Source organism: Narcine bancroftii, chromosome 10 (assembly GCF_036971445.1).
Source record: "Narcine bancroftii isolate sNarBan1 chromosome 10, sNarBan1.hap1, whole genome shotgun sequence".
Taxonomy (NCBI): Eukaryota; Metazoa; Chordata; class Chondrichthyes; order Torpediniformes; family Narcinidae; genus Narcine; species Narcine bancroftii.
The window spans coordinates 88378200-88666557 of record NC_091478.1 but is presented as its reverse complement, the minus strand read 5'-3'; the positions used below and the strand labels follow the sequence as shown (position 1 = coordinate 88666557).

The 288358-nt window shown below is 40.6% G+C and overlaps 7 protein-coding genes and 2 long non-coding RNA genes across 22 annotated transcripts; 3 read left to right on the top strand and 6 right to left on the bottom strand.

The window, feature by feature from the left end:
- Positions 1–1719: 1719 nt before the first annotated feature.
- Positions 1720–16366, bottom strand: LOC138744900 (tumor protein p53-inducible nuclear protein 2). Its single transcript, XM_069901714.1, has 4 exons — positions 16096–16366; positions 6534–6731; positions 4851–4995; positions 1720–3174 (listed from the first exon to the last, which is right to left on the bottom strand). The coding sequence occupies exons 2-4, from the start codon at positions 6658–6660 to the stop codon at positions 2931–2933; spliced, it is 516 nt and encodes a 171-aa protein (XP_069757815.1). The 5' UTR covers positions 6661–6731; positions 16096–16366; the 3' UTR covers positions 1720–2930.
- Positions 16367–28617: 12251 nt separating this feature from the next.
- Positions 28618–43233, top strand: LOC138744899 (protein C19orf12 homolog). 3 transcript variants are annotated; one of them, XM_069901711.1, is made up of 4 exons: positions 28734–28823; positions 30888–31010; positions 34766–34934; positions 41742–43233. In XM_069901711.1, the coding sequence occupies exons 3-4, from the start codon at positions 34775–34777 to the stop codon at positions 42005–42007; spliced, it is 426 nt and encodes a 141-aa protein (XP_069757812.1). In that variant the 5' UTR covers positions 28734–28823; positions 30888–31010; positions 34766–34774; the 3' UTR covers positions 42008–43233. The 3 variants fall into 3 exon arrangements, with proteins under 3 accessions (XP_069757813.1, XP_069757812.1, XP_069757811.1); XM_069901710.1 differs by lacking the exon at positions 30888–31010 and adding an exon at positions 33845–33936 and having other exon boundaries at positions 28739–28823; XM_069901712.1 differs by lacking the exon at positions 30888–31010 and having other exon boundaries at positions 28618–28823.
- On the bottom strand, positions 32061–80054 carry plekhf1 (pleckstrin homology domain containing, family F (with FYVE domain) member 1). Of its 8 annotated transcripts, XR_011345852.1 has the most exons (8): positions 79920–80054; positions 79417–79516; positions 68099–68198; positions 62399–62618; positions 54281–54379; positions 48776–48974; positions 47304–47434; positions 32061–33907 (listed from the first exon to the last, which is right to left on the bottom strand). XR_011345852.1 is itself a non-coding variant. In XM_069901709.1 (5 exons), exon 5 carries the CDS (start codon positions 57064–57066, stop codon positions 56248–56250), a length of 819 nt encoding a protein of 272 aa, XP_069757810.1. In that variant the 5' UTR covers positions 57067–57098; positions 62399–62618; positions 68099–68198; positions 79417–79516; positions 79920–80054; the 3' UTR covers positions 54562–56247. The 8 variants fall into 8 exon arrangements, 4 of the variants coding, with proteins under 4 accessions (XP_069757810.1, XP_069757807.1, XP_069757809.1 ...); XR_011345855.1 differs by lacking the exon at positions 47304–47434; XR_011345853.1 differs by lacking the exon at positions 62399–62618.
- A 13948-nt stretch (positions 80055–94002) lies between these two features.
- On the bottom strand, positions 94003–142413 carry LOC138744891 (NLR family CARD domain-containing protein 3-like). Of its 4 annotated transcripts, XM_069901697.1 has the most exons (14): positions 142326–142413; positions 136441–136567; positions 128890–129231; positions 122627–122956; positions 120659–120766; positions 119531–119959; positions 117368–117802; positions 110973–112698; positions 108443–108529; positions 104576–104659; positions 103483–103566; positions 100719–100802; positions 98287–98370; positions 94003–97222 (listed from the first exon to the last, which is right to left on the bottom strand). In XM_069901697.1, exons 2-14 carry the CDS (start codon positions 136502–136504, stop codon positions 97138–97140), a joined length of 3942 nt encoding a protein of 1313 aa, XP_069757798.1. In that variant the 5' UTR covers positions 136505–136567; positions 142326–142413; the 3' UTR covers positions 94003–97137. The 4 variants fall into 4 exon arrangements, with proteins under 4 accessions (XP_069757798.1, XP_069757800.1, XP_069757801.1 ...); XM_069901699.1 differs by lacking the exon at positions 100719–100802; XM_069901700.1 differs by lacking the exon at positions 117368–117802.
- Positions 142414–142516: 103 nt separating this feature from the next.
- pop4 (POP4 homolog, ribonuclease P/MRP subunit) lies at positions 142517–151511 on the bottom strand. Of its 2 annotated transcripts, none has more exons than XM_069901701.1 (7): positions 151200–151511; positions 149346–149398; positions 147798–148012; positions 146947–147024; positions 145563–145624; positions 144584–144685; positions 142517–142653 (listed from the first exon to the last, which is right to left on the bottom strand). In XM_069901701.1, the coding sequence occupies exons 1-7, from the start codon at positions 151264–151266 to the stop codon at positions 142517–142519; spliced, it is 714 nt and encodes a 237-aa protein (XP_069757802.1). In that variant the 5' UTR covers positions 151267–151511. The 2 variants fall into 2 exon arrangements, with proteins under 2 accessions (XP_069757802.1, XP_069757803.1); XM_069901702.1 differs by having other exon boundaries at positions 151242–151501.
- Positions 151367–235756, top strand: LOC138744897 (uncharacterized). The gene is made up of 4 exons (XR_011345851.1): positions 151367–151794; positions 170325–170404; positions 193884–194039; positions 235266–235756. It is a non-coding gene; the product is annotated as an uncharacterized lncRNA (long non-coding RNA).
- Positions 189193–212665, bottom strand: vstm2b (V-set and transmembrane domain containing 2B). Its single transcript, XM_069901703.1, has 5 exons — positions 212525–212665; positions 210784–210816; positions 209797–210163; positions 205425–205454; positions 189193–189747 (listed from the first exon to the last, which is right to left on the bottom strand). The coding sequence occupies exons 1-5, from the start codon at positions 212648–212650 to the stop codon at positions 189668–189670; spliced, it is 636 nt and encodes a 211-aa protein (XP_069757804.1). The 5' UTR covers positions 212651–212665; the 3' UTR covers positions 189193–189667.
- On the bottom strand, positions 215842–235305 carry LOC138744896 (ninjurin-1-like). The gene is made up of 4 exons (XM_069901704.1): positions 235127–235305; positions 222757–222909; positions 221996–222096; positions 215842–216219 (listed from the first exon to the last, which is right to left on the bottom strand). Exons 1-4 carry the CDS (start codon positions 235250–235252, stop codon positions 216072–216074), a joined length of 528 nt encoding a protein of 175 aa, XP_069757805.1. The 5' UTR covers positions 235253–235305; the 3' UTR covers positions 215842–216071.
- A 28412-nt stretch (positions 235757–264168) lies between the features above and the next one.
- LOC138744000 (uncharacterized) lies at positions 264169–268896 on the top strand. Its single transcript, XR_011345180.1, has 2 exons — positions 264169–264654; positions 266896–268896. It is a non-coding gene; the product is annotated as an uncharacterized lncRNA (long non-coding RNA).
- The last annotated feature ends 19462 nt before the right edge of the window (positions 268897–288358 follow it).

Below are 288358 nucleotides of genomic sequence, written 5' to 3'. Positions count from 1 at the left end.
TTCCCAACAGCTTTGAATTTTCTGATGTTTCCAAAAAAAAAATGTATTTGCTTCCTCTTCAAATATCCCCAATTATCCAGCTTCCACAAGTCTCCAGGGTAGAGAGTTCCAGAGGCTCTCCGGGAACAGCAATGTGTCCTTGGCCTTCAAGCAAGAAATGAAAGTTGCACTACACCAACCACCTAAAGCTCATTTCAAAGCTTTGCACAAGTTTACACGTTCATCACAAGTTTAAATCCAAATCAAAACATCAAAGGACAGAGTATTAGGGTTTGATATTGTCAAGTAACCAGGAGACCTGGACTACTAATGCAAATTTAGGGTAGCTAGATATTTTAAGTTTGGAATTATAGTGAGCAACAGTAAATGTGGTCATGAAACTGCTGGATTGTTTTAAAAATCCAATCAATTTTCTTGAGTGGTGCTCAGACCTATAGGCTGACTACAAATGGACCACTGAAATATTCTAGAACTCAAGGACAGATGCCTACATCCCATGAATGGAGCGAATAAACAGATGCACATCGATCAGTTCTTGTTTTTGCCTTAAATTTACTTCATGGTTTGATTCTGGATCTTGCACTCACAGGACAATTGCAGCATGGTTGGTGTAGCAGTTAGCCCAACACCTTTACAGCGCCAGCGAATGGAACCGGACCAGGGTTCGATCCCCCACCATCTGTAGGGAGTTTGTATGTTCTCCCCATGTCTGCATGAATTTTCTCTGGAGGCTCCGGTGTCCTCCCACTGTTCAAAAATGTAACAGGGGTGTTGGTTAAAGAGGTGTAAATTGGGCAGCACGGACTCGTGGTGTGAAATGGCCTCCATGTCCAAATTTTTTTTTAATTAAAATGCTTTTGATTGCTTGATTCCCACTAAAAGGAAAAATGGGAAGCATGATCATAAATTACCTTCATTATAAATATTGTAGAATGGTTACAGTAGCTTTTGGTCCAAAGAGGGTGAACTTAGATCGAAGCCAGCATCAAAGTATGAGAATATGTTGGCTGTTGCGGAAATGGACAAGTGTGGCAACTGGCAAAGCATCATGCGGGCTGAAATGCCCGTTTCCATAGGCCACCGGCAGAGCGGTGAAACTGGCCAATCACCACCGGTGGATCAAAGGGGGCCGGGCATCTGAGGTAACCAATCGGCAGCTGGCCCACTCTCGCTACACCCCAGTGGTAAAGCAGCCAAGCTGACTTTCAAAAGCAGAGGTGCCACTGAATAAACTCAGTGTCGAATGTACTCTACTGGTGTTTACATCTTTCTTCTCCTACAGATTCGAGCTACAGCCTTAGGGCTATAACCGAAAGCTATAACTGTAGTGACCTCACTACATGGCAACATATTTTAATTACCAAAGGAAAATATTCAATCAGGATTAATTTGTGAACATCAGTCGTACAAAGTCTGGGAACATTTAATGGGAACGGGACAAGATCTTTCACACTGGTCAAAGACAAGAGGATGACAGCTCAATCCCAGTTTTAAAAAAAATGAGGCCTACACCAAGACAGTCTTGTACTTCTGAAAATGTCATTGTTTAGGCGAGAACATAAACAGGTCTAGCTCCCCTCCAATAACATCCTGTGATATTATTTGAACAAAAACAAGTTCCTCGTGGTATCTTTAACATTTATTCATCACTGTGGGACTTGAATGTTTAAAAAGTTTCTTCCAACTTTTTTATATATATAAAGACACTGCAAGAGTATGCATAATTATACAGTCTTGGTAGATTTATTATATTTTTAGTTAACAAAACAATTTCCATTTTTAACAATTTCCTTGATCAAATTAAAAAGGTCAGAGAGAAAATTTCATTGCAGGTAAACTATTAAAACTTTATCTTTCTACACTTTGACAGGTTTTCATGAAAACCTGCTTCATTTTAAGAATCGAGTTTCTGCTGGCAATGGCTACTCAGCAACTATTTTGCTAGCTTTGTGACAACCCATAGTGTGAGGAAAGCACTGGAAGCCGTGACTGCTCTCAGGAGCCAGAGGCCACAAACAGGTTTGGAGCAAAGCAAACCTAGCAGGAATCCTAGCAGTAATTCTTCAGTTTGTCCCCAACAACTTGGTTACTGAACATCACTATCCACAATGGAAAAGAGAATATTGAAAGCCCCTTACTATATATACTCATGTAAAAGTCCACCCCTATTTTTGGCTTAAAAAAATCTCAAATTTTCTTCACTATAATTACTATATCCTTGAATGGGAATTAATACCGTAACTACCCTAAAATTACGAAAGCCAGAACAGTTTGTATGCTTGCTGTTTTCAAATGCAAAGCTAGGCTGAAATTCATTCATATTATTCTGTAATACCCCATTATGGAGTCAGTACCAGGTATATCACACCACCATTCCTTGTGTATGGTAAACTAGGCCAATATGAATTTACAGTACTTTACTGCAAGTACAGTAACCTTAAATGGGTACTTAAAATAACTACATTAACATGGTGCTATGGCTCCAATAGCTCAGTGGTTAGAGCACTGGCCCTGTAAACATGGTGCTTGGTTTGCCTACCTTTCACGGATGTAAAGGCACCCATGGATAGCAGCTGGGATGATTTGGCCAAAATGCATTAGTGAATTTCAGCCCCTCAGAACTAGTATCCATGCAATAGTCGATCCCATAAATTTAACATTTTTTAAAAATGTCTGGAAATTTTGACTTTTACATGAGTATATACAGCCCTTGAATAGCCCAAATCCAGGTCTTGTGGAAAACTCCAGGGTCCCCATTTCATGAGATTTTTGTTTTGAGCTGAGAACTCCCAAGAAAGGTGTAAGATTTGGACGTGCAAGAATTAAACAATTTGAATTAAATATCTGTAGAGATTCTCCAGAGTTAGTGATAAATCCCCACAAAAATTACAACTTGTGAAATTTACCAAACAACTATGCAGAGAGTTTTCTTAATTCTTAGGATATCTTGAAATGTGTGGAAGTGGTTGTTTAAAGCGTCGGGAGGTTTTCTCTTTACCAGAATGCCATTTCCATGCTCGACTTTGCCTCAGAAGATAATTGCGATTCAGTTTCTTGTGCTCTCCATGTAACCTGGCACGTTGCATGAAGTGAACATGATTTCTACAAATCACATCACTCTTTTCAATCAAAGATGACATGTTTTTGGGGGCATGATAGACAACTGGAACAGCTCTAAAATTGAAAAAAAAGGAACCAAATTTAATAGGTTGCATTCCTATTCAATGGAATATTTGCAGAAACACTATTAACTCCTCTTTAAAAGGGATATGTTGCAACATATACCCACTTTTCTATAAAGCTATTTTAATTGTAGCAAACAAAGAAAAAACAACAATAATGGAGGGGAATAACAATGTGATAGAAAATGCATAATTTCCTTCAATCAATACTGTAATTCACTATTATATTACCGAACAGACACTCAACATATCAGGAAGAGCTGTATTCAATCATTTTCTTAGGGAACGCTCCCCATCTAATCAGACATAATTAGTGTAACGTGTACATGCTCAATGGATTCTTAATTTCTATCAAAGTCCACTACAGAGCATATACATTGATTAACAAGACACAGAAATCTCAAAGTGTTATTATTTATTCATGAGCTATTTCCTCTGGAACAATCTCCAATTCTGTGCTGTAGTCTGGAGAACAGTGACCATTCTCAAAGTGAAATGGGTATTGATTGGCCAATTCTGATAATTAATTTAAATCTTTAACTTTTTAAACATTTATTTACAACACGTTAGAAGCAGATTCTGGCCATTGAAACCCATGCCGGCCAATTACACCCAATTAACCGACAACACTTCAAGTTTTGGTGGGTGGGAGTAAACTAGAGCATCCGGGGAAAACCCACGCAGGTCACGGGAGAATATACAGACTCCTTATAGGCAGTGCAAGATTAAATCCTGGGTCACTAACACTGTAATAGCGTTGCTCTAACCGCATTACCCCAAGCTGGCCTTAAATGTTGCAAAGTGGATGAAATGTCAGTGAGCGAATACTTTGGAAAAAGTGATCACAACTCAGTAAATTTCAAAAGACTTTCCAGAAATGATAAAGGACAGGCCAAAAATTGTGTCTTCAAGGGGAGGAGAGTCTCATCAGCAAGAACAAGGAATCACCTTGCAGAAAGGAATAGGGGCAGCTCATAAAATAGTGCGAGAGCAAGAACCAGAATTTCATTGTGGACAAACCAAAGGGATTATTGTGGACTTCAGGAGATCAACTACTCTCCATCCATCATGATGGACAGCACAAAGTTCACGTAAAGGATGACCCATCCTAGGCCCACACCACCACCTCATGAGTCAGGAAGGCTCAGCAGTGCCAAAGGAGGTTGAGGAGGGCCCCATTTTGACATTTTACAGAAATACAATCGAGAGTGCCCTGTCTGGCTGAATCAATGAGTGATACACTAGCCGTAATAGTCATCTCCCCCCCCACCCCACCCCCCTACCACATATTTTGTTTTTGACCAGAAAACCACACGTTTTCCGAATTACCCATTTAAAAGTTGACTCGCTATTTTTGGCCCCGACCACCTGTCCATCCAAGCTCCTGACAACACGACCACAGATCCTCACAATGACCACTCACACATCTGAGGTCCCGACGGCCCGACCACGGATCCTCGCCTCAGACGCCCATCCACCCAAGCTCACAATTACTTGAACACAGACTACATGAGTATATACAGTAAACAATTTTTCACTTCAATAAATAGATGACTTAGTTTACAAAATAGCAATCAAACTATATCTTCAGAAGGATATTTTTAGCAGTCCATTGGCTTTTGGAACAGGATCTTTAAATCTAATCCTTTCCAGGTTCGTATTACAAACCTGAGACCCTGCAGATTCTCGTCCACTTCAGCTTCTTCATTGCAGTCTCTGTCCTTGTTCTTCAGAGTGTACGCAGACATGCTTGGGTGCTCAATCAGTAGATTTTCTAGTGGATCAATTTCCTGGTCCACCACTGGATGTTGAGCTGCGATGAGGAGGTACCAAAATTCACAATTCAGCAATCTTATCCTTTCATTATTGTTTTTTTTAAATATTTCCTCAATTTTATCTAAAACCTTGGAACACATTAGCACTAAAACACTTCCCCTACTAAATAATAAATATGCGATGTTCCATATTCATAGATGGCCAAGTAAATATCTCGTGAATCGGACCTGTGGAAAAAAAAACTTGGATCATGCTCTGCAAAATGCTCAACTTTAATGATTCTCTTTGTTAAATTAATGAAGAATCGAACAGGATCCAGAGTGGTTCCCAATGTTGGGAGGAGATCAGCCAAGGGTCAGCTGGAATGCAGCAATACTTAAATTTCTAATGCACTTGAGTGAAGATACAAATCTCAAGCATATTTATTAATGAACAATAAACAAAATGTTCTTGGAGGGATACCATGTGAAACAAATCAGAATCTTATGACTTAAACTCCTTTTCAAGACATCCTCAATGCTGAGGTACTCGGAATATACATTTGATTGCTATTGTGTGTGTAACCACGTCCGATCTGCTATAAATTACCAAAAAAAAACCACAATTTAAAGGCTGGCAAACCTCCTGTCCTGGTAAAGCCTCAAACTCACTGATGAAAAGTTATTGAGCCAATTGCACTTAGTATTCGTGGAAATTAATTGGGGTGGATATCATGAATTTTACTGATTTGACTAAATTCTGGTGAGTTGACCCTTGGTTATGTGGATTCATCAACAAAGCAGCTATTTTATTCCACTCAATTAAAAAAAAAACGAATCCACAAAGTTATAACATTTTTTCAGCCATTCTGATTATATGTCATCACTGAATTTAATAGCAGATTGAATAGAACAGCTGTGTGCACGTTCACATCCCTGTCTGCTTCAAGCAACAGTTTGGCTGTGGCTTTGAAGATGACTTTGGTTGTGTCATTATATTTTGTGGATTTGTTTTGTAGCAATGAAACTGATAAAACATCACTTTTGTTTCCTTTCGTAATGACAAAAACAGACATTTAGGAACTCACAATTCTTTATTTGCTATTTATTAATTTATTTGTTGCCTTCAGTTGCTAAGTATTATAACCATTTCAATGATTAAATATCTTCTAATTTTTCCTTTAGTTCTTGCAAATGACCCACAAAATCATTGAGGATCCCTTCCACCCTGCACACAGCATTATTCAGCTGATCGCATCAGGAAAGAGGTACAGGAGTATCGCAGCCAGCTCCGTCAGACTGAGGAACAGCTTCTTCCCACGGGCAGTGAGAAGGCTGAACAACCCAAGAAACTGCTCACACTCACATCTGAGACAGAACTAATATATATGAACACTTGTCCTGCACACGTATTGTTTGTATCGGTGTTGGGACTCGCCATGTGTTTTGCACTGAGGACCAGAGTACGCTGTTTCGTCGGGTTGTACTCGTGCAATCAATCGAGAATAAATTAGACTTGACAAACTATGCCCAAGACCTTACAAATCTTTCTCATCAGTTTGGAGGTTCTGAATAGACCAAAAGATCATTGTCCTACCTTGGATATCTACAATAATCCAGTTATTTTCCACATTTTCATATAGAATGTTATTCATGTCACCCTCTTCTTTGCAGTCATCTCCATCTTTCTCCCCCAATAAATAGTAAACAAGCTTTCCAAGCATGCTGGATTGATCTATGAAAATATTGGTCAAAGTCGATACTTGCAACAAGTCTTAAATGTCTGTTGTTCTTCCTAATGGAGAAAAAAATTGTTAGCAAAATATAACACTGTATAATTCTTAATTACAGCTAAACTTTGAAAAATGCAGATAATTCACAAAGATGACATATAACACAATCATAAAGTAGATTTCATCCAAGGCAACATGGTTAGGATAGTGGTTCATGCAATGCTGTTACAGTGCCTGCGATCAGGGTTCGAATCCAGCACTGTCTCCAAAGAATTTGAACACTCCCCCCGTTTGTGTGAGTTTTCCTTGGGCGCTCATTCTTTAAAACATCTGTCAACATCTACCATGAGAAGAGATTCTAATTCAGGTATTCAATCTGTTTTTAACAGTTTATAATATCCATCTTGTATTAGATCCCGATATATTTTTATTAGGGAACATGCAATCATTAATCGATTTAGGTTTAGAGGATTATCAGATTTCATTTATTTACTTAGCTTTAGTTGTGGCTAAGAAATGTATAGCACTTACTTGGAAAGATAGAAATATACCAACTTTAGATAAGTGGTATTTGGAAATGAAATTTTGTTTGACTATGGAAAGGAGATCTTTTTCAATTCAGGATAAGATGTCTTTTTATAAGTTAAAGTGGACTCCGTTTGCTAATTATATGCATTTAAGTTTGATTTAAATATATGTTTAAGTGTGATATTTTAGTATTGACAATTTTTTTGTTGTTAGAATTTTTTTTAGATTAAGTTTTATCTCTTTTTTTTTTGTAAGTGGGTATTTTTTTTCCATATATAATATTGTCAATTTTATTAACTCTTCACTCTTTATTTTGGGGGGGGGGAGGATTGGACTAATTTGAAGTTAGACTATTAATATTGTGTTACAATTAACGGGGGGGGATTATTTTGTGTAGTTTTCTGATGTAATATTGTAATCATACCTATTTTAATTTTTTTTTCTATTTTTCTTTAAATGTAATTCTTTATTGTATTTATGTTATAAAATTTTAAATAAAGTCTTCAAAAAAAAAAGAGATTCTAATTCAATCTTGAGTCTATCTGAATTTGCACCAACTTGCATTTATAATCGTAACTTTAACCTTGCACAACTTCCCAGGTGCTTCCAAGGAGAATGAGCAGCACGCAACACCAACCCACATGCAGATAGATAATAGGGCAGATGAATAAAAGGCTGAAACAGGTTTTTGAAAAGTATGAATATTTGCAAAGTATAAAAAGGTAAAATTTATGGGACAAAGGATTGTACAGAAGGTACAGTTGCAAAATGTGGAGATATAAACAAAAGGGGGTTACTCAGGCATCAGAATGAAAGATGCACTGGGTTGCATACTCCATCTTATTTGACCTCACGAGGAAACCAGGTGTCCCATTCGTGCCCATGAGTTTCATGTATCCAGTATCCGTGGGAAAGAAGCACAGTAATCTGTAGGAAACAGGCAGATTTCCAGCAGTTACATCTGGTTTATTCAGAGTTCTTCACACACATGATCAAATACATCATGAGTGATATCCTAACAGTTTACATTGCCCACAGGACTGATTCAAACAGGCAAACCCTGTTAAAAAGAATGGCATAACGCTATGGCCTTTCCAGGTCTGTCCACGCAAGTATAAATCAATGGTTTTATTCATTTCCCACAGCTAGTGCACAATAATATTAAAAGTTAGATTTTTTTTTTAAAATTAGCCAGCACTGGATGCCATTCCAAAATGGGGTCAAGGATTTAAACAATAAACACAACTGCTCTGCATTCCACTATAGCTCCACTGACCAGTCACCTTTGAAGGACACAATTTTCTATTTTCCACTCACATATTCAGGTCACTCAAAGGAAGGAAAATGATGGCCTGGGTTTTGTGATCAGCGATGAAGGAATACTCATGATTGACGGCAGATGCCCAAGCAGCAAGGTATTGATCAAGGAGCTATTTTAAGCGTGGTGAATGGAAGAATCCTCAATGAGCCACGTGGTGTAAAATTTAAATTCAAAATTTCAAAGAAGAAGGAAAAAGAAAGAAATGTCCAAGTAATTAATTCTGAAAGAATGAGATGCTGCACATTTCAATCTGTGCTTGTTAGGCAGTAATTGATATTTGAAACACCATTTAAAGAGGTTTTTGAATCTGGATTCTTACAGTTGCGCAATTCTACTGTTGTGTTTGGTGGGAACACCACAATCTTCAGCAGAATGAACATCAGGACACTAAGCCGTGGCAGAACAAAGTGGAATTCACCTTTTGGCCTTGTGAAGGACCACCAGAGTTGGTTGGCTAGTCGACAGTGTGTCATTTGCCAAGTCCGTGTGATAAATGGTGAGAAATGGCCACCCCACATTAAAGAAATAACACATTGGCAACTTCCACTCCACAATCTAAAGTTCAGGACCCTTAAGAAGAGGTCTAGTAATGATCAGCTTGAACACTGTTCTGCTATAATCACCCAGGAACTCACTTTACATTAGCATCACTGCCCTGAGTTGGAAGGACAAGCAAGTAACCATATAACCATATAACCGTTTACAGCATGGAAACAGGCCATGTTGGCCCTTCAAGTCCGTACGGGTTCACTAAAACAACTCCATTAGTAGATACAACTTTGTCTAGAAGGACAATTTGGAAAAGAGTTATCTTCACAAAATGTCTCCATCTCAGGAGGCAAACTCTCTGTTGACATCTTCAACAAACCCACCAACTCCCACAGCTAATAAAACATGGAAGTGGTTGAAATAAAAATAATGTTAGACACACTCAGCTAGACAGTGTACTTTATGTAGCAAAGGTAGATACATAGTCAACATTTCAGGCTTGAGCCCTTCATCAAAGTATGCAAAACAAAATCAGCGTGGAGCTCCAGCTCACCGAGAGCCGAGAATTAGGGTCAAAGAGACAAGTCAATGCTTGGTGCAAGGAGCACTTTGAAGATCTCCTCAATTGGTGCCTCTATCCTCAACTCGATTCTTTTCATTTTTTTCCTTGCTACCATTCACAAGTCACTATGCCATACGAGGCCCTAGAAATGGACAGTATCCATATCCCTACTGAACATGGCAGGGAAGAGCTTTGGTCACAAATCTGAAAAGAGGAGCATATACCGGGGACCTCCGACTCGCCAGTGGTTCTACTTTGTGAGGAGCTTGAGGTGATTTGGTAGGCCACAGAAGACTCTGAGATTTCTACAGGTGTATCATGGAAAGCCATTTGGCTGGTTGCATCATTGTCTGGTATAGAGGTGCCAAAGCTCAGGACAATAAAAAAACTCCACAGGGTTGTTAACTCAGCCTGCGACATCACAGGCACCAGTTTTCACCCCATCAAGGACATCTACAAGTGGCGTGTCTTAAGAATGTGGTCTCTATCCTCAAGGACCCCCACCACCCAGGCCATGCTCTCTTGTCCCTGCTACCATCAGGAAAAAGGTACAGGTGCCTGAAGTCAAGCACTCAGCGGCACAAGGACAGCTTCTTCCACTCTGCCATCAGATTCCTGAATGAACGATGAACCAAATACACTGCCTTACTTTATCTTTTTCTTGCACTATTTTTAATTCTGTAATGTGGTTTATATAAATGTTGGCACTATAACGCTGCTGTAAAGTAATCAATTTTGTGACACGTTCATGACAATAAATTCTGATTATAGTTGTTACCACCTTCAGAATAGGAGCCAACTCCAACTATGGTAACTCTGTTGTCCAACACAACCTGGCCTGGCACAAACTCATGGTCAACCAGGTAGTATATCCTGCCTTTCACATACTTCTAGGACTGGACTACCTACAGCCACCATTTTAAAGTACTGAAAACCAATACTAATGCTAAAGCCAATTTCGATTCCACATTCAATAGGAGGTGTATGAACCAGCATCAGTGTCCTCTCCCAATATGGAGGTTCTACCCAAACTATGTTGGTAGAGCTGCCCACAATTGAATTCATTAGGAAGGCCAGATTGTTAGCAAGCCCAACATCAGACTCCTTTAAAAAAAAAAATCACCATTTGGGTACATAGGAACATTCTTAAAGAAGTTCTTCTGGGCCATCATTGGTCCATTAGAAATAGCATTGAGCTTTGTACATGCATCACAAGGACACTGAAGCGCTATGAAAATGGAGAAAGGAACTTCCCAGCCATCTGCACGATTGTGGAAGGAAGGATCTGCCATGTGTAGACAGATATAGATTGAACAATTTTAATTAATGTCCACCTTGTGAAACCTTGTGAAAGAATGCAGAGAATCACAAATACTTTAAGAGAAGTGAAAGGCCCCATGATGTATGTTGCTGGGAAAATCCTAGCCTGCTAGTAAATTTCCATTAACTTGGAGTTTAATGATGTGACTCTCAAGAACAAATCCGAGAAGATAAATGTTTAGAGTGAAACATGAAAGTCTACAGACGCTGTGATTGTAGTAAAAATGCACAGAAATACTGGAGGAACAGCGGGCTTTGCAACATCCATACGAGGTAAAGATTTTGGGCCTGAGTCAATCCTCAAGGAATAAGCAGAGAACAGGAGGTGTCTCTTTGACATAAAAGCAGGATGATGGAAAAGTGTAAACTATGTCTCATGTACCAGATTACAAATGTTAGTTGCTCATCTTATGTTAGAGTCACAGGAATCGTGAAATCTCTTGGGGGACGAATGAAAGTCTTGTTAAAAATGTGTGATCACAGCTAATGGTTTCAGAATGTGGGTGTCAGAGTCAGAAAAAGGAGACAAGAACAGGAACCAGCTTGACCACTGGCTGAGACCAAGGACAGAGAAGTCTCAAAGAACCATATATAAGCAGAGGAGTCTGGCCAGTTGGCCAACTCACTGAAAGACCAGCTGTTCAATTACAGCACACCTTGAGTTAACGGAGTTCAAGTTTTGCAAAACTATTAAAGTGGTGCTCTTAACAATGATGTGGTCTTGAAGTTTGTTCTAAGGTTTGAAAGGCATGAAACTTTAACACTATCGGGCATCTTCTACCCCACAAGTGCAAGCAAGTCATTCTCAATCCTGAGGGACTGCCAAAGAGTACGCCAATTTGAATCAATTCTGGCTTTTGCTTTAGTTTGGTGAGCCTACCCATAACCACAGCTCACTCCATCTCCATTACTAAACCCTCCCTGCCACATAAATAGTGATCACCACAGTGCTAAGGAATTGGGCAAGAAGTGCTTCTCCTCTAGTATTCAAAGCATCCTTCCAACATCTAAAAGACACAAGCCAAGATGATAGCTTGATGTTCTCTACTTGCCCTATCAGATCCAGCTGTTGAACTTTCTACTCATTGACACTCTCCAGCATCAGTACATTGTAGCAACTGTATCAACTAGGTCAATGTCATCATCAGTTACCATCAATGACAATCCTCATTGATTCTTTGTCAGAAACACAACCCACATTCATCTGGCCAGCAACTACAGCAAGCACTGCTGTTATGGTTTGGAATTTAAGTTACTGGCTTGATCTTTTTATAGTAGGTCTTTCTGCTCATTTAAAATTGATTTGAGCATAGATTCCAGGTTCAATACATTATGTGCAAACCTAAAACATCAGCAAATGAGTTTAAATCTAATAAAACAGCAATTTATTTTTAAAAAAACGCTCCTTAAATAAAGAGCAGATTGAGAAGTATTTAGCTTCCAAAAGAAACAACAAGTATACACAAGTGCCAGTTAGATACAAAGTGTTCTGGTCTTAAAACTATTTTTAACAGGCACTTTGAAAGCATGTATGCAAGAGGGTATGATTGTACGATGTATGTCACTCTCCCCTGTGATTGGCTGACTATTCCCCTTACTAGAATTCAAAGACTAAATTAGTCACAAGAGATTCAGCCAGAAAGTTGTTTGCAATTATACGCAAATAATCCCACTTTCCATGAGTCAAGGCACATATTTACACATTATCAATTAATTACAGTCAAGCCGACTATTTCTGTGCGTGCGGAGCTCATTTTCCAAGCCTAATTTAGAATTCCAGTCTTGGCATTGCGACAGACAGGAACATGGTTTCTCATTGTGCAGAGACTTTTTTTTAGAAATTACTTTCCTTTATCAGCTTCAATTTACTATTTAGAGCAGGGCAGTAGAATATAAAAAGCCATTTCACATGGAAACATGATTTTCCATGAAACCAGACGCTTCAGCCACCAGTTTGAGATATAGTGTCTTCATAACTACCAAGTACAAAATACATCACAAAAATACATTGAAATTCCAATGATCCAGCCACCTCTGGATCTTAGCTGTGTTGGACAAGCAGCTTTTCCTGACTATTTGATGCTAATTCTATTAATAACCCAACATTTGGAATTCTAATGAAAATGCAGCAAATGTTGGAAACACTCAACTGTCAGGCAGTATCTGTGGAGTGAGAATGAGTTAATAATGTTGGTCAATAATCTTTCATGATGTTTTAAAGTGCAGAGGGGAAGAGACAAAGAACAAAAGGAAAAGGCTGGTGAAGTCCAAGAGCAACAGAATGACATTATAAAGATGATACTGATGATGGAGGATGGTGAAGACTTGTTAGTGACAGCAGATCTGCCTGGATGCATTGTAGTTAGAAGGAACTGAAGAGGAAGGGGAAAACGCTAGAACTGAGAGAAGATTCTGGATACTAGAAAGGAAAATTGATTTTTTTTTTAAATTTAGATTTCTCTTTGGCTTGGCTTCGCGGATGAAGATTTATGGAGGGGGTAAATGTCCACGTCAGCTGCAGGCTCGTTTCTGGCTGACAAGTCTGAAGCGGGACAGGCAGACACGGTTGCAGCAGTTGCAGGGGAAAATTGGTGGGTTGGGGTTGGGTGTTGGGTTTTTCCTCCTTTGCCTTTTGTCAGTGAGGTGGGCTCTGCGGTCCTCTTCAAAGGAGGTTGCTGCCCGCCAAACTGTGAGGCGCCAAGATGCACGGTTTGAGGTGATATCAGCCCACTGGCGGTGGTCAATGTGGCAGGCACCAAGAGATTTCTTTAGGCAGTCCTTGTACCTACAGCACAGTAAACAGGCCATTTCCACCTACGAGTCTGTACTGCCCAATTTACACCCAATTAACCAACACCCCTGGTATGTTTCGAATGGTGGGAGGAAACCAGAGTCCCTAGGGAAAACCCCCACAGACAAGGGGAGAATGTACAAACTCCTTACAGATGGTGTGAGATTCAGACCCCGGTCCAGATCGCTAGTGTTGAAAGGGTATTGTGCTAACTGCTGTGTCAACCATAACCCATGCTGAAAATAACCAGTACCTGTGGAGTGGGAAAACTGTATTGCTATTTGAAATTGATGACTCTTTCTCCCAATCTTTTTTTTTTTATTGGTTTTTATAATAAATACAGTAGAATGAAGGGTACAAAACTGAAAATACAATATTACATATCCAGCTCATCAAGATAAACGTTCAAACAATACAATGAGATTTTATTCAAACTGACCAGTTCTGACTCGTACAGCAGTCTGGTTATCTGAAATTCCATTCATAGCATGAAGGATAAATGCAACACCTTAGATTACAAGTAAATTGCAGCTTCACCTAAAAGAATATTGGCTCCCTGTAGGAGGGGGAAGGCACTGCACCTCCTGTAGTTGCAAGAGGTTAGTGAATATTGGTGGGGATGGAAGAGTTAATCAAGGAGATAAAGAGAGAAGGATTCCTTCAGAATGCTGAAAGGGAAGAAGTGGGGAAGGCACGTCTTTTTTTTATTCTTTTAAGATTGTAAAAGGCCCTTCTGGCCCATAAGCCCTCCACCCAAAAACACCAATTAACCTACAAACCCTGTATGTTTTTGAATGGTGGGTGGAAACCAGACGAAACAAACGCAGACACGAGGAGAACGTACAAACTCTTTACAGACAATGCTGGATTCGAACCCACATCACTTGCACTGTAATAGCATTGAGCCAATTGCTACACAAACTGTGTCGCCCATCTGCTGGCAGAAAATATTAAGGACATTGAATGCAGAGGTTATGGGGAGAAGTCCAGGGAGTAGGGTGGAGTCGGAGAATAGATCAACTCGTGATGAATGGTGTGGCAGGCTCGATGGGCTGAATGGCCTATTTCTGCTCCAATGTCCTCTCTCTCTCCCTCTCTCCCGATTTCAAATCAATTAAGTGCATCTAAGGGAGTCCCTGGAAAATAGCCAAGACTCTTAAATTGTTAAAAAAAATACACAGAAACGCTAGAGAGATTCAGCAGGTCACAAAGTTTCCAAAGGAGGGAAAGCATTCTCCCCGTGTCTGGAAACATAAGAGTATCTCGTCACCCCGTCCGGAGGCTCTCGTTTTACTAACTCAACTTTAACATTGGCTGTTTTGATAAGGCTACTATTGAAATAAATTTAGATAATTGAAGAATCCTGCCAGTGGACAATATTTAAGCGTTATGAAACACAAAAAGTCTGCCGACCCTGTGATTGTCGTGAAAACACTAGAAAAACTCAGCAGGTCTTGCAGCCTCCGGACGGGGTGACGAGATACTCTTATGTTTCCAGACACGGGGAGAATGTGCAACCTCTTTACAGTCAATGCTTTCCCTCCTTTGGATTCTGTGTGACCTGCTGAATCTCTCTAGCGTTTCTGTGGGTTTTTTAAACTATTTAAGAGTCTTTGCCTATTTTCCAGGGACTCTCTTCGATGCACTTAATTGATTTGAAATCGGGGTGGTGGGGGATGCAGCTGGAAGAGATCTGAGATAACCAAAGGAAATGCTGAAGAACTCTGCAGATCAGGCAGGAACTGGAGAGAGAGAGAGACAATGTTTCAGACCAGTGACCTTGCATTGATACTGGGGAAAGTCACCAGTGGGACACTTTTCAAGTTGCAGTCTTCGAAGGGGTGGAGAGGATGGCTTTTTGGACACCAGGAGAAGCAGAAAGGTGGTGGTGGTGTTGAGAAAGCAAAATGTTCACTAAGGCGCAAGATCAAAAGACAATGCAGCAGAAACAGGCCATTCAGCCCATCGAGCTTGCCGCACCATTCAATCATGAGTTGATCTTTACTCCCACTCGGCTGCAAGCAGGGAGACGAGTTCGTGGACGGGCCGTCACCAGATGTCCAGACACTTCAGCGAGTTTGAGCGGAGTTAAAACTTTGGTATCTTGCAGATGCCCAGCCCGGAAAGCGGCTGAACCGCAGTCGGACTGTGAGACGTGTTTAAACTTGTTCCACTTCGAAACAATGAGCAATCTTTCCCAAAAAGAAGCGAGACTCTTCCCCCCCCCCCCCCCCCCCAACTTGTCACGAAATAAAAATGTCAGGGGCAAAATCTCTTTAAAGTTAACTACTTCGGGAGTTGCATGGAAAGTGATGGTGAGGTTGGAACCCAAACCCGACTGGAACTGAAACAGAACTTTGCCAAAGAAATAAAACAAGCTGCAAACAGTTTTCAAACCCCCAAAAAATAGGATACCTTGCAATTCAGCTTCGGTCGACGAGCGCAGAGATACGCGGCTGAAGGTGACACCAATCCAAGGCTTGTTAATGAAGTCTCCAGTTTATTTCCATCAGCTGTGTGTGTGTCTGTCTGTGGAGCGGGCTCCACCGCAGCTTGGGCTCCGGCCCCAAACTGCTCGAACCAATGAAAGGCCATCAGCTTCTCTCATTGCCTTAAGGCAGGGGGGCGGGTAACCTTTCTTTAAAACTCACATTCCTCTTTAAGCAATTTCTATGCCCTGTGATCAGTCAGGGATTGCTTAAGGTGTATGTGGTGGGGGGGAAGGCTGAGAATCACTGCTCTAGACCCCAATTGTTACTGAACTATTTTGCTTGAGAAAGATTGTCATTGGCCCGTTTCCTTTGGAGTTATGAAGCGAGTCAGTTGGGTATGATTAAAACTTTTGCTGCTCCACATGCTACGAGCTTGGCATGTTTGGTAGTTTGAAGTAAAAACGCATTGCTGGAGAAACTCAGCAGATCAAACTGTGTACTTTTGGCAAAGATAAAGATACACAACTAACATTTTGGGCTTGAGCCCTTCACCAAGGTATATATCTCTTCTTCTTTCTCTTTGGCTTGGCTTCGCGGACAAAGATTTATGGAGGGGTAATGTCCACGTCAGCTGCAGGCTCGTTTGTGGCTGACAAGTCCGATGCGGGACAGGCAGACACGGGTGCAGCGGTTGCAAGGGAAAATTGGTTGGTTGGGGTTGGGTGTTGGGTTTTTCCTCCTTTGTCTTTTGTCAGTGAGATGGGCTCTGCGGTCTTCTTCAAATGAGGTTGCTGCCCACCGAACTGTGAGGCGCCAAGATGCACGGTTTGAGGCGAGATCAGCCCACTGGCGGTGGTCAATGTGGCAGGCACCAAGAGATTTCTTTAGGCAGTCCTTGTACCTCTTCTTTGGTGCACCTCTGTCTCGGTGGCCAGTGGAGAGCTTGCCACATAACACGATCTTGGGAAGGCGATGGTCCTCCATTCTGGAGACGTGACCTACCCAGCACAGTTGGATCTTCAGCAGCTTGGATTCGATGCTATCGGCCTCTGGCATCTCGAGTACTTCGATGTTGATATAACCTACAGTTAATTAAGTGAAGCCAATTGTTTATGAACATCATATATTGAAAAATGCCATCTACTTCCTACTGTGGGTTGGCAATATACTGCCTTGTCATTGCATTTAAGTCCTGGTGGCTCTCACCAGTAGTGGACATGTCTGTCCATGCCCTCATGTACTGTCCCACCAAGACCACCCATAAATTGGAGGAGCAACACGATTTTCTGTCTGGGCCCCCTCCAGATGGATGGCATTATCCTCAACTTCTCTGATTTCTGCTACCCTACTCGCCGTTCTCCCTCTCTTCCCCATTCCTCTGTCATCCAGTTCTCCACCCCCTTCCTTCTCCATTCACAGAACCATTCCCCCTCTCCTTGTTTGCTGTTATGCTCGCTCCCCCATTCACCCATCACCTGTTGAACTGTACACCCCACCCCCCCCCCCCCCACCACTATCTTATTTAGGCACCTGCTTACATTTTGTCATACCTTGAGGAAGGGCCGAAGCCTGAAATGTTGGTTATGTTTCTGTATCTTTGCTACATAAAGTGCACTGTTTGACCTGCTGAGTTTATCCAGCATTGTTTTTTTAAAAACTTGTGGATATTTGGAGGTGCCAGACTGTGAGATGCTTGACAACACACCTCCGTCGTTAAGGAACTGTGAGCCCTAGGTCTATGAACAAAAGAACTGCCCATTCAATAGATTTCTCCTGCCTGCCCTTTAAGAATTTTTAGTGGATGCTCTGCTCTCCGAGGTTCAGTTCATCCTCTGCCTAGATCACAATGACTGCGGACTTTCTCCTGGCCTGGAAACCATGCCAGCACAGGCGGAGCTTCAACGAGCAGCTGGAGCAACCACCAATAAAGGTCCAAACCCAAAATGTTGATGAGGAGTTCAGGCCTGAAATGCTGGTTTTATATTTTTGCCTCCTATGGGTCCTGCTGAGTTTCTCCAGCTCTTTTGCACATTTAATTTTTCTTGTTTCACTCCATTCGGCTGCTCCTCTGTGAAATCTCTTCAAGGGATAAGAGAAGTTCATACATTAATAAAGGGCTCAGATCTGAAACGTTTATATTTATCTTTGCCTCCTATGGATGCTGAGGTAGCTGCAATTCTGTGTATTTACCAGAATGCTGACTGGCAATTTCTATCCATTGGACCCTTCTTTTCTTTAATGATCTTAAAATGTCCTGTAGATGGACATGGCCAACTTTTTAATCATCTCTTTTTATTCTCTCACATTTCTCAGCCTGATCTTCCTTTAGTGTGATATTAGCACCATTCTTTTCCTCACTGTTAAACCAAGACCACCCATAAATTGGAGGAGTACACCTAATATTTAAAACCCCATTTGTGGTCTCCAACCGATCATAGTTTTTCATCTGGAATTTTCTTCCTCAATCTTCCTCACTTTCTCTCCCTCTTTAAGGAACTTTAAGATTAGCTTCTTGAACCAAAGTTGTGGCAACTCATGGCATCTGACCACTGACATCTTGATGTGAATCAATGAAAATTGTATATTTTATGTTACTTTTTCAACAAGACATTTGACCAAAGTTGATATTGAAACACACCATGTTGCTTTTGGTAGTGGTTCCTCCAGTTGGCTAATTTCAAACTATGTTGTTTTAAATGTATTTATTGTTGCTACTTGCTTTTATTAGCTAACATTCCTTTGCTTCACAGAATGCCCAGTCAGCAAATTCCCATCCTCCCTGTGTTGAGCAGATAACACAATTTAATTGACGCATGAGGGAGGACGGAGAGAAGATTCTCGTGGATGTTACTAAGGCTGGGAATCTTGGTGATGAGGAGAGAATTGGCTAAGAAGGGATTGTTTTATTTAGAATGAAGATGGGTGAGGGGAGATGTGGTGAGGGTTAAATAGGAGGTACAGGAAAGATCCAAGGTCAGCAAGGCATCAAAATAATGATTAAGGATGAGTTATAACTAAATATTTTCACCTAAATTTTATTCAATTCACTGCCTGAAAAGTAAGTGGAAACAAAAACTCCATAAGATGAAACAAGTACACCGATGAGCACATATTATGCAGTAACCTACACAAACCAACATTTCAGTTTAGAAACTAGGATAACCTGATTAGAGACCGCAGAGTTTGAAATCATTTATTTTTTTGTCTGTCATTATTGGCAGAAAGGGCTCCTTTTATGCAATATTCAGTGGTTCTCAACCTTTTTCTTTCCACTCACATACCACTTTAAGTAATCCCTGTGCCATCGGTGCTCTGTGATTGGTAAGGGATCGCTTAAGGTGGTATGTGAGTAGGAAGGGAAGGTTGAGAATCATTGCCCTAGACCCAATTGTTACTGAACTATTTTGCTTGAGAAAAATTGTCGTTGACCTATTTCCTTTGGAGTCAGAATGGAATGAGCTTCCGAATGAGATAGTTGCGGCAGGGTCCCTTCTGTCATTTAAGAAAAGGTTGGATGTGTACATGGAGGTGAGGGGGTTGGAGGGTTATTGGCAGAGAGCGGGAGGTTTGAGCTAGTGGAGTTGTTCTAGTGAACCGGTGCGGACTCGAAAGGTCAACATGGCCTGTTTCCGCTCCGTAAATGGTTATATGGTTATGAAACCGTACACATAACCAGTCAATTAGGTATGATTAAAACTGTGGTTTTCAAATATTTTCTTTCCACCCACAACCCACTTTAAGTATTCCCTGTGCCATTGGTGCTCTGTGATTAGTAAGAGATTGCTTGATCTTCCTTTAGTGTGACAGCACCATTCTCTTCTTTACTGTCATAAGGGAGGGAGAGCACAGTAGCAAACAGGGGGAGGGGGGATAGCTCTGTGAATAGAGAGGGAAGGGGGGTGGAGAGCTCAAGGAAAAAAGACAGAGAGGTGGGGAAGAGAGGGAGAATGGGAAGTAGGCTGGCAGAATCTAGAGAAGTCAATGGTAACGTCATCCGATTGGAGAGTGTCCAGACGGAATATTAGGTGTTACTCCTCCAATTTACGGGTGGTCTTGGTTTGACGGTAAAGAAGAGAATGGTGCTAATATCACACTAAAGGAAGATCAAGCAATCCCTTACTAATCACAGAGCATCGATGGCACAGGGAATACTTATGTGAGTGGAAAAAGGTTGAGAACCACTGTGCTATAAATTTCCCAGATTCATCACTCTGTGTTGTAGTTGTAATGGGAACATTCTTAACTATTACATACTAAGAAATGTGAAAATACAATGGAGTAATACTTCATTTCTTTTCAATAATAACCTCTCATCCTGAATCAGCAATATGTTCTTGTATCAATGCCCAGCGGATTGACGTTCTCTCACGCCACCTACTGGACATGCATGTATATTTTCCTCCTACACCAGCAGTATGAATTATAGAAGACAGTGTATGCTATTACTGGGATCATATTCCAATTGCATCATCACATTTTGAAATGAGATCTACAGCAGCGGCTCTGTTGAACTGTATTGCATAACTGTTGGATACATCATCAAATATGAATTCAAAGTTCAGTTGAAGTACAATTCTGAGAAGAAATGTAACATCTACAATTGAAATATGTAACTATTTTAATTGATGGATTTTTAGATTTTACACATTGTATATAACCTGGAAGCATATATAATTGTTAAAGTATAAACATTTATTCATTTCTTTCCTCTCAACCTTTGTAGATATTTGCAAGAAATCTAGCTCGGTTAGCACCAGATTGTCTTCCAAGGAAGGATGTTTAACTTTGTCAAAGTATAATTGCAATATGACAGGAACATTTTGAACCCAAAAGACCTGGCTCATGAATTATTTTTCCACAAGGGCTTGGCCAAATTTTATTGAATGTTTATATCAATGGGAGCAATTGCCTTAACATGAAATGAAAATCTTAATAATTAGTTATTGGTATTTTAAGAATAAAGAAGAATATACTGTATGGTTTGGAGAACTGAAAAGAAAACATATAAATAAGGTGATAATTGACACCTTGGAACGAACAAGAATGATGGGAGATTTGATAGAGGTTTACAAATTTATGAGGGGTTTAGAAAGGGTTAGAGTTAAGGTTAGGGTTAGGCTCTTTCCACTGAGATTAGGAGAGATAAATATGATACGACATGGATTTAGGGTGAAAGGGGAAAGGTTTAGGGGGAACATTAGGGGGAACTTCTTCACTCAGAGAATGGTGGAAGTGTGGAATGAGCTGCCATTTGATGTGGTGGGTGAAAACCTGATCTTGATTTTTAAGAATAAATTGGATGGGAGAGGTCTGGAGGGTTATAGAATAGGAGCAGATTATTGGAACTAGATGAACAATGGTCAGCCCAAACTAGAAGGGCTGAATGGCCTGTTTTATGTGCTGTAGCTTTCTATGGTTCTATAATTCTAAGAATGAGATTTATAAGCTCAGGTGTCATTAAGAAAACTGAGCTGAAAACTTGGCAATAAAACAAAGAAGCTTTATTGTGTAGACCAATGCCCAGGAAGAAATAGTAATTGAAACCAACCTGAACATTTTTTATTATAACAGTCAACAATGCAATTGAAGTAAGCTTCTGAAAGAGATGGTTGGATGGGACCTAATTTGCTGTAGTCAGCGTTGAAGAGAAAAACATATTTTTATACTATAGTTGATCACTAGAGGATATGAACACCATTCTGCCATTGGTTTCCATCTTTGACTATAACACTAAAATCAACATTTAGTGACATCTAGCCTTATTTATTAGAGGCAGATTGACGCTCGAGCAATCAGCGTCAATTAAACACGAGTAAACTTTAGTGGTAGGCATTCTTTGGGGCATAGGCCAGAATAGTGGACCTCTCTTCACATCACACCAGTTTAGAGCTGCCAAATTTTGGAGAGAAAATAATGTGGTTGCTATTGACAATCTACCTTTACATAAAACATAGAACAGTACTGTACAGAAACATGACCTTCGGCCTGTGATGTCCTCAAGACTGGCTGAAAGGGTACCAAGTAGCAGAACCAGAGGGTGCCACGTGTCTGGAGGTGAATCCATGGACATTAGTGACCCCGGGGGACTCTCCTCTTTTCTCTTTCCCTGAATGTAAGAGGTGCTGGGAAATTTCTGCTGACAGTGAATCTCTTTGCTTTTATGGCAGATTAAAGCAAATTTTGTGTCATTTTACACCTGTTTTATTACATGACAATAAAGGAATCTTGAATGTCTCCATCCACCAGTATCCTGGGCAGCCTAATTCAGACACCTACCAATCTTTGTGTAAAAAAAACTTGCCCCACACATCTCCTTTAAACTTACCCTTCCAACAGCTTTTGACAGCTTTACCCTGGGGAAAAAAATATTCTGACTGTCATTTTATTAAATCAAAAGTTTTGTTAAGTTTCTGATCCTGAATTCACAAATGAGCATGTGACTGTTGCTCAAACCTAGCCAATTTGGGTCCAATTCTGAAGCCAGATTTTCCTCCAATTAATGATTCTTTCCATGTCTTATATTATTTAAAATAATTTATATTAGCATGTTATGCCTCATACTGATCTGGTAATGTAGTGACATGATTCCATTAAGTCCAACTGCTTTTTTTTGCAATTACAGCAAACCCATCCAAAAGATACTCTGAATATCCATGAAATTTACTAGCAGTACATTCAGAGTTTACTACAGATTTTGTTCACATCAAAATTATTTCTAATGATAAGTCCCAGTCACATCTTCCCCAGAAACTCTGCAGATAATATTCCGATAGTTAAAGCATATCCTATATTAAAATTACGGGATATTAAAATTATGGGATAAGTTCGATGCAGGTTTTCCTGGGATTTAAGGATGATAAAATGGCAAACATGTGTATCAAGAAAAATAATAAAGGTAATCTGACAATACATTCAACCTGTCTTGCAGTCCAATGGACTTCTGGTGACATTTAATCAATGGACAGGCAAAACATAATTTTAATTCACCAACCAAAACAGCAAGATGGTCTTATCAATCCTGATTGATTGGGGTCTGGAGGTCAGGATAACACAGTGGGGTGTTAAGGCCCAGGTCTTGGTCTTTGCTGATTAGCTTTGAGGGGTTTATGGTGTTGAATGCCAAACTAGTATCAATAAATAGCACCCTGATGTATGGATCCTTGCTGTCAAGGTCCTCCAGGGTGTAGTATAGATAAAAGCTCACACTCGACTGGAGGGAGAACAAATGCTTTTATTAGGTTACAACACAGGTAGGGTTCGTGAACAGACTTCAGAGGGGTTCTGGGTTTAGGCGGGAAACCAGGATTATATACAGGCCCCAGGAGGAGGATCCGGGAGGTGGGACCAGTCGTCAATACAGCAGAATTCTAATGAATCCGAGTTCACTGGACGGGGTTTGGTGTAGACCCCATGAGACGGTATCCGTCTTAGGCTCATTGCTGTGGTAGGCAAATTGGAACGGATCTCTGTCGCCGCTCAGACAGGAGCTGATATGCTTCTACAGCAGCCTCTCAAAACACACGAGTGCCACTGGTCAATAGTCATTTAGGCATGTTGCCACACTTTTCTTGGGCACCAGTACGATTGAAGACTGAAATAGGTGGGTTTTTGTGCACTGTTGAATAAAATAGTCAGTTGGTCAGCACAGGTTTTTCAGTACTTGACCAGGTACTTGGTCTAGACCAAATGCTTTCCTTGGAGGCACTCCTGAAAGTAATCCACATGTCATATTTGGATACTGACAGTAGGGGGTCATCAGGGGATGTGGGGGGTGTGTAGTGGTGGTCCTTCCTTGAGCAGGGGTCAAAGCGTAGAAGGCATCGAGTTCATCTAGAAGTGAAGCTTTGCTGCCTCCTACTGCACTGGATTTGGTTTCATAGCAGCTTATGCCATGTAGGCCCTGGCACAGCTGTCGGGCATCCTTTGTTGTTTCATATCATATCATATTTAATAATTCTTGTGTGAAATTCAAATGGACAGAAAATGCTGGAAGCACTCACAAGATCAAAAAGGGTCTTTATTAATTTCATTTCCACAGGTGGTATCTGAACTGCTGAATGTTTCCAGTACATTTTGTTTATCATTTGCTGCAAAAAGCTGAAGATGGTTTGATGAACCACGTTTGAGGCGCTTTTCGAGATCATTGTGTTGAGGAACCAATTGGAGAAACAGTGACTTTGGAACTTTTTTTATACAACCAGAAAGGAGTTATTAATAATCTACAGAAAGGAAACGAGCAGAGAACCCCTGATAAGAATACATTGACCGGGACATTGGGGTAAAGGCTAAGGCGAGCAGAAAGGAAATAATGTGTAGAAAAATATCTTTTTTAAACACATGGCTGATCAGAGAAAGTAAAGACAGAGTTAAACTGTAGAAAATGATTGATAAAATTGCTGTACATTGCAGAAAGCAGGAGGATTGGACATTTTGGAGCTCAGCTGATGCAGGGACTTGACCTGAAACACCAACAATTCCTTCCTTCTGGAGATACCGTGAAACTTACTGAGTTCCTTCAGTTTATTGCTGATTATATTATCCCCAAAATATTACTTTCTTTCTCCCAATTGTCCGAACACCAAGCAAAAATAAATATGTAGTGGGTCAAGTTTTCTTTTTTTCTCTGTCAGAGAGGCAAATGGGATTCTGTGCAGGGATATCATACACAATCGCCTGGACAGCTGCCGCCTGCAGGAATACCGGGAACCTCCTGCCACCTTTTCTAATCCTCCTCCTGGGTCTCTGTGCACTTGGCCTCTTGTCCAACCCTGGGTTTAGTCACCCCACTTCCACCTGCAGCCCTGCCTTCAGCTCAGTGTCGTGGAGGCCAGATCATTGAAAGTGTTTAAAGGGGAGATGGATCCATTGAAAAATTGGGGAATTACAGGCCATGGGGAATGGACCCTCCTCAAAATTCTCAATGGCTGATGTCTTTCTTGGATCAGGCTTCACTCCTTGTTCAGATGTGACATCTCCTATGAAGGTCAGTGTCTTTATGCCAAACTCACATTTCTCTATTTAATTTCAAATTGACATTCCGTGTCATGTCAAGCACTCGCCTTAGTCGTGTATCATGTTAATCCTCATGGTCCATCATGGTCTTAACTCCAGGTATACTTTAAAGATCATGTGGATGGTTTTATAGTAGACTCCTGGTGCAGACAAGACCCCAGAAGTCAGTAGCCAAAAGAAGCAGTATCTTCCTTGTGGAGTATTGAAAGTGAAGAGTCTCGAACTTGCTTCATCTGCCAAAACCCCGATGACTCGTCGAGCTTGCTAAACCACTTGGCACCTGCAAACTGGGACATGATTTCCTCCCATGTCGGCAATTTAAAATCCTCTCTCTTGATGGCTTTATTGAGATCTCTTGGTTCCAGACACATACGCTGAAGAGATTTCCCCTTCCCTTCCACAGATGCTGCCTGACTCATTGTGTCCTTTCTGCAGTTTTTTTTAAAGGTTTTCATAAAGCCTCTGATCAATAGTCTTGCTTTAGAACCACAAAACATGACAGCATGGAAAGAAGGACCTTTTCCTCTTCCAATCTGTGCTGAATTATGATTCTGCCTCATGCTACTGAAAGGATGAGGACTTCCATGTTAGATAATCAGTTATGTCCTCCTTCTTCAAATAATGTGGCTTTCCCTCTACTACCATTAACTCAGCGCTCACTCGCATATTCTCCATTGCCCAGATCTGCCTTGGGCCCCTCTGCCTCCACACACAAGGACAGGATTTCCCTTGACTTCACCTGCCACCCCATCAGCCTCCGCATCCAACACAACCTCCTCTGCCATTTCCACCACCTACTACGTGATCCAATCACTGGACACATATTCCCCACTCCTCCCCTGGCTGCCTTCTGCAGGGACTGCTCCCTCCGTGACTCCCTTGTCCACTCCTCCCTCCCCACCAATCACCCCCTTGGGACCCATCCCTGTGACTGCAGAAGATGCTCCACTTGCACCCACACTTCCTCCCTCAGCCCACTTCAGGCCCCCAAACAGTCCTTCCAAGAGAATGCAGCATTTCACTTGTGAATCTGCAGGGGACATCTACTGCATCCAGTGCTTCTCTGCATCAGAGAGACTGGGCACAGACTGGAAGATGCTTTGTTGAGCATCTTGGCTCTGTCTGTTGCAATAGCATGGATCTCCAGGTGGCCACCCATTCTAATTCCCTGCCCAATTCCTTTGCTGACATGGTCTCATGCACTGCCAGACTGAAATCTCATCTTCCATCTGGGCACACTCCAAAAGATGGCATTAACATCAACTTCTCCTAAAACCCACCCCCCATCTCCCTTCTTCTCCCTGTGGTCTCTCCTCCAGCTATCTCTCTTTCCTTTTCCATCTGTCTCTTGTCACAGAGCCAAAATCAATTCTCACTTCTCCTCTTATCCTATCCATTAACACCTTTTGTTTGACCTGGATTCCTGCTCCAGCCAGTCTTATCTTTATTTTGACACCTTCCTGTTCTTTGTGTATTCCTTGATGAAGGCCTCAAGCCCGAAATATATCTTTATCTCTGCTATATAAAGCGACAAGATCTCCATCCTCAACCGATGGTCAGAACACTTCCAATCTCTTTTCAGTGCCAACCGCTCAGTCCAAGATTCCGCCCTGCTCCAGCTCCCTCAACAGCCCTTAAGGTTAGAGCTGGATGAGGTCCTCACCCGGGAAGAGACATATAAGGCAATTGAACAACTGAAAAGTGGCAAAGCAGCAGGTATGGATGGAATCCCCCCCAGAGGTCTGGAAGGCTGGCGGCAAAACTCTGCATGCCAAACTGCATGAGTTTTTCAAGCTTTGCTGGGACCAAGGAAAACTGCCTCAGGACCTTCGTGATGCCATCATCATCACCCTGTACAAAAACAAAGGCGAGAAATCAGACTGCTCAAACTCATCACGCTGTTCTCCATTGCAGGCAAAATCTTCGCTAGGATTCTCCTAAATAGAATAATACCTAGTGTCGCCGAGAATGTTCTCCCAGAATCACAGTGCGGCTTTCGCGCAAACAGAGGAACTACTGACATGGTCTTTGCCCTCAGACAGCTCCAAGAAAAGTGCAGAGAACAAAACAAAGGACTCTACGTCACCTTTGTTGACCTCACCAAAGCCTTCGACACCGTGAGCAGGAAAGGGCTTTGGCAAATACTAGAGCGCCTCGGATGCCCCCCAAAGTTCCTCAACATGGTTATCCAACTGCACAAAAACCAACAAGGTCAGGTCAGATACAGCAATGAGCTCTCTGAACCCTTCTCCATTAACAATGGCGTGAAGCAAGGCTGCGTTCTCGCACCCTCTTTTCAATCTTCTTCAGCATGATGCTGAACCAAGCCATGAAAGACCTCAACAATGAAGACGCTGTTTACATCCGGTACCACACGGATGGCAGTCTCTTCAATCTGAGGCGCCTGCAAGCTCACACCAAGACACAAGAGCAACTTGTCCGTGAACTACTCTTTGCAGACAATGCCGCTTTAGTTGCCCATTCAGAGCCAGCTCTTCAGCGCTTGACGTCCTGCTTTGCGGAAACTGCCAAAATGTTTGGCCTGGAAGTCAGCCTGAAGAAAACTGAGGTCCTCCATCAGCCAGCTCCCCACCATGACTACCAGCCCCCCCACATCTCCATCGGGCACACAAATCTCAAAACGGTCAACCAGTTTACTTATCTCGGCTGCACCATTTCATCGGATGCAAGGATCGACAACGAGATAGACAACAGACTCGCCAAGGCAAATAGCGCCTTTGGAAGACTACACAAAAGAGTCTGGAAAAACAACCAGCTGAAAAACTTCACAAAGATTAGCATATACAGAGCCGTTGTCATACCCACACTCCTGTTCGGCTCCGAATCATGGGTCCTCTACCGGCATCACCTACGGCTCCTAGGTGTTCTTTGCTTATTCCTTGAAGAATGACTTAGAGGCCTGCAATGTCAGTAATATATCGTTACCTCCTACGGACGCTGCCAGACAGGCGGAGTTCCTCCAGCATTTCTGTGTGTTTACTATTGCAGAGGACAAATGCCAGCAGTCATACCTCCACCATTAACATTAACATCAGGCCGCAGCGCCCAGACCATCAGCCATCTCACTTCACACCCCGTCCCACCTTGGTAGCACCCTGATCCTCCTCCCACCTCTTCTATCTCTGGAGACCTGGTGTCTGCCTCCACCTGCTCCAGCCCTATCTAGAGAATGATGAAAGGTCCGAGATTGAACCATTTTCTCTTTCCTCAGGAACCTTCTTGCAGCCTTTCTGCCTTTGTTTGACACACCAGTAACTGGAGGGCTGTGTTTTCTAGCGCTCTCTTTTAAGATGCTCCCTTGGCTCAAGTGCTCAGTGTGGGTTCACCAAGGGGTACCCCCAGCACAGGGACCCGTCTCCTCTCTGGGATACATGATTCACATGATCTTTGCCACTCCCTTAGCGTCTGGGACAAGAAAGGCTCGGCAGAAACCACGCGATACCACCCCCCCCCCCCCCCCTCCCCCTTCTCTCCTCCCTCCCTCCCTCCCGATCGCAACGCTGGAAGGCGAAGGACTTGGTTCCCGTTGTACTGGGAGCAGCGCTGCGGCTGGTCGCCGTCCTCCGGGATTCAGATTGCGTCCGCAGCGGGACCGTTCCGGGAATCGCGGGGCTCTACTCCCAGATAGCGTTTGGATTGGGCCGTGGACACGTCCAATACAGAGCCTCCAGCATTCGGGTATGTTCGCAGCCCTGCTATTTCCAGCCCCAACGACCCAGGGCGCTTGTTGTGGAGGGTAACGATCAGATCCCCCCGTGAAACCCCCCTGGCCGCTCCTCGGTCAACGTGCATTCTTTGCTTGAAAGTAGAACTGATGGGGGCTGAAGATTTTAAAATTCCCAAGGGATAGGGGGGGGGGGGGGGGGATATGACAAGGAGCCAGACTTTCAAGTGGTCTCACATGGGCGCCGGGGGCTTCATCCCATCCCATCCCAGCCATGACATGTTGGAGGAGATGATTTGTGGGGTGGGAGGAGGGCACAAAGGAATCCTGGAGGGTGCGGTCTCTACGGAAGGCAGAGAGAAGAGGAGAGGGGAAGATGTGTTTGGAAGCCCCAAAAATCTGGAGCAAGGCTGCACAGAGATTCAGCAAGGATGCAGTCCAGTTGAAATATGGGCTGATGGCAGATGGAGTTTCATCTCTATGTGTTAGGAGTTCCTGCATGTGGCAGGACCCTTAACAACACTGAACTGATGGATTTTTGGGTGCAAGTCCATAGCACCCTGAAATTGGCAGCACAAGTGGATAGGTCATTTATTGATCAGGGTTTTGAGTATAAAGGTTGGGAAGTTATTTTGTAGCTGTATAAAAGTTTGGTTGGGTTCCATTTGGAGCATTATGTGCCAGTCTGGCACCGCATTATGGGTGTTAGAGAGGCTGCCGAAGAGATTCATCAGATTGTTGCCTGCATTAAGAGACAGTAAGATATCAATAAATTGGAGAGAGTGCAGAGAAGATTCATTAACATGTTGGTGGGGTTACAGGGTCTAAGTTATTGTGAAAGATGAAATAAGTTAGGTCTTTATTCTTTGGAGCGTAGAAGATTGAGATGGGGATTTTATTGAGGTATTTAAAATTATTAGGGGTATAGATAGATTTGACATGGAGAGGCTTTTTCCTTTAAGAAAGAGGGGGGATACAAACAAGAGGACGAGTTGAGAGTAAGGGGAAAAGTTTAGAGGAACATGACGTGGACTTCTTTACTCAGAGAGTTGTAGGTGTGTGGAACGAGCTTTCAGACAAAGTGGTAGAGGCAGGCTCGATATTAGCATTTAAGGAGGTTTGATATATATATGGACAGGAAAGGAATGGCGGGTTACAAGTTGAGTGAGTGTAGGTCAGTGGGGTTAGGTGGGAGAAAGTGTTCAGCATAGACTAGAAGGGCCAAGTTGGCATGTTTCTATTCTGTGATTGTTATATGGTTATATAAGTCTAATTCATGGGACCAGGGACAACTGTTAACCCACTCACAAACATGAAATCCGCGTTGAATCCATTTTTGGTGTGAACACTGTTAAATCTGCCGATTACCAGTGTAGAGAACTACAGAATTAAAGAGACGCTGGTCCAGTTGCAATCAGCTATTGTTAACTCGTAGGGTTTGGTGAGGGTTGCCCATCTTTCAGTCGATCCCCTGGAGATGTAATTGGAGCCAAAGGTTTGGTCAAATGTTCATTCCGGCTTGGGACTGCAAATGGATCTGATTGGTTTGCCCTTTGTGTTTCCCTGAGGCATGTGCAAGAGCCCTGGACTATCAGTCCTCTTTTGGAAGGACTGCTGAAACAGGTTCATATTTGGCATCCAGTGTGTGTGCTAGCTCTCCTCAGTGATGGGGGATGGGAGGCAGGAGGACTATATGCTTCACATTGCACCTTTCTCCAATCCTGGAGCTGACAGGCTGCAAGGGCCTACGTGGTGTTCCCTTCCAATAGGGTTGGCTCATTCAAGGATGTTAGTATCACACAGCCTTCTTGCTGGAGTCTCTGTCACCATCGAGGAAGGCCTTCCTGCCACTTGTCTGATGTTCCTGGTCCATAGTTGTGGATTGTGCACCACTGGCAGGCAGTCAATAACCTCCCACTGATGCACTGACTTTCATTATACTCACTTTATTTTGGAAGATTTATGGATGCTCCTTGCCTGTAGGTTACATTCGAGGAATAATGCTCCATATGAGAGAATAAGAGTGCATTTTCAGACTGAAAATTAACCAAACCTTGATTAAATTGCCCGGCTTTTAGTTCATGTTGGCGATGTTACAAAGCAAGCATATTTTCCTGGCGAAAAGGCGTAAAGAACAAAGAAGATGTCAATACTAGGGTGAAGAAAACCAGATACTGGATTACATCTGGTATTGGCATCAGGTGAGAGAAGATAATGATTGGAACTAAACTGTTTGAAGGAGGTGGAAAGAGATGGATGAGAATAGAGAGAAATAAAACACAAGTGGCAAGGAGAGATATGGAACATAAGAGTTGCTGAAAGTCTGAACTAATGCTGTGATGTTACCTGTCAGTATCCTATCCACAGTACACCTTGAGAAGATTTATAGAGTATTCGATGACATGTCATATCTCCTCTTGTCTTCTTAGAAAGTGGTATTGGTTTGCCTCAATGTGCAGGCTTTAGGAGAGGTCCTCCAATATGTAGACTCTCAGGAACTTGAAGGTACTTGCCCTCTCCACCAATGTTCTGTCCATGGAGACAGGCACGGGATCTCTCAGCCTCCCTTACCTAAAGTCTACAAAACAAGCTCCTTGGTCTTGTTGACCATGAGAACCAGCTGTGACAAAACAAAGCTGGATTCTTGATCTGACTTCTCATTTCCCATGACTGATGAGTAATTAATATTGTAGTTTAAAAAAATGTCGTCAATGAATTTATGGATTGCACTGAAGCCCAATGTGTCCAAACCATCGTGAATGCAGAGGGAGTGGAGCAGAGAACTCAGCACGTGGAAAAGGCAGAGTGAATGGCTCACACTAACCATCTGAGACTCTCATTTGTACAAAGCAATATTTATTTATTTGTATAGATAAAATTCTTGTCCTGCATATGTATTGTTTGTCTGTATGTGTGTTATGTCTGATTGTGTGTCTGTGTATTTTGCATCGAGGACTGGAGAATGCTGTTTTGTTGGGTTGTACTTGTACAATCAGATGCCAATAGACTTGAATTGAACCAGGACATCTTAGAGTGGCACTCAAAAGGTGAAAGGAGGGAGGATGGTGGTGGCAGGGTTTACAAGAACAGAAACAGGAGGACAATACCCCTCTGCTCAATATAATCATGACTGCTCTGTGCTGGCCTCAATTCCTCTTCTCTACTGGTTCCCCATGGACTCCTTGATCATTTAAATATTTATCTGCAGCTGAAAATACACCTTGTACTTTATTGATTTTTTTTAATGCTCTCTGATCAGTTTGATTACGTTCGTTATCTGTTCACAGTTCTTTATTTGTTTCAGTGGCGTCACTAGAGATAACCCATGGTGCTTCCCCCCCTTCCCCTTTGCATGGACCTCCTCCCGTACCAGGCCATACAGAATCCTTAGTAATGTTTTTGTCCTAATGTTACTCGTAAAGCGTAATTCCCGTAGATCACTGAATGTGACGGCCATAGTAATGAGATAAAGAACTAGTAAAATTAAAACGACACCTTTAAATTACAATATCATCTATGCACATTGAATTACAACATCATTAGTAACTGAGTGGAAGTCCTTTTTTGTTTTTTCTCCTTCTTTTCCTTTAATTACTACTTGATTCTCAAAAAGGTTATCGATATAGGTTCACATATACTCATTACCGCAATATTGTAGCTAAGACACTAGAAAATTGGACAAAAGCAGCGATTAAAAAAACACCAGCAGCAACAAAAACAACAGCGTGTGCTTGTAGCGCGAGCAGACGAAACCATGTGATTTGAAGCATCATTGTCATTGGGTAATACTGACCAGCGCACATTAGAAGGTTCAAAAAGTAAGTTAGCATAGAGTTTTAGCCTTGTAGGTATATTGATACATCTAAGTGGGGCTTACAAAAATAATGTTTTTGTTGTTATAACGAACCACGGGGATATTTTTATAAAAAAGAATAAATTTCTGCTGAAACACTGCACAAACTTTTTATAGACAGTCAATCTGGTATCACTCCCCTCTGATGGTGTCAGTCAGCCAGTACAGTCTGCACCCCCCGCACCCGCTAGTGACGCCAGTGATTTGTTTACATGTGTACGCTGTGTGCAGTTATTTTTTGCACGACAAATGTGGTAATTCTGCCTCCCTCCCAGATAAAAGAATCTCAGGATTGTATTTGATGGAATGAATAAACTGACCCTTGATCTGAAATCTGAAGCTGAAATATATCTAATATTCTGACCCTCAGTGGCAGAGAATTCCAGAGATTCACTGCATTCTAAGAGAAGAAATTCCAATACAGTCAAGTTTTAAGTGACTTGTCCTTCTTTGTTTCTCTCCAACCTGTGAAATCATCTCAGGCCCAGTCAGGATCTTTTATGTTTGAATAACCTCGTTCTTTTCAGCTCCAAGGAATACATGTCCAAACTGTCTAGCCTCTCTTGATGGGACAGCATTTTCATCCCAGGAGCTAGTGTGGTGAAACTCCTTTGGATTGCTTCCAATGCTACTATAAACTTTATTAGGTTCGTCCGCGAAGCCAAGCCAAAGAAAAAAAAAAAAGAAGGAGGTAAAGTGACCAAAATTAGGCAGAGTATTCCAAGTGTGGCTTCACTAACATTTATACATCTAGAAGAAAACTTCTCTATTCTTAAACTCCAACCCCTTTGTTGTAAAGGTGGATCATGTTGCAATTACACAAGATGATCCATCAAAAGTGCAGGCTGGTGAGATGGAAGGTGAGGCCCTGGAGAACGCTAGGTTTGCTCGGGATGAGAGGAAATGGAATAGTTCTTATTCTCACCTCTTGGGATCAAAAGTCCTCAGGTACTTCATTTGATGCCTTTCCTTCATCAGAAATGGAGATTTTTGCAATAAATTTCATCGCACAAATACTCTGTGTTTTGAACACAGAACTTGGTCCACCAGCTTTGGGTTCAGGCAGCATGTAAGTCATTGATTAACTAAATGGGCCCCACTCAAGGCACACCTCATTAGCTCAAACCCCCTGCCTGAATTGTTCTAGCTGTGCCGATTTAGAAATGCCTGTTCCAACTTTAGGTCATCAGCTTCTTCATGTCTGTGACTCGATGTGACCCAAGATTCCAGGATACTGGAGAAAGCCTTTGAGAAAATTGGAAAGTGTTACTTTGGTACGATTCCTTGACTTAAATGTACATATATTTTTGAATCGATGTAACTACATTTTGGGAAATAGGAAATTAAAACAAAATAAGAAATACTGTAAATAGTGAGTAACAGAGGTAATACTGTGCAAAGTACAGTAATAAAACTTCCTTTTTAAAAGGTACAGTTCAAATACAAAGGTTTTATTTATAGCATAATAAAGTAGGTGAGGTCAAAAATATCTGCAAGGTGTTAAAGAGGTTTGCCTGAAGTGGATTTTCAAAGAGAGTCCGAATTTATTCCAAGAACTTCCAATGCTGTAGTCGACAAATCACTTAATGTGCAATATGAACTTGATCACGAAGTTTGGAGATTTAAGTGATTGCCTAAAGCAGGCAACCCCTTTGAAAACAGTAAAAACACAGAAAAGCTGAAGGAACTCAGTCCCATAGGGTCTATAGGAGGTAAAGATATATTACTGACATTTCAGGCCTGAGCCTTTCTTCAATGTTTTCTCAGATAACATGCATATTCCAAATAAGCATGAACAGTTAACCTTAAAATTCTTAATTTACGAACCCATTATAAAATATAACCACAGATAATGATTGATTTCTGATTCAGGTGTGTAAGGATGACTACACAAACCATGGATGGTAATAATTTCAATCTAAAAGACTATATCTATTTAAAGTAGCTTCTTACGACAAAAAGTTTGTCAATAACAACAGCGATCAGATTGCAGTTAGGAATAATGAACATTGATAACTGCTTTGCCTTTGCATTGTGAATTAGCATATAAAAACGGCTTGTTACAGGTGATGAACAGTAATGTCCCATTTCCGAATCCTTTAGTTCGACAAGATGCCTGTGGACATTGATGCAGTGATGCAATTGGTTCGCCACATTTCGGAGGTAGAGAAGATGCAAGTTGCAATGAAGAGTTCTGCAAAAGGGGCACTGTGGGCTGGTGCAATAGCATTTGCGGGGGGCATGGTTGGTGGACCCCTTGGAATCGCAGTTGGTAAGTTCACGTTACTGGTGTTTGAAATAAAATTATTGTTGCAAAATGTCAATGGAAGATTCTGAGCAAACGTGTTCGTGGTTACTGCCTTATTTTAAATAGTGTAGAGTGGAATTTACAATGAACACTGTGAGTTTTGTATTATAATGCTCCAGTAATTTACAGACCATATTGTCACCAAAATATTCTGTGCATAAATCGACATTAGTATTTGAAAACAAATGCTTCAGGCATCGATGATCCTTTTAGCTCTATCAATGATCAAAATTTACAGTGTATTGTAAATAGAAATAGCAACTGGAAATATATTTTGGCTGTTTCAAGATTCAATATTTCTTTATTATCACATAATAGTATAGAACATGCAAATCACATGAAATTGCTTTCTGCCTGCTGTCAGGCAGACCATCAGTGTCACCCGGCACCCCTTATAGTACGACTGAAAGAGAAACAAAAGAGTCCTGTCAGAGACGCTGAGTGTCTGTGGATTCACCTCCAGCACTCCTGAAGCCTCTGCAGCCACATCCAGTTCGAGCCGTCAACAACCTGATCACTACATCCAAACTTCCAATGCAATCATGAAACATTCAGCATTCGAGGTCCTTCAGGAGCCCTCCTTGCCCTCAGCATCCCCTCGAATCCCAGCTCCGATACGTGGCTCCCATGAGCCAGTCTCCCACAGTTCATGCGAATCCCCCGACTGCAAGTCACCCACAACCTGTGTGGGTCTCTCAGCTTCTGAGCCCCTCACTGGTCCACCACTGTGGTCACCGCCCTGTACGGTCGTCTCCTCGACTTCTTCATCTCAACGGAGAATTGTTCTTCCCGTTTCTGCTGACCTGCTACTCCCCCAAATTCTGCCACCCCTCGTGGCCGATGCTGAGCACAGGCGCCGCCATTTTGGGCACAGACCCATTGGTTGCAGGATTTTAGTTTAAAAACACCATCGGCTCCTCTGACGCCTGTTCGGAGCTGTCAGCATTAGGCTGAAGTTGAACCTTTCAGAGGAGCACCGTATCTCCACTCTCCACTCTTCTGAGTCCACACCAGTGACAGTGTTGCCATCCCAGCAGCTCTAGCAGAGTTTACCAGGTATATGATGTGGTTATTGCATTGCATAGAAAATACAAATCTTATGGGTTTAAATTCCACAGTGGTAAACAGGGAGTTCAATTTGGGAAATCTGGTAATGTGTGAAAATGGTACCAGTTAATGTAAAAATGTAAGTTGTCAGAATTACAAAAAACCTGAATGGGGCAGACATAATCCTCTGGGAAGAGAAGCTAAAATCTCTGTCTACTTTGATTTAAGGATTATGGCATTTCCATATTACATAAGGGTTTGTGTTTAAAAACATTCAGAACTTTCTCTTCCATTTTGCTATAACAAATGCTTTTTAATCATTTCACATGCCTACCTCAGCATCCTTTCTCAAACACACTTTAAAATCCAATAACTAGAATCTCCATGTATTCAATGGATTATTCCATCTCATCGTAGCTGTCAACAAATTCTCCCTTTCTGTTGTTAAATCACTTCCAGATCCCTTTCATAGTTAGTTCTGTGCTTGGTTCAATTCCTTTCATTGTATGTGTGCCTTTGTTGTTTGCCTGTTCCAATAGGCTGTACTTGTAGCGGTGGCTACATTGCTCCTGCAATAACACACACAACCAGACGGGTTGAACTCAGTGAGCAGACTAGTTTATTGCAGGCTGCTGGGCTGCACTTCCACTCCCAGCCCGGACCTGGCTGAGAACTGCGCTGGAGGGCGTTAACATCACCCGGGTGTCACATGGTCCCCCAGTGCGGGTTTCTGAGCCTCGAGCTGGAAGAAAGGGAAACCCCCCTGACGGTGCCATTTTGGCCGGCTGCCCCACCGCGTGGCTTACAAGCAGGGCCGGTTCGCCTGCCTTGTGATGAGCTGCCACAAAGCCCCCCCCCGCCTACCCCCCCCCCCCCCAGAACCGGCACCAATGTCCTTTTTTGCTGGGTGGCCTTGCTTCTTGGGCTGGGCAATGACCACGGGCTCGGTGGGATCGAGGTGCGCTGGCTTCAGCCTGTCCATGGTAAACAGCTCATGCCTGCCACCCAAGTCCAGTGTGAATGTCGAGCCAGAATGCTGTATAACCCTGTACAGCCCCTCGTACAGTCGCTGCAGAGGTGCCGCAGTCGGGCTCCGCCGAATGAAAATGAACTCTGCAGAAAGCAGCGTCGCCAGGAACGTGAATCGTGCAGGTGCCATGCCTGGGTGGCGGTGGGGGTTCGAAGGAGTCCAAGCGTGCCCTGAGGTGAGGAAGTAGTTCGTGCGGCGACCGCTGGGGATTGTGAGGTGCTTTGACAAACTTACCAGGTAGTGCCAGCGTTGCACCATAGACCAGTTCAGCTGATGACACCTGCAGATCTTCCTTGGGAGTGGAGTGGATGCCCAGGAGTACCCAAGGCAGTTTGTCCGCCCAGTCGGGACCGGTGAAGCGGGCCATGAGTGCCGACTTAAGGTGGCGGAGCAGACGTTCGACCAGTCCATTGACCTGCAGGTGGTAGGCCATAGTGCAGTGTAGCTGTATCCCCAACCTGTTGGTGAGCTGTGCCCAGATTGCAGATGTGAACTGGGCGTCTCGATCGCTAGTGAGGTGAGTTGGGATGCCAAACTGGGTGACCCAACCATGCAGCAGGGCTCAGGAGCAGGAGTCAGTAGAGGCATCTGGCATCAGGATTGCCTCAGGCCAGCGAGTGGTGCGGTCCACCACCGTAAACAGGTAATGGTTGCCCCAGGAAACAGGTAAGGGCCTGATGATGTTCACGTGAATGTGAAATATTGTGGATGTGACGGAAAACCTGCCCGCGCCACTGCTGGGGAACCACTGGCCGCGGGGTGCCCAAGGAGATATCGCACAGGATGGTGCCTTTGCCGCTCGGAGTTGGGAGATCTCGGAACCGCAGGCCGGTGATGGCGGTCTTGAAGGACCTTGTCTCCTTATCAGCTTCCTGGTCCCGGGCGAGCTGATCGAAGTCGAGGCCGGGCGTCAGCGTGCAGATGGTGAAAGTGCATCAGCAACCACATTTTCCTTCCCCGCCTTGTGCCGAATGTCATTGGTAAACTCCGACACAAAGGAGAGGTGATGTTGCTGGCGGGCCGACCAGGGATCCTTTGCCATCGCAAGCACCTGGGTGAGGGGTTTGTGGTCTGTGAAAATGGTAAAAGTCCTCCCCTCCAAAAAATAGCGGAAATGCCACACTGCCAGGTATATGCTCAGTAACTCACGGTTGAAGGCACTATATGCATTCCGGCGGGCGAAGCAGGCGGCTGAAGAATGCCAGAGGTTTCCAATGTCCATTCACCTGCTGCACCAGGATGGCACCGATGGCTGTAGCAGAGGCATCGACAGAGAGTGCCATATGCAGGTCGGTTTGCAGGTGGGCGAGCATGGCGGCCTTCGCCAGGGTGTCCTTGGTGGCCTCGAATGCGGTGCAGGCTTTTGGGTTCCAAGCGAGCGTTTTGTGCTTGGCTGCGATGAGGGCGAACAGTGGCTGCATGATGCGCGCAGCTCCTGGGATGAAGCAGTTGTAAAAGTTGACCATACCCGTGAACTTCTGCAGCCCCTTGAGGCTGTCCGGGCATGGGAACTCCCTGCTAGCGGCGACCTTCACAGCGGCGGGCATGGCTTCTTCGGCCATGATGGTATGGCCTAGGAACTGTACGGACTATTTCCCAAACTGGCATTTGGCCAGGTTGATGGTAGGGCCGAAGTTGGCCAGCCGGGAGGAAAGGGCACGCAGGTGGGGCTTGTGTGGCACCCGGTCCTTGCTGGCAAAGAGAATGTCGTCCAATAAATAAAGACAAAATCCAAGTCCCTGCCCACAGAGTCCATGAGGCGCTGGAAGGTCTGAGCGGCATTCTTGAGCCCGAACGGCATGTGCAGGAATTCAAACAAACCAAAGGGGGTGATGATGGCCGTCTTGGGTATGACCTCAGGGTGCATCAGGATCTGCTGATATCCACGCACCAGGTCAACCTTGGAGAAGACCCTCGCACCGTGCAGGTTGGCCGTAAAATCCTGGATGTGAGGGATGGGGTAACGATCAGGAACGGTTGCCTCGTTGTGCCATCGATAGTCTCCGCAGGGACGCCAGCCACCGAGGCTTTCTGGACCAGGTGGAGCGGTGAGGCCCACAGGCTGTCGGACCGCTGAATGATCCAACAGGTGTGAAAACTCCTCCTTCACCATCTGGAGCTTGTCAGGTGGGAGCCGGCGTAAACCAGCGGACCCTGGGTGGGGATGTGGTGGAACACCCCGTGGTGCGGCGAGGCAACGGAGAACTGTGACTTGTGGAGTGTCGGGAACTCGTCCAGGATCTGCTGGAACTCGTCTCTGGGCGTGCTGATCGTGGCCATCTGCGGTTGCTCCGAGCAGGCATCGTCGAGGTGAACAGCCTGGAAGGTACAGGCATCCACCAGGCGCCTACCTCGAATGTCCACCAGAAGCCCGTGTGCGAGGAGGAAGTTTGCACCCAGGCTGGCATTCGGGAGGGACGAGACGGTGAACCTCCACGCAAAATTCCATTGGCCAAACTAGAAGTGGATTGTCTTGTCTCCATACGTCCGGATTGCCGTTGCGTTTGCCGCACGGAGGGGAGGTCCACGAGGTCAGTTCCTGGATTCGATGGCCGTGGCCGGGATGACGCTGATCTTGGCTCCAGTGTCAATGAGGAACAGCAGGCCGCTGACTGAGTCACGCAGGTAGAGAAGGCTGTGTCCTTGGACAGCCGCCGCAGCCATTAACACCAGCCGGCCTGGTCATTTCCCTGGAATGAGCAGGGCTGACGACACTTCCAGGCCTTGGCTCCCCAGCACTGGTGGTAAAAGCAGAGACCTGAAGCAATGCTACGGCCTTAGTTATGCTCTTGGGGGCCCCTGCAGGGGGGGGGATGCTCTACCGCAGCACTAGGGGCGGGCTTGGCATGGTCGTGCCCGTGCCTCCTGACCTGCTGGACCACTGAGCCCTCTGGGAATCGTGCGAGCCATAGCTCTTGGGCCTTCTGGGTGACCTTCCTCGGGTCGGTGAAGCTCTCCTGAACCAGCAGTGGCCGGATGTCCCCAGGCATATGGTCGAGGAAGATGAGCTCGAAAAATTGGCAGTTGGTGTGCTCACCCATGAGCGCGAGCATCTCGTCCATCAGCTCCATCAGGGACCTGTCCCCCAGAGCGTCGAGGTGCAGCACCCGAGCGGTACGCTGGTGTCTGGATAGTCCGAGGGACCCGGTAAGCACTCGCTTGATTGTCTCGTACTTGTCCTCAGCAGGTGGGTGCTGAACCAGGTGCAGCACGCGACTGGCGGTGGCCTGATCCAGGGCAGCGACCACATGGTAGAATTTGGTCGTGTCGGACGAAATCTGGCGGAGGTGAAAGTGGGCCTCTGCATGGCCGAACCAGGTCTTCAGCTCCTGAACCCAGAATTCAGGCAGTTTCACGACTATAATGCTGATCCCAAGCTCGCTCATGATGGGTTCAAAGATGTTTGAACCAGTCGGGGTCACTAATTGTAGTGACAGCTACTCTGCTCCTGCAATAACATACACAACCAGACGGGTTGAGCTCAGTGAGCAGACTAGTTTATTGCAGGCTACTGGGCTGCACTTATACTCCCAGCCCGGACCTGGCTGAGAACTGCGCTGGAGGGTGCTGATGTCACCCGGGCATTACGTGGTCCCCAAGTGCGGGTTTCTGAGCCCCGAGCTGGAAGGAAGGGAAACCCCCGACGGCGCCATTTTGGCTGGCTGCCCCGCTGTGTGGCTTACAAGCGGGGCTGGTTCGCCTGCCTTGTGGTGAGCCACCACATACTTAACATTTAGCAGCATTTTCCATTCTTTTGCCCAATGATCAGATTGATCAGACTTTCACTAATGGTTGCCTTCTCTCTCTCTCCACCTCCCTCCATCATATGTGCAGTAATATTCAGTAACTAGCACACTCTTACCATATAGGGACTTCAACATATACTCCCGGTTCCTTATTCTAGTGCTAAGTATTCCTGTGGTCTCACTCTCAGTGTAGTGCACATCCTCCAGCGCTGCCCACAGTTTGTGACCTGGTGTAGAGCAGCCTTCATAGTCAGGACCAAGGAGCAAAGAGAATGAGTTGCACGTGGTGAGATTTTTAAAGTGCAGTGAGCTGGGGAGTCCAGCTTAGGTAATCAGTCAGTGATTTAAACGAGCTAGTGGTCAGGTGTGCACTAATGGGTGGGCAGAGTCCAACTTTGATTGGCAGGTGATGTGATCTCCGACTAGATTCCAGATATGTCCCTCCACAATTCACACTATAGAGCACAAGTTAAACTTTTATAAAATTTTAAATTTAGACATTCAGCCTGATAACAGGGTAATTCAGCTCATGAGTCTGTGCCGCCCAATTTACACCCAATTAGCCTACACTCCTGGTACGTTTCAAACAGTGGGAGGAAACCAGAGGCCCCAGGGAAAACCCATACAGAGAACATACAAACTCCCCACAGACAGTGTGGGATTTAAACCCAGGTCCCATTTGCTGGTGTTGTAAAGGCATTGTGCTAACCATTATGCCAACTATGTCACTCTTAAGTATTGCATGATTAACTCCATGAGTGAGTAAACCTGTATTTTCACTGGGATATGATCTGTATATTTAAATCTCTCTCAGGAATAAAGCACCTGGATAAAACATACTTAACAAGTAATCAGAAAGAGGAGGGGAAACAGTATATTCAGGAAAAGAAAGTGCTTTTTAATAGCAGAAAATAAATAATATTTAATCTCTTCCTCTTGTGTCCCCAGGTGGTTCAGTTGGTGGGATGTTGGGTGCCTGGATGGCAAGTGGACAATTAAAACCGGTACCACAAATTCTCATGGAACTTCCACCAAATCAACAGCTGATGCTGTCCAATGACGTACACAACATTATCCGGAATTTGGACTGGACTGATGTAGCTCAGCTGATATCATTGGTAATGGGAAATGTTGCCTTGAAGAACCAGATATTGACAGCCATAAATAGTTTCTTCATGAGGCAACTGAATGCTGAGGTGCGATACCATGTCTGATACCAGGCTGCCTTTCCGTGACATGCGAATTGCTATGAGTAGATTGGCACATAGTATTGGTGTCATATTCAAGGATTTGTGAAGTATGCTATCTTGATTATTGCTGCGAGGACAGCAGGGAATTCTACTGTTTAAATTGTGGTAACAGTGGGGTGGACATTTGGCTTGTTGGTTCAATATGGACAAAAGTAGACTAGACCATGCTAGTCTCCATGGCCTTTATTCAGCTTTGCTGATTTGGAAATAACTGAAGAGTAAGCCCAGAGTTAAATGGTTTCATTCATTCCCATTTTCCCAGGATAAATTTCCACCCATTATATCTGCATCTGGATTCTTTATGTTTGTTTAAAGTTTTTTCTTGGTTGACTTGCATAATCCAATGAATAGGAAATGGACTGGTTTCATACCTGTACCTAGACATGCTGGAAACTTGAGGATAACTGGACAATTTTCAAAAGTGTATTAATTATCTTTCAATTAATTTGGTAATGCTTGAGAAAAGTAGTAAAGTAAAACAACTGGAAGCTTCAAGCAACATGGAAAATAAATAAGTAAAAAAACCGGAAATTTAAAATTGGCACGCCTCACCATTAGTTTGCCAATCACACAACACGCAATCTCAAGCAACCAGATAATTCACTTATCTGGCATCTACCAATCCCCAGAAGTGCCAGATACTGGGGTTTTACTGTAATTTATTTTCTTTTTAAAATACTTTGATTGAGTTTAACATATAAGCATAAATACATATTTGACAATTACATTATATAATAATTTGTTTGTATACAAGTAAGCACACACCAAAAAAAAGTCAATGAAAAAAAAGGAGATAAAACTACATCAATAATCGTGGTAACAATGGGGTGGACATTTGGCTTGTTGGTACAAAAGCAGATTTAAAATTCTGTGTAGATGTATGTTTGTAACAAAATGTCCTCACAATTACTACTGGAAAAGTAATGGCTCATCAACTAATCATCTCATTCAAGCTGAGGTGCGGACAAGGATCAATCGGCTCTGATCAGATATTCCAGTGAACAATATATAATATGAGAAAAACCCTGTGAGGTGTTTTTAATCACTGTACTATGTTGGAGTTGACCAGTTGCGCTGCTTGCAAAATGAACTTTCTTACTGTTCCTCAGTACGTGTGACAATAAACTTGAACTTGAAACATATCATTCAAGATGAATGTTATGCTTCTTGTAATATTTTAAACAAAACAAGTTTCAGAATTGGTTATTACTGGGCTCAATAGAAACCAATTTCAATTTTGTAAGCTAAATTTTTGAAATTCTCAGTGAAGAGTTTTTAAACTCGTGGGGGAACTATTGGGCACACCATTGTAATTAAACCATAACAGGGTTATGAACTGGGCAAAGATTATGAAATTTAATTTGTCGAAGCAACCTGTGACAGTTGCTACAGTTGCAGCTTGGTAATGCTTTCTGGATTGGCTATCATGTTAAGATCCAATTAGTAATCCGAGAAATATTGTTGTGTGTATAATATCCACAATGCAGCTGGCGGTCTCATATATACAAGTTTCAGTCAACCAGGCATGCCAATAGTAAGAATCGTCTTACTGACCAGCATTGGTGGTTGCACTAACTCATTACCAGCTACAACCATGAATTAATTGTGTTCCACTTGTCATGATCCTAAATTTATTTTGTCTTCTGGTTGATTGTAAGTGGTAGAATAGAATGTGCATTTGGTGAGACGTTTACAATTGGATTCAAGTAGTAGCAATACAAGCAAAATAATATTAACAGCAGCATCGAAATACTTCTTGGAGTGTTTTCACAACATAGAAACCTGTTTTCCAGTGCTTTAGAGTTTATACTGGAGTGATAAGCTATATAGGCTAACAAGAAAAAAAGAAAATGGAATAAGCTGTGGTAGATTGGCATCAGAGCAGCAGTTCTCAACCATGGCATGTTTCCATGTAGCTCTTTAAAAATGTTAAAGGAAATACTTTAAATTAGATAAAGGTGTGTTTGTTAGAGAGCTACCTTTGACTTGAAAATATTGCTCAGTCATTGGTATGTTAGGCTGGAAGCCAGTGGGCCTTGGACCAAAAAAAGGTTGCGAACCACTGCCTAGAGCAGGGGTGTCAAACTCAAATTCACAGAGGGCCAAAATTAAAAACTTGGACTAAGTCATGGGCCAAACTAAATATTTATTGAAAATTTTGAACAACATCTGCATGTTTTCTCTTCTTTCAACATATGTAATATTAAACTTTTTCTTATTAAAATAAATGTTTAATAATTGTTTTGGTTAAACTCTTTCCAGAAGAAGCATTAACTAATGAGAAATAAAATATTCAATAAATAATATTTCTCTATAGCCTTTAAGCTCCTTTTAAATGTATTTTTTTTCACAAGCCAACAAGTCAAAAAAATACCAACTTGCTTCAATGAAAATCCAATCTTTCAACTATGAACAGTCCAAAGTTAACCCAAGAAAATATTAATCCAAGCTTAGCTTGCTCCACTGTGATTTACTCTGATGCACCTGGGTCTAAACCAGATACTTGACATCTCTTCTTAGATGCAAGTTCATCAAACTCTGGGGTCAGAGTTTTCCTCCCACCTGTCTTGAAAGGTCCTGCTTTCTGTCTTTCGTTTGGCCATTTTTCGTAAGGGGTTTATTACATGTGAGTTTGGCGATAGGTTGCAGATGTTAATGAAAGTAAAGAGAGGAAGTGGGGGCGATTAGCGGGCTGACGGGCTGGCGCCAATGCATTTGCAAAGCATTCTGGGATTTGTAGTATTAGCGGCGGCCAGCGGGCCAGCTTTAATACATATTTGATATGATCTTGCGGGCCAAATATAATTATATCACAAGCCAAATTTGGCCCGTGGGCCTGAGTTTGACATGTATGGCCTAGAGGAACTGAAAATGAGTAAACAGGGAGTGACATGTGTGAATTAAAGGATTTTGAGGCCAATGAACTTGACTGAAGGAGTGGAATACTTAAAAGAGTGGGCCTTTTAACAGTCGCTGAACTGAAGTGGACCACTGTAGCAAATAGGAGTATTAATGACTCAGTTTGGAGGCTGGCAAGTCCACAGGCATGTAAATACAGCTGACCTCAATACAGAAAAATTCCTCTGAGCATAACCACAACTCCTTCTGGTAGTAGTACCACACCAGGGGGGAATCTAGACCTTCACCTTTTTTTTTCTGGGAAGTGCATTTTGAACAGAGGGAATGTAATTGCCACAAAATATCCCTGCAGAGTCAAAGGAAGTAGTGGAGAGTTTAATGAGAATCCAGGAGATAATGATCCCAAAGTTATAGGGATACAGGACTTAAAAAAAAAATCAAAAATAATTTGAGTGAGATGCAATGATTTGACATGTAGTTTCAGTTCTTATTGTATACCCTTAATTTTAAACAAATTACAGCAGCTGAAGCCACGTGGTCTATGTAGGGTATTTATACTCAATGTGCGTTTTACCCTAGTCTCATCTGCCTCTGTCCACTACATTCCAATATTCCTTTTACCTCCCAGTCTAATGACACTGGACAACATTTTTTTTTCAAAAGATTTTCTTCCTGAAAAACATTGGGGATTATGGTTAGCGAAGCAGTTAGCACAACACGGTTACAGTGTCAGCGATTGGGACTGGATTTCGAATCCCACGCTTTCTGTATGGAATTGGTACATTCTACGTTGGTTTTTACTGTGGGCTCCAGTTTCCTCCCAGGGGTAATAGGGCGGCATGGGCTCGTGGGCCGAAATGGCCCGTTACTGTGCTGTATGTCTAAATTTTAAAATTTCAAATCTAAAAAAAACTTCCAGCTGGACACAAAGATAATTTCGAATTTGCCTCGTCATGAAGGAAGTTGGAGAAACATTAAATTAGCTTTTAGCATGTTGAATCGTATAATGATGCTGACACACTGCATTAGTTCAGCTAACTTAAAAAGGTTTTGCTGTTGATTTTCGTTTGTACTCAGCATCTGATGCCTCTCATGTCAGTGTCCAACAATAGTCGCCCAGCATTGATCGATTCCAGTTGCTCTGATACCGCTTTGCCATTGTCGCAATGTCCCATTGAAATGTTTCACCATGTTTGTCACTGACTGCACCAATATTAGCAGGGAAGATGTCCGAGTGCGAAGGCAGAAAATGAATTTTCAATGACATGCTGCATTTCATGGTTTTGTATGTTTGAAGTAGACTTAAATGATGACAGGAAATCACAAATATAGGTTTATATCTAAAAAAATGGTAAGTGATAAGAAATTTTTGAGGTGATTTTTGTAACCAACAGCCCATAAGTTATAAAATACACTTAAAAGTGTCCAGTAAGCAAAATCTTTGTTGTCCAGTGTTATTTATGTATAAACTGAATGTTGTTGACAAGGCCAATTTGATCTTGCTCTTGAGAAGATGGTGTACTGCTTCTTGAACTATTGCAGGTCTCGGGTGCAGATACTTCCAGAGTGTGTTTGGGTTGGAAGTCCAGGAGATGTGTGTGACTTGGAAATACTAGTGAGCCTGTATACTTACTGCCATTGATCTTGCTGGTTGATGCTTCAGGCTTAGAGGGGTCCATTGAAGCAGTTATAAGTAACTACAGTGTATTTTGCAGCTGTACAGAGTGCAGCCACATTGTGTTGGATTTTGAACGAACATTTAAAGCCATGGATGTGGTATGATAAAATGAATTCCTCTGTGCGGAGTCTCATTTAGGCAAGGGGGCAAATCATTTAGATTTATGCTTTGTGGATTGTGGGAAGGAGTCAGAAGATGAGTCATGACACAGCCCTGGAAACATCTTATTCACATCAACTCTGTCCAATCCTTTCAGCGTTTGAAATGTCTTTATGGGATCTCTTCTCATTCTTCTATACTCCAATGAATAGAGTCCAAGAACCGCTAAACGTTCCTCATAGGTTAGCTCTTGCATTCCAGGAATCATCCTGGTAAATCTTCTCTGTACTCTCTCTAACATTAGGCCCTTTCAAGCTGCCAAGTAAAATGGGGTTAACCAGGCAATTTGCCTGGTTAGCGCCCCACTCACGTGGCAACTTGAAAGGGTCCAACCCAGTCAGCGTGGTCCAAATGCAACTGGATCCCTGACCGACCTCCGACGTAGTCAGGGAACCCAGTTAAACTTAACTAGGTCACGTCCACCGGCAGCTTGAAAATGAAAATGGCTGACCCGGTTGTTCCCTTGACATCAGCACTTGCGTGCGTGCGTCACCGGGCTGCATCTACTGAAATGCATCTGAAGTGTTTGCATCCTGCCGCTCCTCCAATGACTGCAGAATTTACCTGACAGTGGTGGTCACAACAGTTGCCTGCTGTACTGCAGCACAGCAGAGTTGCTTAGCTAGCATCTGAAGGTCATTCCCAGTAAGTGCATGACCTATCATTCAACGCAACATCGCGGGGTTGGGATCCGCCTGAAATATCAAAGTTCTAAGTTCAATTATTTTGTCATGGAATACACATAACATCTCATAGATCACTGAGACTGCTTTTCCTGTGGGCGAAGCAGATTTTCAAACTACCAGTAGTGAAGCTTTACTGCCTCCTACAGCACCAGATTTGGTTTTGGAATGGCTATGTCATTTAGACCCTATCACAACTGTTGGGAATCCTTTGTTGTTTCCATTCTTGTCAGGAATATTCCTTCTGAAAATTGCTGAAAGTTTTTCACAGTATTTCTGACATAGGGCATCAACTGTGGCTCGCTGGTCAATTCAGGGATTGCAGATTCAAGCCCCATACCAAATATATGAACAGAAAGTTCAGGTTTATACAGAGGCCCAGTGCAGTGGAAGACTTTTCAGAAGGAGACGTTAAATCCTTCAGGAATATGTAGAAGATTCCTTGGCACTCATCCAAAAATGAGAAGTGGAGTACAGCCAGATTAAATCTTAGTTCTCAGCTGACATCATTATTAATTTCTTAGAGAAGAAATTAATTAGTGCCATTTAGTGGCTAAATCAGATTCAACAATAAAGACAAAGGAAGCTTTTTTAATTGGAAGGAAGCATAGAAATGTTATCACATAACAATTTTTGGATTTACATGATTGGATTTTATTTTTAAAATGTAATATTAATAGTGTACTTTTGGAAATTCATTAAAGTTTGCCCGTGTTAGGGCTGTTTGGGGTATTAAATTTGCCCTTATGGAATTCGCAAATCACTGCGTGACAATTTGAGATATGGAATAAAATTGACTGTCATGGAGTTTATGTTAAAAGAAGTAAATAAATCAACACAAAATTTATTTCTTTCAACTCTAATTTCTTGACACATGCTCAGATTATGATTTTGATTTTGTGGGAAATCGCAATGGGGCCATTTTCTAGGACTCTCCCCTCCCACCTCACCATATCGGGGTGGAGGGGGGGGGTGGTGTCACCTGTAGAAATGTGAAGGGGACTTGGCATCCAATATGATATTGAACAATGTGTAGAATAATCTCATGAATGGTGAGGGTTCTGCACATTAAGACTTTCCTATTTAGATGTCAGTTAAAGGGAATCTAAACATATCTGGCCCAGTGCTGGGCCCTGTCTGAAATGTTTACGGTCTTGCAGATAAGCATTTTAAGTGGTTTTCTTTCATTACACTCCCTCCCACTCTCCCAGGGCACACAAAGATCTTCTTCACCTTATGCCTGACATCTACCTTAATCTCCCAATCCTCACAATGAAGAATGCTGGCATAATCCTCTCTTACCCATCCAACCAGCATCCTCCATACTCGCAATGGCATTGAAGTACATAATACCTGTTCTACTGAGCTTGAGAACGTAGGCCTTCAGCTTGATGGAATAGAGTTTGACATTTTGTTTTGACGTTGTGGAGGAAGACATGTTTTCAAGCTGGAATCATGTTCAGACAAAGGGTAACCACCATCGCAGACCTGATCTCTAGTAAAAGTGATTTTCCTTCATAACCGCTTGGGCTGTTGATGTCAAGATGTTGATCTGCAATATTGGAATGATTTAGTTTTTGAGTGGCTGTAAATCAAATTCTGCTACTAATGGAGTTTTGGGATAATCCCAGCTCCATTTTGGTTGCTTCACTTCCTAACTACAGTAAAATCCCCATTATCCAGAATTCAAGCAACCGCAGCCTCATGCAACTGGCAAAAAAAATTACGGAAAATAAATAGGTAAAATAATAAGAAAGTTTAAAATTGGCGCCCCTAGCACTTATTTCGCCAATCCACGCAACTCAAAATCTCAAGCAACTGGCAAATTCACTTATTCTGCATCTACGAATCCCCACAGGTGCTGGATACCAGGGGTTTTACTGTACTTATATAGCATGAGGGCATGATAAAATGGTGCTGATTGGAAAATGATGGCAGAAGTCTTATATACAGAAGACGTACAGTAAAACTCCAAGAAACCAGCATTTCTTGGGTCACTGATGAAGCCAGACCAGTAGATGTTCCAGACTAACAGATGTAATTCCCATTAATAACCCAATGCATATTTATTCCAATCTTTTAGATGTTGCACCTGAGTGTAATATATAAAGGAGCATGAAATAGAAGCAAGGGAAAATAAAGTGAAGCCTACAAGCCCTCTGCACTCTGGCTCCAGCTGACTCCCAGACTCCTGCCCCCAGGCCCTATTCTGACCCCAAATCTGGACCCCAACCTAGGTTGCACATTCTGTTCATGGTGCTGAACCCTGATGCACATGGCAGAATAATGAGCCAAACCTTCAGGACTTCTGAACAATTAGGTTCCCGCTGATGGACATTTTAAAAAGAGCTTTAAACGGAGTTACTGCTTCAGAACCATGGTGAAGAAAGTGAAGAAATCAAGGAACTATCAAAGATTTACAGCATAACATAAAGTTTAAAGATTACCATGTAATAGTAGAATTTTGTGGACCAATTTTTAGGGTAAAGTTTAAGGAGTTGACTATTACACGCAGGCTGCTTTTGACCGCAGTAAGCGCCTGCATCGTTTGGGGTATTGGGAGCTTGGATGGGTGGGTGGGTTGCCAGGACCAGGTGGTAAGTCTGCATTCAGGGCACAAGGAGCTTGGATGGGCAGGTGGCCTGGGCCTAAGCGAGAGCCAACATTTGGGGTGTCAGGAGCTCCAATGCGCAGATGGCCAGGAATGAGGCAAGAGTCCACTGTCAGGGCATTGGTAGCTCCAGTGGGCAGGCAGCTGTGGCCAGAAATGGTGGGGTGGGGGGGGGGGTCAACTTTTGAACGGTGTCATCTATTACATGGATATATTATACATGGTACATGGCAAAATCTCTCTTCCAGTTATTCAGTTCTGAAAATTCTTGTTTTGGAAGAAGTAAACATTTCTTTTGACGGTAGATGTGATTCATAGGTCGACTGAGGAGGGCTGAGGTGTGGCTGTTAACCTACAAGGAATGAGGTAAAGCAGCTGTGCACCAACATTAAAAAAAAGGCCATGCTGAACAGGTCAGGCAAGAAGTGTGGGAAAGAATGTATAGTTTACATTCTCAGTGATTTCCCTGCCACTTTTGATAACTATTCTGCCAACTGCATGTTTTGGGTGTTGTAGAACTTGGATTCCCCCTTCCAGGGATGACCGACTGAGTACCTGCTTTTGGAAAACAGAGCTTTCCATTTCCTGCAACTTCATTCCAGAGAACTATGACAAAAGATATTGTAGAAATACAAGTTATTTCCTTAAAGGCACGAGTAGCTTTTGGAGTCATTCTTCCTGAATCAGCCGGCAGCTTGTTGATCCTTACTCACGCAATCCAGGGAGTAACTGACTAAACTGCATTGTATGCTGCGGTTACACCCTGTACTAATGCAACAGCTGCACAACATACATGCAGCAGCAGGTCCGTGTGCAGTCCTGGCTTGCTCTAAAAACATGTGACATGCTTTTCTTTGCTACTTTCATGACCACACAGGTCATAGAGCATAGATGTGTGTTCAGATGGCAGGATTCCTCCAAATGTCAACAACTAGAGAAAGATTTATGTACTGCATATGAAATAGTCAGCTGCAGGGTCTGAAAGCTTGTGGCCATTTTTCTCTTATTTTGCTTCCTATCACTCTTTATCCTGACACAAGAAGGCAAGGATTGTTTCCTTGAAGGCCAGGCTCTCCTCTGATCAGTGGCTCTGGATCCTCACGTAAGTCAGTTCTCCCCGACTGGCGGCATGGCTGAAGTTGCTGTAATGGCAGTGCTGCTGTTGGCCTAGACCCAGGGAGACCCCTGCAGGGTCCTACCAACCAGTCCAATTACTAACGGATCTGCACAGGCTTTAAACGGCCTGTTAAAGGAGCTGGTCACGGGATCTGGGCCCAAGATGGTGGCACCTGTATTGCAGAATCCGGGGGGGCAGGGGGCAGTGGACTGGCACAGGGCACCAGTAATGGGGAGAACACCTTCCCCTCCCCCAACCCCCTTGAGAAGGAGAAGTAGAGGAGATGACCCTAAGGACATTGAACATGGTGGCAGACCAGCGAGACACACACAGACGGCGAGCTGTTGGCGACTTTGGGGGCAAGGAACCCACGCAGGCTGCAGGCTGCTGTTGACTTGAGGTCAAAGGACTTGCACCAGGTTGCGGGCTGCTGCAAACTGGCTTATGAGAACCAGCAGTCGAAACCAGGATTCAAAGGGTTGTTGAGGGCAAGAAGGGCTCCCAAAGGTTCCTGGCCTTGAAGACTTCATCATCGTGGCAGAGATTTGGATCTGGGCTTGGGTTGTCAATGGTTTGAACTGGAGACTCATGCGGCTGTAGAACATTCGGGGAGAATTAGGGTAACCGCAGGGTGGGGGGGGGGGGGGCACAATCTGATGTTTGAAAACTCGCTCAGCAACAGGGGGATGTGATGGTGGTGCCATGAACCTCCTCTGTGTGCTGCCGTCACACTCCTCCCCGATGTAACAGACAAATGCACTGTTTATATCGCGTGGAGACTAGTGACTCTAGCGCTGAGGGTGGGGTGGGGGAGGCACAATAATTCATTTGGGGGGGCAATGCCTGCGAATGCCCCCACCCCCTTGGTGCTGGCCATGCTGCAGAGGTTGCTGGAGGCGATTCATGGGCACTCAGTGACTCTGAGGGGCCTCCCTTTTGCTTCTCTTTGACTGTAAGGGGCGTTGGGCAATGCTCATGGCAAATCTTTGTCTGCCTTATGGCAAACTAAAGACAATTTCATGTAATATTACATTTCTGTTTTATTACATGAAAATAAATAGTATATGATCTGATCTGAACACCAGCACCCATTTATTGACTTGGACCCAGTCTGCAATGTATTGAAGGATGATTATCTGTCAAAACTGTTGCATTGTGCATGACATGGAATATAGGAGCAAGAGGAAGCCATTTTGCCTTTCAAGCCAGCATCACCTAAACCAATATGATCAGCAAAGATCATCAAAACTCAGTACCCAGTTATGTTTTCTCTACATATCTTTGACCCATTCATCCTAAGATTCCTTATCTAACTCTTTAAACATATTTAATGATTTGGAATTGATTATTTTCTATGGTTGAGAATTCCACAGGTTGAGCTGTGACTTCCAAGACTGTTCGACCTTCCCTCTTCTGTGATAAAGAACATCTTGCTTCTCAACTGCCCTGCCTATCACAATTCCATGGATTTATATGAGATCCCTCTTTTATTTTTCTCATCTCTAGAGAATATAACCTAATTGATCCAACTTTTCTTCATCCATCAGTGCTAATGTTGTATGGCCCATTAGGCAAACTACATTCTTCAGCTAGGAGTTATGGTCTACCTGTAATATTTTGAATACATTCCCACCTGTTAGATATTTTATGGGTGGAGGTCATTTGCTGCAGATGGTTCATGACCTCCCATTTCACTATCTGTGATGTGGGTGATATCAGAGGTAACTTCTTCAAGTGGAGCGAAGGCTGAATGTGAACAAAGGCCTCCTCCTATACTGATTGTCTCTATTTTAGGTTCATTCATATGAAATATCTCTCTATTTAGATAGTAATCTCTTTTTATTCCCCTTTCTGAAGTACATGATCTCACACTTCCCCACATTAAACCCCACATGTTAGGTTTTCACCAAGTCTTTCAATGTATGCAGGATCACAAGGCAACCCCTGGCCAAGAATTAGTCAGCCTTCTTATTAGAAGCAGCAATAGGCCATGAAATTGAAATGGTCGTGAGGCTGCATTCACCTTTGAGGGTTTGGGTTCAAGTAAGAAGGGGGAATTCAACTTCCGCATTAACTAAGGGAGTGCTGTGGAAGGTGGGAGTTTGGGTAAGGTATGTCATCAGACTCTTGCAAGTTTCTACAAGTGTACCATGGAGAGCATTCTGACTGCTTGTATCACTTTCTGGGATGGAGTTGCCAATATACAGATGAGAAAGACTACAGGGAATCGTGAACACAGCCAAAGCCATCATGGGCATGAGACTTCACCCACAAGACTTCATCTACAAGAGACGGTGTCTTAATAAAACAGTCTCTATCCTCAAGGATCCTCACTGCCCAGGCTACCATCAGGAAGGAGGTACAGGAGGGTGAAGATGAAGACCCAATGTTACAGAAACAGCTTCTTCCCTGCTGCCATCAGATTTCTGAATGAATAATGACACTTACATTATTTCACTTTCTCTTCTTGTTGAATTTATTTTCTAAATGTAATTGATAGCTTTAATATGTGTACCCGTAATGAAGATTTCCACCTGTACTGCTACTGCAAAACAATGAATTTCGTGTAAGTTCATAACACTAAATTCTGATTCTGAGGCAATGTTGGTGATAATTAGGAACTGTAGTGCGCTGAGGTAGCAGCGAGCAAACACAAACTCAAAAGACTCTACAACATGTTTTATTCCAGTAAAAGTCTGAACTCCAGTTCAAGCCTTGGTGGCTCCCCGTGTGACTGGCTCAGGGGGGTGGGGGGTGGGGGGAGTGGGTTTATATTATGGTCAGGTCCAGCTCAGGTTTATATTCGGGTCGACTGATTGACAGCCGGCCAGGTGGAGTCAGCCCTTTAGGTGGAGTCAGCCTTTTAGGTGGTCTTCCTGCAGGTACAGAGATCGGCCCCCGCAAGTAGGCTGGTGGTCGTATTACCACAAGAACACGGATTAAATCCTGAAGACAGCACAATTGATCAGAAATGTGAGTGAATTTGCTGGAAAGATACATACATCCAAAAAGTTTACAATAGCAATGAAATTAGATTGTGATAATGTCCTCGAGGGAAGGAAATCTACCATCCTTTCCTAATCTGCCCCAAGTGATTCCAAACCCAATAGTGTATCTGAATCTTCGTTACCTTTTCCGTTCAGAAGCAACTTGTTATAATGGCAATCTTTGGCCTCAAGTAGAAAGGACACAGTGAAGTACCACTTTGATTGAGTCCAAACACAATAGTCTGAAAAGGCCAAATGGGAGTAAATAAGAAAGTGTACAGATGCTGGGGGCTAGTGCAATACACAAAAATGCTGGAGAAGCTCAGCCCGTCACGCAGGAAGTAAAAGGCATTCTGGGCTGTGAGCCTTCTGTGATTTTATATTACAGCAATAAAAAAGAAATGCATAGATGCTACAAAGAGCAGAAACTTTAATTGATGTTTATTTCCAAATTCACTGTTACTGAAACAAATGAAATTCCTCTGCTGTGCCTTCAAATGAACCAGAAGTTGAATCAGACAACGCCCCAGTTTAACTCATTCGGAAATGTACACAGCATCAAAATTACCAAGGCAAACATATTATTTTGTACAATTTGAAAGGCTTATGGTATGAATAGCATGACTTCACCCAGCTTATCAAATGAATCAAATCTATAGTTTTTACAGAATCCAATAGCAATTGTCAGGTAAAGTTCTACTTCTGCTAGCCAATTGTGAAATGATCATTTTAAGTTAGATGTTTTTCTCCAAATCTGATAACCAATTGCTTTGAGTCCTATCACAACGCTGGAAAAACTCAGCAGGTTAAACAGTGTACTTTATATAGCAAAGATAAAGATACATAACCAACATGTCAGGCTCGAGCCCTTCATTAAAGTATGAATACCAAGGTACAAATATCAAGGTACTGATACCTTGATGAAGGGGTCAAGCCCGAAATGTTGGTTATGTATTTTTATCTTTTGTGTATTGTGACATATTTTTGGGAGATAAATTGGGGTAGGGTTTTTTAGTGCAGGTCACATACAAGCACTTTAAAACAGATCTTATTTAAAATACTGGAGCTCTGCTCATGCTAAACAGGCTGGCTCCAAGAGCCTTTGCAAAAGCTTTGGAAAGTGCCCAAGAGACTTCATTAATGGATTGTTGTTTACAAAAAGGCAACAGAATGAAAGAACTCATCGGAACTGTAGGCTGGCTGGAGAAGAACTTGCTGTTCTAAGACGGCCATATGCTTTTGCAAGCAGAGAGAGAAAAACAGGCTTTTTCTCTGAGAGAGAGAGAGAGAGAAAGAGAGGGAATTCAGTTCTGCATTGCTACAGTCAGCAGCAGCAGCTGGGACTGGAACAGGACAAGCTGGCAAGCTTGTGGAAAAACCCTATTTTGAAGATGGATTGTAAGTGTTTAGTTAAGCCTGGTCAAAGACCTTGTGGTTCATAGAAGAGGAAAGGACTGGCTGTCTAATGTTTCACTTGAAATAAGGGAAACAAAAAGGAACTCTGTGGTGACCTGAAAGAAAGAGGTAATCATCTGGAAAACCCTGATGGGGCAAGTTTTTTCGGCAAGACACTGACGTGGCTGATGAAAAGGGATCAGTTTGTGTCCAGGAACAACAAATCTCTCTTTGAAAACTAACAAGAACCTTCCTGAGTGGTAACCATTTACCTTTCAAGCACCAAAGCCTGGTGAAATTCATAGATGTTTAATTCTATGCACAGTATAAGAATTGCCTGCAACCAGTGAACTTGGAGGAATGAGAATTGAGGTTGGACTGTGAATCAAAGAATGTTTTTGAACTTACACACTCATTACATACACATGTGCTTAGATTTAGAAGGAGGTTAAGTTAGGTTAGTTAAGTTAATAATGATAAGTTAAATTGAATCCTGTTTTCATGTTCAAAGCAACTTTTGTTTAAGTAACCATTTGTCTTGGTGAATATCTATTGCTGCTGGATTTTGGGGTCCTCTGGGCTCGTAACCATATAAAGTACAAAGTTTGACCTGCTGAGTTTCTCCAGCTTTGTGTTTTTACTTCAACGATGGTGTCTGCAGACTTTTCCCTTAACCTGCTTTGTGCTGGTTAATTGTCTTTGTCTTTGCTGATGACTAAGTGTGAAAAGAGGACCAGGAGCAATCCGTTGAGAAGAATTGGTCCTGTCCCGGCCATTGATGTGCTTTCTCCTCGTCGCTGGATTTCTCACTATCCTCGTCATTGCTGGAAACCATTGCACTCTGCTCAGTCACCTCATCTGCTCTTTTTTCCAATGTGGGTTCTTTGTTTTTTTCTTCTACCAAATGATTGTAACACAGTGTACATACTCTTAAAGGCTTTGATGACAGGTTAGGCAAAAGAAACTTCTGCTTTGAACAAGAATGACACACCACAAAGCCACATTTGCGGCAGTGATGTCTCCGGATCACAGTGTTGAACTTCCTTTGCGTGCATCGCATACAGATTTCAGTCATCTTGTCTGGTATCCAAGGAGCGGCATGATCAGTCGATGGTGTCTTTCCTGTCTTTTCCAAGAGTTGTTGGATGCAGTTGGCAATATGCCTCATCCAGTCTGCTTTCTCAAAAGGGGTTGCAGCACAAACCACAAATGATTTTCGTGAAGTTTTTATCATCCATTGGTTTTTCTGGTCTGTGTTATCTGGGAGATCTTGAACAGTGACATTCTCCAGTGGTATGATCTGCTGGCTGGCATATTTCCTCTTGTGGATGATGATGGTTCCATACACTAGGATGTCAGTGAACAAGAAAAACATTCGAGGCTTGGATTTCTTGCGGCAGACTTTTGTCAGCAATCCCTCGCCCACAAGTACTCGCCCGGATAGAGTGAGAGGCTGGCCATTTGCTCCAAAGCAATTTTCGACGGTAGCAATTCGCTGTGCATTGATCTCTGTATTTATCAGGTGGTCTCCCATCCTAATTCTGTGTCCTTGTCAAAACCTGATTCCTATTGTTTAAGAAATCAAAATATAAAGAGCGATTTGTTATACATTTCTGAAAAAGATATGCAGATTCTCTATTTTTTAATTTGCAATGGCATTATATTGACAAAAATCTATTCCGTAAACTCTGATGAGGGAAGGTCAATTGAAGAATTTATGTTAGAGGGAAAAAGACTGTTAAATTCTCTAAGAATTCTACTCTCTCCATAACTTCACGGGCAACATGGATAGCGCAACACTGTTACAGCGCCAGCGACTGGGGTCTGTAGGGAGTTTGTACATTCTCCATGTGTTTATCTGGGTTTCTTCTAGGTACTCTGGTTTCCTTCCATCTATCAATACTTCCCAGGGGTTATAGGCTAATTGGGTAATTTGGGTGGCACGGGCTCGTGGGCCAAAAGGGCCCGTTACCATGCTGTATGTCTAAAATGTTTTAAAATTTAAAACTCTGGCCTCACATAATTCAATGACTTTCCACTGTTGTGATGTCAGGCTACTGAATTATAGCACACTGTTCTTTGTTTTATTTTCAGTCTTCTTGTGAGATAGTTGTACTGACAATAACCACACCAGCAGTGCGAGTATAGGACAGCTTTAATAAACTAATATGTACACTAAGAGGTCTTGTCTCTCTGCAAGACAAACCTGGAAGGCTAGACTGTAGCTCTGGACTGTTTATAGACAAGGTCACCGGGATGACCCCTGGTGACCTAATGGTGTAATTACAAGAGGTCTTGTCTCTGCAAGACAAACCTGGAAGGCTAGACTAGCTCTGGACTGCTTTATAGACAAGGTCACCGGGATGACCCCTGGTGACCTAATGGTGTAATTACAAGAGGTCTTGTCTCTGCAAGACAAACCTGGAAGGCTAGACTGTAGCTCTGGACTGCTTTATAGACAAGGTCACCGGGATGACCCCTGGTGACCTAATGGTGTAATTACAAGAGGTCTTGTCTCTGCAAGACAAACCTGGAAGGCTAGACTGTAGCTCTGGACTGCTTTATAGACAAGGTCACCGGGATGACCCCTGGTGACCTAATGGTGTAATTACAAGAAGTCTTGTCTCTGCAAGACAAACCTGGAAGGCTAGACTGTAGCTCTGGACTGCTTTATAGACAAGGTCACCGGGATGACCCCTGGTGACCTAATGGTGTAATTACAAGAGGTCTTGTCTCTGCAAGACAAACCTGGAAGGCTAGACTGTAGCTCTGGACTGCTTTATAGACAAGGTCACCGGGATGACCCCTGGTGACCTAATGGTGTAATTACAAGAAGTCTTGTCTCTGCAAGACAAACCTGGAAGGCTAGACTGTAGCTCTGGACTGTTTATAGACAAGGTCACCGGGATGACCCCTGGTGACCTAATGGTGTAATTACAAGAGGTCTTGTCTCTGCAAGACAAACCTGGAAGGCTAGACTAGCTCTGGACTGCTTTATAGACAAGGTCACCGGGATGACCCCTGGTGACCTAATGGTGTAATTACAAGAGGTCTTGTCTCTGCAAGACAAACCTGGAAGGCTAGACTGTAGCTCTGGACTGCTTTATAGACAAGGTCACCGGGATGACCCCTGGTGACCTAATGGTGTAATTACAAGAGGTCTTGTCTCTGCAAGACAAACCTGGAAGGCTAGACTGTAGCTCTGGACTGCTTTATAGACAAGGTCACCGGGATGACCCCTGGTGACCTAATGGTGTAATTACAAGAAGTCTTGTCTCTGCAAGACAAACCTGGAAGGCTAGACTGTAGCTCTGGACTGCTTTATAGACAAGGTCACCGGGATGACCCCTGGTGACCTAATGGTGTAATTACAAGAGGTCTTGTCTCTGCAAGACAAACCTGGAAGGCTAGACTGTAGCTCTGGACTGCTTTATAGACAAGGTCACCGGGATGACCCCTGGTGACCTAATGGTGTAATTACAAGAAGTCTTGTCTCTGCAAGACAAACCTGGAAGGCTAGACTGTAGCTCTGGACTGCTTTATAGACAAGGTCACCGGGATGACCCCTGGTGACCTAATGGTGTAATTACAAGAGGTCTTGTCTCTGCAAGACAAACCTGGAAGGCTAGACTGTAGCTCTGGACTGCTTTATAGACAAGGTCACCGGGATGACCCCTGGTGACCTAATGGTGTAATTACAAGAAGTCTTGTCTCTGCAAGACAAACCTGGAAGGCTAGACTGTAGCTCTGGACTGCTTTATAGACAAGGTCACCGGGATGACCCCTGGTGACCTAATGGTGTAATTACAAGAAGTCTTGTCTCTGCAAGACAAACCTGGAAGGCTAGACTGTAGCTCTGGACTGCTTTATAGACAAGGTCACCGGGATGACCCCTGGTGACCTAATGGTGTAATTACATATCACCACAATCGTATCCATCTTCATTTAGCTGCGTTGCAATAAGGCAGCAGAGATTAGCACTCCTGATGGATGGGCTGACTGATCTCCCAACAGTAGGCTGCACTAATAGAACTCTTCCTGGAGGGATTCCTGTTCTTAGACAAAAATAAATATATAAAATATACAATGTCTTTGGTTTTGATATTCGCTGATAGCTGTGATTCTCAAGGAATTATAAAGAAAAAGGGTTAAAAACAAATGATTCTATTAACAAAAAGTTACATTCAATATATTTTGGGGTTTTTAGTTTACCTGCAAGAAAGTGTCGTGCAATACGATGCCCCGAGGAATAGATTTCTATCAGTGATTGAACTACTGAGGTACCCACTGAATGACTATCTCAAACATTAAAGTGATAAAAATAAAACTTGCTGTTGATCTAGAATGTACCATTTCAGTCATCTTGCAGTCAGTTGTGAAGCAGCTGGGTCAGATCCCCAAATATGAACACCTTGTCCCTTTTGAATAACAGCACAAGTAATGAACTAGTCCAATGCGCTCCTCGATTGAGTGAAATCTATTTATGACAGTTGCAGTGAGGAAATCTGAGGTCGTTACACTGGTAGAGGCTGAGATGTATGTTGTGCGTAAGGTGTCAGGAACTAATTTGGATTGTCTCCAGTATGGAGGATCTAATGTTATATTTTGTACAATCTCACCCAGAAATGATCACTATCTTCTCACAGTAAAATCAAAATCAGATTGTGCAGCCTAATTCTGATTCTGCTTCTATCTGCTCCTGGATTGTGGAACATCTTCCAGTGGGTTCTGAGTTGAGGTCTTCAACTGAGAGGTAGGAACCCAGTTAATTAGCAAGACTGAGTGCCAAGTAGGCCAGTGCAGCCTTCTCGCTGTGTCCTCAGCAAAGTCCTCAGCCCTTGCAGGGATTCTCGTCGGCAATATTGAGTTCTCCTCAAACCGGGCATAGAAGGTGTTCGGCTCATCAGGTAGTGAAGTATCGCAATCCTTTAAGGTATTCGACCTTGCTTTGTAGGATGTAATTCCTGCCATAGCTGTCTCTGCCTCAAACTTCCCCTGGACTTGCTTCTTTGTCGCATGCAGGGGCATAGTCAGGTTTTAACATTAGGGGGAGCGAGCACATATAAAGGTGCCAAGACTAATATTCCTTCGAAGCTGTGCGTGTGTTTGTAACCAGCCCACAAAGGAAATTAAGGTGCGCACATCCAGGGCTCAGGCCAAATAATTTTAAATTCATTATACATTTTTAATTTGTATTTAACATCAAAACACAAGGAACTCAAGGAAGGTACAGTTTTAAAGGACCTGTCCACTCTTCCAACATTATATTATTTGCCTTTTTGAACCGCGTCTTCACTGCTGCTCACGGTCTCCTGTGATGCGCTGGTGGGCCACCAGCACATCAGAAGATTGTGAGCAGCAGTGACCACCAGTGGAGGATTAACTACCACCCTGGCCCCTAGGCTGAGCTTGCCCACCTGCCGTACCCTTCGCTGAATAGAATGAATTGATGTTGTTACTTTAAATAATTTATATTGTTGTACTATGTGTAATGTACTACATGTATATCATAAAGTTATATGAATTAATTACAACCCTTTTTTTCCATTTTCTTTACATTTGTACTTTATAACTTCCATGTTCTTTTAGTTTACGAAAGTGTTGATAACAACATAAATCAACAGATCGAAGCATATCTAATTCAATGTACATGAGTGTTAGAGACTAAATTTCTCATCACTCGTTTTTTAAATTTTTTTTATTTTTCGCACTATGAACCATAAAATACACACAAACATTTCCCTCTTGAATATACACAGTCATTTTCTCCCCTTTTTTCCCCCTCCCTTCCCTCCCTCCTTCCCACCCCCCTCCAAACCCGTTAAATGTTCAACATATACAATACAATAAACCCATTAAACAAGGTCATCACACAATGAAAATAAACAAGAAAATTGTGTCATCTACTTTTACACACTGGGTCAGTTCATTTCGTCGTCTTCTCATTCTATCATTTTAGGGGTGGAGGTCCGCGGTAGGCCCTCTCTGTTGTGTTCCATGTACGTTCCCAAATTTGTTCGAATAATGTGACTTAATTTTTTAAATTATATGTTATTTTTTCCAATGGAACACATTTTTTCATTTCTATGTACCATTGCTGTATTCTCAGTCTCTCTTCTGATTTCCAGGTTGACATTATATATTTTTTTGCTACAGCTAAGGCTATCATAATAAATCTTTTTCGTGCTTCATCCAGTTGGAGGCCTAATTCTTTACTCCTTATATTACTTAGAAGAAAGATCTCTGGATTTTTTGGTATGTTGCTTTTTGTGATTTTATTTAATACCTGGTTTAGATCTTCCCAAAACTTTTCCGCTTTCTCACATGCCCAAATTGCACGTACTGTTGTTCCCGTTTCCTTCTTACAGCAAAAACATCTATCTGATACTGATTGGTCCCATTTATTTAACTTTTGGGGTGTGATATATAGCCTGCATAACTAATTATATTGTATCTTGCGCGTAACCTCGTGTTCTCATCATTCATTGTTGAGCACAATGAGGTTTTGATCCTATTCAGTGCCAAAAATAAATGCTCACTTGAACATTTAGTGATCATTAATGACAGAAATTCTAAAGCAAATATATGTATTTGGATACACCTCGTTCAGTTGATCTCTTGCCAGAGCTCAGTACATTCCAGTATTTCCCACCGGTGGGTTGAAGCACTGAAGAATTAGTATGACACCTGACTCTGAACCCTTCCCTCAGCCTACTGCACACTAGGGCTTCTGACGCCACGACTCGGAACCCTCCCATTGGCCGTGCACACTAGAGCTCCCGACGCCTGACTCCGAACCCTGCCTGAACTATGTGGCATAATTTGCATCTAATGAATTCAGTTTTTAAATAAAACATCTTACTCACAGCTCTCTGATTTACTTCGAACATAAATCGAATATCATTTCATGCCTTGGGTTTATGGACATTCATGCCTGCGCAGCATATAATCCCTGATCCATAACAGCTGATGGGCTGAACGCTCCCAATCAGCAGGGAGCTTACACTGCTGAACCCAGTCGACAGTAGGCATGCAAGGAGATAGCAGATGCCATGGTCAGAAGCCGAACACAATCTGCAAGAGGAACTTAGCAGGAGAAAAACAACAGTCGACATTTCGAGCCAGGGCTCCAATTAATGACAATCTGAAAAACCATTTGTCACCAATCAGCAATTGTTATAACCAATTTGCTATCGGATCCCCCCCCCCCCCACCCCCTCCACCTCCATCCTGGGCCCCTAAGCTTCAGCCTAGTCAGGCTGAGCTAATGGTTAATCCGCCGGTGGTGAGCACACAGTTCAAAATGACACCACTTTCGAACAAATGTGTTCGGGGGAGCGGTTAGCCCCTCCCCCCTCAGCTAAGCCACTGGTCACAGGTCGTCCCTGGACTTGTTGTAGAGATCTGGATCACTGGCCTTAAATGCCCTTGATCTCACCCTCAGCAGGTTGTGAATCTTCTGATCCATCCAAGGCATCTTGTTGGGGAACTCACAGTAAATGCTCAATAAAAGTCAGTCAAGGACATATGTAATGTCTCTTACTTTTGCACTTTATCGATTTTTTGCTTTCTCTGTATTTAAATTTGTTTACATTTACATATGTATGCTGAGTACAGCGTTTTTTGCACTACCAATTTTGCCTCACCTTCAGTAAAAAAAAATCTCAGGGTTATATGATGCCATTTATATACTCTGACAATAAATCTGATATCTAAATCTGAAAGAGTGCCAGAAGGTGGACATTTTTTATGATGCTTGGACAGCTCACAAAATTAATTTCTTCACTGAATCTTGGTACATGTGACAATAGCCAATACACTATCAGTAATCTAGGCATTGCGTGATGTTATTTAATCCAGGGAAAATATGGTCCTCTACGTCTTCTGTAATTGCATCTTTTGGGTAGGTATCAGGCGATTAATTAGGTTGGAAGCAGAACATCAAGCACCATCACACTGAAACTGGCACATCTCAGAGCCGTGTGCGCAGCCCGCTCCTGTTCACGCTACTGACCCACGACTGCATTGCCAGGTCCAGTTCCAACAGTGTCATCAATTTTGCAGGTGACGCAACAGTCATTGGCCTCATTGCACTACAGAGAAGAGGTGGACAATCTTGTGAAATGGTGTGAAAGTAACAACCTGAGTGGCAACATGGACAAGATGAAGGAGAGGATTGTGGACTTCAGGAGGACCAGGAATGACCATCTTCCACTACACATCAACAACTCTGATGTGTAGAGAGAGTGGAGAGAACCAAGTTCCTTGGAGTTCACTTAACTGGTGACCGATCATGGACACTCAGTATCTCCTCACTTGTCAGGAAGGCGCAACAGTGACTGCATTTCCTGAGAATACTGAAGTGGGCAATGCTATGAACCACCATCATGTTAACCTTCTACAGGAGCTTATCGAGAGTGTTCTGGCCAGCTGTGTCACAGTGTGGTACTTAAGCTGCAGAGAAATGGATCAGAGGTCCATCCACAGGACCACAAGAGTGACAGAACGGATTACTCATCTCCGTTCCCCCCCTCCCCCATTGGCGTGATCAACTGGGATCATAGTCTGAAGAGGGTGCACAAAATCATTGAGGACCCCTTCCACCCTGCACACAGCATATTTCAGATGCTCTTGTTGGGGACAAGATACAGGAGTGTAGCATCTGCTAATGGCAGCGCTACCAAATTGAGAGATGTCCACATAGCACGAGGTGAAGCAGTAACTGAACTTTACTATGAATTACTCGGGCTGCTTGAGAAGGCCGCCCACTTCCTGTAAGGGGTGCACTGGCCTTAGGAAGTGATGTCAGCACATCACGGCGTCACACCCCGTCCAGCGGCACACAACACGTAAATGACACTGTTCCCGGGCAATGCATGTCGCCAATTGCGGGCTTTTTCTTGGAAGGGAAAGCCCATGCCATCTTGAGTTGGATGTCTAGGGTGGCAATTCGGCCTGTCTAACCATGTGGTTGCTTGGCCCACTACACCACCCCACCAGAATCACTGCCACCCTTTAAGCAAGTTACCATATTGTCTTTGGGCGGGTGGCCTCTGTGTCTGACCCAGTGATCCAGGGCAGGCTGGCTTGAGTCCAGATGTGCTGCCTTGAGGCAGTCAATGGTAAACCTGTCCTGCTGCCTGCCCAATGCCCAAGGTGAAAATGACACTGTTGCGCCACAACACCTTGAATGGGTCTTCGTACGGACATTGTAGGGGAATTTGGTGGACTGCAGGTTCGCTGGGACATGGTAGGGTGGTGAGCTGTGTGGGGAAGGTGGCAGAGGTTTCTCTCTACCTGTTGGTTCCCTCAATCACTGGAGGACATCTAGAGCACTGGGATGTGGGCCAGGAGGATTGAAGTGAATATCCCCTGGGATAATAAGTGGTGAGCCATACACCATCTCGGCTGACGATGCTGGTAGTTCTTCTTTTGGTGCTGTGCGAATTCCTAACAGCACCCATGGGAGTTTGTTCATCCATTTAAGGCCTTGTAGTCAAACTTTCAGGTGGCAGTGTAAACGTTCGATGAGGCCATTTGCCTGAGGATGGTAGGCCGTGGTGTGGTGTAACTGGCTGCTGCAGACTTGGCTAGGTTGGCTCAGAGCAAGGACGTGAACTGGGCCCCTCGGTCCGAGGTGATGTGGGTCAGGACTCCAAAGTGTCCAACCAAAATGGACAAGAAAGCTCTCCCATAAGTCTCTGTGTCACATGTGGGCTGGGTATCGCTTCCGGCCAATGGGTAAAATGGTTGATTACCGTGAATAAATACTGCATATCTTGGCCCACAGGGAGCAGGCCAACAATATCCCCATGCACATGGTTAAAACGGCGCTGTGCCAGGTCGAAGCTCTGGAGTGGGGCCTTGGTGTATCTGGACACTTTGGTGCATTGGCAATCCAAACAAGTCTTAGCCCACAGTGTTACAATGCGGCGGAAGCTGTGCCACACAAACATGTCAGACAGCAGGTGGACCGTATGAAAGGATGTAACAGACCATGTGATTGGTCCATGTTACACAGTAAAGTCGGGCTCCCCGGTGAAGGACAGAAATTGGTAACCTTCCAGTAGGCCTGGACATCTGCATCCTCTGCTTGGTCTTTGGCTAGCTGAGCAACATCAAGCCCTCCTGAGGAAGTGGCAATGGCTGGTCTGGACAGCACGTTTGCCACCACGTTGAATTAGCCTGCGATGTGGCAAATGTCTGTTGTATACTCAGAAATGTAGGAGGTGTGTCATTGTTGCCTCGCTGACCAAGGGTCCGAAATCTTGCTGAGTGGTTTGTGGTCTGTATAGGTGATGAAAACCCTTCCTTCCAACATGCACCAGAAATGTTATATTGCCAGGTACAGGGCCAACAGTTTGTGGTCAAATGCGATGTACTTGAGTTCTAGTGTCCAGAGATGTTTGCTGAAGAAAGCCAGTGGGTGCCATTGTTCATCGACCCACTGCTCCAGCACCATGCTGACCGCTCTGTTCGATGTGTCTGTTGTAAGGGCCAGGGGGGAGGAAGAGTCTGGAGGGGCCAAAGATAACACTTTGGTTGCCTGAAATACTTCAATGGTTTTGTGTGTCCACTGGAGTGCCTTGTTGCTGAGTTTGATGAGGTCGAATAGGGGTTGCGTGATGGTAGCCGCTCCCTGGAGGAAACGATGATAGAAATTCACCATCCCTAGGAATTCTTGTAGGCCTTTGATTGTGCTCAGCCTGGGAAAACGTTGGATGGCTTCCACCTTATCAGGCAGCAGTGTGGCCCCCTCTTGGGTGATACACTATCCCAGGAAATCGATAGTTTCCAGACCAAACTGGCACTTAGCCAGGTTTACCGTGAGTCTAAATTCCTGCATCCTGTCAAAAAGGCGAGTCAGATGGGTCCTGTGTGTGCTGGTTTAGCATCATGGAAGTAGGGCATCAACAGTGACAGGTACTTGGCCAGTAGGAGGGCATATTCGTTTCGGTCCAGAGAGCGTGGATTCCTCATTTTCTATTCCTTTCCCTACATCTGTTATGACCAGCTCTATTCTACTCACTTTTTCTTCTGTACTTTTCATTTTTTCCTTTCATTTCACTAAATTCTAGTGTTAGCCATTCTTTTAATGCTTTCATTTGTTCTTGAAAATTTTTTTAATCTATGTACTCTCCATTCATTTTACCTCCTATTCCTCTGTGCAGAGCTTGGTGTTCTCCTACTTCTTCTGTGTCTGCTCTTGGGTTTGTGTCTTCTATTTCTCTTCCTTCTATCTGTGTCTCTTCTGACTTTCTTGTCTCAAGTTGAGACAAACTTGTCTCAGTTTGTTGGGTATTTTTTTTTCCAAGGTTTCTTGATGTTGGTCCTTTTCTTCTGGGGTGGTTATCTGTTGTGTCTCTAGTTTCCTTTTTTCTTTCTCACCCTTCCCGTTCCCGTTGCTTTCTTTATCTTCCAGCTGGGAGCCCTGCTGTTGGGCCTTTCTCAGCTGTTCATGCTGTGGAGTTTCAGTTCACAGCTGGTCCCCCCTCCCGTCGATGTTCTCGTCGTGCGCACCCCTGTTTGGCTCCATGAGCCATTTTTGCAGTCCTGCGGTCGGTGGGTTGCGACCCTGCAGGATCTCCACTAACCTCGGGGAGCGGGCTCCTCTTTCCACGGCGGGTCCCTGCTTTTTTGTGCAGGTAAGGCCTTCACCTTTCTCTTCCGGTGTCTTTCTTTCTTCTTTTCTTCCCGTTGTTTTTGGCTTTTCTTTCTTAGGTGCCATTTTCTCCACACCTTTATTTTTTATTTGCTGTGATTTGTGTGTCTGGGGCTTTGCTTTTTCTTCACTTTTTTCCTTCTTTTCTGGAGAAGGCTGGTATTCTCCTACCAGCCACTACTCCATCGCATAATTCCTCCAGTGTGGATTCCTAATGGCAGAAAGGAACATTGCTGTTCCTTTCTTCCCACAGGTAGTGAGAATGCTGAACGACCAAAGAACCTGCTCACACTAACCAACCAAGACTTCTATTTATTTATCTATTTGTCTGTTTATTTATTTGTATGGATGAAATACTTGTTCTGCATATGTATTGTTTGTCTGTATGTGTGTTATGTCTGGTTGTTTGTCTGCATATTTTGCATTGAGGACCAGAGAACGCTGTTTCGTCGGGTTATACTTGTGCAATCAGATGACAATTATCTTGACTTGAAAAACATAACACCTGGTCACAGCCAAATTGAAAGAATTGGTTAGCCAGAACTGCAACCAGTTCCTTACTGAATTGGGAAAAGGCAACTGATGGTATGGTTAGTGTCGGCTGGGTGCTGAAGTCTGATAATCTGTGTACAAATTGATCTCGCTCCTCTGCGTGCCCAGGCCTGCTCGTCACTGCTTATCAAAGCGTCATCATCCCCACAACCATTGTACCTGGAATCTAATGTAGTCCCAGTTAGCCAGGTGAGGATTCCTCAGAGTCTCGTTACTGAAGGTGAAGTTGAAAGAAACCTTTTTATTTTGCACACATCAAATCACTGTCCACTGTCACAGATTCAAATGACTGAGAAAAAAAACATCGCCACTCATTCACAATTTTAACCAGTAAAGAACCTTTGACTCTTACCTCTGCTATAGTCTCAGCTACCCAGAATGTATGTCCTATACACTGACCTCCTTCCGTGTGCAGAAGCGTCTCATGTGTTTGAGTCAGATTTCACCGTCTTCTGAAAAACAAATGTCAATATACCAGCCTGCCTGCCAAGAGATGCCGTGCTGAATTTTGGACAAAGCCTGTCATTAGCCTTTTTGCCAGACTGGTTATTCCAGTTATGTTCTGCATATTTTTGTTAATGCTATGCAAATTTTGGATGCCCTGGTGGAGAATCTAACTTTCAGGTTTAACTATCTAGATAGAATGATATATAAGTAATTATTACATGATATTTTAATCAAGAAAAATTCTACATTCTATTACTATTTGTTAAATTAGAGAAGTTCTGTTGTTAAAATATACTTTCTTTAAGATTTTTGAAATGATTTGACAATCTCCAAAAGCTGCTCTAAAGGCTGACAAAAGGCTGGGTGAGATCTCCTCAAGCAGGATGGAGAACTGAACAGCGAAGAACAAGAACAGCCCACGATGCCAGGTTCAACTAATTCCATCTAGGTGGAGATTTGGGTGAGAAATGGGGATGGGGTGTGGAGGAAGGAGGTGATTTTGGTGATAAAGGAGTTGAATTCAGATGATAAACAGGATTGGAAATTTGGAAGGCAAGAAATCTCTGATCATGGGATCATTTGGGAGAGAAGGAAGAAAGCTAGAGTATAGTGTTAAACCTTTTCTTTTTGGGCATGAATGAAAAATATTATTTCTCCTTACTTCACAGAGAAAGTATTAAGAAGCTTCAAGTGATTCTATCTCTGGACCCCAGAATCCTGATACCTTTTCTTATTGCTTTTACATGACAAAACAAGATTTTCACCACTGGAACTACCAGTTAATATTATGATTGAAGTTTGTACCTGCATGGAATGAGTTCCCTACATTTAACTAGTGTGATTGTAGGTTCATCCCACTGGCTTGATATTAAAATACAGTGACAGTCACTTATTGATAGGGCCAGAGCTTGGATAAAGATCATGTTCAAGAGATGCCTTTGATTTAAGCTAGTTAATAGGATGATATTGCATTGAATGAGTCAGCTCACTCATCCATTAACGATTAATCTGTCCTGGTGCAGGTGCAACAGGCCTGTAGTTTCTCCCTTTAATTTCAGGATGAGGAAATCACTGGAAAAGGGCAACAGCTGAAAGATGCAGGGCGTGGACTCTGTCCAATTGATTTAATCACAGGAGTTCAATGAAAGGCAGTTCCTGCCAAGAATGCAGAATGAAACCAGAGAGATTTAGAAACTGCATTGTGTTCACGGTACTTGATTTTCATGCAAAAGCGGCTGTTAAAGAACCTACTTTGGCATTTTCTGTTATCACAGAGGTAGCTCAGTGTGGCTTCTAAATGCTGAGAACAAAGCATGTTGGTTCCTGATTTTAAAGGAGTTGCTGCCAAATCAACATCTGCTGCCAAGAATGATCTTCCAAAGCTAAAGGTGGAGCAGAAAGGAGTGTTTCCAGTCTCCACTGATAATTGCTGTTTATTCCCATCTCCTTTACGGATCAGGCTCTGGTGTACTTGTTGGCTGGTTGCCACCTTCATGATTGCAAGCATTGCTTTTTACTGCACATTCAGATGATAAACAGGATTGGAAATATGAGAAGCAGGAAATCTCTGGCTCAAAGAAAGAGACTGTCATGGGATCATCTGGGAGGGAACACTGCTTTGAATACAGCTAGGTTTTTACATGAAGGATTAATTTCAGAGCTAACATTTTGACCATGTATTCCAAATGATTCAAGCTTTATTCTCTCAGCGCAAAACCTCACATTATAGAACACTACAGATCCTTTGCCCTCAAAGTTGTGCCGACCTATATATTCCTACAAAAACAATACTAAATCCTTCCTACCTCATAACTCTCTATTTTTCTTTCATCCATATGTCTGTCTATGAGTCTCTCAAACATCAAAGTGGGTGACTGGGTATACCAGGCTATGCAATGCGTAACACTAGGCCCTTTCAAACTGCTATGTAAAATGGGGTAAACTGGGCAATTTGCACAATTAGTGACCCAGTTACATGGCGATTTGAAAGGGTCCACTGACTCCCTATCGAATGGAAAAGTTAAACTAAGTCAGAGCCAGTAAAAACCAGTGAGTAAATTTCATCTATAGTACGCTGCTAAGGGCAGATGAGCAAGCCAGCTGATCAAAAGTTAATAAACTTGCACGTTTCATGCAAAACTTTGTAATAGAAATAGAAAATGGAACACGACAGCACAGTACAGGCCCTTCGGCCCTCAATGTTGTGCTGACCCATATATTCCTTTAAAAAAAGTACTAAACCCTTCCCAGTGGCGTATCTCGGTCAAGTGGCACCCTAGGACTGTCACTGAGATTTGCGCCCCCTCATTAAAAAAACTGCACCAACAACTGCCACCACACACTCTACGAAGTAATCTATTTAGTTAGGTTTTTATTCTATACTTTGAAATACTTTGTTCAGTTTGTCGTTCCATTAAATAAAACATCAATGAGTACTTCTTATTTTTAAGTGATGCTATGTCTAAATAAATGAATAACAATAACATCCATCAGTTCACAGATTATTTATTTGGCAAAGTATTAATTGGAAAATCTCCGCAGGCGGCCAAGGCGGGCTGTCGGCAGGGGCCGTCAGGGGGCGTCATGTTGGCAGGGGCTGGCAGCTGGCACGGGGTGGCCGGAGCGGGCTGTGACAGCCCCGCCGGCTGCCTGGCCTCCAGCACCTTACTGGGCCACTTTGGCCTTCAGGGCTGCTCGTCAGTGCCAGTGGCTCAATGGGAAAAATGGCTGTCTTCCCTACCCTATGCAGCCGGAACTGCTCAGTTTTTCCCTGGCTTGCGCTTGCAGGGTAGTTCCAGCTGCGTGGGGGATTATGGATAGGGAAGATGGCCATTGTTTTCCTCACTGATTCCATATTGAACCGCCTCCAGGTGCCGCTTGCGTGCTGGAGCGGCCCCAAAGCAGCCCGATGAGATGCCGGCCAGGAACGGCACTTCGGGGTGCTCAAGTGAGCATTGACAGTGCAGCATTTTACCCCTGGGATGGATATTAATTAATGGGCTGGGGACTCAGATATTGGGCAGGTAAGGCAAGGACAATGGCGCCCCCTGCAAGTGGCACCCTTGTTCTCTGCCCCACCTGCCATACCCTAGATATACCTATGACCCTCCATACCACGTAACCCTCTATTTTCCTGTCTAAGTCTCTTAAATGCCCCAAATGTTTCAGCTTCCACCACCACCCCACAACTCTGTGTAAAAAAAAAACTGACCACTGATGTGTCCCCTAAACTTCCCTCCCTTCACACTGTAGGATGAAAAGCTTGCTCAGTATTTATCATTTTTATGAGGTTCCAGATTTCCCATAAGAATCATGCAGTATATTTACTGTATAATATTCCCAGATGGGAATGTACAGCTACTGTAAGCTGTTGAAATTATATTTATAATTCTATAATCAGAAATGCAGTGTAATTTATTGCCCATCAACTACATCAACAAATCTTGCAATTAGATTCTTGCCGATACTCATGTGCTGCCTTTGTAATATCCTAAAAGATCTTTTCACCCTGACACCGTACACTGTCCTGTGTTCTTGTTCTGCTACTTTATACTGCTCTGTGCATTTACAACACCAATCAATAGCATAGAAAGTAGATGTGAGTAAACATTTTCATTAGTCTCACCATCAAGTCAAGGACTTCTGGTACAGCTGCACCTTGATAATGCAGGCAGACAGCGAAGTGTAGGCCAGAGTGTTCCTGTCTTCTGACAGGGAATGGCCGAGGCTTCTGATCTCCTGCTGCTTAACCTGCACTGGAGCTCATTCCAGCAGAGTCAAGGATGTGGGAAACACTTTGTATCTGACCCATCAGTTTACTACCAGCCACACAGAGTGATCTACTGACCTGGTGGGAAAGTGGTTGATTTATTTGACTTAACAGAAATATATTTTATGAATTAATATTTATTTCAAAAATGTATACTTTAATTTATATTCAACTTTTAACCCCCCTTGAACTTTTTAGGAACACTTAAAAGCACCTCAAAACCCATCAAGGATGGGGGTGTATCATCCAATGGTCTAGTTTCCACACAACAGTTTGTTTCTCCCCACAATGTCACTGAAGTGCCAGTTGATGAAGTAGACAAAGACGATGTGGTCAAACAATAATCATGGCTTTTATTAGCAGAAACTCATGGTACAATAATGAAAGACAATAGGTGCATACGCAGTTATACCTAAAGGGAGCGTCCTTAACAGTAGAGATAATGCACAGCCAATGTTAGTACAGCAAGGCTCGCCAGAAGGGAGACAGGCAGCTTGACAGACATTCACTACAGTCTCCCCCTGGCAGAAGAAGGGTTAAAATCAAAAGAACAGTGGCTAGGAAAGACTGAAGCAAGCGTTACATGGATACGATGTTTGGTATTGAGAATACTCTAATAGCCAAAATACGCCAGTATCTAGCAAGCAATCGAAATATAATGAGATGTTTTATGAATATGTCAGCCTATTAGGTTGTTTACGAATTCTGGTGCTTCTCAAAACAGGCAGCTCCTTTGCAACCTTGGGAACTGATACAGTTCCTGGGTCTGTAGTGTGGAAAGGATTGACTTCTGGACCCGCTCCAGAATCGCCAGCGTGAGGCAGTGAAGCCTCAGCATGGCCATCTAAAAGCTTACTAGGGGTCACAGGCTGGGGGGATGAGCCCAATCTCTCAGGCTCACTCTGAGTAGGGGTGTGAGGAAGGGGCGAACCAGGCGAGGCCAGATCTCTTAGGGGTACAGTGTCAGTACTCCCGTCTGGGAATTTAATATGAACGTAGTTGGGGTTGGTATGCAGTAGCTGAACTGGTTGGACTAGGGGGTCTGTTTTACGCGCCCAAGCATGGCTCTTCAGCAACACGGTACCAGGCTCAGATAAACAGGTTGGCCAGTCCATCACAGTTCCTGATTTCCTAGGAAAGGCAAACATACATTCATGAGGTGTTTGATTTGTTGCAGTACACAATAATGACCGAATAGAATGTAGCACCTCAGGCAGCACCTCCTGCCACCGGGTAACAGGGTAACCATGTGTTTTTAAAGCAAGATTAACAGTCTTCCAGACTGTAGCATTAGCCCTTTCGACCTGCCCATTGCCCTGCGGGTTGTAGCTCGGAGTATGGTAATACAGCTGGTGGCAATCCCCTTCCGTAGCAGGGCTCGCCGCAGTTCAGCGCTCATGAATGCTGAGCCCCTATCGGTATGAATGTAACTGGGAAAACCAAAAATGCTGAAAATTCTCTCAAGTGACTTAATGACAGATGCTGATGAGATGTCAGGGCAGGGTATCGCAAAGGGAAACCTGGAATATTCGTCAATTACAGTAAGGAAATATACATTTTTGTTGTTGGAAGGTAACGGTCCTTTAAAATCTATGCTAATCCTCTCAAAAGGTCGCGTTGCCTTGATAAGAGTGGCCTCCAGAGCTTTGAAGTATTGCGGTTGCATTCTGCGCAAACAGGACAGCTTTTAGTCAGTTTCCTGACTTCTTCCAGAGAGTAAGGAAGGTTGTTAGCCCTTATGTAGTGGAAGAACCTCATGACCCCTGGGTGGCACAGTCTGGTATGGATCTCTTTTAGCCCCTCCAGCTGAGCACCAGCAGCAGATCGTGACAATGCGTCAGAGGGATCATTTAACCTGCCCGGTCTGTACTGGATCTCATAATTATAAGTTGAGAGTTCTATTCGCCAGCGTGCCATCTTATCGTTCTTGATTTTACTTTTGTGTTTAGTACTGAACATGTAGGCTACAGATTTCTGATCAGTGACAAGAGTAAATTTTCTGCTGGCTAGAAAGTGTCTCCAGTGGTGAACAGCTTCAATAATAGCCTGGCCTTCTTTTTCAATGGCAGGATGTTTAAGTTCAGGTCCACGTGACGTGCGGGAGAAGAATGCCACAGGTCTGCCCTTTTGATTGAGGGTTCCTGCCAAGGCACAATCTGAGGCATCAGTTTCCACTTGGAATGGGATATCCTCATCAATAGGTGAGAGTGCAGCTTTGGCAATATCGGCTTTAATTCTCTCGAAAGCCTTCAAGGCCATTGGAGAGAGAGGAAAAAATTTAGTGTCAAACAGAGGGCGTGACTTCGTGGCGTAGTCCTGAACCCATTTGCAGTAGTAGGAAAAGAATCCCATACACCTTTTAAGGGCTTTTGCTGAGTCTGGGGGTTGTAACTTCTTAAGGGGGGCCATTCTTTCCGGGTCGGGGCAGATTTCACCCTTGCGGACAATGTAGCCCAGAATGGGTAGCTCTGTCGCGTTGAACACACATTCGCCCTCGTTAAATATAAGGTTGAGTTCTTTAGCTGTTGCTAAAAATTTCTTTAAGTTGTTGTCGTGCTTAGTCTGTGTTTTCCCACAGATAGTGACATTATCCAGATCGGGAAACGTACCCTGTAACTCATACGTTCTAACAATCTTATTCATTTCCCTCTGAAACACGGACACACCATTAGTGACCCCCAAAGGTACCCTTTTAAACTGGTATAACCCCCCCACCCCCATCAGCCTCAAAAGCCGTAAAGGGCCGTTCCCTTTTCTTAATGGGGATTTGGTGATAAGCTGCTTTGAGGTCGATAGTGGAGTACACTTTGTATTGCGCTATCTGATTAATCATTTCATTGATCCGTGGCAGGGGCTAGGCATCCAGGTTAGTGTAACGGTTGATCATCTGGCTGTGATCAATAGCCAGTCGTCTCTTAGTGTGATTTTTCATGACTATCACTTGGGCCCGCCATGGACTCTTACTAGGTTCAATTACTCCCTCTTTAAGCAGTCTCTGCGTCTCCGCTTTGATAAACTCACAATCCTCTTTGCTGTAAGAACGGCTCTTAGTGGCAATCGGCTGACATTCAGGGGATAAATCACTGAAAAGGGAAGGAGCTTTGATCTTTAATGCAGACAGACTGCAGTAACTAGCGTGGGGGATAGTAGTGGCCCACCGAAATTTAACACGACACTGTTCATCTGAGATTGAATATCTAACCCCAGTAACACAGGGGTGCAGAGCTCCGGCATAATAAAGAGCCACACATCAGCAAGGCAATGTCTCTGCAAATTTAAAGTAACTTTACGCTTGTCGCATACAGTTTTTGTAAGTTCACCTCAAGCCATCGATATCTTTCGGTTCACTGGATATCTCCGCAAATTTAAGGCTCTGGCAACTTTCTCTTGGATGTAGCTGTTAGTACTCCCCGAATCTATTAGATAATCAAGAGTCTTACCATTCACCTCCCCCTTCATAGTTGACCATTCCAGTCCGTAACATCCCCTAAGCTTTACAGTCAATTGAGCTATCACAGGGGATCTCACCTCGCCGTTACTTGAAGTCGATTCACCCTGCTCGTCTGAAGATTCCCCCTTTTTCACAGTTGTCTTCCATTCCTGCAGCTCCAGGTTGCATTTACTTGGTGCTTCTCTTCTTATCAGTGGGAGTACTTTTCGCCTTACACGCTTTAGCGAAGTGGCCGAGTTTCCCACAACAGCTGCATGGAGCAAATCGAGCTGGGCACTTATGTCTGGGGTGCCAGCTCTTATCACAGAAGTAGCATTTTTTAGGAATTCACCCTTTTCTTTCTTTTGGGGTTCAAGCACTCCTGGATGTTTCCTTTTCGGTTTATAGCACTTCACTGGACCGCATGGCACTTCTCTGTTTTTTGGCTAGAGTGACTGCCCAGTCGAAGGTTAAAGGGTTTGTCTCCAGCAGCCTCTGTCGGATCTAACTGGAGTAAATCCCGTTGACAAAAGCATCCAGCTTCAAGGCATTGCGGTGTTGCACATTGACTGCCCTGACATCACATTCATTTGCCAGCGAGTCGAGGGCCAGTGCATAGGCAGCATCACTTTCCCCAGGTTTCTGGCGTCTAGTCAGCAACTGGTGTTGAGCAAGCACCACATTCCGTGGCACTTCATAGTATGCAGTCAGACGTTCCCGGGCTATAGCCAGAGTGGTAACTCCTTGCGTTACAGCAAAAGGGACCTCACCCAGCAGAGAGTTCAGGTGGCCCCTCGTCGATCATGTTGTTTCGAGCCATGTAGTAATCAAAACAAGCAATCCAGTGGTTGAAAATTTCTCTGGCCCTTGGGGCAGACTGGTCGATTATCAACTGCTCTGGCTTGAGTGCTGCATCCATTTCTGCTAATAAAATTGAAGTGCCAGTTGATGAAGTAGACAAAGACGATGTGGTCAAACAATAATCATGGCTTTTATTAGCAGAAACTCATGGTACAATAATGAAAGACAATAGGTGCATACGCAGTTATACCCAAGGGGAGTGTCCTTAACAGTAGAGATAATGCACAGCCAATGTTAGTACAGCAAGGTTCGCCAGAGGGGAGACAGGCAGCTTGGCAGTCATTCACCACAGTCACCTGGAGCACAATTTGTGCAGTGGAGCCAGTTTAACTGTTATATGGCACAGTGCTAGAACTGGGAATGAACACAAGGTGATCTAACCCATGAAATAAGTTCCAAGGAAATTCACCTCTTTATGGGTGGCATGGTTAGTGTAGAGGTTAGTGCAAAGCTATTACAGTGTCAGTGTCCCAGGTTCAAACCTACGTGGATTTCCTCCTACATTCCAAAGATGAACAGGGTTGGTAGGTTATTTAGTCACGTGGGTATATTTGAGTGGCATGGGCTATTACTGCGTCATATCCATAAATTTAAAAAAACTGTTGAGCTAACTCTTTCCAGAAAAAAAAAGGAGTGAGATCATGAAGCTTGGATGGCAACGAATGCATCAATTGACAGAAAGTTCAAGAGCTGGATGATCAATTGAAAATCTCAAGAATGTAGTGGTCAGCTTCCACAGAACCAGAGAACATTACAGCACAGAAATAGACCCCATTGGCCCTTTGAGTCCATGCGGGACCTTTTTTTTTGCCCAATCCCACTAACCTGCGCCCAGTCCATAGCCCCCCCATACCTCTCCCATCTGCGTATCTGTCCAAATTCTTTTTAAGTGTTAAAATTGAGCCTGCATTCACTACTTTAGTTGAGAGTTTGTTCCACACTCCCACCACTCCTCTCTGTGTGAACAAGTTCCCCCTAAACTTTTCCCCTTTCACCCTTAACTAATGTCCTCTGGTTTATATCTTACCTACTGTTAGGAACCGCATGTAATGAGCAGTAATAGACAATGAACCAGTCAGTGTTTCATTTTAAAACACTAATTTTATTTCTAACTCTTAAACTATAGTCTTAACTTTTAAACTATCCTTAACACAAATCTATCCCCAGCTATGTGCAGGTGTAATAGTGCGTGTGATATACTCAAACCATTACAGTCCAGGCCAAAATCTAGAGCATACTTCAAAGTTCAGTCTTTCAAATTCAGTGTTGAAGCATCGGCCTTTGAAATTGAGGCCCAGAATTAATGTTGAAGACCGGAGTTGTCGCTGCTACAGACTCACGAATTCTTCTTGCATTGTCTTTGAATAAATGTCCATCCTCATGAGCTGTGGTCATAACACTCCTGGTCCTTTTGTAGGCAAGACTCAAACTGGGCAGTCTCCACGGAGCTTCCGAGACCCTGGCACCGGTTTCTTCAAGCTACCTTCACTGTTAGTCACAATCAAAATAAAGCACTTTGCCTCCAAAAAGACCCTCCTGCAACAGGTCAATCCACCAAAAAGGCCCAGTCATTCATTCAGAGTATGCTTTGCTCTGAATTCCACAAAAATGGCTGGCCACACGAGCTGCTTCAAAAAGCTGTTTTCTCTTCAGCAGTCAGAATGGCTCTCCCTTGCAAAATCACAATATCTTTGCAAATGTATTGAATCTGGAACAGACTGTGACAAGCTGTCCCTCATTTCTTCCAATGTATCTAATTGTTGCTGGGGTGTGACTTGTGATGGTGCTTGTGTGAAATGTTAACAATGACCATTCGATTCTTCCTGTTTATGCTATCCCTTAGTGATAATCCCATTTTTCTAAAACGGGGGCTCGTGCAATGGAAAAAAAAGCTGACATTTACTCTGTCTACCGCCATCACAATTTTAAATACCTTTATCAAATCGACCTGCTTTCTTCTCTGTTCCAGGGAATAAAGTCCTAACCGATTTATCCTTTCCCTGTTACTCAGTTCCTCAAGTTTGGGCAACATTCTAGTAAATCTTCTCTGCCCTCTTTCTAACTTATTGATATCTTTCCTGTAGTTAGGTGAGCGAAACTGCACACAATACTCTAAATTTAGTCTCACCAATGTCTTATACAACTTTACCATAACATCCCAACTCTTTAACTCAACACTTTGATTTTGCAGGCCAATATGCCAAAAGCTCTCTTTACTCAACCCTCTCCACCTGTGAGACCACTTTCAGGGAATTTTATATCCATTGCTTCAAAACCTGTCTCATTAAAATAATAGCTCCCTTGAACACACCATCTCCATTTTACCTCAAGAATCTGATACATCTGCACATCAACTAGCAGAAATTCAGATCTCATCCCAGCAGTAGAAATTATAGTCATGGTGATTAATAAATGGCGCTGAACATTTCCAGCTCAAGAAGGAACAATTTAAAATGAGAAATTTCTCTCCTATCTGTCAAAAATTCATCTGGATATTTAATTTTTTAAAAACTTTCTGTCTCATTTATCTTGCATTTAATCTGCATTTTGTTCTCCTTCCTTGTGTACCTGGTCTCGATTACGATCACTCTCCATCGTAGAATTGCCATGACATAGGAGGTTTATATTTGTTTTTTTGTCATTCCTCTCCTTTTTCTCACTTCCAGTTCATGGCAAGGCATATTATATTTGGACTGAAGGGCGTATTTATGATGAAATGCCCTACTCCAACAATGTATCTAACCAAACCTTAACTTAGCTCTCTTTCGGTATCGCATTAACAAATGATCTCTTCTGTGAGATCATCTCTTAAATGAAAGATATTTTCTAATCATAAAGTTTGTTAATAAAATATCCCCATCCTTCATTCCTGACACAAAAACAAAGCCAAAACATTTCTTTGACTTGAAGTGAAAGTAATCAGGTCACAAATGCTGATCTTTAATTTCCCCACCACAACCTTGTCTCAAAGGCCACAGTTAATTTTAAAGTACAAGGACTATTTCTGTTTCAGATAATTTTAAGATGCCAGAAACATTCCTCCAAACTAAAGGTTCCGCTGGCCGGACAGTTTATCTGTGTGAGCATTGGCTGGCAACTAAAGGTCTGGTTAAAGGAAGACTTAGCAAAATTGCCATAAACCATGTTAAAAAAAAACACATACCTGTTTTGGAAGGAAAATATTCCTATCAGCCTTCATAGCATTGCAGATAGCAGAAAGGTTGGTTGAGTAATGTTTGTTTTACTGTATTTCTGTAACGTGACTGTGTTCAGGAAGGAAGGAAGGAAATGCAAAGCTGGATTTTTAATTTTCTTTTTAAATAAGCCATACCTCTTTTGCCTCCTGTTTGTACCCTAATTCTACAAAACAGTAAGATCTATTTTATAATCAGGGTTTTGGTTCTAAAGGTTTGAATCATTTGTTGATCTCTTGCCAGGATTATGAAGTCAGCTCTACAATGAGGCTAAGGCAGGTTTTCAAACAAGCTTCACTAAAAAATTGATTAATAACTGTCAAAATTATCAATATTGCAAATACAAAGAAGCCAATTTGTTTCCTCCAAAGTCCCCTTTGTAACATTTCACTGTACAAGTGAAGTCTCCACCCCTGCCATTGGGAAATCCAACACCCACAAGTAGGGTTACTTTAGCCCCTTTCACACTTACAAGTGATCCCAGGAATCAATCGCCAATCGGCCTTTACAGTGGGAAGTATGAAAGCTAAATCAGCTCATCTCACGTCGGGGATTGGTGGCCTCGACCCCTAGTACAATCCCTGGCACCTGCGGATGCCAGCGTTGTGGTCAGGCAAGTGTGAAACAGGCGATTGCATTGTGGGATTGAAATGACATCATTTCTTTTGCGTGATCACGTCAAGGTCTGGGTGGAAGGGAGCTGCAGACATGCTGGAGTGAAGGTAATCCAGACACTCCTCCTCCATCTCGCCTCTGAAGTTAGCAGGCACACTGGCTGAACTTGTTAAGCGCTGTGATTCACAAGATCAGAATTTATTTGGGATGACTTTAAAGAAGTTCAAATCAGTGAAAAAGGTTAAAATAGAACAAAAATAATGGCTTCTGCAAACTGGGGTGACAGGGAGGTGCAGCAGCTTCTAACACTAAGGTTAGAGGAGGCATCAGGTTATGAGTTAACGGGCACAATTACGGATGGCCGATTTTATGAGGGATTTGCCACAAAGCTGAGGGAACTGGGGTATAAAGGGGACCAGACACAGGTCATCACAAATTAAAAACACTCAGGAGGAGGCTGCTCCAGGTCATGGACCATAATGGGAGGATGGGCGCAGACCGCTGGGACTGGATTATTTTAATCTTGCTTTTGACAACTGGGGTTCAAGCAGGCAGGTGCCACCTCTCGCCCTTGTGGACAACCTTGTGGCTAGGAAGGTGGGGGGGGGTTACTGATGTGCGATCCCCTCAACCCAGTTTGCAACCTGAGGTGGAGGATGAGGAGGGTGAGGTGCACAAACAGAATGCGCCTTGTGTCTCATCTCCAACAGAACCATCAACCACCCCTGGTTCCTCATCTGCTCCTGATGCCCTCCCCTCCCCCAGAACCTCAACTTCATCTCCTGTCACAACCTTGGCTGATCAGCAGATGGGAACTGATCTGACATCACCTGGCAATAATACAGGGATAACACCTCCTGCTGTATTGGAAGCTGATAAAGACTCATAATTAGTCTGTTCAAAGAAAAATCTTGGTTGAATTAAAGGTGAGGGCATGGCATTTAATTCGCATACTTGTCTCACCGATATGCAGGTGAGAGGAGGCTGAGAAGACAGAAGCCTATGAAGTAGCAGGAGGAGGAAAATGAGATGCGTGTGCTCTTAGCCAAAATAGACCAGATGGACCATGAATGATTACGTGACAGAAGGGAGAGACAGGCTGAGGCATTGCAGAGGCTGATCCAGGAGCAATGGATGGCACTGCAACAGGCACGCCAGGCTGAAAATGAAGGATTGGCAGCCTGATAACAGAGATTCTACAGGAGATGCAGGCAGACAGTAGTTATAAGCAGATTGGCCTCATCAATTGAAGTGATTGGGTGAATCCAACCTTGGACCTCCACCATTCAGTGTCCTTACACCCTTGGTAGGCCTCTTGCATTCCCCCTTCCCGCTAGCCTCGCCATCATTCCAACCAACCTCTGCCACCATGATGCTATGTGTATCTTGCATACCCCATCCTGCCGAGCACCACCATTACCCTTCCCATTCCATTCTCCTCCCTCTTTCCAACCTACACAGCATTCCCCTTCCCACTGCCATCTTCTGTCTCCAGTGGTGCACCCAGTCTACATCCCAACCCTTATCAACCCCCCTTCCCCCCCCACCCCCGGGGGACACACTAATCACCTGTAGGCACTGAGGGTTCAGCTGATCAAGCCATTATTGGCCATTATCTCGGCTCCTGCATTCACCTGCTGGAGGACGAGAATGTTGAGTGATCGGTTTATATCCTTTGTTCTTCACCGAAGTTATAAAATTTACAATTCTGGACTATGTTGAAGTTAAGTTGAAGGTCAATGTAAATGAAAATTTGCCAAATATGTGTTTTAAAGAGGTTAACGTTTTTGGGCTGCCTTTTATTGAAAATTATTGTCTGTGTTTAACATTGATGTTGTACATAAAGTTCCAATGGTTATTAAACAGTTTCTATTTTAAAGTTTGAATTTAACAGTTGCATTATGTTGAAGGACGAGCAATAAAATTTTATAGACTTCTATAGGATCACACTCAGTCATTATCCTCATTTCCACATAGGACTGTCATTATAGCCTCGCGTATAGCCTGCGGCACCACTATAAGGGACATTTTCTGGAAGAGGGAGATTGGAGACTTCAGCCCTCCACTCTTCCGGGAAGAGCTCCTTTTTAAGCTCGGAGATATTATGCAAAACACAGCAGGCAACAGCTATATCTGACACAAAGGTAGTATTAATATCTATTAGTTTGGACAGGTACCTCCAGCGACCTTTGAGATGGCCAAATGCATTCTCCACAACCACTCTAGCAGAACTTAGTCTGAAGTTGAATGTGCTCTTATGTTGATCAATGACGTGATGTTGCATGAACCCCTTCTTCCACCATTTTCGCAGTGGGACGGCCGGATTCCCGATCAAATGCGCAGGTATTTCCACACCATTCACATTTCTGGAGATTTGTGATACAATCAAATACTGTGGGTGAGAAGGAGCAGAAGGGAAGAGGCAAAACTGGGGTTTATCACACTTCCAGGTCACATGCACTTGTTAAGGCATCATAATGCGCTGTCAGAAATCACTTACGTCACTGGGGAATAGGTGACCACCTGCATCTTCATCAGTTATTTATATCGGAGAGTTGACAAGAACGCGAGAATCATGGATGCAACTGGGACAGCCCACATAATTGAATCAACTAATGGCTATATTTTCAAGTGAGGATAAATGTTAATAATGGAAAGATCAACCTTACCACCAGTTGTGGTCAACAACAGCTTGCAGAATGATGGAGTGTCATCCTTTTTGATTGTGGTAGGATGCTGGATCATCCTATGGGCAATGATGGGAATAAGTGTGCCATCTATGGCTCCGGCACACATTTGATAACCTTCCCTTCTTTCAAATGCTTCCAAGGTCTCTTGAAGACGCTCCACAGTCAGCCACTCTTATGAAACGTGGCATGAGATACTTTTTCACCGCTGCAGTCACCTGCCTCACCACCATGATTACAGTGGAGATACCAACACCAAAAAAAACACACTGATGTAACGATACTCTCCAGGAGTGCCATACCACTACAATGCTGGTGCAAGTCTGACCGAGGTTCCAGAGGTCTTCAGCATTTTGTGTTCTTCTTCCTCAGGTGTGGCTCCAGTATCCCAACAGTGAAATCAAATGTAGCACGAGACATTCGTAGATTCTTACGCCACTGGGTATCATCATATTTTTCAAAAACGATCCAAGAATAGAAGTCCCTGAGGTCTCTCCCTCTTCCACATCCTTCTGCTATTTTGCACCCGTTAAAGATACTTCATTAAAATCAAGCACTTTTTACGGTTGACTCTCAGCTCAGCCAATCTCTTTGCACCAACTTGCAGATAAGGAGGCTGATAAGACCTGATTGTTTGGTGATGGATTCATATATCTTCCAGTTGTCTGAGGCAATCTATCTGAGGTCGGCCATTGTACAGAATGAGATGACATCACTTTTGTGTGCTGCGTCATGTAAGCAATTCCGATTAAAGGTAGAATAGACCAAACGCTGGGGGTAAACCCTTCCAAGTGTGAAAGCATTCAGTGTCCCGGTTAGGAGTGGTCAAGTGTGAAAGGCCAAACCCCCATTCCTCTCCCGGGACAGCGAACGGCCGATTTAGTGGGATGCAAGTGTGAAAGGGGATTTTGATTGCAACAGGGTGTACAAGTCAATTGTTTTCCATTTTAACATGAAAAATACTTGAGTTGGACCTTTTGTACAGGAACATGTACAGAATCAATTCTGTCAACTGCATAAAACAGTAAATTTGAAATTTAAAAGTCTGGGTCACGTTAAAACTATATTTTATTTACTGCTCCCAATAAAAAGCAATTAAATGGTAAAATTCAGAAGGTAAGATCTAGTTATGTAAATAAGGCCAAAGGCTGATCTGCATACTTTACTGTTTTTCAATACTTAAGCAGACAAATTTAAAAACATTTCCTGAGGAAACCTCAATAACAGATGGTCAAATGCTTCAATATACTATTGGCATTTTGCTAACAGTTAAAATTACAATCAAAGCCAAAAATGTTTAAGAATTAAGACAATGTACATTCTCTTGAAACATGGATGGTTAGATATAAAAGTGAGTTTGTCTCAAGGTTCTCAGAAGATGACAAACAAAAATGTAAAGACAAACAGATTAACACTGCCAAATAAAAGAACTTTAAAAAAAACCAGGATTATTTATAAAAACAATAAAATTACTTTAGCGAGGAGAATTGTTAGAATAGTTAACATCAGTGTGAAATCTATTTAAACAATGAACAATTAACTCAGTAACAGCTAAACAGAAATGCAAACAAAAGTGATCATGGAAAGTGTATATAAGGTTTCCACTGGAAACCACTACAGAAAAATAAATAGTTCACTAATGCTCACTAAGTGTTAACTCTGACCTGATAATTTAACCCATTTGGATTATGAGCTACATAATCGTCATTCATTAGACTGCTTCATTAAGGAAAAATATGAGGTAAATTTCAAGTCAGCATTTTTTGCATAGAACTTACTTATCAGAGCTTAGACAGAGAGAGATTCACCAACAGTTTTTCCAAAATGTAATCTAAAAATTAGCTCAATAAATTATTGATGATCTTGATTTATATATCAACTGTCTTGGATTACAACTGAACTCTGGATTAAATATTGGTAGCTCAACATGACACGTTTAGAAATAATATAATTTACAAAATAGTGACTGTAATAATAATGTTTTGTTCTTCATTCTTCTCTCAATAGCTGCTCACCTTTGATAGAGTAGGTTGATAATTCGTATTATTTGTCAGCTTTATGGAAGGACAATTTAAAAAATGTACGGTAGCTGCAAAGCATTGGATTGGATGTCCATACAAAGTATCATTAAGATGGCCAAGATCAATGGAGTCTCCATTTCCAGGAGCGTAATTTAAGGAGGGGGGGGGGGTCAAAGAATTTTTGAGGACTCTTTCCATCCAGCAGTCCGTATCTTTGACTCACTACCAGGAGTCAAGGAGGGGCCAGGAGCATCAAAGGCAGTTCTGCCAGGCTGGGAAATAGCTTCTTCCTTCAGGCTGTGACATTGATAAACAGTATCCGGTGAGAGAATCATCCCAAAATATTCATATATTTTTATTTTAAATTGTATTTTTATGCGTGTGATTATTATTTGCTGTGTATTGTATGAGCACAGTAGACCGGAGAACTGCTGTTTGGTCTGGTTGTATAAATTTGAATAGGATTTCTTAAATCAAAGATAAATAGGAAATTTCATTCTAATATTCTTGTGACATTAAATGTGGGACTTGCTAAATCATACATTTAGGCTTTGTTTTACAGTATTTGGATTTCTAATGTCTGGTTTGAACCAGACCTCAATTATTCTTACAGATCACCTATTAGATTTAAATGAATGGGAAACTTTAGGTCAGCAATACCTTTAAATGACAATACAGAATACTTTGTTGTAGAAATTCTCACTAGCATTCCACAGTTATCATACTTAGCTGCTAAGATGGAAGTCATGTGTTGGTCATTGTTAATTTTTGATATCCATTCAAGTCAAATTTCAATGCAAGTACAAAATACCCCTTTGCATTGCTGAGGACATAAAAAAAATTAACAAGAAATGTTGAGTGGGTCAGATGATTGTAGTGAATATGCAATTGGACCAATTTTACAGATGAGTCGCTTGGTGTGGAGTCTCTCTGCTTTGCGCTAAGTGATACAGAATTTCCTCATGTGCAGATTCTGTAAGATTGTTGAAGGGGGAGATTTTGTAGGAGTAAAATCTGCTCTAATTGTAAATATTGCCCACTTACATGTGACATGATGGCAACGACATCAAAATGCAACGGATAAAAGTTTTATTTGGAAAAAAAAATGTTGCAGGTAGTTAAGTTTGTTTGGGGAAGTTGCCCCATTTCCAAACGAACATTATTAATGCTTCAAGCATTTTTCAAAGTAGGAAACAAAATGGCATTTTATAAGATAGGATTTTTAAGTATATGAACTATGGATGAGCAGCAGGAGTAGGGTATTTGGTCCCACAAGCCGACTCCTCCACTAATAAGATCATTTTTGATTGTCCCCTCAACTTCACATTCTTAGCTACCCACGTAAACCATATTTCTATCAACCTCTGCATTAAATGTCTTCAAAGACCAGTAGATATGCCAAGGTGGAAGATAGCTGTCCAGAATTTCAGGTGCTCAAAAGTTCTTAAAGTCCAATGTTCAAGGTTAGAAGCAGCAAACAGTAGATCTCTACAGATGATGATGGTCGGTTTTGTTCATGTACACTAACTAGTACAGTTAAGTATAGATGCACCAAAATTCTAATGGCTGCAGCCAAGCAGGTACATGATGCACCAAATACAACAATATACATTCAATTACAATATGCTAAGACAGGAAGAGAGATAATAAGTATAAAAGGATAAAATATTCACAGTTGCAGTTAGTGGAAGAAAAAAGTGATACTTCAATGGCCAAAAGTTTGTGACTTACCTTCCTTATAAAGCTGATTTTGCAGAAATTTATTACCATCAGATTCTTATCCAATCAATATGTTCAATAAAATGATTTTATTACACAATTAATAACAAAAACAAATATTTACATGATTAAAGTAAACACCCACCCAGTCAGATTGTGCTGTTCTGGGCTACAATAAATGTATGTCTACAGTTGCTCAGTTCACAACACAGCTTCCAGCATAGTCTGCTAAATTGATCCAGGAAGCACACAGAAAGTCAAACAAGGCTCTCGCGTCTCTTCTGCTCTTCCTAAGCTCTGGAGACAGCAAGTGTAGGCAAATCTTCTCAGTTCTTAGATCATCACAGATGGAAGTGAATTTCAAAACTTGATATTTTAATCAACATACATTTATTTTGTGGTAAAGACAAGTTTGGACTATTTTTGTCATGCAGTAATATACTTTTTGAAAATGTTTTATTTAATAAGTCACAATAATTCAAAACTATACCCTTTGTTTATGCAAATTCATATATCTATACAATGACATTTTCTATTTTCTCCCATCCGTCCTCCCTCTCCTCCCCCAAAATTACCCCCCCCCCCCAAACAATGTAACCTGGTTATTTTCCAATTTTTATTGACTCGATAAATATATATATTATATTCGGTAACATACATTTTACTAACCCTTTCAGGGTTGGAGGTTTAAGTCTGACAATCACAAATGAACTTTATATATGGTTCCCAGGTTGTGTTAAATTGTCTAAAATGATCTCTTAAATTATATGTAATTTTTTCTAATGGAATATAACTATCTATTTCTATGTACCAGCGCTGTATTTTCAAAGATGCTTCCATTTTCCAAGTTGTTCCTATGCATTGTTTTGCCGCTGCTCAAGCAATTATAATATATTGCCTTTTAACTGTGTCGTTTTAATTTATATTATTTAGAAAATTTTTTGGATCTTTAGCTACTTTACTTTTTGTTATTTGATTTAATATTAGATTCAATTCATTCCAGAAAAATTTTACTTTCTCTCATGTCCAAATGTACCAATCTCTTGTTTGCAACAGAATCATTTTATCTGATAATGTAGGATTCCATTCTTTTAATTTTTGAGGTGCAATATATAATCTATGTAACAAATTATATTGTACCATATACCGAGTATTTATTGTATTTATCATACCATTACATAGTTCAGACCAAGTTTTGTTTTTTTATCTGTATATTTAAATCCTCTTCCCAATGTGTTTTGATTTGTACATTTCTTTATCATTTTTATTTTTTTGTAATTTAATATACATATTTATAATAATTTTTTAACTATCAATGTGTCTATAATTATATAATTATATATCCAAAACAGCTTGACTCAGGTAGCCTTAAACTTGTTCCTATTTTCTCCTTTAAATGTTTTAATTGATACTAAGAAAATATGATGTCATTTAATATTTCATATCTATCTTTCAATTAATCAAATGCCATTAAAATATTACCCAAGAAACAATCTTTTATTCTTTCAATTCCTTTTCCTGTCCAGTCATTAAAAAAATTATTGTTCATTGTAAAAGGAATTAATTGTTTTTGCTTTAACAACATATTTGTTAGTTGATAGTTTACCATCTCTCTTACTAAATGTATATTACTCCATAATTTTAAATATATGATGTAATATTGGTGTATTTTTATTCCTTACTAATTTCTCATTCCATTTATAAATTACATTTTCAGAAAAATTCTCTTCTAATTTATATAACTCTATCCTGAGCCAAGCTAGTTTTTCCCCTAGTTGATATAAGTTTGACAAAAATTTTAATTGTGCTGCCTTATAGTAATTTTTACAATTTGATAGCTGCAAACCCTCTTATTTATAAGACCATGTTAACTTGTTCAAAGCCACTCTCGCTTTCTGAACCTTCCATAGAAATTTTCTTATTAATTTATTCAGCTTTTGGAATAAGGGAATAGGTAACGATTGAAAAAAAATACTGTAATCTCAGAAATATATTCATTTTTATACAATTTACCATCCCTATCAGAGTTATAGGCAAGTCTTTCCATTTTTAATAGTGGTTGATAGTTTAATTTTAATGGATGATTTCAATTATTGTCTATTCTAATACCTAGATAATGTATTGCCCTGCATCTACCATTTAAAATGTTTACAATGTGTATAATCTGCTGTGTTCATTGGCATTACTTCACTTTTATCAGTGTTAACTTTATATCCTGATACTGCACCGTATTCTTTCAATTTAGTGTGTAACATCTTTATTTACATTTTGGGTTTGCTTAAGCACACAATAATATCGTCAGCAAATAGGCTAATTTTAAATTATTTATCATTTATTTTTATTCCCTTTATTGTTTCATCAGATCTTATCAATTCTGCTAATAGTTCTATAGCTAAAACATAAAGGAAAGGTGATAGTGGACATCCCTGTCTAGTCGATCTATTTAATGAGAAAGAATTTGAGATATACCCGTTAGTCAATACTCTTGCCTTAGGATTGTTATACAAAGCCTTAATTCAGTTAATTAATTGTCCTGGTACTTTAAATTTCGGTAATACTTTAAACAAGAAACTCCATTCAAGCCTATCAAAGGCCTTTTCAGCATCTAATGTTACTGCAACAGTTTGTTCTTTCCTTGTTTGTGCCATATGAATCAAGTTAATAAATTTACACACATTGTCAGCTGATATTCTATTTTTAACAAATCCAGTCTGGTTTGATTTCACTAATTTTGGTAAATAATTTGTTAGCCTATTTGCTAATAATTTTGCAATAAGTTTGTAATCTGTATTTACAAAGATATTGGACTATATAAGGATGATAATAAAGGATCTTTCCTTTTTTTTGGTATTACTGAAATTATAGCCATTTTACAAGATTCAGGTAATTCTTGAGTTTCTTCCACTTGTTTTAATACTTCTAAGAAGGATGGAACTAATAATTCTTTGAAGGTTTTATAGAATTCCATGGGAAATCTGTCTTCACCTGGCACTTTATTATTTGGGAAAGACATTAATAAACTTCTGTTTTAGTCAATGACTTTGACAGTTTGGTATCGTTCCTCCAAATCTAATTGAGGTAGGTCAATGTGGGACAGAAAATCAGCTATTTCAGAACTTTCTCCTAAACATTTGGATTGATATAGTTCATAATTAAAAAAAAAATCATTAATTTCTTGTGGTTGGTATGAGATCTGATTGTTTCCCTTCTTTGTTGCTACAATAGTTCTTATTGCTTGTTGTTTTTAATTGCCAAGCCAGAATTTTGTGCGTTTTCTCTCCTTCCTTGTAATATCTTTGTTTAGTCCTCATATCTTTTTCTACTCTATATGTTTGTAATGTATTATATTTCAATTTTTTTTGTCAATTGTCTTTTCTTGTCTATGCCTTCTTGTTTTTATTAAATCTTTCTCTAAAATTAATATATCTTTTACTAATTGTTCGGTTTCTTGACTGTATTCTTTTTCAATTTTGGTTGTATAACTAATTATTTGCCCTTGAATGAAAGCTTCCATCGCATCCCACAATATCACTTTTTTTGTTACAGAATTAGAGTTAATATCAAATATGTTTTAATTTGATGCTCTATAAAATCTCAAAAATCTTTTCTTTTTAATAGCATGGAGTTAAATCTCTATCTATATCTTTTAGGTTGAATATCTTCTCGAGCAATTGTTAGTAATAGGGGTGAATGATCTGATAGTAATCTTGCTTTATATTCAGAACTCTTCCTTGTATTTGAGCAGAAAGTTAAAAAAAATCTATCCTGGAGTCGGTTTTATGCCTATTGGAATAATATGAATAATCTTTTTCCTTTGGGTGTTTCTTTCTCCATATGTCTATTAATTTCATATCTTGCATTAGACTTAATGTAGGTTTAGCTGCTTTATTCTTTTATGGTATTTCTTCCAGTTTTATCTAATAAAGAATCAAAACTAAAATTAAAATCTCCACCTAACAAAATATGCCCTTAAGTGTTCAATAAATATAAAAAATCTTGCATAAATTTCTTATCATTCTCATTAGGTGCATATTTGAATAGTATCCAAGATTCCAAATAAATCTGACAGTTTATCATGATGTATCTACCTGCCGGATCTGTAGCTACTTTTTCTATTTTAATACATATATTTTTGTTGATTAAGATAGAAACTCCTCTAGCTTTTGAATCATAAGATGATGCCAATACATAACCTACCCAACCTCTTTTCAGTTTAAGATGTTCTGCCTCTGTTAAATGTGTTTCTTGTATAAATGCTATATCTATTTTTTCTTTTTGTATTAGTGTCAATATTTTTTCCTTTTGATCTGATTCTGTATTCCATTAATGTTAATAGTTATAAATTTTAATGTATTCATTTTATTAATCTCAATTTCTTTATGTACCACCATTTCAAATCTTCTAACTCTATTCCTCTAAAAATACCAGTTTGAAAAGTATTATTTTTGACACAAGTAGCATAAAGATAGTAAGAATTAGAAAAAGAAAAAAAAAATCCCCCAATTGAGTTGTCTTTACTAACTTGTAAGAAAACCACAACTCCCTTAACATCTTGGGTTGTGGTATAAACAAGTTGTCACCTAATCTTGCAGCATATTGTCTTTCTTCCCCAGCCCTCACCCCAGAAAATATAGAAACAAATTTTCAAAAAAATTAAAACCTTAAAACAATCAAATCCTTAACATCTATAATAAGTACAGTGTAAGATTTCTTTGAATCAAAACAAATTTATGCATATCAACTTCAGATGTCCTTTTGTTCCACTTTTTCTTGTTGATTTTCTGGCAACTGTTCAGCAAACTGTTTAGCTTTTTCTGGTTCAACTAAAAAATGTTTTATCTGCCAGGAATAAATATTTTCAAAGTGGCTGGATAGCATAAGATAAAGTTTTAGCCCTTCTTCTATAGTACATTTTTGTAGAATTAAATTCTTTGTTTCTTTAATAGCTCAAAACTGGATTAAAAAAATGTTTACTTCCATTGCATTCTGCAAAATTTCCTATAATATCCTGCCATTCCTAAAACCTTCTCTCTGCTTTCTTGCTATTTGGAACAGGAAACTCAGAAATTGCATTCACCTTAGCTTGAATAGGTGTAACTTTGCCATGACCAACTACATGACCCAAGTATGTTACTGTAAATTTGCAAATTGACTCTTTGTGTAAATTTAACAGTTAAATTTGCTTTGGATAATCTTGCAAACAATTTGTCCAATTGCCTTAGATGTTCTTCCCATGTGTCACATTTTGTGACTAATTCGTCAATATGAGTATCTGTATGAGTTAACCCTTGGATAACCAAATTAATCATCCTCTGGAATGTTACAGGGGCATTTTTCATGCCAAAAGGTAACACATTATACTCGTATAAACCGGTTGGAGTTACAAAAGCTGAAATATTCTTTCCTCTCTCAGTTAAAGGCACATACCAGTAACCCTTCAACAAATCCACCTTAGTAAGAAATTTAGCTTTCCCAATCTTATCAATAGTCATCTATTCTTGGAATAGGATAAGCATCTCTTTTCGTTACTGAATTAAACTTCCTGTAATCTGGACAGAACCTAACAGTTCCATCTGGTTTTGGTACCAGAATATAAAGAGAACTCCAATCTGAGTTCCAAGCTCTAATAATGTCATTCCTCAACATATATTCCACCTCCTGATCCTTGATTTTACCCTTTTGAATGTTTATTCTATATGGATGGTGTTTTATGGGACTTGTCTCTCCTACATCTACATCATGGTAAATCACTGATGTCCTTTTTGGACATCAGGGAACAAATTTGTGCATTTCAAAAGTAATTATTTCAACTGCAGCTGCTCTTGTAACTTAAGATGGCCTAACTTTTCTTCCAAATTTTCCAAAATTGTTGAGTTAGACAGGTGCACAGGAACCATGGTTTCTTTAAGGTTACCCTCACAAGATTCTGTTTCCATAATCTTATGATCCACCACTTCCTCCACTCTGTCAACAGCCAACACCTCTGATACAGATTGTTCTCCACTAACCTTATTCTCGTAATAAGGTTTCAACATATTTTTGTGACAAACTTGAGTTTTATACCTTCTATCTGGAGTGTTAACAACATAGTTAACATCATTCAGTTTTGATTTAATTGTGTATGGTCCAAAAAATCTAGCTTTCAAAGGATTGTCATGTGTTGGAAACAAAATCAAAACTTTACTTCTTTTTTGAAATTCCTCACCTGAGCTTTCCTGTCAAATAAACGCTTCATTTTACTCTGAGCCGTTTCCAAATTCTCTTGAGTCAAAGTCCACACTTTATGTAACCTATCCTTTAATTTAGAAACATAATCTAGAAAATTCAACTGTACATCCTCATTAACCCACTTATCAACATTAAAGGTTTCTCTAACTTGATGTCCAAACACAATTTCAAAGGGGCTGATGCCTAATGACTCCTGCACAGCCTCCCTTGCTGTAAACAACAATAAATTAATACCTTCATCTCAATCTTTTCCATTCTCTGTACAATGAAATCTTTCCAAAGCTCCCTGAGTTTTAGGATGGCATGCAGATGAAGTGATCTGCTTTATTCCCAACTCATAAACCAACTGTTGAAACAACCCAGACATAAAGTTAGATCCTTGATCACTCTGGTAGTCCAAACACAGTGAAAAAATCTTTCCAGAGCCTTTACAACCTTTGGCTTTAATATTTCTCAGTGGTATAGCCTCTGGAAATCTTGACGCTGCACACATAATTGTTATACCGGTTACCAGACTTAGTTTTCGGCAAGGGACCTACACAATCTACAATAACCCTAGTGAAAAGTTCCCCAACAACAGCAATAGGTTGTAATGGAGCCACTGGAGGACCCTGATTAGGTTTCCCCACAACCTGACAAACGTGACATGTCTGGCACCAACTTAGAACATCCTTCCTAAAACCAGGCCAGAAAAATTGTTTCAAAATCTTATTCATAGTTTTCTTTACACCAAGATGACCATCCAAAGGTGTACTGTGGGCTAGATCTAATATTTCCTTTCAGTAATTTCTAGGAATAACCACCTGATGAATCACTCCCCATTCTTCATTAGCAGGAATATCAAGAGGTCTCCATTTTTTCATCAACACTTCACCTTTTAAGTAATATCCACAAGCCATTTCTTCACTCTCCTGTTCAGTTACTGCTTTCTCCCTTAAGCTAACAAGATCTGCATCCATTTTCTATTGCTGAATGAACTCTTTCCTTGACAAAAAGAAATCCTCACTCTCACAATGACCCTGTTCTTTCAAAAGTACTTCAGAAGTACTGGTCAAATCTCTATCAACTGGATTTTCTTCGCTATCATAATTTCCTTTGTAACAGACCTAGTTACCACACATGCAGGATATATCCTCACCATCTCTAACCTCATCCTTACTAGGCCGATTTGTCAATCTTAAAACTGACCCAACTTTATTCTCTGCCAAATCATTTCCCAACAAAAACAAACACCCTTGTTACAAGATCAAACCAGCAACCACAAAGAAGACATATCACACAGGGGTAAAGATGAACAATAACTTTATTAACAAAAAAAAAATCACCATCAAACTTTAATTCAAAATCCCCCCTTTTATAACAATGCCCACTGGTTACTATGCAAATTTCTATAACAGTGTAAAACTAATAAATTCCCCAGCCTAAATATAACATATGTAATTAAAGTATAAGTTATATTTCTAACCAGCCCACAGAAAAACTTAGACACAAGACTCACAATACTTTGATCTCAACTGAAGCAAAGATCATAAACAAAATTCAGTTTGTTTGGTAAACTGAAGCCAAAAGATCTTTGAGAGAGAGTGAGAGCACAAAATTTGAAGTTGTCTTCTTGTGTTGCTTGCAGAGAGAGGAACCACTGGCTTGGCCCGGATCCTTCTGGCTGCCTTCAGAATATTCATCCCTTTTTGAAATCCCAACATTCTAAACTGTCCTCCAGACCATGACTCATGCTCTGGGCCTTCCTCCACTCCACAGCACCCCCCAGTGGTGGTTTATCATCCAAGTCCAGAAATTTTTAGATCATTTTCTGCACATGCTCAGTCTGTCTTTCACTCTCTCAGCAGTCCATCTTCACCTTGGCTCTCTAAGGCAAACTGTCATTTTTTAACATAAAACCACACAACACATAGGCCAATACACAACACAGAACTCTGTAACACCCTGCATGGGTAACTTTGGAATTACTCCTACTACAACAGGTCCTTTGACTAATTCTAAATTCAGCACAACCTTGTGAAGCGATATTGATTCTACCTCACCTCTAACACCTTTAATCAAAGTTGTCTCTCCTGTGTCAGCCCTTTGATCCATAGTTAAAACACTTCCCAACAACAATGACTGAGCAGCCCCAGTATCTCTAAGAATTTTAACTGGAACCTGTGGTTCTTCCTCCTTTATTGAGACAAAGCCCCCTGACACAAAAGGATTGAAAACATCCATGACCTCCTTACCAGGTTTGGCACGTCTGCGCTCCTTAAATTCCACTGTTTGAATACATGCTTCTGGTAAAACCTGTTTTTCTCTTTTCTTTTTCAAGACTAGACAAATTTGTAATCACATGACCAGGTTTCTTACAAAAATGACATACAAATGCAGAAGTTCTGACCTTTCCTATCTTTCCTTCATCTTTTCTTTTAACATTTTCTCCAGACTTTATTTCAGGCCTACTATCCAGCTCCATACTAAACCTTATGAACAGGTTTATTAATCTGTTCCACATTAGCTCTCTGAAAATGTCATTTATTTTGGAATGTACTTTTGTGTATCAGAGCAAATTCATCTGCTAATCTAGCTGCCTGCTGCCACATCCCCACATCTCTCTCATAAAGGTATAATTTAATCTCCTCTGGGACACACCTTTTAATTTCCTCTATTAATATTAATTCTTTCAATCTGTCAAAATCATTGTTTATTCCTTTTGAGGTGCACCACCGGTCAAAACACACAGATTTCTTCAGACCAAAATCCATACAAGATTGATTCCATGTTTTCACCAAACTCCTAAATTTTTGCCTATATGCTTCTGGACCCAACTCATAAGCTTTCAGTACTGTTTGCTTAACAGTTTCATAATTTGTCACTTGCTCTGCAGTCATGCTAGAGTATGCAACTTGTACTTTTCCTTTCAATACTCTTTGAAGCATAAGAGGCCATTTTTCTTTTGGCCATCTCGAGCTCTCAGCAACCTTTTCAAAAAGCTGAAAATATGTATCTATATTTCCCCCATCAAAAGGAGGCACTAGATTCACCTCTCCCCAGGAGTTATAGCCTCAGCTCTCTTACCTTTCTCTATCTCCATTCTTAACTTCTCTAATTGAAACTGTCTGTCCCTTTCAATTTCCTCGTTGTCTTTCACCTTCCTCTAACTTATATACCCTTTTTCTCTCAGCCTCTGTTCTTTGCTTTTCAGCTTCATATTGTTGTCTATGCAACTCAAAATTATGTTTCTCTCTTTCTTCTTGCACCCTCAATTTCTCCAATTCCAATTGAAATTCAAAAGATCTATTCTCTGGAAAATTTTCTGTCTTCTTCAACAAATTTTCCTTCACATATAATATTTCACTATAATTCTCTGTATCTGTACTTTTCTCATCCAATATTTAACTTCAGCAATATTCAATGCCTTAGAAACAGCTATCAGTTCCTCTTTTCTCTTGCTCCGCAGCTCTACAGGTGATGGTTGTAACAAAAATGTATCTACATCCATTGCTGCCATTTTTCCAGGTACCAGCTTTAAGTTCAAATTCCAGACAAAATAGCTTGCAAAAAAAAACCCAATCAACTAATAAATCATCAAATTGCAATGTTCAAATCCTAAACGATGAGCCCCCATAAAATGTTATGGCGTTCAGAGGACCCCAAAAACCAGCTGCAACGCTGTGCACGAAGTGTGAGGCGGTCTGCAGGCAGCTACCTACACTGACTTCCAAATGGGGTTTCAAACAAGCTTCCGACGGCCACTGCAGAAAACAGCAGTCTCTCAGTCTCTTTCTTTCTCTCTTAGAGAAAGCCTGTTTGGTCTCCTCTCTGCTTGCCAAATCATATGACCTTCGAACAGCAAACTGCATTCAGACAGATTGCGGAACTGGACCCAATTTTCTGAGTCCTTTCATCTGTTGCTTTCCAAAACAATAATCCATTACTCCACAGCATGTCCAATTAACACCTACTTGTGAAGTCCTTCAGCAAAGCAGTTTCCATTGTCTTTCCAAAGGCAGTAGGAGCCTAGACTGTCTGGCTTGAGCAGACCTCTGGCATTTTAAATGAGATCTGTATTGTGAAGTGCTTGCGTTTGTTTGTGACCTACACTATAAAAACCCTCACAATTTATCTCCTTTAAAAGATATTTAAATGCAATAGAAAATAATCCATTACACTTGTAAATTGATGAAAGCTTCCTGAAATTTGAACTTTGTTGTGCATTGTCATTCAAATATAAAAGTTGTGATAACTATTTTTAAACAGCAAATATATAGTTCTTTCGTTGCACTTAACATTTTAAGAGGCTTCATTTTAGAACAATTTGCCAAGGAAGACAGGTAAGTCAGAGCACATATTTGAACAGAAAAGTGTGCTTCTGGAAATTTATAGGCTCTAAAAACCTTTAAGTGCAAACTATACATGTTATTTTATAAAATTAATTCAATCGAAGATTTGGGTTCTTATATCTGGCGTTTGTCAATCTTTTCTTTTCACCACTTGAAATGTTATTTACCAGAATCCTAAAATATTAAAAAAAATCAGAAGAACACAAAATTTATATTCAATATTAGATGTGGCAAATCCCCAAACAGTACATTTAAGGGTAATTTTCTAATAAAAATGTCTGAAGTTTTCATGTACAATGGAATCGGTTCAATTTTTCATCAACTAAAGTAACAGAAAAGGTTGGCTCCATGTATTGCAGCCAACTTTTTCTCCAACTTCCTTTAATTGAGCACGTGTTGCCTAAACAATGAGAAGCTGGAGAGACTCAGATCAGCCAGCATCCCTGGAGAGAAACCAGCAGTCAACACTTAGGTAAGGAGCCTTTCTCAAGACCTCTTTTGCGACTCTCCAGAAAGGGATCTGATTCGAAAAAATTAATTGATAATTTCTCTCCGTGGATGCTGCCCTGACTCGCTGAGTTTTTCAGCTTCTAATTGCCTGCTCGAGATCTTAGCAGCTTCAGTTCCTCTGCTTCCCATGAGCATATGTTATTTGTTTCCTTTGGAGGCCTTCACAGTAATTTCTGCCAGCATGTAACAAGCACACATAAACAATGTGACATTTCCTTTAATTCATTGTGAAAAAGATTGTGGTAGACTCTAAAAATATTTTCTTTGTAATACTGATCTATTTTTCAGATATTTAAAATATGATTTTTAAATATATAAACCGAGTCCATCTTCTTGATTAATATCTCATGTTATGTTTTCAAATACAGGCTGTGCTATTGCATACCTTTGGTGGCTGAACTTAAATTTAACTTTAAATATTGATGAATAAAAAAAATTTAAATATAGAAACATTAAAGCATCCATAGTTTTAGTATTTTCTTTTTCAATTCAATTGCATTTTAAAGAAGCAACTTATATTGCTCTACACACTGCAGAACATTTCATTATTAACAGAAATGAAATTTTTTCAGTTATTTGATCACAATTACAACAAACAGATGTCCTAATAATATAATCTGCTACTTAATGGATTGCTTTGTTCAATAAAATAGCAGCCCTCTGTGTACAGTCCTCAACCCCCCAAAATAACCCTTTAAACATATGAACGATTAAAACAAAATTCTTACCATAATTCTTCAAGCGTACTATTCACTTCTAAAGCTCTTCTGAAGTAATCACTCCCCTTGTCAGTGATTTCATTACCTCCAAGTCTGCACACATCCAGTTTATTTGTACCATAAAATAACAGGTTAAATGTGAATTGCAAAAATTAAATAAAATATTTCTGCACACTATACTATTTATTTATTCATTTTTTTAGGATGTGGACCTTGCTGGAAGAGCGACTATGTAAAGAACAGTGCTTGACTGAAAAAGTTGAACTGTTTAACTGACAATCAAGAAACAACTGCAGATGTTGGAAATCTTTTAAAAAAAAAACAGAAAATGCTAGAGCTACTCATAAGGATGGACTCATCTGTGGGCAGAGAAGTGGGTCAATATTCCAGGACAAAGATGCTTGGTTAGAACCAAGAGTTCTGAAATGGTGTTCGACCTGAAACTTTAGCTCGCTTTCTCTTCCAAAGATGTACCCTGACCTGCTGAATAGTTCATCACTTTGTTTTTGTTATGATACATTTTAATTCATGGCTTGGCTTTGTGAATGAAAATTTAGGAAATGTCCTTTGAGCCTGCACAATGGATCTTTTAGGTGGAGTGCAGTGCTGGCCCAACTCTTAACACCTGGCATTTATCTGCCATGGCCTAGCAAGCTGGGACAGTAACAGCAGGTCCCCGGGTTTTAGGTGTTACGTTGGAGTGTCCTTCTCCTGGATGGATGGCCTACGAGGCTAATGAGGCCCATCTGCCTGGGTTTGAAATCAGTTTTCCTTCTCTTAAGCTGGCTGATGAAGGCTGAGCCCAGCTGACCCATCCAGTTATACTGCTGAACATTCGATTGTGTCATGGAGCAGCAACTCAGTGAAAACAGGGGACACCGATGAGAAGGTATTGCCTCGGATGCCGTAATGTAGGAGAGGCCATTTGCAGTGACCACCTGCCTGGCAAGCCAGACAGTGATCATGACCCCGAGAAAGGAGAGGTGATGTATTACATGTACACTTTTTCTGGGTGAGTGGGACATCAGGACCAGATCTCACCTGCCCTCCTCCCCACTATTTAATCACAGGAATATTAATCATACCTTTATGATTTGTTGGTCAAGGCAATGATTTCGTAATTGAGTCTGTTGTGGGATTGATCCTATAATTGCAACTGACTCAATTAAAAATAAAGCAATGGAAAAGAACAACTGAAACGAGTTTGAAAAGGTGAATCTACTGTACAAGACATTTCCACATGGAAACAGGTTAAAAAAAAAAGGTGGTGAATTAAATCATGACTTGGCTGGGGAGACCTTCCACTTAAAAGATGGCTTGAGCTTTTGACTTGTTGACTTTCAAGCTCTCAACTGGCAAAGGTGCGGAACATGGAAGAGCAAGCAGGCCTTTATAGAAACTTATAGCAAGTGCCATGTTCTCATGGAGCCATCAGGAAATGAGAGCTTCCTCAGGTTTCCCAGTCCTTGGATTGGGAAAATTGATCACTAAGCCCACATCAAGTTAAACTGGTGCATGCATAGCATGCAAAGATGACTGGGTAAGCTGACATTATTATTTGATATAATTCAGTTTATTTCAATATATTCAATTGTTTTTAAGTGTGAGTGATGTTTTTAACTATCTTAATGTTTTATAATAATCTTTATTATTTAGTTTTTAGGTGTTTTGGATAAATTATAACCAGTTTCAATGAGAGCTTGTACTGCCAGTGAGCAAAGGGTCAAGCCTCACAGTGATTTGGCCACTTATGAGCAGAGAGGCCCTAAGTGCACTGTGAGGAAGCCAGCCTCCTAGTGTAACATTCTTCCTGGCTATATGCTGGAAGAATGGTCATGCTGAGATGGGCTGTTCTCTTATCAACAGAAGATCCAAACCAATGATAAACTGATGTCTAATTTTAAAAGGCTGTGGCTGTCAAGAGAAAGGAGACAGAAGGAGTGAGAAATAAAATGATAGGTTACAAAGGGAGAGGGTAAAGAGCAGACAGATATCAGTTCTGATCATAATGTAATGAGATTAGAGAAAGGGGAAGAGTACTCTCAAGAAGAAAAATAAAGGTATAAAGAAGCCATTACCACATTAGCACAAATAAATTGCAGAGAGATAAATTAAACTAAAACAAAGAGGATTAGAGATTAGACAAGATCATCCATCAGATGGGAAGAGAATTAAACATGGCACTTAACATGAAAATGGAAAGCAAACTCCAGGGAGTTTATTACTGAGGATACATGACATGCAGCAACTGTTGAAAAAGAAGGGAACTGTCAGTTGAAGAGTGGATAAAAAAGACATGGAACAGCTCACAAACCCTTAATTAAAGGGAAAAAAAAATCAACAAAAATGCACTAAGAGTTTAAAAATTATTGCAGGTGAGTGTGCATGCAAGGGGGAAGCTGGGAGAAGTTTTAATGTGAGATCTCAGATTTAATCCATACCGTAATTCAACCAAACTACGATTTCTTTCAATTGCTTGTGCCATGTACATTGCGCCTTGGTCGCCTATCTTGTTACATTGTAGGCTGAGTTAGTCCAAAGGAATAAAAATACATTATTGTTCATTTTAAAACAAAAATTCCCCAGATAGCTCAAGATAAAGAGAGGCAGAAACATCATTGCGTTTTTCTCAGAAGTCAAATAAATTATATGGAATCAGGTATAGGCATTGGTTGTGAGGAATCAAATTGTTGAGCAAAATTGATCTGTGTTCTTAGCTGAACCCATTCAGTGAGCTTTCATTGGGCGTTTCCATGTTAAAAAGCACAGTCAACAGGAAATGGTTTCATGGCCATAGAGTTCCTTCCATTCACCTATGATCACTCCCTCCAGATTCATCCTGACAAAATTTGCACCTTGAAACTTGTTGCATGGGCCTTGTGAATAGAATGACATCAATCATGATTCATGCAACAATGGATCTTAGGTGTACCTATGCCTGTTTCCCCGTGGCAAAGGTTTGCCCTGGAAAACACCATCCTCAATTTTTGTCAAATGGTTTTCCATGAGGATACCAATTTGACCCACTCTCCTCTTCATGAAGATTAGTATGCCTCTGTTCCGCTCAGCAACTTCCATCAAAATGCTGTATATTCTGGAATTTTCCAGAGGGAACTCCTAGCAGGGAGAGTCCATGAGAGTAATATGCTCAGCCAGGTGGTCTGTCCCATACAAAGATATGAGCACATGATGGAGATCTTGCACAATTTATGGACTTTTAGATAATATATTTCAGCAAATCTAAGGCACAACTGTATTTGACAGCATACAAGAACCCCACTGCCGGCCCTCACCCCCCATTTTTAGTGTGAGATTTCAGTAAAAAATTGTTTTAGTTGTTATGAGCCCACAGGACCCAAAACCCAGCAGCAATAGATATTCACCAAGACAAATGGATACTTAAACAAAAGTTGCTTTTAATTATCTTTAAACATGAAAACAGAATCACACTTTAACTTATCACTATTAACTTAACTAACCCCCTTAAGCGCACATGTATGTAATGTGTGTGTAAGTTTAGAGAAGTTAATTGATTCACAGTCCAATCTCACTTCTCATTCTTGCAAGTTTACTTGTTGCAGGCAATTCTTATACTGTGCACAGGATTTAACATTTATAAAGTTCACCAGGCTTTGGTGCTTGAAAGGTAAATGGTTACCGCTCAGGAAGGTTCTTGTTGGTTTTCAGAGAGAGATTTGTTGTTCCTAGACACAAACTGATCCCTTTTAATCAGCCACATCAGTGTCTTGCCGAAGAAACTTGTTCCATCAGAGTTTTCCAGATGATAACCTCTTTCTTTCAGGTCACCACAGAGTTCCTTTTTGTTTCCCTTATTTCAAGTGAAACATTAGGCAGCCAGTCCTCTCCACTTGTAAGGACCACAAGGGCTTTGACCAGGCTGAACTAAACATTCTCAACCCGTCTTCCAAATGGGGTTTTTCCTCAAGCCTTCCAGCTTGTCCTGTTCCAGTCCCAGCTGTTGCTGCTGACTGTAATAACTGCAGAACTGATCGATCTCTCTCTCTCACTCTACTTGCAAAACCATATGGCCTCTTAGAACAGCAAGCTGCACTCCCAAGCAGACTGCTGCTCTGAACTACTCCTCTCATCTCTTTCATCCGTTGCTTTTCAAAACAATAATTCATTAGTGAAGTCTCTTGGGCACTCCCCAAAGTTTTTGCAAGGCCCCCAGGAGCCGCCCTATCTGGCTTGAGCGGAACTCCAGTATTTTAAATGAGATCTGTTTTGAAGTGTTTGTATGTGACCTACACTAAGAAACCTGCCCCAATTTATCTCCAAAAAAATATCTATATACAATACAAACACAACATAATCTGTCACATAGTGTATTTACCTCATTCAATTTGCTCAGTGGTTCCATCGCTTGCTCCCTCCCTCTCATCAATCGCTCTCTCCTACAGTGCTTTGAGGGGAGCACTGGACCTCAATGATCAGGCTTTGTTGATGAGCCTAATCATTGAGGCCCAGCACTCTCCTCAAAGCACTGTGGGAGATAGCAAGGGAGAGAGGGAGCGAGCAACGGGACCCCCGAGCAAGCTGCTTGCTCATTGCCATCTACCCCTGTGCTTCATTCAATCTGTTCAGGGAGCTCTGCTTGCTGAACAAAGTGCTCCCCTCAAACCACTGTGGGAGAGAGTGAGCGACAAGAGGGAGGAAGCAAGAGAGAGAGAGAGAGAGAGAGAGAGAGAGCTGGCGGGTGGGAAGGAGGGAGAGAGTGAGCCTTCCTACCAGGGGAAGAGAGCGATGGCAACTCCGGAAAGCACGGGTGAGTAGTTTGAGCACTTTCCTCCTGCCAGGTTCTTGAAAAATAGTGGCATCAAAAAGTCACCTTTGCATATAGTGGTGGTTTTTGAGGTGATTCTTTTGGGAAAAAGAGGGTGGGGTCCTGTATGCTGTCAAATATGGTAGTTCTATTATTAATTGATTGATGATGGAATTGTGACTTTAATTAGAGATGAGTACACGAGCTTACATTTTGATCTCAGTTAATTTAGGTCACGTAATAAAATACAAAACTGAAAACACTTTTTAACATGGATAGCACAAGCTACAATGAAAATTTTTGTTGCCCAATATCTAGGAACAATGGAGTTTTTAAAACAAGTTATAAAAGTGCTGCCCTGAACTTCTGTAATCTGGCAAACTATCGCGTGTAAACAGGAAAAGGGAAAAAGAGCAACATACCCAAGAACTCTCAGTGTGGAATTGATTTCCAGGGCCTCAGCCAATAACTTGGCACCTTTGGCTTCGACAACATTTGCTCGCAACCTAATGAAGGCAAGGTGACATAGATAAAATTAGGGAGATATCAGTAATACAACTTCTGCAGCTGCAATGTCATTTACCTCTAGTCTTGCCCCACATTTCTTTCTTCAAAGATTTTAGAGAACAATGTGATTGAATTTTTAAAATTAGTATTGGCATCGCAGGTGAATGTGATCAAGGTAACCTCTCCCTCCTCATCTTTTACAGCCCTTTGATACCACACCCTCATCTTTGTACTGTTGGGTGGGACCTGCATTGTCTGATTCTCATGTTACTTTTCCAATGGTCTCTATAGCATCACCAGCAATGGCTTCTCTCTCCTGCGTTGCGAACTGGTGTCTCCCAATAATCTGTCCTTGGCCACTTCTATTTCCCATCTACAAGCATTCCTTAAGCAACAGTTTTCTACATCAAGCATCTGTTTCCAAATCTATAATGATGGCATCTAGCCCCTTCTCAGCACTCTTGAGCACATCACAGTTTCTAAGTCCCTTGTTTGGCATCTAGTATTGAATAAGCAGAAAGTTTCTCAAAATAAAAAGTGAAAAGGCTGAAACCTTCATCTTAGTTCCATCACAAATTCTTTCTTTGCCATCAACCCCTTGCACATGTCAAAACAAAATGAAAAAATACATAAATATACATTGCACCAATGTGTATTAATTGTTAAGAATGCTTATTTCTACCTCTGTAACAGTGGCTCACTACACAATGCTATTTCGCTGCCAGCGTCTCCTCTGTGGTGTGGTACTTTAATTCCTCTCTAGGGTTTCCTTCCTCAACCTTATCACCTCTCTTCTTCCTTCTTTAAAAACAAATATTCCTTAAAATCCACCTTTTTGATCAAAATTTGACCTAACTTCTCCTTTTGTGGTTCCATTTCAATTTTTGCTCGTTAATGCTTGCATGAAACTTTTTGAAGCATCCTTCTATATTTAATGTATCCTATAAATAGAACTTGCCACTATTTAGGAGAGCTCCAAAGAAGTCGACAAGTTGGTTTAATACATACCCCAGTACTTCCAGCCTGCTGTTTGTTTTCAAAGCTTCTGCAATTTGTGCTGCCCCTTTCTCACCGATGGAATTGTGCTTCAACCTGCAAAGAAGATTCCAGCGATTGTGTTGCTGTATTATTTACAACACAGATCTGGATTTCGATGATATCCAAATGCAATTGTGCATCATCTGAATCATCACCTTCACTTTAATGACAACTTGGTTGGATATATTCCTCATTAGGCAATCTTTGGTAGGTGTGGCGCGATGGTGTAGGGAGAACTGGCAGAACTATTAAATGGTATCTGTTTAGGAAAAGGGGAGATGCAGCGAGACTTGGGTCTTGCTGTGCATCAGTCATTGAAAGTGGGCGTGCAGGTGCAGCAGGCAGTGAGGAAGGCGAATGGTATGTTGGCGTTCATAGTGAGAGGATTTGAGTACAGGAGTAGGGAGATCCTGCTGCAGCTGTACAGGGCCTTGTTGAGACCACACCTGGAGTACTGCATGCAGTTTTGGTCACTTTATCTGAGGAAGGATATCCTTGCCTTGGAGGGGGTGCAGAGAAGGTTCACTCGGCTGATACCAGGGACGGAGGGACTTGCATATGAAGAAAGGTTGGATAGACTAGACTTGTATTCTCTGGAATTTAGAAGATTGAGGGGGGATCTTAGAAACTTATAAAATTCTTAAGGGTTTAGACAGACTAGACGCAGGAAGGTTGTTTCCAATGCTGGGAAAAAACCAGAACCAGGCGCCATAGTTTAAGGATAAGGGGGAAGTTTTTTAGGACTGAGATGAGGAAAAATTTCTTCTCTCAGAGAGTGGAAAATGTGTGGAATTCTTTGCCACAGGAAATAGTTGAGGCCGGTTCCCTGTCAATATTTAAGTGTAGGTTAGATTTGGCCCTTGTGGTCAAGGGGATTAGGGAGTATGGGGAGAAGCCAGGAACCGGGTACTGATCAGCCGTGATCATAATGAATGGCGGTGTAGGCTTGAAGGGCCAAATAGCCTACTCCTACACCTATTTTCTATGTTTCTATTCAAAACCTGTTTTAAAGTTTTAAAAATATTTTTAGAACTTGTTGATTATACTGTTGAAGTACTCTACAAGCAGCTATGAGGAAAACTAAAGCTCAACCAGCAAAGAAAATGGCTATTAAACAGTTAACAATTACTGAAGAATCTCAGCCTACCTTGCAGGTGGAGCCTCTGGACTCAATTTCTTCTCAGACTAGACAGCAACGCCAGTTCTTTGGTAAGGTGCATACTACACCAGCGCCGACTTCACGCATTGCTGCGGAAGATGGTGCCGGTGCCCGATGGTGACCTCCTCCCGATCAAGTCGAACAACTGCGCATGCATGAAACTTTGCGCAAGCGCACTACACCCGATATGGCCCAGGATGCGGGGAGACCTGACCTCCCTGGACTGACGGGGGTGGGGGTGGGGTCTGTGCCCATATTCAGGTCGAGGCAACCTCCATGTTGACGGAGGAGGAATAGGTGGACATTGCTAGACTGGAAGAAGAGGAGGAACAACTTAAGGAGGAGGAGAATACAGTTATCTATAAGGGTAGGCCCATGGTGAGGCAAACTTTAAACTCTGATCCTCACCCTTCAGAACCAACTTTATCTATTGATTTGTTTAAACAAATGGAGAACATGGCTGTTCAAATGAGTCAAGGATTTTCAGTTATGAAGGAACAATTTGCTGAAATGAAGGGGGAAATATCTTATATTAAAATGGATGTGGCAAAATGTTTCAAAGCAGTGGATAAGGTTCAGGATAAATTTAAGAAGATTGAAGAAGAATTTATTGATTGTAAAGATGATGTGGACCAATGTAAAGAAAGGATGGGACAGATGGACGATTCATTTACTGGTTGGGAAATTCAGAAAAGTGATTTGTTGAAGAAGACTGATGCTTTGGAAAATCAGAGTCGGAGAAATAATGTGAAAATCGGTGATCTTCCAGAAGATTTTGAAGGTCTGGACCCAGTTCAGTTTTTTCAGAAGGGGATTCCCAAGGTTTTGGGAATAGCATATTTCTCGAATGATCTGGAATTGGATAGATCCAACTGAGCAATAAGAAGGAAGCTACTTCCTGGTCAAGCTCCAAATTCTATTTTGATCAGATGTTTGCGTTATCAGGACAGAGAATTGATTTTAAGACTTTCTGTCTAGAATGCGAGAAGTGATCAGGGCCCTGTCCACATCTATTTCTCAGGATGATTGGATGAACTTGTGTGAGGGGAGTATGACTAAAATTGTAAATGTAAGATATAGATTTGTTCATTATAATTTTCTTCATCAGTTATACTTAACTCCAGAGAAATTAAGGAAATATAAGTTTATCTCTTCTGATTTGGTTCTTTTTTACATTCTACTTGGCTATATGAGACGGTGAAACCTTTTTGGCGTAAATTTAAGAAACTTTTAAAAGCTGTTTTTAAATTCAAAATTTCACTTGATCCTTTGGTACTTTTATTGGGTTATATTAAGAAATTGAGTTTGGAGTTAAAATTAAATAAATTTCAAATTGCTATTTTGAGATTGGCTTTGGCTGTGGCTGGTAAATGTTTGGCAACTACTTGGAAAAATGAGAGTAATTTGAGTATTCAGTAATGGCATTTGGAAAAGAGATCTTGTATTCCGTTGGAAAAGATAACATATAATTTACGCAATAATTATTCCTTTTTTGTTAAAACCTGGAGCCCGTATTTGGAATATATGGGATTGAATTATTAATCATTTTCCCAGGCATTGATGATGTTGCTCCAAACCATGGCAAATAATTGAAGAGTGCTATGTTAATTGATCTCCTTTCTTTCCCCCCTTTCTTTTGGGGTAGTTTTGAGTGGGGTTGGGAGGGGTGGGTGGGTGGGTTAGGGTAGGGGGGTTTTAAGGGTTAAAAATATCATGTATGTATTATGTTTTATTTGTTTGTATCTTTATTGTATGATTTATCATGATTAATAACTAATTTTTTTCAAAAAAATCTCTTTAATGTTCAATTCATATGCTACTTACCTCAGAATATATAGATTTAGGATGCAGAGGAGATTCACCTGAATTTTGCCAGGGATAATGCAGTTCAGTTATGAGGAACATCTGGAGAGGCAGGGTCTATTCTCCCCAGAACTGAAGAGGTCTAGAAGGGACAAGGTAGAAGTATATAAAAGTGATAGGGAGAGATAGGGTGGACTGTTGTGTTTTCCTTCAGCAGATGTGGACACAACTAGAGAACATAGAGGATGATATTTACAGGGGATATGAACCTTCTTCACCCAGAGAGTGGTGAGCACCTAGAAAGCACTGTCTGAAAGAATAGATGATGGTGGATTGCGGTCAGCATTCGAGAAGGATCTGGATGAACACTTGAATTGTTCAGGAACGCAAAGCTTTAGGACAAGAGCTGGGCAATGCACATCCTCTGGAGATAATGAACTAATTGAGCTAAATGGCCCATTTCAATACAGTATAATTGTACGATTCTATCCACCAATTTTTATGTTTCACATCACCAAATGTAACACCTCCCAATGTTCATTACGTCACAGTATTAATCACAATACTATAAAATGACAACAATAATTTTTCACAATTAAAAGGATCACAATCTCCATGTTTATGTTAAGAATTTTAAAACATGTTTATGAGGCAATAGCTCGGAGCTAATGAACTCATAACTTGCTACATTTAAGCAGTGAAACTTTAAGCCTATTTTTATTCATTATTCCACATCCTTTCATGTTCTAGTTTCATACAACTATAAATTCTTTGTTCATTTTAAATTTTACGAGTGTACTAATTTTTAAAAATAAAAGCCCAATCCTTTATCAATCTAAATGTACACAAATATGGAAAACACGTGGAAGTTTTACCTCAAGGTTTCTATTTTACACGTCTCAATTTTCAGTGCATTTGCAATCAACTCTGCTCCTTCGTCCTTCAGCATGTTCCCCTCTAAACTGTCCATACAAATGAAACAATAATTATCATTTGGTGCCCAATGTGAACAATGAATATACATTTCAATCAATGATGATTGAATTATAATCACTGATTTTCCCTGGGGGCTCTGGTTTCCTGCAAAATGTACCGGAGGTTGTAGGCCAATTGGGTGTAATTGGGCGGCATGGGTTCATGGGCTGAAAGGGCCTGTTACCGTGCTGTATATCTATAATTCATAATCCTATTGATGGTGTGCAGATAGTTTTCCATAGCTTAAAGATTATAATTTATTGCCTCTTGTTCATTATTCAATTCTAACAGGAAGAATTTGCATCAATATTCCAATCCTTATGAAGTTAAAAAAAAAAAAGATCAAAAATATTTATCTTGGATGCAAATAAAAACTCAAGTTGAAGCGATGAAGGTAATATTGGGAGGATGCATCTTGGATATGATATTTTTGGAGGAGGTAGGCCTGGTCCAAAGGAGCAGTTTAGGAACAAGATTGAAGGATGGGTGGCTGCTGGAGTATTGGGGTGTCAGTAATCAGGATGGGATGGCTGTGATAGAGGTCACTGGGTTGGGACCAGGTTGTCAGGTCAGGGGACAAGCAATGGGGTTGGAGTGTCAGAAAAGCTGTGGAGGGATAATGGGACAGTGTTCACACCAGTGAGGACAGGGAAAGGGGATGTATGTGTCAGATGTGCCTGAGGGAGTGCTGATACGTTCGGTGCTCAAAGGATGTGATGGAGCCAAAGAGGGTGCAGTGGAGATTCAATTCCTGGGATAGAGCGGTTCAGTTTTGCGGAGAGACTGAAGCAAACAGGTCTCTTCCCCCCAAAGCAGACAAGGTTAAGAAGGGACATGATTGATGTACACTGAATTCTAATGGGTAAAGATAAGGCAGACTGCAAGAACTTTTCCCCTATTTCAGAGGTAGATAAAACTAGGGGATATGGATTTGGAGTACAGAAGGAAATTAAGTGGATACAAGAGCAGCCTTAGAGAGATGCAAGCACTGAGAATGCACTGAGAGAATGATTGATGCTACGTGGCTGAGAGCATTTAAGAAATTTTTATATCTAAGACAGCGGTGGCCAAAGTTGCTTAACGCAACAACCACAATATATTTCAGATGTTTGAGAACCGTAAGGCATGAAAAAATATTATATGTTTTACTCCTACATGTACATTTTGTTACAAAAATTTTATATAAATATTAAGAAATACATGTATATAATATTTATTAATGTATGTAGTTTTTAAAATGCTAATTTGTATTAGTTTCAATAATCAAAAAGTACACATACCATATATATGGATGTAATTGCTGAATTTGTGGACCAATCTTTAGGGTAAAATTTAGGGTGTCTACTACTTTTGACCGCGGGAAGTACCTGTGTCATTCAGAGCATCGGGAACTTGGTTGGGCTGGTGGCCAGGGCCTATGCGAGATTCCATGGTTTGGGTGTCAGGAGCTTGGATGGGAAGGTGGTCAGGGTGTTGGGAGCTCAGATGGGCAAGCAGCCAGGGCCTAGGTGAGAATTCATAATCAGGTTGCATGGAGCTTGGATGGGCGGGCAGCCAGGGCTTAGGTGAGTGTCCACAGTTGGGGCTTTGGGAGCTCGGATGGGAAGGGGGCTAGGGCTTTGGGAACTAGGGTGTAACATGTCCGCAGTCGGGGCATCAGGAGCTTTGCGAGCTGCACATTATATGTCAAAGGGCTATATGTGACTCATGAGCCATGGTTTGGTCACTCCTGATCTATCTTTTCCTCCTATGGATGCTGTGAGCCTGCTGAGTTCCTCCAGTATTTCTATGTTTTTACTAGCATTTAAGAAACATCTGGATGAGTACTTAAATTGCTTAGGTACACAAAGCTATGGGTTAAGTGCTAGGTGATGGGTGACCACTGGTTGACATGGATGTTGGGCTGAATGGCCTGCTTTTTTTTGAAGTATGATGCTATGACTCTATGACTAAAGGCAGCTTCCATATATTCAGGCAAATTCCATTGATGCAACATTGACTCACAATGATGATCTGTTTCTACACACGTAACCAACATGTGGCATACAGAGGCAAAATTGCAGGTGACCCAGTATGCATTCCCCGCTGTTGGATGACATTGGGCATTGCTGGGTATTAGTGCATCAGACACTAATCTGAACATAAAATTAGAGATCACACAATTTGTATGAAATACCTACTTAACCTTTTTACAGTACAATCCCTAGTATTTGGCACCTATGGAGAATTGGTAGATGCTGTATAAGTGAATTTTCCGGTTGCCTGAAATTGAATGTTGCACAATTGTTAAAAAGTTTTAAACTTTCATATTTTTTACCTATTTACTTTCTGCAATTTTTTTGCTAATTGCTTGAATTTCGGATAACAGGGGTTTTACTATATTTCAGATTGAATTGCACAGCCTAAAGAAACACAATAAAACTTCAATACCTCAGTGTTTTGACTCTAGAGAACACAGACTCCAATCTTTGTAAACCTGAAGCTCCAGCTTTGCACCCATCCAGTTCCAGAGTTTCAATAGTTGTGTGATGTGAAAGAAGGTTTCCAATCACTGTGCAGTCGGTCACATTCAAAGATATATAAGAAAAATTTACAATATCACTGGTTTTGGCAGCAACTAGTTTTGTTAGATCTTTATTTGCTGCTTCATGCAAACAATGAGAGGCTATTAGTTTTTGTCTTTTGTGTGATGTGTATTTTTTGACATTTTCAGGTGTCAGGAGGTCTTCTTTTGGAACATCAACAGCAGCAGCATTTTCAATGGCCAAAAAGACCTCTCTCTCTTCAACTTGATGTTCAGGCATCAACTGTTTGACAAGTTTTCTGTTGCTGTGAGAGATTAGTCCAGCTGTGAACCTCAACACAAACTCAAATGTGTTGCTCTTTGAATTGAAGGCTTGGTGCACATGATCCACGCCAGAAGTACAATAGAGTGCTGCAAAAAATTCCTGATGAGTCAAATGGAAAAACTGCCAAATGTGAGAATGCATCAATTCCATGCTCTCTTTGGTGAGAATTTTCTTCCAGAAGGCATTTGTTGTTTTGCCCTTTTGAGAGATGTTCCTTTCAATGTCTTCAGGTGAAAATATTATAACTTTATTGATGATTCCATCCCATGCAAGTCGTGCCAAGTTAAGAATTTCATTTCTATCTTGACTGTCTTCTATGCAGAAGGACTCAGGGTTTTCTTCCTCATCCTTGGTCTGCACCAGTAAACATTTGGTGAATCGGAGAAACAAATCAGTGATAGTCCGAGGAAATGAAGACAGATTGGACCACTTGCCTTTGCAGCGAAAAGATTTATGGAGATAGAAGCACAGGATGTCACAAAATGCTGGGACATAGCAGAGCCCATACAGGGAATCGATGCTCTTCACAGTTTGGAAGACATGATTGGCAACTTTTTTATCCTTGAGGCACTTCCGAAAGTATGCTGCGATTTCTCTTGTGGAAAATCCTAATATTTCAACACATCGATCAAAATAGGTTTTGTGGTCTAAGTCAATGGATGTTGGGCGGGATGTGACAAGAACAGTTGCGCCATGAAGAAGATCTCCCTTTATGATGCTTACAATCAAATGGTTGATGGGTTGAGCAATGGATGGTTCATCAACTGATTGAACATTAAATTCAAGAGACCATTTGAATTCATCCAATCCATCAAGTAAAAATAGAATTCTGGCAGGAAATTTCAGGAGTTCTTTGCATGATGCTGTCAGATGAGGGTAAGCACACGTAATGAGCTCAGTCAGACTGATTTCCTTAGTGATGGTGTTTAACTCACGGAAATTGAAATATAGCAACAAACAAAATCTAGTGTACAGCGTTCCACATGCCCAACTGTGAGCGAGCTTCTGAATCATTACACTTTTTCCTATACCTGCCACTCCTTGCACTAGAGTGACTCGTGGTAGTTGTTTCCAAGGGTCAGAAGGTGAAAATAGGTGCTTCATGTCTATGTGCTCGCATGCTGTATAGTCTCTGTGCTGCAGCAGCTCGTGTTCTATTTTGTTCCTTTCTCGGGCATTGAGGATAACAAGGTTGGTAAAATGATCCAGTAACAATGGTCTAGAGTTATCAAATGCAAAGTATGGTTTTATTCTCTCCATTTGTGCCTTTAATGTGAGTTTATGTTTAGCCACTGCTTCAGAAATTTCTGTAATTACAAAAGACAGAACAATGAACAGTGGTAACAATGGGAACACAGTGAAAACATTCCGCACAAATCATGAAAATTAAATCAACCTCAGAGAAATGAAATAATAATTATCCTGTGGTGATACGACAATGTTTGCCACAAGACGTGGCCTTGCAAGAACAAAGATTTTATTGGAAGACAGATAATTGGAATATAGGCAATGGAGGTTTCGACATAAATAAAGCAATAGAAACTATATGTTCCATGGAATATATGGAAGCAAAAATTAGTGGGAAGATAAAGGACTGGGAAGCTTTCAAAATCATACAGAAGGCAACCAAAAAGATAATTAGAAAAGATTAATTTTGAAAGGAAATAATATCAAAAAGAATACTAACTTTTTTTAATAAAAGTACATTAAGGGTGAAAAATGGGCAAGAGTAGATATCTTTTTTTTCTTTGGCTTGGCTTCGCGGACGAAGATTTATGGAGGGGGTAAAAAGTCCACGTCAGCTGCAGGCTCGTTTGTGGCTGACAAGTCCGATGCGGGACAGGCAGACACGATTGCAGCGGTTGCAAGGGAAAATTGGTTGGTTGGGGTTGGATGTTGGGTTTTTCCTCCTTTGCCTTTTGTCAGTGAGGTGGGCTCTGCGGTCTTCTTCAAAGGAGGTTGCTGCCCGCCAAACTGTGAGGCGCCAAGATGCACGGTTTGAGGCGATATCAGCCCAATGGCGGTGGTCAATGTGGCAGGCACCAAGAGATTTCTTTAGGCAGTCCTTGTACCTTTTCTTTGGTGCACCTCTGTCACGGTGGCCAGTGGAGAGCTCGCCATATAACACGATCTTGGGAAGGCGATGGTCCTCCATTCTGGAGACGTGACCCATCCAGCGCAGCTGGATCTTCAGCAGCGTGGACTCGATGCTGTCGACCTCTGCCATCTCGAGTACTTCGACGTTAGGGATGTAAGCACTCCAATGGATGTTGAGGATGGAGCGGAGACAACGCTGGTGGAAGCGTTCTAGGAGCCGTAGGTGGTGCCGGTAGAGGACCCATGATTCGGAGCCGAACAGGAGTGTGGGTATGACAACGGCTCTGTATACGCTTATCTTTGTGAGGTTTTTCAGTTGGTTGTTTTTCCAGACTCTTTTGTGTAGTCTTCCAAAGGCGCTATTTGCCTTGGCGAGTCTGTTGTCTATCTCATTGTCGATCCTTGCATCTGATGAAATGGTGCAGCCGAGATAGGTAAACTGGTTGACCGTTTTGAGTTTTGTGTGCCCGATGGAGATGTGGGGGGGCTGGTAGTCATGGTGGGGAGCTGGCTGATGGAGGACCTCAGTTTTCTTCAGGCTGACTTCCAGGCCAAACATTTTGGCAGTTTCCGCAAAGCAGGACGTCAAGCGCTGAAGAGCTGGCTCTGAATGGGCAATAGAAAATGACACTGGAGAAATTATAATGGGAGACATGGAGATGGCAGAGGAAGTGAACGAGTATTTTGCCGTGGAAGACATAAACAGGATACAGGACATTCAAAGGGTGTCAGGGAAGAGAGGCATGAGTAATCATGATCACCAGAGAGAAGGTGCTTGGGAAGCTGAAAAGTCTAAGGGTATATCGGTCTCCTGGACCAGATGGAATGCACTTTTGGGTTCTGAAAGATGTAGAGATTGTAAAGCATTAAAAACGATTTTCCAAGAATCAATAGATTTGGGCATGATTTTGAAATTGCAAGGGTCACGTCACTATTTAAAATGGAAGGGGAAGCAGCAGAAAGTAAATTGTAGACCTGTTAATCCAACATTGGTGGTTGGGAAGTTGTTGGTCGATTGTCAAGGATGAGGTTATGGAGTTCCTGAAGATGCATGACATGATAGGCCAACATCATCATGGATTTGTTAAGGGAAAATCTTGCCTGACAGAACTAATGCAATTTTTTTGAGGAAACCACAAGCAAGTCAGGAAAAGGACATGTAGTGGATGCTACATAATTGGAATTTCGAAAGGCACCGCATACGAGACTGCTTCACAAAATGAGGGCCTATGGAATTACAGGAGATATGCTTGTAAGGATAGAGCATTGGCCGGTTGGCAGGAAACAGAGTAGGAATAAAGGGATCCACAGGGGTCTGCCGCAAGGGTCATTGTTGAGGCCACTTCTTTTTACGTTGTATATTAATGATATGGAATGTGGAATAAATTGCTGTGGCTAAGTTTGCAGATGATGCAAAGGTAGATGGAGGAATAGATAGCGAGGAGGAAATGGAGAGGCTGCAGAGAGACTTAGATCAATTAGGAGAATGAACAAAGTAGAGAAAAATGAAAGGCACTGTTGGAAAGTGAACAATCATGCACTTTGGTAGAAGGAATAAAAGGGAAAACTATTATTTGGATGGGGAGATTATTCAAAATTTGGAAGTGCAAAGGGACAGGAATTCTGGTGCAGAATACCCAAAAGGTTAACCTCTAGGTTGAGTTGGTGGTGAAGAAGGTGAATGGAAGGTTGATATTCATATTGAGAAGAATAAGATACAAGAGCAGGGATGCAAAGTTGAGGCTTTTGTAAGGCTCTGGGGAGGCCTCACTTGAAGTACAGGGTACAGTTTTGGCCTCCTTATTTAAGAAAGGATGTGCTGGCATTGGAGAGGGTTCAGAGAACATTTACAAGACTGATTGCTGGAATGAAGTACATTATTATAATGCACTTGAGAAACGTATGATGGCTCTTGGAGTTCAGAAGAATGATGGGGGGACAGCATAAAATCACTTTGAATGTTGAAAATTCTGGGCAGAGTACATGGCAAAGTTGTTTCCCATGGTAGAGGAGTTGAGGACAAGACCGGACAACTTCAGGATTGAAGGGTACCCATTTATAACAGAGACCTGGATGAATTTATATAGCAAGAGAATGGTGGACCTCTGGAATTTTCCTCCATGGGCAGCCGTGGCAGTAGGTGTATTTTAGGTAGAGATTGATCGGAACCTGAATAGTCAGAGAATCCAAGGTAATGGGGAGAAGGCAGGAGAGCTGGCTGATTTGGAGAATGGATCATGATAATCTTGAGGACCTTTTCAATGTGATTGGAAGAACTTTTTATTTAAAAATCAATTTACCAAACTGGATACTTGATATCACTGGTAGTTTTTAAGATATTGCTCTCATTTTCTTTTAAAGCAGAAATTATATCCAGTTAATATTTCCAACTAAAAATCTAACCTCTGCTGGAATATAATTTGGGGTGCATGATTAGAATAAATTCATCAAAAACTGGTGTAAAACTGTCCTTTAAAGTACTTTTATAGTCAATAAAAAACAAGGTAACAAATGGCATATGAATCATTCACTGTCTAAAGTATGTGTGGATGTGCCAACAGATACTGCCACCATCTCTGGCACTGCCAAGAATATAGAACAGTGCAGTACAGCATAGAAACAGCTTTTCAACCTATGATGCCAATTAGATTGCACATCTGCCTGCACATGGTTTATATCCCTCTGTTCCCGGTCTGTTCACATGCCTGTTTAAATGCTGCTATCACATCTCCTTCCATCATCTCCTGTGGGAAACATGTTCCAGGCATTGCATTAAAAAAAAATCTTGCCTTGTAAATCTCCTTGAAACATTCTCCCTCTCATCTTAAAACTCTTTATATTTGACATTTCCATCTTGAGAATAAGGAACATCAGAGACTGTAGAGTTTTAGAGATTCTTTCTCCATGAAGATGATTCACTCAAGAGTACTTTGGACAACTATTCTCATCAATTTATACTGAACAACTATGCACCTTTCATTTAATCCAATCCAAAAAGTTCCTTAAACCGACACCACCTTTGTAATCCGTGAAGATAATAAAATTGGCATTTGGAGCTGGGGAATTGGTAAAACTAGTTGGTGTACTTGTGCAATTGTACATGCAGTGGGGTGGAAGATTGTTGATGGTGAGTAGAGGATATCACACACTTAATGATCTCAATGGAAAAATGTTGGGGGGGGAGGGGTGGGGGGTGTGATTGGGACTGGAGAAGATAACACCTTCAGAGAGATTATGTCCTGAGGTTGAGGATTATGTTTGGAGATCTCTCACTACAATTGTTCCACAAATGTGGGCTTGATTTCAACATTTAAGGGAAATTTGGATAGGCATATGGATGGGAGAGGTATGGAGGGTTATAAACTGAGTGCAGGTCAGTGGGACTAGGAAAGAAAAAGTGGCTTGGCACAGACTAGAGGGGGCAAAATGGCCTGTTTCTGTGCTGTAATTTTTCTATTTAAAGTTTGATTTTTGTTTTAACGTATGAGAATCAGAATCAATGGTCATGAACACGTCACAAAATGGATTGTTTTCCAGGAAAATCACAGTGCAAATATTTATATGAACCACATGACAAAATGAATAAAAATTGTTCAAGAAAAAGAAAAAAGCAACTGACTGTCTATGGTTCATTGCTCATTCAGGAATCTCCCAGCAGAGGGGAAGAAGTTGTCCTCGTGCTGCTTAATTGCTCATCCGAATGTGAAGATTTCAAAACTGCAAATACTCACCTCAACCACATAAACAAATTGAATCCACGGTATTAACCATATCCAAATTTCAGTATTTGCATGTATTGTAGAATATTACAGAGCTTACATACTAATGATATGGAACTATTAAAACACAGAAATGCCCATTAATTCTAATTACACTTACCTTCAGAAATATTAGATATTCTGTTTTTTTCATCATTAAACTCAAATAAAACAGTTGGTATGTCTTCATGTAGATCAAAAATTGGCCTATCACCTTTCTCAGTGTAGGGTTCCATCAGTGATGTTATATATCTTCTGATGCCAGGATAAAGGTAATCAGTGTCGTGTAGTACATTGAAAAATTGAGCACTGGCCTGCTCTCCTTTGTGACTCATCATGTCCAAAAGAGTTCGTCCTTTGTCAACGTCTGGCTTAGCTTTTACATCACTGAGATCATCTTCGGAGATTATTCTCTGCTCCATTAAAAGATTTAAGAGTGGAACTATGTTTGGACTGATGTAATTAACCACAGTGCGCCGTCCTTCTTCAATAGCCTGCACTGCCCAATCATTGTGCTTTACTTGTGTTGGAAAATATTCAATACTGTCATCATCACCTGTTAGAAATTTTATCAAAAATAAAGTTAACATATACAGTAGAATTCTCATTATTCGGCACGTACAGGGATCGTGGATGCCGCATATGCGAATTTTCCGGTTGACTGAGATACACTGTTCCAATGCCTAATACACTTGCATTAAGAATACACAGATTAAAAGACAAAAAGACAGTGCAAAATGTAAAGTAATTTGGAAAAAAGTCAGTATTATCATCTTTAATGAAGCAAAGTTCACTTTAATCAGGTAATTCCCTTAACTTACAAAATTCAAATTTGAACCCCAGTCGCTGACCCTGTAACAGCATAGCACTAGCTAACCATGCCACCATCATAATTAACCTGCACTCCCCCAAGTTTACAGATAAAGCCAGATGTACCTAATATGAATAAAGATTCTTTACGAGACAGGGGTAGGGAGACACTTTGGGAGAGCCACCCCAGCGACGAGCAGCATCAGCCGGCTCTCCATCCGAGGTGCCGTCATTTTATTTAAATCCAACTTTATCGCAACTTTATTCAAACAGCTGCTGTGGGTGGGGCATGACCATGGGACTCTGCTGGCTGAATGTTGGCTCCCAAGGGGTTGTGTGTTGCTTCAGAGAACATTTACTTTACAATTTTAACCCTTTATTTAAAATGTTATTTATTTAGATAAACAGCACTGTTACAGGCCCTTCCTGTTTTAGAGATTCTTTCTCCAATAAGATGATTCACTCAAGAGTACTTTGCACAACTATTCTCATCAAGTTATACTGAACAACTATACAACTTCCATTTAATCCAATCCAAGTTCTTTCTGGTGGGTTCTACAAGGATTGGTATTGAAGATTTAGGTATTTATGACTGATAATTAATTATTTAGATAATGGGATTTGGTGTAATGTATCCAAGTGATAATACACTTGATTATTAAGATATCTGTGAGTGAGATATTATGATTCTGCAATTAAACCAGTTAAATGTATAAGTGGAATATTTTGTAAGGCTATCCAGTGTGATAGTACACATAGAAAAACACAATATTTCTTAAATGATCAACGAATGGGAACATTGAAACTTTGAAGAGGGGAGGGAAGCAGGATGTTCTTGTGCAGGATTTACATAATGTTTGATGCACCATCAATTACTCAGAAGACTACTGTAGAAAAACCAATAGACTTTTATTCACTTGAGAACTTAGCATATCCCTACTGTTCGGTTGTCCTGTACCGAGTAACAGGGGTCTGTGAAGAGGGGCTACAGGTACAACTGGCCAATAGGTATGCCTGACCAGATAATTATACATGACAGTGGTTTACCACAATGTTAACAGTACAATTCAGAAAACAGGTGGTGTAGTAGCTCTAATTATAATCGATTATCTGAGAATAAAGATCAAATATAGAACCTAAAATATTATTTATAATATTAAACAGATGTTGCCTCATTTCTTGAATATTTTCAGCAAATTTTGTTTTTATGTTTGTTATTCCTTTGGTCATTAATTTACCCAAAGTATGTAAATGAGTCAGAGGCGGAAAGAAAATAATTGACAGAAGATTAACATGAATTAAGCAACCGAATGCTAAATATTGATTGCACACAATAATTTGTAAGATATATATGGCACGGCACAGTGTATACTCAAAAGGTTTCTATTTCTTTTTCAATGCCTATTTTGGCATCGTTTAAAACAATTCTAATTTTCTTTAGATTTATATGCAATAGGAAAAAAAAGCAACTTACCTTTGATTTCTACAACAACTGTTTTTAAAATGGGTTGCTCAAATGCATAATGCAAGACTTCAAAATAATAAGCCTGTTCTCTTTTTGCAACTTTTTCACCTCTGAATGTGAGCTGAGATATTAAACTGTGCATTCCACATTCTTTGTGATCTTTCAAAGACACTGCAACATCATATTCTCCTCTCGTGAACGGCATTCTTTCAACTTGTCCCTGTTCATTCTGAAAATAACTTTCTGTTTTCTTGCCTGCACAGTGTGAGGCGCTGTCCCATTTACTGATGAGGGTCCTGTGGAATTTACCCACTTCTCCTCTGGACCAAGAGATGACAATTGATTTTGGTCTGAACCAGAAAACTGCACAAGTAAGAGAAAGTGGATTGGCCTTATTCCAATAGTTTGATATGATTATATTTGACACTCTGGGAGTATCTGTAAAACAGAAAAACCAGAATTACTTCAAAAAAATGCTACAATTATAATTTTCTCTATCATTTGTCATTTATTTTACTAATCCTCTTGCTTTATTTTTAACTTAAGCTCCTCTTCCGATATGATTGGTTGGCAATGACCAATCTTGGTGAAAATTTAAAAAAAAAATTGTGGATGCTGGATATCTAAAATAAAAACAGAAAATGTGAGAAATACTTAGCAGGTCAAGTCACATCTTTAGAAAGAGAAACAGGGCTAATATTCCAGTTGAGGATCCAAAGATTTTCTTCCTAAAAATCGTGGCCTGACCTGCTGATTATTTCCAGCATTCTTTTTCTTTTTAATCAATCCCACTGAAGTCAATTTCTGAAAAGCAGTCAAGATCTCGAAGCACGAGACATCATCTTAAAATACATTAGGTATGCAAATCTAATTAGAAAAGTATGTGTATCGGAATATCATAGAAATAAAAACATTATAACAAAACACCAGGGAGATGAGTAAGTCTTTACAAAGGAACACTGTCACAGGGTCAACATCGCTGAAGTAGACTACCTCATCCATTGGATCACATTACCACCATAGAGACCGCAAATGGCTCAAAGTGACAGAACACTATTAACTTCTCGGGGAAAGAAATGCACCTTTACAAAACTCAACCCCATCACAAAATTAAGTTTAACGACTTCTATTATTTACCTGTTCTTTGATTGTAGAAAACACATGTTCCATAGCAGATAACTGCTGTGAGCAGAAAGGTCACAACAGCTGCGAACAATATTCTTGATCTAGAAGTTAGAGTGGAGCCTAGAAACACAAAAGTCAATAAAATATTCAAGATTATTAGTTTCTGTAAGCCGAACAACATTTGAAATCAAAAAGCAAATTTTAAAATTGAATTACAGCATAATTTGAAGCATTGCTTCCAATGTAACAAACATACGATTGGTTGTAAAGTGCAATGGGATGTTTCAAAAGAGAGGCATATTATATAAACAGCTGATGTTTCTGAAGATGTTCGAAATATGGTGTAGGAACAGTTGAAGTTTAGTAAATTTTGAGGAAACAGACTTTGAGTAAAACAGAAAACATAACAGCACAGGCTGTTCCAACTCACGTAAACCTACAATATAATCCACAATATAAATTTTCCCTTCCTCACACCCACAGCCCTCTACTACTGCTGGAGGCAGCATTCTTGCATTACAAAGTTCAATTCTTAGCATTTTTACTTCCAGAGGCACCTTCTCTAGTAATCCCAGCTGTTGTGATTCATGCCGTGAGGATCAAGGAGACTTCAGGAAGATCTAAGCAATCCTAAACACAGCTAGTGAATTGTAGAAGGATTATTGTGCCACTTCAAGTGTTCCCAGCCCTTAAATTAATAAATTTTGCATAGTCAGTGGTTTTAAACCAGTGGGTTTCTGTGTAGGTCTTTAAAAATGTTAAATAAAATATTTTAAATTTACAGACCTACCTTTGATGAAAATATTGCTCAGTTATTGCCACTAGCAGGCCATGGCATGTTATGCCGCAAGTCAGGTGGGCCTGATACTGAGGAAAGTTGAGACCCACTGACCTGCACTCCAAAATAGTTTGCTGGTTCAGACGAAAAAAAACGGGGTGGGGGTAAGCGGGTAAATTCTGCCGGACCATCACCAGGAAATGGGACAGTACCTCACATTGTGCAGACAGGAGATCAGAAAGGTATCTTTTAAATTTAAATTTTTAAAATTTAAATTGCATGGTAACAGGCCCTTCCAGCCCCCAAGCCGCCCAAATACTCCAATTAACCTACAACCCACAGAAGTTTTTGAAACGTACTTCTAGAATTTTCACTTTCTAGAACATTCACTTGTTTTAGAACAGTTCAAAGCATTTTACAGCCAATGTTGTACCTTCAAAATTAATTCAGAAGATGTAGAATTTTCAACATAGCAAGCTACTTCAAACAGCAACATGATATTGAGCAGTAATTTTGGGACTTTTGAAACTTTTGAGAGAGGGATAAACAAGTCACCAAGAGACATTGAGATTTTCTTTAAAATTATGCCATGGGATTTTTGAAACATAAACCTCAATTTAATGCCCCCATTTGAAAGACAACTCTTCTCGAAATGCATCCTTCTCTGGGGAGAACATGCCCACTTTACATTAACATCCTGCATGTAGCTTGGTTCTTGATGGGGGTTACATTGTGTCAGATATCTGATTAATCAAAATATTAATTATTTTTGAGCATAGTTTTGAAAACAGTCAGGTAATAACAGTAAATAATTGTTTCATTGTATTTTTTAACAAAAGAACACCAGAATTAATTAAAAAACCATGTGATCCAGATATGGTATTAATATTTGCAGTGAAAATATGATACCACTGCCTTGTCATAGACAATTTTGATAAAATTAGGTCAAAGATTAGAGCTTTTCTATTATAATATCTTGTGAACATTTCGCAAATAAACTACAAAGACTTCTCATCTTAAGGGAAACATGGCACGACAATGCTAAAAGTTCTGTTCAAGTACGTGGGATTCAGTGATGTCTGCTTCTCATGATGCCCCCTCTGTCTATGCTCAGTTACATAAAATTCAAATCAAATTTCCCAAAGTGAAAATAAATGGGACTCATGAAAAAACCAACACCATTCTCCCCTTTTATAACTCACCCTTTATGGTCAACCCAACAGCTTTTTGTATTGGTACTTTTAATGCTTCATGAGTGACTCGACAGATATAAAAAACTCCATCATCCCCTTTGTTGCCTTTGATAATCAGGAATGAAATTAGGTTAAATGTCCCATCTTGATTTCGTTGTTGTGTTCCTGCAACCGCTTGGGATGTGATATTAACTTGGCTTTCATTGTCTTTTGAGTTATTTTTTAACCAAGAGACAGAAAGTTTCTCCGGATAGAAGTTTTGCATCACAGAAATAATTACTTTATCTTCTCCAGGTTCCATAATAATATTTACGGTATTTATTGAAACCACAGGAGGTGCTACAAAGACAAAAGAAGTAGAGTAAATATTGTACTCCCTTTATAAGCATTCTTGATATAATTTTCTTTTTTAAAATTATTTTTATAATTTTTTTATTTAACATTTCACCGTGAACCACATCAGTAATGTTCGGTATTAGTATGTACAGTGACATTCTCATTTTTTTCACCATCCTTCATCTTTTTTTTTTATTTTTTTATTTTTCACACTATAAACCACATTGATCAAGATACATACATTTTCATTTTAAAATATATACAGTGTCGTTTTATTTCCCCCCCCCTCCCTCACCATCCTTCATCTTAAAGCAATATCGTATAGCTTTCTTAGTTATCTTCTGTTGCTCTTTGAAGGTTCCTCTTTGCTATATTATACTTCCTCTCCTTGGTCTTGATACTGTTCTCGACTTCCTTTGTCAGCTACAGTTGCCCTTTGCTCACCTTAGAACCCTTCTTCCTCTTTGGAATGAACTGCTCCTGTACCTTGTGAAAAATGCCCAGAAATATCTGCCATTTTTGTTCCATTGTTCTCCCAGCCAGGGAGAATCCTTCCATTGTATTTTGGCAAGCTCCTCCCTCATGGCTGCATATTCCCCTTTATTCAAATGTAGTACTCATATTTCTGACTTTCTTTCCTTCTCCCTTTCAAATTGCAAATTAAAACTTACCATATTATGGTCGTTATTACCTCATGGCTCCCCTACTTCAAGATCCCTTATCAAATCCGCATTGTTGGCAAGCGGTGACCGGTGGGGTGCCACAGGGATCTGTACTGGGACCCCAGCTGTTCACAATTCACATTAATGATCTAGATGAGGGGATTGGACGTAAGATCTCCAAATTTGCAGGAGGGGTTGTGTGCACTGAAGAGGGGGTCAGGAAGCTCCAGTGTGATTTGGATAAATTGGGGGACTGGGCAGATACATGGCAAATGCATTACAATGTGGATAAATGTGAGGTTATCCACTTTGGTAATACAAACCGGAGGGCAGACTACTATTTGAATGGCAATAGATTGGGAAATGGGGAAGTGCAGAGAGACCTAGGGGTTCTTGTGCACCAGTCTCTGAAGGTGAGTATGCAGGTACAGCAGGAGGTTAAAAAAGCAAATGGTATGTTGGCCTTCATATCAAGAGGGTTTGAGTCTAGGAACAAGGATACCTTACTGCAGTTGTAAAGAGCCCTGGTGAGACCAGACCTGGAGTATTGTGTGCAGTTTTGGTCACCTTATCTGAGGAAGGATGTTCTTGCAATGGAGGGAGCGCAGAGGCGATTCACCAGGCTGATACCTGGAATGGCAGGAATGACTTATGAGGAAAGATTGCGCAAATTGGGATTGTACTCGCTGGAGTTTAGAAGAATGAGAGGGGATCTCATAGAGACATATAAAATTCTGGCAGGACTGGACAGAATGGATGCAGATGGGATGTTTCCAATGGTGGGGGAGTCCAGAACCCGGGGCCATGGTTCGAGGATAATAGGCAAAACATTTAGGACCGAGATGAGGAGAAATTTCTTTACCCAGAGGGTGGTGAATCTGTAGAATTCATTACCACAGAGAGCAGTAGAGGCAGGTTCATTGAATATATTTAAGAGGGAATTAGATATATTTCTTCAGTATAAGGGAATTAAGGGTTACAGAGAGAAGGCGGGGACGGGGTACTGAACTTTAAGATCAGCCATAATCTCATTGAATGGCGGAGCAGGCTCGAAGGGCCGAATGACCTACTCCTGCTCCTATCTTCTATGTTTCTATGTTATACAACACCACATCCCGAATTGTCTTCCCTCTGGTGGGGTCCATCATGAGCTGCTCTAAAAATGTATCCTGGACACATTCTATAAACTCACTTTCTTGCAGTTCCGCACCAGCTAGATTTTCCCAGTCTACCTGCATGTTGAAATCTCCCATAACAACTGCATCATAGCCATTCTGACATGCCAATCTTAACTCCTGATTTATTCTGCCTCCAATATCCGAGCTACCATTTGGGGGCTTGTATATGACTCCCATTATGGCCCTCTTGCCCTTGCAATTTCTCAACTCTCTCCAGACTCTACTCCACTTGCTTTTATGTCACTCCTTTCAAGGGACTGAAAATCATTCCTCACCAACAGATCCATTCCACTCCCTCTACCCACCTGTCTGTCCCTTCGATAGGACATAAACCCTGGAATATTAATTTCCCAATCCCAGCCCTCCTGCAGTGGTGTCTCTGTTATTCCTATAACATCATTCTCGCCAATATGCAGTTGAGCCTCAAGCTCATCCATTTTATTTCTTATATTCCGTTTGTTCATGTACAATACCTTTAATCTGTCACTCCCCACATTTCTCACCTTGTTACCTGACGCACTTGGCCATACTCTCCAATCCCTTTCTGCTCCTTCTGTCCTTTTAATTTCACTGCCTATCTGAACTTTTCCTATTTTCTCTTTCCTATCCATTGCCCTATCACTCAGGCTCCCATCCCCCAGCCAAATTAGTTTAAACCACACCTGCTTATTAACCCCTTTTGGGTTCAGGTGTAACCCATCCTTCTTGTAGAGGTCATGCCTCCCCCTGAAGAGATCCCAATGGTCTAAGATTCTGAAACCCTTCCTTCTGCACCAGCCCCTCAGCCACCCATTCATCTGTCTGATCCTTCCATTTTTGCCCCCACTTGCACTTGGCACAGGTAGCAATCCACAGATCACTACCCTGAATGTCTTGTCTCTTAGCTTCCATCCTAACACACTGTAATTCCTTTTCATGTCCTCCTCCCTTTTTTTTTAAAATCAATGTCATTGGTACTCACAAGTACCAAGACATCAGGCTGTTCTCAGAATACTCTGGACCCGATTTGAGATATCTCACACCCTGGCACCTGGGAGACAAAATACCATGTGGGTATATCTATCAGGCTCACAGAATCCCTTGTATTTACTCCTGACAATGGAGTCCCCTATGACCACTGCATTCCTCTTCCTTCCCTTCTGTACCACAGCGCCAGGCTTAGTGTGGCCATCCCCTGTCAGGCCATTACCCCCAACAGTATCCAATACAATTGCAGAGAGGAAGAGTCACAAAGGTGCTCTCCATTATCCTGGCATTTTTATTCCCTCCCCTGACAGTTGCCCACTTACCCAACACCTCTCGTCTAGGGGTAATTACCTCCCTGTACGTCCTATCAATAACCTCTTCCCTCTCCCTAACAACCCGCAGGTCATCAAGCTGAAAATCCATCTCCCTAATTTGGTCCTTAAGGAGCTGCATCCTGGTGCACCCAATGCAGGAGTGACCGTTGGGGAGGGTGAAGGTCCTATCAACCATCTCCTCACTCTCTCTAACAAACCGCAGGTCATCAAGCTGCAGTTCCAGTTCCCCAACTGAGTCTTTAAGGAAGTGCGAACTGCATCACGGTGCACCAGGCGCAGTTGTGGCCATTGCGGAGTGTGGAAGTCACCCTTGGTTCCTATATCTGACACCCAGAACAGAGCACTAACCCCATAGGCATGTCTCTGAATTCTATATTAAACATTAAGAAAAGCAAATAATACAGCTTACCTTTATCCTCGCCTGCTTTTTCCGAAGCCTGTTGAGCCAAAGCCTGGAAGTCCCAAGTCCCACTCCTTTGGTCGCTCATTGTCCCTCCCTCCCTCACTAATTAAACCTGGCTGTTAAGTAAGCTTTATGTATTTACCACCCCGTTGCACAGCCAATGCACCTCCTCCTCGTCACCTGATTAAGCCCCTGACCGGTAAGTTTACTTTATATACTGTCTGCCCCATCGCTCAGCCAACGCACCTCCTCCTCGACCTCCTCGTCATGCAGCATCTATCAGAAGCAAAGGGTAACCAACATTTTGGCCCAAGGGGTGGGGCGGGGGAGGAGCAAGGCAAAACAGGCGAAAGGTCATAGGAGGATGCGCGTGGGAGGGGAGAGGAGAAAAAAGCTGCGAAGTGATGAGGAGGGGATAGATCTCTGAAAAAAGAGAGAAGGACATTAGGAGCTGAAGGAAAGGAGACAGAAGGAAAGAGAGAGAGGGAGGGTGATGGGGGAGAGAGGAGGAAAGAGAGGAGGGGGAGAGAGAGAGAGAGAAAGAGACAGGGAGTACCCCAAAAGAAAATGGGGAAGTCTAGTTAATGCCATCTGGCTGAAGAGTGCCCAGATGGAATATTTGACTCTATTCCTGATTTGCGGGTAGCCTCGGTTTGACTGTGCTTGAGGCCATGGACAGACAAATGATGTGGGAATGGGGTGTGGAATTAAAACAGCTGGGCACTGGTAGATTCCCATTATTAGGGTAGACAGAAGTGATGTCCCTGTCTGCATCCATTCTCTCTGATGTCAAAGAGAGATACAATGGGACCACCAGATGTAGTAGATGATCCCCTGCAGATTCACATGTGAAGCATTGCATCACTTGGAAGGACTGTTTGGAGCCTGAAAGGTGGTGAGAAAGGTGGTTTGGGCACAAATGTAGCACTTCATGCGGTCACAGGGGTAAGCACTTGAGGGGGCGATGTGGGAAAGGATAGTGAACGAGGGAGTAGTCTCTGCAGAACCAGAGAGGGGAAGATATGTCTAGTGGTGGGATCACACTGTAGGTGGTAGAAATTGCAGAGGATATGTTGGATGCGGAGGCTGGTAAGGGAGGTTAAGGGGAACCCTGTTCTTCATCTAGGGGCAAATGTGTGGGAAATAGAGGAGATGTGGGCCATGTTGATGGCAGTAGAGGGAAAGAAGAAGAAGAAGAAGGACTTCTTAGATGTTGCCTTAAAATGTAATATTTTTTAGTACAGATATGATTTCTGGTAAATCGATGTCTGCTTCCTCAAAAGCATATGATTCAAGATTTAATTTATTGTCATGTAATAAAGACAGTGCAATATTACACAAAATTTGTTTTTGTCCGCCATGAGGTCGATTCGGCATCAGCCGAAATTGCCTGGTCCCTCTCACAGTTAGAGAAAGAGAAGCAAAAGAGAGATCCTCCTAGAGTCACTGAGTGGTCCACAGATTTTCCTCCAACACTTCTGCAGACCCGGCAGTCGCATAGAGACCAGTTCAAGCTCCAGACCCGAATCTCCGACACAATCAGGAACTCTTCAGTGCCCTTGGCACCCTCTCGCATCCCAGATCCAACATATTACCCCTTCAGCCAGTCCTGAGCCAGTCCTGAGTCAGTCTCTAGCTGTCCACAGCCCAGTGCGAATCCCTCACCCGCCGTCTTCAACAGCCTGCATAGGTTCCTTGCCTCTAATTGTCAACAGCCCGCTGTCTGAATGTTCCTCAACTTCAGAGCCCCTCACTGTTCAGCCTCTGTGGTCTCTGTCCTATGGGTTGTCTCCCATGCTTCTCCTTCTCAAACGGGGGTAGTCGCCTCATTCTCTGGTATGCCACGCCAGTCCTCTGCTTCCCCGGAGTCTGTAACTCATCGTGGCTACTGCCATTCATAGGTGCCACTCTCTAGGGTACAGTCACTGTGGTTACTGTAATTTTAAATAAAACCTCCAAGGCTCCATTTACAGGCCATTTAAAGCCTGTAGAGAGCTGAGGATAATTGGACCTGCGGTAGCACTGTGACTCCGCTCTCCATGGGTCCACACCTGCAGCAGCGCTGTCGTTACAGCAGTTCTAGTGCACCGCCATTTTGCAGAAATACATATGCTATTTACATTCAGTAGAATTTGAGAATAATTTAAAGGCAGTAACAGACTGCTTAATAAAAGTTTTGAGGAATGCCTTCTCTTTGAATATTACAAACAGTAATTAGATGCTGGCCTTTTAAAATACGTGAAGGGCAAGATAGGAAAAGAAAATGGTAAAGAAAACATTAATGTCAAATTTGTGCCTTTTAAGTGGACCTGTTGAGATCCTAGTTCCCAGCACTGGAACTCCCAATGCCAATTTTAACAGATTGTATTTTAGACATTATTCCTGTACTCACCTGTAATTGACAGATTAACATTACCCATATTTTTATCAGAAAATAGCGAAACGATACAGGAATATGATCCAATGTCATCCACAGTAACATTTTTTAGGAGTAAAGATGCATTTCCTTTGCTTATTTCATTTTGAAAGAGACTTGATCCTGGTCTGTAGCTTTCATATTCCCCGAAGTCCAACAGACAAATAGCCTTTTCATGATCTCCTGCTCTCTGGTTCCATTCAATCACAATGTACATCAAGTCAAACTCAATGGTTTGAGAAAATAAGCAATTTAGCAGGACTTCTTCACCAATTGTGGCATTGAACACTGCTGGAAAGACTTTCACATCCAAGGTGGCTGCAGTAAAAAGATGCAAATGCAAATCAGTTCAAACCATAAGAAAAGGGGGAGGGGGGGGGGCGCGTGGCAAGATGGCGTGGCAATCTCGACCTTTCTGGCCAGACTTTTAAATACCCATTTTTTAACCCTTTGTTTTCAAGTTTAAACTTTAAAAATTTTAGTTTAAAGTATTAAGGAATTATTATGGCCACTAATAGTAAAAAGACTAAATCTCAAGTTCAAAAGAAAATACATTTTTGAAGTGCTGAGGATCTGGGGCCTAGACGACTTGAAACAGCCCCAGGCTCAATTTTCTCATTGCCTAAATCCTAAAGATCACCTGTTGAGGCTGCAAAAAAAACCTATTACTCCCCAAATGAACGATTGTGCTGTAATTACCCATTCTCTGGAAGAAGGTGCATGTTCCCGAGAAGTGGACCCCGATTTGGAAAGCCTTTCGATTTCAATAGGGGGGAGCATGCAGGAAGAGCATCAGGGAGCATTACAATCTGAAGAAATCGTTTTTCTTCGCGAATAGATGGGAAAACAACAAGATGCAGGGGGAGACCAGCGGCGACCCCCTGAAGAAGTCGGGGTGCCGTCGCTGGGAGTCCAGACCCGCAGTAAAACTTTTAAAATGACGTCTGTTGAATTGCAGCAGGAGCTGCAGTTACCTTGTTCTGCCACCATGTCAGAGAGAGCAGAGTGGAGTTTTACTGATTCACAATGTATACAATTGAATGCAGTTATTCAAGCTGTTATAAAACCTTTGTTGGCATCTCTAATGAATGAAATGGTTCAAATTAATGCTGGTATAAGTTCAGAATTAAATATAGTTAAAACACATGTGGATGCATCTTATGAAGAATTTAAAAAAATTTCAGACTGCTTTTTTGGATTGTAAACAACAAGTGGCTTCTAACAGAAAAAGTGTTGAAGGTGGAAAAATCAGTCAGAATTAGGAGATCGAGAGAAGGAGCTAGAAAGAAAAATAGATTATTTGGAAAATCAAAGCAGAAGGAATAATGTGAAAATTGTTGGTTTGGCAGAAGGTATAGAAGGACAAGACCCTCTTCGTTTCTTTAAAGCCTGAATTCCGCAAATATTAGGGCAAGAATTTTTATCTGGGGGATTCGCACTGGAAAGAGCACATAGAGCTTTAAGAAGAATACCCTCAGCTGGTCAACCCCAAGACCGATAATAATTCGATGAGTTATTTGGATAGAGAAGCAAAACTTCGACTTGCAGTACAAAATGCGAGATAACGACAAACCCCATTATTGATTCAAAATAGTAGTCTTTTTTTATTCTGATCTGAGTCAAGATGTCATTCAATGTCGATGTTGATTTAATCCAGTTAAAGAAATTTCGTGGCGTAAAGGTTATAAGTCTACTTTTTGTTACCCTGCAATGTTGAAGGTCTTTCACGGAGACTATCAATTTCGGTTTTTTGAAACTGATCGTGAAGCAATGATTTTTGCTGACTCATTGCCAGATATAAGAGGACAAAGACGTAGTTCACCATTATCTCCAAAAGAAAAATTTGGTAGCTCTGGAAATGGAAGAAATGAGGAAAATGGGAATGGAAAGAGTCCACCTCCTTCCGAAACGGGATCTTCGAGATTGGAGTCTTTTGGATGAAAAGAAGAATTTTCTTATTTTGTTTTTTCACTTGTTATTATGATACTTGGATGTTACTGATTGTTTGGCTGGGGAGGGGGAGATTTGCACTAAGTTCTTTATTAGTCATCAGCCACTGGTGGGTGATCCACACCCAATTTTTGTTTAAGGGATTACTACCTTTTGGTAGTTTTTTTGGGGGGGGGGATTTTTAATTATTTTTTTATTTTTATTTACTTTTTTCTTAGTTTTTAATTTATGATTTTTTTATTGGAGGGCCTATATACGTTGATTTGAGTTTTTATATAAAGATATTATTGGTATTTAGTAACATTAGTAGATGATTTCACTCCGGCTTCCAAAGTGACATCATCACGTCGCTGTGTGGAGGGCTTCTTAGCCCGTGCATGTTGCTAGGCGCAGGCTCCCCTTCACTGCCAAGAAGGAGCTCACGTCATCTTGGACCTGCTGCGTGTTGCGGTGATTCGGTCCATTTACTCAAATTTTGTGTAATATTGCACTGTCTTTATTACATGACAATAAATTAAATCTTGAATACTCATCCCGCTGCACCTCCCCCAAAGAATTGCCGCCGCTCTCTGAGCAGTCTGACTTACAGTCTCTCGGGGTTGGGGGGGGGGGTTGACCTCTGTGCTTAACCCAGAGGTCCGAGGCCGGTAGGTCGGAGTCCAGGTGCACGACTTTGAGGCGGTCGACTGTGAATCTGTCCTGTTAGCCTCCAATGTCCAATGTGAACACTACGATGTCTCTCTGCAGTACCTTGAAGGGACCTTTGTATGGGCACTGTAGGGGGGGGGGGGTCCATTGCTGTTCTCTGCATATGAAAACGTAGTGGGTGGACAGCTGGAACGTGGCTGGGTGGCAATCTGTGTTTGGACGGTGGCGGGGTGGGGGAGGGGTTGTCTGCCCGCTTGCTCTCTCAGCCTGTGCAGGACGTCTAACGCGCTGGTCTGTGGGCTGGGGGGTGGTTGAAATGTAGGTCCCCGGGATGGAAAGCAATGCACCTTACACCATCTCTTCGGACGATACTGGCAGGTCCTCCTTCAGTGCCCTGTGGATCCTGAGCAGTACCCACGAGAGCTCATCCATCCAGTTCGGCCTGGTCAGTAGGGCTTTCAACACAGCCTTTCAGGTGGCGGTGGAACCATTCGACCAGTCCGTTTGCTTGGGGATGGTAGGCCATCATATGGTGGAGGCAGCTGCCACAGAATTTCACCAGATTGGACCAGAGGGAGAAGGTGAACTGTGCTCCTCGGTCTGATGTGATGTGGGTCGGGACTCTGAAATGCACGACTCAGGTGGGGGGAATGCCCAGGCACACGTCCCTGTGTCGCACGCAGCCTCCATTGCACCGGCTCGAAAGCCTGTAGGGGGGCTTTGATGTGCCAGTGCACAGTGGCACGCTGGCACTTTAAGCAGGTTCGCGCCCACAGGGTGACGTCTCAGCGGAGCCCACGCCACACGAATCTGTCCGAGAGCAGGTAGACCATGGACCTTATGGGGAAGTGGGATACGACGTGGATCTTGTCGAAAACCCACCGTTGCCATGTTCTGGGTAGGTTCGGTGTTGTGGACCGGGTGGAGATGTCGCACAGCAGGGTCGGTTCCCCTGGTGTGGGGCAGAAGTCTCTGACCTTCAGGCTGATGATGGTTGTCCAGTGCGCCTGAACATCTGCGTCCTCCCTATGTTCCTTCGAAAGCTGGGCCATGTTGAGCCCTCCTCCGGTTGCAGCGACAGCAGGCCGGGACAGTGTGCCGGCCACTATGTTGTCCTTGTCGGCGCCGTGGAGGATATCTGTGGTGAATTCAGATACATAGGAGAGGTGCCATTGTTGTCTTGCCAACCACGGGACCAAGACCCTGCTCAGCACGTAGGTCAATGGTTTGTGGTCTGTGTAACATGAAGCAGAAGTTCTGTATCGCCAGGTACAAGGCCAGCAGTTCTCGGTCAAACGTGGTGTATTTGAGCTCTGGTGTTCGGAGGTGCTTACTGAAGAAGGCGAGGGGTCACAGGTGCTCGTTGGCCCATTGCTCTAGTACCGTACCCACTGCTCTGTCTGAAGTGTCCGTTGTGAGGGCCGGAGGGAGGTGGGATCCAGGTGTGCCAGTACCGTGGCCTTTGTCAGTGCTGACTTGGTGGCATTGAAAGCCTCCGTGGCATCCATTGCAGCATCTTGTCACCGAGCTTGATGAAGCTTAACAGGGGCTGCATGAAGGTGACCACTCCCAGGAGGAAGCAATGGTAGAAGTTAACCATCCCCAGGAACTCCTGTAGTCCTTTGATTGTGCTTAGCTTACGGAAGTTCTAAATGGCCTTCACCTTGTTGGGGAGTGTGGCGTGGCACCCTCTGGGGTAATGCGATGCCCCAGGAAGTCTATTATTTGTAGGCCAAACTGGCATTTGGCTGGGTTCACTCTAAGTCAGAACAGCTGCAGACTATTGAACAGGATGTCCATTAGCTGCTGGAATGTCTGGGCTGTGTTTTTGAGTCTGAAAGGCATTCTTAGGAATTCAAAGAGGCTGAAAGGTGTGATGATGGCTGCCTTCTGGACTTCGCTGGGGTATACCAGGATTTAGTGGTATCCCTTCACGAGGTCCACCTTGGAGAATACCCTACAGCCAAGTAGGCTCGTGGTGAAATCCTGGACGTGTGGGATGGGGTACTGGTCTGGGACCGTTGCCTAGTTTAGACATCGGTAGTCACCTTTCAGACACCAACTACCAGAACTCTTCTGCACCATGTGGAGCGGAAAGGCCCACGGGCTGTTGGAATGGCGGATGACCCCCAAATCCTTGGCTTGTTGTAGCTTGTCTGGCGGGAAGCGCTGGGCTCGTGCATGCACCGAGGTGCTAGACGGCATGTGGTGTTCCTCGCCATGTGGCGGGTTGACGTCATGGAAGTTCAGTTCCAATAAAGCTTGTTATTTGACCAGTATGGAGGCATACTTGTCTTGGTCCAGGGCGTGGATTCCCAGTGACAGGAAAGAGCATCTCTGTAGGATGAGGAGGAAAGACTGGAACGTTGTGGCATTTATTAACTGGCATCTTGTCATGTCTACCAGCAGTTCGTGAACCCAGAGGAAATCCACTCTGAGAAGCGCCTGTCCCACTGCTGTGATGGTGCACTACCACTGAAAAACAGCATCTGCAACATGGCTGGTGACTAGACAGGTGCCATGGCTGGGAATGGAGGACCTGTTGGCTGCTTGCAGGAGAAGGCCTTTGGTGTTGTGTCGTGCCTCAAAGAATGTAGGTGGGTAAGGCTAATCTCTGCACCTGAGGAAATTCCCCTTGGTCCTCTGGTCTCTGAGGTAGAGTAGTTCTTTCTGTGTGCCATCTGCCGAGGCCACTATTGGCAGCCAGCCTGCCCGTTTCCTATCACCATGTTAGTTTTGGCGGTGGGGTAGGAGCACCACTATGTGTTCCTGCCCCATCGGCTGTGGTAGAAACAGTACTCACTCTTCTGCTCTACGCGCCCTTCATGTTGCTGCTGTGCCGCAGCTACCACTGGTGTTTCTGGTGGACTGGACAAGGTGGTGGCACCGATTGCGTAGACTGGTTGCAGGTGGAGGGAGCTCTGTTGTGGCATGTGGAATAGCCTGTTTGCCTCCTTGGCTACGAGGTGCAGGGCACTGAAATCCATGTCCAAAATTGCTGAAGATGCACGTACTGGTAGTTTCGAGAGGATTAGGGCCATGATCAGGAAACAGTCTCATGGGCCACCATCTCCTGCATTAGCTAGGAGGGGTTTCTGTAACCCAGGCCCTGCATGTTGAGGATTATAATAGCACGCTCACTGAGCTTTAGGGTGTCGAGGAGGAAACGTCGGAATTGCTCATACTTGCGCTCCTTCAGTGGGCTTTCTATGAAGGAGCTTACTTGGGCAGCTGTGGCGGCGTCCAAAGCACTGATGACATGCCAGAACTTGGTGTCCTCTGAAACGATTCCTCTTATGTGGAACTGTGACTCATCCAGCTGTAGTCAATTCCTGGGCTAGCATGCCTAGAACAGTGGGAGATGTATGCCCACAAGTTGGTCGCAGGCACTGCGACTATGGATTTAGCCCTTTGTTACATTTTTGTGTGATCGATGCTGGTTTCAAAATGTTGAAACCGTTGGGGTCACCACTGAAGTGACTACTGCGGCAATGCTACCTAGTGAAGAGACGTCTACACAGTGTGAGGGTGAGCCAAAGAATGACTTTATCGGTTTGAATTCGCCATGTCTCTGTGCTGGACCACCCACTTCTGGTGACGTACCCTCCGGCTTCCTCAAGTGACGACATCGCGTCGCAGTGTGGAGGGTTCCTTAGCCCATACTTGGTGCTAGGCATGGGCTCCTTCTTTGCAGTGAAGCGGAGCCTGTGCCATTTTGGACTGGCTGAGTGTTGCGTTGACTCGGCCCGTTTACTCGCGCAGTCGCTCGGCCCGCTACACCATTCCCTTCTCACATTTTCTGTCACATCTGTTCCCAAGATGAGGCCTTCAAGTCCAGATCTTCTGAAATGACTGCCTTCTTCCTCAAACATGGCTTCCCCTCCACCACCATCAACTCAGCCCTCACCCACATCTCCATTTCCTGCTCATCTGCCCTGGTCGCCCGTGCCCTCACCTACCACCCCTCCAGTCTCGGTATCCAACACATTATCCTCAAGGAATTTCTGGCACTTACAACAGGATCCCACGACCAGACACATCTTCCCCTCTTTGCTTTCAGAGAGATTGTCCCCTCCATAACACCCTCGTGCACTAATTTCTCCCCCCCCCCACCCCAGCATTTTCTCCTGTGGCCACATGAGGTACCACACTTGAGCCCATACCTCCTCCCCCACCAGTCTGGATCCTCAATCCTTTCAAGTGAAGCAACACTGCAATTGTGTATCCAAAAGATTGATTTACTGCATCCAGTGCTCTCTTTGTAGCCTACTATACATCAGAGATTGGAGATCACTTCGCTGAGCACCTTTGCTCTGTCCTCACAAGTGACAGGGACCTCCCAGAGGCCAACCATTTTGGTTCTACATTCCACTCCCATACTCACATGTCTGTCCATGTACTACCCCACCAAGACCACCTGTAAATTGGAGAAACACTCTCCAGCTGGATGCCATTAACGTTGACTTTACCGGTTTCTGCTAACCTGCTCTCCCTTCCTCATCTTCTTTCCCTCAGTTCTCTATCCCCTTCCCTCTCTATTCATCCACCATCCCTCCTCCCCTTGCTTGCTGCTGTTTCCTCCCTCCCTTTTCCATCTATTACCTCCTGCTTTTACTCTACTCCCATGCCTCCTCCTCACCCTTTTATTCAGATACTTGCTGATATTTTTGCATACCTTGTTGAAGACTCAAGCCCAAAACGTCAGTTATGTATTTTTATCTTTGCTACTTAAAGAACACTGTTTGGCCTGCCTGGTTTCTCTAGCATTATGTTAGTGACTTGGTAATCAGTAGAAAAAGAGGTTATTATTAAAATAACTCTGTAATTCTTACAAGCAAAGAACATTTGTACCTAATGTTCTTCTTTATTTCTTTTAAAACCTTACTTGCTTGTTAGCAATATTTAACATATTCTGTTGATATCACTTACCCACAGATGAGAGAATATAAAATGTCACCAGTTCAAAAGGAAGCCAAATTTCAGGCTTTCTCATTTTGAAAATACTTTTTGGAGGTTTAAAAAAAAACAACTTAGCTCAACCAGACCAGCAGCAAAACTGAAAATGAAAGTAAAAACATTTAAAATGGGGCCGTCTCTTAAAAAGGAAATAGCAAAAAGATTTACCATTAATTTGAACAATAATTTACACATTTTGTTGTATGCTCATAAAAAAACATAAATTGCCAAATGTCATGAAAATTGAACTGTCAAATAGAAACAATACCACATGGAGGATTTATTTCAGTACAAAGAATCAGGCCAATACAACTCATCATAAAGACTTTAAATTGAAAATACATTGTATCAGGGTAAACAAGGGGTATGACCGGATTATTTGCTGTTATAAAGCAGCTTTATAAAGATTAAATCAAGGCTTGAAAGAGAAATTTCCTAGTTACTGTAAGAAAAGGGCAGGATACTGGAGTTAGCGAGAGTACTCAGAGGAGGAAAGTTTGGTAAGAAACAGTTGGGTGGCCCAGCGACCCATCTGGTAGAGCTGTCTCACAACGCTGGAGATCCAGGTTCAATCCTGACCTGTTCATGTTAAATTTACATGTTCTCCCTGTTATGTGGGTCATTACTGGGTGTTCTTGTTTCTGCTGGCATCCCAAAGATGTGGCGATTGGGATGTTTATTGGTCACTGTAAATTGCCACTCATGTTCAGGTGAGTGATAAAATCTGGGGGGGGGGGGGGGGGGGGTTTGATGAAAAAAATGGGGTAAATAACAAATCGATGGTTGATGGCCAGTGTGGGCTCGCTAGACTGATGAGGTAAGGGTGACAATACACAAAGCCCATCAGATCCTTTCTTTTTAATATATTTTTATTAAGTTGAACAAAAAAACCCTTTTACACAAGGTATATTAATGATAACATAAATCAAATCACATCCTATATATGTCACATATCAATTGAAAATTAGAAGTATAACCATTAATTATTACATTAAATTTTGTTCAGGATATCAAATTCTATAATTATAATTAAACAATCAAATCCTAACTTGTATTATGTCCAAAATCAATATTGAATATAAAAATTATACAAATAATACACTTAAAATTCCCTTACACAAGATATTTTATACTTCTCTGATTTGATCATGTTGTTCTGTGATATGATCTGTAATCTAGAGTTAAACATCCTTGACTAGAACATAGTCAGTAATTATTTCCTGTTATGTCTGAAGCTTCTGCTGAGCAGGGCAGGTTATAAAACCACAGCACCAGTGTTATTTTCTCTTTGTCACGTGTTCGCAGGAAAGGGACTAGCAACCCCTTAAGCTGATACTGGCATTGTAGCAACACTTCCAATTATCTTTGTATAGCCCTGTAGGTAGTCTGTGTGTAGGGTACCCTCTGTCATCGGAATCCCCCTTTCCCTATGGGCGTATTCTGGGGTTGGAAGCCAGCTGCATTCTCTCTTTCCCCTCCACCCCCCCCCCCCCCCCCACCTTCCTGGAACTGCTTCTGATTGCATTCTGCTGCTGGGTTTAGGTTCCAACTGGTTGTAAATTGCTAATCACCTTGCTTTATGCTATTAATTCCTCCTGATCTGCCACTGTGAGCTGAGTTCGCCATCCGGTTGTTTCTGTATTAATAAATCCTTTAGTTATCCATTCCCTATATCTGTACTCATTTCCTTCTGAACCCCAAACCAGATTGCTTGATTAATTTCTATTTTAAACTATAGATGAGGCACTAAATATTTCTGGGGAAGAGACTTCTAAAGATTCACCATCCTCTGAATGAAGAAATCTTTCCTCATATCCATCCTAAGTAGCTTGTATCTTATTATCAACTATGTACACTGGTGCTAGACTCCTCAGTCAGTCAAACAGAGATCTTCATATAGCAAAAATAAAGATACATAACCAATAGTTTGGACTTGAGCCCTTCACCAAGGCATGAGCAAAATGTAGACAGAGGTCGGAATAAAATGGCGGCGGGGGACGGGGAGTGAAGGGCCAGGGGGAGGAGCACCATCCCACAGGCAGGAGGTAATAGGTGGATAAGGGAGGGAGGGCACATCAGAAATCAGAAGGGGAATAGCTCTGTGAACGGAGAGGGAAGTAGTGGAGAGCTGGAGGAAAGACCGAGGGATATGGAAGAGGTGGAGAATGGGAGATTATATGTTGTTCCTCCAATTTACAGATGGCCTTTGGCAGTGCATGAGGCCATGGACAGACATGTTAGTGTGGGGCGTAGAATTTAAATTGTTGGCTACTGGGAGATCCCTGTCATTGATGCAGATAGAGCAAAGAAGCTCAGCAAAGAGAACTCCCAAAGCACCCAGTCTCTCTGATGCAGAGAAGGATACAACTAGAGCATCAGATGCAGTAGATGACACCTGCAGATCCACAAGTGTTGCTTCATCTGGAAGGACTGTTTGTGGTCCCATATGGTGGTATGGGAGGAGACAAGAAGATGGCAGAGGAACTAAATGAGTATTTGCATCTGTCTTCACTGTAAAAGGCATTAGCAGTCAGCCAGGTGTTGAAGGGTATCTGGGAAGGGAGAAAGTGCTCAGAAAGCTGAATGGTCTAAGGGTGGATAAGTCACCTGGACCAAATGGATTGAACCCTCGTGCTCTGAAAAAGTAGTGGGAGAGATTATGGAAGTGTTGTGGTCCTGGAGCACTAGAAAATCGCATGTCACCCCACTATTTGTGAGTGGAGGGAGGCAACAGAAAGGAAAGTATGACAATAAATTCTGTTTCTTCTTATTATTTCTTATTCTAGTTGTCCTATGTCTATTCTCCCCTTTCTTTTACTTGAGATGCTTTTTGTATCCTCTTTGATATTATTTATTAGCCTCCTATCCTACTTTATCTTTTCTCTCCTTGTGCATTTTTAGTTACCTTCTGCTTTTTAAAAACTTTCCAATTCTCTATCTTCCCACTAATTTTTGTTTATTTGTATGCTCTCTTTTGATTTTCATTGGCTTTGGCTTCATGTCTGCCACAATTGTGACATTTTTCTAATAGAATGTTTCGTCTTTTTTAAGTATGTATTTATCCTGCACTTTCCTTATTTCTTGCAGAATTGTAATCCATTGCTGCTCTGATGTCTTCCCTACTAGTGTCCCCTTCTAATCTACATTGGCCAGTTCCTCTCTCATGCCTTTACTCCACTGAAATATCAACACATCTAACTTTAGTTTCTCCTTGTTAAATCTCAAATTGAACTCAATCATATTGGGAACACTGCTAATTACCCCTGGTGCATGACACACACACGATCCAATAATCTGGTCCCCTCGCGGGTTCGTCGACATTCTTTTCTAAAAAGTCATCTTGTAGGCTTTCTACAAGTTCTCTCTTGAGATCCAGTCCCAAACTGGTTTTTCCAATCTACTTCCATGTTAAAATCCCCTATGACTACCATAACATTGTCCTTCTAACACATTTTCTATTTGTTGTGGTAATTTGTTGTCCACGTCCCAGCTACTGTTTGGAGATCTGTACATAATTGTCAAGTGTCTTTTTAACTTTGCCATTTCTTAACACACAATGATTCTATATCTATTAATCCAATGTCACTCTCAAATTATTAATGTTGTTCCTTAACAAAAGAGCCACTCTGCTTATTTTTAAATACACTGTGTAGCCTTGGACATTAAGCTTCCAACACCATCTGTCCTTTAGACATAACTCCGTGATGGCCATTACATACATGCCAATCCATAGCTGTCCGACTTTATTCCTTATGCTCCAAGCATTTAAATACAAAACTTTATCCTGTGTCCCTGTTGCATTGAAACTCTCACCACTGGCTGCAATATAACCCATAAGCTTTCAGCGAGGCTCCATTTACAAGGCAAACACAATGTTGCTTTCTATTTTGCTTGTTTCACCTGCATATTGGGACCTACACGTTGGGCTTCAGTGAGTTACAGATAATCACACCCAAGTCCCTTTGAAAATGACCACAAACAAATGCATTTAATACACCAATTTTTTGTTGTGTTCCTAATGCAAAACATTGGCATTTTCCAAGTTATATTCCATCTTGTTTGGTTTAGTGACATTTGGAAGAGTGACATTTGGTCCTCTCAAACAATTCACTGATATGGCTTCATGGAATTAAAAAAAAACGCTTAGTCTTTTGATATCCAAATAGAAGTATTTAAATATAATGACCTGGCTAGGTGTTATTTGCCTAATAATTACCTGAAAACTTCAATACATTATATTCCACATGAGCAAGCTTGAATGATTTAACTACCCAGCTCTTAAATTAATCTTGTTAAATATCAAATGATGACATCCTCTTATTACCTTTCATTTGGATATCCCTGTCACAGGGATACCAAAGGAGCCAACTGATCATAAACATAAGAACTGGTTCAGTCTCAGAAGAACAACTTTCTTATTCAGAAGTAAAAACACAATGCTGGAGAAACTCAGCAGTTCAAACAGTGTAATTTATATAGCAAAGATAAAGATATGTGAGATTGTCTGATCTTGGAAGCTAAGCAGGCTCATGCCTGGTCAGTAATTAGAGGGGAAACTGCCGAGGAACACCAGGTGCTGTAGGTTTCTGTGAGGGGCGCTGAACAAAGTGGTGACTCTCTGTCTGCCTTACGGAAGAAAAAGTTAAAGAATTTCATGTATGTTATGTGACAATAATGACATTTTCACCTTTAACCAACATTTCAGCCATGCATCTCTTATCTACCTATTACCTCCTTTCAATTGGGTCTGGGCTCCTCCCCCACCATTATGTTCGGGCTCCTGCCTATATTTTTTAATACCATGATGATCGAGCCCGAAACACTGGCTATGTATCTTTATGTTTGCTATATAAAGTACATTGTTTGACCTGCTGAATTTCTCACCATTGTTCAAATACCATGTCTGCAGAATTTAGTGTTTTACCCACAACTTCACTTGCACACATTACAGTTAATCATGAACATCAGGATTTTTCTGACTTAGCAACATTTTGTGTTATTACAAAGGAGCCTGTGCTTCATTTTCAATATTTTAAAGATTTACAAGTTAAAAACAAAATTGCTAAAGACAGATTTGTTGCAGCAAAAGGTCGAAGTGAAACAGCCTGGTTCATGGACAAGAGTAATTGTGTCATCCAAGTGGTTAATAAGTCACAGTATTTCCCAGAACAACAAAGGAAAATTTTGAGCTTCTTTCCTTGAATCATGATCTCCTCAAGTCACATTTGAGGCTGAACTTTATAGTTCTCACTCTCATTCTACATGTCAGACTAAACCTCAAACTCTCTTAACATTTCCATCTCACAGACTTGCACAGACAATAGCCAATTTCAAACCTGCACACTTCTCCAGCATCAACCCATCAAAAAGATTTTGTTGTCTCCATTCTACAATGAACCAGGCCATCTCCTCCACTGCTACTGATTTTCCTGATGTTCAGTGTCTTCATATATTGTCTTAGTTTTAAAGTGGTCAAAATTCCTCCTCAGACTTTGTTCTCTCCAGTTTCAATTCCTTCCTGAGCATAGTTTCAGTCACTATTCAATCTTATTTTAACACTTTACAATTAGCAGTTTTAACTTCAGATTTATAGGTCTCAAGGGAATCGTCAACCTGCACTTCTTTCCTTTTCCTTTTTAAAACAATCCTTAAAGCACACCACTTTAATCTATTAATCTGGTTGAAGGTGCATTTATTTGTGAAGTGCACTGGGACATATTTATTTGTTAGATACTGTTCATTGTAGCTGCCAAAATAACAAATTTAATCCTTGATGCTGCATTTCTGTAACAAACATTACAATTAACAATGGGTAAAAAAAATTCTGATCTTATAATAGCAAACAAGAAGGTATTTACCTAATGTTGTGAGAAATCCTTTCATTGGTCAGTTATCAAATGCAAGAATATGAAAGAATAGTTCAGTAGATTTTTTAAAATTCCAGTGTTTACATGATCACACTGGTTGAGATAGATGTGCAAGTTCTTGTGTCTTGCAAAGTGGAATCAAGATGTGGTTGGTGAAATACAGCATTAGCACTGCCTTTGATTTAAAGGTCTATGCTTCCTTTCCCTTTAAATTTCTTCACAGAACGTTCACTTGATCTCAACTGAAACATGTTGCCATAGATATATGAGATAAAGCCATCGATTTCCACACTGAAGATGTTATTTTGCTTTGGAATAACTGTTGTTGCAGGATGTTAGGGGGTTGGTGGATAAAGAAAGCAAAAAAAAACATTAGTGTGTGAAGTCAAATTTAAAATGTGCTTCAGTTCTGAATGTTTTACAACTTCTGTAATTTTTTTTGGTAAGATTGTTCTATCCCATTAATAGTAATTAATGCCATTGTTAATGCATAATCAATGTGATGAAAAATTATAACATGCAGCCCAGAGAGAATCAATATCTGGGATGATTGTGTCACCAGTTTGAGGAACTGGCAAAGCCCAACATCAAATATCAAGCACCAAAATAGACCTCTCAGCCCATCGAGTCTGCACAAAGAACATTAACTACCATTTCTACTATTCCAATTTAGTTATTACAGGAATGAAACTAAGTATATGATAATACCAAAAAAATGTTGTCATTATTCTGATGAAATACAGAAACAAAAAAATAGATTTATCCATTTTCCTTTTTGATTATTTCCAGACTTTGACATATTTAATATTTCATCCTCCTCCAAGAGACTGGACATTTGGTTGCATCATAATAAATTCAGCAACTGCCAGAAAAACACTATAATGAGTGCACTATAAAGCAAGTGTGCTGTTCACAATACAGCATACCCCAGATTACACAGGGGTTCTGTTTCTGTAATTCATACATAAGGACTTGGCTCCTGGATCCGCCCGTGGCGATGAATTCCACAGATCCACAACATGCTGACTGAAGAAACTTCTCCTCAGCTTTATTCTAAAGGGACATTCTTTTATTCCAAGACAGTGTCCTCTGATCCTAGACTCCCCCACTACTGAAAACATATTCTCCACATCTACTCTACCTAGCTATTTCAAGATTTATGTTTCAATGAGATCTCCACTCATCCTTCTAAATTCCAGCGAGTACAGGCCAAGAGTTATCAAACCCACATATGTTAACCCTCTCATCCCTGGGATCATTCTTGTAAACCTCCCCTGGATCCTTTCAACACCACCATATCCTTCTTTAGACATGGGACAAAAAACTGCTCAAAATACTCCAAATGTGCTCTAACCAAATGCCTTGTATGACCTCAGTATTACATCTTTGCTTTTTTCATTCTTGTCCTCTTGAAATAAATGCTAAAATTTCTTTTGCCTTCTTTACTAGTGATCCAACCTGCAAGTTAACTTTCAGGGAATCCTGCACAAGGAACACCAAGTCCCTTTGGACCTCTGCTTTCTGTCCCCATTTAGAAAACTGTCTACTACTTTATTCCTTCTACCAAAGTGCATGACCATATAATTCCTAACACTGTATTCCATCTGCCACTTCCTTGCCAATTCTCCCAAACCTCTTCCCCAGAAACTCTTGCCATTGCAACTCTACTCTCTTCCCTCTTATGGTTCCCTTCCAATCATTTTTGGCCAGTTCCTCTTCATGTCTCCACAGATCCCTTTACTCAACTGTGACACGACACCTCCCATTTCAGTTATTTCCTCTCAAACTACAGAGAGAAGCCACAAATCAGTTCATGTTGTGATCACTGCCACCTAATGGTTCTTTTACTTTAAGCACCCAAATCAGCACAGCGCCAAATCTAGAATTGCTTTTTGTCTGATGCTCTGGAAAACATTCCACAAATTCCTTCTCTTCAAGTGCCAACCTGATTTTCCCAGTCTAGCTGCAGATTGAAGTAATTCTTGACTATTTTTATATGCTTTATCTAATTCTTGTTGTAATTTACACCATACACCCTGGCTACTATTTAGAAGCTTGCATGTAACTTGAATCTGGGTACTTTTTTTTAAATTTTGCAGTTTCTCAACTCTACCCACAACGATCTCATTTTCACAAAGGATTTGATTCAATTTATTACCAAATTTTCATTCATTTAACTGTTTATTTAAAGGATATGAAATTCATTACAAAGGGAGATGAAATTCATTAACAAGGGTTTGAAATAATACCTTTAAGCTTATTTTCCACAGTAATAATCTTGAATATATGTTTCATTTCCTGCAGAATAATTCCAGTTGTTCCCACATTAGAGGGACATTTGGACTTCACTACTGCAATAAAAACAGAAATTCAATTTGTAAATGTAAATCTCAATACAATGTAAAAATAAAATTTCTTTATGGTTCTATACTGACGAATCATTGCCAACATATGGTGAACGGATAGATTAATTTTATATTTCTGAAACATGAAGTTTCTTTAAGACATTTATAATTAATGGCACATCATAAGCAAAAAAGGATTTTAGCCCTTCACATATTATGCCCATTAAACATCTGATGGCCAACATAAAAACATAACCAATTCATAATTATGTGATGTAGATTTAATTGAATCCTTTAAAAATGCAGATCCCAATTCAACAGAAAATAGAAAAACCCACAAGTAATAAACTGTAGATGATGGAAATGTGAAAATAGAAAACATTAGTACTTAGCCAAACACCTATGCAGATAGAAATGTGAATTTAGGATCTTTCATCAAAACTGCATAGATACAAGCTTAGCTGAAGTTGTAGTAATTGGTGTGGCAGGAATTTAAATAGTTAAGCAGGTTGGAAACAAAGTCCTAGTGCTCTTCCATCAGTAATGGAACGTAATGCATTTCAATTTTTCAGCTTTTATACCATACTTGCAGTGCATTATTACTCACAGAAATTTGGTATTGAAAGGCACAGAAGAAACTATTCAACTACATCAAGTCTGCAATGTTCATCCAAAATGCAATCCAGTTAGTTCCACACCCAACTACACCAATTTTAAATACTGTCAAATCTCCTGTTAATTTTCTCTGTTGAAGGCAATAAAAAAATTGACATTAACATGAATTGAACACTTTCTTTTAAAAGGCAGCTGTACTTTCATCTAGTTTTTTTTTCCCATGGCAAGAGTTCTGTGTACCTTGCTCAATACCAAAAAATCTATATACCTGTCACGATGGCTCCATGAAAGTCTGCCTTCATCAGCTTTGTCTGGATCATATTCATAGACCTATAAATGTTTTAAAAACCACTGTATAAGAATCACTCAGGCACTCTGATATCCTTTCTAAGTCAGGCATTATTCAAAAGGGCTTAAGGAGGAACCCTAAATGTTACTTAAAACAATTTATTAACTCAAAATGCTTTATTTAGAAATCAATAAGTTCAGCATTTCAGAAACAACAATTTTTAAATAAGATTTAGAACTTCCTTAACATAGTTCTCATTTTTCTTTGAACACTTCCAGAATTTACATATTTTCCAAAGAATAAAGATAAAAGTTCCAGGATTTGGCCTGAATCAAGATATTTCCAAGATAATGGTGTGGGTTTTGCGAAGGAAACCTGCATGTTATCCTCATTAGCAGACATTATGGGTTAAGGTAGATCTGTTTTGGTGAGCCATTTATGTCAATGATGCACAATGTAGCCACAAGATAGAAAAAAAAAGTGAATATTTATGATGGCAGATGAAATGCCAATCAAATAGTTCGCATTGTATTGAACTTCGAGGACTATTACAGCTGCATATATTAAGAGTGTGGAATATACTCAAGAAATTTGATGGGTATGGATAGTGGCAAGACATTGAGTAGTCATGAGGCAAGTCGCTCACAACAGCGATTCTCAATTTGTGATCTGCTCGTAACCACGGCATTTGTAATGGTAAGTCCAGATAGGGAAGGAATAAATGATGACCTCTAAAATACCCTGCTCTTAAAGAAACCTAATGCATCAGCACTAATGACGTTGAGCGTCAAAGATATAGTCAGTCTGGTACTTGTATGGATCGACAGCCACAAATCAGTCCATTTAAATTTAGACACACAGCATGTAAAAGGTAATTTCGGCCACCCAATTAACCTGCACCCCCGGAATGCTTTGACTGGTGGGAGGAAACCTGAGCTCCTGGGAAAAACCCATGCAGACATGGAGAGAATGTACAGTCTCCTCACAGACAGCATGGGATAAGAATCCGGGTCCCAATCATCGGCACTGTAAAGGCATTGCGCTAATCGCTAAGCCAACCATGCTGCCCCTAAATATTTCTGAATGTTATTGGAGTCTTGCTGCAGTTGATCATGCAAAAAGAAAATAGAATATGAATAGGCTCTTCACATTATACTTCTTTATTTGTTTACATGTGTACAGTTTTTTTGCCCTATCAAGAAGTGGTAATTCTGTCTTACCGCAGGAAAAAGAATCTCAGGGTAATATGTGATGTCATGTATGTACTCTGACCATCTGAAATCTGAAGCTCACATACAATGTTACAAAGTCTCCACATACAATGTTATGAAGTGTCCATTTATAATGTGATGGCTATACTTACATTTGAGGTTTCAAGCCATTACATAGATCTCTAATGTATTGCTTCCACAGTTCATGCAATGGGAGAAACAGTTCATACCTGAAAAAGTGTAATATTTCAAATTAGTAGCCCTAAAATCATATAAAACTGATAGGGAAAAAATGAGTATTTCTCTGAAATGCCCTTTGAAATATCAGAAAATGTCTGATCAGTTTTCAATGTCGAACATGTTTTGGGTCTACATTATAAAATGTTCAGCACATCACAAATATTATGATTGCAACACAAAGTACTTGCACTTTTGTACTTTCTCATTAATGTTTAATGCAGAAAGTTTACCCAATATTTGCTGAAGATGACAGGGATAATACATCAATAATGTTAAAAACAAACAAAAATGCTGTTTGATCACACAATGCTATATGATCAGTAAGAGATTTCTCAATGTATTCTTTGTCATTTTCAATTTAATAACCTTTTATTTTTTTTTAATCTTTTTTTCCCCTCAGTTATTCATGATTTACAGTTACCAGTTCAGAAAATGAAGTTCACCATCATTTTTTTAGTTTAATGTCCGTGGACACAAGGAACATAGTCAGGATGAAGGAATCTTGGATATAGTGTCCATCCCTAGCTAGTAGTATTGCACTTGTGTCATTTAGATGCTTTATTATGATATTCACATCAGTGAATGAGAAATAAAGGTTGAATTAAAAAATCAGGCTGTTCAGAAACTAAATAACCTGATTGACAATGTGCACATAATTCAATATTGGAGATTTAAACAAATACACAAGATACCTCAGCAATTTCTGCTCCTTTAAAAACAGAACGGAGGAGACTTATCTTCACACAAATAAGGCAAACATCACCTTTGTTGTTCTGGTTTGAGCTCAAATATCCTCAAGTCCCTCCTCTCTTTGGCAGACAGACACTTTCTTTTCTTCTTTTTTTTGAGCTTTGTCGTGGGACAAAGAAGAGGAAGACTTTTATACAAATAATTCTGAACTTCTTCAGGGCGCAATTGTGGTACACTGGATCTCAGAAATGACGTGACAAACTTTGCAGACGTTTTGCCTTCAGGAAGCTGTCAAAAAATAATTCATGAATATGTTAAATTTACAAATAACTTTTCAAAGGATTGCAATCCCCAAATAAAAGACATTAGTTAGGCAATCAAAAGTTGTTCCCTATAACATAGGAAGCACATAGGCAAATTAAAAAAAAAAAATTTTTAAGTGAGAAACAGGACTGATGCGGAAAGAACATCCCTCATTGAGAAGCATAGGATATGATCCAACAGAAAGATGACATTGGCAGTGGATCAGAGAGGGGCTCAGTGGCTGAAGGATTCATGTCGGCTGTTGGCAACTTGTAGTCTGAGGGTTCACAATGGCTGTGTGGTGCAGGAGACTGGAGATATCGGAATCAGCATTTATGAGGGTGTTGAAGGCAAGAAGGGCTCCCGAAGGGCCTCAGGTGCTAAAGGATTTCTGATCATGTAAGAGGTTTAGATCTAGAGCTCAGGTCACCAATGGTTTGAAAAGGAGTCTGTGAGACTGCAGAGGCTGTGGGTGTTCTGGAAGCAAATCCATGGACACTCAGTGTCTCTGAAGGGAGATTCTCTTTTCCTTCTCTTTCTCTTATCGTTAGGGATGCTGGGCGATGCTCATGACATGACTTCGGCAGACAAAAGTTGAAGTATATCATGTATATTACACCTTTATGTATTTTTACATGACAATAAAAGGTACCTTGTATCTTGGATCTTCCATATCGTTAGAGCTCTTAACTCTCGCACATGCACCAAGCAAACTCCAATAGGCGAACTCACTGCACATGAGCATATTTTGGCTCTTCCATGCCCTATATCCCGGTTATAGTTTGTCAAATATAACATAAACTGTGTAAATTTTATATATTTTTTCTAACAAATGTGCAGAGTTCTGACATATGTCCATTCCAAGATACGACCAATCCTTCTGCCCAAGTTTCAGCCATAAGTCGGGGAGTAACTGTGTGCATTTGTATGTATCCCTAGTAACATCTTATTTATATATAAGAAATTATATACGAAAATAAAGAGAATATTAACATTAGAAACACAGAACTGCAGATACTGGAACCTGAAGAGAAAAAAAAACAATCTATTGTAGTAACTTAGTGGGTTGAGCAGTATCAGTGGGAGAAAAAGAATCGCCAATGTTTTGGCCTGGAAATCTTCATCAATAATATTAATATTATTGCATTTGAAAATAATTTTGAAATATAATACTCATACATCACACTATGAATGTGCCTCAAACAAAAGCAGTACATTTCAGGCTGTTTTAACACAACAAAATGTTCCAACCATGCTGTTTTAAGGCTTGCCAACATAAAAACCACAAGAGGGCGACAGTGACCACAAAGCAGCATACCTGAAGTTCTAAATTGTCTCCTGCATCAGGGCGAATTCTGCTGTAAATAATTCCTTTAACAACAACATACAGACGTTCAGTTAAATTATGTAACAGATCAACAGTTAACAAAACCAAATTAGACAGCTAGCTATTTTAGCATGCTAAAGTGCACAGTTAATTCAAATAAAATAATGAATTACAAAATATCACTGCACTGTTGGAATGTATTGTATATCCAATACAGCATATGCAGTGCCTAATCCTATAAGTGAAGCACTGTTGAAGCCAGATGCTACAAATCCTTATAAAACTGTTTGAAAATCTGAACAATATAAATATGTTGAATTGGCAATAAATAGATTTCATTCCTTCTATCCTGAAATTTTCTGCTAAAATATTAGAAGCTCTGATCAACTTTGCTTCACCAAGATCATCAGTAAGATTTTTTATTTTATTTCAAAGATGTGGGACATATCCTGGTGGGAAAACTTGTCATCTCCTTTGTAGATGGAGTTGGAAGGAAAACAATCATCAGTCTGGCTTCAAACTGATGTAACATGTCTGGCAAATAGCATAGCTCCAAAATTTTTACACGCCTTTGTCAAAACAAACTTAACATATTTAAATATCATCCTAAAATTATTTGGCTTACTTCACATTTCGTTGAATACAATGATCACGTAAACTAATTTCAGATAAACATATATTGTGTCATGACTGAAATATTGGCTACACCGATCAGTGACTGAATAGATTTGAGTTCCTACTGCATCAGCACATTTCCTAGCATTACTGTTCAAATCTCGAAGCTACAAATTGAAGAAGTTATTTTTGTTTTGAACAATGTGAGAGATCAGCCAGATTTACAACAGCTCAATAAGAAAAAATAAAGTTGTACACTTGTTGGACCTAATCATAATGGTATAACACATTGTGGCCACAGATAGGATTTATGTCTCTTCTAAAATAACTTGACAATTAGGTTAGTTTTTAATAAAATTGAAACTATTTGGCAGGTATACTAATTAATACTTGAAAATCACAAATCAGAAAAAATGTTTGCGAAGGAAAATAATGGGAATAAATGGAAAGGAAATTAAGTTTGAAATATGTACATCTATAAACAAGGAAATTATTCACATTGCATTTCATATATGGGTCGTGCATAAAATATGCCTAAAGGCCATAAAAGGATAACTCAGTCAAGATGAGCTTTTAAACAAAATGATTACAATGCTTTGTTAGAAGACCTCAGTTAAAATGTAGCACAATAGAACTTTTGAAGTAACTGAACTTGTTTCATATTCTCATGGAAGAAAACATCTCCTTGACTATTCTGGCATGATTTCTTGGCATTTTACACAAGGTTTTGGTTGCATACTCATCTTAATTTTGTTCTAGGATTAAAATGTTCATTACAACAGGAGACCCATGTATTTGAGGACATACACTCTCAGAGCATATTACAAATGAGGTTCAAACACCAAAATCTCTCCTGGAAAAAACTGTAAGCTGAGAAATATTAATATTTGCTTTTCTTGAGCACGATAAACCTGAGTTGCTTTTTTACCTCTACAGTACCAAAAAAAAGCACCCCTCAACGCTTCTCCCAAAATTTGCCTTTGGTAACTGGGTTATTGGATCCATATGATGAGAATGCAAAGTCTTCTGCTGTGAACGCCTTCATTGCTTCAACAAACTTAACTGCGATAGGTCATTCAGCGTGGCCGGTTAAAATGATCCTTTCCTCGTGGACGTGTGTTCTAATCGCTGCATTTGCATGGAATCAATTCTAACCCATTTATTTTTTCCACTTAACAAGATTCAATCCAGCGACCATAGCTATTTATAATAAATAAAGAGACAGCTCACGCCAAACTTTAACTTCCACACCGAGAACCAGGTCACACTCACTTCTTATCTCGGAGCTCGCCGCCATGACAGCCTCCCGGTCGCAGACTGATGACGTCCTCGAGGGGGGGCGGGTTGACGTGAAAGGAGGGACGATGGTCGCGGGGCGTGACGCCGTGACCGTGGTGACGTCAGCCGGGGCGCCTGGCTTCGTGCGGCCTCTCCACCTCTGGAGAAGGGGTTGACGTGAAAGGATGGGACGATGGTCGCGGGGGACGCGACGCCGTGACCGTGGTGACGTCAGCCGGGACGCCTGGGCTCCATTCTCTGGAGAAGGGGGAGGGGAGTGGGTTGACGTGAAAAGAGGGACGATGGTCGCGGGGCGCGACGCCGTAACCCTGGTGACGTCAGCCGGGGCGCGACGCCGTGACCCTGGTGACGTCAGCCGGGGCGCGACGCCGTGACCCTGGTGACGTCAGCCGGGGCGCCTGGCTTCGTGCGGCCTCTCCAATTTCTGGAGAAGGGAGGGGACACGGCCAATGTCTCAGCGCAGCCACTCGCCCTGCTAGAAGGATCGGACTGTCCACCAATATCGGGCTGTCTAAGTAATTCCAGGGTACGGTTCTTCTTTCCTTTTCAATCATTTTTATGGGAAATACAATACAATGAAGAAAAAGGAATGAAACTGAAAATACAGCATCACATATGTGTGTCTGGATATATATTTTATACATATAAAACTTCAATCAGTATAAACTCCATCCCCCTCCACTGCAATGGTGAAAATGAAAAAAAAATCATAAGTATTGTCTACTCTGGGTACGTAGTGCACTACCAGTAACCACCAAGACTAGGCAGAGGGAACCATAGGCTTTATTTGTATGGAAAAACCTTGCTGGCCCAGATCCAGGTATAGGAATGGTGGGAAGGGAGAGGTGACTCGACCTTTATGCCCCAGGACAACAGTCATAGGGTAGGAGTCATCCATGGGCTGGCCAGCTCCATATATACAGTAGCCAACAGTAACTATATACAGTGGAGGAAACATATCACCACAGTGCTGTTGCCTGAAATAACAGTGTGTTAATACAGAGGACTCAACCCCACATGAAACATCCAGAATCAGAATTTATTGTTAGGGACACATCATGAAATTCGTTGTTTTGTGGCAGCATCACGGTGCAAATATTTACATAAACCACCTTACCAAATAAATAAAAATTGTGCGAGATAAAAAGAAAGACAGGCCCATTCAGGATTCTGATGGCGGATGGGATGGATGATGCACCATCAATTACTCGAAAGACTATTGTCGTGGAACCAATAGGCTTTTATTCACTTAAGAACACAAGCACATCCGGACTGTTTGGTTGTTCTGCACTGAGCGGCAAGGGGCTGCGAAACTGTCACCTTTATACAGGAGCCTGTGGGGCGGGGTCACAGGTATAACCAGCCAATAGGTGTGCCTGACCAGACAATTATACATAACAATGGATTACCACATTCATCCCTTGGTTTTTTAAAAAAAGAGTTCAGCGGGGTGAAGTGGGACTTAAAAGATTACAATTCTTGTCACAAGTTCAGTCTGTCAGGTGGTCTGGTTGTTCGCTGGGACTAGTTGTGGCTGCAGTGCCACAGTGGGTCCTGGACAGTCTTGGGTGCCTATACATACTCATCAGTGTTCTGCTGGTGGGTAGGCACCAATGAGTCCAGTGTAACTGCCCTCAGGACAGAAGCAGAGTACCAGGGGTCAGGTCCCATATGTGTTCCATTCTGAGGGGAACATAGGGAGAACAGCTGTGGTCTCCAGGGCCCCTTAGGGAGCCAAGTCCCTGACAGACACAGTGTCTTCGTATCTGTCCAGGTATGCCATGTAGGGATATTGGAGGTTGGCATGGAGGAGGTGGACTCTTTCAACCGGGGTAGGGGGGGGGTTTAAGATTTATGTCTCCTCGCATGCTTCCAGAGTAGGATGGGCTCTCTGGACATCAGCAATGTTGGTAATGTGGTCTGAGTCGCAGATTGGGAAAGGAGAACATAACGTTCAGGCAGTGTAGCATTTGTGGCCATACATAGCAGGGACCTGATGGAGTGGAGTGCCTCCGGGAGGACCTCTTGCCATTGGGAGACTACGCAATGTTAGAGGGACTTTCTTCTAAACCATAGCGTTTTCCCTCTCCAATTTCCTGTTACCCTGGGGATGGTAAATCGTGGTCCTGCTCATGGAAATGCCTCTGGCCAACAGGTACTAGCTCAGCTCATCACTCATAAAAGATGGCCCCCAGTCACTGTGGATATAACTGGGAAAGCCAAAAAGAGTGAAGAGGTTGTGCAGGGCCTTGATGATTGGAAGAAGTCATGTCAGAGCAGGGGATGGCAAATGGGAAATGGGTGTCATGGTCCTGCAGTTTCAGGAAGGTAGCCCACAATTTGTACTGATCCACCATCAGGTCCATCTCCTACTGGAAGACCAATACACCATTCGTGACACCAAAGGGGACCCACAGGAAGTGGAGAGGCAGCCATCTGCCTCGAATGCCATATTCTGGAGGTCCACTAGGTAGGGATTTAATGATATGCCGATTTCAGGTCAATGGTTGAAAAGACCCAATACTGAGCAATTTCGCTGGTCATATCGACGATGCGTGGAAGGGGGTTGCATCCAATCGTGTTTATCTGTTGATGGTCTGACTGTAGTCGATGGCCATCCTATTCTTTTCCCCATTCCATTCTTCTACTACCTGCATTCTTCAGGGGCTAGTGCTGGCCTCAATGACCCCCATCCTGTACCTCTGCCCAGATGAAGGCCCTGTCGCCGCCACTGTACCACCTACTTTTGATGGCAACAAGTTTACAGTTGGGAGTGAGGTTGGTGAATAGCGACGGAGGCAATTTTGCGTGTGGAATGTCCACAAGTCGTGTGTAGTAAGTGGTAGGGTTGCCGGTTTGAAAATTGTCGATTACATACAGTGAGGGGCGGATGGGGCCCATGGAACTCTATTGTCACACTTTTAAGATGACACTGAAAGTCCCAACAGTATAGCAGAGCAAATCTTTATATTCAAAACCCCGCACCGTTAGAGTCACTACACAGAGGCCCTGGATGTCCACTTCAAATATCAAATAAGCAACTCCTCATATGGCTGTATACCTGAATTTCCATCATTGACCTGATGAGTTGATGTGGGCTGTCCTGGTTGAGTGTGAGGAAGGCCAGTTTCAGGTCGCTGCACGTCATTGTGTGGGCGGCGGCGGTGTCCAAAATAGCGGCTACCACAGTCTGTACACGGCCCTGCTGCGTCCCCAAGATGGCACTCAAGATGGCGGCCTCCATGACCCAGACACAGCCCTGCTGGGTCCTGAAGATGGCGCCCAAGATGGCTCTGGGTGATGACTGTGTCTGGGACGGCAGCCCGCACAATCTGCATGCAGCACTGCTGGGAAGGGGTTTGGACTTATACACATAATGGCCCATCTTCCCACAGCAGGAGCAAATTGAATCCTTTGCTGGGCAGCATTTCCTTTGATACTTTCCCAGGCCACAGAAGTAGCATTTTGGGACTCTCTTAGCACCATGGCTATGGTCAGGTTGCTAACGGAGCTGGACGAATGTGGTGGGAGGTGGTCGTGGAGAGAGGGGGTGGTGGTGCATCCCAAGTTAGCAGCGCCTGGGGTAACCACGAGGCAGCCATGTTGTTGGACAAGTAAACCTCCATGTTCTGGAAAGCCACCTCCAGCATAACTTCCAGCTCAACTGCTCTCTGCAGACTGAGCTCTCCTTGCTCCAGGTGCCTCTGTCAAACGTAGTTTGGCCTGATCACCATGACGTAGGCATCCCGGTCATCTGTGTACTCCATGGCGGACATGGCCTTGCATTCACAGGCCCTGGCAAGTGCTCGCAGGGGCCAAAGATATTCGGCATTGGGCTCACTAGATCATTATTTTTGAGTCACTGGGAGGTGCGTGGCGTACACAACATTGATTTTACACAGCTAGTATCCCTTGAGAATGTCCATGGCTTCCTGGTACGTTGAGGCATACAGTGGACAAACAGTGGTCTTTATTTAGACAAGGGAATTCACAAAAGGGCACGCACTGACAGACTAACTTACACAGCGCACAGGTATAGTATACCGAGAAACGAAGGTTTAACTTGTTCACAGGCCCATAGCAGTTGGCCCTCTGGAGGTGCCTGCAGCCTGGACTTCAGGGACGGTTTGAAAGCAAAAGCAAACAAAGAGAAAAAGCCAGAGACTGCACGGGCTGCTTTTTCAATGAAGGACCCATCTATGTGACTTTCGAGGACCAATTGTGTGTCAACCTTAACTGTGGAAAGATTTAACCACTGATTGGCACCTAGTGTACCAATCACATGTCAACTGCAAGGATCAATCATGCATCATCCTCACAGGTGCGCAGATCTAACCCTCGATTGGCAGGTGAGGTGACTTCTGACTAGGCTCCAGCTGGAGAGGTCATGTGTCCTTCCACAATTCACATTCAGACCAGGTTCCTGATGGAGAGGCCACATGACACCACACAATTGATACTACACTGCTCTGCGCATTTTCAACCTCCATTGGATATCCTAAGGGACTGATCATGTGATAGATTTGTGGCCATTGAAGGGAATATGCCTATTTTCCCAATTATTTCCAAGTCTTAGTTGAATTCACTCAAGTTGAATCTTTAAATTGCTTTACAACTTCACCTTTTAAGAAGTTGCTCTTCTGAGTGCAGAAGTTAATTGTATAGTGATAAATGGCAGATGAAATGAAGGCATTTATGACAATTTACCAAAAATCTCTGGCAGATTGGAAGGCAGTGAATGTTATACCACTGCTTATAAATTGATGTTAGCGGAAAGCCAGTTATTTTAACATATGCCAACATAAAAATGTTTGATGGTATCATTGAGACATCTGGATAGAAGTTGTTCCATCAGACAGGCAGAGCATAGATTCAGGAAGAACAGGTTATGTTTAATGAAATTACTAGAGTTCAATGAACACAGTGGATAGAAGGGAATGTGAATGTGTGGTTGGATTAAGTGTTTGATTGAGGTGCCGCATAAAAGACTTATCCTCAAGATAAGGTTACATGGACTTGGGTCAGAGATTTGGGATAAATCAATTAAAAGCTCTCTTGAAATTCTTAAAGCCAGCCTTAACATTTGATGGACACAGTAAATGAAAAAAAAAAACAGGAAGTGGAAACGTGAAATAAAAACAGAAAATGTTTTACCTGGGATAAATGGATGTTTCTCTAATTAGCAGTATGTGGTGAGTAGAGTGCCAAAGCATTCCACTACTGTTCACAATATAAATGTTTTGGAAGATAAGATTAAATGTAGCATATCCATGTTTGCTGATGTCATTAAATTGAGTGGAAAAGCAAATTATGCAGAGGATGTGGAGAATGTACAGAGAGATATAGATAGGTTAAGTGAGTGGGCAAGGGTCTGACAGAGGGAGCATAATGTTGATAAATGTGAGGTCATCTACTTTGGAAGGAAAAAAGTGAAGATCAGATTATTATTTAAATGGCAAAAGATTGCAGCATGAAGTGGAACTTGGGAATGTTTATGAATGAATCATAAAAGGTTGGTTTGCAGGTGAAACAGCTAATCAAAATGGCCACTGATGGCAGAATTGAATTTAAGAGCAGGGAGGTTCTGCTGCACCCTATTGGGTACTGGTGAGGCCCCATCTAGAGTACTGTCCTGCATGCAGTTCTGGTCTCCTTACTGGCTTTGGAGGCAATGTAGATGAGGGTTCACCTATGAGGAGAGATTGAGTTGTCTGTGACTATACTCAGAGGATTTCAGAAAAAAATGAGAGGGAATCTTACAGAAACAAAACTGTGAAAGTGATAGACAAGATAGAAGCAGGAATATTGTTTTCCTTGGCTACTGAGACTAGAACTAGGGTCCACAACCTCAAGATTTGGGGTAGATATAAAATAAGAGGAACTGCTTTTCCCAGAGAGTATTGCATCTGTGGAATTCTCTGCCCAAAGAAGCAATGGAAGCGACCTCATTAAATATATTTAAGACAGACAGATTTTTACATTAAGAGTAATGGGGAAAAGACAGGTAGTCCCCAGCCAGATCAGCCATGATCTTATGAAATGGTTGAGTTGGCTCAATGGACCCGATGGCTGACACCTGCTCCTATTTTTCTGTTCTTATGGCACTCCCATTGGAATTTGTGAGGAGTATTTTCACGGAATCAAGGGGATGAATAGAAGTTTAGCTAGTCAAAACTTGATTCTGTCCCTTTTTGAGCTGCCTAATGCTGGCCTGACTTAGGGTCATTGGTTCTATTGTAAAATGTATTCAAGGTGTGTGCTGATTAAAAATTCAACTTAGATCCAGGTTTATAATGGCTAAAACCTCTTGCTCTCTGCAATTTGGTTGGGAGCTGACCTGCACTGCACTCCAGGTAACAATGAGCCACAATTTCAGATCTTTCTCTTCATATCTGAAGTGCTCTTTACCCTTTGAACAATGTGTGCAGATTTGGAACCCAGCTAATAGCAATTACATGAGCAGCCAAGTGGAGGCTGAATTAACATGCACAGCTGAATTGTTAAGCTTACTGTGATAATGACTGTCTTTACCGATGTTAGTTCAACTCCATCAGACAATTTAGGTTGAATCGTTATTCAGTTACTTCCTTTGGTGACATTTATCACCAATTATTTGAACATAAACATTTCAAAATATAAACAGAAATGAACAAAAAGGAAAATCGATTAAATCACAATGCCTTACAATTGTGTGGATTGACTGCAGTTGAATGTGCAAATTTAAAGTTTTCACCAACTACTCTTGCTGAAAATATGCTAACCATGTCACACTCTGTTCCGTGAGGTCAAGGTGAATTTGCATGGCATACTAATTCTAATTACTGCCTAACAACCTTGAGCTGGATGAACGGCAAATCACATTAATGTATATTCAGATGCAGTAAACAGGAAGGATAAAGCATACATTTTAATTACTTTTTAAACATTTTCCAACAAAGTGCTAAAATGTGCAAATGGACTGTGAGAAATATCTTCCGGTTCTCATCTCCATTGTTATTTTGTGTTTAATGCTTTTCCCATTCATAACAACAGAAAAGTGACAAGAGAAAAGTATTATTCTATTGTTAATCAACACAGGAATTCATAACTTCCATCCCACAGATAACTAGGTAAACTGCCAAAACCTTTACAAAAATCAATTAAAATCTCTCTTGAAATTTTTAAAGCCAGCTTTAACATTTGAAGGACACAGTAAATGAGAGAGAAAAAAAATCAGGAAGTGGAAACATGAAATAAAAACAGAAAGTGTTGAAATATTCTACATTCTGATGAAGATTCTTTAACTTGTAAAGTGAACTCTGTTTTCATACCCACAGTGTTCCCTATCCTGCTGCATTGCAAGTGCTTCCATTTTTTAAAGGACACGTTCTGTTTCATTGGAAAATACAAACTTGCTCCAAAAAAAATCTCACGATCTTGAATTGATTGAGAAACAGCAAGTGCTAATTCCAGGTAGGTCAAGAAATGGAAATGATGACATATTACATCTAAACCATGGTACCAATAAAGTTATACAGAAACATGAAGCCCTGCATCCTGCAATCTATGTCACTTGCTGCTAATTTCAGGAAAACTGTCATCAAACTCCTAGCTATCTCTGTGCTACCAGCTTCCATTTTCCAACCTTGCGAGCTCTTGGGCTTCATTTCAAAGACGTCCCTGTCATCCAGCAGCTGTAATGTTATTGAGCTGGATGAACGGCAAATCACATTAATGTATATTCAGATGCGGCAAACAGGAAGGATAAAGCATACATTTTAATTACTTTTTAAACATTTTCCAACAAAGTGCTAAAATGTGCAAAGCTGTTATCATAAAATTAAATTTGTCTGAATGAAATTGTGATTTGCATATAATATCAGGGTGAGAAAGGTTGTTAGGCAGTAATTAGAATTAGTATGCCATGCAAATTCACCTTGACCTCACGGAACAGAGTGTGACATGATTAGCATATTTTCAGCAAGAGTAGTTGGTGAAAACTTTAAATTTGCACATTCAACTGCTTTTCCCTGACACACAGGTTTTGGCTTGGCTTGGCTTGAATTTCTCGGAGAAAAATTGTGATCTTCTGCTTGAAACTAAAATTTGAATCATGACTTGAACATGTGAAAACTGGAAACAATGACCAAGGGGTGTCATTAATCATTGAAGAGCAGAAGAGAAAAAGAACAAAAATTCCATCCCCCTCCCTCACCTGCCCATGATCCTCTCATCACCTTCCACCCTTTATCTCAGACCTCCTTCTTACCTGTATGTACTCGTTATCTACCCTCCACACTCTCAGTCCTGTTGCGCGGTATTGACCTGAAACATCATCCATCTCTTTGCCTCCACCAGTACTGCTTGAGCTGCTGAGTTCCTCCAGTAATTTATTTTTTGCTCTAGATTCCAGCACCATTTTGTGTCTCCATCCCACTGCATTTCTTTGTTTCTTACAAAAACTAATACAATTTAACTGGAAAACTGAATATAATAATAGAGGATAAGCCACAAACTTTGGCCAATTTAAATATCCAAACTCAAAAGAGCAACAATCACATTTAATTGATATGATACATGTTAAATTCTCTGGCCATATTGACCTTCAGTTGGACTGACTTTTCTAGTCTTGTTCCCAAGCGTATGAATTGACTGAAACGTATCAAAAATATAGATGGCTCACAAAATCTTAATCTTCATTAGTGCCGTTCAAAATTCTGCAAGCGTTGTCCTTTATAAGTGAAGCTGTTAACTGTACTTGCTAAATCTATATACAAGCTTTCTGACACAAAGATCCCTCTGCAACTGAGTCCTTATCTCACTATTTAAATAATATACAGTATTTAATATACAGTATTTATTGTTTACAGTATTTATATTTTTAATTTTTTGCCAATTTGTTTTTCACATTAGCCTATATCGCAAATCATTCTTTACCCTCTCATTTAATACACTGATATCTCTTTGTAGCTCGCCTTACATCCTCATGGCAACTTAATTTCCAACTTATCATTTTGACATGAACAAACTTTGATGCCTGTTTTTATAAATCATTACATAGGCTAGAAACTCTGCAAGTCAGGCACCAGTGAAGTACCAGGTTTGCAAATGATTTACATTTTAGTGTAGTTTTTACATTATGTTTTTAATTTCTTCAAAATTTATGTGCTCAGAAAACCAGATGTGGTACATTCACACGACATATTAATAACTACCAGTTGTTTTAGCTGTGCAGTGGCATACGTAGTTGCAAAGAATAATTTGTTCAGATTGTTACACTGCCCAATGTTTTCAACCTTATAAATGAATAAATTAAGTTGAATTAAGCCTGTATTCTGTGATGGTGAATTTTTGAGAGGAATCCAATAAATAAATGTTTTTGGCAGAAGGTGATTACAAAAGTTAAAGCTATATTTTCACAAATTGCACTTTATCATTGAACATGGGGATTTTCCTGCAAATTACACTTCCCAATTATCCTCACCACCATTTATAACAGGTACAATTCCAATTCTATCTCCAAGTTTTCCGATGACTCGACAGTTGTTGGGAGAATAACAAACAGCATTGAGGAAGCATACAGGAAGGAGATAGATCAGCTCATTGAATGGTGTAATGACAACAACCGTGCTTAATGTCAGCAAAACCAAGGAGATGATTGTGAACTTCAGGAGGAAGTCATAGGAACATGACCCAGTTCTCATCGAGGGCTCATTAGTGAAGAGGGTCAAGAACTTAAAATTCCTGGATGTCAACATGTCCGAGGATCTGTTCTGGAGCCTCCATGTTGATGCAATCACAAAGAAGGCTTGCCAGCAGCTACACTTGGTGATGTGTCTGAAGAGATTTGGTATGTTACCAAAGACTCTCGTAAACTTCAATAGGTTTACCATGAAGAGCATTCTAGCTGGTTGCATCACTCTCTGATATGGAGGCACCAACTCTCAGGTCAAGAATAAACTCCAGAGGGTTGTTAACTCAGCCTGTGACATTGAGGACATCTACATGAGGCAGTGTTAAAAAAGCACCCTCTATCCTCAAAGACCCCCACCAACCAGGCATGCCCTCTTCACTCTGCTACCATCAGGAAAAAGGCACAGGAGCCTAAAGACAAGCTCTCAGTGGCACAAGGACAGCTTCATCCCTGCTGCCATCAGATTCCTGAATAATCAATGAACCAAAGACACTGCCTTACTTTTCGTGCACTATTATTTTTTATAGTAATGTTGAAAGTTGGTTATAATATGAATGTTTGCTCTATGACGCTGCCGCAAAACAACGAATTTCATGACTTGTTCATGACAATAAATTCTGATTCTGATATAGCTAAACTGTCGAGCTATTTAGCAATGAAAATATTTTTCTTTTGTTTTTGCCTGAAGAGTTGCCTAGTGCACCTCATGAATACCTTGTTTTGAGTGGTCAGATGTGCTCAGAATCTATCCCGTTTAGCTATGTTGTATTTCACAATGTGCAAATGGATCTTTACTGTACCTTTTATCAACAAAGCTTGTGCAATGACTACTCTAATCAAAATTGTCAGGCAGTTGCACCTGTGGCAGGTAGATTGAAGAGGATAAAATCAAACATTTTTTTTAGGTTGACTTTCTTAACATTTACTACTAGTAGCTTGGTCCTTTTAGAATTGACTTCCAACAGGGGTGTCAAACTCAAATTCACAGAGGGCCAAAATTAAAAACTTGGACTAAGTCGTGGGCCAAACTAAATATTTATTGAAAATTTTCAACAACATCTGCATGTTTTCTCTTCTTTCACAATATGTAATGTTAAACTTTTTCTTATTAAAATAAATGTTTAATAATAGTTTTGGTTAAACTCTTTCCAGAAGAAGCATTAACAAATGAGAAATAAAATATTCAATAAATAATATTTCTCTATAGCCTTTAAGCTCCTTTTAAATGTATTTTTTTTTACAAGCCAACAAGTCACAAAAATAACAACTTGTTTCAATGACAAACAGCTTTGTCTTTTAAAATGATGAACATATCGTCTGCCTCCCACCTGTCTTGAAAGGTCCTGTTTTCTGTCTTTCGTTTGGCCATTTTTCGTAAGGGGTTTATTACATGTGAGTTAGGTGACAGGTCGCAGATGTTAATGAAAGTAAAGAGAGGAGGTGGGGGCGATTAGCGGGCTGACGCCAACACATTTGCAAAGCATCCTGGGATTTGTAGTATTAGCTGTGCATGCGCTATACTGGCGCGGCGGCCAGCGGGCCAGCTCTAATACATATTTGATATGATCTTGTGGGCCAAATATAATTATATCACAGGCCAAATTTGGCCCGCAGGCCTGAGTTTGACATGTGTAACCTACAAGGTGGTACTTAGGAGGCAAGTCCATGTTGGTTATTGGAATGCCCCACTGTGCTTTTCTGGGAGAGGTTTATTTTGGAGGAATCATGATTCATAATTTGAGTGAGAACAGTAGGTGGTTTCTTCACTACCTGCTATTACATTATGGAGCCCAAAGTCAATAAATAGTTCTCCCTGTGCCATTTTGTCAACACAAGCGAGGTCTAGCTAGTTGGTCTGTCTGCTTTTATTGACATTAATGTTTCCCATTGAGTTTTGAAACAATGGATCTGCTAACTGATGATTTCAAAGGGAAGTTGAGTCAACTCTAAGTATCATATTGGAAGGATGGCAGGTTCCTCATTTTCTAATGGACATTATTAAACCATATAGTAAGAAGGAGAAACTTTTGAACAGCACAAAAATCCAGAAAGGTCATGGTCATCATTTCCAATGAAAATTTTCATTTCGATTTCCCAGCTAACCGGTTGGATTATGTAATCAGAATCATTACTCTAGGTCTCAGGACTGTTTGTCCAATTTCAATATCTCCACCTTATGTTTAATAAATATTTTGGGAATTTAAAAAACTAGTAAGAAACTTGAGGAAATAGATGAATAAATACAATTCAAATAAATAAGACTGTTCACATAGACCTCATGGTGGAGTGCTGCCCCACTAAACTAACAATGCTCCTCAATACATGCACATCTCTTTTGCTGTCGCCACTTGGTTGTCAGCATGAGGAAGGTGTGCCTAGGGCCTAACCAGGACTCTTAAGTCAGAGTCATCGGGATGGGGGGGTTTCAATAAAGTTGTATTGAAATGAAATGGCAGCATCCAGGATAAAGAGCTGGCTGATGCTGCTTGCCACTGGAGAGACTCTCCCAAATTATCTCCCCATCCCTGCCTTGTAAGAGTCATTATTTTTATTAGTATCAAGTATATTAGTAAGGCTTTATCGTAAACTTGGGGGAGCGGGGTTAATTATGACGGCATGGTTAGCGTAGAGGCCAATACACTGTTACAGTCTGGGGTTTGAATTTAAATTTTGTAAGTTATAGGAATTACCTGATTAAAATGAATTTTACATGTCGTAATTAAAGACTACAATATTGATATGTTTTTTTTCAAATTATATTTTGCACTGTCTTGTCTTTTAAATGGTGTATTTTTAATGCAGATATATTAGTTAGGCAGTGTGTCTCAGTCAATCAGAAAATTTGCATATCCAGCGTTTGTGATCGCCATAGTGGCTGGTTAATGGGGATTTTACTGAACTATTATTTCCCTTCTGTAAATATTATATCATAAACTATACAGTGAAACTGTATTACCAAAGATATTTTGTTTCAGAGGTTGAAATCACAAAAAGCTTCCACTAGAGTGTGCACTAACGTAAGATACTGATGTGCTATGAAACTGAACTAAATACAAATGTAGAGCTTTGTTTATGAATTAAGCACAAAGTAAATATTCTGAACTACAAATATTTTGAACAATGTTGCTCTGAATATTTTTAATCCACTTTTTGTTGGATTGAAAATTACATTGATTAGAGTAACACTAAATAGTGTTTCACGCCAGAAAGTCTCCCAATTCTAAACCACTTGCTGTACTGCATTGACACAATTGTGTCTCCATTATGGTATGATTCTGACCATGGCTTGGGACTTTGGATCTGACTTCTGGTGATAAAAGGTGAGCATTTGACTAGACTGTAAAAAAATGACCTGAAAGTGAAATTTCAATCTGTGATGTTGCATGCTTTATATGTTTGTCATTACATCTTAACACAAAGACACCAATGCAGACCTGTGTATAGGTTAGTTTAAAAAAAAACCCTCAAAGATTTATTAAATAATTTGGAAACAATTTCTTCATTACCTAATGTGGTTGAACCACTTAATACTGTTGGTATATGTATGGTTGGTACACCCCTTGCTGATTGTACCTGTGGCTCCTCCCCCTTGATTCCCCTAATAAAGGCAGCAATGCCATAATCCCTCCCTCAGAACAAGCTCGGGTCTCATGTCAACAACATGAGTCGTGCTGTCTGTTTATGGTAATAAAAGCCTATCAGTCAGGTAACTTCTACTTGTCGGAGTTATTGATAGCACATCACCTTCCCCTTTTTTTAAATTTGTTTTTTTCTCTGTTAATGTTATAGTGAGATTTTATTCCACAAAATTTGGTGTCACCAACAGTTATCTCCTCTGGAGAAAGAAGGGTTTGACCACATTAGTTACATGGAAAGATTTTGTATCACAAATCCACATACACCAATACCTCCATATAGTAACCAAAGGCGGAATTCCACAAAACATGCTTTCATGAAGAATTAGTGCAGGCAGATTCTCAAAGGCATGTGAGCACCTAGCAGAAAGATGATTTCAAAAGCCATTCAAAGAATACATTTTACAGTGAAATACAAACACACTCTTGGGTGATCAACATTGTTCATTTTCCACATCCACCAGGATGCTACTATTTGCCTTGAGACAAATCTGTCTACAGTGTCCTTCATAATGTTTGGGACCAAGATGCTTTTTTCCTTTATTTGCCCCTGTGGTCCATGATTGTAAATTTGTAATCAGACAATGCAATTAAGGTGTACATTTCAGAATTTATTCAAGGTTATTTGTATTGTAATGGATAAATATTGGGAGGATTTTGGTAAGATTTAGAGTAGGTTACATACATACATACACACATTTTAAAACAGATTTTATTTGAAATATTGAAGAATTCATATTCAGTAACATTGCAGGATCTTTGGAGACTTTTATGCACATTTCACAAGTTGGTGCTAATTGAAATGATGTCATGAAATGAAAGACCATTGTTTGTAGGAGACAAACTGGCTGTTAAAAAGTACACACGCTCACAGAAAGGTCATTCCTGGGTTTTGTTTATCTAAGACAACATCGTGACCAAGGAGAAGAACTCCTGTTGTTTGCTGAAGAAGGTGGGGATTTTGCAAGTGAAAGAGTCACGTGGGCTTTCTGGCAGTCTCAGTTGGAGAGAGAGAGAGAGAGGGAGAGAAGAGAAGCCCTCTCAGCTAGTGTGTGTGACACTGAACAGTCACGGCTGAAACAAGCCAGGAAGAGCTGGTTGGAAAAAGAAAGATACAGAGCAGTGGATGGCTGGAAGTGCTGTCTGCCTGATGTTTCTCTTGGAATAAGAGGAACAGGAATTAACTCTGTGGTAGTCTGAAGAAAGAGGTTACCATCTGGAAAACCCTAATGGTGCAAGTTTCATCAGCGAGACCTTGAGGTGACTAATGGTGGTATCTCAGTTGTGGAAATCCTGAACAACAAATCTCACTCTGCAAACCCTACAAGAACCTTTCTGAGCAGTAAACATTTACCTTTTGAGCACCAAAGCCTGGTGAACTTTATACATGTTAAATTCTGTGCACAGTATAAGAACTTGGAAGAAGGAGAAGTAAGATTGAACTGTGAACCAAAGAGCTTTTCTTAAATTTACACACACATTACATACACGTGCACTTAGAATTAGAAGGGGGTTAATTTGGGTTAGTTAAGTATAGAGATAAGTTAAAGTTTGATTCTGTTTTCATGTTTAAAGTTGATTAGAAACAACTTTTGTTTTAAAAACTACTTGTCTTGGTGAATGTCTATTGCTGCTGGGTTTTGGGGTCCTTTGGGCTCATAACAGTATACATTTTGGTTTGACCATGTAGAAATAACAGCACTTTTTGAACATAGTTCCCTCATTTCAGGGCACCATAATATTTGGGCATTTGGCTTCACAGATGTTGGCGATTACTCAGATATGTTTAATTGCTTCTTTGGTGCAGATATAAGAGAAGAGAGCTTGCTTCTGAGCTTTTTATCATCTTTGCAATCTGTAGATACTATTTTTCAATGTGAGGACCAGAGTTGAGCCAATGAAAGTCAAAGAAGCCATAATGAGGCTGAAAAACAAGAATAAAACAGTAAGAGACCACCCAAACCTTAGGATGACCAAAATCAACAGTTTGGAACATGTTTAAGAAGAAAGAGAGTACTGGTGAGCTCAGTAATCGTAAAGGGACTGGTATTCCAAGGAAGACTGCTGATGTCAGAAGAACTCACATCATAATGAATAAAAATACCCGAATGCATGTCCAGCAGTTTAGAAACTGTTCAGAAGGCATGTGTAGATGTGTCAATAATTACTGTCCGCGGAATACTTCATGCACAGAAGTAGAGAGGCTACACTACAAGATGCAAACCACTAATTGGCGTCAGAGGAACTTTTCTCATAAGGCCTATCCTGAATGGGAATAGATAGGCTGGAGTTGAAAATGACAGAACCAATGACACTCAGGAGTGTTTTTGTAGAGTGAGGAAGCCGTCGCAGTGAGGTTCTCTCACCCACTTGTCTCATGGTCATTCCCAACAGTGGTTTGAGTCAGATGTGTTGCAAGAGTTCCTGATCTGCCAGATATCGCAGTTCAAGATGTTGGACCAGAAAGATCTTGACCTGAAATTCACTTCCTCAACCTTTAATTATCACCCTGAAAATAGGAGAAACAAAACTGCAGATGCAGACAATTGAAATAAAAACAGGAAATTCTGGAACACTGAATAAGTCAGGCACAAAACATGAATTAACAGTGCTGCAGACCTTTTTGAATTTTATATTTTTATTTGAAATAAACACATATTCTTTAGTGTCTTTTACTTTGGTGGAGCACTGTAGGTTAAGAATTGGGTGTACATGTTTCACATCTTCTGGTGAGATATGGAGCTGTGGAAAGACCTCTAACTCTCAGATATGAGAACGGAAGATAGTGGAGCTGGCATCCAGGCATCAACCATTCTATTTGCTGACCTGTTCATTGCATAAATGGTGGAAATGAAAATTTCCAAAATATATAAACTCTTAAGGATGGTAACAGATTTGATGTGTTCAATGAGTGACAATCCTGGACACGTTCATGCAATTTATTATTACACAAAATCAAACACAAATGAAAGACAACACACCCACCCACACGTCAGCATATAGGTTAACAGGGCAGTACGGTTAGCTTAATGGTTGGTGTGACGCTATTACAGCAACCTGTGTTCAAATGCCACACTATCTGTAAGAAGTTTGAATGTATTCTCTGTAACCTGCATGGGTTATCTCTGGGTGCCCTGGTTTCCTCCTACTCTTCAAAACATGGGGTTGTAGGTTAATTTAGGTGTAATTTCCTGTTTAACTGGTTCACCAGTGGTCTTTAGGGAAAGGATTACCACTGATATCGAGAAGAGATATGGTGGTCTTGTAAGCAATGCCCAGTTTTGTAAAAAAATTTAAATTCAATGTATTTGTCATCCAGTTGTACCAGTACAACCCAATGAAACAGAGTTCTCTAGTCCACTGAGCAGAACAGTGCAATATATCTTTGGTTTTTTATGGATGCTGAAAGGCCAGCTGAATTCTTCCAGTATTTTGGTGTGTTTTTAACTACAATCACAGCATCTGGAAATTTCATATTTCATAAAAGATCCTTGGCAGGGCCTTCCATTTGAATGTAAGATGTCGTACTACAGCATTTCGGTGTGTTTTTACAAGAATCTTTTATGCCTAACTTTCAAATCATCAAGCTATTTTTAGTTATATTGTCATACAACATTGAACAGGCCCTTCGGCCTAACAAACCCATGTCAGCCAATATGATATTCTGGACTAATCCAATTTGTCTGCACTTGATTTCTATCCCTCCAAGCCCCTCTTATCTATGAATTTCTCCAATATTTAATTAATTAAGAAAGAACACTTCTCCTTCTCTATCTCTTATCGACATCCATTGTGTTACATTGAAATCCTTACCTTATAACTTTCCTCCTCATATGTTTTGGAATGGAAGCAATACCTACACACACAAAGTGGTCATTTCCTAGCTTCTAATTCCGCATGAGCTGTTCAAAGGCCAGTCTCAGGTTATATGTGTTACCCAGTACAAATGCTATGAAGGACACCATCTTTATTGTCTTCTGTTATGATTTGCCTTTTATCTTTAATTTTGGTTTAAAGAGCCTGGGGAGAAATTGGATCACTGTGGAAGATATGAGCTGTAATTGGGATTAATAATTAATCTGTGTCCATTTATTCTAATGTAGGCTGCATGAAAACTTTATGCAGTGACCTTATTTTCCATGGAGATTTTCACAATAAATACACTGTTTATTGCTAAATAATGCATTCATGTGTCCTTATTCTATGAAGTTAACAGTAGGTTTGTGTGGATCAAAATAGGCTTTTTTCCCTTTTCAAGGCACTGTTAAGTCATTATGGGTCAGTCAGTTTTACATTAGAAACCTATATTTTTCTAAGCTTCCTGATAAATTCTTTCTGTTGTTCTGCACCTGAGGAGCCAGATTCATATTGTTTTCCCTGAATAAAGAACATGTCCCTCCATCCTACTCAAGCAATGAGTTACACACTGGAGCACATTGGTGATGTTGTCAACAACAACTTGATTTCACAGACATTGACAGAAAAATCCACACAATGCAGCTGGTGGGTGCAGCACGCGAGAGGTCTGAGTCACACCTCCACGCTGAAGTTCAGCCTCTGCTGTATTTCTACTCAGCAATAACACGGAAATGCTGGAGGAACTGAGCAGGTCTCGCAGCATCCACGGGAGGTAATGACTTTTCATGCCTGAGCCCTTCTTCAAGGTATGGAAAAAGCAGGCAGCATCTGAATAAACGAAATGGTAGGGGATGAGTAAAGACCAAGAAACAAAAGTGCTAATTAGATATGGAGAAAGGAAAGGTGAGAATTGATTGTGGGAAGGGGATGGTGGGGGGGGGGGGGAGTGTTTGGCTCTGGTAAAAGAGGTAGAAGGGAAAGGAAAGGGAGACAGAGCTACAGAAAAGAAAACATAGGGTGGGGGGCGGGGGGAAGAGGTGGGGTTGTGGCTAACAGAAACCTTCTCACTCAAGTGCACACAGAACTGTACTTGAAGGATAGAGTGGGAATATGGCTACATGCAGAGAACCCATCCCTTTCTCCTTCTCATGTTCCAGTCAGTTGCTTTATTCAGAAGATCCTCTGCTCCATGGTGCATTAGAAGTCCATTGGAACAATCACCAATTCACCACTGAACATAATGGTGAAACAGAAACGGTCTACTTGAAAATGTTTGTTGAAATGAAATTTGCAGAGCAAATGACTCCTTCATTCACCTGAGAACTTAAAGTATTGTGGATGAACTTATTTGATGGCAAAATTGAAATTCTGCAGTATATTCCAGATATTAAACCATAAATCATTGTTCATTTCAACAAACAATTCAAGCTGTTGTGGAATGTTAATGATAAGTGAATGTGAATGTACCAATCAGTGGTAATTCTGCCTTGTCTGCAGAAAAAAGAATCTCAGGGTTGTATGTGATGTCATATGTACTCTGACAATAAATCTGAAATCTGATCTGAAATTGGAAATCTGAAAACTGAATGTCCTGGGTTTATGAACATGTCAATGTTTAAAACAAGGAAAAGCTGATGCCTTCAGAGGAAATATACCAAATTGTGTAATCTATTCCCTTATACCTAATATATACATATATATAGATAGATAGCACTCTCATCTGCCAAAACAATGGCAATAGCGTACATTTCTCATCAATAACTGTGAGAACAAATTGAGCTACTGCCTCTTTATTGGTGTGCAAGAGAGTTATTGTTGGCTTGATTATAGATTGTTTTTATTTGTTTAATGATTTTCAACAAATGTACATTTGGTTTTTTTTTTGCAAAGGTTTCTCTCCAATGAGAAGGCAAAATTGATTTGTGGAAGATTTTTTTCTTTGACTGAAGAGATGACTTAGATAAATGCCGGTAAGGTACAAGAATACTGTATCTTCTGACCTAAGTTTCAGAAGAAGGTTCTTAAAGTATTTTAAGTTCTTTAAGGTTCTTAAAGTATAGTGATAATCAACCAACATTTAAATGAAAGTTAACATGATCACACGAGCTCAGATTCATCAAAGTAGTGGTTTTGAATAACAAATCATGCCTAAAAGCAAAACAGAGAACATTGAAATCTATAGCGCAGTACAGGCTCTTTGACCCAGACTGTTGTGCCAACATAATAACCTATTCTGTCAGCTGCATAACCCACTATTTTTCTCTGTTCCATGTACTTATCTTAAAAATAGGATAGTCTCTTAAACTATTGAACCTGTTTCCACCACCATTGGCGGCAAGACATTCCATGTACCCACCAATCTCTGTGTGAAGAATTTACCTCTTACACTCCCTCTCCTCACCCTTACTCCCAAGCACCTTAAAAATATGTCACCTGGTGATAGCCATTTCAGCGCTGGGGAAAAAGCCTCTGGCCTGCCACACAATCAGTGCCTCTCTTCATATTGTATACCTCTATCAGTTCACCCCTCATTCCCTGTTGCTGCAAGGGAAAAAGTAAGGGATGTGCTCAAATCCAGGCAACATCCTTATTAATCACCTCTGCACCCTCTCTGCAGCATCCACATCTTTCCTATAATTAGGTGCCCAGAACTAAACACAATTTTACAAGTGGGGTCTAACCAAGGTCTTACATAGTTGAAATATTATCTCACTCCTTCTGAACAACAATATTGACCTGCGCTGCAGCTTTGAGTATCCTATGGACACGAACCCCAAGGTCCCTCTGTTCATCCACACTGGTCAGAGTCCCCCCATTAACATTGCATTCTTCCTTCATATTTGACATTGATATGAGCAATCTCGAACTTTTTTGGGTTAAACTCCATCTTCCATTTCTCAGCCCAGCTCTGCATCCTATCAATGAAGCTTCGTAATCACTGGCAACTCTCAAAATCACCCACTTTTTGTGTCATCCACAAACTTACTAACCCACCCTTCCACTTATTCAGGTAATTTATAAAAATTACAAAGAGGAAGGGGAGATCCCTGTGGAACCTCACTGTCACCAAACTCCATGCAGAAAATTAACCACGTATAACCACCCTCTGCCTTCTCTGGGCAAGCTAATCCTGTATATTGGGAATTAAACCTGGATCTGCTGAAACCAGCTGTAATGCATTGATATGTTACACTGAAATTTTATGTGCTGTGTATTTGATGTTTGTTGCACAGAAGATCTGCTGTACAATTCAAATTGCCCAATTTTAATTAAATGCATTGCTATAAGTTTCAAAATGACTTAGCCAATTCAAAGCAGCCTCCCAAACAGTGTTCTATCACTGAAATCAAGTGTGGTTATGTTAAGTTTCTTTTCAATATACAGTGCCTTTTTAAAGCAATGTCTCATCCAATTTATGCTTTTTGTCTTCCCATTAATTATTGAAAAAATAATATTCATAAAAGTTGTTTTCTGCTTAAAAATTAGATTATTTCTGGCATTGGCTTTTTCTCCAGTGGTTATTAACTAAGGAGAGTTGAGACTTTCAATGAAATAAACATATCCATTGTGAATGTCTAATCCAGTTAGATTGATTCTCATCAACTGCATGAGGGAATTGTGAAATATTGAACAAACGCACATTGATGGAATGAGAAGGTGATTCAAAGAATGACAGTGAAACTATAAAATTCACACAACAGTATTTCCACTATAATCTGAGAAAGCCCAGTTATAAAATATTTTAAATCTAGCAATACATTTAGTTGCAGTACCAACATTCTTGGGCAAAACCTTGGGAAAATTTATCCTAGGATTTGTACTGACAGATGTGACAGATTATGTTGTGTTTATATTGTATATAGATATGTTTTTGGGAGATAAATTGAGGCAGGTTTTTTTTAGTGTAGGTCACATACAAACACTTCAAAACAGATCTCATTTAAAATACTGGAGCTCTGCTCAAGCCAGACAGGGCGGCTCCTGCGGGCCTTTGCCAAAGCTTTGGGGAGTGCCCAAGAGACTTCACTAATGGATTATTGTTTTGAAAAGCAACAGATGAAAGAGATCGGAGAAGTAGTTTGGAGCCACAGGCTGGCTGGAGTGCAGCTTGCTGTTCTAAGGGGGTCATGTGATTTATGCAAGCAGAGACAGTCAAATACGGCTTTTTTCTGAGAGAGGGAGAGAGAGAGAGAGAGATAATTCAGTTCTTGAGTTCTACAGTTCAGCAGCAACAGCTGGGACTGGAACAGGACAAGCTGACAAGCTTGTGGAAAACCCCATTTGGAAGATGGGTTATGAGTGCTTAGTTCAGCCAGTTCAAAGCTCTTGTGATCCATACAAGTGAAGATGGCTGTCTGTGTGGTGTTTCACCTGAGATAAGGGAAACCGAAAAGTAACTCTGTGGTGACCTGAAAGAAGGAGGTTATCATATGCAAAACCCTGATGGGGCAAGTTTCTTTGGCAATATACTGAAATGGCTGATTAAAAGGGATCAGTCTGTGTCCAGAAATAACAAATCTCTCTCTGAAAACTGGTAAGAACCTTCCTGAGCGGTAACCATTTACCTTTCAAGCACCAAAGCCTGGTGAAATTCATAAATGTTAAATTCTGTGCACAGTATAAGAAATGATTGCAATCATTAAACTTGGAGGTATGAGAAGTGAGATTGGACTGTGAATCAAAGAACTTTTCTGAACTTACATGCATATTACAAACACGTTCGCTAAGAATTAGAAGGGGGTTAAGTTAGGTTAGTTCAATTTATAGTGATAAGTTAAAGTGTGATCCTGTTTTCATGTTTAAAGATAGTTAAAAGCAAATTTTGTTTAAGTAACCATTTGTCTTGGTGAATATCTATTACTGCTTGGTTTTGGGGTCCTCTGGGCTTGTAACACAGAACTCACAGAAAAATTAGTGTGAATTTGCAATTCAGTTTAATGCCACGTTAAAAAAGGACTGCTTTTGTTTCCTGATAAGCATCTCATTGTCACCCTGATTGATACTAAACTATGAGGAAAACGGGGGGGGGGGGGGGGGGGGAGTTATAATGCACTTGGTATCCTTTCAGTTTGAATATTTCAGGTGAAAAAACAGAGTTTTCATGAGTTACTTATCCAGAAACTATAAAATGAACACCTGTAAGGTGGAAATGATCATTGTAAAATGACAGTTAATCCAGCCAGAACGTACAACAGGTTAATTAGAAATATAATTATATCACTAACTACTGACCTAAAAAATAATCAAAAGTGTGGTAAAGGTGGGTCATGGACAGACATCGAGTGACGCTTGTACTGTACAAGTCACTGTACATTAATTCTTTGTCTGCATTTTAACTTGGCAATAATTTCAAGAAAAGGAATCTTTAAATGTAAGTCAAAAAAGAGAAGGAAAATTAAATAAAACTTCTTATAGTTTGACTGTTTTGGACTTTCCAGAGCATTAGTAAATAGTACATAACCCATTTTAACCCATTTTTATTTCTAGCTGTTATTGCTATTCTCAAAATCACTGGTTCTCTCTACAATTGGTTCAAGTTACAGAAATCTACTGCGACAGGCGGAGAGGACATTTTCCTGAATTCAGACTATGGACATATTTGATCAAAGGGACTGGACAATCAATGTCAGTACCATCCCAGGATGTTTGATGCATTAGAAGACGTTCTTAGCGAACCTGAAAGAATTAGCAAGGGGCATGCAAATCAGGAAAAGCTGCTGAATGATAGAGGAGGGAAGAGGAGGAAAGGGAGAAGGATTCCTATCACGAGGACACTTCTTAAATGGTGATCAAGATGCAAGTCTCTGATTAGAAAATGAAGAAGCCGTTGCTTGCTGAAGATGACCTCATTAAAATCTACAAATGCCAGCTGAAAGCAGGGCAAGGACCATAGTGTCAATTCCAAAACTAGGTATCTGTGCCTCTGGCTCTTTCCAGACTGGAAGTGAGATATTTTCAGCATATTTATTATTTGCTTGATTGAAGACATTATTTCTATTAAAAACAATTACAATTCATTTCATTTGCCAGACACCACCAGTCAGAGAGTGAAAGCTACTTTAATTGGGTTGTAGGCTTATTCAAATAGCATGTAAGTATTTCCAGCATTTTTTTTTCATATCTGATTTCCAGATCTGTATTATTTTTTTAAAATTTTCATTGACCTAACATGATACAGTCATTTTGGCCACAGGCAATGCTGGTAATGGTGCTCCCAATGAAAATAAATGCTGGAGGAACTCAGCTGGTATACCTTGAAGAAGGGCTCAGGCTTGAAACATCAGTAATATATCTTTACCTCCTGTGGAAGCTGCAAGACCAGCTGAGTTCCCTCAGCATTTCTGCTGACCTCTGTATTTCACTCCCAATGACGGTGATAGGTGTTAGCACTGTTCCTGCTCTATTTTATCTTGCACCTTCTGATCCTCCAGAAGGAAAGAAAGTACGTCAGTGAGTGCCATACACTGTGACATGACTGAGTAGATAGTGATCTGTGCAGTGAATGTAACGTGGGTGAGATTTGCTGCAATGATAGGATTGTGATTGTGAATATTAGTGTCCCGATTGACAGGAATTGTTGGGGAGTGAGTGGCGAATTGAGCTTTGTGTCCCCACTGTCATTTGAATGTGTGTCTGGATGCCCGCATGCCCTCCTTGGACATACCTCTTCTCTTTTCTGTCTTTTCCATTATAACTTTCAGTGCAATATCAAACTCCAGTACTTACTTTCTCCATTATTTGCAAGTTAATTCAGTACTGCCTATCATATATAATAATTGTGGAATTGATTATGCATCAAAATTCCTGAAAATCATTGTCAGTGGGACTTTGCATGGAATGGCCATTTATTTCAAACGCACTTTCAGATTATATCCACCAAAATGATTGGGAACTCCAAATTCACTGTATCTTTCATTAACTCACTGTAATTAAGTTCATTTGTCAGTGGCAAAGGAGGAAAAACCCAACACCCAACCCCAACCAACCAATTTTCCCCTGCAACCGCTGCAACCGTGTCTGCCTGTCCCGCATCGGACTTGCCAGCCACAAACGAGCCTGCAGCTGACGTGGACATTTACCCCCTCCATAAATCTTCGTCCGCGAAGCCAAGCCAAAGAAAGAAGAAGAATTAAGTTCATTGCAGCTCTTTGACTTTGTGCCTTGAAAGGTGGTAAAAGAACAGAGGTTCAGAGATATAAACCTTTAATACTGCAGGACCAGTTAATAAAATTGTTTGTGGGATCCACTGTATATTTTGAGATAATGGAAATTCAAGTGCAGTGGCCAAATTCTATCCTGTGTGATAAGACTCATGGTTGACATTTCTTATTTATCATCACAATTTAACATTTTTCTAAATTCTAAATAATATATTCCAAAATCATGAGCTGAAAATGTGTTCATTTGTTTCTGAAAAAAATTATACAGTGATATTGAAAATCAGATTAAACTGGAGTCAAGTAATTCTGTGGATCTATGAATATAAATTGAATTATTTATCTTTGCTTATAAAGATTGAAGAAGATTTGAAAAAATTGATAAATTTACCTATAACTTTAGTTGGAAGGATGAATTGTATAAAGATGAATATATTTCCAAGGATACAGTATCTTTTCCAGACTGTTCCAATTTTAATGCCTCAAAAAAAATTTCAGGAATTAAAACAAATATGAAAGGAAAATTCTTTGGAAAGATAAAATGTCAAGAGTTTCTAAGAGAAGTTAACATGGAAATACAGACTGGGAGGCTTACAGCTTCCTAATTTTAGAAATTATTACCGAGCGACACTGATGAAATACCTTGCTTCCTTTTTTGAAAATAAAAAATCAGCATGGGTTAATATAGAATTGAGTAAAATAGAAGAGAAGAAAGCAGAATAATTTTTATATAAGGGGGAATCAAAATTGTTGGTTCCTGATAAAGAGACACCATTATTAAAACATTTGCTTAATGTTTGGAATAAAATAAATTATTATATTGGTGGAGGGTATATATCACCTAAAATGCCATTGATCCAAAATCCTCTTTTAGCTTTTCCAAGAGATAATCAGTTCTTGAATATATGGTTTCATAAAGAGATTATTAATGTTGAAGATTGTTACGAGAGAGGCCAATTCATGTTATTTGAGCAATTGAGAAAAAAAATATGCTATACCACATAATACTCTTCTTTGTTTTTTTCAGTTAAGATCATATTTGAGGGACAAGCTTGGACCAACTATGTTTCTGTCAAGTTGTACTGAAGTAGAAGTTCTTATTAGGAATCTGATTGTTAAAAAATTTACTTCTTCGATATATTCATTATTACAAGCAGGAACTTCCAAATCAGGATTATGTAGATCTAGAGTCTAGACAGAGATGGGAAACAGACTTAATTATTAAGAAATGTGGGAAAATATATGTAGGGATTGTATGACTAATACTATTAATGTAAGATATAGATTAGTTCAATATAATTGTACCTTACACCACAGAAGTTGAATAGATTGAAATCAGTTTTATCAAACCAATGTTTTAGGTGTGGTGAAGATGTAGGATCATTTATACATTCAACAAAGTCCTGTCCTAATGTAAGGCCCATTTGTGAGCTTTACGTAATTTTTTGGAACAAAGTTAGAGAGATTGCTTTTCCACAAAGTCCTGAGTTTTTCTTATTAGGAAATATTGAAGGTTCAAGATCTAAATTAAAACTATCAATTCATCAAATGGAATTTGTCAAATTAGCATTAGCGGTAGCAAGGAAATGTATTGCAATTACTTGGAAATCTGATATTTTTTTGACTATGCCAAGGTGGAATGCTGAAATTCAAAGTTGTATTTCTTTAGAAAAAGAATCACATAATTTAAGGAATAAGTACCCTATGTTTTAACAAACTTGGCACCCATATACCCAAACAATGGGATTAAACGTAACAAAATCCTTATTATGCCTTGAGACCTGTGGGATTCTCCTTTGTATGTTTATATTAGATCTGGTAATTTGTACTGGATGACATCTTTCTCTGCAATCCAAAGATTTATTTTCTTTTTCTTTATTTTCTATTTATACCAATAAAGTTATTTTTTTCATTCTGTACATTGTTTCTTTGAAGGGGGTGGCTGGGTTGGGGGGGGGCTTCTTGGGGTGGGGTGAAAGCCCTCACGTATGTAATCAATTTGTTTTTTGATATCTGTATTATTATAACAATTATAGCTACTGCTTGTATGCTTTTTAAAATAAAATATTTGAATAAAAAGAGTGATTCTGTGCATATGTCTAGGTACTTTAACATCTGTGGGGAAATTAGTTTCCTTATTTTGGTGGGATTTTCAATCTGACTTTAAGTTTTCTTTATGGTTAAAACCTCCAAATGAAACCTTTGCAAACTCCTGAGGATATAGAGGTGCTGACGTGCCTTCTTCATGAAGCTATTTGTGTGTTGAGTCTAGGAAATATCCTCCGAGATAGTGACTCCCAAGAACATAAATCTTCTCACCCTCTCCATCTCTGATCCCCAATGATCACTGGATTGTACACCTGTGGTTTTTCTGAAGTCAACAATCAATTCCTTGGGTTTGGTGGCATTGGGTGCAAGGCTGTTGTTGGTGCCACGTTTTCATTCAGCCAAGTTTTCAATCTCCCTCTTGTGTGCTGACTCATCTCCCCTTTTCAGTACTGCTACTGTAGCATTGTCAGCGAATTTGTAGATAGTGTTGTTGTTGTACTGAGCCGCACAGTCAGAAGTGCATAGCGAGGAGAGTGGGGGGAAAAGAACACAACCATGTGGTGCTTCAGTACTGATGGAGATTGTGGAGGAGATGTTCTTACCAATCTTTACTGATTGTGGTTTGGAGGTGAGGAAATCCAGGATCCAATTGCCTAGTAGGCTGTTGAGTCCCAGGTCTTAGAGTATGCTAATCAATTTTGAGGAGATCATGGTGTTAAATGCCAAACTGTAGTCAATAAAGAGCATCCTCATGAATGGATTTTTGCTGTCCAGGTGTTCCAGGGCATTGTGTCAAGCCAGAGAGATGGAATCTGCCTTACTACAATAGGCAAATTGGAATGGACCCATGTTGCTGCTCAGACAGGAGCTAATATACTTCAACACCAGTCTTTCAAAACACTCATCACTGTAGATGTTGGTGCCACTGGTCAGGTTACCACACTCTTCTTGGGCACAGGTACGATTGATGCCTGTTTGAAACAGGTGGGCACCATGCCCTGCTGGAGTGAGATGTTGAAGATATCTGTAACACATTGCCAAGTGTGTCAGCACAGATTTTTAATATTCGGCTGGGTACTCCATCCAGACCAGATGATTTCCTCAGATTCACTCTCCTAGGAATAACGTCCATTTTCATTTTTCTATTAAAGTGTTAAATTATTTTGGGGTTAACGAACGAGCTATGAAATTATGGCAGGGCTCACAGAGTGTGACTAAACCCCCTAGCTGTTTATTTCTTTGCAAGCAGCTCAGTAAAACCAGTGCTGTCTGTAGTTTTACACGGCTGTTCAATTCCGTCACTGCTAACTTCACTCTTCAATGGGTGTATACCTCAGCAGGGTGTATAATATCACAAGCAGTTATTGTCATCTTAAGTCAACATGCATTTTTAAAAGGGTGATGCACTGTGGCAGCATGCCATGAGGAGTTATTTGAAATTCATTCTGTGCCCTGCTATACTGAGAAGTAGATGAATAGACAAGGGACTCTCAAGAAATGTTGTGCAGCAATGCAGTGAGGGTCATGGTATACAAATGGGAGAGCAGCTGTCCACAATGCGTATGTGTGTGCAGTTTGAGGCAGCAGGCCCTTTAGACATATGTTCAGCATGTCATGAGATAAGTTAACAGCAGAGGTCAATGCAAGAAATGTTTCTCAAAGGATAAGGATGTAATGCAGGAAGAAGTGTCTTGGTTTAATATGGGCTTCATCCTCATTCTGACTCTCACTTCATCAGGTCTTTAAGAGCCAAGTAGAAACTGCTGGAGGAAGTTGGTGAGTCGAACATCATTTGTAGAGGTAAAGGGACATTTTGAGTGGAGACCCTTTATCAGAGTCCTGTCCCTTTGTTCCCCCTAATGCTGTTCAATCCATTGAGATTTTCCAACAGTTTTTTTTGTCCCATATTACAGTATCTGATGCCTCCTGTGTCCCTGCAGGTATTTAAGACTTGTATCATGTGACCAAATAAGCTCCCAGTGCATAATGTATAATGACATGGGTGGAAATGTTTGTGGAGACTTTCAGCCTGCCTTTGAGAGAAGCAGCATGTCTCTGCAGCAGGGAAAACAATCTGCAGATGCTGGAAACCTGAAATTAAAACAGAAAATCTGGAACTACCATCAAACTGAAATGTTATCTTGATTTATCTCCCCTCAGATGTAGTGAGGTCTACTGACCATTTCCAGCAGTTTCATTTTTTTAATTATAACTGTAAGAAATGCTACTTTCGTTTAGCTGTATCTTGATAATCTTGTATCATAGCAAACTAAATTGAATATGAGGTGATGATAGAGAAAATAAAAAGCCTTATTAGATCCATGCTACTCACTGTGAAGGATTACCTGCAAACTGTTCATCAAATGATAAGACTTGGGTTCATGCCATTAATTCGTGTAATGTCAATCTAAATCCTGCTGTTCAGAGGAGGGGTTTTACTTCTTTTGTACATGTGTAAGCTTGATTGTGAGAGCAATGTGATTGTTCAGCATGGTTATAGTAAAGAGAACAAAAAAATCTGATCACAATAAGTGGGGCTGTTTTTTTTGACCTCCAATATAAAGAGCACAGGCCATCATGAGTGTTGAATTTTGCAATGAAGTTGAAGAGTATAGGACTCAATTTTTCAGGGATTTGTGAGGCCAAATGCCAGCATATCACCATGGAACCCTCAGCAACTTTGGCATTTCTGCACTCACCTTGATGGAAGTCCAGAAGTTGGCTTACTGGGCTTCAGTGGCCCTCAAGAAGCACAAAGTAAAGGAGATTTCCCACCATGTGTGTAAGGATTCTTCCCAATCTTCCTTTTATTTCAGTGGAAGAGAGTGACTCTGAGAGAATACTAGACACTTGATAATCCATATTTTTTTTAAGTTTCAGTTTTAACTTTTTAGGCATTTCATTTAACTTTTATTTTATGTTTTTGAAAAATTAAAATACTTTTGAAGATTTCTAATCTTTTTTTATTGATTTTGAACATTTGAAGATTAAATATTGACAGTTCTAGAATAGTGGGAGAGAATTGTCAAGACAATATTATAAAAATAGGGTTGTGGTTTGCCTGATTGACAGAATGATTCTTGTTTTTATAAGTGCCAGCCCCTCAGATCTCCATTTCACCTCATTATTAAGATGCAGAAGGCCCTGAGATCACATGAGACCTTCCCAATGATTTCCCCTCACTCATTTTCACTGCTCAGGTTACCTCAGGTAAATTTGTTCAGGACTCAAAGCTTTGCAAGAGCATAGGCTGATAGGGAATTCTGGTTCTATAACAGCAGAGTTCTGTTTTTCTCTCTCATATCAATCTGTAGGAAATGCTGGATTTATCAAGCTTAAAAGTCACCACCTTTTAACCACATGACAGTAAACCACACTACAACAGCTGGTGTTCATAGCCTGATGGTCACTATTGGTTAAGATAAGTATGGCACACTAATTAGAATTAGAATATCTGGGTAAAGCACAACAGGAGATGTCACAAATGGATAAAACACTATTGACTCAATCTGTTACATAGTATTACTGATTTATTCATTTCAGCTCTTTAAACTCCTAGGCATGTTTCATGATCTCAATAAACTCCACATTGTCAGCAATAAGTAGTGAAAGTTATTAGCACCAGTAATTTATCAGCCCAGCAGGGGTAAATAATAATTTAGTTACGTGACAAGAAGACAGCTTTAATGGGAGCTGTTCGACATTTCAACTATGATTTTCCTTTTAAAGCAATGTGTATAATGGTTGCCATTGTACAAATATTACTGTTGAAAGAAACCTTATGATCTATCTGCACGTTATAATGGTTTGATGCATTCTGGCACAATCGAATATTGACAAAATGCAAGAAAAGTGAAGAAAAACAAAAGTTCAGATGCAGAACTAATTTGAATTTGAGTTTAGATTACTATTGATTACTTAAAAGGCACAGTGGCACAATGCATCTCTCACTGTTCCAGGTCCTTGGATGCTGCCTTTGCAGTGCGTATATTCTGTGACTGCATGGGTTTTCTCCCACATTGATGTCTGTAACTTATTTCCCTTGCAAAAAGAATCAGTAGGGAGTTGATACACATGCGTGAGAGAGGATCTGTTGCAGGGGTACAGAGAAATAAGGAGAAAAGAAATGAATGGAGTTGCCCACCTGGGCTTGATCCTTTCCTTTTCAATATTTAGAAGGGATAGCCTGTTGTGTTGCATTACAAAGTGCAGTAAAAAGGCCAATATAATTGCTGTGTGATTTTCTCCCCAAGGAGCACAAGGAACACATTGTAAGTAAAATGCTGTTGCATCTAATATTTCCAACAACTCCCACAAATCCTAACATCATTAATTATTCAACTTTTTGTTTTTGTATCTAGTTCAAACAAAGTGAATGGCAATTGGACAAAAGATACTCAAGAATGACTATGGCCAAGATGAGTAATTGGTATTGTTATGAGCCCAGAGGACCCCAAAACCTAGCAGCAATAGAAATTCACCAAGACAAATGGTTACTTAAACAAAAGTTGCTTTTACTTATCTTTAAACATGAAAACAGGATCAAACTTTAACTTATTACTATTAACTTAACAACCTAACCTAACCCCCTTCTAATTCCAAGCGCATGTGTATGTAATGTGTGTACAAATTCAAAAAAGTTATTTGATTCACAGTCGAATTTCAATTCTCACTCCACCAAGTTCACCAGCATCGGGCAATTCTTATACTGTGCACAGAATTTAACGTTTATGAATTTCACCAGGTGTTGGTACTTGAAAGGTAAATGGTTACCACTCAGGAAGGTTCTTGTTGGTTTTCAGAGAGATTTATTGCTCGTTGGACACAAACTGATTCCTTCTGATCAGCCATTTCAGTGTCTTGCCAAAGAAATTTATATAATCTACACTATAATCCAATGGTTCTCAACTTTTTTCTTTCCACTCACATACTACTTTAAGTAATCCCTATGTCATAAGTGCTCTGTGATCAGTAAGGAATTGCTTAAGGTGGTATGTGAGTGGGAAGGAAGGGTTGAGAATCACTGCTCTAGGCCCAATTATTACCGAAATATTTTGCTTGAGAAAAATTGTCATTGGCCCATTTGGAGTTGCAGTGGTTTTCAACCTTTTTCTTTCCACCCACATACCACCTTAAGCAATCCCTTACTAATCACAGAACACTTATGACATAGGGAATACTTAAAGTGGTGTGTGAGTGCAAAGCTAAAGGTTGAGAACCACGACTATAATCTCAGGTCTATAAGTTCCCTTACTGCTGCCTCCCTCCCTTCTTAAAGAGTGGGGTGACATTTGCAATTTTCCAGTCCACTGAGACCATGCCAGAATCTGTTGATCCTGAAAGATCATTACCAATGCCTCCACAATATCTACTGCTACTCCTTTCAGAACCAGATGGTGCAAAACAGAGGGTGGCATGATTAGCATAGCGGTTAGCGCAACGCTGTTACAATGCCAGCGATGGAATACCGCACCGTCTGTAAGGAGCTTGAACATTCTCCCCGTGTCTGGATGAGTTTCCTCCTATCGTTCAAAACATACACGGGTTGTATGTCAATTGGGTGTAATTGAGCAGCATGGGCTGAAATGGCCTGCTACTGTTCTGTATGTCTAAATTAAAATAAAAATCATCTGGTCTGCAAGACCTATCCACCTTTAGACTATTCAGCTTTCTGAACATCTTCTCTCTTGAAATAGTAACTGGCACAGTCACTTCTCTTCTCTGATGCCCTTGGACACCCAGCACACTGCTAATGTCTTTCACAGTGAAGACTGATGCAAAATACTCATTTAGTTCCTCTGCCAGTATTATTTCTCCAGCTTCATTTTGTAATGGTCCTCTATCCACTCTCTTTTTATTCTTTATATACATGAAAAAACATTTTGTATTCTCTTTGATATTATTTGCTTTCATACTTCATTTTTTATACTACTATTTTTTTCTTCCTTGTATGTCCTCTCTTTTGGTTTTGACTTCCCTCGTCAGCCACAACTGTGACATTTTTCTATTTGAATATTTCCTCTTCTTTGTACCTGCATCTTCTCGTAAAAACTCCATCCATTGCTGCTCTGCCACCTTCCCATCGAGTGTCCCCTTCCAATCTAATTTGGCCAGTTCCTTTCTCATGCCATTGTAATTCCCTTCACTGAAATTCCGGCACTTGTGACTTCAGTATCTCCGTGTTAAATCTCAAATTGAACTCAATCATATGGTGATCACTAAGCTGTCTGATCACCTCTGGTCATTACACAACTCAGCCAAACCCATAGTGGGCTCTTAAATTATAGACATTCTACAATTTATCTCTCTTGACTTTCAGTCCCAACCTGGGTTCTCCAATCTACTTGCTTGTTAAAATCCCCCCATGACTACCTTAACATTGCCTTTCTGACACCTTTTCTATTTGCTTTAACCGATTCTCAGCGCACAGCTCTTCTTTTCTATATTGGTCAAGATCCACACTGCTTCCAGTTATGAATGCATGCTTTATTAACATGGTAGGGCTATGAGAAGTACATAGCACATAAAGTGAGAAAATTGCTGTGCGCCCAGCAGCCCTATTCACATGGAAGTGCACAAGTTGATTTTAGACCATACAATGTGCACTCTCGGAGTTGGCACTTTATCTCAATCAAATTACATTAAAAAACCTGCAGCAAAAACTGAAGCTTTTCCAGACTGAAAAATTACATTCATAATATTGGCATTGAAATGCAGAGCAGCACTTGACTAACTCAACTCCACTGCATTATTGCTTTGCTTTTGTGTGACCACTCCCACTTCATCTTGTGTGTTCGGAGAATTCTTTGAAGTCGTGGAGTTAAAATTCACTCATGGATTATCTGGTTGATATGCCGAGAAATGATAATTAGTCTTTTTACCCCAATGCCTAGCTTTCAGAAAATTTCCAGAAAGCATTTGATAAGGTGCCGCTTGAAGATTGTTCTGGACAATAAAAGACAATGGAGTAGGAGGTAACATATTGGCATATATGGAAGATTGGTTGCCTAACAAGAAATAGATAGCAGGCATAAATGTAAAAACACAATGCTGGAGAAACTCAGCAGGTCAAACAGTGCATTTTATACAGCAGAGAGGAAGATACATTACCAACACTGTGAACATGAACCCTTCATTAAGGTAAGACGATGAAAGGCTCTGGCTCAAAACGTTGATCCTATATCTTTATTTTTGCTATATAAAGTACAGTTTCCCCAGCATTTTTACAAGCATGGCATCTGCAGACTTTCTTGTTTTACAGCAGGCATAAATTTCTTCTTTCTTGGCTTCGCGGACGAAGATTTATGGAGGGGGTAAATATCCACGTCAGCTGCAGGCTCGTTTGTGGCTGACAAGTCCGATGCGGGACAGGCAGACATGGTTGCAGCGGTTGCAGGGGAAAATTGGTTGGTTGGGGTTGGGTGTTGGGTTTTTCCTCCTTTGCCTTTTGTCAGTGAGGCAGGCCTAAATAGATAGTTTCTGATTGACATGATGTAACAAGTTGTGTTACTTAGGGATTAGTGCTCAGGACTATGAAATGTTTGAATGACTTGGAATTAGGTACCGAAGGTGTGGTTGGTCATTTTGCTGATGTCACAAAGATAGATTGCAAAATAAGGTTTTAATGCATTGGGAATAGTTCAGAGAATGTTCATTAGACTGATGTGGAATGGATTAATTGTCTTCTGATGAAAGGTTGGACAGACTTACTGGAATTTGGAGATGTGACTGGAATGTGGATTAAAACATGAAAGTGATGTTGTACTCAGTACCCCAGGCACATAATAGATACGGTGGATGCTGAATTCTAGAGCAACAAATGTTCTGTTGCAGGAACTCAGCGGGTCGAACAGTGTCAGTAGGAGAAAAAGAAGCAGTCAGTGTTTTGGACCTGAACAAGCTAAGCCCACCAAAATGAAAGTAAAATTTGGGAGCCAATTGAGCACCTGATTGTGAAAAACATTAAATATTTTGGAAGGTTTCTTATGTTCAGAAACATGCTAATGCTGTTAGGAGCTACTAAAAATAGTCCCGTGTTAAAAATATATCAATAAATAAACAATCACTTGAAAAGCATTTAAATAAACTCAATTAATGAAAATTCCATGCACTATAGGCTTTTACAGCTAGGCTCTTACAAGTAAAAAAACTGCCTACGTGCTTTCCAAATAAGTGTATGCACCATTATCTTTGAGTCCCTCTCCTTTTCACTACATTTTGAACCAAGAACCCCAGAGCACTATTGGAAAACCTGTGTACGACCTCTCATGTTTAGCTCTCTTGGGCATGCTGTATATAGGTCATTGATGAGCTTTCATCCAGAGTTTCAGTTAATTCCATCCCCAAACCCCACCATTTCTCACAGCCACATTGTGACTCCCCTTTCAGAATTGTAGGCTACCCTCAGCTAATCACAATTCAAATTAACAATTGAGGTATAATACAAGAGTATAATGCATCTAAGTTGATGATGATACAAAATAAAACAGTGAGGAGGACATGTGGAGTTGGCAAACGATGTGGAAGAGGAGAGTGAACAAGAAGACGTAAGGAAAATTGTGAGGGAAAAGATGTATGGTAGAGGTGGTGGAAAGATTAGAAACTGATATTTTAAAACTAAAGAACTGATAAATATGTGCTCAGAGAATGTGGTCATTGATGAAATGCAGTAAATAAAATACAGATGCAACATCAGGTTAGGAAGGCAAAATTGAACATTTTTGTATGGGGCTTGGAGTTCAGGAGTGAGGAAGCCTTGTGCAATTATGCAGAGGTTTGCAAAATAACATCTGGTGTCCTGTCTTAATTTACAATTAAGAAAAGAACAATTTACCTTAAATCTAGGTCAGAGCAGATTCAATAATTTATTCTTAGAGTGGTTTTTGCAGTGAGATGACATTGTTGAAGATTGACTAAGAAGTAAAAGACAGGAGAAGACCACACATTCTTTGAGCTTGCTGCACCAGTCAGGCTAAGATTGGGCCTTGCCCACTACCTCCAACCCACTTTGTACTAAAACAAAAGTCCATCAATCTCAGTGTTCTCAAATAGAAATCTCCAAACAAGCAATTGGTCTTAAGTGTCCCCAAACTTGCACACTATTGCTCTCCTCATTTTGGATTCCTCACAAGATGCACCACCTCTTGGAGCATACTCTAACAATTTCTCTCAAATTCTTTCATTTCTCTAGGCTTCAAATGGTTTAGAGTCAGAGAGTTATACAGCATAGAAATAAGCTATTGCCAACGAAGCTTCCTCAATTTCCCTTCAAATTACAAACCCCTCAAGGCACACTTTAATATGTTGAAGAATGAGACATAGTATCAATGATTCAGAAGATTCTGAAAAGGATTGACAGGGCAGATGCTGAGTGGCTGTTTCCTGGCAAGATATTCTAGGACTGTAGGAGAGGTTATGAATTCAGACCAGTAGAAATTATTTTGGATATCTCTATGCAACTGGACAATAGATGTCCAATTGTTATGTATCCTCAAACCTGGGAATGATAAACCTTTGTTCGAAAAAGGTATTAAAGAGTTTGGGAATTGGGTTGGAGAATGGGTGAGGTTTACAAAATCAGCTGTGATATGAACTGTCAGGCAAGCTTGAAGAGCTCGTAGAATATTCCTGCTTCCAGTGTTTGGGTTCTAATTAACTATCCATGAACATGACAATTTATTTTCTAATCTATTTTATCATTCTGCACGTCAATCGTCATTTTTCTTGGATAGAGAATGTCAAATGCAGAGTGTAATTTATGTGTAATAATATTTTGTATATTTTTACAATATACTTATCAACAATTTTTCTATGTGATGACTGGATATCTCTAACAAAGCAGTTCTGATGCATGTTGCAACTTTGTAAGTAAGTTCTGCCTAATACTAACAACATTAGAAGATCCCCAAAGCACTTCATGGTTCAGACAGTTTCATTGGGGGAAGTAAAACCAATAGACTGAACAAGTGTCTTCTACAAAAACTATCACCCAATCAAAGAATTGCTGGAGGCACTCAGATAGAATCTTAGACATGATAAAGGGTTTCTACTTGAAGTGTTGACTGACCAGTTCTATACATGGACACTGTCAGACCTGCTGAATTCCTCCAGTAATTCTGTTTGCTCAATATTCCAGCAACTGCAGTTCTTGTATTTCTCTATCTACTTTGATATCTCCATTGCAGAGGAGTGGTATATTGTGAATGTAATCCACCAAATAGAAGGATCAACTGAATTGCTATTTTACCTAGGTGTGATAGTACAGATTCCATCACCAATGTGTATATGTACATATGTAAAGATGGTAGTGTAGGATGACTGTGATTGGCTGAGAGTGTAGCCACGCCTTCTGGCAGGTCTTAAAGGATTGCTCCTAGCCAGACCAGGTCATTCCGGACTGGTCGACCTACTTGTGATATGCTCCAGTCTTTTAGTTAATAAAAGCCTTGTTTTGGATCAACGTCTTTGGTTCTTTCGACACTGGCTGAATGTTGGGATCTCTGGATGATGGGAAGGGAAAGAGTAAAATGGTTGCATGGGGATATATTATGAGAAAGAACTATGAGAATGGAGTGCAGCTGAGAGTTCTGTTGGCTACGGTAGAGGGAGGCCATGATCAAGGAAAAAGATATCTTAAAGGGACTGGTGTGGAAAGTCAACATCAGGGTGTATATGAAAGAGAATCAGAGAGAATAGAAAGAAATCCTGACAGGAAATGGGATTGGGAAGGCATGTGATAGAGATATTTTTGGAAGCCTGCAGACTTTTAACAAAGATGGGGTTTTTTTCTGATGCAAGTCCCCTTGTCTAAAGGATTTTTTTTCTCTGCAAGATTCAACTGTGAAGCTGGACTTGTAACTTCAGTGTGTGCAAAATGTCAGGAAAGATAGAGAATACTTCTTATTAAAGATCAAGCACTTCAGTACCTTCCTTAATAACTTATACCTAGAATTTAGAAATCCCGATGTCTTTACCTTATCGGAGCTTCACAATTCCTGCAGCAGATGTATTTGTTGCATCTGTTCAACAAATTTACTGTCACCACGTCGAAGTGGTGATATTATAGATCTAATTAGCACATGTATGCCAAGTCTACCTGAATCAGCTGTATATGTTTTAAACAAATACAGAGCAGACATTCCTGTACAAAACAGCTATACTTTAATAGTGCACTTTGAGTGTGAAAACCGTACAACTAAAATTATCGACACACTCATCATAGTTTTCTGTCTCTTACGGTTTGAATTTAGTGCAAAGAGGGCCTGAGATTTCCTGCTATGTGCTTCTGGAGATGAGACTCCATACCAGATGTGCATTTCAAATCACACACCAATATCTGTTAAGAACAATCTGACATGCATACATTTTTTGGGAGCTCCTATTGAGATAAACAACAGTACAGAGATTGAGGACATTATTTGAAAATTCTTTATTCCAACTCATTTTCAGCAATATATCAATACAGTTTATAAATGAATGTCTTACCTTAATTCCCATCTTTATTAAAAAATAAATATCGTTGATGCTAAGTCAAGATGAGCTGTAAAATTTCAAAGGGAATCAAATTCAAATGTCATTTAAATAAAACAAGGGAATTAACCAAATGGAAGAGTTAAAAATATTCACATTTCATTAGATTTACCGATCCAGCATTATCACTCAGAATGTCAATAACTGAGAGGTGGCTATGGAACAATTTGTATAGTAAACAGGCAGGCAGAGTTTGTCACAAAGAAAATAATCTTATAATTGCCATGCTAAATACAGCAAGGCTTTACACTGTGTTTATTGAAAAATTAATTTACCACATTGTGAACATTTAGGATGTGCAACATTAGAACTGCTGATAATCTTTGAAGGTTGTCCACAAATTAATACTTTTCCTTCATCTTTGAAACCTTCCTTTGATATTTTGAAAGGCAGTTTGACATCACGAGTTTTTAAGATTCTTCCCTCTCCACCAACTTTTATGTCTTCATTGCACATTTTCGTTGCTTAAGTAAGGTTACCTTGCAGTCAGTCAGTAGACTAATAATATGTGCAGAGCAGCTGCAAGATCAGCAAAGGGATAAACAGGAAGGAAACCATAGGGGCAAGGGGTCCAAAACCTGCAGGCAGAATAAAAATAGATTTATTTATTTCACATTGAAACTGCGTTTTCGAATCAGAATTTATTAACATGCCACAAAATTTGTTGTTTAGTGGCAGCATCATTAGTGCAGACATTTATATAAACTACATTTCAAACTAATTAAAAATAGTGCAGGAAAAGAAAACAACAAAGTGAGCTAGTGTCTGTGGTCCATTGTTTATTCAGAAATCTGATGGCAGAGGGGAAGAAGCTGCCCTTGTGCCACTGAGTGCTCATCTTCAGGTTTCTGATGGTAGCAGAGGGAAGAGAGCACGGCCTGGGTGTTGGGAGTCCTTGAGGATAGAGGCTGCTTTCTTAAGACGCCACCTCTTGTTGATGGCCTCGATGGGGTGAAGACTGGTGCCTGTGATATCGCAGGCTGAGTTAATAACCCTCTGGAGTTTTTTATTACTGTCCTCCATACCAGACAGTGATGCAATCAGACAGAATGCTCTCCATGGTACACCTTAAGAAATTTTCGAGAGTCTTTGGTGACATACCAAATCTCCTCAAACTTCTCAAAGTATAGCTGCTGGTGAGTCTTCTTTGTGATTGCATCAACATGAAGGCTCGAGGACAGATGCTCTGAGATGATGACACCCAGGAATTTGAAGCTTTTGACCCTCTCCACTGCTGACTCCTCGATGAGGAGTTCTCCTGATTTTCTCCTTAGGTTTTGCCAATGTTGAGTGCAAGGTTGTTGTTGTGATCCCACTGTGGTGATATCACTCTACTAGCTGATCTGTCTCCCTCCTGCCTATTTCCTACAACTGTGGAGGTTTGCTACAAACCCACAATAGCTCATTCCCCGGCCACAGAAATAAAGCTTTTATTCACAGGATTTTGGAACCAAAATGATCCAATTTAGGCCAGCATAATATTGAGATCATTGATAGCGCCAAGACACAAATGATTGATAAATAATAGAATTACCTTAAGTAAATTGGCCCCATTTTTCATGTGAAAAAGATATCAATTCTAATTTTCTCTGAAAATAATTTTACAGTTGTCATATGACGTTCCTAACCAAAGCTTTGTGAAAATATTCCCATTTAATACCCATGATGGAATGGGAAATGGAAAGAAAGACAATCTGTATTTACATAGTGTTCCTTATAAAGTCTGGGACATTATAAAACTCTTTACAGACAAAGAAGTATTTGTGAAGTGATAATGCTATTGTAGTTCTTTCAGAACTGGTCTCATGAAATTGGCCCTGTTCAATTGCAGGGATGTGTCGTTATTTTTCCTCTTTAATTTTATTCTAATAACAGAGAAATTTTACATCTGCCTTTTAATTGTTTGCCGTATTTGTCTAATATAAAACAGCATCCAAAAAGCTTTTGGACATGAACATCGAACAATCAAAAACGATTCTTCCATATTTACTGAGAATTCATAAGGAGATAAAATAGTATCTTCATTAAAATTTCACACTTTGACATCAAAGTGTATGAAGAAAAATCATTTTTCTTCTACATTTAAGAGTCATGCAACATGGAGCACCTATTTACACTGCAACATGGAGCACCTATTTACACTGCAACATGGAGCACCTATTTACACTGCAACATGGAGCACCTATTTACTCTGCAACATGGAGCACCTATTTACACTGCAACATGGAGCACCTATTTACACTGCAACATGGAGCACCTATTTACACTAATCCCATTTGATTCTCAGGCTGAAGAATACTTCAGTATGGATTTGATCAAAGAATTGTTTTGTGATTTTCTTTCGTAGATAAAGTCAGGTTTGTCTTAATAGGTTGACATTTTAGGTATCTTAGAATGAACAAAAGCTCAGGCAATGGTGTCTCAACTTCGATCAACCCACACCTGTGAATATGGGAGGGTGTCCAGCTCTGGACCACTGGGTTGCAACAGGTACATCAATTGCATTACGACATAAAATAAAGAGAGACCATGGGCAAGAGAAAAGAAACAAAATGATATTTTCAAATAGTTGCAGGAAATGAAGAACCTCACTGTGCCAAATATTCCTAAAATGGATGCTGAACTAAATAAGAGGTTTTGATTTGGGAAATGCTATCAGAGTAACTTGTTTCTCTAAAATCGAATTGCACAATATATGTCAGCATGTGCTTCCCTTTCCAGATACAAATTCTTAAGCATTGAGGATGATTTTCAACTTCATTGTCAATATGTTTGCTGTAAACCTCATATAATGTTCATCCCATTGCAATCAATGGATCATCTTCTTCTGGAAAGTGAGCAGGCTAAGAAGAGATAGAAAATTACCTCTGGAAAGAGACTCATCCTAAATAGCTGCATTGCACAGGGGAACACTGAGACAAGCACTCTTGGCAGTTCATGCATTTGATGAAAAATGCCTTCTATTTTGCTAGAAACTCATTGACCTTCCAATAGAAGGAGGTGCCCACTGGTACATATTTAACTGCTAGACTCTAGGCCCTATAGGTCCTGGCCACAGTTTAATGTCCTGCCACAATTGCATACTGAAGAATTGGAAGCTGGATAAAACAACCCTTGGACTGTTAGCTTAAGAAGTATACATAAAGGAAAAGTGATATCAATAGGATGGTGTGTTGAATCAAAATGGTAAAAAATTAATATTCTTCAGTTAATACATTTGCAAATTTTAGTAATGGGCAAAAATAACTTGCAGCTCTGCGGAGTAGTAACATGTGCTGTGATCTCAATAGTGACTTGTGGCCACTTGAGTCAGGAAACTTGAGCTGTGCCAAGAACCACAGAGGTGTGTAAATGTGAATATGCCTTGCATTTCCTCACACCCCATAGCAGCCTATCACACCACTGTCATGGATGGAGTTTCAACCAACAACAAAGGTGCATCAGCTACAACACTCGAGGCGCTCCCACCATCATTTAATGAATTCACCAGGCCGAAAACTACACTAATAACTTTTTATAAAGCCTAATTTTTTTCCCCCCAATTTCATGCCTTATTGAAAGTTTATCAAACTATTTATTGCATGAAAGCAGCACCTGTTAACACCCTGGGGGTACTTGAATTTCTAGGCGCAAATGATTTGTTGCCAATCAGCAGGGATTCAAATTGTTTGCTCACTCTTTATTTCAGGGGTTCCCAACCTGGGGTACATGGACCACCAGTGGTACATTTGCACTTTTCAGGGGGTACATTGGGTCTGAGAGAATAACCACTACTGAACCATGGTGTTGTAGTCTGCAGTCAGATTGCACAATGTCGTGTTTTTTTCTCCTTAATTTTTAGGGATACACGGGAACCTATAAAAATGCTCAAGGGGTACAGAGGAACAAAAAGATTGGGAACCCCTGATTTATTTTAATCTTTGAAGCAACGTTTTGAAATAGATTTTAACATTCAGGAATGTTTGCAAAAGATTTCAATGTTCGGGTGTGTTTGGGTGATATTTTAACATTCACATTTGCTTATTTGGAATCTCTGGGTATTTGACCAGCCAAGTGACACCATATGATTAAGGCAGTTCCAACCCACCGTCTTTGCACATCACAGAAGCACTGGCTTGCCTTTGGAAAAAGTTGGCTGATATCTGTTATTTGCTCAACTTTTCCAGAGTTTTGCAGCTTAAAGGGCAAGGTGACAAGTTAAAACACCAGCAAGAGCTGGAGCAGCAGGACTAGTAACAGCTGGGCACCCCAGACAAATTTGCAGATGGCCAAATTGAGCTCCCGACAGGCAGAGGTTAACATGAAACATGGCTGACACTGCAGTCTCAGGGTGTTGGATGATGGTAGATAATTGCAGCCTCCTGATTCAAGCACAGCTTTCAACTGGGACAAATTCCACAAGTGGCTGAAAGAGTCAGAATCACTCTCACCATTTTAATCTCAGACGCATTCCAGGGCTCCACTGGACAGGTTTGCGGAGAGCCCACAAAATCACAAGATTGCGTGCCTCTGGCTTGTTTGGTATAGTTTGCAATTTTGTTAGCTTTGCCTGTGGTCACCATTCAGAATGAAATGGAGCGGACTTTTCACTGGTGCAAGTTGTCATTGACCACATGTTCCGGGCAATGAAGGAAAGAAATATTATTAGTCTGAAGAGTTTTCACTCAGTTAATGTGCAGCTGGTGAACAAGATCTTTATGCTCAATATTCCCAGGTAGTTGCTGTGATCTCATGGCAGGATGAAATCAACAATAGCTCAAATCATTTTGCACCTGGAAAATGTATCTCACACCACTTATCCAAAATGAAAAGAATGAAGCAGAGGATCAAATGATGAAGGTGGACTTCAGATGGCTGGACAAATCCAGAGGTATTCTTCTCCACAATGATCTTCTATGTTTTAAGGGAATGTAGATAATGCATAAAATCTACACATTTTTCCCAGACCTTAATTCTGTTGATTATTTTTTGGGAATTGCAAGCAAGATCTGTATTTTATTGCCCTTTCTTAATTGTCCTTGAGAGGCAGGGATGAGTTGCCTTCTGGGACTGCTGCATTTGTTCTGGTGAAGGTATTCCTACAGTGTTGTTGATAGGTTGCTTGCAGATTTACACCCAGCAGGGATGAAGAAATGACAATATACTTTCATATCAAGCTGGTGGTGGTGTTCCTATGCACCCAAAATCCTTGCGCTCCATTGTGGTCAAGGCCACTAGTTTGAGAAATGTTATTGGATTAGCCCAGATAAATAACCGCAGTGTGCTTGTAACTGGCACACACTGCAGCTACTATAAAAGCACACCAAAATGCTGGGAGAACTCAGCTGGTCTTTTCAGCATCTCTAGGAAACAAAGCTATATCGCTGATGTTTCAGGTCTGAGCCCTTCTTCAAGGAATAAGCAGAGCAAGTATTCTCAGAAAGTCTCAGAATTCAAATAATGGGGGAGGAATCAAAAGGTGTTAAATTCATACCTCATCCCTTATATACAATTATTACATTTGTGCAAAAAGAGATGGAATGGAGAGACAGATAGGGAAAGGCAATGGGGGAAGAAGTTGAGGGTGGGGTGGGGTGGTGGTTTAACAAAAACTAGAGTAGTCTGGTTGGAGGGTGCCCAGTCGGAGGATGAGGTGTCATTCCTCCAATTTAGGGTGATCTCAGTCTGGCAGTACTCGAGACCATGGACAGACATGTCAGCAAGGGAATGGGATGGAGAATTGAAATGGATGGCCCCTATTCCATGCTATTGTACTGAAGCTACTGTGCACAGATGGTGGAGGGAATGAATGTTCATGGTAGTAAACTGGGTACCAGTTAAGCAGTTGGCTTTTCCCTGAATCATGTTGAGTTTCCTGAGTGTCATTGAAGCTACATTCATCCAGGCAACTGAAGAGTATTCCCTCCTATTCTTGTAGATATTGGAAAGGCTTTGTAGCATCATGAGGTGAGTCACACACCACAGGATATCGACAGCCTTCTGTAGCCATGGTGGTTTTGACAGCCAAGTTTCTAGTCATAGATGATCAGGATCTCAGTGGTGGTAATGCCTTTGAATGTAAAGAATAGTTGGTTTGACTCTCTATTTATGGAGATCACTTTTGCCTGGACCTTAGTGGCAACTTGGAACTTTAGTGGCATGGTGCCATTCCATCATTTCCTGCATTGGATTCACTGCTTTATTACCGATTACTGAGGCAACTGCCAGCGCACGAGTGTTTCTGTGCATCTACTCACAATCTCCAGTGCTATATTATGGAGGCATCTGCAAAGCACAATGTAAAGTTTGAATGTCTTCTTTCCATTGCAACAGTTCCTCTCCAATTGCTTCCATTTCAATTTTCCATGGAGTTGAAACTCTATGATTGCAATCACTACCAGAATATCTATATCTATTCAAACACTTAATGTTTATGCTGAGTATTAACATTTTCTTAATGAATTGTTTTTATAGTTCCACGAAATACAATAAAAACAAAGTTGCTGCACTCAGACACACTTGACAATCATGTGAATTTGCAGATTACCTGCAGACTTCTGTAGATCACCCCCCCCCCCCCCACAATCACTCCCCGTCTTTGCAGAAGGCAAGTCTTTACCCTTGATTAATTCACACAAGGGTATGACTAATAAAAGATTTAAAGATGTCAAAAAACAGGGAAACAATGGAGCAAATCTTGATTTACCTGTAAGTGACAGGACCTTTTATTTTCTCTGATAGAAATATCTCCAATGGCCATTGAATAGAATGGGTTCAAAAAGAGCAATAGATTCAAAGGAACCACAAAAATCCCAGATTCATGACATAAATTGCTTGATTAATTCTCTTGTGGTTTATGACATTATTAGCATCCCTCACATTTTTCTACTTTGAAATTGACACATAACCATTTGTCCAGGATCACAGTAGTAAAAGTGATTTCTCTTTCTCCACATTTATTGGCATGTGTTATGGTGGCATCCTGCACGCTGACTCATAGTTATAACTAATAGCTCATGTGATATATTGTCTAAAACTGTAGGCGGTAGAGATTACAGTAAATGAATTCTGTAGAATTAAATTGCACAATGGCTCCATTTCATTGAATTAATATTGATATAAGAACAAATAAAATCATTATCATCAATCTGACCGTGACTGCATGTTGACCGAAATTTGACAGAATATTTTGCTGCAATATATGAATGTGAACTATATTGAATTTATATCTGCCAAATTAAAGTAAGTGTTTCGTTGTCGTTCCAATATCGTATCAACATTAGCAGACAATTCAAAGTTCACCTGCATACAAATGTCATCCTGAATGACATTAAAAAATGACAACTTGCGATTTAACTAGTGTAATGCGCGTCGAAAGAACCAAAGACTTGTTGATCCAAACCAAGGCTTTTATTAACTAAAAGACTGGACCATATCAAAAGTAGGTCGACCAGTCCAGAATGACCTGGTCTGGCTAGGAGCAATCCTTTAAGACCTGCCAGTAGGTGTGGCTACACTCTCAGCCAATCACAGTCATCCTACATATACACATTGGTGATAGCATCTGTACTATCGCACCAGCATTTTAGCAGTAATACATAAAAAGTCTATTTAGAGATCTGATATGTTAGTCTGTGCATTTTATAAACTTTGTTTACAGTGAGATTTTAATAATGTCTGTGCTGAGACTGAAAGATCCTTAAACAATAGCTAATTTGTTGGTCAGACAAACTTTGCGTTCCCTATACCAAAGATGAGCTTGTTAGGGATGGTACAATTATTGCTCGTTAATGTGCAACTATCTTCTATCTAATATTATGTTTGAAATCACGTAGAAATGACCTATCTTTGGGTCTGTGGATTGTGATCATGTTCTCTCAGTCTGTAACAGTTTGAGATAGTCAGTGGCACTCCCATTTCTGAGCTCTTTTTGATAGGCTGTGGGTTAGAAGTGCTGTCTCAGATGAATGAAACAATTAAAATACTAAAATTCTTGTTCCTCTATGAAGAGGAGCAAGAAATCCCTCCAACATTCAAGACAATGTTCTTCACTCAATCAACAGCATAGAAACAAAGGGCTATCATCTACATCTTCTTTCTTGAAACAATACAGTCCATTGTATCCATGCCAACTCCCAGGCTATATTTCTTCTCTCTTTATTTCCCTGTACACCTGTTATTACATGCTTCCATTTTCAGTTCATTTTCCATTTGTGTGGGACTGTCACTTTAAGAGAACAAATTTAACAAAACCCTACAGGCTTTGGAGTTTGACTGTGAGCTGACAGACAGGCTAAGGACAGTGTGTTCCTAAATTGGATTCATCTGAAGAGAGAGGAAGTGGCTCTGGAAAACCATATGACACAGACACATATTCAAGACACAGTACACAGATTGCTCAGGGGCCATTTTAAGGAAGCAGTACTGTGGAGCAGAGCTCTAGGCACTAATATGGTACTGGTGGCCTCGTGTATGGTTATAGACAATCTGTGTGATTTCTTCATGTTCGAGGGGAATGAGTAGTGGCCCTTTTAACGAGACAGCTCTTGAAGCATCCTTTGAAGGGATACTGTGCTGAATGTAGACAATTTGACTGATTTCTCTGTGTTATAGGGGAATGCGAATACCACTTTGTGACCAAAAAAGTGAAGGTCGCTGAACGGCTGACCATGGAAAGGGTTCTGGAAGCAGAATAAATACTGCCATTCGGCTCTTTGTGAAAATCACTCATTTCGTGTCCCCTATGACAAGGAAAAGGGGAGTTTTGGTTGTCACTTGTCTGAAAAGGACATTTCTCTGGAAGCACCTCCACAAGGTGTTTTGTGAGTTAATAAACAGTCTGTCCTCCCAGACTCTTCCACCTACTTGGTGAACTTATTTGCATCCATCTAAAGCCTGTGTGCCGTATCCATCTAAAGTCTGCGTGTTGCATTGATTAAAAACCTACGTGTCAACATTGGATTTTCCCTGGATGATGTTCCTTTTCTTCCAAAGATGAACTGTGTAAAATCTGCAGATGATACCAAACTCATAGATCTCATAAATAGTGGCGAAGGCAGTAATAAATTACTAGAGGTCAAAGGTAGACTAGAGAATTGGACCAGGATGCCAAATGAAATTTTATACAGAAAACTGAAGTGATATGTTTTAATAGAAGGAGTGGGAAGAGATAATATTGAGATATAAGAAATTTAGGGCACGCAATAATTTAAATATAGGGCACGCAATAATTTGTTAATTAATAATTTTTAATTATTAATTAACAATAATGTAACACCCTATCTAAGATTAGATAAGGTGTTACATTATTGTTAATTAATAATTTAAAATATTATTTTAAATATATAATACTGTGGGCTAATTTCTGTTGCTGCTGTCTGTTCTCCCGTCAATGCTCATGAATTCCTTTTCAATTATTTTTGTCATTAACCTACACGAAAGTTAATATGAAGTAAATACTTTTGAACTTCAGCAAAAATGCAGCAATTATGCACCCGACAAATTTATAACAATCAGAATAGTGGCAATTGTAATTATAAAACCTCAAACCATTAACCTTCCAACAGCTTCAATGTCACATTCATGTCCTTCATTAGTAAAGAAGTTGTATAAATTATCAAATACTATATTTAAATTATTTAGTGTAGGGTGTTGATGGTCATATGGTTTTCCAGAGCCACTTCCTCTCTCTTCAGATGAATCCAATTTAGGAACACACTGTCCTATTAATCAGGGAATATTACTAACTTGCTTTTTACATTTATAAGATGCATTAGCAAATTGAATGCAGTTAAACTTCATTCAATCATGAACCAGAGACTTTAATTTTCTTGTTATGTGTGTTCAAATCAAAATCCATTTGCTGAGAATGTTAAAGGAAATACAAAATTTCCAAATCAACCATTTTTTGAGAAAGCAAACATGATAGTTTTGAAAGAGTCAATTTGCTGTTCCAAATAAACCTGATACAAAATAAGTTTAAAAAAAAAGCTGTCAGGTGGGCCAGTTTTAATTCTGCTATCTACATATGAGAGCCATGGAGCTAAAGCAGGTCACAGGAGCACACAATATCCATGCTGGTCACTGAACTCACCTATCTCTATTAATCCCATTCCCAGAACCTGGCTTGAAACTTTTCTGCTGAGGCAATTAAAGTGCTTGTTGCTTTTCATTTCTTAGTCACCCTACATATTAATTAGTTTGACTGATTAATAAAATGTGGAAATGGGTGATCCAACAACTTCAAATTCATCTTTTGTTATGCCATCAACATTAAGGCAGATGGCAGAGTGAAGATCTATGTGGATACGAAGCAGTTTATTATCAGTGTCAACCCTAGTTCAGCCCAACCATTCAAAGACTAATCATTTTGTTCAAAGGAGTTTTCAGTTTAATCCCAATAATGGATGTTTTCGATCATGTCAGTTGGACTATTCCTTGTTTTTTTTTTAATCAATTTCAATTTCATCCTCATACAGGCTCAAGAAATACCACAAACTTGAGGGCATACTGCTTCTTTTGTCCAACCAATGAAATTGCTGTATTTATTGAGCATGTTCAGTGCTAAATCTGGCAATTTTGTTTGGACTAAATGGGAGTCAAGGTTAATGGGAAATAGGCAGAAAAATGAGTTGAAGCGAGATCACATTAGCCACAATCTGATTGATCACTGCAATTTCACCCACTTTAAATTCCAGTTAACTCTGAAATTAAAGTCAGTTGTTAGGTTTACTTATTGAATAGCAACTCTCTGTTCATTTGATTCTATTGAAGTAAACTTCACTATAATCTTATTCCAACACTTGATAATATTTCAAGAGTTTGTCATTCAGAGCTGACTGAGGAATTAAAACAGATACAGTAGTTGCAAACAAATTGGCATTGCTACAAATATTTGCTCACTATGGCTTTGTTCTTGATCTTTCTTTTTCTATATTCACCTTAGACACAGAACAAATGGATATTTTTACACGTGAACTTTGACAAGAACTATCAAGGTAATGTTGGTATGATTCCAACAGTTTAAAGTCTTGATCAGGAATCCAGTTCCCTGGATGATGTTCCTTTTCTCCCAAAGATGAACTGTGTAAAATCTGCAGATGATACCAAACTCATAGATCTCATAAATAGTGGCGAAGGCAGTAATAAATTACTAGAGGTCAAAGGTAGACTAGAGAATTGGACCAGGATGCCAAATGAAATTTTATACAGAAAACTGAAGTGATATATTTTAATAGGAGTGGGAAGAGATAATATTGAGATATAAGAAATATAGGGCACGCAGGAAAGGAGTAACCCAATATGTATGCGCATAAACTTAAACTGATAGGACGTTAAGAAAATCATCAGAAAGGCATTTTGAATTCTGGGCTTCATGCATACAGGCACTGAATATAAAGGCAGGAACACAACTGGGGTGCTGTATTCACTTTGGGTTACCACATTTATGAATTTAATTTTTTTAAATTAAAAAGATATTCATCACGGTAATTGGCCCTTTCGGCCCATAAGCCTATACTGCACAATAACACCCAATTGACCTACAACCCCATTATGTGGCAGTGATCAGTCAGATTGTGGCTAATGTGATCTCGCTTCAACTCATTTTTCTGCCTGTTCCCCATTAACCTTAACTCCCATTTAGTCCAAACAAAATTGCCAGATTTAGCACTGAATGTGTTCAATAAATTCAGCAATTTCATATGAATGGTGGGTAGAGACCCATGCCTTACAGGCAGTGCAGGATCTAATCGCTGCCCCGCTGTAACAGCTTTGCTCTAACTGCTGTGCTAACCATGCCACCCTTTGTATTGAACGATAGTGTTTCCAGAGACTAGGGATTTTAGCCATAAGTTTTGAGTGTAGGCTATGTTTCTTTTACTCGTTGAACCCACGAAGATTATGAGGAGGTTTCATAGATTTGCACAAGATGGTCATGGACTTCAGTCAGTTGTTTTTCCCATCATTGGATAGTTCAAGGACCAAGAATCGTGAATTCATAGTGATGGACAATTGGCATTGGGCTTATGCGAGCTTCTGGAGAGAGTGTCTGTAATGACGGTGAAAGCTAAGTCAAATCACGTTTCTGAAAGGAAAATAAGTGAGAAGGCTATGAGGAAAGAGCAAAAATATGTATCCAAGTAGATTGCTGTGCGAGAGCTGGTACTGAGAGTGATCATATTTGCCTCCTTCTGTGCCATAATGATTTGATATTGAGATCATTCATTGTGCAATGGAGGTTTAAGTACAAAATTATTTGCAACAAATAAACAGTATTTCCTAGCCATGGAAATAGATGTTTTATTTCAGGTGGAATGAAAAACATACATATTGGACTTGCAACAACCATGCCTGGACGGCTATCAGACTGGCTTTGAAATGGTGAAATTTTATGCCCTATTAACCATCTTCATTATGATCAATAATGAGACTGACAATGACCTAAACTTAATTCTTAGTCAAAAACATGAGGTATTAATTATATATATTTTTGAAGCCAGGTTCCTCTGTCTGTATCTCTCTTTCTCTTAAGCAGTTTAAGATATTGCCACTTTACTAAACAGTTATTTCAATTGTTCCAGAATCCCATTCACTGGGCTCTCCTTTCACTCTTTTCCTTTTGCAGCACCAAGCAGAAAACAATACATTTGATATTTCTTCTTCTTTTCTTCTTTGGCTTGGCTTCGCGGACGAAGATTTATGGAGGGGGTAAATGTCCACGTCAGCTGCAGGCTCGTTTGTGGCTGACAAGTCCGATGCGGGACAGGCAGACACGGTTGCAGCGGTTGCAGGGGAAAATTGGTTGGTTGGGGTTGGGTGTTGGGTTTTTCCTCCTTTGCCTTTTGTCACTGACATTTGATATAAATTGTGAAGAAAAGGACGAAGAAGTAGAGGGATGGGTCAGTTAGCTTGCAGATGAAAGTTGGAGGTGTTTTGGATCATGTTGAAGGTTGTAGTAGGATATAGACAGGAGGCTAAATGTGAGATGATGCATTTTGGAAGGTCAAACTTGAAGGCAGAGTACATGGTTCTTAGTTTCATGGTAGGATATTTAACAATGTGGAGGAGCAGAGGGACCTTGGGTCTAAGCCCAAAGATATCTAAAGGTTGCTTCTAGTTAAGAAGACCTATGGTGTGTTGGGCTTTATTAGGCACGGGATTGAGTTCAGGAGTAATGAGGTAATGTTACAACTCTATACATCTCTGATGAGATCACAGTTAGAATATTATGTTCAGTTCTGGTCACCCAATTACAGGAAGATCGTGGAAGCTATGGAGTGGGTGCAGAGGAGATTTACCAGGATGTTGCCTGAATTGGAAAATATGTCTTATGAGGCAAGGTTAGCAGACCTAGGGCTTTTCTATTTGGAGTGAAAGATGAGAATGACTTAATTGAGGTCTACAAGATTATGAGAGGCATAGATAAGGTAAACAGCCAGCAACTTTTTTCCCCCAGTGTGGGAGTAGGAAAGACCAGAGGACATCTGTACAAAGTGAAGGGAGGAAAGTTTAGGGGAAACATCAGGGATAAGTATATTTCACAGAGAGTTGTGGGTGCCTGGAACACATTGCCAAAGGTGGTGGGAGGTTGGAACAATAGGGACATTTTAAGAGAATCTCAGACAGGCATGTGGATGAAAGAAACAGCAAGAGTTTAGTATTTTTAGGGTGTAGGTATATATAGATTGGCACAACAGCATGGGCCGAAGGGCCTGTACTATGCTGTAGGGTTCTTTAAAAAGGACACGAACCAAATCATGAGCAAAGACAACAGCTCACAAAAGAAGACAATTTGCCTATAAAAGTTCCATTAATTTGACATTGAAAAGGTCGCTCTCTCACTCTCATTTCCTTCCTTAATTCTCTGTATTTATTTAAACAAGTATTTGTTCAGTTACCTTTTGGGCATTACTTCAGTCTGTAACCACACCCTGTCAGGCACTTAGAATCTATGATACTGGTCATCAATCTTTAAGTATTAGATAGGTTCTCTTGACATTCTTATCTCAAATCATAATTTTACATATCTCAATAAAATCACCTATTTGTCTTCTCTAATGGTGGCTTCTTCATTCATATGATAGTTTTAGAAGTAATCTCCTAAATCTCCTTTCTCTCTTCACCATCTTCATCTAATTCCAAGATTGGACACAGTGCTCCAACTGGGGTCACATTTGTATGTTATTTACCATGACTTCTCGGTTTATGTATCACTTGCCTCAATGTATAAAGTTGAAAATGCACATGCATTATTTTCTGCCCCATGAACCACTCATAAGAAACAGGAGTGGAAATTGGGTATTTTGGCCATTTTAACCTGCTCAGCCTTACATTAAGATATTGACTGATCTTCACCCTCATACCATTTTGCTGTTGTCTCCTCAGAACATATGGTTTACTTCTGATACTCAGTAATAAAGCATTCTCTGTTTTAAATACATTCAATTATTGAATTTCTGCAGCCTACAGGTTAGAGTATTCCACAGATTTGTCACTCTTTATGTAAAGAACTTTTTCCTCATCTCAGCCCTAAATGGCCTATTCTTTTATCTGAGATTATGACCCCTGATTCTAGATTCTTCATCCAGGGGAAACATCCCTGCATCCTGTCTATAGAGCTCTGCAAGAATCTTGTCAGCTTCAATGGGATCTGTTCCTTTTTTTCCTAAATTCTCTGTGCACCATCAAGCCACTCTTGCCTCTATGAGTGCACCGTGTGGTGTCTCTCCTCATTCTTCTCAAGAATTCTTCACCCAGAGTCAAAACAACAGTGTCCATTCTCCTGCCAAAAACAACTCATGCTCCATTTCACAACTTTGGTGATGGAACCAGCTTTGATCACCCCTCATAAGACAAGGCAGCCAACCCTGCAGGCTATAATGTTCAGGCATGGCGGATAAGGACAAATATCATTTTGTGCCATGAAAGGCCAGTAATAACTTTCATCAGTAAGTCTAACCACTTTCCCTTGACAATGGTAAGTCCTGACCATCAACATTCCAAGCATTAACAAAAAAATCACAACTGGAATGGTCATGTAAATTGAAGAACTCGTCAGAGACTGGGTCTCTTAGGTTGAATGACTCACATCCCAATACTCCAAATGCTTTTCAGATACTAGACACAAGCAAGGAGTGTAATGGATTACTCTCAATTTGACTGAATGAATACACCTCCAACAACAGTAAAGAAGTGTGCTCCAGAACCAAGTAGCCAACTTGATCAGCTCCTCATCCATTTATTTCCCACTACCATCAATCAATGACTACAGTGTGTCAAAATGCATTGCAGTTGCTCACCCAGGTAACTCAGACGGCATCTTCCAAATTTTTGATCTTTATCAGGCAGAGGGTAACAGATTTTTCTCTAAATCATGGAGATTTATTCTTTCCAATATCATTACTATCTCTCTATCCAGCAGCAACTGTGAAAATGGAGGCTCAAGAATGAAGCACCTTTCCGCCTTCTCAACGGCCATTAGGGAAAGTCAGCAAATCAAATCAAAAGTACTTTGTTGGCAGTAAAGTGCTTTGGGTTATCCTGAAGTCAAAGAATATATTGCAAAAATAATCATTCAAGTCCTTTATTTTGCTTTTTGAAAATGTAATAGAAATATGTCACATGAAGGGGGAAAATTATAAGGGGAACATGAGGGGAAATTTCTTTACGCAGAGGGTGGTGGGGATGTGGAATGAGCTTCCGGCAGACGTGGTCGAGGCGGGATCATTGGTTACATTTAAGGAAAGACTGGATCGTAACATGGATAGGAGGGGACTAGAGGGGTATGGACCGGGTGCTGGTCAGTGGGACTAGGAGGGTGGGGATTTGCTACGTCATGGACTAGTAGGGCCGAACTGGCCTGTTCTGTGCTGTAAGTGGTTATATGGTTATATGGTTATATGGATCCCATCTAATTGGTAACAATTCTACTATCACAAATAATTTTGAGAAAACTAACAATATATAACTGAATTAACATGAATGTGATATTTAAATTTAAAATAAATCCTCTAATCTTGGAAAATGATTTAACTTCTACAGTCATAAGAGACAAACACACTTGCAAACATGCACATGTGCCTACATGCTGATGCTCCCAAGGGCAGAATTTTACTGAAATTATGGTTAGTAATTTTGGGGTATACAACCATTAAAACCAAGAATATAAAAAAAGAAATAAAAGCATGGAATAAGTTGAGCATTTCCTAATGTAAACTTTTAAACTCAAGTAAGTCTATTTCTTAAGAAGTCAACAATTTTCTATTATTCACCTTACCCGATGTTAGTGTCTGTGTTGGCTTCCCACCTATATGAAAAGAAAATATATGACAATGGTTAAGCATTATTGTATTTGCAGTCCACACTCCTCTTTCTAATGAAATTTAGATGCTTAATTTCAGTATTTTACATTTGGAGTACAATAGTTTTCAAAGTCTCTCTCTTTGGCAAGTTTTGTTGCCATAAAGATAAATAGTACTGAACAAGGTGGCTGTAGAACATGTTAAACTTTTCCCATAAGCTATTTAACATCAAGCATACAGAGTTTATCATACTAAACGAGGTGGCTGCAGAACATATTTAAACTTTTTACCATCAGCAAATTAACATCAAATACACAGAGTTCAAGTATGAAATCATCTAGCTCCCATTTTGCCTTCTGCCTAAATGTGGGTTAACGGTTCAATACAGTTTCAATTTCTCTCCCCAGTCAGCATATGGACCCGTTAAGTGTGATTGCCGATTCAATGAGTTTTTATGTTGAATCGTGGATAGCTTTGTGAGCAACCATTGGAAACACAAGGAGAAAAGGCTTCTGTCCCATCAATTTGGGGCTGATTGAATCCAAATTCCAGATAAAAGGCAGCAACTCTAATCTACTGTAGAACTCTTGAATCAATTGCAAAAAAGCAATCAGATAATTCTAGTGAAAATAGCCTTGAAATAAATTGGCTGAAAGTTGACTCCACAAGATGTTTTTACAATGCCAGAACATGTTCCATTTCATTGACGGTGTTTCTGCATTCACATTTGTCTGATTTAAAAGGCACCAGTGCAGCATTAGTATTGGCTAAATCAGAACTTTATCCATGGTTGGGATTTTAGCCATAATAAAAGAAATTGCTGAGGAACTAGAACAAGATCTAGGTGAATTGTGGCCAAACGTAAAAGAATCTCAACTTACACTATTATTGCCATGGTCAACTTCAATAAACAAGTCTTTTCTATCAATGTTGAAAGATGAATTTGTCAATGTGGATGACATCATGTTCTGGCACCTAAAAGCATCACTTAACTTCTTGCAGGATTGTGCTAGTAAATAAATTGCCAATAATGGAAGTGAGCCAGGAAGCTTAACTGATCACAAGCCTACACAGAGCTCAGACAGCACAGCTCTCTTATCTGACCTCATCACATCTAGCCCAGTAAAGAGGGAACATTGGTAGCATTTGCCAGAAAAGAAGCAATTACACACTTCAAGTGATAAGGAACTGAGCATAGTTGTGCCAACACCACTTCGAGAGTATCGGAGGAGCTTTGGACCTAAAGTTGGGAAGGGGGATAAACTAAAAGTCCATGTTTAGCTGATATGAACACCATGTACTGTAAGGTACAGTGATTCAGATTTTGTGACTTGCAGTTGTTCAAAGGCAGCTCTCACAAATCTAATAAATTACCCTATGTTTTCATCTCTGATAACCAATTTATTGATGTATCTAACAATAATTTTTAATCATCTTCATCTGCTGACCAGCGATATGTAGCACGATAGTGCTGTACATAGTTTAATTTTTTAATGCTTTGGATTAAATTATTAACTTTTATCAGAACTGGAAATGCATCATTGACCCAAAGCATAGCTGATTTTCTCTCAAAGTTGCTTCACAACCTGCTGAGTGCATAAATTTATGCCATTCAGAGGCAGGAGGCACTGGCACTGAAGTGCCAATTTTCTCATCATCAAGACTGCATAGTGATGCCACAGTAGGAAAAATCAGGAACAGTATTTCCCATATTATGCCAATACATTTTTCATCCTGTGTACCTATGCTACCGACCTCACACAACTTACCCAGTTCTTTCGTTCTTTCATTAAGAAGGAAAACTAGCAATTTAATAATCCCAGTTCCCACCACAATAATTGCGTTAGTGGCTTCATGTCACTATATTTCTTTCTATCTCTCTCTTAGGACTTTTCATAGACTGCTTGACAGTTAAACTTTACACTTATTCTATCTTCTTTCATAATCAATTTACCACCTGCTGTGCACATGGCTGCTCTCATCTTAAAAAATGATAAGCCTTAAGGATTCACATGGAGATACTCATCTCTCTTTGAAGTATGTAGATGGTGAAGTTGTTGGCGTTTTGCCTTCAGTTGGTGGTACCTCTGGTGCAAAGGACCTATATTCTCCCCCAAATACCCCAATTAACCTACAATTCCCCCCCCACCCCAACGCCTACATTTTGAATGGTGGGAGGAAACCCATGCAGACACAGGGAAAAGGTACAAACCCCTTACAGACACCAAGGATTTCAAAGCGCTATGCTAACCATATAGTAACTTTTTGCTAGAAGGTAACACACAAGTATTTTGCTCTTCGTTATTACAGATCCACTGTACCAATAGATCATTCAGGAGGAAGGTGTGAATATTAATCTGATTTGTCTCAATCCATCTTCATGTCACTCCTCCCTTCCTCAACTGCCTGCTTCCCCCCTACCCCAGGTCTGCTTTGAAGTCTGTAAACCCTCTGCTCTTCCCCCCAGTTCTAAGGAAGGATCTGAGTTGGATCAGCTCATGATTAGAATGACAGAGGAGATTCGATGGGTCAATGCACCTATTTCTGTTCCTATATATCGTGATCTTCTGAGATGTTGACTGGATTCACTCCCATGGCACCTTGACATAATTTATTTTGTATCTTGTTATTGGTGTATCTTACTTACCTGTTTGGCTGCAGCAAGTAAGAAACTCGGTGCATGTGAACATTACACTTATGGCAGCAACAAGAAACTCTCACATCATATCTTCTGGAACTGATGCTTGATTTTTTTTCCCAAGCATTCTGTGCCTCTCTTCTGCTTCCATTTCCAAGACAGAAAGGCAATGGAATTTCCACTCACCTGGCCTTCCTACTCTGAGATAGGCAGTCTGGAAATGCTAGTCGGCTGACACTGCCAAACACATGTTTGGAATCTCCCCCAGAAAGCTTTAAGAAGTATGAGTCAGTTGTAAAAATTATTGTATAAGACTCGTTCCCTGCTCTTGTCAGATATGATTAGATGATCCTGGACAAGTAGGTGATGATTATATTCCTAGACCTGCCTGTAATCTAGTAACATCGTGCAATTACCCAAAGGGGAGCAGGATAAACAGCACCAATTTGAAAAATTGACCCCAGATTAAAAGAATCTCTAAAAGTTCCCAAAGAGCTTTAGATTGTTGTCAAACCTGTTCACAGAAAATCCTCTTGGGAAGGAAGTACCACCCTTATCTGGACTGTATGTGATTTCAGTTCCATTGCAGTGATTAATTCTGAATTGGCCAGTAAGACACACATAGCGATATTAACTCACTGCAAGGTACAACAAACCATGTGAGATGAGAGCACCTTCATCTTGTGGACCAGTTAGGATAACAGATACAATATGTGTAGAAGATTCCAGTCTTACCAGTACCTCGGAGTTAATTTAAAAAACCCTAGTGCAACTTGCCACGATTCCATTGGTGATACAAAGCAAAGGAGCCCTCTGTTGCTTCTCGCTTTGTGAATACATAAATGGCGATTGAAGGAAAGCTCAAAGGAAACGACTGTATTCAGGAACGGTGTTATGCATCGCCGAAATCTGGCAGAAATATTTTACTCACCTGGAAAATATGTTAAAAAAAAACAGGGAAATTCTTCCCTCATTTCTTGATGGCTGCAGAAAAGAACCAAATTTTCTTCTTTTTTTAGAAAAATTTGCCTTACAAGCAATTTGAACAATTAAGTGGTAAAATATGCCATTCCCCTAAGATTTCAAACGTCCTAGTGGAGCAATCCTGAACTTTCTGCAATTAGTGGAAACTAAATTTCACGAATGTAATTTATAAAAGCAACCTAATCAGTGGCAATTTTGCGGATGAATAGTGAGATGTCAGGCTTAGGTTCCGATCCAAGTCAGAACATTGTGGTTGAAGTGATTTCTGAGCTCCGAAAGCTGATTCAATGCACATACAACTCGAACATCACACAGATCGTGCAACTGACCACACATTTTCATCCCGACCAACCACCTCCAGATCAAGTCACCTTGCTCGTTTGGTCTTTAATGATGGGTTGGATGGAATATGGCAAAACTCATTGACTGCGTCGGGATGAGAGGAGAATATTAGCACATGGATGTGGGTGAAGACGCATCCTGATTTCTGATGCTTTGGGAATCCTCTAACAAGACGGGATAATGAATAACATGGGTGGATCTGCCTGCAGATTTTAAACTGAAAAATCGAGCTGCTGGGATTAGGAAGGCGAAGTTCAATCAGACTTTTGGCTCTGACAATAGAAGGGCGCCTTTAATCAATAGAGAAATAGCTTTTGATGTTTGGAGACCCGCACCATCCAACCCGCTGCCTCCCCACACGGTGGCAATGTAACTCCACTTACCGGAGGTGTGCTGTCCAATCATGGCTGCATTGCCCGGGGGTGGGGTGACCGAGGCGAGTGTGATTGAGGAGGCTGTCGCGCCGCCAGTGGCACTTTCTGCGACTCGCCGCTTGTCTGCGCCGGGCACAGGCGTGGAGCGCCCGCTGCTCTTGCGGCGCCCGCTGCTCTGTATGTGGGAGACGGCTTCGGCTGCTTGCATCTCCGCGCCGTAACGGGCTATCACCCGTAAAATCGCCTGCGCTTTATGTTCCTGAGTTTCGTCGTCGATAAAGTCGGTGACTCTGCATTCATAAACACCCTCATCCTCCTTCTTCACTCTGGAGAGGCGCAGCTTGTGGGAAATGTCATTTCCTATCACCCGGACAGTCTGCAGTCAAAGAAAGGGCTGGATCAACACAAGGCGCTCCAAATAAAATCAAAGCCACTGAGCAGGAAGCTATTGATTTGCAACATAGAGAAGGCGCAAATATCAATCAACATGAAGAATGGGAAGGACTTGCGGTCAATACAGTAAAGGAACAATTAAAACCGCATAACTAACGCTATTAATAATCCGAATGGAAACAATGTCACCCTCACCCTTCTTCCCACTCACCCACACACACCGAACAGAACGATATTGGCGAAAATTATATCATAAGCGATTCAGCTCGCCCACCCTTCAACCAAGTCTGTTTTTTAATGTCAGACTTTCGGTATCTGCAGTGTTTTTGAGTTTCGATTGGCGAAATATCGATAAGCAACATATATCAACCTTAGTTTTAATTTAAAGGAAGCCTTCTTTTGCAACATCGCATAATTTTTTTTTCTTTCTCGGGGCATTCTGTTAGATCGCCGGGGAGGCATTTTGCATTGACCAAGTGCAGAACGACATGTGATTTTACCATTGTAACAATCTGTCTATTTATTTATGTAAAGGTCTGTTCATATTTAAACAGTAATTAAAAAAGCAGTTTCATTTATGACAACACCCAGGAAAATACTTACGCTTATTTTGGTGGCGTCCTTATTGAATGTTGCCTAAAACAAGGAAAAGAAATTGTGTCAAAGTTCTTAGAAAAAGAAACACGTTTCGTCGGAGAATTAAATCTGCCTGCCATTGGCCAGAGGAACCTCCAGAAGTGGAGGTGCAATGGCATTTTGCTGGTCTTGAGTTCTAAAGTGTAAAATGCGATGGGTCGCGAATACATTTATTTAACAACAGGTTTGTTTGTGTCACATCTGGATCAGCAATGCTAATGCCATTAACCCAACGGATTCGGACCCCATCTGGAACTTTAATCTGCTTTCAAATTAACCATTGACGCCATCAATTGCATTACACCAGACACTGTTCACAGAATAGTACTGATGTATTTCGCAAAGACCGTCGCTGCCACACGTGGCGTGTGAATGATTCATACAGATCGGCAACTTTCTGGAACCGTACAAGCGGCACACTTCGGATGGCAGAAAAATGAAGAATATGGTCAAGATCTGTCCCACGACCTTTCACTGCGACACCCTACTCCTCGAATTGTGCGTTTGTGCCCTCTTCTTTTGGAACCAGAGGAAAGATCTAATTGTTCTGCTCGCACATAGTTTGTTCCTGGCATTTTATCTGGGTCAAGATCCTTTCAGGATCTGATCAGGAAAACTGAGGTCGGAATTAGACTCAAGATTTTACTTCAATGATCCTGGTCATCGGGGCTGCCCTGACTTTCCGAGGTCTATTCGCGGCTTCTCCAGCGGGATTCCCACTCTATCCAAACCTTCCACGTTGAAGCTCCCCCGACATTCCTCGGTCTAGTCACACCTTCGCTGCCGCGATCTTCGATGTTGTGTGACTACCCTGGCGTTCCTTAGATGTTGGATCCTTCAAATCCGTGTCCTGGAGTTTCCTCGCTTGATCGCAAGGAATTATCTTGAAAAAGGACGATTTCACCGCCGGTTCTCGTCGGAATCAGGCATGAGGCCCCCAGGGCTCTGTAGTATCCCCAGACCTGCACTGTCTATTTTGGAGGTTCGATCTTATCTGTGCTATCAAATGTCCTGTCTCCAAATTATGTATTATGTTCCCGGGAATTTCAATTGTACCCAGAGTTGTGTGGTTGCGTGGAAACCTTGCCAGGGATGGCTGGTACAATAGGGACATTTAACCCTTTGGACTACCAACAAGCGCATATACTCCATACCTCCATTCATTTTCTGGGACTGGTTTTATATCCAACCACCAGCTGGTTCGTACTGGTGTTCGTACTGTGGTTAAACTTATGGATCCAAGACGGAGTATATATTATGAAAGGTTAAAAATGGCTGGAGTCCAAAGGGTTAAAATACTCAGACAGACACCTGAAAAAAAGAGGGTTATGGGTATGAAGTAGGGAAGATTAGATTGCTGAGTAGGTTTATAAACAACGTGGGCCGAAGGGCCCGTACTGAGTTGTAATGTTCCATGCTTTATATGGTCTATGAAATCCCCATTTGCCTCAATATTGTCTTGATCAGATACCTCGTCTGGTCATTGTCAAGAACCGCCGTAGATATTGTATTTGGGCAAGATCTTGGTGACCCACACCGGACCTCGCTGGGATTGGCACTTATCTGCTCCATCTGTTCCTTTTGGGAAAATGTTTCAACCACAAGCTCTCTATTGGTCTCGTTAATTACGCGGCCGCGGGTTTCAGGGCACTCCCGGCAGCACCGCCCAAATTCTCCGCGGCTCGTGTCCCACATCCCTCACCTTGACCCTGTTGTTCCCCTGGGCGCCGAGTGTTAGCCCATGCGCTAGTTCCCTGGCTGCTTCCTTTAGGTACCACCACTGGATCTCCAGAGAATACGAGGTGGCCCCGCTGGCTCGGAACGCACAAGACATCTCAATATCATCCCCTTCTTTCGCAGTCACATCCTGGGGGACTTCCAGAAATGTTGCTGTCAAGAGAAAAAGGATAATTAATTCTCACAAATATCTCTGGTGAGGATTCGCCTGATTGCATCGAAACAAGAGAAATGCATCAATTTGGTTCATGCAGTTCTATCTTCGTAATAATTTCACTTTGCCTACAACAGGTAGGCTAGTTGCTAAAGCACCGCAAGTCCTTCATTTATAAAACATACTCATTTTAGCATTGCAAATAAATAACAATATTTTGTAAATTTTAAAGGCGCACAAACCCTTCGATTTGTCCCAGTTGTTCAATTTCCCCATTAAAATGAAAACCTAATAAAAATAAATTTATATTAGTGAAATTTCCATTGGATGGTTTTCAACAAGATATTGTACAAGTGCGAGAAGTAGAATTATTAATCTATTTTGAAGTTACCTCCAACATGGTAAGACGAGAGCAGCGAGATATTGAAATTAATAATGCCATAAATTACGGACTCCACACTTGCTCCTTGTTTTCTCATCCGGATTCAAGTCTCTATAACTGATTGTGGCTAATCTGCTATAATTCTATGGCCCCAGCTTGATTAAACAAGATCGAGACTTGCAGAGCTCTACAATCTCAAAGCGTTTGCATTATTTACAAAACACTACTCACCATTTACACAAAGCAAAAGCGGCGCATTGAGCATCAGGTAATAGAGAATACTGGCGATCCCGCGATTTTCCATTTCATATAGAGACTTTTTAATGTACAGAACAATCGTTGGAGGTGTTAGATCTTCAGCCCTCCGGAGCGCTGCAATCCCATCGCAGTTGATACAGCTTCAGATATCGTTCTCCAAGGTTACAAATAGGGAAGACTCCGCTCAGTTCGGTTGAACTGAGAATGCACAGCGCGATCGACAAGTTGATCGGACCCCGTCCTGTGCACCCCTCGTGGTAAGACGCAGCCTGTGGAATTTGACCACGATGCCTCCCAAACTCACAAACACGTCTTGCTTGAATTCATATTCGGAATAGGTGTGATTAAAAGCACGGATAATTTTCCCAGAATGAAAGGTTGAACGTGGTTGCACGGACGCGGCGGGGGAATGATTCCAGTTTGGACACGCTCGCCCCCATCCCCGTGTGAAACAGATCTCTGATGCCGGAACCCCTCACCGAGGCAGCTGCATATCCTCCGGAGTCCTGTGACAAGTGTGGCTCCCCGAGTCGGATTTTCCCTTTTCTTTCTCCCGCTTGTGTGGATTAGAGGCTGGAGACTCGCCGGGGTGTCCTCGGCACCTCCAGAGTGTAGCACTTACAGACAGCTCCAACCCAAAACAAGGGGCGCCAGAATCCCATCGAACAGGCAGGACGTGGGAGTAAAAAACAAACACCAACACACATACACACAGGCTCAACCGGCTCCCGCAGTAACACCCCTCCTGAACCTATAGGGGCAATGAATACAACTGACGTCGCACGTAATCAGGAGGCAAACGAGTCCAAAACATCCGAGTTGTAAATCCTCGGCTGCGCCATTCGTACCACATCAGCCCGTCTCGGGAGAATATTAGCACATGGATGTGGGTGAAGACGCATCCTGATTTCTGATGCTTTGGGAATCCTCTAATCAGACGGGACAATGAATAACATGGGTGGATCTGTGCAGATTTTAAACTGAAAAATCGAGCTGCTGGGATTAGGAAGGCGAAGTTCAATCAGACTTTTGGCTCTGACAATAGAAGGGCGCCTTTAATCGATAGAGAAATAGCTTTGACCCGAATGAGAAGATTCTCTCTGATCCAAAGCCAATATGTGTGGACGGAAGAGAACACTGGATTTCAGCCTTTGCGCTGCTGTTCTGATACTTTTGGAACTCTGCTTCAGGTTCAATGATATGCATCTGACTGCCGCGCCGGTGGACAAATTGGAAACACATCATTCTTTCTAATTAAGAGATCTTATCCGCCAATTACTCCCAGCCATGTTCCAAGTAATTTACTGTCATCTACCTCCGGCTATGTTCCAAATAAATTTATTGTCGCTATTTTATCTCTTTAAACCATTAAACAGAGGGGCTGTTTTAAATAGATCCCACATCCTTTATATCGTAGCCTAGAAATATTAACAATAGATTGCGAATGAGCACATGCCTCCCTTTTGTGCTACTTCCAGGGAGTGAAGTTTGACCCAGGTTTCTACCGCCGCGATCGACTCCCCCAAAGAGATAGCGGATGATTTTGGAATGTGCCGGAGATGTTGGCTTTCCAACGCATTCACTCTCCTCCCCTTACTGGAATGCCAATGAGAAGTTTCCGCATGAGATAGAAGGAGAGTGGTCCATCGGGAATCGCTCCTGTTACCTTTTGTCCCGCGGCTAGTTTGTACGAATCCCTTGACACATTGGGTTGGGCATGCCCTTATTTCTTTGATCTATTAGCGAGTGGATTATTAATGCAAAAGGAATTTTACAGCAAAGCTTTTGCTTTATTTTTTTCTTCTTCGTGGCCTATCGAACCAATAGTATCTAAATGTAAATGCAAACGTAACGTTTTGATAACCCCCGAGGTTTAATATATTTGAGGATTTGACACCTCGAAGTGAAATGTTGGGTTCCGCTCCAACTCGTCATAGTATGAATGGGTTCATAGAAAACAGTCCTGGAAACGCTGGTGAGCATCTGTGGAGAGGAGAGAAGAGGATAACGATGCGGGAGGTGTCAGGGGTCAAAACTGCCTGACAGGGTGGGTATTTTTTTAAAAAATTCCAACATGTGCAATGTTTTGCTCTCGCTTTTTGGGAGTTGGCCATTCATGCGTATCGCGTTAATATCTGGAATAAACTCGGGAGATTAAATATATATATATATATAGTGACATCTCATTTGGGACAGAGCAAGTAACAAAACTGCCAATCAAAAAAAAGGATCCCAGAGGCTGTAAAGGATCCCAGAGGCTATAAGGGATCCCAGAGGCTATAAAGGATCCCAGAGGCTATAAAGGATCCCAGAGGCTATAAAGGATCCCAGAGGCTATAAAGGATCCCAGAGGCAATAAAGGATCCCAGAGGCAATAAAGGATCCCAGAGGCTGTGATAGCGAGAAGGCTGTAACTTTTCATTCAGAGAAACTCGAGAGTGGTTGTTTCATGAACAAGACGAACATTTTTAATGCTTCCACATTATGAGTCAACGAACAATTGCAATAACCCCTTCGGATTTGCACACCCAACGGCACTCGTTGTAATTGTGTTTTATTTTAGCCTGTTGCAAACAGTAACGCCCGGCCTCTGCGCAACTGTTCGAAAACAAAAGCACCGAGAGAGGTGGCAAAAGGAACCCCGGGCGTGAGAGAATGAATGGCGAGTTGATGGAGTCATTTGCTTGTACTTGGTTTTTCGGAAGCAGTCTTGGTGTGCAGCGGTCAACATTCAGGATGGGCGGCCACTTCAGTTCTGTGCTGCTCCTCCGACGAGGAGTGGGTAGGATTGAACAAGAATGAGGTGATGAAGATGTTGACAGCCGTAATCACCAGGATCAAACCAGTTACTATGTTATTCAGCAAATGTACTCTGCAACAGAAGAGAAAAGATCTTGGAAACAAGTACACGATGGGAAACATCCTGGCGTTGATTTTAAATGGGTATGGGTTTGTGGTAGCTCTCAGACCTAGAACTGGTGTATTATAGGGGATAATGCAATCACGATCGTTAGATATTTTAACTGAGTTCAGTATTTATTCCTTAAGTATTCCAGAGAACATTCAGTAATTATGGCAGCTTCCTCTCTCTGCCAAAAGATCATCTGCAGGTTGGCATTGAATGACCATTCTCATTTTGCTTCAGAAACCTTTGCCACTGGAAAGCTTATTGAATGAACAACAACCTTGCCCACAAGGAGCTGATTGTGGACTTCAGGAAGGGAAAACCAAAGGTGTATGATCCAGTGATCAGTGAGGGATAAGAGGTGGAGAGAGTGAGCAAATTTAAATTCCTTGGAGTCACTATCTCAGAGGATCTTCCCTGCACCAAATATGCTCATGGTATAGTGAAGAAAGCACATCAGGACTTCTACTGCCTCAGGAGGTTTGGCATGACATTGAAAATCTTGGGAAATTTCTACAGATGTGTAGTGGAAAGTGTGCTGATCAGATGCAACATGGCCTGGTATGAGGGCACCAATATCTCTAAAAAAAGCCCTGCAAAAGGTAGTGGACACAGCCCAGTACATCACAGACAAAACTCTCCACATCATCAAGAAAATCTACAGTGAACACTGCAGTCAACAGCAGCAATAATCAATTTAGTTGGCAGGTGTACTTTCATTTTTCAGTTCATTTTCATTTGTGTGGGACTGTCACTTTAAGAGAACAAATTTAACAAAATCCTGCAGGCTTTGGAGAGTGACTGTGAACTGACAGCAGACTGAGGACAGCTGTTCCTAAATTGGACACATCTGAAGAAAGAGGAAGTGCAGGTGCAGAGACCATGTGACCAACAGATTCAAGACTGAGTACACAGTTTTGCTCAAGGGCCATTTTGTGAGGCCGTACTGTGGAGCAGTATGCTTGGAAGAAATACAATAGTTAATGTGGATTCATGTGTGGTTATAGACAATCTGTCTGATTTCCCCATGTAAGAGTGGAATGAGTATAGCTCTCTTGAGGAGTCAGTACTTGGAGAAGCATCCTTTGAAGGGATGCTGTGCTGAATGTGGCCTTGTGTGGTGATAGACAGTGTATGATTTCTCCACGTTATAGGGGAACAAAAAGTTAGGGTCGCTTTGATCAGCTGACCCACAAAAAGGGTCTTGGAAGCAGAAGAAATACTGTATTTAGATTGTGACCTTTGTGAGGGTTACTTGAATTCAGCTGATCCACAAAAGGAATTTGGAAGCTTTGTAAGCATCATTCACTTCGTGTCCCCTATGCCAAAGAAAAGGGGAGTTTTGGTTGTCACTCATCTAAAATGGACATTTCACTGGAAGCACCTCAACAAGGGTTTCGTGAGTTAATAAGCATTCTGTCACTCTTGGTGTCTTCCACCTATTTTGTGAACTGCTTTGCATCCATCTAAAGCCTGCATGCGGGATCAATTTAAAACCTGTGTGTCAACATTGGATGTTCTGAGACTGAACTTTGAAATTCCTTTCGAGAATTGTGCCTTGAGCTGGAGTGGCTTGGGGTATTCCACACACACACAAGTATATTCACGCATAGTTGGGAGATAAGTTCAAATAAATTAGATATAGTGTTATATTATTGCTGATTAATAATTAAAAATATTATTTTAAATATAACACCTTGTGGACTAATTTCTATTGCTGCTGTCTGGTATGTAACAGGTGAAAGTCAGCAAAATGGAGTTAAAAGAAAACACACCCAGGACATTTCACTGTATATAATCTTGGTAGATTGAGTTACCCCTGGGATTACCAAGATTGTTCTGAAGGTGGCCAACAATACCAGCAAGACAGTCAGAGGTACGGATGTGTAGTTGGGTATGATGGTTCTAGACTCTTATTAATTTCCTGCATTACAGAATGAGAAACATTAAGAAAGTTTGTAATTTTGACTTGTCAATAATCCACTGTCAGATCCGAGATCTCTGTTCATTCACTCAGGGGACTTAGTTTATACTTACCATTAAATGAGGTAGCAGAAAATGGATGGCAGGAAAAACAGCTCAAAATTGTTTGCCTCTTGCTTTCTGCATTAATTCTATGATTACTGAAGAAATGCTCAAAGGAGAGATTAGGTACTATTTTAAAGCATTGAATAAAGAGTAACTACAAATTTTCAATGTACGAAGCTATGACCTTGTGAAGAAATTCTTCACAGATATTTGTGACTTTGCTGGAAATGTCCCAAAGGACAAATGTTTCCTTCATGTTTGGCTGGAGTAGGCAATTGTGAAACCAAAGTAATGCATATCCCCCTTCAGAAATAGTAAATGAGCAAATAATCAAATAAGTTATGCACTGAGGCACAAACATGTTTCATGGCATCACCAAAAATATTAATCTGCAGCATTTAATTTAAATTGGCAGAACCTCTATAAATCTCATTTAATAAATAATTTAATTTCTTAGACAATTCAGAGGACACCTAGTGTATCCACTTGCAAGGTTTTATTCTAGACTCCATTAACACAGCAATTGTTTTACTAATACCCTGGAGTGAGACAGAAGCTTTATTCTGAGACCACAGTTAAAACATTTGCATGACAAATATACGACGTTAAAAAGCTGATCAAAATGACCTTCACTTTTTGGTCACAGAGTGGTATTCATTTAAAAATATCAGTATAATTCTATCCTGTTAAAATGATTCTTGTGTGAAATGATTCAGTAAGTTTTGCCAAAATTAAACAGCTGCTGCACAACACACATAGTTACAGTATATGTATGATTGCATAGACGGATACACATACTCTTTACTTGAATAGGATCCATGGATTTGCTAGTGTGAAATAATACACTGATTGCATTCAGTAAACATCTTGACCTTGGGTAATTTAGCATTTATTGCACATTGTCTGATACCAAGTTTGAAGTTTCTAAGGTGAACTGTAAGTAAAATATCTGAAATTTGTCCTACAAATGAAATCTGATGCCATCACTCCAAATAGATTGTTTGTTGTGTGAGGTGGTAATTATGTGGTGGCACTACCACATTTTTACTCATATAGCGCACACATGCAATTAATGCGCACACGCTATAATGTGTGTGTAGTATTAGCCGATCCTGTCTCAACGTACTTTAATGAAGACGGGGAACAAGAATCCAACTGAAGGATTCGAAGGATTTATGGATGATAATGAAGAAGATAAATAAGCAACATCATTATTGTCCTTGTATTTTCAGATGTTATATGGTTTATGACTTCAGAATTTTTTTCAATAATTCCATTCAAGCGATTAAAAATAAATTTTAATGTAGAGGCAGTTGATAACTTCAATTTTATATTCAACATGTAAACAAATTCTGGTATAGCGTGCTTAGAGATAACGTGCAATGGGTTACCCGGTTTGTAAAAAAAAAAGCATATAACGTGCACGTTATATGCAAAAAAAATACAGTATATATGACATTTTCTGTTTCTGCTGAACATAAATCATTAACAAAGCTGAAAATGATAAATATGGATTATTACTTTCATTTTTAAGATGGTCAAACAAGCCTGATTTCCTTTTTTGAATCCTCCAGATATTATCTATCTACTTATCTATCCATCTCTCTTTCTCTCTCATATATTGGACTAAGACACAGTGTGATTTCAGTGTATTTCTACTATGTTAATAACTATATTACTCCAACTTTCATGATGAAACTTTAATTCAGTATTTTAGTATGTTTACATTTAATTGGAGTTACCTAGTTAATTGGTTTAGAGATTTTTTTAAACTTCCAATCAATTTTGTGTGATTTGGCCTGCTATATATTGAGTTATTCAGGCAATTATTTGTGGTTTTTGCTAATGCTTTGTACTTTGCTGCTATTATAGCTGTCCAACACACTTTCTGTTTAAGAACTTATATCATAGCTCCTCGTTATTTAAAAAAAACACCATTGATAACTGAAAATAAAAGCTTTTTATTCTTCCTCTATCAAAGTGTAATTCCCTTCCTCAATCCCCTTAAGCAAACTTTGAATTCAACTTAAATCATTGTTGTCTGTGGTCAGAGACTTATTTTGTCACTTTCACTTTAAAGGAAATTAGTTTTTTGGTGATAGTGGTTGAAAAATATTGACCCTTATTTTCATCCGGTCTCTGTAGCCTCAGGGTTTCCCTGTACAAGCACTAAGCATTTACTCATTGTCCAGATATCCAGAAAGTAATTCTGGCAGAGCTCTTTGATAGAAACAAAGAGGAACCTGCTAAAGTCAAGCACTATCTTAAAAAATTTTTTTTAGACATGGTAACAGGCTATTTCGGCCCACAAGCCCATGCTGCCCAATTACACCCAAATGACCTACATCCCCGATACATTTTTGAATGGTGAGAGGCAACTAAGGCCCCCAGGGAAAACCCACGTAAGCACAGGGAGAATGCGCACACTCCTTATAGACATTGCGGGATTCGAACCCTTTTCCCGATCGCTGGCACTGTAACTGCTACGCCAACCATGCCGCCAATCTGTTCTTAAACTGGAGAGAAGAAGAATTGTCACTAGTGCAGGTTGAAACTCTTGTACATAAAATTGTACATTTAAAAAGTAAAGGGCTATTAACTAATGTTATGAAATCTGGCATAAATGTTTCAGATACATGAAGAAACAGGTTAGTTATGAGGGGAATAGACAGAGTAAATGTAGGTAGATTTTATCCACTGAGGGTAGGTGAGATCAGAGTAGAAGACATGGGTTAAGAGTGAGAGGGGAAAAGTTTAGGGGGAACTTCTTGCAGCGAGTGGTGGGAGTATGGACTGAGCTGCCAGCTGAAGTGGAGAATGCGAGCTCAATGTTTACATTTAAGAAGAACGTAGACACATACGTGGATGGGAGAGATATGGAGGGCTATGTACTGGGTGCAAGTCAGTGGCACTAGGCAAAAAAAAAGGTTCAGCACATACTAGAAGGGCCCAAGGGGTCTGTTTCTGTGCTGCAGTGTTTAATCTTTCTATGATTCTAAATCCTCCAAAAGCTTTGAATATAAGTGAACCAAAAAAAATTCAAAGTGACTCATTCTTTCTCTTGGATTGTTGTGAAACAGCATTAAATCTGAACCCATCCTTGTCAACATATTTATACTTTATTACATCTTTGACTTTAATCCAATTCCTATTTATTTTGCATCATTTTCAGAGGGGAGCTGCTGTGAAAGTCTTGGTAAAGTTAAAAGTTATGACTATCATTTTAATGACTATATTAAAGTCAGGTGGGACAAAACATGAATAGTCTGAAACAGTAGTAACCACTAGTTATTTTAATACATGGAAGGTTTAAGCACCCTTGCAGTTGAACAAAATCTTAATATGATAAGCTTCTTGAAGATGTAATATGTCCCATCTATTCAAATTTTAATTATTTTGATTTGATGTGGGAACAAAGGTGGCTAATTTTGTGGATAGGGATGGCATCCATTGAAATTGTGTTTTCATGTCATTGCAATAGGTCACAGTCATTTGATTTGTACTGGACGCTATTTTTCCCCTTGATTTTCCATGATGTTTCATGCTCCTCTATCTTATTTTGGGCAAATTACACTCACACCTCAGTTACTCAAAGCAACTCTGTCCCCCACTCTTATTCATCTTTGCCAATGACTGCTTCAAGTTAAATTATATTATAATGAAATACAAAGTCTTCAAATAACAGGCAGCGTAGAAATGGCAAGAACCAATATACCTGTCACTAAGTCTGCGCTCAGGATCGTCGCATTCAATGTTCTTTGATCCTTTATAAATTAACAGGGCTGCAACAATCAACTGAAGTATGATGGAGATACACTGTAAAAAAGCAAATGTTAACACTGGAAAAACCCGCAGTATATGATGCTATAAAGTATCCATCATATCATTTGAAATTTTAGAAAAGTTCATTGAAAATCATACCACATCAAATTATTTAATACACATTGAATCTACAGAGGTATTTGGTTGTAAAAGGATGCATAAGAATAAATTCTATTTTATTTAAAATTTGTCCTTGGTATATGGATGATGTGCTGTTTATAGCAAATGCTTTTACAAGTTATGGAGGCATTTAGGGTTTGGAGGTTCAGGAGGTCTCAAGTTACATATTGATCAGAGTAGATAGGGTCAGAAAATTCTTTTCCCTTGGGAATTGTGGTGAACAGCTTTTGTTTTGCAACAATGCAGCAAAGTTATGGTTACTTAAAAATTCTGCCTGTGAAATGACCAGATTTTCCTAGATTAGCTGCATAATTAGTGATTTAAATTTGTATACCTTAGTTACCAAAACCCAAATATATAATTCATTTTGAAAATAATTGTGGTGTTCTGTTTTGTGGAGTTATATTTATAGATTGCAGTTGCATAATTAAAACTATGGATTACTTTCAATAGTGGTATTTTCATATGAAATTGTTTTTTTTTAAACAAGTGCCTTAATAGCACAATAAAATAAAAAGCATTTTATATACAGACCAATAGAACCAACAGGAAATAGTAAAACTGAATCCCTGGACCCTGTTGCAGGAGATGTTTCATTTGTGAAGCATTTGCAGTGAATAAGGCAATGTCCAGAAAGCCCTGAGCAATCGTCTTTGTTCTGGCATATGTGTTGATGTTCCTTATTACCTAGAACAGAAAGCACAATGTAAATATAGTAAAGTGCCCATGCTTAAAGAAAATGAGAATTATAATAACACCGTATAATTCATTGCAATTAAACTATTTAAGACACGTTTCTTCATTCAAAGGTGGCTAAATTTTCAACTTTGATGGTCCTGCAGTAATACAGAAGCAAAGTGTGGCTTTGAAATCTATAATTTGGTTGAATGTTATTTCATTAGTAAGCAAGAAGGGTAGCCGTTCTTGATGTAGCCTTGGTGATCACCCAATTACAATTGGCATTACATGAGCATCAGAGCAGCCATGTAAATAAAGAATGCTGACTGTTGAGACCATTTTACTCTTTTGACCCTTTCTAAAATCATTCGTATGTCTCAGTATGTGGCAAAGATTATGAGGTTTAAGACCGTCAGAATATACTCTCTTTCATGAGTGCTGGTATAATTTTGGCAGGAGAGGAGTTGAAGCTTTGGTTCTTGATACGCTCTAACAATAACACCAAAGACTGAGTGAGGTGAATGATAGGCTTTAATACACATTAGATTGTAGCTGGCCCAACTCCATCTGCTCGAATGGAGAACAGGGGAAGGGAGGTCGACCTTTATGGCCAAGTCACAAGGGGAGAAGTCACTAGGGAGCGAGTCATCAATGGGCAGGCGGGCCAGCCACTCGTACGCAGCACAATATATTCATATCACCACTTTGATGAATATTTTGAGATCAGGTTAATTTAAAAATATTGGTCTGTCTTGTCACTAAAATCCATAGGCAAAGCTAAACAATCTTTCACATACTCAGAAGGAAGATTTGGCTGAGCCCTATCATATTCTCAATAGCCCAGTCCTTAGTATATTTGGAATGAATTTCTGAACATTGCAGTGGAGGTTTTGGGGTTCAAGACTCAAATGTACTTATATCCAGTTTGAGGTGCTGGGAGAATTATGTGGAGTAACAATAAAGAAATCATTTGGAACTCTTTAATTTGACCATTATTCAATGTCCATGAAGGCTAGTGGTACATCAGAAAATAAGATTTAAATGGTGGCAAGTGTGAAGTCCTGTGGTAGCAAATTTGTCTATTATATAGGTCAGATTAATGTTTATGGGAATTGTTTGAAATAGGTGGACACTTTGCCAGCAAAATAGATTATAGTTATCACCTCACTTTATCATGGTCGGTTGCAGATGAATGAAGCAGCAGTAGCTAGTGCAGTTCACCACAATACTCCCTCATCCAATGTTTACACAGTATATATGCACAGTATGTAAAAGAGCAGTTAAGACAGAAAGTTGACCTGAAACATATAATCTGTTTTGTCTCTACACTTGCTTCCTGATTTTAGAATGTAAAAGATAGCACGGTATAAGCCTTTCAGCCCGAGAGGTATCGACTGGATATGAACCTACCTCACAACTTCGCACCTATAACCCTCGACTTTTCTTACCACAATGTGCCTATCTAAGAATATTTTAAATATTCCTATTCTAACAATCTCTACATTGCCCCTAAACTTTCCTCCACTCATCTTAAAAAGATGTTGCTATTGTTACATGAAGGAAAAGATGCTGGTTCTCCACCCTATGTGTGTCTCTCATAATATTTTATGCCTCTATTAAGTCACTTCTGATCCTTCTTCACTTCAAAGGGAAAAGCCCAGGCTCTGTCAACCTTGCTACATAAGACACATTCTCCAATCCAGGCAACATCCCGGTAAATCTCCTCTGCATCCTATCTTAAGCTTCCGCATCCTTCCTGTAATGAGGTGACCCGAACTGAACACAATATTCCAAGTGTGATCCAATGAGAGTTTTATAGAGCTGTAACATTATCTCATAGCTCTTGAACTCCATCCCCTGACTAATGAAGGCCAGCCCACCATACAGCTTCTTAATCAGCCCTATCAATTTGTGTGGCAACTTGAGGATAGACTCCAAAATCCTCACTGTTAGGAATCTTGCCATTAACCACATATTTCACTTTCAAGTTCAACCTTCCAAAGTGCATCACTTCACATTTATCTGGATTGAACATGTATCTGCCACTTCTCTTCCCAACTCTGCATCCTACCTATATCCTGTTGTAATCTTTGACAATCAACACTATCCACAAGACCTCCATTCCATCTGAAAATTTACTGACCCATCCCTCCACTTCTTCATCCAAGTTATTTGGGGCGGCATGGTTGGTGTAGTGGTTAGCGTAATCCCTTTACAGTGCCAGCGATCAGGAGCTGGGTTCAAACCCCAAGCTGCCTGTAAGGAGTATGCACATTGTGTTTTCCCTGGGGGAAAACCATATGAAATGTACCAGGGGTTGTAGGTTAATTGGATGTAAATTGGGCGGCATGGACTTGTGGGCAGAAACGGGCTTGTTACCGTGCTCTAAGTCTAAATATAAAAAAATTAAATCACCAAGAGCAGAGGTCTCAGAGGAACACTACTGGTCATGTACAATGCATTCATTTTCTACCAACCTCTGTCTTCTGCAGGCAAGCTAATTCTGAAACCAAGCAGCCACTCTTCCACAGATCCTATGCATCGTAAGTTTCTGAATGAGTCTCTCATGGTGACCTTGTCAAACACATTACTAAAATCCATATGCACCACATCCACTGGTCTACCTTCAATTTCTTTTGTAAATTTGAAAAACTCATATTTTTTTTGTTTTAATTTTAGCTTCCTGGATCTGCAATATTTTGTTATGGAGGCAATAGCTCATGCCTCACAAAGGGCAACCTGGTCATAAAAACAGATTAAACAAGTACACCAAGGCATGACACACGGAAAGACCTTTCGTGTTTAATATATGTTGCAATCTGTAATGATCCCTTGTGCAGCAAGTAGACCACTAGTTATTTGAAGTAAATCTTTTGGAAAATATTTGGAGTTAACAAAACTGCAAGAACAAACAGTAATTGAGCGATTGTAATGATCCCCAATGGAGAATAATGAATCTCTGCAGTTAAACCATCACTCTGTTATCATCACTTTGGGGCAACTGACATTCAAAACCTCAGTGAGGATTTTGGCAGTGATAAGTTTACTTTAATTCAAAACTCAAAGCATTTCAGATGCTGATATAAAGCAGAAACACTGGAAATGCTCAGCAAGTCAGGAAGTATTTTGGAGAGAGAAATACAGTTAACATTTCAGGTCAATGACCTTTCATCAGAACTGGAAAATACATTTTAATTTGCCAAAAAGGAAAAGGTAGTGGGTTTCCATCCAAGAGTGGAGACCATGAGAAACTAGTTAGCACAAATGGTGGTGGGGTATCTAACAGAGATGACAAAGGTTTGAAAAATATACAGGATCCATTTGGAGGAAGTTGAAATAGAAGACAATGAATAAGAAGAGAAAAAAAATAACTGGAGCTGCGAAGGCACATTAACCACATTTGGGAAATCTGAAATTAAAGAGAATACTGGAAATAAGTTCAAGTTTATTATCATCTGATTGTACAGCATTTCTGCAGTCCACGGTGCACACACAAAAACAATGCAAATCATAAAATACACAGTACATAATGATCACGTAAATAACAAAATACATATGCATAAATATTTGGGATGATTTAAACCGTTACTGGATTTTGTGTGCATCAATCTCACAGCCTGTTGGGAAGAAGCTATTCCCCAGCCTGGCAGACCTGATTTTTCTGCTCCTCTCTCACAGTGATGAAGTGTTTTGAAAGGCTGGTGTTGATTGGCTGCTCTTCATCGACTATAACTCAGCCTTCAATACCATTAATCCCTCAGTGCTAGTCAAGAAGCTACAAACTCTAGGCCTCTGTACCTCCCTCTGCAACTGGATCCTTAACTTTCTCACCAGAAGACCACAGTCAGTACGAATTGGAAACAATATCTCCTACTCACTGATTATCAATACAGGTGCACCCTAAGGATGCGTGCTTAGCCCATTGCTCTCGTCATTATACTCCCATGACTGTGTGGCCAGGCACAATTCCAATGCTTTCTACAATTTTGCCAATGACACCACAGTTGTCGGCAGAATCACAAACGACAATGAGGAAGTGTACAGGAAGGAGATAGATCAGCTCGTTGAATGGTGTAACAACAACAACAACTTTGTGCTTAATGTTACCAAAGCAAGGAGATGATTGTGGAGTTCAGAAGGAAGTCAGGGGAACACGACCCAGTCCTCATCGAGGGCTCAATAGTGGAGAGAGTCAAGAACTTCAACATCTCTGAGGATCTGTCCTGGAGCCTCCATGTTCATGCACAAAGAAGGCTTGCCAGTGGCTATACCTTGTGGAGTGTCTGAGGAGATACACTGAAAACTTTCAAAAACTTCTACAGATGTACTGTGGAGAGCATTCTGGCTGATTGCATTACTGCCTGGCATGGAGGCACCAACTCTTAGGACAAGAATAAACTCCAGGTGGTAGTTAAAAACACACACAAATGTTGGAGAAACTCAGCAGTTCAAATAGTGCAGGTCAAATAATCCTGTGTTTTACCCCAGATGGTAGTTAACTCAGCCTACGACATCACAGGCACCAGACTTCACTCTATCGAGGACATCTACATGAAGATGGTGTTTTAAAAAAGCAGCCTCTATCCTCAAAGACCCCAACCACATAGGCCATGCCCTCTTTACTCTTCTACCATTGGGAAAAAGGTACAGGAGCCTAAAGATGACCACTTAATGGCACAAGGACATCTTTTTTGCTGCCATTAGATTGCTGAATAATCAATGAATCAAAGACACTGTCTTACTTTTCGAACACTATTATTAATTTTTAAAATTTATAGTAATGTTGTAAGATGTGAATTACGACTAAATTTCAGACAGGGAGGTCATGCGATCCTCCACAATCCACATATAATATTAATTAAGGACAGAAGGATTCATTTCCTGAAGGCTACAACTGATCCAGACGTTGTTTCTACAACCATCAGGTAGTTTCAAGATTTATTTTAAAATTCCAGATTTTTTTAAAAATTATTTGAATTTAAATTCCTTAGCTACCATGGTTCAATTCAAACTTGTGTGGTGTCATCAATAGCCTGGATTCTGACTGCCTGGCCTGTGATTAATCACTGATTATTGTAATTCTGTGACCACTCCAACAAATAACATCAAAATCATTGCTTTACTACCTTTAAAACTCCTTCCTGAAGGTACTGATTTTCCTTCACAGCTTACAATTTATATTCTCTTGACTTACAGATGCAAAGTTACATTGGCAGCTCATATTTCTGGGAAACCAACAACCCATTTATTCTTTTGCAAAACATATCATTTTGTTTCTAAGTATAGGTTTTTGTGAGTTGCTGGAATTTGTTATTTGAACAGCACCATTTGTAAGTTTATATGTTAATTGTCTTCCTGTCACGCATGACAAAAATACCCGGATGAGGTAGTTAAGATGGATGTTTGAGTCTGCTTCTCTTGAGTTCAATGTGGTAGAATTCCACTTAATTCTAAGAACAGTTACATGGACCTCATTCTTAGGTCCAACTGTTCTATAAAACATTGATCATTGGAGCCCCATTACCATTGGGTTAATACTATTCAGATTGTTCACTGAATTTTAGCAAAAGTCGATCCAGTGGACTGTAGCCAGTGAAGTTCTAATGTAAACAACCTGACAAAATTGATTTATAGTGGGCACTCTTGGTTGTAATTAAAACATTTCAATCTTATTTTGGAGGCCATGAAACTAGAAAGACATTGCAGTGTTTTAATAGATCTAGAGAAGGCCTTCAACTCCATTGGCCATCAGCTTAGCATTAAAACTTTGGACCCAATAGGGGTTTGCATTCCACTTTATCAACCTTGTCTCAACTTCGAGAATGGTAAGGCCAAACTGGAACCATCACTACTGTGAAGGGAATAATCAGGGTGACCCACTTTCCATTTAATTGAACATCATTATAAGGATTTTGTGCTCTTTACTCAATAGAGATGGGTGTGGCTTTTGTACAGGAAGGATAATTTATATTGTGTTGTATTGGACTTTGGTGATGATCTTGCCTCTGTGAGTAATTTTCACAAGGACATTAATAAGAACCTCAAGGTCCTCAAAAAATTCTGTACTAAGATTAGCCTTGAGATCAAAGTCAATAAAACATTACATTTTTACATGGAGTCTAAAAATGAAACTATTAATTTTAACTCCACGAAGAAATGGATTTTTCTAGGTTATAGACCCACCAGGATTGACCCATCAGACAAATTGTTCTGCAGATGATGAGTGGACACATTAATGTGAAGACCAAGGAATTTATCCAGGGCTGGGTTAAAGCCAACCCAGAAAAGTAATAATTTTAAAGACTTATTTTATTCCTTTTCAAAAATTATTTATTGGTTTTAAATGAGGCGTACCAAATTACATTGATTAGGATGGACAAGATTATTAGAAATTATGTTAAAGGGAGGGGAATAATGATCAGTTCATGAACAGTGGAATTTTAACTTTGGTTTATTGATCCCCAAATGAAAATGCAGATCTCATGATTAATTATTTAAGAAATAGAAGGGTTTTAAAAAGTAATTGGTGTCCCTGACATTTTTAAATTTGCTGTGATCAGCTTAAATATTTTGATTTTAAAATGTAAGAATTTAAAATGTTTGACGGCAAGGACCTTCATTGATTATGTGCTACAGGATGAGTCCAGTGTTCTTCATATTAGAGTGGCGGCCCACAATTGCAGAGATCGGGCTGGCATATGGCGCAGCAGGAAACGTGGACAGAGATCGCTAAAGCGACCCCAGGACAACGAACCGATGGGGGTAGAAGCTGGGGCAGCATCAAACCAATAGCCCTAAAAGAGTGAGCTTAACGCTTAACCTGCCACAGTGTGTGTGTGTGTGTGTGTGTGTGTGTGTGTGTGTGTGTGTGTGTGTGTGTGTGTGTGTGTGTGTGTGTGTGTGTGTGTGTGTGTGTGTGTGTGTGTGTGTGGTTTAGAAGGAATCTAAACCTCGTGATAGAGAATGAAGCAGCAGTCAGCGCAGTCAGCCTGAAGCTCCTGACCTTCTGGACAGTTTGACCCAGTGTGTGGTTCAACCAGGCAGAGGCTCAGTTCCAGATTTAGGGCATCACAGCAGAAACTACCCGGTACTACCATGTGGTCAGCGCCCTGGATCTGCAGACTGTAGACAGAGTGGCCAACTTTATCCATAGGCCACCATTGGAAGGCACTTACACGGCCTTCAAAGAGCTATTTACCAAGACATTCGGACTCTCGCGGCAAGAGCCATCCACCTGGATGGGCTTGGAGACAGATTCCCGTCGGCACTCATCAATGAGATGCTGGCCCTCCTGCGAGATAAGCAGCCTGGAACAGATGCTTGAAGACATCCAACTGCTCCTGGCGGATGCAGATTTCACCGACCCTCAGAAAGTCGCAGCATGGGCGGACATTCTGTGGAAACAGAAACAGAAGTGCTCGGCTACCGTGGGGCTCGTAAAAAAGTCCCGCAATCAGACCAGAGTAGTCCCAAGCAAGGAATGACAGACGAGAGGCAGGAGCGAGTCCAGTGACAGATGGTGCTTCTACCACCGGAGATGGGGCACCAAGGCCCACCGATGCCAGTCCCCCTGCGAGTTCCAGGTAACAACAAGGCCAGCCATCGCTGATGACCAGGACAACTGGCCACCAAGAGAGCCTCCTGTATGTCTGGGACCGCCTGTCCGGCAAATGCTTCCTGGTGGATACAGTAGCAGAGGTCAGCGTGATACTCCCGACATGGTTGGACACTAGGCACCAGCTAGAGGGATCCATGCTGAGGGTTGCCAACAACAGCAGTATACAGACCTATGGGACTCATAGGGCCGAGCTGCAGTTCAGGGGCAGTCACTTCTCGTGGGAGTTCACGCTGGCCGCAGTGGAACAACCACTCCTCGGCAAGCGACTCGTCCACACCGACATGTACCAGACTATCGCACTGAGGGGTGCTAGGTTTCCGGCGATGCACCTGGACTCTGTCCACAGCTCAGAGGGTGAGTTCTCCAAGGTGCTAGCGGGATTCCTCCATCATCGGACTCCTCAACGACAAACTCAATCAGGGATTCATTTACGGACTCTTACTTGTGTACTTTATTGATTTTCTTTTTGTTTTCTATGTATTGCATGGCCAGTTTATTTACATTTGTTATATGTTTACAGTTCTTTGTTTATTTACATGTTTTACATTGTGTACAGTTTATTTTTTGCACTACCAATTAGTGGTAATTCTGCTGCCCGGAGGAAAAAGGAATCTCAGGGTTGTATGTGATGTCATGCATGTTCTCTGACAATAAATCTGAAATCTGAATCTGAAATATTAAATTTGAGACATGGATCTTAATGACTCTTCAGGGTGTGAGGGCTTGTTAATTTAAGAACAATATCTCATTAATCAGTTGGATAGTGGAAGGGGTGAACAGAGAATGTGAGCAGGGTAGGATGCATCATTCAAATATATTGTTACTTTCCCGAGGCTGTTGATGGAGGGAACACTGGTGTATGTGATGGCCTGAGCCGTGTTTACAAATCTCAGCAATTTCTTGCACTTGTTGGCAGAGTGGTTCTCATACCGTGAGGCAATGGATCTGGACAGGATACCTCCTATAATGTATCTATAAAAACTGGTAAGGGATGCAGGGGGACAAGCTCAATTTTCTTAGGCTTCTAAGGAAGTAGAATCATTGATGCACTTTTTTGGCTGCGGCATTAGTGTACTTGGCAAGGTCAGGTTGTTTCTAATAGCCTAAAGCTCTTTACTATCTACTTCAGCCTCATTGATGTAGATGGTGGTGGCGTGAGGGGCAGTTGTGTTCCACCTCACTTCGTGAAATCAATGACTTGCTCTTTCATTTTGCTGATATTGAGGGAGAGGTTGCTGTCTTGACACCATGCCACCAGAATGCTTCCAGTGCTCTGACTCCTCCTTGTTTGAGATCTGGTCAACAACGGGGGGTATCATCTGCAAACATATTGATGGGATTGAAGCAATTCCTCGGTCTTCACAATGTCTCACAGTTCTGACTGTATAATGAGTATAGTCAGGGGTGGATTATGCAGCCTTGTGTGGCAAGCTTTACCTCACGGTACTCCTGCAACAGGTTGCACATCTCAGTCTCATTCTCTCTGTTTTGTCCATGCCAGCTTATGGATTCCCCTGTCTTGATTGTGCATGACTGCAATGGTTGGTATTTAGTTGTGCCTGAATATGGTGAATTCTTTACCTTCAATACCTCTGCACCCTCAGTGTACCAGTGTACCCTCCCCTTTTGCCATCTGGCAGATATATCAAGATGTCTTCACTTCTGTTTTGGTTCAGGAAACTAACACAGCTGTGGTGATTTGAAATACTGCTCTCTTGTAAGTGCATCAACTGTTCACCTGATCTAACCTAAAGCTTTAAAGTTAGGCATTTTCTGTTGATTTATTTCTCTACATAATTCAGAACTTTTACCATCTAATTATTTCTTAGTAAAATTATTCTGTTAGCTTTTTTCCAATTTCACATAAATGTAGACAAAATGCTACTTTTTCGTTGTTTTTGTGCAGCTGTCTCTGCCTGTCAATCCATTGCTAACGTCAGTGAAAATATGTCTCTCGGTAATGGCAGGGAATTAATTCTGTGGGTTTAAATTGTATGGTTAATAATAGTCAAACACCACTCCTTCAAAAAAGACATTCCTATTAGCCGGAGAGAAGTCAGGCATCAATTTTACCAAATTGTGTTTGACATTTAAGTCTTTACAATTATACAAAATAAATGTTTTCTTCAGAAAGATAGTTTCTAGTTTGTTAAGTATGATAACTCCAATATCTCCTACACTGACAGTATTTTCCAACAAAGGTAAACAAGAACAATTTAATAAAAAATCAATTTTACATGAAACAATTCCATTTCTTCCTTCAGCATTAATGCTTGACTTTAGCTTTGAAACTTTTTTAGAATGCTGTCAGCTTTTGAAATATAAGCTAAAGGATGTCCTGACAGGCAATACATGGGTTAAAAATGTTCGATTAATGAACAACCCGTAGTTACAAACCAACAAGCCAACCAGAAGTAGAATGGCGTTAACTTCTGGTTTGAGTATGGTTGAATCATAATTCTAATAGTAATGTCAAAAATGGTTAAATTTTATTAGTATTGTGTCACCAACAGACTCAGCACTGGTCCCGCTGCCTGCAACCCCCTCCCCCGACAGCCTGCCACCAGTCCCTATACCGATCCCACCACCCCGCTCCCTCCTGACGGCCCGCCACCAGCCCCACACTGATCTCAGGGAGGGAGGGGGGTGAAGAAATACCAGCGGCGTGCGCAATCGGGATGCTGCTGTCAGGCTATGCTGTACGCGGCCTAAGCAAAGCAACAGGCGGGCGAGGCACCACCGAGGAGGGAGGGAGGGGAGAACCAGGAGCGAGCAAAGGAGCCGAGCACAGATTGGAAGGAGTGAAGATGTGGGAGGGCTGTGGGGTACCTGTATTGTAGCCATCTCTCCATCATCTTCTATTCCAAGTGTTAACTTTTAATCATAATCTTATGGCTGTATGTGGTTAATTTTATTATTGCGTACTTTACTGTATCATTACCTGTATTATTATTATGTACAGTATTATTATGTTTAAGATGTTTTAGTGCTAAATAAGGATTGCATGTGCCTGTTCCGACTTACATACAAATTTGAATTAAAGACAGACCTAAGTAATGGAACTCGTTTTTAACCCAGGGACTGCCTGTATTTTGTTTTAAAGAAAAGACAATCTCACTCAACTTAGTTTTTAAAGTTCAGTTCATGAAATGAGGAAGTTGGTGGCAAAAGCAGCATTTATTGTTTATCATTAATAGTTCAGTAATATTAATACTAATAGGTTTCTTCTAGTAAGTAAATTTTATATTTAAAATAGCAGTAAATCAGTTTTCTAGATCAACTTTTCATCTCCCTGCTCCACCCAAGACGTCTGTGTAGGTTATTTCTCCAAATCCCTTTGATTCTGAATTCACTGAAATAATAGCCAAAACAATTTTAAAATATTCTTAATGATGATGCAGATATTCTTTCAATAATTATTTCAATAACAAATGAGTTGGGACTGTGCATGGACAACAAGAACTGTTATGGCAGACCAGCAATCAACAGCCATTGAACTCAAAGCAAATATGGCAACCTTGTTCAGAGAATTCAATAAAGGAAAAATTGCAAAATGCCAAGAAATTGGTTACTTTTGATTAATTCTATCTGTTTCCATTGCCTGAGAGGATATGATATTGGTTCAGTCAGAACCAAATGTCTGATAGCAATTAATTATTTTGTTCTAACAGCTCTAAAGCCAATATTCTCTTGGGTTCAGCATTACCAGTTACTTTAAGATCTCATCTTCTTTGCAGTCAATACCACTCTTTTATTGCCCAATATCTATTTTGATAATAGATTGATCTTGCTGTAGTATTAAACATTCATATTTCAAAATTTATCATCGCTTCGGTAAAGCTGCTTCAGTGCAATCGCAACTTTAGGAACTACACAAAAACATCATATTGTTCTGTCCTCAATAAGTGAGATAACTCCAGTGAAATCAATGATTTTCCAAATGGTACTTCCTTACCAAAAACTTGCTCATCAGTATCCTGTTTAGTTTTTGCCAGGGCCCCTCACCTCATTTCAAATTTGTCAAATTCTACAAGTGAGTGGATAGTATTTGGCCTCTGATCCCGAGCCACATTTGACCAGGTACAGCATCAAGTGGTTCTGGCAGGCATCAAGGAGAGAGCACTCCAGTGACTGGGGTCGTACTTCAAGTAAGGCTTATAATGTGTAGGAGGTCATCCATTCCAACACTGCATGAATTCATCAGGGCAATGCCATAAACCCAAATAACTGCTTCATCAATGAGCTTCCTTCCATCATAAGGTTATCAGAGATTTTCTGATGATTGCACATTGCTTAATTCCATTTTCGGTACTTCAGAAAATGTAGTAGTCCATGCATACACACTATAGGCACCAGTCAAATAAATACTGCAGCTACAAGACAACATTCAGGCATGGGCTGATAGGTGGCAAATGATATTCATGCCCCAAAAGTCCCAAGCAATGCTATTTTCAACAACTAAAAGTCTAGCCATCTACTCTTGGAATTCAGTGGTATTACCAACACTGAGTAACCCACCATCAAATTTTTGGAGATTCCTAATGAGCAGCAATTAAAGAGTGGCAGCCACATAAATACTGTGGCCACAAGACCAGGCCAGAGGCATACCTTGAAGAGGGGCTCAAGACTGAAATGTTGGTTATTTATATTTATCTTTGCTGTATAAAGTACACTGTTTGACCCACTGATCTTCTCCAACATGGTGTTTTTACAATGACGTCTGCAGACTTTCATGTTTTACTGCTAGGTAATACTGTGGTTTGTGACTCATCACTTAATGGACCAATGACTTTCCATCATCTGCAATGGACAAGTGAGTTGTGTGATGGGATACTTTCAATTACCTGGTTGAGTGTAGCCAACAAGAGGAATGGAACAACTCTCAAGAAATTCAACATAGAAAGTAAGCTGCATTATTAGCACCCAATCTGTAAGCATAAATGTTCATCTCCTCCATCATCATGTACCATCTACAAAGGGCACTGTAGTTATTTATCTTGGTTCCAATAACACAACTCACAAACCAGTCTCATGACATGATCAGCAGTTACCTGGAAACACCACTACCTGAAGGCTTTGCTCTCAGGTGGACCTGCTCCTGACATGAAAATATATGACATTCCTTCACTCTAAACCTGGAACATCCTACTCAAAAACACCTTCACTAGATAAACTTCAGGTGTACATAAGGAGGCTTCACCTCTTCAAGGGAGGTCATTAAGGAGACAATAAATTTTGACTTTGTCACTGATGTCGAAATCTGTTAATTGAATAAATAAAAAAAGCACCTCTTGTAATTATTGTGCAACTTTAGCTCTTCTATTTTCTTCTTTTTAAATTTTTTAAATTTTTCACACTATGAACCATACTGACCAAAATACACACAAACATTTCCCTCTTGAATATACACAGTCATTTTCTCCCCTTTTCCCCCTCCCTTCCCTCCCTCCTTCACCCCCCTCCCCACCCACTCAACATTCAACATATACGATACATTGAACCCATTAAACAATGTCATCACACAATGAAAATAAACAAGAAATTTGTGTCTTCTACTTTTACACACTGGGTCAGTTCATTTCGTCTTCTTCTCCTTGTCATTTTAGGTGGTGGAGGTCCACGGTAGGACTTCTCTGTTGTGTTCCATGTACGGTTCCCAAATTTGTTCGAATACTGTGATGTTATTTCTTAAATTATATGTTATTTTTTCCAATGGAATACATTTATTCATTTCTATGTGCCATTGCTGTATTCTCAGGCTATCTTCTAATTTCCAGGTTGACATAATACATTTTTTTGCTACAGCTAAGGCTATCACAATAAATCTTTTTTGTGCTCCATCCAAATCGAGTCCAAGTTCTTTACTTCTTATATTACTTAGAAGAAAGATCTCTGGATTTTTTGGTATGTTGCTTTTTGTGATTTTATTTAATACCTGGTTTAGATCTAAACTTAAAGATAAAGAACGAAACATGGGAAAAGCTATGCTCCGGAACTATGAGAAATACAATAAACACGAGGTTACGCATGATACAATATAATTGGTTACACAGGCTATACACCACACCCCAAAAGTTAAATAAATGGGACCCAACAGTATCAGACAGATGTTTTCGCTGTAAGAAGGAAACGGGATCAACAGTACATGCAATTTGGGCATGTGAGAAAGTGAAAAGTTTTGGGAAGCTCTTCTATTTTCTTGATGACTACTAGGGTTTGAAGGGTTACAGAAGTATGGGTAGCCACAGGTGTTATAAACCACTCCCAGCGTGTATGTTGTCTCTTATCTCCAGGTGTCCTGAATCTACATTTGTTCTTCTGGGTCCAAACCATGTCATTCATGCCTTTGTGTTTTCCTTTAAGGTTATATTGATTTATTTTACAATTTGTCACCCTTTTGTAAATGTCAAATACCTCACAATATTTTGTTACTGATCTTGTTTAACACACAAACGTGTCTGTTATAACATATTCATATGATTTTTGCATGTGTTGCTGCAAATGCTTTCTGTACTGAGATTTAATTTTAATTCTTTTCCATTTTTACCAAGTTGATTTTGGTTTACACACTATTAAGTCAAGTTTATTGTCATCTGATTGTACAGGTACAACCTGACAAAACAGCATTCTCCGGTCCTTGGTGCAAACATGCACCAGACAAACATACAGACAAATAATACATATAAAGGACAATTATTTTACCTATTAAAATAAATAAATAAATAATGTTTCGTACAAATGAGAGTCTTAGATGGTTAGTGTCAGCAGTTCCTTTGGTCGTTCAGCATCTCACTGCCTGTGGGAAGAAGTTGTTCCTCAACCTGGTGGTGCTGGCTCTGATCCTCTTGTAACTCTTCTCCAATGGAAGCAGCTAAAAGATGCTGTGTGCAGGGTAGAAGGGGTCCTCAATGATTTTGTATGCCCTCTTCAGACAACGATCTCGGTAGATCACGTCAATGGTGGGTGAGGGAGCCTCCACTGATCCTCTCTGCCACTTTCCTGTGGATTGACCTCTGATCCAGTTCTCTGCAGCAACCGTACCACACTGAGATGCAGCCAGGACACTCTTGATAAAGCTCCTATAGAAGACTGACATAATGATGGCCGTAGCTTTACCAGCTTCAGTCCTTTAGGAATTTCAGTCACTGCTGTGCCTTCCTGAAAGTGAGGAGATGTTTAATGTCTACGTTAGGTCACTAGTTAAATGAACTCCAAGGAACTTGGTGCTCCTCACTCTCTCTACTACAGACTTGTGTAGTGGAGGATGGTCGTTCCTGATCCTCCTTAAGTCCATGATCACATTACCATAAAACGTTGTCATTTCTGTCACACCAGGCCTGCTACTACTTATTTTATCTAAGGATTATGGCCATGATATTGACCTTTCCCTTTATATTATAATCCCTTTCTTGCCTGCACCTTCCTCTCACATTTATCCTCTGATGCTCTGATTATCTAATTCACCATGAATCCTATTCTAATCCTGTTCAAGCAGAGCGTGTTCCAATAAATAACCCTGTTTTCAGTGGTGTCAGAGTCTCTTGAATCAATCCCTTTCTTCTGAATTAAAACCTCTGTCTCATACTCCTTCTGAACTGTTAGAATTTGGGAACTTAATAGTTCTTCAGAAATCTTGATTCCAGATGCATAAACTTACCTAGGGTTTTTTTGTTCTACCATTAGTGTCAGGGGAAATCTCATGTTTGAATCACAAGAATGCTCTTTCTTTGCAAGGAATTCCTCAGAAATAAGAGTTGATTCTGATAAATAACTGACCCTCCATCTGAGTTGATAACAACTGTTGGAGATCCCTTCTTAGAAAACAAATGGCCATCTTCATAATTCCATAACCTTTCTCTTAAGAATGTCAGTAACCTTTTTTTGATTCACTTACCCTGAAAAAAGTATTTCACAGATGTATAATCAGGAAAGGTCCAGATTAAACATCACACCCTCTGCATTCTGGTTAATTTTCTGCATAGAGGTACTCCCCAATTTATGTCCGTAATTCGAACCAAAGGATCGGTCATATTTCAGTATGGAAGTATGTCAGAATTGGATACATTTGTTAAAAAAAAGGAAGAAATATAACATTTGCACGGTTTATGTTGTATTTGACAACTATAACAAGGATACAGGTCATGTAAGAGCCAAGATGTGTGTACGTACCTCGTTAGTTGGTGTCCCGGGGTCCGTAGGCTGGGCGTGGCCATCCTGATTCCTGTGCACATGTTCGAGTCTTCGGTTGGTGGATGCGCGGTGGGTTCACGTATTGGAGATCGGTTGGCACATGCACGAGAGTTAAGCGCCCCAACGATATTGAATTCATGCCCTCAAATACAACATAAACTGCGTAGATTTTATATTTTTTCTTTTTTTTAATGAATTTTCGGTCATATGTGCGGATGGACATAAGTTGCATAGGTCGCAAGCCGAGGAGAACCTGTATTTATAATCTGGGAAGATAAAGGTGATAAAACCGATGGGCTTGTTAAAATCCAATTGAATGTTTTCTTTGGTTGAAATTTCTAAATGGATTGAAAGAGCAATCCTTATAAAAGCAATAAACTTATACCACCATTCATCTTATCAAGGGAACAACATTTCTTATTCATTTAATCGATTTGCATTTATTTTCAAATACATATCAATTATTATTTTTTTGGTTCTTGTGTTTGATAGAATCATCTTGGGTATTGATTGCATTCACCAAGTTAATTCCTTTCACCAAGTAAATATTTTCAATGATAAATATTAGCATAAACTTGTCACAAAGTTTGTGTGGGTGAGTTATTTGTCACAGTGGATTTGAAGATAAGAAGGATTAATTCATAATAGCTGTTTTTTCAGATTTAGTATGACAGAGACCAGCACAAAATATTTTTGGTTGAAGAAGTCTGATCAAACTCATTAATTTAAATTTAGAAGAGGTAAAGGAGCATAAAACAGGATGGGAACCAGCTTCTTCCTGCAGGTGGTGTGACGTTGAACAGTCCTAGAAATTCGTAAATTATATATATATTTTTTATTTTGGATTGCTATGCATATACAGTATGTCATTTGTGTGTGTGTGTGTGTGTGTGTGTGTGTGTGTGTGTGTGTGTGTGTGTGTGTGTGTGTGTGTGTGTGTGTGTGTGTGTGTGTGTGTGTGTGTGTGTGTGTGTGTGTGTGTGTGGGGAGTTATGCTGTTTTGTCGGGTTGTGACAATGAACTTGAACTTGAGTCACAATTTGACAACCCACCACATCTATGCTGACCATCATTATGCTCAGTATTGCTCCTATTTTCTAGCACTAATTTTATATCCCTTTATGCTTTGCTCATTGAAGGGTCCAGATAACTCTTTAATGTTGTTACACTTCCTGCCTTCATCACCTCCTTTGGTGCTTCAATTAGCTAACAGCTACTTGGGTGAACAATTTATCCCTCAGGTCTCCTTTAAGTCAATCCCCTCCCAACTTAAACTAATACAGGTACGTGATCCTTTATCTGGACACCTAAAATCCAGAAAGTTCCAAAATCCGGCAAGTGGGGAGAGAGGCGGCAGCGCAAGTCGGGCGGGCGAGGGGGGGAGACGGCAGGGCGACTGGAAGGGGGTGGGGGTGTGTATGGCAGTACAGTTCGGGTGGGCTAAATCTGGCTTTCCGAAATCCGGAAAAATCCGAAATTCGGAACACACTGTCCCCCAAGGGTTCCAGATAAAGGATCATGTACCTGTACCCTCTACTTTTTAATTAAAAAAAAAATTATACGTGCAGCATGGTAACAGGTTCCTTCAGCCCATAAGCCTTGACCACCCAATTACACCCAATTGACCTCCAACCCTCGGTACGTTTTGAATGATGGGAGGAAACACATGCAGACATGGGGAGAACACACAAACTCCTTACAGACAGCGTGGGATTTAAACCCCGGTTCCGATCACTAGTGCTGTAACGGCGTTGCACTACTTGCTATGCTAACTGTGCCACTCTAACCACCACGCTAACCGTTCTGTCCTTTTAGACTTTTCGACCATGGGAAATAAACAGTGGCTACCCCCATTATCTGCTCCTGACATACTTTTACTAAATCATTGCAAAGAAAATAGGTCCAAACTGTCTATTCTTTACTTATAACTCATGCTCTCTAATCCTGGCAAAATTGTTGTGAATCTTTTCTACACCCTCTGTAGCTTTATCATTTCTTTCCTGTCATCTGGTGACCAAGACTGCACACAAGAAATATGGAATAAAACCTTTTGGCCTGTGCACTTATTTCCTGGAACTGAAGGCGATAGAACAAAAGAGGGTTCCATGTCAGTCAAACGCAATGACATCAAAACAAGGAACGCTGGGAAAATGTTAATTTTCCACATTTATCTAGGTCATTATAGGATTTCACCAAATGCCTCCAACCTTGAAAAAAATTCCCATGTTGCTTGGCAACTACACAGCAAAGCCTATCAACAAATTCCTTTTCTTCCCCCTAAAAAATGTTTAATCTGTTTCAGTTCCTATACACCTTTATTAAGCATTTCAATAAAAACTATTGTTACTTTCGGAAATAATTTTACCCACGAGTTCCTCAGCAAAAACAGAAGTGTTGTGGTATTTAGTGAAATATTTATTGAATGGTTTCATTACATCTTTGCCAAACCCTTCTCTGCCCATATGTTTGATTTGTTTGAATTCATTTTCAAACAAATGCATGAGGCCAAGCAAGCTGAAACATTTGGTGATATAAAGAGAAGAAAGATAAACCCTTGGATTACTTCAAAACCCTTTGAAATAATTTTGAGAGAAGGCCAACACTCAAATGGATAATTACTGAAACATCACAGAAATTAGAAAAGAGCCTTCTTGCATCACTCAAGTTAAGTGAATTGATTGTTAAAAGTGGAAATGCTCATAAATGTCGCTGAGTTACTTATTTTGCCTTCCGTGTGTCCATGAACTTAAATCCCAAAGAAACTATTCAGGCAATTCCTTTGAATAATTCCACTGTTTCTAGAAGAATTGATGAGATGGCAAGGAACATTGAAGAACAATTAGTCATTTCATTACAATCCAAGAAATTCTCTTTACAATTAGACAAATCCACTCTGCAAGGGGACGACACTCTTTTCATGGCTTAGACAAAATTCTGGAATGGACACAAGGTGATGGAAGAAATGTTGTACGCCAAAACAATTAAAAGAGATGCTAAGGGAGTGACTATTTTCAAAGAAGTTCATAAATGAGGACAGTACTCCATTTGACCTGTGCAACTGATGATACCACTTCAATGGTTGGACAATGGAGAGGGTTCATCATACGCCTGAAAAATATTATAACTTCAGTCTTTACTGTTCATTGCATCATTCATAGGGAACACCTAGTGTCTAAAAACCCATGAGTATGTTTGAATGCTTCATTTTCAATTGTCATAAAGAGAGTAAACTTTATAAAATCATATCCCCATCAATCTATTCTGGCAGCTGTGTGAAGAAAATGATGAACGTTTCCAGAAACTGCTGCTGCCAACAGAGATGAGGTGGCTGCCCAGAGAAAATTGTCTTCATCATCTTGTTGCACTCTGGGGCAGAATTGTTTCCTTTCTTTCTCTGGGTGGCCTGGTTACCGAAAGTTAGCACAACACTGTTACAGCATCAGCGATCAGGACCAGGGTTTGAATCCCATACCGTCTGTAAGGAATTTGTACATTCAGGGGTTCTGGTTTACTCTCACTATTCAAAACGTACCAGGGGTTGTCAGTTAATTGAGTGTAATTGGGAAGGATGGGCTCATGGGCTGAAAGGGCCTGTTACAGTACTGTATGTCTAAATTTAAATTAAAAAAAATTAAATTTAAACTCAATTTATTCAAAAAAACCTTAAAGGTTAAACACAATAACCTCAGTGATAGAAAGGTAGCGAATGTTTCCTCCTCCAAAAAGCTCGATATCAAAATCAAACTTCACTAATTGTTACTATTTCCAAATTTGAACACGAATGCAGAGGCACTGAAGAACAATGGCATTACTGTTTACATGCAACACCTAAAGCAAATACACACAGATATGAAGGAAAGATTTAATGACCTGTTAAATCTCAATATCCTGAATTGGATATTAAATCCATTTGAGCAACATCCTACCAATGTTGATGAAGAAATTCAAGAGAGGTTGATTGATCTTCGAGTGACATAGTCGGACACATTAAGTTCAATCAATTAAAAAAGTTAGATTAAGATCTGACGAATAGATTTCCAAAACTATGGGAGAATGCCAAAATATTTTTCATTACCTTTCCTTCCACATACTTAGTTAAATGTGGATTCAGCAAAGATAGTTTCCTTGACAAAATCCAGGAACACACTTGACTATTTATTGTCCAATTTGGAGCCTGAGGTAAATAAAATTGCACAGGAATGTCAAGCTCAAGGATCTCACAAAAATTTTAATTGTATAAGAATTATATTTTAAAATTCTTTTTTATTAAGTTTTCATATCCTTGAGTTTATGCTTCAGGTTCCCTAATGGCTCATTGTGTGCTCTTCGCATCTTTTATTAATTTTTTTTGTAATATGTACTGTACATATTCAATAAGAATGATTTCCTATTTGTCTGTTCGTTCTTGAATCACAAGCCACTGTTGTAACACTCAGAGTAAAAGTCTTGTTTTCTTTTCACCTCATGTGACAATTTAAAAAAAAAATGTTTTTTTTAGTTGGGAGAAATCAATGAAACTTGACTCTTCACAGGGAAGGGCACCCATAAACTTTGAGCAGAGTCCGAAGGAGGCTATAGCCAAAAAAGTTTGAGAATGGCTGATCTAGATCGTGTGGTAATCTTAGATAGCTTTCTTCAATGTTCACTATAACACCAATTTTGGCATCAACTGCACTCTTAATTTATCTAAGCACTTAAGTACTTAACTTCATTAAGTAATGACAGGAATTCCATGTTTAAGAGATTGAGTTTTTTTCTGTCTTGATAGCACTTGCTGCAAAAGACCCATTGCAATCAATTCTAAAATTATCTGCTTTCATTTAAATTATTTTCTCCTTGTTCTATTTTTTGTGTATATCAAGTGCTATTCCAAGTAATTTTTTTTCCATAAATTTATTATCTTTGATACTTCTATAAAAATACATCTTTTTCCAAACTCAAAGAACCATGTTCCTGTCTTACAGTCACTTTACAGTCACTCATGTTAAAAACCAGATTTGTGGTTTCGATTTACAATGTCTCCTTTGCCTGGATGTCTCCCTTGTCTCTCAGGCCAATCCCAGGTCCACTGTTTAAAGTGTGGTGTGAGGTTTGATCTCAACTTCTGATAGTGCGTCAATTTTCTAATGCCATTCGCCATACTCCACTGCCACTAACAATTTTTCCTCTGAATTGGCTTATCATATAGTGTTCTATGTCATTGCAGTTATCCCTGAACTACTTACCTCAACCTGCCTGCACTCTGCTTCATCTGTCATTGTTTGCTCTATTTACATATTTTGTTTCAATTTAAGGTAACTTTTTCAAATCTACTGATCCTCATGTTTTATATTGTCTTTAAATCCAACAAATATCAACTGAGGTTCTCAATTAAAGTACTGACGAAAATTAGAAAGAGCAGGAATTTCCATCTTCTAACACTTGTTGCTTTCTCCTTTTAGCTATTTTTGTCATCATTATATTTCAAAAGATTTGTGGACATTCTGTGCGGTCACACTGTCCATGAATTCATCAGAGTTGTCTGTCAAGCAACATTTCCACCATAAAAACATTCTGATATTTAGGTGATGACATTACACCTCTTTCATCAATTATGCGAATGGGATCAGGTATTGCACAGAAAATTGACATCACTGTTTTGCTTTTTGAATTTAACCTCAGATTTTCTTGTCTTAATTCTCACATTTTGACAGGACTGGCCAATATCCTCCACAATTGCCAGAATTATCTTACAATTACTTCTAACTTCTTCTGTACGCCTTGGAATAAAAATCTTACAACAACGGTGATTTATTTGTTTTAAGATATTTTAGCTCATCTGTTTCATTTAATCTTAGCCCATTAGATAATTTAAAAAATATTCACAGTTATCATTGAGCAAGAATAAATGTGGTGTTGCAAGAGTGCAGTCAGTCCTTCTTGTGGCGTCGAATGCTTTTATGATTAGTGTCGTCAAGGTTCTTGCACTGAGAGGTGCTGGTCTTCAGGTTTTTGTACCTCTTTTCTGAAATAACAGCAAAAAGAGGTGATGGGGTCCTTAATATTATTGACTGCCACCTTGTGGCAATGCCTCTAAGAGATGTCTTTAATGGATGGGAGGTCAGAGCCTGTGATGGACGGCAGCACCCACATAACATCCGCATAATCTGATTTTGACGGTATAGGGGTAAAAATTAATTTTTTTGGCCAGGATACTAGACTATTTATTGGGGTCTTTTATGAATAATGATGTGGAATTGTACATGCATTTGAGAAGGCAGACAGGGCTTTGAAAGAAATTTTCATTTAAAAGGTACCTTGTCATTGTATTTCATTGAACTCTCAGTCTTATAGATGTAGCATGGCCACTCACATCCAAGATAAAAGAAAGAAAATTCTTAGTAAATGGTCATTAAGAGGAGCAATAACCACACAATATTCTAGCAGCCAAATCTATACATTGCAGGATTGATAGCTCTTCATTTTTGAACTGGGCATTATTTTTTCCTAGAAATTGTTGTCTTAATGGCATTTTTGCCTGTTTGTTAGACTCTCTAGAACCTCTGTGAATGTACATGGATACACATTTCAAGAATCAGTAGAAAATATGTGGCAGCCACCCACCAATTTCTTGCAAAAAGGCTTTTTGATACAGTTGCACCCAAAGATTGCGTTCTCAGCCCACTGCTCTACTCGCTATACACACATAACTGTGTGGCCAGGCACAATTCCAATACCATTGACAAGTGTGATGACAACACCACCGTTGTTGGCAAAATCATAGACGGCAATGAAGAAGCGTGCAGGAGGGAGATAGATCAGCTTGTTGAATGGTGCAATGACAACAACCTTGCACTCAAGATCAGCAAAACCAAGGAGATGATTGTGGACTTCAGGAGGAAGCCAGGGGAGCATGACCCAGTCCTCATCAGTAGTTGAGAGGGTCAAGAGCTTCAAATTTCTGAGTGTCAACATCTGCGAGGATCTGTCCTGGAGCCATCATGTTGATGCAATTACAAAGAAGGCACGGCAACAGCTATACTTTGTTAGGCATCTGAGAAGATTCAGCATGTCACCGGAGCCTCAAGTAAACAGGATTATCTTGGAGAGTTTTCTGATCATGTTGCGTCACAGCCTGGTATGAAGGTGCCCAGTTGTCAAGACCAGAATAAACTGCAGAGGGTTGTTAACTCGGCCTGCAACATCACAGGCACCAGACTTCACTCCATCGAGGACATCTACACGAGGAGGTGTCTTAAGAAAGCAGCCTCTATCCTCAAAGACCCCCACCAACCAGGCAATGCCCTCTTCAATTTGCTATTATCGGAAAAAAGGTAGAGGAACCTAAAGAGGAACACTCAACAGTACAAGGACAACTTCTACCGTACTGCCATCAGATTCCTGACTAATCAATAATTTTATGAAACAAAGACACTGTCTTATTCTCATGCATTTTTATTTATATTTTTTTTACAATGATGGAGTAAGATGGTATAAAACGAATGTACAACTGTGATGCTGCCACAAAACATCGAATTTCATGACTTGTTCATGACAATAAATTCTGATTCTGAACTGGGTCATGGAGTATATGCACTTATTGGTAATCCCTGAAAACAGGGACACAGTATCCAAAGGGTTAAATTTCAAAAGTTCTGTGCAGGTTCTGAGTTACTTAGCAATGTCTGAGTTTGTCATGGTAGCCCACTGTTTGTCAAGCAACATCCCCACCATAAAAAGCATACTGATATTTATGTGTTGACATTATACCTCGTTCATCAAATGGGGGAATGGGATCAGGTGACCCTTGTTATGGAGTCCAGAGGACCCCAAAACCCAGCAGCAATAGATATGCATCACGACAAAGGGTTATTTAAACAAAAGTTGCTTTTAATTATCATTACACATGAAAAGAGAATCAAACTTTAACTTATTGCTATCAACTTATTTAACTTACTTACCTCCCCCCTCTAATTCTAAGTGCACATGTATGTAACGTATATATAAGTGTAGAAAAGTTCTTTGGTTCACAGTCCAATGTCACTGGCTGCAGACAATTCTTGTACTGTGCAGAAGTTAGCATTAATAAAGTTCACCAGGATTTAGTGCTTAACAGGCAAATGGTTACCACTCAGGAGGTTTTCAGAGAGAGATTCCTTTTGTTCCAGGACATCCATACATGATTCCTTTTTAATTAGTCTTGCTGACAAAACTTGCCCCCTTCAGGGTTCTCCAAATAATCCTCTTCCTTTCAAGTCACCACAGAGTTCCTTTCAGACAGCCAGTCTTCTCCTTTGACCAGGAAGTCTTCCAAAGATTGCCAACTTGTCTCTCTGGAACCGAAGTTTCTCTCTCTCCTCTCTCTCACTCCCTCCCTCTCTGAGAGCAAAGCTGTTCTGCCTCTGCCTGCAAAGATCACATGCTCTTCCAGACAAGCTACTGCTGTATGTTGCTACTTTGTTGCCTTTTGCAAAATAGCACTCTGCAAAAATTCTGTTTTAAAATGTTTGTGTGCAACCTGCTCTAAAAATCATCCCAAACCACCTCTAAATATTCTGTCACGCCCTGAAACGGATTTAGAAATCAGATATCTGATTAGTACTTCAGCCCCATTTCTATTACAGTGAGCAAACAAAAATCTACCATCCTCAGCCTCTAATGTTTCAACTAACAGAATCCACACCTCCTTGGAGGAGAGAAATCTAGAATCACTTCCCCTTTTTGTGGTGAAGTGTCTTGTGACTTCACTGCTTCAGTTGACTACCCAACATTTAACACATAAGTTTGACGGAATATTATTTTTTTTAGTGACATAAGAACATAAGAAATCAGTGCAGGAATTGAAATTCGGCCCATCGAGCCTGCTTTGCTATTCAATGTGATCATGGCAGATCTGATGATAGGCTCATCTCCATCTACCTGTCTTTTTCCCATATCCCTAAATTGCCTTACTATATGGAAATCTATCCAACCTTGACTTAAATATATTTACTGAGGTCACCTCCACTGTTTCAACGAATTCCACATATTCACCACCTTCTGGGAAAAGTAGATCCTCCTCATCTTCATCCTAAATTTACTACCCTGAATCTTGAAGCAATGTCCCCGAGTTCTGGTCTCCCCTACCAATGGAAACAACTTGCGTACCTCAATCTTATCCATGCTTTTCATGTCTCTATAATATCCCCTCACATTAGTCCAAATTTTGCATACACAGATATATATATCAGAATACAATGCATGTTTTCCTTTGTAAAATCCTTCTGTCATGCTTTGACTATAATTTCACTAAATTTCCTCCTCAAAATGTTAATTCCATGACCATTTCATGTAAAACCCTGAAAGTGTAGGCTGAGCCTTGGCTCAGTAAATGTAGTGAGACTTCTAAATCCATAACTTATTTTTCTGAAGCTGTTAAACTATTTATTTTTAAAAGCATCAGCATTCAGCTAAACAGCTTGTATACATGCAGGGCTTGATCTCTTGTGTGCTGACAAGTCAGAGACCAATTTTGGCAGAATTGTTGTGTGAGGTGATTGTGGGTATAGAAGGGCTGCCTCAGGCATGACTAACTCAATATAGAGGGGGCCTCCAGTGAATGAATCTTGCAACTAGATTCTCCTCACAGTGAGAGAGAATGCGAAGGCAGCAAAAGTGTATGTTCACTTATAAAAAAACAGAAGAAAGAAAAAAAAACATTAAATGAAGTTTCCTGGCAGTATTATTTAATTCCCAGTTGCAAAGATATGACGTGATCCAGACAGGCAAGGCAGTTGTGGGAAGAGAGGGCAAGAAATCAATGGCAGTGGAGCCCAAATCAATAGACAATATATCTACCTGATATAGTCCCTATGGTTCAGTGTAGATTGGGTTAAAATTAGAACCAGTGGTACGTTGTTATTTATGATAGTATTTGCAAAGTAATGGTAACAATAGGTTATCTGTAATAGCTCTTCAAAGATATACTTGTTTAATATGAGATTGCTTGATTACCTTTAGTGAAAATGAGATGATCAAATGTAATGTCCTAATTGTGATTTTAAGAGCATTCTTGAGATCACTCAACTCCCTCTGAGGTTAGGTAATGGCACAAAAGTGAAATGACTGCACAGAAAATGGTCATGCATTAATTTGTGAAGAGTGAGTATTGTTTTGATTTGGTGTTTACATGGACTGATAATAACCATGCTAATCTGAGGCAAGTGTTCATTGTTGTGAAGAGTGAAACCTTAGGGATGTGCTTTACAAACCCCTGGATTGAGGATGACTCAGAGAGTGTAAGGATTCTTCAGGAAACCACCTCCTCACTTGACATGATGCTTCTTTTGAGGAGTCATAGAGATATTCAACACAGAACCTAGCCCTTCATCTCAATTCATCCTCATTGACACAGGTGGCCAAAGTCAACTGGTCGCCTTTGCCTGCATTCAACCTACATCCTTCTAAACCTTTCTTATCAGATGTACCTGTTAATTTAACTCACCTCTATCACTTTTTCCATAGACCTACCACCTTCTATGTGAAAAAGTTGTCCTTCACCTCTTAAAAGACTTCTTTTAAATCTCTCCCTTCTTAAAATTGGTGCTCTCTAGTCTTTGGACTCCCCAGGCCTGGGAAAAAAAAGATTGTAACCATTCATCTTATCTATGCATCTCATGAATTTTATATACCTCTATAAGGTCACTCTCAGCCTCCTATACTCCAGAGGTAAAATATATGGCCTATCCAATATCGCCTTATAACATTTTATTTCTTGATTAATACATGATACCTTCCATAACAGTAATTACATTAAAGCACTTTGATATTTCAGAAGCACTTTTATTTAAACATATTCAGTGATACTGGTTGATCGCTTCATGGAGCATCCCAACTCTGATCTCTGACTCAGGACTTAAAACATATTCTGTTGATTTGAAGTGCATCCTTCATTCATTGTAGCAATTTTCTTAATTTTCATCTGTTTACCCTGTGATGACTTGGCCTTGCAGCAAAATCATTTGTCCTGGCGTTTGACAGTGAAGGATTGTGCTCATTGCCATTACTCCCACCAACCAGTAGCAAAATTCAATGTGTCCTGGGCCCATGGATGGTTATGTTCTGTACCATTGCAGATCCCATAGAGGAACACCTTAAGTACATCTGGGAGCAGGGCTGGACCTGGGCATTGTGAAGGAGAGAACACCAGGGTTGAGTTGGGGCCAAGTTGAAGGATCAAGGGTCAAGCCAGCACCTCAACTGCGAGACAGGGATTGTTGGGTCCTCAGTTGTGACTTGATTGACTCAAGGACTTTCCGAGAGTTGGGAGCAGGGTATAGTACAGTATTGGGAGGTGATGAGTTAGTCACGAGGTAACTGAATCAGTGAGCGTGAGAGTTGAATGGTGCAGAACTCCCCAGAACTCGGGGCCTGAAGGAAAAATGCTCAATAAACGAATCTATCTAAATATGGACCCAGCTTGGCTTCAACCTCTCAGGGGCAGGAGTGGTAAAGTGTGTTATTCTTGAGCCCAACAACAGGCACAATTCGGGAATACCATGATCTGATTTCACAAGCAACGTCTTTGCACTGGGATGGACAATGCGTTCTGTGTATCTAACAAAAATATGCCTCATTATTGCAAGAATGATTCCTTGCTGTTACATGGTCAGATTTACAGACTCCATCATGATTCAATCCTGAGAACATCAAGATCATTTTTCAAAGCTGATGTCCAGAACTGCATGTTTGAATTTCAAAACCACCTCCACTCATTGGGAGTAATAATGCAGGCTACCCTGTACACGAAATTCAGTTGAACAGGAACATCTGCAGATGCTGTGATTGCAGTGTAATACACAAAAGTGCTGGGGACACCTAGCAGGTCCCACAATGTCCATTGGAAACAAACAATGGGCTTGAGCCCTTTGTCAAGGTGTGAGCAAAAAGCAGGTAGGTCCATAAATTAAAAAGATAGGGAGACGGAAGAAAGAAAGGGCAGGCGGAGGAGCAAAGGACTAAAGGCAAGAGGTCATAGTTAGATATGGGTGGGAGAAGAGAAAAAACCTGAAAAGTGATTGGAGAGAGAGAGAGAGAGAGAGAGAGAGAGAGAGAGAGAGGGGCCTAACGGGAACCAGAGAAATCAATATTAATGCTACCTGGTTGGTGTATTATATTACCTGTGTAGGTGGGGTGCATATACATTTTTGGTTGTTTTGCAATTAGGAACTGAACAAGTCGAAATCAGGTTTTTCTCTAATCTTGACTTCATCATCTGTGTACAGTTCAGTCAATCCATTCATAAAGCACAACCATTCAACTTCAAGGATGAAATGAATTCCTGGGTTTCATTTTCACTCTGCACTAAATTTTAATACAGAAACGCATAATATACATGCCTTAGAAACGTGAACCAATTGAAAAAAAAAAATCAGAATTTCAAAGAGCATATCAATGGATCAGAACAAGTTAACCTTACACCTTGCTCAAATTCAGACAAGCCACAAACTTCTCACATGGCGTCTGCATCTGTTCTCAAGCAGCTTCTCTGTCCATTGAGAGGATTCAAATTAGATATGTTCTTCTGCAGGATTGACTGACAACAGTCACACTCTGTGAAAACCCATCTCTATTTACTTGCACAGACGTCAATTCCTAGCTCCATTTCGTAAACGCCCAGCTCAATGTCACGCACAATGATTTCGATTTTGTCACTCCGAGAAAGCTACTTTGAATTTTTGTTCTATTATGTAAGCTATTAAAGGCAATTTAGGCACTCTAGAAGCATTTAAAAATACTGTTTTTTGATTCCTGTTATAATATATACTCACGTTTATGTTGTTTTCTTCATTGGAGTTTGCTTGAAAGAGTGGCTCTTCATCAGCTGATATATCACTGCCATCAAGGGGTGAACGATGATGCATATTTCTCCAAATTAAAGTACTCATCCTATTCTTATGAATAATGTTCTCATCAGAAAGCGAGAAGGAAACGTGAGATTTTTATGAATGCTCAATCAATTTCCAATATTACTGGATGTTTCAGAAGCAGTTGCTCACAGCAGTGAGAACACTGTGCTTTATGAGTCGTATCCATTTCAGTATTTTAACCTATGCTTACCAGTCATTGCATCAGAGCCAGTAAATCTGTGAATGTGTTGTGATTCGGGTGCTTTCTTCATACACCCATGCTGTGGAGTTTCTCTTTCACAATCACAAGCTCCTGACCTGCTGATTCATGTGAACCATTGAAAGCTTTTTAGCTGTCTCTGACACTTTTATTTGTACTTTGCTTTACCCCGGGACATTATTTGATGTTATTTACATCGTTATTAGTAACAATGAACGCCCCATCAAATATTAACAAAGGGACAAGGATACCTCCACATTGAGTCTGGGGACCTCGATAGAGGAGTCATAGAAGACACTGTGATTGTAACAAAAACAGACAGGAAGAACTCGTCCCGCCTCCCAGTGTCCATAGGAGGTAAAGATATATTGCTGAGTTTCGGGCTTGAGCCCCTTCTTCAAGGTAGAAACAAGGTGCCTGACTGGAGAGAGAAAAGGGGGAAGAATGAGATGGGGAGGAATCCAGACCAACAATCAAAAGGTATTAATTGGATATGATGAGAATTGATTTTGGCTCTGTGAAAGGAGACAAAGCAAAAAGGGAAGGGAGAGTGATTGAGAGAGAGAAAGAGAACTAGAGGAAAGAAGGGGGGGGGGGGGGGGAAGAAGTTGTAAGTGAATGGAAACCAGAGAAGTCAATGTTAATGCCAGCTAGTTGGAGGGTGCCCAGACGGAAGATGAGATTTTGTTCATCCAATTTGCGGGTGGTCTCTGTCTGGCAGTGCATGAGACTACGGACAGATATGTCAGCATGGGAATGGGACAGGGAATTGAAATGGGTGCCCACTGGGAGATCAGAGTTGGGATGTTCCACAAAGCGATTTTGCAGTCTGCACTCAGTCTCTCTGATGTAGAGACTACCACAAAGGGAGCACCGGAAGTGTGGCTTCACTTGGAAGGACTGTTTGGGCCTTGAATTGTGATGAGGGAGGAGGTGTGGGTGCAAGTGGGACATCTCCTGCGATTACAGGGTAGGCCAAGGAGATAGTTGGTGGGGAGTGGACAAGGGAGTCATGGAGGAAGCTGTCCCTTTGGAAGGACGAGAGAGGTGGAATCACATAGTAGGTGGCAGAAAGGCAGAGGAGGATATGTTGGACATAGAGACTGGTGGGGTGGTGAGTGAGAAACAAGGGGAATTCTGTCCTTGTGTGTGTGAGGGCAGATGGGGCCATGGGAAATGTGTGGGTAATGGAGGATATGCAGGTGAAGGCTGAGTTGATGATGGTAGAGGAAAAGCCATGTTATTTGAAGAAAGATCAGCTGTGATGATCTAACATGGAAGACCTTGTCCTGAGAGCCAATATGATGGAGATGGAGGAATTTAGAGATGGGATTGGAATCCTCACTGGGGACAGGGTGTGGAGGTACAGTTGAGAGAGCTGTTGGAGTTGGTGGGTTTGTAGAAGATGTCTGCCGAGAAATTGCCTCCCAAGATGGAGAAAGAAAGATCAAGAAAAGGGAGAGTGTTGCTTGAGATGGACCAAGTGAATTTGACGTCAAGGCAGAGTGGATAAAGTGGACAAGTTCAGCATGGGTACATGAGGCAGCACCATAATCATCAGGGTAGCAGAGAAAGAGTTGAGGGTCCTTGCCTATGTAGGCTTGTAACATGGATGGTTCCATGTGGCCAACCAAAAGGCAGGCATAGCTGGGGCCCATGTGGGTACCTATGGCTACCCCTTTGATTTGGAGAAAGTGGGATGAGTCAAGGGAGAAGTTATTGAGGGTGCGGACGGAGAAGGGAGGTAGTGGAGGAGAAGTGGCTGGTTCTGTAGTCAAGAAAGAAACAAAGGGCTTTGAGGACTTTGATATGGGGATGGAGGTGTAAAGAGATTGGATGCCCATAGTAAAGATGAGGCAGTCATTCAGGGAAATGGAAGTTGTTGAAGTAATGTAGGTCACGTGAAGTATCCTGGATGTAGGTGGGGAGGGACTGTACCACAGCGAATACCAGTTGGATGGGGCAAGAGCATGTGAAAATGATTGGTCTGCCAGGACAAATGGGTTTGTGGATGTTGGGTAGGAGATAGAAATGGACAGTGTGAGGTTAGGAAACAATGAGGTTGGAGGCTGTGCTAGGGAGATGGCTGGAAGTGATGAGCTCAGAGATAGCGAGTTTTTGTGAGGTCCTGTGGAGGGGTAAGTGAGGGGAGGTGTCTGAGAGTTGCCATCTGGCTTCAGCCTTATAGAGGTCAGTGTGCCAGACCACAATAGTGCCACCCTTGTCTTTGGGTTTGTTGGTAAGGTGAGGATTAGTGCACAATGGGCCTGGCGTTCCAAGGGAATGAGATTGGAATAAGTGAGAGGAGAGGTGAAGTCAATACAGTTGATGTCTCTGCGTCAGTTGGAAATATAAAGGACCTGAGCAAGCAGAAGACTGGAAGAAGTGTCCAGGAAAAGGAAGAAGGTTTAAAATGGGATCTGTAGTGGGGGGTGGGAATCGTGATTGTGGAAGCGGGCACAGAGACGGAGCCGATGGAAGACGAGTTCTGCAATATGGTGTGCGCAGAAGTCATTGAGGTGTGCTCGATGGGGGACGAAGGTGAGACCTCTACTGATGACAGTGCATTCTGTCTCTGAGGGGAAGGTTGGAAGAGAATCACCAGGCAGAGATTGGAGGGGGGTCAATGGGGTGGAGGGTGTTGGTGAGGGGGGGGAGGAGGTTGGGGTGGATCAGAAGGTGGAGGGTAGGAAGGATCCAAGGAAGGGAAGGAAGGGCTTGGGAAATCAGAGGCTGGAGGGGGAGAGTGAGAGAGGCCAGAAAAAGATTATGTGATGGAGGCTTGGTTATGTCGGTCGCTGGGGCGAGAGTGAGAGATCACATTAGAGACTTCATCCTGTAAGCCGCAGGGGCCAGGGTAGGAGTGTGCAACAGAGGCTCGGTCACTGGGACCAAGGTGGAGACCTGCACCCGAAGCCCAATCCTACAGGCCACCGGGCTAAGGGTGGGAGTTGACATCAGAGGCTTGGTCCCATAGGTCACCAAGGCCAGGGTGGAGACCAGGGTCAAGGAGAAGTAGAAATAGATATAATAGTGATATAGTCTAATCTGAGTCAAGAGAAACTGATGAGGGAGGGGTCCATTATGGCATCAAGCCTGAGCAACCAGGTACAATAATGCACAAAATTCCAGAAGGTCAGGGAGAGTAATAATGTATCTTCAAATGCCATGACCTGCCAACTTTACCACTATCCCAACAATTTTTCAGTGCACCAAGATATTATTACTCATCCATCAATAACTTCTGTTAATCCTAATAAGTTCATCGGTGTCACATAACTGCCAACTGCAAACCTGACAACCTGCACACACTGCCAGCTATTGAACAAGGAAAGCACACATATTGTAGAACATTGTTCCTATCTTAACCTATCAAATCACAGAGAGTGTAAGCACAGAGAGTGGGGAAACAGGTGTAGTTCAATGTTTTCACCTCAGTGGTGGGGATGTCTGGCGACTCTTGCAGAGGGAAGAGAAGAACAGGGATGAAATGATTGGAGGTGACAGTATTTACAGACCACTTTAGCAGGCAATTAGGAAGGTAAACAAAAATATGTAAAAGAAATCTTATATAACAAGATAGGGCCCTTGTGAAATAGCACCAGGCCTTCCTCCCTCAGGAAGGATTTATGTATTATAGTATTCAATGAATATTCAGCATGTTGATTTCAGGGTTGGGGGTGGGGGAGAGAGGCAACTGTGGGATTTGTTCTATTTTGTTTCATGAGGAGAGATTAACCCTTTCCCCTCCCTTGCAACCGGATCCAGGATTTCATGTCTCACAGGCTGCAATCAGTCTCCTCCATGATCACATTCAAGAATTTGTACTCAGCCCATACTACATCCTGTCTACAGCAAAATCTCGTTCCAATCCCTCTTCAAATTTGCCATCAACACGACAGTAGTTGCCCAGGTATAACATTTTGATGATGTACAGTGCAGCAATGCGATCAAAAATCTAGTGGCAAGGTACCAAGATAACAACCTCTCTCTCAACATCAATTAGACGAAGAAGATGATCATTGCTTTCAGAAGAAATGACACAGTCCACATCCTTGTCCACATTAATACTGTTGAAGTCCCAAGAGTAGGTAGCTTCAAGTTCTTAGGAATAAGTATCTCCAATGACCTGACCTAGGAGAAGCACATTGACCTGAAGGACCCAAAAGCGCAACAACATCCCTAATATTTCTAAAGACGCCTTTCAGGTTATCTTAGCAGTTAGTTCAACGCTGTTACAGCGCCAGCAATCGGGAGCAGGGTTCGAATCCCATGCTGTCTGTAAAGAGTTTGTGCATTCTCCCTATGTTTGCATGGGTTTTCCCTAGGGGTTCCAGTTTCTTCCCACCCTTCAAAACGTACCGGGGGTTGTAGGTCAATTGGTTGTATTTGGGTGGTACAGGGTCATAACTGAAAGGGCCAGTTACCATGTTGTATGTATGTCTACATTTAAAATGTGTTCTTTTTTTTTACTTTTTAAATTTTTAAAAAAATTTTTTTAAATTTTTAAATGTTTTTTTATTTTACACAGCCTTGAGGCTCCTTTTCACACTCTCCAGCTTTAATCTTGCGCGGAGACCACACTGCTGTACACAATACTCCAGCCGTGGCCCAACTACCCAACTCCTGCACTGTCTACACCGTCGCTACTATCAGGGAAATATGTACCTGTACCCCAAAGTATCGCTGTTCAATAACACCCCCCCCTGTCATTTTTCGTGCATGTCATGACCCATTTAACTCCCAATACGGCTCCCAACAGCTTTCCTGCGACTCTTTTAAAATATCCCCCCCGCCCCCTCCATATCCCTCTCTTCCCCTTTCCTCCAGCCCTCTCCTCCGCTCAAAATTTATGTTCAAAATACTAAGGAAGGTGATCATGTACCCTTGACTGTCAACCGTATCTATAGGTGCACCTTCGAAAGCATACTTGCCAGATGTATGGTGTGGGAGATGTTCTGTTCAAGTCTTGATAGGCTCCAGCCCGAAATGCTGACAATTTTTTCTTCCACTGTTGCTGCTCGACCAGCTGAGCCCCTCCTGCAGATTCCTTGTTGCTCCAGATTCCAGCATCTGTGTCTCTCATGTCTTTCCTCCACTGCTGGAAGATGCTGTGTAAACACAATGATATAATTATGAAGTATGCAGCCACCAGTGTGCTGATGAGGATTGTGGTCTTCCTCGCAGAGCATACCCCTGATCTTGGCCACCTCTTTTCCTGCAGTAAATCTGTGGGGAGGGTTGGGTTAAATCTAAATTAAGACATACAGCATAGTAACAGGCCATTTTGACCCATGATCAATTACACCAAATTGACCAACACTCCTGTAATATTTTTGAATGGTGGGAGGAAACCAGAGCTCCCTCGCCCAGGAAAAACCATGCAGACATAGGGAGAATGTACAAACTCCTTACAGACAGCACGGGATTCGAACCCCAGTCCTGATCGCTGGCACGCTTAGCACTACTCCAACCATGCCACTCATGGGTTGTTGGTGCAGTGGAGTGCTGAGTCTCTAATTGATGGAGATAGTTGATAGATGAATGTTAAGAATGTTGCATGTTGACTTAGGCCAGGGCTTATAGTACAGCAGATGGAATCTGGGATTTGGTGGTGCATTCACTGATTTTGATGTAAGGCCATTGTCCTTCTCTCAGGATCCTTGGAATTACCTTCATAGCTATCCTCTCCCACTCCCATTTGAGCAAGTGTTTGGAAAATCTTCTTGCTTTAACTTGTCTTCACTTGTGCACCAAGGGCTTGAGTGGAATCCCAGGAATATGGTGTGCAATGGTTTTCACAAGCTCCTGCAGCCACAGTATTCTTCCTCTTTAAAAGATGCAGGCTGGCTTTTAGCAGTGCAGAAGAAATGGAGTCCTTGCTGAGACAAAAAAAAGATTAGTGGGCAGCATGGATTTGGAACTCTAACTTCATCAGTAAATGTGTGCAGGTTAAACAGGTTGATGATTCCCATGGCCTTTCCTGGCACAAAGCAATATTATCACCCACTTCCCATGAACAAGTTAGGACTGAAATAGTCATGAATAACTTTGCTGCGGAATTTTACTAGATAGTTTTTTCAAAAGAATTTCATTCTTACATCATCTTCTTGCTCTTTGCTGGGTTTTAAATATAGAACAGAACATTACGACATAGAACAGGTCCTTTGGTCCACAATGTTATGCTGACCTATGTAAATCTACTCCACAACAATCTAAACCTTACTGATCTCACACCCTTAGTGTTCTATTATTTTTTTTACATCCATGTGCCTATCTAAGTGTTTTAAATGCCCCTATTGTACTAACTGCCACCACCATTCCCTCCATACTCTGCGCAATAAAAAGTTACCTTTGACGTCTCCCCTAAACTTTCCTTCACTCACCGTAAACAGAAATCCTGTAGTATTTGCTACTGTTGCGCTGGAAAAAAGGTTTAATTCCAGTTTTTGTTGGTATATTTTTCAATTCCCTTAAAATACTTTCTGTCAGTGTGGAATATGTAACTGTCATCTTATCATCTAGTTACACAATATATTGGATGACATTAAATTATATACATAACTCTTATTTTATGTTCTTGCATAGATTTTCAGCCAACTTCAATGATAAATCAATCTCCGCTACCAGTTGTTTAGAAAATGCATTCATCCACTTCTCTGCTCAGAGGTGATTTTCATTATTTTACATCGTAGCACTAGGATTAGGCATCAAACAAATTCTCCTTTTATTAGTTCCATTAGTTCCATCAATTGCCTACAACCTGGTATGCAACATGATTATTCACAGGATATGGAAAAAGATTGTGCAAATCTAAAACCAAAGGCAGTGAATGTAATGTCTGGAATAATTTTATCTGCTGGTGAACACTATTTTGAATCACTGACATTATATCTTTTTGTTGACATCAGCAATATCCTTCTCGTCTGCTTTCTGATGGACTTAACCTGAAAACTGTTACAGGACAGAAGCAAACAGTATGAGCAACAATTTTCCTGTACACATATTGTTAATTTGGATCTCTGATTCCAACTTGCAGAGCAAATGGCCACATACTGGAGATAATTAGAAAAGGAAGCAAAGCATTTCAATAAGAAGAGATGTTTCTCTTCTAAATAAATAAAAGGGATTTTATCCTTCTCAGGTATTTTCGTCTTATTCTGTGATATGATCAATATCAGTGAACCACAGTTAAACCCATCTTGTCTATTTTCTTTTCAACATTAATTCGAGCTATATTATGAGGAATGGATTAACTGTTAACTCAATAGATGTTTTGAACGGGATAGGTTAAGTAAATAATTTTTGATTTCTGTGTGATATATGTATGATATGATTTAATTTATATTATTAATGAGAAGACCATTTATAAAAGTTTATTTTCCTATTAGACTAAATAAAAATATATTTTAAAAAAAGGTGCTTCTACACAAATATAGCCAGCACATCTTAGTGCAGCTGCTAGGTTTTTAACTGATAATTGTAAAATGTTTTTTTTTAACTTTGTCTGGCTGAGAATGCTGACTCCAACAGCAAGATGCACAATCCTGGATATCTCCCATCCAATATGCAGCTTGATCTTTGTCTTGACACAGTCTTCTGGAACTATTTGTTATTGTTTGGCTTCTTTTTTTTCCAAATGCTCTGGAATGGTTGATAGATTTGTTGAGCTGATCATTTTGACAACTTCCTTCTCTTTCGAAAACCATTGGTTTTTCTGTGGTTCTGGCCACTCGGGAGCTAAGGAAGGCGGGCCAAATTGGGGGGGTTGACGTTTACACATGATATATGGAAAATACCAGATTTTGGGCTAAAAGTGGGGGTGGGGGGTCAACTTTTACATAGTATTTATTATTACATGTTTTTCTTTGGCTTGGCTTCGCGGACGAAGATTTATGGAGGGGGTAAAAAGTCCACGTCAGCTGCAGGCTCGTTTGTGGCTGACAAGTCCGATGCGGGACAGGCAGACACGGTTGCAGCGGTTGCAGGGGAAAATTGGTTGGTTGGGGTTGGGTGTTGGGTTTTTCCTCCTTTGCCTTTTGTCAGTGAGGTGGGCTCTGCGGTCTTCTTCAAAGGAGGTTGCTGCCCGCCAAACTGTGAGGCGCCAAGATGCACGGTTTGAGGCGTTATCAGCCCACTGGCGGTGGTCAATGTGGCAGGCACCAAGAGATTTCTTTAGGCAGTCCTTGTACCTTTTCTTTGGTGCACCTCTGTCACGGTGGCCAGTGGAGAGCTCGCCATATAACACGATCTTGGGAAGGCGATGGTCCTCCATTCTGGAGACGTGACCCATCCAGCGCAGCTGGATCTTCAGCAGCGTGGACTCGATGCTGTCGACCTCTGCCATCTCGAGTACTTCGACGTTAGGGATGTAAGCGCTCCAATGGATGTTGAGGATGGAGCAGAGACAACGCTGGTGGAAGCGTTCTAGGAGCCGTAGGTGGTGCCGGTAGAGGACCCATGATTCGGAGCCGAACAGGAGTGTGGGTATGACAACGGCTCTGTATACGCTTATCTTTGTGAGGTTTTTCAGTTGGTTGTTTTTCCAGACTCTTTTGTGTAGTCTTCCAAAGGCGCTATTTGCCTTGGCGAGTCTGTTGTCTATCTCATTGTCGATCCTTGCATCTGATGAAATGGTGCAGCCGAGATAGGTAAACTGGTTGACCGTTTTGAGTTTTGTGTGCCCGATGGAGATGTGGGGGGGGCTGGTAGTCATGGTGGGGAGCTGGCTGATGGAGGACCTCAGTTTTCTTCAGGCTGACTTCCAGGCCAAACATTTTGGCAGTTTCCGCAAAGCAGGACGTCAAGCGCTGAAGAGCTGGCTCTGAATGGGCAACTAAAGCGGCATCGTCTGCAAAGAGTAGTTCATGGGCAAGTTTCTCTTGTGTCTTGGTGTGAGCTTGCAGGCGCCTCAGATTGAAGAGACTGCCATCCGTGCGGTACCGGATGTAAACAGCGTCTTCATTGTTGGGGTCTTTCATGGCTTGGTTCAGCATCATGCTGAAGAAGATTGAAAAGAGGGTTGGTGCGAGAACACAGCCTTGCTTCACGCCATTGTTAATGGAGAAGGTTTCAGAGAGCTCATTGCTGTATCTGACCCGACCTTGTTGGTTTTCGTGCAGTTGGATAATCATGTTGAGGAACTTTGGGGGACATCCGATGCGCTCTAGTATTTGCCAAAGCCCTTTCCTGCTCACGGTGTCGAAGGCTTTGGTGAGGTCAACAAAGGTGATGTAGAGTCCTTTGATTTGTTCTCCGCCCTGCTCCAGCTCCCTCAACAGCCCCTAAGGCTAGAGCTGGATGAGGTTCTCACCCTGGATGAGACATATAAGGCAATCGAACAACTGAAAAGTGGCAAAGCAGCAGGTATGGATGGAATCCCCCCAGAGGTCTGGAAGGCTGGCGGCAAAACTCTGCATGCCAAACTGCATGAGTTTTTCAAGCTTTGTTGGGACCAAGGAAAACTGCCTCAGGATCTTCGTGATGCCACCATCATCACCCTGTACAAAAACAAAGGCGAGAAATCAGACTGCTCAAACTACAGGGGAATCACGTTGCTCTCCATTGCAGGCAAAATCTTCGCTAGGATTCTACTAAATAGAATAATACCTAGTGTCGCCGAGAATATTCTCCCAGAATCACAGTGTGGCTTTCGCGCAAACAGAGGAACTACTGACATGGTCTTTGCCCTCAGACAGCTCCAAGAAATTATTACATGTATATATACGGGTAATAACAAGCCGTGAGAAGTGTAGTGATTGAAGATATGGAAACATGGATCAGGGATTTTTACAGGGAATAATCTCAATATAATGCTGAAAGGGGACGGAAAGATGAAATGTGTGTGATAGTGGAATTTTATTGCTGGTAGAAATTAAGGCAGATGATACTAGGATGTTGTCGGTTCTTCAGGAATTGAGTTACAGAGAAAGATTAAGCAGGTTGGGACTTTATTCCTTCATAGAAGAATGAGGGGAGATTTACAAAATTATGATGGGAATAGACAGAGTAAATGCGAGTAGGCTTTCCACTGGGATTTGGAGAGATAAATATGAGAGGACATGGGATTAGGGTGAAAGATGAAAGGTTTAGTGGGGAACATTAGGGAGAACTTCTTCACTCAGAGTGGTAGGAGTTTGGAATGAACTGTCATCTGACATAGTAAATGCAGGCTCCCTCTTAAGTTTAAAGAATAAATTGAATAGATACATGGATGGGAGTAGTCTGGAGGATTACGGAATGGGTGCAGGTCAGTGGGACTAGAAGAATGATGTCTCTGCACAGACTAGAAGGGCTGAATGGCCTGTTTTCTGTGCTGTAGTTTTCTATGGTTTTACGATTTGTTGAAAGCACAATTTGCAAGGATGGCCCTGAGCTTCCAATTTCTTCTCAGTTTATTTCTCTGTTCCTCGCCCACTCTGATCCTTCTATCATTTCTCTAAGGATGAACTTGAAAAATTTGGAAAGAGTGTCTCTTCTTCTATCTGAGCACATTGCAGCCCTGAAGTCTTAATACTGAAATGAACACTCCGCTTCCAGCTTCATTTGAAAAGTAATTGGCACTTTGACGATTTTCCTCCACACCTCATCGAAGAAATTCCCAGTATTCTCCAGCCTTTTTCTCTCTGAAATCCTAAATACTGTACACATTTCACTTTCCTGGCTCTGGTGATGCTTCCTTGACTCAAAACATCAACCCCCTTTCTCTCTCCATTGATTTTACTTGAAGGGCTGAAACCTTCCACTATTTTCTGTTTTAGTTTCAGATTTCAGATTAGGGCAGCACGATTACCATGGCAGTGAACGCAATGCTGTTACAGCACCAGTGATCAGGACTGGGGATCAAGGAGTTTGGACTTTCTCCATGTGTCTGGGGGCTTCAGTTTTCTTCCACCATTCAAAAATTAATTGGGTGTATTGGGGGGCATGGGATTGTGAGCCGAAAAGCATGTCACCTAGGTGTATGTCTAAATTAAAATGCCAGCATCTTGCGTTTTTTTGTTTTGATTTCTTGAAATGTGCAAAGTTTAGACTCCTGGGCCTAACTTCCATTCCTGTTTTGGTACACATCTCAGCATCAACTGGGAGAGGGGACAGTCCATATTTTATTTGTGCTTATTTTCTAACAATTGAAAAATTTGTTGGCCTTGAGAAATGCTATTCTTTGATCTACTTGAATATCTTCAGTCACCTTTTTCTGATGAAGAGCTTCTCAACAAAGTTACAATAAAAGCTTTTAAAATGAAATCTTTTCAGTTACTGGAATAAATGCATTCCTCTTTTTCATAAAAGAAACGTAGTGGGGGGAAAAAAAAAACATTTAATCAGTAGGATGTGGACAAACACTTATTCTCGTTAAGGACTAAAAGTGTAACTGGTTTCTTTGACAGGATTTGTGAGTAATTCATTTTCAATATACTACAAGATTTTGTTTGAGGTCAGATTGAAAGCAGCCCCTGATCCATCTTCCATCGCTGTCTGGATCTATGTATCCTCTCTTTGAAAGTCCCCTTTTACAATAAAGTGCACATAGCTGAGATAAATATCTTTACATTTCTATTATGTATCAACATTTCTACATCACCACATTTTGGTAATAACATTGTTGGACACAATTTATCTCTTAAATAAGCCCTTAATTGATAATGACATTAAATTCCTTCCTTCATAATGATCTTCTATATATCTAATTCCTTTCCGAGACCAAATTTAAAAAAAAATTGATTATCCATAGAAAATGGAATAGGTTGATTCTGTATCAAAGGCTTTTTAAGGTAGGACAATCCTCCTCATTCCAATTTCTTTATTTACCTTATTCCAAAGTCTTCCAATATTCTCTCTCCTATTTTATCAATTTAGCATTAACCTCCTTGGAAGTATAAAAAGATATAAATGATTAGAACCGAGTGGTGAGGGGTGCCCAAGGGCAACCAGGTTTCTATTCTTGTATTCTTACTTTTCTTTATCTTTCTTTTTTTATGTTTTTTCTAACTTTCGTTTCTTTTCTTTTTTTGGAGTTTGTTTAGGGGAGGGGGTTGGGGTGTTATACTATTGTATATCATGGATTTAATACTAATATTTTACTGCTGTATTTTGCATCTGGCCACGAGTATTATGTATGATTTTTTTTTAAATAAAATTTTCAAAAAAAAGGGAAAGCAGCCCCAGCTTGCAACCTTTTCAATTCACAGATCAGGAAAGAATCAGAATTGTACATCAAATTGATTAACTGTAGACATTCCAACAGTGCAAGAATCAAAACATTCCAAGTTTGCAATGACCACTATTTGTGATGTCAACAAGGGGCCCTTCTGGTTAGAAGGACACATTCAGTTTACAATAAGAACATTGGAAATAGGAACAGAAGTAGATCATTCAACCTATCGAGTCTTCCCTGCCATTCCCCTGCCTTCACCCCATAAATTTTGATACCCTGACAATTCAGATATCTACCAGTCTCTGTCTGAATTGCACCCAATGACTCACCCATCCATAGCAGCAAATTTCAGAGGGTCACCACTCTTTGGCTAAAGAAATTCTTTTTGCATCTCTGTTTTAAATGGGCGCCCTTCATTCCTGAAGTTGTGCTCCCTTGTCCTTGACACCACTACCATGGTAAACAACTTTGCCACATCTACTCTCCAGGTTTTTCAATATTCAAAATCCTTCTCTGTCTCCCCTCATTCTTCTGAACTCCAAAGAGTACAGTCTAAGAGCCATCCAATGTTCCTCATATGTTAATCGCTTCATTTCAGCATTCATTCTTGTGAATTTTCTCTGATTTCCCCCCCAATGTCAGCAGATCTTTTCTTAAATAAGGAGCCTGAGTGGAGATTCTGGATTAAAATGGAAACAACAAGGTACACCCGACAGCTGTGACAGGGCCTAAATGCCATAACCTGGCAAAAACTAAATTTGGTGAGGTGGAAAAGCTTCACTCCAGAGTAACTCAATGCTTTATACGCCCGATTTTAGGACAGTAACAGTGAAGGACCATCCCTCCACATCCCCACATCCTCCAATGATCCTATCCTGTCCGTATCTGAGGATGACCATGTATGCTATCTTCAGGACAATGAATCCGAGGAAAGCATCCAGCCTGGACGGAGTTCCTGGTCGAGTATTAAAAATCTGTACTGACCAACTTACCATTATACTCATGGATATCTTCAATATCTCACTCGAGCAGCAGGGTGTGGAACCCACCTGTTTCAAACAAGTATTAATTATACCGGTGCCCAAAAAGAATGTAGTAACCTGCCTTAATGACTATCGACCAATAGCACTTACATCAACAGTGATCAAGCGTTTTGAAAGGCTGTTAAAGCATATCAGCTCCTGCCTGTTCAGTGACATGGATCTATTCCAGTTTGCCTATCATAGCAACAGGTCTATGGCCAATGTCATCTCACTGGCTCAACACAAAGCCCTGGAACACCTGGACAGTAAAGGTGCATTCATCAAGATACTCTTTATCGACTACAGTTCGGCATTTAACACCATCATCAAAACTGATCAGCAAATTCCAAGTCCTGGGACTCAACACCCCACTGTGTAATTGGTTCATGGATTTCCTCACCTCCAGACCACAATCAGTAAAGAATGGTAAGAACATCTTCTCCACAATCTCCATCAGTACCGAAGCACCACAGGGCTGCCTTCTTAGCCTCCTGCCCTACTCACTCTCCATCTACGACTGTGTGGCTCGGTTCGACAACAAAACCATCTACAAATTTGTTGATGATACCACAGTAATGGGTTGTGTAAGGAAAGGTGATGAGTCTGTCTACAGGAGGGAGATCAAACACTTGGCTGAATGATGCACCGACAGTAACCTCGCCCTCAATGTCACCAAGAGCTAGGAGATGATTATTGACTTCAGGAAGAGAAAGCCAGTGGTACACAATCCAGCGATCATTGGGGGATCAGGGGTGGAGAGGGTGAGCAAATTTAAGTTCTTGGGAGTTTATCTTGGACGATCTTTCCTGGACCCAACACACCAATGGCATCGTGAAGAAAGCACTTCTGCGCCTCTACTTCCTCAGGAGTTTGCACCAGAAACTCTGACAAAATTCTACAGATGTGTGCTGACCGGCTACATCACGGTCTGGAATGGGGACATCAATACCCCTGAGCCTAAAGCTCTCCAAAAGGTGTTAAAATTTTCATTTTTATGATGTCCCATCATTACTGTTATGAGAGAAATAAATTACAGATTTATTTGTATTAATGATGCCAGATCACATTCCAGATAAGTCAATTCACAATAAGGTGCACAAATAGGAATTTGATGATAGGAAAACTGGGATAGATCCACGTCACTGCACAGACAGGAGCTGATATGGTCAATTATCTGCTTCTGCAAAGCTCTCTGAATTAACTAGTTCAGCCATTACCTGGGCGAGCCACAAGCAGCCAAGCTTACAAAATGCATAATGCTTTTTAACTTAGTAGTACTAACCGATTGCCGATTGAGTCAAGCTATCTGTCAGCAGGTAGCACCTTCATAAAAAGCTTCCTATGTTAATACAGCCGTCCAGGTTTTACAACCTATCAGATGTGATTTGAATTGTCAAAGGCTACAGAAAGCACCCAGTGACTCTAGCCTAGCCCGACTTAATATTGTTTCTGTCCAGAAGTTTTGCTCTCCATTGTTAACTTTAATGGTTTACAAAACTATCCTTCCACATATGATAATTAAAGTCCTCATAACAAAGAAGCAGAAAATGCATCTCTATGTATGTTGGGAGCAACTCTCCCAGACTACTGTTGATTTTGTACCCAAGAAGTATATATTTTAATTATAACTTGTACATGTGAATATGTGACTGACGTCAAACCATTTTCCTGTCTTTAGAAAGGAGATATGCAGGATGTAAAACATAAGCTTGTAATAATGAGTTCAAAGAGATGTCTATCAAATTTGTACGCAAGAATATGCCTTAAATATTGTGCCTTTTCACTGTATCTTCGAATGAGATTCACTAGTATTAGATAGGTACCCAGCCTTAATGATACTTATTCCTGTTGGTGTGACTCGAATAAAATCTGTGTCTTGTATTTTGTTGTGCTGATGTGTATTTTTGTATGCTCATATGCAGCTTGATTATTACAAAGGTCCAGGACATCACAGGCAAAACCCAACCCACTATCCAGAACATCTATAGGGAACACCGCGTCTCTGTCCACCCCTGTCAAGGGTCCACACCACCACGCATACATTTTGTTCTCACTGCTGCCATCAGGAAAGAGGTATGGGTGCCACAAGACTCACGCCACCAGGTTCAGGAACAGCTGCCACCCTGTACCATCAGACTCCTCGACTCATATTTGTGCACCTTATTGTTTTATTTAAATTCTCTCTGTATTGCACAGTCAGTTTATTTACATTTATTAACTGTTTACCGTTCTTTAATTATTTACATGAATATGCTGGGTACAGTTTATTTTTGCACTACCAATAAGTGGTCATTCGCCTTGCCCGCAGAAAAAGAATCTCAGTGTTGTATGTGATGTAATGGGTGGACTCTGACAATAAATCTAAAATCTGAATCTGAAATCAAAACTGTACCCCATACTCCAAGTAAGGCCTCATCAGGGCCTTATAGACCCTCAACACTACATATTTGCTCTAATATTCTATTCTTCCAGGTATGGATGCCGTTGCATGCACCTTCTTCACCATTGACTCAACCTGGAGATTAACCTTTAGCAGATCCAACACCAGGACTGTTAAGTCCCTTTGGCCCTCCAATTTCTATTTTTTTCCCCCATCCAAATAATAGTCTGCCCTTTCAATCTTTCTACCTAAGTGCACGACCATACACTTTCCAATATTGTATTTTATTTGCCACTTCTTTGCCCAGTTTTATAATCATTCCAAGGCTCTCTATTTCCTCCTCACTACCCACGTCTCCACCAATCCAATGCTCTACCCATGCTAGTATCTTATCTGTAATTCCATGGGCTTTCATCTTGTTAAGAAGCCTTGCCAAAGGCTGTTTGATTTTCCAAATATGCAACATGTGCTGTACCTCCTTTGTCTAGCTTACTGCCACTTCTTCAAAGAATTCCAATAGATTTGTAAGCAAGATTTTCCCTTAAGGAAACCATTAAGGAAACCATGCTGACTTTGACCTATCTTGTCAAGTGCCTTCAAGTACTGTGCAACCTCATCTTTGATAATTGACTTCAACATCTCCCTCACCACTAATATCAGGCTAACCAGTCTAAAATTTCCTTTCTGCCCCCTCCTTCTCTACTTGAACAGTGCTGCGACATTCATGATTTTCCAGTCGTCCGGGACCATGCCAGAATCTGTTGATTCCTGAAAGATCATTACCAATGCTTCCAGAATCTCTACAGTTACTTCTTTTCAAAACCCAAGGGTGTAATCCATCATGACTTATCTACCCGTAGATCATTCAGCTTTCTGAGCACCTTTTCCCTTTAAATAGGAACTGCACTCATTTCACTTCCCTGATATCCTTAGTCATCTGGCACACTACTAATGTCTTCCACACTACCTCTGTACTCCCCTTTTTTCCACTGGTGTACTAACATATCTGACTTTAGTTTCTTCCTCTCAAATTGCAGAGCAAATTCTATTCTACAATGATCACTGCTTCCTAAGTGATCCCTTACCCTCAGCTCTCTCATCAGATCAAGTTTGTAAAGCAATACTCAATCTAGAATTGCCATTTCCCTCATCAGCTCAGCCATGAGCTGCTCTTAGAAGGCATCCTGAAGGTTTTAGCACCAACCTGGTTTTCCCAAAAAATTGAAATCCGCCATGACTATTGCAACATTGCCCTTTATGCATGCCTTCTCAACCTCTCTCTGTCGTTTGCACTCCACACCCTGGGTGCAGTTTGGAGGCCTGTATACAACTCCTGTCAGATTCATAACTCCACCCAGGGGGAAGCTTCACCTTCTGACTCAATGACTTCACTCTCCAAAGATTTAACATTTGACAATATCAGTGAAATCATTAAATAAACAGAAATAGATGTATCTACTGCTGTACATAATTAATTTGTACACTGCCCCGCACCAGATGGGGAATGTATTTGATTATTGACAAAATAAAATTGTTTTTAGTATATTGTTTCAGATTTATGTCAATTTATGTTAGAATGTGATTTCGAATAATGACTGATAAAGAGTTTATTGCCATACAAATCCTTACTTCCTGCTGCCAAAGAGGTACTTGTTTAAAAAAAATAACCAATTGAATTAAATTAAAAGAGGAAATAAATACACAAGATAGATAATAAATATTCACAGTAATCTTTGTTCAAAAAATGTAATGTAGTAGTACACCGTCCTTTTGTGCTGTCAACACTGTCCATGATTAGTGCACCAAAGGGAGGTTCAAGAGCCTGACAGGTATTGGCTATAGGATTTACTACATTATGGGTCACAGACTTTACAATCCCTGATTACCATGGGATCTGAAATTGACAGTAAGCTCTCTGAGAGCAGTGATTCATCCACATTCATTCATAAGCACTTTCATTTTCCATTTTGTTCCAACTTGAGGTCTTTGTGGACAATGTTCAAGATGGTCAGAACTCTATTTCTCTATTTGCAAGACTAAAGCAATGAATCTGTGAAATACAAACTGCAGGAACTTTTGAGCCGCCATTGAACCACAACATTTTGTGCATGTACTTCTCTTTAGGGAGTCCTGTTTTGCTCAGTGTATTTTATATGATGAGTGGCTGCCGTACATAAACTCGTGTATGTTAGTATGAGCTATTTCTCTTTTTAAAAAACCTTTTAGATGTAAATAGAAAACCCAAATGTTAGACTGGATGCAATTCTCAAATTCAATTATCCCATTTACCTTGGAGAGTGCAGTGAAAAATGACTGCATTTTGCTGTTGGTGCAGTGTTGCCCGTGCTTGCTGTCGACCTTTAGAATAAGCCTACACTTTTTAATGTGCATTCCCCAGTGAGAATTGGCTGGATCAAATTAGCCAGATGCTTACCAGGGAGCCCAGCACACATGCCCCTTAAACATAAGTCCCATCATGTGATCAGTTTAAGTGAGGAGTGGGTAAGGGTTGTGGTGCATTGAACATGCAATTCATGAAACAGTTGTAGAAAATGATCATAGCTGCTGAACCAAGCTCCCTGTCAATGCTAGTGGTCTGTCAAAGAGTGAATACTTCTGAAATGTTTGAATATGTTTTCAAAAGTATTAAAAATGAATCAAGCTATTAAAGCATGTGACTCATTAAAGCAGTTAAGAAAAAAATGAAACAAAATTGAGGATCCACATTCCTTGTATTTGTTTGTATTTATTTATTTATATTTTAAAAATGTCTTTGTTGAGTTCAATTAAAAAAGCATTTGCACATATTAATCCAATATATGAATTAAAATATTAAAAAAACATTATTTGTACTTCATGAACCACATTTCTTCAGAGGTGTGGTGGAAAGTGTGCTGAGTGTCTGCATCACGGTCCAGTAAGAAGACACCAATACCCATGATCATAAAGACCTCCAAAAAGTAATGGACACAGCTCAGGACATCACAGGCAAAACCATTTCCACCATCGAGAATATCTACAGGGAATGCTGTTGTTGGAGAGCAGCTGTAAGAATCGAGGATCCACACTAGTACACGCTCTGTTCTCACTGCTACCATCAGTAAAGAGGTAGAGATGCCACAAGAACACCAGGTTTAGGACAGCTGTCACCTCTCCACCATCAGACTCCTCAACAGCAAACACAATCAGGGACTTATTTATGGACGCTTACTTTTGCATTTTATTAATTTAAAAAAAATTCTCTCTGTATTGCACAGTCAATTTGTTTACATTTCTTTATTTATTTATATAAATTTTCTTTTTGGGCATTACCGTTAAGTGAAAGTTCTGCCTCGTCCGCAGGAAAAAAAATAAAAAAATCTCAGAGTTGTATGTGATGGGGGGGGGGGGGGGGGTTCGTGGTGTAGGGAGAAGATGTGGAAAATACCTCTCCTGGCAGAATTAATTGATACCTGACTTTTTAATTAAAAAAAAATTGAAAACTCTTCTAGAGGTCTGAAAAGATGGCTGCAAAAAAAATCTAGAACACAGACTGCAAAAGAAAAACTGACTCTGACTGAAGTTACAGTGATGGAAGAAGCTGGGCCTACCTTGAAGACTCAGCTTCTGATCCTGGTTCCTCTCCAGCCTCAATCTACCAAGCCTCCTCGGGTAAGGATTCAAACTTCCAGTGCCGCCTTCTCAGGGAGCTGAAGCACAGAAGAAAAGTTCAAAAATGATTGTTGAATCAACGTGCATGCGCAGGGCTTCGAGTCGGTGCCTGCAGACCCAACTTTTATTACAGTTGCAGGTCAAACGGGGGCCAAGCAGAAAGCCTGTTTACAATTTCAACCACTGGCTACATCTACAGAAGAAGAAGAAGAGGAGGTAGGAGTGGAAGAGGAGAATCTTGTACCGCAATCACAGGGAGAGGATTCAGAAGAAGAAAGAGGAGATCAATATATTCAAGGTAAAATGGGTGTATATTATGTTACCCCAAAACCTCTTGATCCACAGATTTTTTATAACATTTTTGAAAAAAATGGATTCAATCAGTGAAAAAATGGATGCAAATTTTGCAGAAGTGAAAGCAGACTTTACTACTCAACTGGGAGCGATTAAAGAAGAAATGACTGTAATGAAGACATATATGGTAAAGTGTAATAAAACTGTTGATAAAATTAAAATTAAAGTTCAAAAATTTGAAAAGACTTTCAGGAATGTCATATGGAGGTAGAAGAATGTAAAGATACGGTTAATAAGATAGAAGATTCTTTTCTGGCGTAGGAAATTCAGAAGAAGGATTTATTGCAAAAAGTTGATATGTTGTAAAATTAAAGTAGAAGAAATAATGTAAAAATTGTTGGTTTGGCTGAGGACTTTGTGGGCAGTAATCCAGAACAGTTTTTTTCAAAATTGGCTGTCTGAAATTTTGGGACCAGAGAGTTTTCCGAATGGTTTGGAACTTGATAGAACACATAGAGCTCAAAGGAAAAAAAAAAACATATCTGGGACAACCACCATGCTCTATTTTGATTAAATGTTTACATTATCAAGATAGAGAAATGATTTTGAGGATGGCAGTTCAAAAAGCCAGGGAACAACAAAGCCCTTTATTGATTCAGAATAATAGAGTATTTTTTTAATGCAGATATGAGTAATGAAATTGTTAAAAGAAGAAGAGAATGTAACCCAGCAAAGCCAGTTTTGTGGAAGAAAAGATAGAGATTTGCTTTTCGATACCCAGCAGTTCTTAACAATTTTTATGGACAATTTCAAGTACAATTTTCTGCTAATGAATCTCAAGCTTTGGAATTTGCCAGTTTATTGCCTAATAATAAGCAGAAGGGGAGAAAATGTTATTCATCTCAACAAATGGAAGGGGATCAGGAAAAATCGAAGGGAGGGATTCCATCAGCAAGACAGCGACTGAGGTTCAAGTTGAAATTGATGATTATCAAGTCAATAGAGAGCTCATCGTACTTGATTGACTGATTGAAATTAAATTTTGATGTTCTGTCTGGGGGAGGTGAATTCTTTTCTTCTGCTTTCCTCTTCCGGGGCCTTGTGCCATTAGTGGCTAGAGCCCCTTCTCGTAATTAAGGGAATTTATACTGACCTAATCATCGATTTTAGTTTTTTTCTCCCTTATTTTCTTTTATTATTTTTTATTATTATTTGGGGTTTCTTACTTTATATCTTTGGAGATGTTATATGTTTTGTTGGGACGACCCGGGGTGGAGAAGAGAGTTGAGTATTTTTAAAATGGTATCACTCAATTCGCTCTGGTGGGTGTCTCGGTTTTCAGAGCTAAAATGTTGAATATTGTTGTTTTTAAGTGATGATCTTTCTTCTTTCTTCATAGGTGGAAGGGGGAGGAGGATGGGTGTTAGTGGGGTGGATGAGGGAGGGTTTTATTCAATTATATACTTTCTGTATGAATATGTTATAATTGATGATATATGATTAAAAAATTATAAATAAAATATAATATTTGATGTTACTTTATGTACTCTGACAATGAATCTGATAACTGAATCACAATCTGAGGATCCCTACCATTGATGTATTATCATCAGGTAGGAGGTGCAGGAGCATCAAAGACTGCCAGGATGGGAAATAGCTTATTTCTGCAGGCTGTGAGATTGATGAACGTCATTCTGTTAACTTGGTTCTCTTATAAATGAAGCTGAGTAAATTATTCCTGAATATTTATACATATTTATATTATATTTCTGTGGATGTATGTGACAATTATGTGCTGTGTGAGAAATCTATTATGTGTACCATGGTCTGGAGAAACTGTTTCATCTGGTTGTATATGTAGATTCAGATAAAAATACAATTGAACTTGAAAACCCATTAAAATATTTAAGATTTGAACATCCTCAGTCAAATAAAACATTCTAAAAATGTTGTCCTTTGCCTCAAACCCACATAGCCATGTTTATTCATTAAAATCTGGAGAAATGCTTGTGCTGGGTCCAAGTTACTGCAGGTTGTTCAAGAAGGTTCACTGATAAGCTTCTGTGAATTAGCTCTCTACTGCTGGATTACCAAAAGGATCCCAATGTTAGAGCACAGTTGTGAATCACCAGTTAACATCTGCCAACAAATCTGCGACCTGTCGATATGTGCTTCTGCACGAAAGTCCTGAAATTATTAGCACAAATCCAGCCAAATGCTGCATGTTTTATGGAACATAGAAAAGATCAGCAGAGTTACAGACCCATCAGCCCTTCATATCTGTGATGAACATGATGCCAAAAGAAACCCAATCCCATCTGCCTGCATCTGATATCCCCCTATTCCCTGCCTGTTCACACACCTGTTTGAATGCCTCTTCAACATTGCTGTTGAATTAGCTTTCCCCACCATCACCCCACTTCCAGCAGTGCATTTCAGGCTCCTGTGTTGTAAAACTTGTCTCACACATTTCCTGTAAACATCCCCCCTCTCACCCTGCAGCTACACCCTTTCATTAGGAACTACCAGCAGGACTCCCAAAATGCGCCCAATTAACCTTTTCAGTTCACAAAATACATCTTTGAATGAAAATGTGTGTGGAGAATTATAATCATGATTCCGTGATAATTTCGTCCATTTTGATTTGTGCAACATCACCGTATCATCCACCTTATCAACAGGTACATTACAAAAGAATGTATTTTCTAACGGTTGAGTACTGGATGCTGATGGCATGGTTTAACTGCTACTGAAGCAGTGCCTGTGGAAGGAAGCAGCTGCTATCCTCATGTACTTGAAGTCCTGATAATGAATCAAATCCATGGGTGCTAATCTATAGTTGCCATCATTTGCAATGGGATTTCTCACTAAATATATTCTGATCACCTATTTCTCCACCATTTGCTCGTACCTCCTTTAAGGTTGATTAAGAACTCATTTAAAATGAAGTATGGAGTTGTGAATATCAGGGTGTCACTCCAACCACTTCCAGTTTTTGAACTGTGACCTTTTCTCAGGATCTCTGACCACCATTTCTGAATTTTCTGCTATCTCCAACGTTCATTTCTGTCATAACTGGAATCTCTAACCTCCATCCTTCATTGCTCCCAGAGTTTTATTTTTCACCTCAAATGGCCCCAAGGTCTCCAACCTCCATTTGCAGGAACAGGGAGCCATGGTGGCAAAGAACGTCCGTTCTCCGAGGTTGGTGTCGACCCTGTGGAGTCACGACCCCCCGACTGGTGGACTGCAAAAATGGCTCTCTGAGCCAAACAAAAGTGCGCAACTGAACATGTGTGAGGAGTCGTCCATGAGCAGTGTGCAATCTAAGGTAAAAGAAAACACCAACGGGAGGGGGCTCAGCCGAGGAGCGGGCAATCAAGGCGCGACCAGCTGAGGGACGCCTAACACCAGGGCTCTCAGTTGGAAGATGAGGAAGGTGGCAGGAGAAGGAGTGAGGTACCAAGCGAGAAAGAAAGTCGACAGGGTGAACGGCAAGAGGAGCAGCAGCAGGAGGCCTGACAGATGAGCAGCTCAGAAGGAGAGGACCAACAGCAAGAGGCCCAGCAAGAAGAGGCCTGACAAAGTGATACAAGCAACTCATCAGGAAAATCAGAAGAGACAGAGATACAAAGAAGAGAAGAAGACACAAACACAGATACAGACACAGAAGAAGAGGAAGAAGACCAAGATCTTCACAGAGAAATAGAAGGTAAAACAGATGGACAGAATATAGATAAAGCTTTTTTTGAAGAACAAATGAGAGCATTAAAAGAATGGTTGTCATTAGAATTTAGTGCAATTAAAAGAAAAATGAAAAGAACAGAAGATAAAATGCAAAGATTAGAACTAGTCATGACAGAAATAGGGAAATGAGTAGAAAATGTGGAAGAACGAGAAATGGCTGTAGAAATGGAAGAAAACGACTAAAGAGGAAAATTGGAAGAAAGTGACAAAAAAATTAAAGAGACACAAGAGTTGTTATCTCAGAAAATTGATATGTTGGAAAATTATAGTAGGTGAAACAACATAAGAATAGTGGGCCTGAAGGAAGATGAAGAAGGCACAGATATGAAGGAATTTATAAAAGAATGGATCCCTATGGTTTTGGGAACGATAGAAATGCAGGAAGAAATGGAAATAGAAAGGGCACACGGAGCACTAGCTCAGGCACATCAAAAACCAAGATCCACCTTAGTAAAATTTTTGAGATATACGACAAGATAAAATATACTGGAGTGGGCAAGGAATAAAATTAGAGAAGATAATAAACCATTGGAATGCAAGGATCAAAAAATATTTTTTTTTACCCAGACATAAGTTTTGAACTCTTAAAGACGAGGAAGGAGTTTAATACAGCAAAATCGATCGTATGGAAAAAAGGTTATAAATTCATGTTAAGACATCCAGCTGTGCTTAAAATATTTATACCCGGGGAGCAAAACAGACTGTTCTTGGATCCGGAGGAAGTACAAGAATTCGCAGAGCTTTTGCAGGACAGAAGGAGAGATGAAGAGATGTAATAAGAATGAAGAATGTCAATAAAGTATATATAAAGATGTAAAAACAATGTATATGTAAAGAACTAAAGAGGGAAAAGAGAAGGGAAGGAAGGAAGTAAGGGGGAAAAAAGGGAGATCTTTGATATTTGTGTAAAAAAAGTGTTTTCTTGGGGGGTTGGGGGGGAGAGAATAACTGTCACTGGGAAATCAGTTGACGCTTGCGAGCAGGATCGCAATCCAAATGGAAAGGGGAGTTGTGCTTCCCCAGCAAGGGATAAGGGCAACTCAGAGAGGGGGGGGGGTTATTTGGGGTTAAGGTAATATTGGATGTGGGAGTTGTTGGAGTATTTTATCTTTTAAATGTGTTGTCATACATTGAGTTTAAAAAGGGAAAACTGAGAGATGAAAATGGGGAAAAGGGGGATGGTGGTGGTGAGGAAGCAGAAATTAGGTGTAAACAGGATATGAGATGGCCACGTTGAACTATATGACTATAAACGTTAATGGAATACATAACCAAATTAAAAGGAAGAGGCTATTAAATTTACTGAAAAAAGAAAAAAATAGATATAGCATTTGTGCAGGAAATGCATCTAACTGAAGTGGAACATAACAAATTATAGAGAGACTGGGTAGGACACGTAGCGGCAACATCATATAATTCAAAAGCTAGAGGAATTTGCTCAATATATATACTCCTAATGAGGGGGATCAAAAGTTTATGCAGGATATTTCTCCATACTCTTTCAATTTCTTATGTAATTCTTTTATTGATATTTCTGTTTCTGTTAGGTATACTATGATGTCATCTGCAGATAAGCTGGAGTGGATCCGGGAGAGCACGGAGCGGATGCTCTGCTGGATCCTAAAACTCAATCCAAATGTCATCGGTTCTGTACAGGCTTTAAATTGGCCTATTCAAGGGGCCAATGGTGTTCTTTTTACAATCCTATGCACACAATGGTGATATCTGTGCTGGCCAGCATACCACGAGGAATTGCAGACTCTCAAGGAGCAGAGGACCTGTAGAGTACCATAAATGGGAAGAACACTTCCCATTGAGAAGGATAAGTATAGGAAGCAACCCTATAGGACAGTGACCATGGCAGCAGACCAGTGAGGGGCTCAGTGGCTGAAAGACTCAGGCTTCAGGCTGTTGGCAACTTGCAGTCAAAGGACTCATGAAGCCGCCAGCCTGCTGGTGACTTCAAGGTTCAAGGTTCCTTTTATTGTCATGTAATACTACATTATAGAGGTAACATGCATGAGAATCACTGAGAGTCCATGGATCCGGGCACTTGTGGTCAAAGGACTAACAACAGGCTGCAAGCTGTTGGAGACTGGCTCGTGGGAATCAGGTGTTGTAACCAGGATTCGAGAAGGAGCTGAAAGCAAGAAGGACTCCGGAAAGGCCTTGGGCGCTGAAAGCTTCCCGATCGTATCAGAGGTTGGGATCTGGAACACAGGTTGCTGATGGTTTGAACTGGAGTCTGTGCAGCTGCAGAGGCTGTGGGTGTCCTGGAAGTAAATCCACGGACACTCAATATCTTTGAGGGGACTCTCCTTTGCTTCTCTTTCTTCTAATGTTAGGGGCACTGGGCAATGCTCATGGCAATTCTTTGTTTGCTTTATGGCAGACAATCGTTGAAGTATATCATGCGCATTACATTTTTAGTGTGTTATTACGTGACAATAAAAAGAACCTTTAACATACTAGTTGGTGACCTGCTGTACCCACATATCAAGCATCAGATGAAGATTCAAAATAAACATTTGAACTATGAATTACTTTGATCCCTATATTTGTGTGCAATATCAGGGGGAAGGTTTAAGGGATTATTGATTACCTAATTTCCTTTGTTGTATATTGGTGATGGTAATGATCCTTATATTAAGCTTTAAGTGACTCTCATACGTTTGCAGCAGGAGGATATTCAATGAGTTAATATGCTTGAAGCATAAAAAAATACAAGAAGCAGAGATAAGGAGGGAGACTGGAGGAGATTTGTCCTGGTATCTTAATCTGGATGACTTGCTGCACCTGAACACAGCTACGTGTGATCTTCAGGGCAGAGATGAATTTTTTTTTAGTGTACATTTAATCTATCTGGCAGATAATTAAAGGTTAGATTCTAAGAGGATACCTGTAATTTTTCTTACATGTCCAATTCGGCAACTTGCCCTAGAATTATCTAGGTCAAGCTCTAAGTATCTACTGCATTAACCTATCGACGAAATTAATAACACATTATGACTAAAGCTTGCACTGGACTATTTTTCAAAGTAGTTCTATTATCATATAGTTAGAAATCATTCTTTTTGTGAGTATTCCTTCTATATGTAAATATGCTATCATTTTTCATATGAATCCCTTCATTATGAAATTAAGGTAAGGATATCTGCAGGTTATTAGACAAGTATTGATCTTGTTGCTCTCTCCACAAATGGTTCTTTAGCTTTCGAGAGTTTTGAGCTTTTTTTTCCCTCTCCATTTCAGATTTTGAGTATTTGCCATTTTCAGTCTTACCTTGACAAGCTCATTAACAATGGCATTGCACATTAGGGAATGATAAGTTTGACGAAGAGACACATGGAGAAGGTAGAAAAGAAAGCTAGGTGTACAGAGAAGGACAAAATATCACATGCCCTTGTGATCAAGGGTTAGCATTCTCTTCAGTCTCACGTGGCGGTGAGAAAGCACAAATCCATTTCTAATGTAAGGTACAGAAGGGAAGCAGCAAAAGGATGCAGTTGTATCTCAGCGCTCCGGACCTCTGGTGTTGTCTGTATGGAGTTTATATGCTTTCTCTGTGACTGAATGGGTATTCATTGGGTGCTTCAGCCCCCTCCCACATCCCAAAGATGTGCAAGCTGAAAATTGTAGTTGGTGAGTGGTGGAATCTGGGTGGAGTTCACGGGAATTTGGGATAACTAAAGTAGCATTAGTGTTTGGATGCTCGATACTGGATAGGCTGAAGTACTGCATCTCTGTGATCAGAGGAACAAATTTGTAAAACACTGCCTAAAATAGTTGAATTAAAATAGTAAATAATGAGCACATGATTTAAATAGTTCCTTACTGGACTTAATTTTAATATAATCCTATTGCATTAAGATTAATGTGTGTTTGGCTTTCTATACAATCCTAGATGATTATTCTACAGGATATGCCAAAGGTGTAACAATAATCATTTTTAAACAGCTAAATACTTTATTATTCACCTGAATAAAACTTTCAGGTTCAATTAATATGCCACTCAGAATTGCTGAGAATAGTGATAGATTAGAGAAGAAAGATGACTTATTCATTAAGACACAACAATATGTGCCAAGTTATGCTGTCTAGTGAATTAATTTTGAGGGTTTTTCTTTTACAAAATAGCATTTCCTTAACCTTTATATTTGTTGAATCAGCATTTTGCTCATGTTCCCTTAAAACTAATGGGGTCAAAATTTGTTCTGTAAATGCACTAAAAATATTAAAGCCAACAAAATCAAATTTTGGAAACAAAGTACTATGTGCAACAGTGATTATATTGCCCATATAGTATAAATAGTTGAAATTTAATTTGAACTCCATTGTTTTTCAGAGAATTTCAATTGAAACTTGGGCAAGGTGAACTTCAAAGAATATTAACGCCAAGAATTTATGCTTTATTAGCAGAATCTTTATGCATGTTAAATTGTGCTTCAAGTTCTAATTACCATGTATCCTTCAGCTCAGACTCCAACTACTGGTTACCTGCCCATAATTTGGAAAATACACTCTTGTCTTTGGAAGGTTGAATTTTCCGTTGATCAACAATATGGCAAAGATATCATATTGCAATTTTTCTTCAGATTTAGGTACGTATTTAAAAGAGTGAGTGACGAGAGACATTTTAAAAACTTTCATTTGCCAAAACATCTGGAATTTAACATTTCTCACACACATACACAAAATTATTGATCTTTCCCAATCATTAATTACTTACGTATTCTTGCATAACATTCCTTTAGAATTTACAATAAGGAACATATTTTTAAATGTTTTATCTATAAAATTTAACTCTCTTTCATAGCCCAGAAATGGGACATCTTATTCTGAGTTTTCAGTATTTGGTGGAGATCTTGATTGTGTTTATGAATATGAGAATATGAATATAATTGCCAGGTAATGGAAAACAGCTGATTCATATATATGCTGGAGAAACTCAGCTGGTCACGCAGCTCACTTGCATGGCATATAGAGAGCCCCTTTTCCTTATGATGTTATTCAACTTTGTCAGAGATGCTGCCTTTAATGTTTCAGTTTTAATATTACCCCATCCACACCCCTCGCTGCTCATGCTACCAAACCCATCCAGTTTCCACAACTCCTGGTCAATTCCTTGATCTTTCCTTCCATTATTTCCTCAACTCGCCCTGATCAACCATCTTCCTGACCATTCCTTCATCATTCTCTTCTTCATCTTCCAGACCTTCTGATAATCTTGGCAGCTCCACATATATTTCTCTGGCCAATTAACTAGAAATGAATATCAGGATAAAATATGCTTCAAACCTATTGTCACCGATTTAAGACTACTGCACAAAGTTATAATTTACCCAAATGAATAGCATCTAGGGCAATCACATTTCTAAAAAAGGCTTTTATGTCAGGAACAAAGCAATTCTACACATACTGATGTGGTGCAAAGATGTTTAGACCTTAATAGACATCATGAACTCGGTATCTCTTTGTATTGCAGTGTTTAGATGAGTTTAATGAAATTGCACTTTAGGTTCTTGAAAGAGAGAGGGAAAAGATTAAATAGGATATATTTGAGCCATGAACAAATCGGGACCCTGTTGAAGAAACAATGACACTGTTTCTTTCAAAACTGGTTTGGATTTTTCAGGAAACTATCAGCGAACTGCCAACTGCTTCAGTACTTCTGCATGGTTTTGAAGTTGTCAGTTGTTCACAATATTTTCACACATAATCTGAGATTGAACTCCTTGTGGAAGCTGCAGCAACATATCACCCATGACTTGCAGAGGGAATGTCACTCAAACAACCCACAGGACTGTAAGAGTCGCAGAGATGATCTTACCTCCCTCCCTCCTATTGATGTGATCTACCGGGATCGTTGTCAATAAGCAACCCTTCCACCCTGTACACAGCACCTTTCAGTTGCTCCCATCAGGGGAGACATAGAGGAGTATCAGAGCCAGCACCACCAGGCTGAGAAACAGCTTCTTCCCACGGGCAGTGAGAATGCTGAACGACCAAAGGAACTGCTCGCGCTAACCGTCCAAGACTCTCATTTGTACAAAACAATATTTATTTATTTATTTGAATAAATAAAATTTTTGACCTGCAAAATGTATTGTTTGTCTGTATGTCTGTTATGTCTGGTTGTGAGTCTGCAGGTTTTTGCATCAAGGACTGGAGAACGCTGTTTTGTCAGGTTGTATTTGTATAATCAGATGACAATAAACTTGACTTGTCTTGACTTTACAACTCTTGGAACCCCTTTGCATGATAGATTAGAAAAAAAACCCAAGTGCTTCTCTGCCAAGAACACTTCTCCTGAGGATGATTAGGGACGTGCAGGTATACGAACAGCCCGGACAATGAGGTTGCAGGGCAGTGATGTCATGTTACATGCATCACCACGTTTCCACATCGCATGCACAGAACCATATTGCACAGAATCATATCACACAGATGAGCTGTGCAAGTTGAGTAGACCATTAAACATTGAAGCAAATCTAAATTGGATGGTTAAAACCTGTTTTGGAGCTAAAGAGAGAACATTACCTGGGCACATGTGGGGAGCCCAATTCATCATTTTCCAGGGAGATGTGTCTTTTAACATTCAGATTTCATATCCCCCCCCCCCTCCCCTGCACACCCTTACTCCTGATGGCACCAGGTTCATCCCGTCTACCCTCAAGCAGATGGCAGATTTGAAAAATACAACTATGATCGTTCCCCAGAAGTTGTTCTCACTGAAACTCATCGCCCCTCTCAGTAATTGGATTCTGAACTTCACAATGGAAAGAACAGAATCTGTCCAGGTCAGTAGCAGAACATCAAGCACTGTTACGCTGAGCACTGGCACACCTCAGAGCTCTGTGCTCAGCCGACTCCGCTTCTACTACTGACTCACGACTGCATCGCCAGATCCAGCTCCAACGGTGTCATCAAGTTTGCAGATGACACAACAGTCGTCGGCCTCATCAGCAACAATGAGATGCATTGCAGAGAAGGGGTGGAAGATCTCGTGATATGCTGCAAGAGTAACAAATTGAGTCTCAATGTGGACAAGATGAAGGAGGTGATCATAGACTTCAGGAGGATAAGGAATGACCACCCTCCACTACACATCAATAACTCTGAGATGGGGACAGTGGAGAGCACCAAGTTCCTTGGAGTTCACTGCACTTGTGACCTATCATGGACACTCAACATCTCATTTGTCAGGAATGCGCAACAGAGACTGCACTTCCTGATAAGATGAAGCAGGCAAGGCTAATTGCCACCATTATGTCAATATCTTACAGGAGCCCTATCGAGAGTGTCCTGGCCAATTCCATTACAGTGTGGTACGGCCGCTGTGGTGAAATGAATTGGAGATCAATCCACAGGACAGTAAGAGTGGCAGAGATGATGACTGGAGTTTCCCTCTCCCAGCCGCCCCCCCCCCCCCCATCAACGTGATTTATTGGGATTGTTGTCTGAAGAGGGTGCACAAAATAATTGAGGATCCCTTCCACCCTGTACACGGCATCTTTCAACTGCTCCCATCGGGAAAGAGACTCAGCAGTATCAGAGCCAGCACCTCCAGACTGAGGAACAACCTCTTCCCACGGGCAGTGAGATGCTGAATGACCAAAGGAACTGCTCACATTAACCATTTGAAACTCTCATATTCATGAAACAAAAATTATTTTTTTATAGATGCAATACTTGCCATGTATATGTATTGTTTGTAAGTATGTTATGTCTGTTTTTTTGTGTGTGTGTGTGTGTGTGTGTGTGTGTGTGTGTGTGTGTGTGTGTGTGTGTGTGTGTGTGTGTGTGTGTGTGTGTGTGTGTGTGTGTGTGTGTGTGTGTGTGTTGACCTGAGGACTGGAGAATGCCGTATCTTCAGATGGTACTTGATGACTTAACATGACAAACACTGAGGAAAGGAGACAGAAAACAGAAAGGTTTAGGACATATTGAAAAAAAAACAGCCTGGAATCCATTATAAATAAAGCAGAAGACGATCATTGTAAAACCTTAGTGCAAGCAGAGTCACATGGTTTTATGAAAGGGAAATAGTGTTTGTCGAATTCTTGTTCTTTGAGGATGTAATTATCAGGTAGGACAAAAGGGAAACAATGTTTATAATGTTGCTGGATTTCCAAAAACGCTTGATGCGCTGTCTCACAAAATCTCATTCTTTTGGGAGTAATTATTAACATGACAGAAGACTGGCCAACTAATTGTACAGTAAACAGAGTTTCCAAATAAATAGGCCAATTTCTGATTGGTGGCATGCCAGAGAATGAGCGCTAGGGACTCTACTAATTACTGATCCACGTTCATGACTGCAAGAAGGGACTGTAGCCAGAATTATTGATGCATAAAGGAAGGCAAGATAGCAAGTTGGGAGGAGGGAGCAGATTTGCTTGGCTCCAATAACCAACATTCACCGCTCAAGATGCAGCAGATTGTTGAGAACTTGGCAGATGGTTGCATAAATAACTATTTCCATTTACCATTTTTAAAAATAAGATTGACCTGCCCTTTAAAAATCCCCCAAATTTATGACCTTTTCTATACTGAATTAAATCAGGCAATGTAATTTTTATTTGATAGATATCACATTGAGCTCTGTAAAGTCTCTCATTGTGATGAATGTGTCAATGGAAAAATGTCACAGACATAGTACATATACATAGCTATGTATTAAGAGCACAATGGCGTTCCTCTGTGTATTTTGATATATTGCAAAAATATTTAAAGGTGTCTGAAAGATGAATGGTGGAAGAACATATTTTAATCAGAAAAACTTTCAGAGACATACTCCATGCTGGTAGCATAACCAATGGAGACTTGATGAGTTTGACTCGGAGTTCGATGTTTGCTAAACATAATTTTTCATACATGTTCAAATGGAAACACTTCCATTTTACCTTTAGAAGAAGTTGTTTTCACACAAGGTAAACCAATTGCATCAAAAATTAATTTTCTCACATCTTTTCAATGAGAACAATGTATAAATATACACACAGAAGGAAAATAATGAGGCATTTATTTTGTTCTATGTGTTTAACTTTAATAATAATTTGCATGGCCAACAATCAGCTCCGAATAAGAATGTAATGCCTCACAGAAAGACTACACATTGTATTGCTTTGCATCACATATGCATCCATTTAAAATCCAACAAATTTGCCACAAAATAAAGTAAATTAACATGATTATTTTGTATAATTTAAAAAAAGCTTGAAAATGATGCAATCTTGACAATAACATAGGAGGTAGTAAGCAACAAATATTCATCCATTCTTTACAGCACAATGTTATCCATAAATTAATCATGGACCTTCTTTTACATATCTCTCAATCAGCCAGATTACATTTTTGTACAGCACAGAAACAGTGTAGAATGTATGGCAGAGTTCATTAAATGTAGCCATTTTAATTTCCTTTAATATACACAATATGCACAGAATTTTATAATAATAAAGGGCCATCAGCTAATAGTAATATTGGATGAGATTTATAGCAATGACTTTAAAATCTGGTAACAATCACCATAGAAGCTCATGATGTAGAAAACAGTCTATCTCATCATTGTGTGGAGGCTAAAATATTTTAATTACCTTTCAACAACTTAACGCCTTTAATAAGTACAGTATGTTGTTATTAAAAATAAGTGTCCAGTATATTAAGGATGTAATGGATTTTGCAGTGTGAACACTGGAAATATTTACATTTCTAGAGTTCTCATTTGTAGCAGTCAACTCAAAATGCTTTATAGTATGGAGGTCAAAGCTGTAGATGCTCAGCAGGATCAAGGAAGAAAAAATAGAGAAGCTATAGTTGAACAAGTTCATCAAACATTACAATAAAAACATTACAATTGTGATAGCCCCGTGAATACGCTCTCTGCTTATTCAAGATTCCTTTATTGCCATGCACTAAAACGGCTACAATATTACACAAATTTTATTTTTGTCTACCATAAGGCAGACAGATTCACCATCAGCAGAAATTGTCCACTGCCTCTTAAAGTTAGAAAAAGAGAAGTGAAAGGAAGTCCCCACAGAGTCACCGAGTGTCCATGGATTAGTCTCCAGCACTCCCACAGCCTCCACAGCCACACAGACTTCAGTCCAAACCATCGACAACCTGAGCTCCAGATCTGAACCTCCGACATGATCAGGAAGACTTCACTGCCCTCACCACCCTCGTTCCAATACCTTTACCCCCCCCCCCCCCCCTCTCAGCCAGTGTCGAGTCAATCTCCAGCATTCTGCAGCCTGGTGTGACCCCTTTGACTGCAGACACCAGCAGCCCGCAGCCTGCGTGGTGGGTTCCTTGCCTTGAGTCACCAACAGCTCACTGCCTGTGTGTTCTTCAGCCGCAGAGGCCCTCACTGGTCTGTCGTCAAGTTCCCCATCCTGATGGGTAGTCTCTGCCTCTCTTTCTCAAATGGGGTAGTTGGCTTCCATGCTTTTGGTGCCCTGCTTTAGTCCGCTGCTCCCCCAGGAGTCAGCAACTCTTTGAGGCACTTTCCAGCTTGTCCTCAAACCCCGTGATTACACGATTTTACAATAAAGCACCTTTGGCTTCTTTAACAGGCCGTTTAAAGCCTGTACGGAGCCATTGGTAGTTGGACTGGGTGGTAGAACCCCACGGAGCAACACTGACTCTTCTCTCCAGGCACTCAGTGGGTCCAAACTAATGGTAGAGCTACTGTAGTAGCAGTTCTGACCGTACTGCCCTTGTTTTTACTACTCACTTGTTTTTCTTGTTTTAAAAGCTAATTTAGATATTTCTGCCATCATTGAAAAAAAAAACAAACTCATAAAAAAAATCTTGCAAAAGGAGGAATTCTTTCCTGGCTCTTCGAGTGGTAATCTTTACCATTGTTAGCAAATTATTAACTATTGACAAAGGATTCTTTTAATTTCTCTGTTTAAAATCTTCAATCATTTTAATGTTATTTCCCAAATTTCAGCTATTTCTCTTTGTTATAACAATGAAAGCACCATTTCACTTCTAAAGATAGCTTTCTGCCTTTACATTCTGTCTTTGTCCTTGATATTATTCCTAACGTGAGAGTTCCCTAAACTGAGCTCAATATTCTATTTGTAACTAAGCAAATGATTTGTATGGTTGAGACATTAGAACCTAAATCTTCAATTGCACATGTGCTACAACGTCAACATTCAAAGTTCAGATTTATTGTCAAAGTACACGCATGAGCTTCTTTTTCCTGCAAGCCAAAAAGAATTAGGGTGACCTAATCCAATTTGTTTCATTCCCTTAGTGAGCAATTTTCTTGCATGTGCCTCATGAGATGTCTAAGGAGCCATCAATTATTGGTGCAGATAAAACAGGAATGCCACACACCAGCTGAAATTATCCCTTGCTAATTCACCTTGAGCCTACGCCTTCCAATGGTAGAGGTGAGCACAGAGTCCAGCCACTTAAATATGTGTGCAGGGATTGGGCTGCATTGGAGACAGATTATTTCACTGATTTGGTCCTTTCATCCATAGGTGAGGCGTGGATACCAAAGTGAGGTGCAACACATCAGGAATGTTTGAAATGAGGTGGCATTCAGAGGACTCAGCCTTGAAGGTGAATGCCTGAAAATGTGTGGGCACATTTAAGCTACTAAGGAGCCCAGGCAACAGTTATTCTTCATATGTTAGATGGCCTGATTTTGATGAAATTTTCATGAATTGAAGTCATCTATTTGGTAAAAGAAACCTTGAAGGTTGGAATGCAATGAAAGCTCATTGGATAATAGAGCAGCAGTGTTGTATGAGGTAGAATACTGCACAAGCTTGACTTGAGCCTCAGCAATCAAAGAGCGGCTTGGTGAAGTAAGGAGCTCGTAGTCAGTCTAGTGTTCTGGCAGCGAGAGGAATCAAGTGCCTGACACTGGTCATTCCCAATGTTAATCAATGTTGTATTTGTGGAATAGGTGATGGTGCTGTCACCATAGGAAGGCCTCCATTGGATGCAGTTTATCATTGCCGGGTAATGGTGTAACAGGCTGACAGGATGCCACATCATGACAGCATCAATCTCCACCTTATCATTCATTCCCTGCATTGCCAATGTGCACTATCCACAGGATGCCCTCCAATTAATTGTGCTTGGATGCTCTGACAGCACAGAACAAATTTGTGACTTTTAACATCAAGACAGGTTTTAGTTGAAGAGGTGAGGCTCCTCAAATGCAGGTTCTTCACTAAATCAATGTACCACAGGAAACTCCTTTGGGGAACACATGAAATAACCTGTTCCACCAGATATCACAGACTATTCTATAATACCAGACTTCATCCTTGCAAGGCAAACTCTCAATCCATTGTGGATCCACTTTCATCACCAAGGTGGCTCAACTTCATCCTCTCAAAAGCTTCTTCCTGTAACTTACTTTAAATAAAATCAATTAATACTTTCTTAGAAACTAGCTGCACTCACATGCTCAGACTGCAAAGCTTTATATCCAACTGACAGAATCCACCTTTGAGCAATAATATTAATTTTGGTCTCAGGAATGCGAGGCAGCTTGAGATCAGAAATAAAATTCCATTGGAGGCACTGAAAGGCAGAATGAGAATTCATTGGAATATTTTGTTCAGAAGTAAACTGTTTAGATCATAGGAAATGGGAACTGGAGCAGGCCATTCAAGCCTGGTGTTCCATTCAGTACGACGATGACTAATGCTCCAATCTGACGTCCAATCCTCATTTACATAAATACTTGCATATAGTTCATCACTTACTTTAATACCTAATTTGTTACTGGGAATCATGGTTGACATTTTTTTGGATTACATCTGAATGTTCTGTGGATGAAAATAAAATCACTCAGCAATATGAGTGGAAATGATAAATGGCTTTCAAATGTCACAGCTTACAGTTTCACATTCTACATTCCAGAAATATCTTTGTTTTCTATAAACAACGAAACTTACATTGTTGTAATGTTACAACAAATAAATGTGTTATATATGATGAATAAACATCAAGATTTTTGTATTCAATTATCAATGAAAAATTCAATGGTATTACAATTTAAATGCTGGTAAAGTGTGACAATTCAGTCTTATTTATGATGCACCAAAATTTATTGAATTTACATATTCAATAAATAATGCCTGTAGTGTAGATATCCTCCGTTACTGACAAATGTGATGCCTTCCTCAATCTCACTAATAGACTTTAACAAAAATAAATTGTGACACTCTGAATACTTCTGTGCACTTATACTACCTTTTAAATAAATTCCTTACTCTATCCCTCTCTTGAAGTTCCTGTCTCCAAACTTAAATTTATATCTTTTCCTGTCA

Bases quoted from the DNA above. Each gene is read 5' to 3' on its own strand.
- LOC138744899 (XM_069901712.1), top strand. From the start codon at position 34,775: ATGCCTGTGGACATTGATGCAGTGATGCAATTGGTTCGCCACATTTCG. The intron at 34,935-41,741 runs GTAAGTTCACGT...TTGTGTCCCCAG, and splicing joins ACCCCTTGGAATCGCAGTTG to GTGGTTCAGTTGGTGGGATG.
- LOC138744896 (XM_069901704.1), bottom strand. From the start codon at position 235,252: ATGAAAGTCTGCAGACGTCATTGTAAAAACACCATGTTGGAGAAGATC. The intron at 222,910-235,126 runs GTATGCCTCTGG...TTTCTGTTCTAG, and splicing joins GTCTTGAGCCCCTCTTCAAG to GTAATAAGGAACATCAACAC. The intron at 216,220-221,995 runs GTATATTGGTTC...CTTCTGTTGCAG, and splicing joins GAGCGCAGACTTAGTGACAG to AGTACATTTGCTGAATAACA.
- LOC138744900 (XM_069901714.1), bottom strand. From the start codon at position 6,660: ATGCTTGGAAAGCTTGTTTACTATTTATTGGGGGAGAAAGATGGAGAT. The intron at 4,996-6,533 runs GTAGGACAATGA...TCCTCATCGCAG, and splicing joins GATTATTGTAGATATCCAAG to CTCAACATCCAGTGGTGGAC. The intron at 3,175-4,850 runs GTTTGTAATACG...TTTCAATTTTAG, and splicing joins GAGAATCTGCAGGGTCTCAG to AGCTGTTCCAGTTGTCTATC.
- LOC138744891 (XM_069901697.1), bottom strand. From the start codon at position 136,504: ATGAGAAAGCCTGAAATTTGGCTTCCTTTTGAACTGGTGACATTTTAT. The intron at 117,803-119,530 runs GTAAGTTGCTTT...AATTTCTAACAG, and splicing joins AGTTGTTGTAGAAATCAAAG to GTGATGATGACAGTATTGAA. The intron at 98,371-100,718 runs GTATGGATTAAA...GGATGTGTGCAG, and splicing joins CGTAGTTTGGTTGAATTACG to ACTTGGAGGTAATGAAATCA.
- vstm2b (XM_069901703.1), bottom strand. From the start codon at position 212,650: ATGTCTTGTGCGTTCCGAGCCAGCGGGGCCACCTCGTATTCTCTGGAG. The intron at 205,455-209,796 runs GTAAGTGGAGTT...CTTTTCATATAG, and splicing joins GATTGGACAGCACACCTCCG to GTGGGAAGCCAACACAGACA. The intron at 189,748-205,424 runs GTAAGGTGAATA...TTCTGCCTGCAG, and splicing joins AACACAGACACTAACATCGG to GTTTTGGACCCCTTGCCCCT.
- plekhf1 (XM_069901709.1), bottom strand. From the start codon at position 57,066: ATGGGAGACCACCTGATAAATACAGAGATCAATGCACAGCGAATTGCT.
- pop4 (XM_069901701.1), bottom strand. From the start codon at position 151,266: ATGGCGGCGAGCTCCGAGATAAGAAGTGAGTGTGACCTGGTTCTCGGT. The intron at 149,399-151,199 runs GTGAGCTGTCTC...TTGTTGTTAAAG, and splicing joins TGTGGAAGTTAAAGTTTGGC to GAATTATTTACAGCAGAATT. The intron at 142,654-144,583 runs GTATTATTTCAA...CTGCAACAACAG, and splicing joins TGTGGAAAATAAGCTTAAAG to TTATTCCAAAGCAAAATAAC.